Source organism: Perognathus longimembris, chromosome 21 (assembly GCF_023159225.1).
Source record: "Perognathus longimembris pacificus isolate PPM17 chromosome 21, ASM2315922v1, whole genome shotgun sequence".
In the NCBI taxonomy this organism is placed as follows: Eukaryota; Metazoa; Chordata; class Mammalia; order Rodentia; family Heteromyidae; genus Perognathus; species Perognathus longimembris.
The window spans coordinates 32,344,548-32,610,526 of NC_063181.1; the positions used below are offsets into that span (position 1 = coordinate 32,344,548).

At 39.3% G+C, this 265,979-nt stretch overlaps 5 protein-coding genes across 6 annotated transcripts; 1 reads left to right on the plus strand and 4 right to left on the minus strand.

Moving 5' to 3' along the window:
- Window positions 1–5,571: 5,571 nt before the first annotated feature.
- Window positions 5,572–23,218, minus strand: Ido1 (indoleamine 2,3-dioxygenase 1). Of its 2 annotated transcripts, none has more exons than XM_048330816.1 (10): window positions 23,057–23,218; window positions 18,414–18,509; window positions 18,193–18,312; window positions 14,308–14,426; window positions 13,038–13,052; window positions 11,523–11,622; window positions 9,070–9,187; window positions 8,011–8,062; window positions 7,711–7,859; window positions 5,572–6,207 (listed from the first exon to the last, which is right to left on the minus strand). In XM_048330816.1, the coding sequence occupies exons 1-10, from the start codon at window positions 23,153–23,155 to the stop codon at window positions 5,852–5,854; spliced, it is 1,224 nt and encodes a 407-aa protein (XP_048186773.1). In that variant the 5' UTR covers window positions 23,156–23,218; the 3' UTR covers window positions 5,572–5,851. The 2 variants fall into 2 exon arrangements, with proteins under 2 accessions (XP_048186773.1, XP_048186774.1); XM_048330817.1 differs by lacking the exon at window positions 23,057–23,218 and adding an exon at window positions 21,341–21,534 and having other exon boundaries at window positions 18,414–18,510.
- Window positions 23,219–58,934: 35,716 nt separating this feature from the next.
- On the minus strand, window positions 58,935–106,119 carry LOC125339384 (disintegrin and metalloproteinase domain-containing protein 18-like). Its single transcript, XM_048330523.1, has 19 exons — window positions 106,065–106,119; window positions 105,336–105,412; window positions 103,796–103,851; window positions 101,636–101,714; window positions 101,097–101,173; window positions 99,471–99,648; window positions 95,772–95,837; window positions 93,473–93,544; window positions 93,110–93,276; window positions 91,633–91,714; window positions 88,480–88,616; window positions 85,131–85,314; window positions 82,731–82,826; window positions 79,866–80,064; window positions 77,043–77,148; window positions 75,318–75,507; window positions 71,858–71,938; window positions 61,741–61,855; window positions 58,935–59,101 (listed from the first exon to the last, which is right to left on the minus strand). Exons 1-19 carry the CDS (start codon window positions 106,117–106,119, stop codon window positions 58,935–58,937), a joined length of 2,184 nt encoding a protein of 727 aa, XP_048186480.1.
- A 7,570-nt stretch (window positions 106,120–113,689) lies between these two features.
- On the minus strand, window positions 113,690–162,356 carry LOC125339386 (A disintegrin and metallopeptidase domain 3-like). Its single transcript, XM_048330524.1, has 16 exons — window positions 162,286–162,356; window positions 161,020–161,197; window positions 158,772–158,837; window positions 154,375–154,446; window positions 154,005–154,171; window positions 152,361–152,442; window positions 149,142–149,278; window positions 145,577–145,763; window positions 136,761–136,859; window positions 134,456–134,651; window positions 133,920–134,007; window positions 133,483–133,663; window positions 124,117–124,231; window positions 117,782–117,852; window positions 115,676–115,731; window positions 113,690–113,738 (listed from the first exon to the last, which is right to left on the minus strand). Exons 3-16 carry the CDS (start codon window positions 158,784–158,786, stop codon window positions 113,690–113,692), a joined length of 1,515 nt encoding a protein of 504 aa, XP_048186481.1. The 5' UTR covers window positions 158,787–158,837; window positions 161,020–161,197; window positions 162,286–162,356.
- A 16,697-nt stretch (window positions 162,357–179,053) lies between these two features.
- Window positions 179,054–180,097, plus strand: LOC125339313 (UBX domain-containing protein 2A). The gene has a single exon (XM_048330429.1). The coding sequence runs from the start codon at window positions 179,181–179,183 to the stop codon at window positions 179,955–179,957; it is 777 nt and encodes a 258-aa protein (XP_048186386.1). The 5' UTR covers window positions 179,054–179,180; the 3' UTR covers window positions 179,958–180,097.
- Window positions 180,098–196,394: 16,297 nt separating this feature from the next.
- LOC125339387 (disintegrin and metalloproteinase domain-containing protein 5-like) lies at window positions 196,395–247,437 on the minus strand. Its single transcript, XM_048330525.1, has 23 exons — window positions 247,383–247,437; window positions 246,897–247,121; window positions 246,453–246,544; window positions 245,612–245,667; window positions 241,706–241,784; window positions 241,411–241,470; window positions 239,684–239,749; window positions 233,863–233,982; window positions 232,692–232,763; window positions 232,356–232,522; window positions 231,902–231,983; window positions 231,528–231,664; window positions 230,311–230,494; window positions 228,009–228,236; window positions 224,586–224,681; window positions 220,512–220,710; window positions 218,806–218,980; window positions 214,927–215,143; window positions 210,408–210,494; window positions 209,382–209,499; window positions 202,771–202,930; window positions 200,960–201,004; window positions 196,395–196,467 (listed from the first exon to the last, which is right to left on the minus strand). The coding sequence occupies exons 1-23, from the start codon at window positions 247,435–247,437 to the stop codon at window positions 196,395–196,397; spliced, it is 2,793 nt and encodes a 930-aa protein (XP_048186482.1).
- Between the last annotated feature and the right edge of the window lie 18,542 nt (window positions 247,438–265,979).

Genomic DNA, 265,979 nt, shown 5'->3' on the forward strand with positions numbered 1-265,979 from the left:
TTTTTTTTAGATAAGGTCTCACTATAAAATCCAAATTATTCTCAAATTCATGGTCCTCCATGTTAAGTCCGTGAACAAAGGAACGAGTCTGATAAAATGCAAAAGTTAAGTAGAGCTTTGTTTTGCGCCAAGCATCAAGAAAGAACTGACCGGCCAGGGCCACTCCTGAACAGGAGCGCCAACTCGATCTTACAGGCTAATTGTATCGGGGAAAACCGCAAACCACAGGGCTATGCCTCACCTTTGGTCACAATCGGCTCATACTACAAGAATTTCACCATGGCTCTGTTGCTGTTACCTAGTTGATTGTTAATTATTTAAAAAATCACCTATGTGACTCTGCTGCCAGGAGCCAGCCAGGTGTGGGGAAAGGATTGTCGCTCCCTTTTCAGGCAGTTCTGCATGCTTGGTTTTCTAGTTTGTGCTAAATTCCAGCAAAATGACATCAGCCAGGGTCACTCCGAGTTCATTCTCAGTTGGGGTCAAAGTGGAATCACCTGGGCTTTTAGACTGGCCCCTTCCCTCCAGCCTCAGTCTTCTAAGGCTGAGACTACAGGTACATGCCACAGAGCCCTCTTTCTTTATCATTTTGACTAAAATGTAACCAACTGGAAGCAGATCCAGCTTTCTCGACAGCAGTGAACGATTCTTTCCTCAGCAGATTTCCAACCTCAAAACTCCCTATCATCTTTCCCATGCACGTCATCAGCTTCTTGATCTGCCAGGCTCAGCCCTCTAGACTGCAGTCTCTATGGCTAAAGTACCAGAGAATCTTCCAAGGGCATGGAGAGGCTCAAAGCAGACCTTCTGAAATGTTTGTGCTATTGCTTCAGCGGGTAGTAATAAGGATAGAAGTCAGTCTTTCTCCTGTCCTATCCCTACTGCTGCTCCCTGATTATTAGACCATAATAAGCACTGTGTGAGTTGAGAATCTAGAGAGAACTCATTCAGTCAAGCATCCGTTCCTTTATGCTAGGTTACCTGTATTTTGTTGGGTTTATAGTTTGCTATACTTTCTTTGTATGTGTCTCTGTTGCAAACCGTCGCAAGTGCCTTGTCCTGCTGCAGCTGGGAGCAAGGCCCCAAGCAAAGCAATGATGGAGACCAGACCGTGGAATTGGTTTTCAGGGTACCAGGGGACCTGCTGCCTCTCTCCAACAACAGATCCCGAGGGTCCCAGGGATAGGGCTTTTATTTATTATCAAACAATAGTACACGCAGAAAAGTGGCTGCATCTAAGAGTCTACTTCAATGAGGGCAGAAAGGTGGCTATGTCACAGAGATGACTTCAAAGAGATAAAGGTGTCAGTTGGGGAGGGCGGGGACAATTCTAGGATTGGCAATTTCCCTGTAAACAAGAAAGCAACCAATTTGCATAGGCCATCTGCTGGATCCAAACTCCCAGAGATGTTCTGTTATCAGGAGGGTGGAAACTGTGGCCTTCATAATGCTAAGCACAGTAGGACTTGACAGGGCCTCCCTCAGCATTCGGAGGGACAGAGAACTGTTCCAATTCTCTAAGGCTGATCTTATGGCTCTACATTATGGCTCTACTGTTTACCACATGGCTCACTTTTTTTTAAATTTCGGATGGTTTTTTTTTTTTTTTTTTTTTTTTTTTTTGGCCAGTCCTGGGCCTTGGACTCAGGGCCTGAGCACTGTCCCTGGCTTCTTTTTGCTCAAGGCTAGCACTCTGCCACTTGAGCCACAGCGCCACTTCTGGCCGTTTTCTGTATATGTGGTGCTGGGGAATTGAACCCAGGGCCTCATGTATATGAGACAAACTCTCTTGCCACTAGGCCATATCCCCAGCCCCTCGGATGGTTTTTGTTGTTGTTGTTGTTGTTGTTGATGATGATGTTATTTTTAAAAATTGCGGGGCTGGGAATATGGCCTAGTGGCAAGAGTGCTTGCCTCATATACGCGAAGCCCTGGGTTCGATTCCCCGGCACCACATATATATGGAAAACGGCCAGAAGTGGCACTGTGGCTCAAGTGGCAGAGTGCTAGCCTTGAGCAAAGAGAAACTAGGGACAGTGCTCAGGCCCTAAGTCCAAGCTCCAGGACTGGCCAAAAAAAAAAAAAAAAATTTGCGATGCTGGGGATTGAATTCAGGACCTTACATGTTTTAGGCAAGCATTCTACCACATTCCAGTCCAAGCACCATTTTTTTTTTGCCTTGTCTTTTCCTTTGTTCTCTTTCTTTTTGGCAGTACTGTAGACTGAACCCAGGACCTCCTGCATGCTAGGCAAACCTTCTACCACTGAGCTACATTCATAGTCCTAATTACACAATACTTTGTCAGCTAAAAGGAACAAAGATCCCTTGTGAAAGAACATTTTTCAGCAAGATATGGCACTATGTGGTGTTTTGAAATACTTTGGAGTCAGATTGCCTGATTTTCATCTTTTGACTTTCCATAGTTGTGACATTTGAATAGGACTGAAATCTGTAGTCTCCAGTTTCTTACAGGAAAAACTAACTAGTAATAACACTAATTTCAAAGGCCCATTGTAATGACCAAGTAAATTAATACATCTTAGAAGCATAGTAATAGACATGCAGAAGAATTAAGTATGAGCAATCATTAGTAACTCGTGCTTTTAGAAGTGTTGCTCTGCCAGAATATTCCATAGATAGATAATTTTGAAGAATCCATAGTGTTATGCTTGCAGATCCATATTTTTATGCTTCTTAAATTATATAAAATGTGGCTACAGAATGCCACTAATTCCACCAGCAAAGCTTGCTTTATTTTGTAGTAGAAACTCAGAAGAAAATGTCCCTTAGGCTGCCACATTTAATTCAACTTTGAAGGCAGATAACATGCTAATTCCTGCACAGCTTGTCTTCAACTTTCCAAGTACAATAAACCATCTCCTATCTGTGTTTCTTTCGCACACCAGTAAGTCTGATAATTAGAAAAGCAATCAACCAATAGGAGCACATTATGCTGTAATCTCTCTGAGCTGGTTGTGATTAGAAATACGCATTTCATTAATTTTAGGATATTATGTGAAGCAAGCTTGCTACCACATGCCTGGAATCCCAGAACTCAGGATCAGCTTGAGGCTAGAATGGGCTACATAGCTAAAACCTGTTGTTGTTTTTTAAAATAAGATAAATGAAATGAAATGAAAGTAAAATATTAAGTGGCTAGAAAAGCACCTAAACAACTCTAGCTCTGGCTGTGTGTGTTAATGAACTTCCTTCTTTAGAAACACTCCCATAGAAAGGGAAAATTTTCCTCCTGTGTCCTAGGGTGATTTAGAGCTCAATCTTTGGAGCCAAGTTAGCTGAGTTTATACCCTACTTTTTCCCCATTTTTTTCTATTGTTGAACAAATGCCAGTATCTCTTGGCCATCTTAGTGTGCTAATCTGTAAAACAAAGAAAAGAATTCCCACTTTATAAAGCTGTTTTGATGATCATGTATATGAGCGGCAATTAGAGTCTGCTCTAAGTAAAAGAGCTGCTATATTCTGAAAGGTTTTAGAAGTGGAGAACACACTTTCTGTGAGCTGTTTTGTCATTTTGTCATTTGTCATTGTTGGCATTAACCTTAGAAACCTTGAGAGCATGCTGATCAGCCAATTTTTGGTCTGTCTGAACTTCTCTAGCTTTTTATTTCCTTATTGTCTTGTAAAATAATTCTGCAGGAATGAGTAAATCTCTATTTCCAGCTCATAGATGATCAAAATCATTGTAAGACTATATGCTAGCTCTTTTGTAAAGGATATTAAGAGTATAGAGAGGATATTAGTTGAGCAATATTTTTCTCAATTTCAATAAGTATTATATTTTATATAGTAGAGTGAAAAATAATAGAACACAAAGTAATACATATGAACAGGGTCCTGGTGACTCATGTCTGTCTTCCTAATGACTAGGGAAACTGAGATCTGGAAGATCATGGTTTAAGGCCAAAGTGGGCAGAAAATTTCTCAAGACTCCGTCTTCAACATAACCAATAAAGTTTAGGACTAGAGGCACTGCTCAAGTAATAGAAAGCCATGAGCAAGCAAACTAGCTCTCAGTTCAAACTCTAGTAAGGAAAAACAAAAATAATAAACTTAAAAATGTATGAAAGTTTTATTGGGAATATTTTTATAGGAATACTTAATTTTCTGAACCTTTGATATGAAAGAGGCACCCATTTTTAGCTAAAATTTGCTTAAAGAAAACATATAGACGAATATACTACTATGGGTTTCTAATTATATTGAAAGATATTGAGATAGAATTATCATGAATTCCACTAAAATGGCACTGTGGTTTGAATGTAGTTTGTCCCTTGCAAAACTTCATGTTGAAATCCAATCCCCATTTTGTGGTTTAAGAAAATGGAAACTCAATCTGACCATGGTTATCTACCCAAGAGACCCTTTGGAGAAGGCAAAGGTTAGATAAGGTCATCAAAGTGGAGCAATAAGTAAATCTCATGGCTTTCATGGCAGAGAGGGTGAGAGTAGCAGCGCTCACATAAGCCCTACGATGCGGCCTCTGCCATCTCAAGACTCTGCCACTGACCCAGTATCACCAAAGTGTGGAGCGGCTCTGGGAGCCAAAGTAAACAGCTTGCCCAGTGTCATCTCTGTTTTGAAAAAAAAAAAAAGATACAGTCTCACAAGGAAACCCAGAACCGAACTCTTGATTCTTGAGTGCTGTGATGAAGACAGGGATGTTCCACCATGCCTGGCCAATGTTATCTTCAATGCCACTCACAAAGCTCATTGCTAAAGGGACCTCTTACTAAAGGAGTCGTTCAAAGTGCTTTCTCATTCCATGGTGCATTTTTATCCTTCTGTCTTATAACATACCTGATTTCTGCGTAACCCTGTGATTCCTCATAGGATTCTGCCAAATTATTTCCTTTCCTGTCTCCCTTTCAGAATTGCCTTCCCTGCGGCCTAGTCTGTTCCAAGTAGACTGAAAAAGATTGGTTTTCTAAAAACTCCTTTTCCTCCCCTTTGCTGGTGTGTGACCTGTTAATACTGACTGCACTCTTAGGAGCCCCAGCTTTGTCATTTCTGAAGTAAAATGTTTGGCTCAAGTGACTTTTCAGCATTTGTCAAGCCCTAAGATTTCCATGATTCCATTAAGTATGTTCATGCTAAGAGTATGAGTGCCCAGTGACATTGCTATTTCGGGAGAAACAGACCTGATTGCAGTATTCATATTCTCGTTCATTCTTTTACACTTTCAATGGATATTGGTCTTTTGTTTGATTTTGGTTTCCCATCTTGAGATAGTGTCTTCCTATATATAGCCCAGGCTTGCCTGGAACTTGCAAACCCTCCTGTTTCAATCCCAGGTGTTGAGATTACAGTCAAGGGCCACTATATCCAGCAGATACTTGAGAACTATCCTTTAAGGGCTGAATGGAAGGGTAAACATCACAGAGTGTCTTTAACATTTTGAAGTGTACCATGTAATGCTAATGTAAATAAACAGGTGATTATGAACAAAAATAGTAATCAAATTTAAAAGTAAAGAAATCTGCTAGCCTGGTGGAAGAGGTAACACTTTAGAATAGATCTCATCTGGAAGAATATTTCATATAGTTGAAACTGAAACAAAAATGAAGTGAGATTTATTTAATCTTATATTAATTTTTATTTATAGAATGTTATCATTGTATCAATTATATTAATTTTCAACCTGTTCATAAAGGTAATTATTATTATTTTCTTACATGAAAACGATCCAGTGAGCAAAGTAAGGAATATAGGCAGAATTCTGTGCATTGAGTACAATATTTGTTTGGAAGGCACTGGGATTTGAGCTTGTGTTTTCTAGGTGTTCTCTTGAGCCACACCTCAATCCTAGATGTACTCCTGCTAGGGTTCCATCACACATCCTTCAATAGGGCTTTCTGGGTGGTATTTCTCACAGCCTTTAGGAAATTCTTGATGTCAGTACCTCCCGTCCCTCTGCTTTCTGAGTCTGGTGACTCTTCTGATGCCTGGCTTTCCCTGGCCTGCTGGCGTGCAGGAGTCAGAATATACTTCTCAACTATGGTCAGATGGTAGCTCCTCAGGGAGACCAGAGCTTGAACACAGCTATTATATGCTTCTTGCAAGCTAGCATTGTGGCTTGAGATGACAAATTCCCGGAGTGATGGGCAAGACTCTAGGGCGTGCAGGAAGGCCCGGTGAGCTGGTGGCATGTATGTTCTCATTTCCTGGAGGAACTCAGCAGCAGATCCTAAAGCAACAAGACAAAGGTGAGAAGCAGAGCCCTGGCTTCCAGGGGGAACCATAACAGAGGCTCTGAGGGTAAAACCACCACACGTGAAGACTAAATGGCTATTTGTCTTCTACCAGCAGTGGCAGTTATTAAAATCTACTGTTAGTTCTGAAAGTAAAATGAACAAAATTCATTTAAAATGTTAAATTGTTATAATAAAGGTGATTGTACATAGGGGTTATAGTTACATAAGTTAGGTACAAAAGTCGGATATGTTTCTTTTTGGACAATATCACCCCTGCCCTCACTCTTTCCCAGAAAACTCATTTTAATAATAAGAATTTTGGCTTGTGCTATCTTTCTTATTTTCTTTGGTACTGACTCCTGCCAAGAGGTCAAAGTACAGACAAGATTATATAATCAGCACTTGGCAGAGGTCGATGACACTGAGCCTAAGAGAGTTTAAAGAACTGTGTGTGTGTGCATGTATGCATGTGTGTGTACATGCATGTGTGTGCCCAAGTGCACCAGTCCTGGGACTTGAACTCAGGACCTGGGCACTGTCTCTGAGCTTTTTTGCTCAAGGTTAGCCCTCTACCACTTGAGCCACAGCTCCACTTCCAGCTTTTTAATTGGAGATAAGCAAATAATGCTATCAGCCTTCTGGGTAACAGAATCACTTTGAAATGTGCTCAGATTAAGGGGGGGGGGATGTTTTTTCCTAACCAAGTTCTTTCCTTTTGGTTTGCTCAATAGAAGCTTAAGAAAAAAAACAACCTTCTTCTTCTCCATCATTGAGGCCTCTGTAAAGCATGTAAGAGCCATGGCTCATCTCCCCTCTGCTGTGGGTCTCACTGACCCTGTGCCACTGGGCTAGTTGCCTGACTGTCTCTGAGCTCTCTGCCTCTGACTTCTGCCCATGGTGTGTTTCAACTGCTGGTGTGTTTCTACACCTGACCCTACATGTTCATGCCATATGATGGCTTTCCCAGAACTTCTTGCTACTACTCAAGTCTCACGATCAAGAGGCTAATGAACTCAGGTTTGAGATTTTGCTTTTCTAGTGGATTAACAAGGAGTTTCCCACTGTCTTTTAAGTTTCTATTTCTTCATCTGTTAAATGAATGAGGGCTATGTAGTCCCTACTTGACTGACAACTGAAGATGAGTACTGATGAGATGCTGACTAAGATACTATCATGGCTGGTCACCAGTAGCTCACACCTGTAATACCCGTTACTCAGAAGGCTGAGGTCCAAGGATCCCGGTTGGAAGCTAGCCTGGGCAGAAAAGTCCATGAGGCTCTCATCTCCAATTAACCACCACAAAAGCAGAAGTGGAGCTGTGTCTTAAGTGTTAGAATGCCAGCCTTCCTTGAGTAAAAGCTCAGAGACAGTGCTCAGGCCCTAAATCCATGCTCTGGGACCTAGCACACACACAGGCACACATGCACACACATACACACACAAGATATGGTCATATTCCTGTGAGAAACAATCAATACCTGTCACTTCCCACCTACCTCCACTGGCACTCTGCTCTGTTCCCAGAAGGATATCCAGGCTCTGAAAGATGCTGCTTTGGGCTGCGCTGCCCCCTGCAAACTTTTTGGGGGTGTCCCAGACCCCCTCATACAACAGACCATCTGACAGCTTCGGATTGCCTTTCCAGCTAGACCAGGAAGGAAGGAAAATCAGACATAAAATCTCTCAGTAGAGGAAATAGAAGGCGACAAGCTAGATTAATGGTGGAGGGAACACCAGTGGAAGTTTGGTGTGCTCTTAGTGTTAAATGAAACAAATCGGGACATAAAATTACATACCCAGACAAATATATGCGGAGAACGTTGAAAAATTGATTGGCATCCACATATTCTGCAGAAACATAAATGATTAATTTAATGATATCGGAGGTACACAGGAAGTTCAAGGAATTGTACAAAACAACAACAAACTGGCAGGACTCCAGCAGAAGCCGCAGGAGGAGGCTTAGGGCAGATCAAATGCACTTAATCCAACTGGACCTCCCTGTCCTCAAACTGCCAACGTTTCCTGAGCACAGCTCTATGTGCTTACTGGCACACAGATAGACTGCCTGCAAGAAACAAACCAAAGCTGGGGATGTAGTTCAACTGCAGAGTACGTGCTTAATATGCATAAAGGTCCTGGGTCTCACCACCATCATGCAGGAGTGAAGAATGAACCCGGGCCACATCCCTGGGTCTTCCTCCCCAAAGCTTACTATCACCTGACTTGAAGATGTTTCTACCGTGGGCCAGTCTTAATCACGCTGCACTCACTTGTAACCTGTTTATTATGTCTGTCCAGTAGGGCAGATTTTATTTTGCAAATCACTGCTTGTATAATGTTTTCAGCTTTTCTACTTTCTTTCTTTTTCCAATTTTTGGATCAATATTTTATATTTTCAAGCTGATGATTTTGCAATAACATTTAAGCTCAGTTTTCTCTGTTGTTTCTTAGTGAACTAGTGAAGAAACAGTAATTAGCAGGAAGGTCTTATCAAGCAGGAGCTGTTTTTCAGCACTTAATAGTGCTTTCACATTCTGGAGGTTTCTACTGGACTTCTAGTAGCAGGTTGAAACTCTTTAGAGCTACATAGGTCTACTTGTAATTCTGGGTTCACTGTTTACTACCTGGGAAACCTTAAGTCACCTTGTTCCATCTCACTGAAATTCTAATCTACACATTGCAGATAGTTAAACTCAGCACAAAGAAAGGATTTAGGGAGAGAAAATAGACCAAGTAGAAATATGCACTCAATGATGCTTCTCTTTGTTGCTTCTCTTTTTTCCCCAAACTTTCACCTCAGTCAGCCAGAAATGTTAACTGTTAGCGTAGAATATTCTGCACAGGATACTTACTGCGGATTTCCTTAAAGACTTCATTGGCTTTTCTCAGGCAGGAACATATATGTTGCAGTGCCACTTCTGAAGCCTCCTGATCCTCACATCGCACAGCCTTGATTATCTTGGGGATTTCCTGAAAAAGAGAAAAAAATTGCATAAGAGCTCCAAACATCAAACATTGACACAAGGTAAAATTCTCTCATCCTTGCAGATGGGCACATTAAATTCATGTTTAAATTGCTTGATTCATTTCTAGAGTCATTTGACTTATGAAAATTGAACCAAAAGGATATATATTGCTTAAACATATCTATAACAAGCAACACTGGCAACCTCTTTGTACAAGTACTTAACAATAAAAATATATAACTAAGAAAAAGATCACACATGATGATCAAATTGGTTTCATTACAGGGAAAGATAGTTCAACATATGTAAGTCATTAATGTAATAGAGACCAGAAACAGAATCCAGGGCAAAAAGGCCATGATCACCATAACTAATACAGAAAAGGCCTTTGACAAAATCCAGGAATCCCTCATTATTTTTTTTTTTATTTTTTTTTTTTTGGCCAGTCCCGGGCCTTGGACTCAGGGCCTGAGCACTGTCCCTGGCTTCTTCCCGCTCAAGGCTAGCACTCTGCCACTTGAGCCACAGCGCCGCTTCTGGCCGTTTTCTGCATATGTGGTGCTGGGGAATCGAACCTAGGGCCTCGTGTATCCGAGGCAGGCACTCTTGCCACTAGGCTATATCCCCAGCCCCGGAATCCCTCATTATTAAAGCAATGAAAAAGCCAGCAATAAAAAGAATGAATCATAACATAATTTTACTATATATGAGATGCCTGTGTCTAATATCATTAGGAATAAGCAAAGGTATCCACTCTCCTACTCATATTCAATATAGTACTAGAGTTCCTAGACAGAGCAATTAGACAAAAGAGTGAAATCAAAGGGATTCATAAAAGGAAGGAAGAAATTAAATTATCACTGTTTTCTGATATTATTTTATGCTTAAAACATCCTAAGGATTATACAAAACTCTTATCTGATCTACAATATCTCATATCCTGGCAACATAGCAAGATACAAAGTTAACATACAAAAATAAGTAGATTTTTTATAGTATAAATAAACAGGCTATAAAAGAATTCCATTCTATTCAGAACAGGCTCAAAAGAATAACTATGTAATAAACTTAACCAATGAGTTGAAATATCTCTACAATGAAAACTATAAAAACTTGAAGAAGCTGAAGAAGACATCGTGAGATGGAAATACTTCCTATGTTCATGGATTGGCAGAATCAATATCATGAAAATGAAGATCAATATCATGAAAATGGCCAAAAATGACAAAAGCAGAATCAGTGCAATATCCTTCAAAGCCCAATGTTATTCTTTGTAAAAAAAAAAATTAGTCCTAAAGTTCATATGATATGAAAGCATAAAAATCTCTCCAAGTAACTGCAGTGATTCTGAATAAAATTGCAACACTGGAGGTACCATAATATTAAGCTTCAAATTATTCTACAGAGCCACAGTATAGTTTTTTGTGTCACCATGTACAGAAAGACACACACACATATACATACATACATACATACACCACTGTGTATATGTGTGTACAATAAATTGTTCTGTATAATGAAAAATGAAACAGTCAGAAAGGGGGTAGAAGTTGAGACCATCATGTTAAGCAGTATTAATCAAGTTAAAAAAAAATCCACATTTTGCTAATTTGTGGACTCTGGACCCAAAGTGATGATGGTGATGGTGTGACTTGCATGCAGAGGGGAATTTATCTGTTGGGTGATCAGTGGGAGAGGGAAAGGAAAGGACATTGAGATGTGAAGAAGAAAGAGTATGATATACATACAGCATAATGAAACCTACCAAGCACTGGTTCCCAAAGGTTGGGTAAGGAGCATGGGAAAATAATGAACAAGTGAACTTGTTCAAAGTACATTGCATGCATGTATGGAATTTTCACAGTGACATTTCCTCATGGTATATGTAATGTATTGCTAATATAAAAATAAAGTGAACAAATCTGAACATGCATGTCAATAAACTTTCATAAAAGTAAAAAAGAAATTCCCTTTCTATTTCTAGAAGACATTGGATTATGCCACTACATATTAATGACAAATTGCATCAAATATTTAAAACTTGATTCAAAATGTCTGACTCCTAGGTTTATGTTTTAGGTGACACCCAAAAACCAAATGGAGTAATATAAAATAAAACATTTACATTCAATAGTCCATGACCTCCAAATAAATAATTTACTGCTTTAATTTAATCAAGAGTCCATTCATGCTAGTATAGTTCAGTTGCTAAGATATTACTCTGCTGATGTGAATTAAAAATACAATTAGACATTTAGCAAAAAGAGTAAAGATGTATTAAAAGGAACTTGAATCCATGCTTCCAAAAAAAAAAAATATCCAACACTGAGTGGACATACTTTGATTGCGGGAGAGGCTGCTATTTCCACCAGTAGAGAAACCAAGAAGAAGCCTTTGCTGCAGTCCCCACCCGGAAATGCAAACAAAATGTCCATGTTCCTGAGAAAATTGAGGTAGGAAAGGTGTTAGGCAAAATTATTTTATTTGTAGAGTAACAAAGCTCTCAAGAATTTTGTTTATACCATCTTATTTTCAAAGTCATTTTGAAATAATAGTATGGCCAGTCTTACTGTGCCTACTATGTATCTGAGACTAGTAAGAGTAAATTATACTAGCACATTATTTAAGACCATATTCAGTAAGCAAGGTTAGGCTGAAACTTGGAAACGTATTCAAGAGCTTGGCAAATTTCCCCCCAATAGATCTGTTTCTATCATTCCATTAACATTTTTACAAGCATGCGTGTTACCATAGACATTTATTCCATGTTGAGAAAGATTTGAGGTTTGTTGTTGCTTAAAGAAACCTATTCACATTTATCTCTTTTATACACACCACTGATTTCTCAATGGTTTCTCTGCTTTACAAAGGAATTGACTTGGAAATCTGCAACTGGTAGGATGCCATTTTTCTTTTATACTAAAGTTCAGACATGGAGGCAAACATTGTCTCAAAACCTGTAAAACTGTGAGTTTTGGTATACAATTGGTTTGTAGTTCTGAAGGCCCAAACCGTCCACTCCTGGCCAAGGTCTGTCCCTGGTCCCTGCCTCTTTGCAGTGACTCAGGATGGAGTGCCAGCGTGATGCTGAATGTCTCAAAGCTTTTTAAATTCCCGATCGCAGACACAAAGGCCTTATACAATGACTTTCGTGAATCACTTCCTCATTCTTGTCTCCTTTTGTAGCCATCATTGCTCACCTGCAGTTGCACTAACTCACCTTCAGCCCTGACAATGCACCAAAAGTTTTGTGACTCCAGGGCTGTCACAATTGTTGTTTTCCCTACTGGAAACACCTCAGCTTTTTTCATTTTCTGACTAATTCCTTCTCCACCTGCTGGACTCGGATAAATTGATCAGGGATTCTTTGCTTTAAACTTCTTACTTGATTAGAGTCCCTAGCACTTTACTCTTCTTCTGAATCTTCATGGATTCCTTTCCTTTTTTGTTTGTTTTTTTTTTTACTTTAGTGTCACCTGGGCAGGATTACACCTGCCATGCTTACTTCTTCCATAGCTCTACTATTGCCTAGTTCTGGCACAAAGGCCCTAGGTCATAGATACAAAATGTTTTGTATTTATGCATATTAATAATATACAACATGTAAATTATATATGTAACATGCAAATCATGTTTGTTTAAAACTGTAGCTATAGCATTAAATAGATACAAGTCAGACACACTAATTGTTGTTATTAAGACATTTGCTAGTCATAAATTAAGGACTGGGGTTATTTTTAAATAATTAAATTAGTTTTTATGTGAATTCTAACATTTGAAAAATGCATTTTGACTCTACTGATAAGTGTATATTCACTACAAACAGCAAATAAATCTTAGAGTCACATACTTACTCATAAGTCATGGGCCTTATGAAAGCAGCCAGAAGTGGTGACCAATTGGAAGAAAGAAAGGAAACCAATTTTCAGATTCAATAGTTTGAATTGTTGTTATTAGACTGAATACTATTTACTATGAGCTACCAGCAGTAAAATGTAGGTAAAAGGATAAACAAATATTTTAAATATTTCTCAGGTTTGCATTGGAATAGTACGCAAGGCAGACACATATTCAAGACTGCTGTTGCTACTAAGACACTTTCTTGGTCAAATCCCTTCATTCTTTGGTCCGTCTGTGGAGAACACCCCTTACAGGCACACTCCATGGCTACTGGGCACTGTAAGTGCCTTTATTGCAGCAGGTTCCATCCCTACAACAATTGTGGGCAGGTAGCTCTGAGAGCATAGATTTTGCCCCCTCTCCTGCTGAAGGTGTATTCACTCTTCAGCAAATATCAAATGTGTAGAATCTCACAAACCATGCTAATCAAAGGAAGTCAAACACAAGAACATCTGCTCTCTGGATTTATTGCAATGAAATTCAATTACAAAACTAGCTGGGCATCATGGCACACCCTTGTAATCCTAAAACTCTGGAGTCTGAGGTGGTAAAACCACAAGATCCAAGCTGGAGATTAGCTTGGACTACACAGTGAAACCCTGTCTAGCGCTACCTATTTTTGTATAAAATCAGCTAATTTTGTTAAGACAAAGCAGGGTATACTTGCATGGTAGAGAGAAGGGAATTGATTAGAAAAGATAAATGAGTTTTCCAAATGATATGCTCTGTAGCTTGCTAGGGTGGTTCTTTCATAAGATATATTGTAATCCTCAAAAGCCAACTGAATACACAGGATCTCTGTTTATCTTGTATGTTGACTATACAACTGCCTCACTCATGTACAATGGATCTGTAAATACAGATATAACAATCCAAGAAATGATATCCAACCCAACACAAGCTGTGCTGCCAAAAAGTAAAACAATCTACAACTAGATCGACCAATCTATCTACCCACCTACCTACCTATCTATCTGGACAATCTCAGGATTTAAGCTCAGGGCCTCATGCCCAACTTGCTTGCTGGGATGGCACTCTACCATTTAGCTTTTTGCTATTTAATTTGAGACAGTCTTTTCTGTGCAGGTTGGTTTTGAACTGTAATCTACTACATCTCAGGCTCCTCAGTAGCTAAGACTGAAGGCAGGAGCCACTAGAACCCAACTTACAAGTAGCTTTCAATGACATACATCCCACTTCCTGTTCTGTGACCAGTGTACTTACCCTCTGGGATCCTTTCTCTTCCAGTTTGCCAACACACAGTCTGCATAAACCAGAATGGGTGGTAGCCCCAGCTTCTCCGAGAGTGTGCAGTATGGAACAGCAATGTTTCTTGGCAGGACCTGTGGGGTACAGTGCGCACTTTGAATCTTTGCCTCATCTTACCTTGTCATCTGTGTTCCATCGTGTTAACAGTCTATATGCTGGCAAACATACCCTGCATTCCATAATTAACCCGGGAAAATTTCAATTGCTTATGTTTTGGATTTAGATTGATGTGGCCACAATTTGTCCCAAGGGAGAACGTAAAAGCCTGTTCTCTTTACTTTCTAATGACTTTGCGAGCTATTTTTCCTCCTTCCTTCATCCATGCAGCCCAATAATATTTCTAAAGAACTTCCTCCACAAAAGATACCACATTATCCACTGACAAATAAAAAAGATAAAATGTCTCAAAGATGCCTGTAGGTTTGGGGGTTTGCATTTAAGACTTGTGTTGCCCAACACTGGTGGCCCACACCTGCGATCCTAGCTACTCAGGAAGCTGAGATCTGAGGATTGCCATTTGAAGCCACCATAGACAGGAAAATTCATGACACTCTTATTTCAAATTAAACACCACAAAGCTGAAAGTAGAGCTATGGCTCAAGTGGTAGAGCACCATCTTTGAGTGAAAACGCTAAGGGACAGCTCCTGGGCCCTGAACAGCACCAAAGAAAAAAATGTGAGATTTCACTGGAAGCATAAGCAGCCTGATGCCCTTGAAGTTCAGTGAAGATTACCATGATGTGTCTATGTATACTGAGGAAACATCACTGAGAACAACACTGATCTGTGGGCTCAAAGACATTCCTGAGTCTGGAAAAGGAAGTGTTTCTCCATCACTGGGTATTTCAGTATAGAAATGCATGCTTTGAAATGGCCTTGTTAGCTTTCTCAGCTCTTGTGCTCACTCACCTTTCCCCAGAGAAGATATAGAGGCTTTTCCAACACTTGGGTTTTGAAGTAAAATCTCAGCTCAGCCCTTTCTTCCTCACAATGCTTCTATTTCTAGTAGAAGTCTATCATCGGCCATTTAAGTCAAAGTAATATGTTCCTACTGGGCAGTCTTGTCACAGTCTTCCACTCTCTTTAACTGGGTAGTGTGATGATGAATCTTGATTATCAACTTCACTGGACTTGGCAGCATCTAGGAGGCTAGTAAACTCACTCCTGGTGTGTCTGCGAGGTGTTTCTGGAGTGTACTAGCTAAGGGGAAAAGGCTTGCTCTGAGTGTGGGCAGCACCAACCCTTGGGCTGTTGGAGTAAAGGGGAAGGGCAGTGCCCTCTAGCTTAGGACTTCTCCCTCCTTGGCTGCAATGAGATTGAAGATCTCCACATCATGTCCTCCTGCCATGAGGCTGTCCAAGCATGTGGGACTGGTTGTTCATGGATTGGAGCCTTTGAAGCCAAGAGCCAAAGAAGCCCTTCCTCTCTTATGTGGTTTCCCTCAGATGTCTTGTCACAGTGATGAGAATAATCAGAAAATATTTTGCTTCAGAGCTCTTCCAGCCTGCTGGCTTCATACTATAAAGAGACCTTGCTCTCCAGCTAACAGCGCCATGGGTAACACAGCTAACATTTTATTCTCCATGTTTGACTTCTCCAACTAACCCTCACCTGGCTTACACCTCCTTGGTCCCATGTAGTAATCAGGGTAATCACGCGCCATCACCAGCAGCCAGTAGCTGAAATGCACACATCTAAACTAGGGAAGAAGAGGGAGGCAATGGCTCTTCCCTAAGGGGTCGTGGAGCTGCAGTTTCACACCTTTGAGTAATTCTGACTTGGGAGAAGGATAGGAAATATTCTAATACATCTTTGTTCTAAACATTCCTTGTATGAAACACAGTGACTAATCTCTTGCCCTTTCTCAAACAAAAAGTGCCTTTTCAGTTTCTCTCTGGTGTAAGTTCTTCCCTTTATATTTCTTTTTGTATTTTTCATTGCCACCTCCTACAGAATAGTGTCCTATACAATAAAAACCCCAATACATTAAAAAAATTATCTTTTCTTCCCTAATTGTGGCATCCAATGTGACAAATCTATTATTTTTAGTGATGCTGTGTGTATCCTAGCCTCCATGGCATGTGCTACCGCTATCCCTCTTTTCTGGTCCACACTGTCTGTAAATTTTGTGATAGCACTCACTACGACTGAAGTCCCCTGAATCTCTGCTCAGAGAGCCTGGCAAATACTGACTCCCACTGCAGATAGCTAACCCACCCCCAATTCGTTCACAACTCAGTAGACTACATTTCTAGCAGATCTAGTGAAATAATGCACTTAAGTAAAATTTAAGCTAGATTGTAACAGTAGAACAAATATGGCAGTTTAGTGATTACAAGATAGGATATGAAGAAATTAAAGCTAATGAAGGCATTCACATTATTACACAGAGATTTTCCTCTTAGCTTCTTCCTCTTTTCTCTATAACTCCTCTTGTGGGTGGATTATATGTATATTTGTGTTTTAGCAGGATGTGCAAAGATTAGGAACTACAAAAAAATTGCCTTTGTCCAAAAGGTAAGATTTTATTAAATGGCAGAAGGTGCTGCTAGATTGTATTTTATTCCTTTGTGATTTGAAACTCTGGTACTATAGTCTGCTTTTGTTTCATGTGATTGTGGTTGCCAGTAAAATATAGGAAGCCAATAAATTTTTATCATGGCATATATGTACTAAAATGTTCATTGTTTATCTGAGAGTCAAATTGCCTATGTTTGCACAGGCAAACCTACGGTACGAATAAGGCAGGACTTCATTGCAACGCTAGATAGATAATGAGCTGATGCTGGCAGTTATTTATTTTGTTTATTTGTTTTGTTTTTGTTGCCAGTCCTGGGGCATGGACTCAAGGCCTGAGCACTGTCCCTGGCTTCTTTTTGCTCAAGGCTAGCACTCTGCCACTTGAGCCACAGCGCCACTTCTGGCTTTTTTCTATATATGTGGTGCTGAGGAATCGAACCCAGGGCTTCATGTATATGAGGCAAGTACTTTACCACTAGGCCATATTCCCAGCCCTGGCAGTTATTTATTTTATTTTAATCTTCTCTCTCTTGTTCTGTCCTCCTCTTCCTTATCTTCATTTGTCCTGCACTAATCATTAGGAAGAGTTACTGGACACATATTTTGCTTAGATTTACACTGAAATTGGTATTAAGTCTAATTTGTAATGGGTCTATCCTCATAATTGCTACTTTAATTAAAAAAACAAGAGCATGACTACTATCTGTTCATCTATTCATACAAACATGTTTCAAAATTATTTGATGCTGTAAAAATTGAAACCATCTATTCCTCTGTGTTAATAGATGCAAGCACTTGAGCATTAACTAAGAACCATTCAAAGGTATCACTGTAGTGTTATTTATAGTAGAGAAAGATTACGACACAAAATATCAGTAGAAGATATAGTAAGTAAACTAAAGTCCAGAAATTTAGTGAAAATGTATAGAGCTATTTCAGATGACTAGGATGACTGCCTAGTAACAACAACAAATTTCATGATACTTTTAAGTTAAAGCAACAGGATAGGTATAATCAAAGTAGAAGCCTAAAGTAAAATAATGATAGCAGCTGGAATGCTAAGTCAGTAAATGATAATATTCTTTTCCTGTCTATTTTTTATTCAAGCTTTGATTGAAGTTATAGTACTTAATTTTCTTTTAAATCCTTCTTTCTAGTGCTGGAGATAAACCCAGGGCCTTCTACATGCTAATCAAGAGCTCTGTCACTGAGGTATACCAGCCCCATTTAAATTGTTTATGCTAAAGTTGTATTGCATTTCATTCTCTCAGAAATGAGAACCCATTGTGAGGCATAAGTAACAGGGTGACATTTTCAAACCTGTCTGATATCTCCATCGCCTCTCCCCCATACGTAGGCCATGGTGATGCAGCCAAGAGTCAAATGCGCGAGGCGTTGGGACCTGTGTCCTCGGAGCTCATCCACATTGAGCATGGGTAGCTAAGAACAAATGGAGAGAGGTGTGACTGAAATCAGTCTTGGTGGTGCAAAGACATAAAGGTTAAGAACATTAACAAGGAGGCAAAATAAATATAGCAAACCTTCTCAACCTCTGCTCGGAGCTGGCCGTTCTCAATCAGTGTGGGCAGATTTTTGCCAATGGAAAGCCAAGCATTATAATCATCAGGTAGCTCTTCCTGGAAAAAAGCAAACATAAGGCTTTGATTGGATTACTGTAAAAAGCACTCTGCTATAAAATAGGAAATTAGTGTGAAATAGGCTAGGTTCTCCATGGAGAGTTCTCCTTGCCTCTAGCTCTTTTATGCAACATATCACCCATCTCTACCCACCAGCCTTGCTTCGCCACCCTCAGATTTTCTCTGCTTCATCTCATAACACTTCAAGCATGGAGTTATACTATTTCATATGTCTATTCAACCTTGCTTACTACCTTATCCAACACCAATCTCCTCCATGATGAGGCCTCCTATTAAAGCATTAATTATCTGCTACTTCTTCTCAGCTAAACTTTGTTCTTTAAGTAGAAAAAACAAGGGTGTATAAAATATCACCTTAAGAGGCTGGCTAAAATATGCTTTTTCTGGGTTGCACTAACCCCCCCCCCCAACTTTGTACCTATGCCCTTTGTTCTGATCTACTCTCTGTTAACATCCCTTTATCTTCACCTTGGGTTCTAGGAAGGAGAGGGTTCACCTTCACCCATAACCCTTGCAAGTAAAGGAAGCTGCCACTTGAAGAGGTAAAGACTTCTTATTATCATCTTAAAGGAAACAGCCAAACACTCAAGAGTTCACCAGTCAGGAAACTGTTGCCGACAGGAAAGTGCTAACAATTTGCCAAAACACCTATAACAACCGAGACTGAGATCATGATCAAGGAGGCTACACTCAGCTTTGGAATTGTTTTAATTATGCAGGTTTTTCTCATCTGTTACCCCCAATTCTCCCTACTTAACCTGAAGTTAATGTCTGTACCTCAGAAGATAGATGAAGACCCACTGAAGTGTCTTTTAATGACTGCCGTGGAATGAATCTCCTATCTCGACCTTTCCCTGTGTCTCTTTATTGGGCACGTGGGGGTGAGTGGCTAGAACAAACCTGAGGATCCTGGGCCCCGGGTCTAAAAAGCTGGTTTTACTACTAGTAAATTAGTCATTATACTCAGTAATGTCACATATGGTATTACTTTTTTAATTATTGTAATGACCCCAAAAGTTGTTTCTGTGTGATAAATATAAACCCCAGGATCAGCTTATGTAATGTTTTATATGTAAAGTTTATCCTGCCTTATGCCTTTCCCATTATAATCTACTTCAAGGTATGTCCCTGAGGTTCTAAAAACAACAGTGCAAATGAAAGGATTAACACATATAAGTGAGGCTTACGCTTCAAAATAAAATTAGTACTATAAGTAAACTATCAAACAAGGTGACACAAAATTCAAATATGAATATATTTGAAGATCTCTAGGAATATGTCCAGTTTTAATCAATGAAGGCATATTTCTAACCAGGGTGTCACCTTTCTTACTCCCTCACCTCACACACTCTCTGCTCTGGTAATTTTCCTAGAAAGGTTTCCTATTGTTTTGTGTTTCACTGTGTAGCATGCTCAGTTTTGTAACGGATGGTAATTTCTCTACATTTTTGTTGTTGCTGTATAGCATAGCTAGCACTTTAAACAGATATAAGGCTTAATCAGTAATACACTTCCAGTTCAAAGAGCCACTATGTGGTATGATACAAATTAATAAAGAAAAATACAGAAGGTCATTCAAATGCTGGTAGGCTAGAGAAGGTATTTTGTAACTCTAACAGAATCAAAGACACACTATTGAACTTTAGACAAAGGAATTGATAGAGTTTGAAATCTACAGTACCAGGTAGATTTTTAGTTAAAAATCTCTAGGAAAGATTTTTTTTAAAAAGAAGTAATCTCTAATTTCTCTTGTGTTTTAAGCTATCCATGACTAACTCCCTCAATATCTCAGGAAGCCAAACTACTTCTCTCCCTGTGGTGGTTACTTCCTTTTTACTCCTTAGAATTTCTTTTTAAATAGTCAAGGGAAATTTTTATGTTCTTTTTTAACATTTTGGATTTGTTTTTTTGCTTAACTCTTGTCTCTGAAATTACCACAGTTGTTGCATTTTTCTAAGACTTGCTTTTTGTATATTCTATTCTGAAAAGGTTCCCTGCATGCTTCCTGCAGTCTCTGCCTGAATGTTCTGTCAGTGTCTGAGTTTTTTTAAATACTGTTTTGCATTGTTCTTTACTTTCTTTTTTCTCCTTTCTTTTTTCTTTCCTTTGGTTTATTGTTTTGTCACTTTTTTTATTTCTGTACCCTTTATCTTGTATATGTTTATCTGATTTAGGGAGGGGAAGGGGAAGCACAGAAACAGTAGGACAAAGGGTGAAACAACTCAGCAGTGAAACTCACTAGACACTATGTTGGAAATGAACTATACAACTTTGGGTGAAGGGGAGATGGGAGGAGGAAAACTGGGAACGAAGGAGGGAGTGACACTGTTCAAAATGGAATGTACTCATTACCTGAATCATGTAACTGTAACCCCTCTCGATATCACCTTTACAATATAGCTTTAAAAATATTAAAAAGCAGGGTAGTTTATCTCTAATTTTTTATATAGATGATCTACCTATTGATAAAAGTAGGGTGAATTCCCACACTAATTAATATTCCCACATTAGTGTCATATTGTCACCTGCCTCTCATCTATCTCTCTCATATGTCTATCTCTCTCACCTGTCTCTCCTTCTCTAATGTTGTGTATTTTATAAAGGTAGATGTGCTGGCATTTGTTATATCTTCTAATTATTGATCCCTTGATGGTGTATTGTTATGTACTATATACTATATGCACTATATGCTATATATAATTATATGTGTTATACTAACCTGTATATTCATATAACCTATATATTATATACTACCGATGTTCCATGCACTATATATTACTATATACTAGCCTTTTATGTCTTCACTTAGCATTTTATTTTAAACTACTTTTTCAGATGTCCGCATAGGTGCTCCTGTTTGCTTAGGATTTCTGTGTGGGTGGAATGCCACGTTCCATCCTGTCGATTTCGGCCTGTGTGGCCGAGGCTGCCCTGGCTGGCCTTGCAGGCCGCATCCCAGGCTCTGCGGGTCCCGGGGCATCCTTGGCTCGGGTGTCCGGCGCCGGTGCGTTGCTTCGGCCTTCCCTCGGTCTGGAGCTCCTGAGTGGTGGACGCACATCCGGGAGCCCTGTTGCTCCCCCGTCCTGTGCCTGCACACGAGTGCGCTCGCCTGCCTTCACAGGTTTACTTGGGTGTGGGGGTGCAGACCCCGGCCCTCACCTGTCTCCAGGTGTTTGGGGGCAGAATCCAGGGGTGCGGGAGAATGAGGGGCACCGCAGCAAGGTGGCCTCCCTCTAGGCGGAGGCGTGGGGAGGGACCTGTGCTCCGTGGCGGCTGCGGCGGGCTAAGCTGGACAGCTGCCCCGCAGCCCAGGCGCGGCTTCTGTTGCCTAGCGACGACCGGGGGCATCTCCATTGGCTGGGGCGGGAGAGGGCGGTGCCTGGGCTTCCCGGGAGCCGTCGCGCTGGCGCAGGCAGAGGTTCTGCAGCCAGGCTTGGTGCGGGCCACCGGAGGTGGCTCTAACTGGCCTCCAAGCCTCTGCCTCCGGTCGCTAGGGTTGCAGGCGTCCACCCCCAGGGTCCTGCGGAGACCCACAGCCCCTTCCCTGGCAGGGGCACCTCACCCAGAGATGGGGTTGCGGTGTTGAGTAGGAGTTGTTCCTGTCTCTGCCACTGGGAGTCTGCATCTTATATTGGGCTCGAGCCTCCCTCCAGGGCCTTGCTGAACTCACCTTAGGTGACTCCATTCTCATTCTTTGTGCTGGAGGCAAAGAGGGCTGGGCACGAAGCCATGGCCATGTTGCCCTCTCTCCCCTGCAAGGGTTTGATCATTGTAATGTTCGTGACAAGTCAACATTTATTCTGTATTCTTTGGAATACAATTTAGGGACCTGTAGTTTTCAGGACAAGCGTTTTCCCCCACATACCTTGCACTTTATAGCTAAAAACATGCAGAAAGAAGGGAGGAGGAGGGGGGAGGAGGGGGGTAAGGAGGAGAAGGGGAGAGGGAGGAGGAGGAGAGAGGGAGAAGGAGGAGAAGGGGGAAGGGGAGGGGAGGAGGAGGAGGAGTTGTTCAGCCTCCAGATTCTCAGTTGAATTTTATACTCAGTAAGCAGCAAGCATATGAACACATCACAAAGATTATCTGATGTGCCATCTCATAAATCCAATCAATTAGATCATATTTTGCACAATTGGAGATAAACCAACAGTTACAAGAAGTTCCTGTGATTCATGTTCTATTGATACCTTCTACCTTTTCAAAACTCTCTTTGAAAATAAAGCTCCTATAAGACAGCCAGCTTCTCATCTCTACAGTACTATTCTTTTGAAAAACTCAAGAACTTCCCATAGTTTCCTTGTCCCAATACTCTAAGTTCCACCTTGGGCAGGCCAGAAGTTCATGGGTGAACTTCTAGAGATAATAGTCTAAAAACAGAGAGTGAGACACACTTGTTTAAGCTCTGTTTCTAGTCTTTCCACCACTCTATCCTATCATTTTGCAGAAGTTGTCCAGTAGAACTTTACTTGTTCCAGTGAGTAATGAGCATAAAAGTGATTTCCCTCTATTTCCCTACTGTCTCTTACCAGAGGGTGTGCCAGAGCAAAGCCCATGTCTTCATGGATGTGGTATTTCTCCAGGCTTTCCAAAGCCTCTTGCTCTGAAGAAGACTGCTTGTCTGCCATGGTGGAAGTCCTCTCCACCAACCCTCCTCAGATACTGAGTCGCAGTCTTCAGAGCATCTATTTATTATGGTCACCAGGAGAGCCAGTCCCTTCAAGGAATCACGTCAGCAGAGAGAGAGATAACTTACACTTTGAAGATAGTTTCATTTTCTACTTTCCTTATTTGTCCTTTGATAAACAACAAAACCACAAGCACCTCTATTCATCATATAAAGAAACTGAAAGTTCATATTCTGTATCAGATGTTTGTCATCTGGGAACTTCCTTTGCTTGATGCTGTCTGGGAATCGGGAAAGATCTGATCAAAATGATTATAGCATGGATACAGGTAGACTGTGGGCACTCTTAAGCCTTGGATTTGAAGTAAGAACAGTACCATAGATATCCTCCCAAATTATCAGTTAATTAGATCACTGGCTTTTATTGAAGATAGCAGGGGTCTTTGGTATCCATGTAGGCAACCCTGACATTCCATGAACACTCGGGGTCCTAGAAGGAGGAAACTGGTAGCACAGCAAGCTTTGGAAAGATACATCTCTCCCTCTCCTCATATTTTGAATCTATGAGAGATGCCATCTTCTCTTCTCATTCCTTGTTCGTCACCTTTAGGAAGGTTGCCTGGCACCTCTGCTGTTTGCCAGCCAGGGGCCGAAGAGGTACAGCCTCGTGCACTTAGAGACTTGTGAATGTGTGAAAAACCAAAGCTAAGACACCTTGTAATCATTTATTGTTGTTGCTGTTGCAGAATAAGAACAGGCTCCATTTGGCAAAACCTTTTATAGTTCAGACAAGTGTTCACAGAGAGGCTCAGTTCACTAAAACTGAAGCAAAAGCAGAAGCATATCATTCCTCTTGATGATCAAAAGGAAAGATGAGAGAAAGTTATTCATGGTCAGTACATGAAAAGACAGTACTGCCCACCATCTGGGTTGTGAGCTTTTAACTAAACTATTAAACCATGGCGTTGGTACATCCTGTAGCTCCCACATCAATCTCTCTTCCTCCTGGCTTTCCTGGGAACAGATGCCTTTACAAGAATATGTTCTCTTTACAAAAAGTAGGGAGGTGGGTAAAAGAAATTGAAACCAAAATAACGCAGCAGAGGGAACACGGAGTGAAGCCCTTTAAAAGATGATTCATCAGGCTGATGCCTGTGGAACCAGGCCTGAAGGCGTGGTCGTTTGAATGTTGAATTCCTGCCATTTACAGGGAAGGAAGAAACTCTCCCAAAACATTAATGACTAGAAAACATATGGGATTGCTGTTATTCTTTAATCTCTGCACTTGAATTTTTCAAGCTGCTTCTCTTCTTCCTCCTCCTCCTTCTCCTCTTCCTCCTCCTCTTTCCCCGTCTCCTCTCCTCCTCTTCCTCCTCCTTCTTCCTCCTCCTCCATCAAAAGAACTGTGGAGCCAGAGGCCAGTGGCTCATGCCTAGAATTCTAGCTCCTTAGGAGACTGAGATCTGAGGATGGCAGCTCGAAGCCAGTCAGGGCCTGAAAGTCCCCGTGAGACTTATCTCCAAAAATTTACTCAAAAAAGCCAGAAGCGGTGCTGTGGCTCAAGTGGTAGAGCATTACCCTTGAGCTCACAGAGGCTCAGGGACAGCGCTCAGGTCCTGAGTTCTAGCCCTGGGAGGGGGAGGGGAGGAAATGGGGGGCATGAGGGGGTTGGGGGACATGAAGGGGAGTGGGGTAGGGGGGTAGGGGGGTAGGGTGCAAGGCACTAAGGAAGCACTGTGGCTTTAACTCTGGCTAGGTATGTCTCCAGTCCCTTTTGCTCTAGTTATTTTTGAGATAGGGTCTTGCTTTTGCCCAGTCAGGGACTGTGGTTTTAATTACTATTTCTGCTATGGCTGGAACAGCAATTGCATATACTTGCTCTTTTCTGTTGAGGTATGTAGTCTTGTGAACAACTCTGCCCTGATTGGCCTGGAATACAAGCCTTCTTACCTCAGCCTTCCAATTAGATACAATTAGAGGCGTGGCCAGTTACCTGGCTGAATTTTCACCAGTTTAAATATCAAATGAAGTTTTGGATGTGTCCAGCTTGAAAAAAATCTATAGAATTTGCCTTTCAAGTAGTCATTTTTAATTACTTTAAACTCTGCTCATGCAGCTATCTCACTAAATCTGTCCTACCTTTAACTGTAGGAACAATAATTCTTGACTGTGTCAGGTCTATATCTACCTTTCCCGGTCCTTTAAGTTGCCTCTCTCATACTTCTGAAACTATATTCTCAAGCAATCTTTCCTCATTCATCTTCATTTTCTCTCTATTGCAAACCTCCTTTCCCATGGTGGCAGAAGGACATTTTCATTTCATGTTCCCATGAGGATTCTCATCTTGGTCCTTAACTCTCTACTTGTGCTCAGACCATTATGCTAGAGAGTGCTCAGAAGTCAGAACTCATCCTTTTCCTCTAGAGCCTTGAGGTCTGAGGTCTGCTATGGATCTGCTTCCCTTGATACTATCACCGGCTTTGTAGCCTGGGTGTTCATTGCTATACAATAATTATGTTTCCTGATGTAGCTCCTGGCTATAACAGTGGCATTGAACTTGTTGATACCTGAACTATTCAGAAGCATGCCAAATAAAAATTTATTCCCTCTTAATATGTCATCCTCAATAACACATCATACTTTGCCTTTACCATTGTACTACACTAATTTATGATAGACAATAGCTATGCTTTTAAAAGAAATAAATTCTAAGTTGTGATTTTCAACATATATGTGAAATTATGCCTTTTCTTTTGTCTTTCTTTCCCATGGTTTTATCGCTGATGTCACTGTAACTGATTTTGGTACCCTGGGTATTGTATATACATGTACTGGAACTAGGGAAGGGTAGGGGAATATCAAAATGGAGAGACAAAGGGTAAGAGACAAACCAATGCAACAACAATGCTTACAAAACTATATGGTGTAAACCAACTGTACAACTCATGGGGGGAAGGGAGTGGAGGGGGCAGAAGGCAGGATCAGAAGTTGGATAAGAAATGTATGAACTGCCTTACGTATAAAACTGTAACCCTCTGTACATCACATTGACAAAGAAATAAATAAATTAAAAACAACAAAAAATAAATAAATAAAATGAACCAGAACATGCAACAAGAACAAAAGAAATCACTGAAGCACCAGCATTCACTCGTGTTCAGCATTCACACTTAGGATTAGGTTTTATGCTATTTATTTTTGTTCAGGTTAATAATAGACAAATTTTCCTGTGCATTTACTCAGGTCAAGGGTTTCCTAATAACTTTGCCCTTACTGACTAATTTGGCTCTCAAAATTGCCTCGTTAGGAACATTGCATGATGTTCCTGGAGGAAATTAGAACAATTCAGGATTTCCAATGCATTTAACTGCCTAAGCAAAACACGATGAAATTTCCTGCTAGGAAAGAGAATACATTAGACTTCAAAATGTGTATATCCTCTTGGTCAATGTATAATATGTAATAAAAGAATAAGTCTGCATATGGCACAACATTATGGAAAATAATAAGCTTTCTTTTAACACAGGAGATTCTATCTACAAAAAAAACAGACTTTGAAATTCATTTAACATATTCAAAATTTGTAAAAAAAGGAAATAGTTTAGAAACTGTTGAAAATGTGAATAATAACCAAATGAATATTCCAAAATTTGCATAGTGGAGAATTCATGAACTTTCAGATATTGCAAGGGAAAATACAGAATAAATCTAAAAGAGACTATAAACTACAAGGACTGTGGTAGAAAAGAAAGAGAAAGAATACAGATTGAAGGTGTAGGGAGGAAATGCAATATAGATTCAGTCCTAGTTTAAACAAGAGTGGAGCACATCCTGGCCCTTGAAATCATCTGATCATGTGATCCTAGCAACAATCAGCACACTATAACATCACAGTATAGATTTCACAAGGAAAGAGCTCCTGGAAGAACAAAGATTCCCAGAGTGGTACGGAAAAGGACAGGCAGTATTTAAAGCAGTAGAAGCTGAAGATATTCTAAACATGATAAAAAGATACTGAGACCCCAAGTAGACAAAACTAGTCAAATGAATTGCAGTGGAATAAAAACTAGGGCCTAGCCCATCACACTCAATATTACTCAATCCAAGACGAAGATGTTTCACATGTTAAACTTTTCTAGAAGAATGCAAAGACTTTTTAAAAGATTGCTGATATGACTAACAGTTGAATTATCCAAGAAAAAGTTGAATACTGAAGGCAATGGCAGGAAAACTTGTAGGTGCTGAGGAGAAAACATAAGAAGCCAAGAAATTCATAAGATATCATTAAGAATGTTAATGATATTCCTTATAACCCAACTCTTGGGCAACACCTGCATTCCTGGGCATCTACCCAGAATACCTCAAGTCAAAATACCTTAAAGATACTTGTATATCCGTGTCCACTGCTGGACTATACACAGTAGCGAAGTTATGGAAGCAGCCCAGGGAACCAGCAGTAGATGAGTAGATCAAAAAGTGTAGCACCAAAAAAAAAAAAAGTGTAGCACCTATACACAGTGGAATTTTACACAGCCATTAGAAAGAATAATATTGTGTCATTTGCAGGGAAATGGACAGTGAGATAAGCCAAGCCCAGGGAGACCAACTGTTTTCTGTTATATAGAGAATATGGTACATATGGGAAATGTTAAATTATATAGGGATTTAGACACTCATGTACAATGAGGTCAGAGTAGGGTATTCTTACAGGAGGAACACAAAGGCACAGAGCCTCCTTCGCTTTAATCATATAAAATGATATTTATTGAAATGAATTCCAGGAAATGGAAACAAGAGGCCTCTTTTGTCTTGTTCATTTATCTGTCTTTGAGAGAATAAGGAGGGGCCATAGAACTAGAGGAGCAAAGGGTGAACAAATGCGATCGTGGAACACACTAGATGGAAAATGAAATATATACCTTGTGGGTGGGAACTGGAGAGAAAAACTGGGAGTAAGGGAAGAAGTAACATTGTTTAAAAAGAATGTACAGGTATATTCATATATATAATATATATGAGTGTATACATATCCATATATAATTTTCCCACAGAGCTCTTGTTTTCCAGACATTGACAGTTTCTCCTGTTTGACTTTGAGGTAACAGATGACCCAGTGGCATTTGAGAAGCTAATTAGGCTGCCGTATTTCTAGCTAACCTTAGGGACAGTCCATCCCAAGGTATTTAGCCCATATCCTTTAAAATGCTAGTAGATAACCATTAAACATACTTTACTAATCAATTTTTATATACAATAAAATTATGATTCACAATAATAGGTTATTTTATACCAGCAACACAGTAATTAAATGTACTGTGACATGTTGGAAACTGTATTATCAAAATTTTACTGAACACAGGACCTAGTAAGCATTAAGCAAATAAAAAGTAGCATTATTGGTGGGGGGGGGGGTGTTGACCTCAAGAACTTACACTCTTGTGCAGCTTTATTTGTTCACAGCTGGTGCTCTAGCCCTTGAGCCACAGCTCCAGCCTGGCATTTGACTGGTTCATTGGAGATGACTTTTCTGGTAGGGCTGGCTTTGAAAGACAGTCATCTGTTTTAGCCTCCTGAGTAACTAGTATTGCAGGCATCAGGCAACTGAGCTTAGCTCAACTAGTTGTGTTTTCGTGTGTATCTTTGGACTCATTCTCTGTGGTATAATGATACAAATGAGATAACTAAATGCACAGTTTCTCCAGGGGCACAAAAAGGAGATGGGAAAACAAGTCTCATTGTCTTTAATAACACATTGAAAGTTGGGAGTACACATTATATTATACAAGGTATGTAGGGAAGAACTCTGATTAGAGCCAGGTGTAGGCTTTGATATTTTATTTAAAAAAAGGGGGGGGGCAGTTTTAGGCAGCTGGCATGTGCTCATTCTTAAAACATCACAAGAATTATGTGATGTCCGCATTCATGTGCATTGGCATCTTAAGTTTATTAAATAAATATTTCATATGACGTGGAAAGGACATATTGAATTTTAAAAGATTCCCATATTTTGAAGTTAAATACATCCTCCCAATGCATAAAATTATTTAAGCAATTGTTATTAACTTAAAAGCTAAATGTACTCTTTACCTGACTTGTTAAACAGTAACCCCTCTGTATCTCACTTTTGTAACAGCAGTAAAATTATTGGAAGAGAAAAAGAAATAAAAGAATGTGAATGAGTCGGGATGTGGTGGCTCAAACCTATAATCTTAGTTACTCCGGAGACTGAGACCTGAGGATCGGGTTTGGGCAGACAAATCTAAATGATTCCAATTAGCCCCAATAACCCAGCAAATAGCTAGACATTGGAGGTGTAGCTCAAGTGATAGAATGACAGCTTCAGGAGGAAAAAAAAAAAAAAAACTAAGGAAGAGCTCTAGGCCCTGAGTTCAAGCCCAAGTATCTACAACCACCCCACTCCCACTAAACAAAAAGAAAACAATCTAAGTGAGTGAAGTTTATATTAAGTTTAAAGAAATATATATTTTTGATATTATCTTGTGATAGATACACAAAGGTGTTTCAATTCAACATGTTAATGTATGAGTACATGGGTCTTGGTCAGTGCTGCCCTTCCATCTTTCTCCATCCTATCTAAGTTCACAATCAAGAAAATAGTGAAGGGCTTTTAGTTTGCTTGTTTTAAGAGTGAAAATATCAGAAATAGTAACAATGCAAATCAATAGAAGAGGCTACTCTCTGGAAGAGTGTAGATGAGCACCTATAAAGCAATGAGAATCATTTCAGCAATTCCATAAATATTATGGAATTTTACTTATGGAGATGATGCATTTGTATATACACATGTATACATATATACTGACTGAATTTAAATACACCACAATTTGTCTGTTATAAATATAAACAAAGATAAAAATGATGTTGAACTCTCTGAGAAGAAACAGAGAATGAACTGAAAAGATTTTGAAAGCTTTCCTGCAGATGTCTGTTTTCATCTTTAGGCTTATTACTAAATAGATAATTATATAGGAATTTATAAGCATGCAAGCCAAAAGATGGGTGAAGTAAATAAATTGTAAATAATACAAGAAAAGACATTTTAAAGGAAGAAAACAGATAGATGAAAAATAAAGCAAGCAGTTCCACGGTGTACAAATCATTATTATTATTGTCACTGTGATTATTTGCTAATGAGGCGCCTAAGCAGCCGGTGCACCTCTATATCGTAGCTTGGGCCTGACCAGGCCCTTAAGTTTCCTGGAGTAACTGCTGAACATGTCAGCATGAAGCCTGAACAAAATGCAGTCTAAAATAATCAAGGTAGCCAGAGAGACTTCATTTGACCAGAGGTCAGTTAAAGTTAGGAAGCTTTAGCTATTGTTTGTAAGTCGCTTCACTGCCTTGTTTGATAATTGTGCTGTGTACTGGAATATCAGCAGATAAATATTTGAAGTGCCAGGTGCTCCACCAGGCAATCAAGCTCCTGACAAGTTACTGCCCCAATAAGTAACTAATGTATATATAGCAGGAGGGGACTGGCACCAAAAGTCCCTTGCATCACCCCCCACTAACAGTCCCAAGGTCGATAACAGGTGAAGGCTGACCCCAGATGTCTTTTGCAAACTTTGACTGTCTTGCACTTAAGCGAAAATGCCCCAGCTAATCAGGAATAGATAACACACTAAAGGTTAACCAATTACATGTCTTTTTAACTGGGAATCCCCTAGACTTGTTTGCTATAAAAACCCAGTGTAATCTGTGCTTGGGGCCTTCGTCCATCTTGGCTGTGTCCTTGTGGGCATAGGTCCAAGCTCGAGCTTGCTAATAAACGACTCTTTGCTTTTGCATCAGAATCAGCTTCTCGGTGGTCTTTGGGGGGATCTCAAATTTGGGGCATTTCACTACTACCAGGGCCTCACCTATTTGCTTGGCTTTCTAGTTCATAGGTGGCACCCTGCCACTTGAGCACAGCTCAAGAATGGCATTTTGCTGGTCCATTGGAGCTGGAGTTGCCCATACGGTCCTCCCCAGACTGCTCTGAACCACAAGCCAGGTTTCAGCTTCTTGAGAAAATGAGATTACAGGCACCTGGCTAGGTTTCATTATTTTTAATATAGCTGAGCAGTATTCCATTCCGTGCATGCACTTATTTCCTGTGTCCATTCTTCTAGTAATGGACCTGCCCGTTGGTGCCACGTCTTAGCTGTTAGGAAAGGTGCAATGGTGAGCAGTCAGCGTACTGGCTGCCTTTCCTCAAGTGCTGCGATTTCTGGGTCATGTCAGGGCACGTTTCCACTGTTTTGTGAAATTTCTATATTGCTTCCCATAGTGACTATAATGATTTGTATTTGCACCCATAGTAGAGTAGATTTCATCTGTCAATATTTTGTTATTTTTACAAGTCTATGTTTAGAGGAATATCTCAGTTTCCAGATTCTTTTTCTCATTTTTTTTCCATTTTTCCATAGCTTGGTGTTTTCAATGCTTGAGCTAGGCCAGAGCTAGGACAGGCAAGTTCTCTGCCCCCAGGCTACTTCTCCAACCTTCTGGGCCAGATTTGGTGTCACAGTCACATAGCTTCATTAAATGAATTTGGAAGCATTTTCTCCCCTGTATTTATTCTCTGGAGGAGTCTGGGTAAGGCAGCTATTATTTTCTTTTAAATATTCCATAAAATATACTAATAGAGACCTTGGGGACCTACAGCTTTTGTTGGGGATTCCAAATTATACCTTTAGCTTTTGTAAGAAATACACAACTATTCCAAATTTCTACTTACTCTTGGGCCCGTTTGGAGATCTTGTGTTGTCTACTGGGCTACATGTAGCTCTCTTGGTAGGACAGTTGTCTAGTATGTACACCACCTTGATCCTTAACTGAAAAAATAATGAAATATTGCCCTTAAACTGCAATGCCTATCGTCATCAAGACATCTCATTCTTTTTCTCATTTTCACTGATTTTGTTTTGAAGGTTAAATTGTGTGGATTCCTTTTACAGCTATCTGCAGCCATTCCTGCTATCCATTCTTACCAAAGGTTTTTCCATTCTCTCCACCTGAACCTCTCTAGCCATGAAATAGCAACTTTCCCTTTCCCTTCTCCCTTGGTGCTGCTAATTAGCCCCCTTGTGCATCCCATCTCTATAGATTTTACTATTCTGTGTAGGTCATGGAAATGGAATCACAACGTTAATGCTATAGTACACAAAGGTTTGAAATTTGACTTAACATCCTCTCTTCAAGGTCTATCCAGGTGCCAGAATTCCCTACATTCTTTAAGTTGAATAATATTTTTGTGAGAAAGACTTTCACCCATTCAAGTGCATAGGTCAGACTTGGAGATAAAAAGTACAGCAAAGGCAGAACTTCAATGGTGGTCTGGAAAGACAAAGTATTTGATAGGCGGGTATGTCCTAGGCAATTAAAACAAGGAATTCCTCCCTAGTGCTCCAGGCCCTGTCCTAATTTCTTGTTAGTTGGATACTGTCGGGTTTCTATTCACTCCCAGACATCTCCTAGGTTACATTAATTTTTATGGAGTAATTAAAATACATGTACTTCTTGAGACCGGTTGTTTTTGGAAGTAGCTTTTATCTGCTATTATCCACTTCCCCTTTGTTCTTCGGGAGGGGAAGACTCTTCTGGATATGTTTTTTCCAGCACAGTCACAGTTTCTAGCCATTTTCCCATTTCACTGCCGTCTATTCTTCCCCTCCTTGTCAGCCCCCTTCTAATAGGTCCTGGTTCTCTAAGGACTTTCTGACACTTGGACATTGTCACATCAGCAGGTTGCTATGCAAGCAACCTAGTGGTCATTTTCCACTCAAACGCCTTGTCTCGAAAATGGACCACCGCTGACTTTATTTCTGACATTTCATTTGCTGTATTGACATTTTTGCGTATCTGTAAATATTTGGGTTGTTTTCAGCTTTGACTTAGTATAAATAATGCTGCTGTTGGTCCACATTGGCATGTTCATTTCTTTTGGGTGAGTCCCAAGTGTAACTGCTGAGTCTTTGTCGATTCTATTCTGAGTGTTTGAGAAGCTGTCATGCTGCCATGATATTGCACAAGGATTCCAGTTACTTCATTTCCCATCAACACTTATTCTCCACTTGGCTGTTCTTCACAGTCACAGTGGCTTCTACTTGAGATTTTATTTTCAGCTTCTCTAATGTGTAATCATCCTGGGTTTTCCTTAGGTGTTTACTGTCATTTGTGTATCTTCTTTCCAGATATGTCTATTGTCTGCTTTCTTTTTTGTTGTTATCATCATCCTTGTATAGCCCGAATATTCATCCTTTATGTATATATGGTACACAGGTATCTTCTCCCTTTCTATGACTTCTCATTTCTCTCCCATGGTAGTATATTTTGATATGCTTAAGTATCCTAGCTAAATCCAATCAATGCCAATATTCAACATCATGACGCTTTGTCCTTTTTTTTTCTAAGATTTTATGTTATCTCTCAACTCTTAATATTTGATATATTTTGAATTAATCTTTATACAGGGCATAAAGTGAAGTAAGAGTCAAACTCATTCTTCTTTTTTTTGTTTTTTTTGGCCAGTCCTGGGGCTTGGACTCAGGGCCTGAGCACTGTCCCTGGCTTCTTTTTGCTCAAGGCTAGCACTCTGCCACTTGAGCCACAGCACCATTTTCGGCATTTTCTATATATGTGGTGCTGCCGAATCAGACCCAGGGCTTCATGTATACGAGAGGAGCACTTTACCACTAGGCCATGTTCCCAGCCCCAATATGTTGTATTTTTAATTACAGAAATTAACTTTAGTGCTGATTTTCAGAAGTTAAACCTTTATGACAAGGCAGTTGATACATAGTTAACATTGAGGCATTAGTACTTTTTCCTTTTTCTGAAAATACTTGCATTCCCCATCCAAAACACTAAAAGTAGGCTAAAGGATAAATGTACTTCATAACTGCTACTATCAAAATATTAGGACATATATCTTTTTATGACACCCAAGATTGAATTATCAAGTTAACATATCTTTGAGGAAAATAATAATTTAAACAATTGCTTTTATAACTTTATTTCTGTCCTTGCAATCAAAACCTAACTATCACTTTTCACAATGCAAAGTGTTTATTTCTGCCTTTCAAATTTAGGTGTTCACTTTATTTACTAATTTCATTTACCTAATTTTATTCACCATTAAAGCCATCTAGACTGGAGCTTTTTATTTGGAGAAAGTTTTGACTTCTAGTTCCTTCTCTTTGCTAGTATAGTTCTCTTTAGGCTATCTAGTCCTTCCTGGTTCGGAGTTGCTACTTTGTATGCTTCTAGAAAGTTGTTTCTTTCATCTGGGTTGACCAAGTTCTTGGCATACTAAGTACCAACTCTGAACCTAGGAACTTGTTAAGGTTACTGGTCTTTTTCTAACTTTGGGGTTTATTGAATTTTCTATTGTTTTGTATTCTTTGTCATATACTTTTTATTACTTCAGCCTGCTAGCTTTGGTTTTAGTTGGTTCTACTGTTTCTAGATTCTTTCTCTAACATTAGTTAGATTTTTGATTTTGAAAAAAGGTCTAAATCACAAATACCCCTGATTACTGAAATCCAAGATTCATGACACGATGTGAGATCCTCTGCCTTTTCGGTGTAATGACAGTTATGATATCCCTCAGCAGGGACTTCTGGCATCTCGTAGACTTTATGTTACATTTCCTTTACATTTGCTTAATTTCTTTCGTACTTTCCTTTGACAGCCACCTCTGATATTTGATTCTTTTTCATTCATTATTTGCATAAAGTAACACAGATGCTGCTTTTTCCCATTGATCATAATTATGCCCTGCACAGAATACAGAAGAAAACTATTGAATGAGATCGGCTTGGTTGAGACAAGCTAAATATTATCAGGCGGTTGAGGATTAAAATCACAATTTAAGTAGTAATGCAGAGATGACGAAGGCTTATAACTTTATTGTTCTCTTCCTTTTTATCCACATTATCACTTCAAACAAACCTAAATCCTAGAAGAGGCATTAGGTGAACAGCCTTTTTATTAGTCAGAGGACTAGAGAAATATTTGTGCATATTGAAGGCTGTGGGAGGAAATCTCCATTTTTCCTCTCTTTTCTCCTCTGGCCCTTTTCTAAAGTCTGTGTTAGCACTTCTGTAGAGGTTCTGACATCAGTACCTAAAGTCCTGAAGAGGAACTGGAAAACATGCCCCAATCTCTAAGGAGCCTGGAAAGAGCACTGGTTGTTTTCCTCTGTGTTTTCTCACCTTACTCTAAAACTGATTACGCCCACACAAACCAGCCCACCAGTGCACAGGCTCAAAGTCTAATGCTACCATCATTATTCTGAACAAGGAAACTGATTACAAGAGCCTCAGAACATCCAAGCATAGAAGAGAAATCACAACAAGGACAGCACTTGAGAATGGCATCTCTCAATTCTGTATAAAACAAGCCTAAATTGTGGCTCCATCCTAAATAGGGTGCATACTTAGAACAGGCCCATGTTTCACATCTGGATCATGACTCAAATGACAGAGGGAGTGTTGGTGAATGTGAAGACCAATCAATACAACTATAAAACCTGTACAGTCATGAGAAAAATTGATTTAACATGAAGTAACAGAGCCTTAAGCACCTATGACATAATATCAAAACTTCTGTGTCCTTGGCAAATCTAGGCGTGGAGAAGAAAAACATTGAAGATGTTTTGAACTTCTCAAAGTTGAAAAACAAATTCAATTCAAGAAGTGCATTTGGCATAAATACATAGGATAATGAAACTACTGAAATTAAGTGATGAAAAGAAGCCTTCAAAACATGGTTCCATATAAGGGAACAACCATTCTATTACTTGAGACTTCTCATGAGGAACAATGACAATAAGATGAAAATGTGACAGTTTCTTTAAACATGTGCCAAGAAAAGAATTGCCAGATCAGAATTCTACCACCAGTGAAAAGGAAGTGTTGTCATTTATAATGAAATGATACCTGAAAGAAACATTAAATGTCAAGAATGAAGGAAGAAAAGCAGAGATACATCGCTAGCCTCCCCAAAGGGGTTTCTGGAGTTTCTTAATCTGAGGTTCAGTTGTAACACTGGAATTATGGAGATCTTGCAGAACTGTTTATGGTGCTCTTACTTCCAGAAAAGTCTCTTGATAGTATCTGATACAATGTAACCGTGAGGGATGGTGGAAGCTAATTATAGCTCTGTTCAACCACAGGGACTTTTAAGGTGACCTGCAGCACACAAGGGAGGAACGGCTGAGAGCTGCACATCTTCTGGGAAAGGTGATGATTGCAACTCGAACTTGCACCGCAGTTATACCTTGCATTGCTTCCGGTTGTACATTGCTTCCGGTTGTACAGAGCAGGACTTGCAGAGCCTCCTTAGGTTGCCTGCGTTTCTCCATCAGCACCATTTTCCCCCTTGAAATTTTCCTATTAGTCTGGGCTTTGTAGACATTCTGTGTAAAAAAGTATGGAATTAAATCTCTCCTTCAGGTGGGGTCCAGGTAGAATCAAATGAGATGCTGCTAGATCAGAATTCTCCCTCTTAATTACACAAATGCTAGCAAATCCCCTTCTTTCCTTTGTTTTTCATATCATGGTTATCATTATTATGTATTGGAATAAATTGGAAAATTTCCATGGTAGTGGAGAATAACCTGTCCTGGAGACTTCACTCCTGGTGAGTACACATCTACACACTCTTCCATAAACGGCACTCCCCATGAGAGAGGGTCAATTGCTAGATGGAATGGGCTTACTAAATCTCTAAGTAGCCAAGTTTTCTATTCAGAGCTCTACTTTGAAATCAACATGCTAGAGCTTGTAGTTGTCGTTAATGTTCATTAATTGGAATATTAGAACCAAGGCTCTTGTGCCAATCTGGTCAGGTAAGCAAACAGAGCAAGACGTGTAAAACAGATAGATACAGTCAACCTTTCTGGCGCTTTTGTGACTTGAGTCTCTTTCCATTAACTCCAAAAGTCAGGCACACACTGTCAGAGAACCTTTGGAATCAATCCCTTTCACTTTAAAGAGTGTTGGAGAATTGAGTCCAGGACGTCATCACTACTAAACAAGTACTCCACCACGGAGCTCCACTCCCAATCTACCATCCCACCATCCCATCTGTCTCTCAGGAAGATACTTCTTCCTTTCTCTGTCATGTGAGTTCAATTGTTGTTGTTATTATTATTATTATTAAATATGTAGCATCTTGGCTAAATGTTTTTCATTTTGTTAGAGTTTTTAAAATTTACTAATCATTGTATTCATTTTCCTTGTTTTTACCTTCCTTACAATGGCCTTCTTTCTGAAACATCACCACCTGATTCACTGTGCTTCTTTCAGAGCTTCACCCTTCATTTGCATGTTCTAGGGAATTATGCTGTTATACCCAAGTGGCCATATAGTCTTTAAGTTACTTTTCTAGTTGCAATAACTATGCGATTTGCATTTGGTTAAGAACTTTTGGGCAAACGGCATGTGAAACACTCTATATAACTTTAAAGCAGTAAAAATTAATAAAATGATTTGCTTCATTATTTTATAAGAAACACTAGTAAGCTGCATCCCTTTCAAAGACAATATAAAACTAGCACCTCTTTCATGTTCAAGACATAGCAAATTAACAGCTGGCAGTCCAGTAAGCTCCATGTGAATGTGAGAGAGGATTCTTGCAGGGGTTTGCAGGCGCCAGCCCTCACAAGTGCAGCGGGCCAGGAGCAACTCCACCACAGTGTCTTACAACCCCCATCTTAATGAGAGAAATTCCATGAGTCCAGGTGTAAGGTGCATTCTATGGATTTATTATTTCTCAATGAAGAAAGGGTCAAGTAACAATTCCTGGGAAATCCTGGTTGAGTATTGCATTTATTGGCCAATTATTTTCTTCCTGAGTTAATAATAGAGCCTTAGAAACAAGGTCAGGTAAATACCTCTGAAGAAAGTCCCTATAACACAATTGCAAAGTCGAGTTCATCAAGGTCCTTTTTTCTATTATTTTTCTTTTTACTTTGTTTTGAGTCAGTCTCCATCACGTGCAATCTCATCAGGCTGGCTATGTCTTGTGGCCTTCCTGACCCTGCTTCCCCTCCTGGCATCGCAGATGGGGGCACAGAGATGTTCACGTCTCACCTGGCACCATCCCTTTGAAGGCCAGCATTTATCTGAGGTGAGGATGGTGGTGGTTTGAGAGGTATTAGGGCTGTTATACAAGGATGTCCTAATGGAGGTGTCAGTTAATGGGTGCTGTACTTAAATCTCAGAACCAGACTATAAAAAACTTCTCAAAATTGTGAGACCTTCAGAATTCTAACACATTTATCTACATTCATCTAAGTGTATGTATATTCTGTAGAACATCCTTAGCTTGTAGACTGTCTAAAACATTTATCTCCTAATTCTTAAAATTAACATCAATTAATTATACAAGCATATTTTAACTATATTCAAGAGATTGCAAAGACTCTCCTGCCAAATTTTTGTAAGAGATCTGATAATTAATACTTTTTACTGAAATTATACTGTTTCTGAAAGGATATGTCCCGGCCATCCCAGGGGACCATGTGGAGATAATCAGACAAGAGAAGAAGGTGCATCAGGAGGTTTATTAGTGGGACCGTATCTCCCATGGGAGAGAGAGCAACATGGCGTCTGCACCTTATCCAGGTGGCAGCTTCTCTCTGGGGCTAAAGGGGAAGTTGGAAGGTCTTAATAGTGAGTAGGAGTGGCTCATTAGGTATGGGTGGATGTGGGGGCTATTGGGAGGAGCTGAGGACCTGAGTCAGAGGAAATGCTATCATTCCCCCATTTGTTGTTTATTAATAACTGGGGAGGGGTACCAGGCCAGGAGTATGGGCAGAGCTTGTTTCTTCTGGAGCTACTTCCTGCTGTAAAGGGGCAAAGTAGTCAGGAGGGGTCCCTGATTTGTCCTCTGGCCAGGTACCATCCAAGAAGTATTTGCTTGATGGTTTGGTTGGTAAAGGTCCTCATCATTCCATGAGAATAGTTGTCAGATCCAATGGGTGTCATGGTCTCCTCTACCTACCTCCTGCAGCTTGGGCACATCAAGGAGTCACTGGGGCTGGGGTCTTCAGGGTCCAGATCTGTGCTGAGGAGAGCAGGGTAGTAAGAGGATGGCCTTGAACTTCAAGTTCCTAGGTGGTGTCCTGGGTGAGGGATGTTATCCTGTTAAAAGAGACTTTTGAAAAGGTCAGGCAAAAGGCTGACAAGTTCACAGGACCAGATAACATTAACGATATGGGAGAACACACCCTGGGCACAAGCCAGAAAAGTTCCACATGGAGCATAAACACAATTGTGGCCCGTTACAAGGAAAGAGGACTGGGGGCAGGAAGGGAGTGTTTAGGGGTATTTTTTTTGACCGGGGGAACTGAATAGTGGACTGGTTGGGAGTAACCAGGCAGAGGCTAATATATATACAAATAGCAAGTAACAAAGGCAAGAATGCAAGTTCCTGTCCTGGAAAATGGACAGGTATGGACATTAGGTGGGCAGGCAACTATTCCTCTTGATCTCCCGGCTCTGATTAATTTTGAAAGGGCAAGTTTAAATTGACTCCATTTAAGATGAGACTTCATCTCCTCTTACTCCTCTCCATGGTTTCTCATTGTCAGGATTGACCTCGTCCTGAAGGTCTAGGTACTCATTGCTTGGATAGATTGTCCCAGTTGGCATTTATGGGATTTGAACTCAAAGCCTGGGCACTGTCCCTGAGCATTTCTGCTTCAGGCTAGTGCTCTACCACTTGAGCCAGAGTGCCACTTCCAACATTGGGCTGGTTACTATGATATGAGTCTCTTGATCCCAGCTTCCAGTCTGGCTCTTTGCTGATTAGTTGGGAGATGAAGTAATTAGAAGGATTTTTTTTTCTGCACAGGCTGGCTTTGAACTGAAATCAAAGGAGTCTTAGCCATAAAAGCCATTTTTATTTCCAATTAAAGCAACAGAAGAACAATAAGAGTAGCGCTTACCTGTAACTTGTTGAGAATTGACCAACAAATACTTGCCAGAGTTCTGCAATGACAAAACTCAGTAGATGTGATAGGAGTCTTCCAACAACAACTGATTAGCACTTTAGAGTTCCTCAGGCTAACAAAATTCATCTAACTGCAAAATAGCATAAAAATCAAATCATATCATTTAACAAAACCAGCAAGTGGAAGAGAACACCAATGAATAATAAGAGGGCAACAGGTCAGGACAATGTAAAGTCTCAGCTTCAATGGATCCGAAGTGGCTGTGTCTTCCATCCTGAATCAATAGGCTTAGTCATGTGTGATGGAGGCAGGCAGGAGAGATAGGTTGGATCTGGGCAAGGCTGTAGTGTGGCATCTCTCAGAGTCCCTTGGATGGATTGTCACACCTCCTGCTGGGTTGCCTGCAAATTTTTACACAGACTGGTTAGAGACATTTGAAATCTCCCAGTATTCACTGGTTGCTTACTTTGAGTATTCTGGCTTTTGCAGGCTGGTGTCCTACTGGTTTAAGCAGGGTGACTACTTTAAAAAGATTTTAGAAGGCTTGGGCCTTTAACCATTTTCCTAGTCACAAAATTCACACAGACCAAAGGCCAACCAAGTCTGCTCTCTGAGATGGAGTCAATCTGACACCCCTCAACAGCCAATGATGGCCCTGGCCAGATCTGACCTCCATATTACACCCACAGGCTGCAAGGATCAGTTTAACACTGGACTTAAGTTAAAATAGTAATCAAAGCAAGTAATTTTGAAACTATGATGCCAGTTTTTATATATTTTACACACAGACAGACAGACAGACACTTACGCACAAGCTTTGGGGTGCGCTTAGATTTTTTTTAATTGGCCATGTAAGTTTTCTGGAATTCCAATGGAAAAATAACATTATTTTGCCTATATTTTAGAACCACATGGTCAGTTAGAAAACAAAAAACCTTTTCCAGCAAACAAAAATTTGCACAGATCATACGGCGAGGAAACGAAGAAGCCACATTTTGAGAAACCAATTTAGCTCCAATGGGGAGGAGGCTATGACCAGAGAAGGTCCAGGAGACTGGAGACAGGACAGGAACAGAAGGCAGAAGGAGGCATGGCAGAATGGCGGAAGAGCCAATCAGAGCCTTAGCAGGCTCACAGCAAGACACCTACACCTTCAAGTATTTGAATTGCAAGGCAGCAGTTACAGAGTTCGGGGTGGGGGCTTAAGTATCCGCATCCCTGCTCTGCCTCTAGGAATTCAGCACACCCATTACCTGGAGGGGGGGGCGGGGGGAGGGACCCCACCTCCAAGAGGTTTTGGAACCTTGATGGAACCAAGATGGTGCTTGTTAAAACCAATTCTATTGCCAACCACATGGTCGATGCTACAGAAAATTTAGGATTTAGGCAACAATAAGCAAAATTAAACAGAATCTCCGAGCTTAACAAACATCAATAACAAGAACAGAAAACCTTCCTTTGTGTCTTTCCAAGCAGATGTTAAACAAACATTGGTACCTTTGGAAGCTGGTACCAGCTCATCATATATCACAGGCAGGCAGGCAGAGTTTAGAGAGAGGCAGATAAAGAGAGAGAGAATTCCATCTGTCCCAGTGCTCACAGAAGTTATGTAAGTCCTGTAAAATATCAGGGGTCCAGTGTCCCATGAAAGGGCCACATGGAGTTCCAAATTTGGGGCCATATTTGATTGCATGAGGCTTAAGATTGGGCTTAAACTTGAGCAGCTTTCCTGAAGCATTTTAGACTATCACCACCCTTGATGAATGACCAGCAGAGCTGAACTAGAGCTACCCACCAGCGTTCCAGTGGGGGTCTGTTCAGTTGACTCCAAAATGGAGTCGACTGTGAGGGAATAAACAGCTAATTGGAGTCATCACTGCAATTGCTGATTCCCTTGACCTAGCCGAGTGGCTTATGGTCTCCTGGAGTGGGGCTCGGAACTTGGTGCCAAGATTTTGGTCAGTGCGGCCCGGTGGCCTTGGCCTGGTGACCTTACAGACAATCGGATCCGAGTTCCCGGCTAATGGTCACTCACCCTGGCCAGAGGTTCGAATCTGTCATTGTTGTGGTGGATGAAAGTAAAATGCTCGGTTAGGGGAAGTTACCTTGGGGGTCCTCTGGGTGGGCTTAGGACAACAGAATAGGTCCCAGGTTCAGCTTGGACCCCCCCCAGAAATGGGGAAGCAATCCCACTGGGGAACCTATCCTGGGTTCAGCACCAATAAAAGGATATGTCCTAGAGACCATGCAGAGATAGTCACGAGCAGAAGAAGAAGGTTTATAAGGAGGTTTATTAGTGGGGCCATAGTTCCCACGGGACAGGGAGCAACAGGGTGTCTGCACCTTATCCAGGTGGCAACTTCTCTCTGGGGCTAAAGGGGAAGTAGGTAGGTCTTAATAGTGAGTAGGAGTGGCTCATTAGGTATGGGTGGATCTGGGGGCTAATGGGAGGAGCTGACGACCTGAGGCAGAGGAAATGCTAACAATTTCTCATCAGGAAAATGGAATGAGAGAGCTTCTTAATATATATCATTTTATTTTAGGGCTTCTAAGCACGCATATGCTCAGCACTTTAAGAGACTGTAAATAATGCCAACATCCTGTTTTTTGTGACATCAAAGGGGCAATTTCAGCGGGAAAATGAATAGCATTTATTTTTAACTTTTTGTACTTTATATAGTGGGAAAGTATACAACATTTACCAGATGTTCTCTTCTCAGGCAAGTTCTCCTGCAAAGGACTTGTGACCCCTTAACTACATCTACTGGACCAAACTGGCAAGGAAAGCCTCTCCTCAAGCTGTGTTGGGGACTGTCAAGGTGCAGGGAATGGGGAGAGAAAATGGCGGCCATTTTTAAGTGGTGTTGCATGGTAGAATTTATCAAGTCCAAAAATAAGCACAAAACTCAGAATAAGATGACCTGAAAATTGCCAAAGGAAAATTAACCCTGCTAGTAGAAAAGAATACTTGGAATATGAAGGATACTCTCACATACTACCCTGTGGGCTTAAGCTGCATTGAAATTAGCCTGCACAGCATAGTGTAACTGTATTCCTTTAGAGCACAACAAAACCCCACTGTACCTATCTGGCTGGATTTGATGCCCATTAGTCCTGGGTTCTCTCCACTCAGAAAAAGACTCAGCAGAGTAATTTGGCTTAAGAAATGCAGTGTGGAAATATGGGGTCTTGGCTCGGGTGATAGTGCACCTGCCTCACCACCATCAGGCCCTGAGTGGAAACCTCACTACCACATCCCCCAAAAGAATCTGCTACTGCTTCATTACCTCCATACTTTGTGAGTAGGAAACCAGTTGGTTACAGTCAGTGAAAATCTTAAATAGGTGGTTCTGTTGGTATAATTAATACAGAGTAATCAGTTGATCTCCAGTCACTTGAGCCAATTAGATGAGTATTTTTAGAATCCTTTTCACTTTATCTAACCTTTCGACTTTATTTCCACATGACCAGTTGTGGTCTGTTTGGATCTCTTTAGTATTCAGAGCTATCATGACCTTTTCATTCCTGACCTGGCTTATTTGTTCCTCTTCATTATTTTCTTGGTTAATCTTACCAATCCTGTTGGCCTCACATACAACATTTCCTCAGTTATCTATTTATCACATGTATTTATTTCTCAAATTTTGTATCTTATCTTTTCCCTGCTATTTTTGTATGCAGGTATGTTAAAATTTAAAAGATATTTTGGGGTTTCCAGAATATGAAAAAATAACAGAATGGTATAATATTTTTGCAAATCACATATATGATTTGGGACTAAAGTCTGCCCTAAATCAGGAACTTCTATAACTCAAAATTCCCACAAATTATGCAAATAAAAATGAAACCTGATCTGAACAGACATTTCTCTACAGAATGCATAGAAATGATTGATAAGGTACTTAATGTATTTGGCCCAAAGAAATGCAAAGCAAAGTCATTTGAAGTACACTTGCTTGGATTTGCAGTGGGTGAGCTTGTGTTACAAGGTTGTGTAGGAAGCGGAGCCCTCACTTGCTGTGATGAGAATGTCAGTGTGTATGGGATAATAATATTGGGTATTTTGTCATGCCAATGAAAAATGAACACACAGTGTAAAATGATACTTCATTTTACACTGGAAAACAGTGTGGAAGTTTCATTAAAAGTCAAACATAAACAGTCAAAGAATTTCTGACTTGGGAGAAGTCCCATACACACTGTTTTCCAAAAGGGTTGTATCATTTTACACTGTGTGTTCATTTTTCATTGGCATGACAAAATACCCAAGCAAAACAATGAAAGGGAGGAAAGACTGGTTTTAGCTCATTATTGTAGACAGGAAGGAGAGGGAGAGAGAGGAAGGAGAATAAGAAAAGTGATAGAGGGAGAAAGAGGAGAAGGAAGAAGAGGGAGGAAGGAAATGGAGAAGGAGAAGGAACAATGAGAGGGAGAGAAGAAGAAGGAAGGAAGGGAGAGAGGGAGGGAGGGAAAGCTAGAGAATGCCTTTGGTTCCCAAACTTCCCTTCCCTCCCTCCCTCCCCCTCCCTCTCCATTTGGTACCCCTGCTTGTGGGATGGTGTTGTCTACATCAGGGCAGGTCTTCCTCTTAGTCCTCTCTGGAAACACCCTCACAGACATACCCAGAGGTGCTTGTCTGTCCAACAAAGTTAACAACCAAGATTAACCACATCCTACCTAGAATACATGAAGCATCTTTTTATCCCCACCATGTTGTCAACATATTTCCTTATTCTTTTCCTTGATCGGTCATCCTAATAGATTTAAAGTGGTTCCTTTAATCATTTCATTTCCTGATGGTTAAAGATGCCAAGTATCTTATGTGCTAATTATCCGGCCAGGTGTCATTTCACATATTTATTTAGTATCACACTTTGGCAGATTTTGTCCAGTTCATTTATTGGTCCAGTGCTCATTTTCTTTTAAGTAGAAAGAATTCTTCTTCTCTACAAGCTATACTTAAGTCATTTGATAGATAAATGATTCTTCAATATTTTCTCCCAGTTTGTCTCTTGTACATCCACATGGAAATAATTTTGATAAGTCCAACAATGTTGTACTTTACTAAAGCCTTTTGATATAAAAGATGTTACCTTGATCCAAATGACAAAGAGACCTTCCTTGCGTTCAGTGAAAAATAAGTTCATGCACAGAAACAGCTTTGCTCATATTTGCCCACACACATACACCTCATGGTTTATCTTTGACAATACTAGACATGGTTCTATCAAATTCTGATTCTTTGCCTCAGAAACAGTTGGCTGAACTATTTATTTTCTCCATAAATCAATATTGGTTAACAAAATTCTAGCTAACTTTAAGGGTTCTTTTATACATCTGGTCCAAAATCTTTATTTATTTATTTTTATTGTAAAGGTGATATACAGAGGGGTTGCAGTTTAAAAAGTGAGATAATGAGTACATTTCTTAAGTCTGACTCAATATAGAACTCTTTCCTAATAGCTACTCTTGAGAATAGCTTGCTGCAGGGTGAAACGTTCTTTGATTGGGATCTAATCTTTTCTGATATCTGGTCTACTGATGGCATTTCCTCCCACCCAGTTTCTCAAACCCTATAAAAGCAGCAGCATGCTTGCCTAACTCTGAGGATAGAGGTTTTATAACCATCCTGTCAGATGACAACTCTCTTTACTGAGTCTAGAATGGATTTTACTTGACAAGTACCTCTACCAGCGTTACCTATACGAGTTTTGCTCTTATGATTTTTTTCTGTCATATCTAAGAACTCTTGTGTAACAAAGACATCAAGATTTTCTCTCGTTTATTTTTCTTTTTCAAAAATTATCTGTAATTTTAGCTTTCAAAGTTCGGTCTTTGGTTCACTGAGTAATTTTTATGTAATGTACAGGTAATATTTCACCCTTTTCCATGTAATATGCAAGAGTTTCAACACCACTTGTTTGAAAACTGTATGTATTTCCCTGCTGGATTTCTGTGGCATCATGGTAATAAGACTATCTGTCAGAGATATATCTACTCTCAAGGCTGCTTTATTGAGCTATATCTGCCTTTCACCAACACCAGTGGCTTTATGTAGAAACCAAATTTCCCCAATTTGTCATTACTCTTTTATTTTCCAAATGACTTTGTATCTTCTGAGTTAACCTGGACTTCCATCATAGTCTTAGGCTTAACGTAGTAATATTTGCCAAAATCCTGCAGGGTATGTGCTAAATATTGTTACACCTTTATATCAATTTGAGAATTGCCATGTTATCCATAGTTACTCCTCAAATCCCTGAACATAGATTGTCTGTTTAGATTTTAATTTCTTTTAGCAATGTTTTAGATGTGTTCTTTCTAATTACTTTATTGTTCTTGATGCTATTGTCAACAGAGGAAATGGCAAGTTCTTGGTCTCTCCAAAGAATTTAGAGCCAAACACACAGGAAGAAAAAAAAAATCAGGAACCAATAAGCACAAAGCAGTCTTAGCAGAGCCAGATTTATTTGAAGCAAACACAAGGTACTTTATAAAGCATGCCCTCAAAGGAAATGGAAGGCCAGAAGTTTGGCCAAGCAGTCAAGTACCTAAGCTCCTAGTCCTCTGGCAACTGTACAGATAGGTTAAATGATTGTGTTACTAATGTGCTAAATGTGGTGATTTCTGGGAAATGGAAAGGCTTTTCCAAAAACTCAAGGAAGGAGGGTGGTTTACTTAATAATTTGTTCTCAGGGCCCAAATGGCAATGCAGGGGCAGTCATGTACACAGAACAAGTACAATGAGATACAAATGAGGCCTCTGATTAGAGTTAGTGATCAGTAACTTCCTGTTGATGTCTGTTGCTGGAGAACATTTGGCCACTGTACCAAGAAGAAGAAGAAGTCAGTGGTCAGCCATTACAGCGAGACAATAGTAGAGCTGGGTGTTGGACAACATATTGTTCCCTTCCTGCCTGCCTGCCTACCCATCCACTTTATTATAGTTTATTATTAAGGCTTATGCTTAAGATGTGCTTATTTTTTATCTTATCCTTTCCTGGTTTTACTTTCACAATGCCTATGCTGTGATATAGAAATACATTTGAATTTGTATTTGTTCTAGCACTTTTTCACATATGGACTCCTTAGAATTTCCTATGTGGACCTAGAACTCCTTAGAATTTCCATATGTGAGCTCCTTAGAATTTCCTGTGTCTGTGTATAAAGAAAATTGTAATTCACCATCTTCAATCTAAATAGTTTTTCATTTATTTCTGTTTTCTGTTAACTTTGACAATGTTTTATGTTTTTAATCTATTGTGAGCTTAATTTGTAATAATGATAGTTACTATTATTTTGGTTTTCTGAGACAGGATTTCACTGTGTAGCTCAAGCTGGACTTGAACTCATCTATAGTCAAGACTAGCTTCAAATTCATGATCCTCTTGCCTCCACTTGATAAGTGCTGGGATTACAGGCATGTGTCATCATACTTGGTCAATATTTACTTTTTTAATTTAAATGGTTTATGATAAGAACCTAGTAGGGTGCTTAGAGAAAACCCTACTAAAGTATAAGGGCCTCTTTAAGACTTCAGACCCCAAGAAGGTCTCAATTTCTTTGCAGTCTATGCCCACATCTACCAATTTGCAGTGGAAATCCTTCTATCAGCTTATGGCCTAGAGATTCCTGTTGCAAGCCGCAAGTCTCAGCATTCTCTCTTGGGGTTTCTAGGAAGCTCTTCATCTTGCAATCTCAACTATTTGATGGGGTCCAAATTCAGTTGTTTACTTTCATTTGTTAAATTTTCTTGTCAATGTTGGGAAAATGGAGGAGAACAGAAAAGGAATAGGCCAGACTCGATCCTCAACAGGCGAGGACTGTTTTTTGAGGAACAGCAAGGGGCACAGACCTTCCCATGGGATTGGAGGTTGTGCTGCTGACTGGATTTTGGGGTGGGTTTATATAGGGCTTAACAAGGAAATAGAAAACCGAAAATGGGTTATGCCCCCCCAGTGATGTCCTTGACCAGTCTCAGAGGGGAATGCTTCACCAGGGGTGAGGGCCTATTGTCCCTTGGGGACCGAGGGTGATGTCCTTGGCCCAGGTTGGAACTGCCGGAGGACAGGCATGTGGTCACGCGCTTGTTATCTTGCTTGATCTTGGGGAATAAGGCAGGAATCTGTCCTACAGTCAAAACAGTGACTTTAAGTGCCAAGTCATTTCCATATCAAGACTGAAACCAGAATCTATTTGTGTCCTCATTTTGTGACTTCCTTTATACTACTTATAAAAATTTTATTGTTTTATTTTACTTCATTTGAAAGGCTTCCTCAAGAAAATCACTCGGACACTTGGTCACATACAAAGGAAAATAAATGTAATGTCCGTAGCCTGGCAGGCTACCTCCCGGCTAGCAGCTGGGTAGAGCTGTGAGCAGAGTCTCATAGGCCTGGGTTCACATGCACTGTGAGAGTGGGAAACTGCATTCTGGAGGGGGTTAGTTGTAACTGCCCAAACAAGGGAGAGGGAAATTGCACTTGGGGGAGTGGCTGCCATTTGAGATTGCAGCTATTTATGTCACCTGTTTTCAAGTAAAAGCCTGTGTCGCCTGATTTAGGGGAAGACAGTTTTGTTTTCTGCCAAAGGTCTAAGGTAGGAATATGGAGGAGGAAAGGCTAATATCATCTATGCCATACTCCCACCACAAGTTCCAACTTCTTGTTACTCATTTTGTTCGTTTGTTAGTTGTTCTGAGGAGTTATGCCACGGGGACTCCTCCCCTAAGAATACCATCCTTTCATCAGTTTGTCTGTATCTATATGCATAAACCCCTGCATATGTTACCATGTATGTTTGGATTTTAGGCCTAGCTTCCACATATGAGAGAAAACACACACCCTTTCTTTTTGAGCCTGACTTATTTCACTTAACATGACTTTTCCCAGGTCCATGCATTTCTCTGCAAAAGATTTAATATTATTCTTGCTAATGAATGAGTAAATTCCAATGTATATGGATAAGTGCATATGTCTCATTTTATTCATCCATTCATTCATTGAAGGGCAATGGGCTGTTTCCATAACTTGGTTACAGTGAACATGGATGTGAACATGTCTTTACTGTGTCTTGATTTTGAGTATTCGGGATGGATTCCCAAGAGTGGCATTGCTGGATCATAGGACTTTATGATCTGGTCATGGCCAAGCAATATATACATTGGCCCCACACTCAAACATCCATCACATTCCAGCAAACATACTAAAAAACCTCCTCGGAGTTTCCTCCGGGTGTTGTGTTTATAATAGATCCTTACTACCAACTGTTAGATAATCTGGAATTAGCTGCTTTAATTTGGTGACAAGTTTCCTGGTGCATTCATTTGAATAATTCCTGTGTCAGTCTAGGTAAATTGTGTTGTGAGATAGTGTATCTTTTTCTAGTAAATTTACATACAATATATTCTTGCTGCATTAGTATCACTGCGTTGCAGGAGATAGTTTTTCCTATCAAAGTGCATTATATTCCTTTGTAAGACTCCATTTCTACCTGCCCCATTCTGGGTTCTTTCTCTGGATTCTTGGCTTTGCTAAACCTTCCTCCCTTCATGTGTGGCACTTGCCTACTGAGATGGAAAGCGTGGGAGACACTGCACCCTTTGATCCTTGACACTGCACCCTTTGATCCTTGACACTGCACCCTTTGATCCTTACTCCTGGTCATTTGGGTTTAGATGTTGAGTTTCAGCCAAATGCAAGAAACTGTGGACTTCAAGTGTGACCTATCCAGGTAAGAGGGTAGAGCTCACTGCATCAGGATAAAGGCTTCAGAGCAGCCCGCTCTGCCCATCTGTGTCTGGCTGTACAGCCTGTGGGTGTGCTCACCTGTCCTTGTACACAGAGGTAAACGTTGCCTTGCCAACTTCCGGATGAGTTGTCCTCATTCCTATGCAACACCCCAATATCTCAAGATATACCTAACAGTGCTCAAAATGATACCTGCTTTTTCTTTCTTAGTACTAGCTTCTTGTATTTTTTCTTTTTATTTAATTAATTTAATAAGGGAATAATCAATGGAAGTGTTTTCCAGGAACCATAGTGTAGCTTTCTTTATGTTTTCTATTATATTTTTAAACTTTCTATTTAGTACCTTCTGTATTGGTTTATTTGCTACTCTATGAAAATCTCTGTGGATTCTCCTTTGAGTGCCAAGTGTACCTGCGCTTTATTAATGCTTACATTTGTGTCTACCACAGATACAAGTTTTGATATGTAAATTTGATATGAAAATTTTTATACCATTCAACTGTGGGCACCTATTTTGAATGGGCAACTGCAAATGACTCAGCTTTATATTTCCAGTCAATATTTGTTCTAAGCTCCAATTTTAGAACCTATTTTGATCTTAATACAGTAGTTGCCAACTGACTTTATCAAGTCATGCCTTTATCATTTATATAATCAGTTACAGCAGAAATTTGAGGTTCAACAACATAATATACAATGTCTCCCTATTATAGCCTACCAAGTATATAAATAGATTTGCAGGCCATGACTAAGTACTTCTTAAAGTCTTAAATTATACATGTGAGCTAAAAACAGTCTCCTATATCAGTTTTCCTGTTAAGCGGCCACAGAGGTCAGGATTGCACAAAGAGAGCTAGAATTTCTACTAATGGTGGTTTTGGTTTGTTCTCTTTGAAAGTCTGTGAAGCAGTCTTTCTGTATATCCCAGGCTGGCCTCAAACTTACAGTACTCCTACTTCAGTCTTCTAAGTGCTGCAACCAACAGCAAACATCATTTCCTTCAACAAGGTTCATCTCTCTTGCCATTAGCCTAAATATGAACTCATTTTTTCAGGGCCCAGGTACTTTTGCTGAGCTCTTTATTTAGTTGTAAGATTTGTATATAAAATATGTCAGGTTTTCAATCCACACAACATATAGTCTGAAAAAGTAGCTTATGAATTCCACAATGAACCTTATTCATTCTACATTTATTAAAGAATCATATGCAAAAATAATGATCTTCATAATTTATAAAAATACATGCACGCATGTGTGTGGCATGGGAATTTGAACTCAGCACCTCACACTTGCTAGGCAAGCACTCTTCCACTTGAGCCTTGAGCCACATCTCCACACTTGATTTTATATATACATACCTATATTTGTGCTGAGACTGGGACTTGAACTCGGGGTTTCACACTCTTCCTTAGGTTTTTTTGCTTAATGCTGGCACTCTACCTCTTGAGACACACCTCTACTTCCAGCTTTTTGCTGGTTACTTGGAGTTAAGATTTTCATGGACTTCTCTGCCTGGCTGGCTTCAAACTGCCACTCTCAGATCTCAGTCTCTTGAGTGGCTCTGCTTATTTTTAGATTTCCTTACTTGCAACCCTAAAGACACTATTTCATAGCACTTTCACAATTATTCCCGTTCATGCCCATAGCAGGAAAAGCTTCAGTTGTCTTAAGACCACACTGTACGCAGAGAGAGGCTCTCCTTTCCTGTTTCTGCTTCATTTGGAGAGCTCAGAGCATCAAAGCAGCAATACAGTGGGCAGCACAGTGCAGGAAGCGTGGTCTTGGGCCAGCTGAAGTGAGTTAAAATTTTGCTCTGGCACTTGCTAGTGGGCTGGTCTCAAAGAAGTCACTTTTCACTCCAGGTCTTTCCTTGCTCCTTTGGAAACTAGATGAAGTAAATAGTGTCTGTGTGTGAGATGGTTTTAGGAGCATGATCATAATTGATGTTAAATAAGCTCCCATTTCCCTAGGAACAGTGATTAAATATTTACTCTATGTAACTACTGTAGGAATCAACTGTACTAAGATGACCTTATATAAGAGGGAATGTTCCAATGGGGATTTTTTGTGGATTAAGGGTCCAGTAGGCTATATAGCTTTTTGGTGAAATAAAAATGTCACATGGGGGCGGGAGGGTATTGCAGAATAAAGGGCACAGGAGGGAAGGGGGAGAATAATAACATAAAGGGGATGACATTGATCAAGACACATTGTATTCATATACTACTCTGTTGAATGGCAACCTTTATGGACAACAACTGAAAGATAAAAATACAATAAAAAATAGAAATGCCACCTTTTTTTTGTTTTAGAATAATAAAAAACCACTATCAAACCATTTGTTCTCACTGTGACAAAATGGCTCTTCACAAAGCAAAAGTGAGCACAGGACTTCACAAATGCCACGGCCATGAAACCTGACCCCACGCGTGCGCCCTGTCTCCCGCGGCAGCATGGTTGGCTTCAAGGGCTGCAGCTGTGATTGGAACCGGATGCGAACCGGATGCCCCAGGAAGGGGGTCTCCAAAACAGCACCGTCCAGAGCCGGCCCTTCGCGGCCCACCGAGTTTGTGATGTTGAAAAAAAGCATCCTTTTAGGACGGTGAGATCAAGAAAGTTTATTACTAAAGCAACGCAAAGGGAGAGAAAGGAGAGCCGGCTAGTACACCACCCACAGCGAGGCGTGGGTGCTCCGCCATCGGGGTGTTCATGGTGGAAAGGAAGCTCGGATCGGCTCGGCCCACCGCAGGCTGAGCGCTCCCTTCTGGCCTGACGTCTGTTCTGGTTAACCATTCAGCTGTCTCACTGTTTCATGAACTGGGCGGAGATTCCAGGTTGCTCTGCTCACAGTGAGCATCCCTCTAAACCAAGAAGGCTGCCATCCTTTGCAAATACTTTTTGGTCTGAGGCTTTATTTTTCCCAAGGGGTGTGTGTGTGTGTGTGTGTGTGTGTGTGTGTGTGTGTGTGTGTGTGTGTGTCCCCTCGTGCTGAGTCTATGTAACACACCCTTGCTCTTCTCAGAACGTGCCAATTGCAATGACAAGCAGCCAGGGTCAGAGGGAAAGAGTTGCTTTTCCATTTGTTTTGCTCCCTTGGGTTAAATAAACACTGCAGCCTATCCAGGGAGCGCCAGGCTCAGCGGGAAACCAGTGGCTGCGCCTTGCATCCAGACTGCTGCTTCCTCCCCTTCCTGTGCCTCCTGACCACCTGCGTGCACACTCTCCTGTGCCTCCTGACCACCTCCGTGCACACTCACCTGTGCCTCCTGACCACCTCCGTGCACACTCTCCTGTGCCTCCTGACCACCTCCGTGCACACTCACCTGTGCCTCCTGACCACCTCCGTGCACATTCACCTGTGCCTCCTGACCACCTCCGTGCACACTCTCCTGTGCCTCCTGACCACCTCCGTGCACACTCTCCTGTGCCTCCTGACCACCTCCGTGCACACTCTCCTGTGCCTCCTGACCACCTCCGTGCACACTCTCCTGTGCCTCCTGACCACCTCCGTGCACACTCACCTGTGCCTCCTAATCACCTCCGTGCACACTCACCTGTGCCTCCTAATCACCTCCGTGCACACTCGCCGTTTCACCGCTGCCTCAACATTCTGCAACTTTCCTTCTTACCTCTTGCCAATTTCCAAGTCCAGCACACACACGAACACAGGCAGTCGTGCGCACGGTGCACACACATGCACACCCAAACCCACGTTGTGTCTGATCTCACGAAGAATCTCCTGCAGGACCGAGAAGGTCGCCCCACCACCGTCCCCGCCCCAGATGGGAGCGACGTGGGCTGCAGGCCTCCCGCCCATCGAGGGCCCCCTACCCACCGCCCAGGACATGCGCGCCCATCGGGGACAGACCCGGCCCACTCCCCGCCTGACCCCAGCCTCCACCGAAAGCGGGTCCCGTCCCGGGAGCGCTTCACTCACTCTGGCCAGCGGACGTGAGCCGGCCGAGGCCTGAGAGGACCAGCAGGAGGGACAGCATTGTGTGGCCAGCCGGCCAGGCCGCCGATGGCCGTTGGCGAGCCACGAGGAATCAGGCAGCCGCAGGCGCCTGGGCCTTGGCGGGCCAGGCTCGCTGCCACGAAGGTGAAGCACAGACACCGCCAATGTCCACCAGAAAATGAGAGGCCAATGACTAGCAGGAGGGGGCAAGGGCAGAGGGGTAGATGAGTAAAGAGAAGAAGGCGGGTAATGGAGTTGAGAATTCAATATGTATTCCACAGAATTAAAGAAGAGAGGGTCAAGGAGTGGAGTAGAACACCGACCTAGGCACATTGTATTCATAAACCGCTCTGTTAGATGGCATCTCCTCTGTACAACTACTTAAAGGTAATTAACTCTAAAAAGATAGCTCAGGAAATTAAAAAAAAAAAATCTAATAGAGATGAGTTTTATTCTTAGAATGAAACCTGAGTGGTCCAAAATAAAAAAAGTAAAGATAAAATGTACATTTTTTTCAATTTTTTTCATTATTTTTAAGTAATTGTACAAAGGTTTTAACAAAGTTTTATGAATACAGTGTATCTTGGTCAATGCCACACCGCTTTCAACATCCTCACCCATCTCTTCTCTACTAAAATGTACATTTTTATCCCATAGTGTTGATTTAGAATTCAAATATTACACAAATCAAATATATTTTCCAGTTTTAAACACAATATTTCTTAGAAAACCATGGATTAGAAGGACTGGGTAAAATGAGTCATCAATCTCCCCCCATCGGCTGGGAATTCCCAGGTGGAAAAATCATCAGTACCATGGAAAAGGCTTTTATTTTATGTACAATATTCAGGCTTCCATTTTCACATTCTCAATTTTATTTCTGTAAAGACACGTAGCAAGGACTTGGGCATGCTACCGTTTTGTGCAGTCCCATTGCGGCTCAATTCTCAGCACTGTCTGAGGGGAAACCACTTCACAGCCTTCGGGATGGCCACTAGATAGATTGGTGCAGCTCTGGAGCTTCAACTCTAGGCTTTTTTGCTCAGTGCTGGTGCTCACTTGAGTGATACCTCTACTTCCAGCTTTTTTTCTGGCTAATTGGAGATAAGAGTCTCGGGTTTGTCTGCCCAATCTGGCTTCAAACCAGGATTTTCAGATCTCAGCCTCCTGTGAAGCTAAGATTACAGGAGTGAGCTACCAATACTTGATTGAGGGCTATTAAATGGAAGACAAGCCAACAAGAGCAATAATGAAGCAGGAAACAAGCTTGGTGAGAATGTGGAGGAACTGGAATCTGCCCATGCTGTAGGAGGGAATGAAACGCAATCGAACTTAAGGGCTACTATATAATGTCTTTTCTTATTCCTTTTTTTGGAGGCGGGAGTGGGCACTACATATTCTTGTCCTGTGACAGTATCTTTATGCAATATTTACAGATTAAAACCAGATATTGTCTTTGCAATTTTTAAGGGGAAAACAGCAACAACAACAAAGGATAAGAGCCACTTATTTCTGGTCGCAAAAGCTACCCACTAACTCCCGAGGAACTCCCAACGTGGCTCTCCCTGTTGGATTTAGTTCACAGTGTCATCTTGTGGTCACATAATAAAATCACAGTTGGAAATTTTAAGTGAATCACTTATTGGTGATGAGAATGTGTAGTCCGTGACGTGTTGAGATTTCTAGGACTTTCCCAATAAATGCACCTGCATTCCAGCGTCAGAGAGAACCACTTTGGCTCACCTGTAAGGAGTCAGCCACCCTGGTCGCTGGAGACCCCAGCACTGTGGGTTATGCAGGATGTTATGGATAAATATCAGAGCAGATGGACCAACTAGTGACTCTGTGAAGAAGTAGGGTTTAAAACCATTTCTAGTAACTTGAGTCAACAATTCATAATGGCCAGCTGTCCTTTTGAAAATAATACGATAGACAGTCTCCTCTGGCCCCAATCATTATATGTACAAATTTTGTTTGCAGGTTCATATTATTACTTTTTTTGCAGGTACCTTTCACCATGTACTCACATAGACAGGAAGATTTAAAATTGTGTGGGCCAATCTGGAGATCTTCTAAGACCCCTAAGTTTATTGCATGCATATTTCTTCAAAGAGAGAGGAATCATTCTGCACCCTAAAGATTTGGGAAATCTAATGAACTCAACTGATTCGCTGGGATTTTCTCTAATGATAAAACCTATAGGAGTTTCACTATAATAGAGTTCACAAAAATCACAAAATGCAACAGCAATCATTGGCTTCCCTGATAAAAATCCAAATTAATTTCATACCCTAATTCACCATTATCTTTTAAATCCCAAAGTTATATACAGCGAGACAAGCCTTTGGTTGTAGAATTATACCTGTCCTGGCCATGTAATATAATACAGCAGCCTAGTGTTCAAAGAAAGAGGTTTGTTCACGCACTCACAATTAATGACATTAATATTTCCATTCCTAGACAGCCTGTATTTTCTGTAGTCAATACTCTCCTGACTGTCATTCCTCCAGAAAGGTTCTTTTCAGGCAATGACTTATGTGACACCTTTATTATTAGCATCCCAGTGAATCCAAAAAGCCATTACCTAGTCACTTCTACCTGGGAAGGCCAACAGTTTTCCTGGATTTATCTGCAGTGCTTGGAGGGTATACTTGAATCCCTCTTAGCGCTCACAAGTCAGCCAGCTGATCTTATGATGTACCTTTTCCACTTGAGCAGCACACAGATGACTTCGTTCTATGATTGACAGCTGAAGGAGCCTCACAGAAAGCTTTACCTTCCCTCTGAGCTAACTGAAAAGGGACAGAGGCATCTAAAGAACCATTGCAATTTCAGCCACTTAATCTCTGCAAGTGAGCTTTGCAGAGCCCTGCTCAAGCCCCAACTCGCTTCTCCAACCCAAAGCAAATGGCTGAGCAAATTCTTAGCGCTGGCAGGATGTCACAGAGTTGGGTCTAGAATGTGTCCATTAAGAGTCAATCACTATTATAAAGAGTGACCATTACTGTGCTTTGTAAGAAAGTCCAATGTTTTGTCTACTAATTTTATATAGGATCACTCCAATGTAAGATTGTGGGACTGATAGCAAGGCCTGAGAGCTCTCACCTGCAGAGACTGTGAAGTTTTCCCCCTAAAACTAATAAAATGCTTAACCCGGTACCCTGAAAAATCTTAAAATAGAACATACATACCAAAAAATAAATAAAACCAACCGAATACAATTCTATCTTCCCTTAAGTGTTTACTCAAGTCAGAGGTGAAAATATATCATCATAGATAAGTATCTGTGGCATAAGACGTGAAGAAAGCACCTAACCCAGGGTTGGGAAATAGACCTGTCAAGGAGGAGTCTGGGTAGTCGCTCCTTAGGCATCTCTAGTGAAGCAGACAGAGGCTCCAAACAGCACATCCACAGCCAGGTGAGCGAAGAAGTAATGCGTGGGGAAATGAGCATACTGCGACAAGATGACACTGATTCCTCCGGCTGATTAGAATTCAGCTTTCAATGGGTCCTAGTATACATTACTTTTAGAATAAGCAAAATGAACGCCTAAGTGTACTTGCGTCAGGTCTGCTCTATTGTGGCGTGCAGCAGGAACAGCTGGGCAAGGGGGAGGGGCACACCGGGCTCCCTCTGTGGTCTCCCATGTCAGACATTGGGTTGGACTCTGCCTTTCCTTTGCTTCATAAAGAATCACAGGAGCCCATCCACACCCCCTTTTCTGTACAGGAGGAAAGCCGCCTCTTCCTGAGCAATGTAGTCACACACTGTACAACTGAAAGGATCTTTATAACATAGTTCTGTAAGAAGAGCTAGCACACAAAAAAGTTGAAACCATAATTTGTGATTGCTTTGGACAGAATGTTCTCACCAAAATACTCATTGAAATTTAACTACCATTGTGGAACACAGAGATGGAGCCGGGGGGCCCTTCAAGAGGTGACGAGGTCATGAGGGAATTAAGCCACTCAAGGACTCCTGGACTAAAGAGTTAGTGAGTGACAAGGTGGAGAGTTCGAGAAGGGTCTGTTACAAAACAGTTGGGCTTTGTCTCCGATGCATTTATTGTGTCTTTCAGTGTCCTGGGTCACTTCTGGACACTTTGGAATCTCTATCAGCAAGAAGGAATTCATCGCTCAGAACCTGCCAACTTTGGGAGATGCTCCCTCCACCACAATTTCCAGAGCTATGAGTGTGTGTGTGTGTGTGTGCGCGTGCGCGCGTGCACGGGCATGAGCACATGTGTGTGCCTGTGTGTGTGCATGCGCATACCAGTTCTGGGTCTTGAACTCAGGGCCTGGGTGCTGCCCTGAGCTTTTATACTCAAGGCCAGTGCTACACCACTTTGAGCCACAGCTCCACTTACGGCGTTTGGGTGGTTAATTGGAGATAAGAGTGTCACAGATTATTTTCCTGCCTAGGCTGGTTTTAAACCATACTCCTCAGATTTCAGCCTTCTGAGTAGCTAGGATTCTAGCTATGAGGTACCAGCACCCAGCAACTTTTACTCTTTATACGTTATTCCATAAGTGGAATTTAATTCTAACAATAGAGAACTGCCTTCAACAGCGATACTGTACATAGGGACTTACATGAGAATGTCTTGCCTCCATTGAGTTTAATATTTGGTCACCAGAATTGTTAGGAAAGCATGCAAAAACTTAGAGAAATCAGCATATAATTTCACAAGACTTTGGAAGCAAGACATTTTTACAGTATTTCAGGCAGAGATAGAAGAATTATGAAATCAAAATAATTGATTAATAATAAAAATTTTAATAGAGTCCTAGATTGGGAAACTTTTTCCTTAAAGGAAATCTACTCATTACATCATTTAAATCTAAGTGAAGGAAACTATCTAAAATGCTGCATCGAGTCACATTCTTCTCTGACTTACTAAGTTCTCAGTATGAGGTGCCACACGTATCAGAAAAAGTTCCAGGGTTAACAACAGATTTGTGTTGTTTTTTTACTTTTCCCAAGATATTAACAACAAATTCTTGGAAAACAGTATTGTAGGAGCTCCATTTACATTTAAGAGTAAACATAACCTGTGAACATAGGGACGAACTGATGACAGCTGTCAGTGGCTTTAGAGCCACACGAGTTCTATTTACTCCTCATACTCTGTTCCATCTGCTGCACGATTTTTCTCGCTTCCTGTCTCTTCACGATCATAATGGCAAAAGTTATGAGGAATGGCAGGAAAATGTAGAAGCCTAGAATGAGCCAGTTGTCCCAATGCTTCCTGAAGCCTTTTTTAATCAAAAATAGATCTGCAAATATAACATCAGAGTACACATGTATTGGGAATTTAAATGACTGATATTTTTCATTGCAATTATAGAGATAGATAATTAAAATTTTAACATATTGCAAGCTATTAAGAGGAAAATAAATGATAAGCTCGGAACTCTATAACCACAATGGTACATTTTTCATTGATTTCCTGTTTGTCTTTTGTGCGTGTGTGTTGAAGTACTATGGTTCTGTACTCATGTTTTGAGTACTGTTCACTTCATGTAGCTCGGTATAACATTGATAACTTGATACTTAGTACACTACTAAGGCTAACATTAAAATTTTAGAAAAAATATATTTGACTTATTTCCTTGCTTAATCACAGTTCCTCTGCATGGAGGAAACAATTTTTCAAGTGACTTATGTTTTTTATATAGTATTAATATTAATTTGTCTAGAAAAAAACGTCTACTTATGCTGATACTGGAGCCCGTATGGACGTGTGTCTGTGTGTCGGTCTACACATTTCCCTTCTGATGGATGCATACTTGGAGAATAGTAAGTCTTGCTCTTGGCAGCTGACCAAGTTCATTTTTAGCAAGCATTCCCAGTGACTTTTTAAAGTGCAGTGACAATAACATCCCCACTAATGACCAACGGAGTCTTGATGGCCACATCACTGGCTCATTTTCCCATTGATGGAGTCATTCCTCACACAGCATGAAAGGCAGACACTGCACTGCACCACTGGATGCGGTTTGACAAGTGTGTGTCTTGTGAGATACAATGTCACAAGAGGCAAAGGCAAGGCTTTACATAAGGATAGAAAACGTCCTAGTACTAGGAAGATACAGCACTTACAAATGTACGGTCCTGTATCTTTAGTGACTGAGCTACGTTTTTAGAAATGCACCAATAGCTGACGTCATTGTTGCTCCGTCATCAGAGAGCATGCTTGCACAGGCCTACAGGGCACAGCCTCTTATACAGCCGGCCTCTGCCATGTCAGCTAGAACGCCTCAACTACAAACCTGCACAGAAGTCAAGTGTGTTGAATAATACAGATGACCAATAATAAGTGTGTAACTAGAAAAGGTACAGAAACAAATATGGTATTAAAAGATTTTTTTCTTAAAAAGACACACCTGTGCAAAGCAATTGCCACAAAGGTAGCATTCAGGACACTTGCTCAGGGCTCCTCTGCATGATGAGGAGGAAGGCCATGACTCCACATAACCAGGGATTTGGTGAACACTACACTTACGTGACACTGAGATGATGACAACATTTATTTCTTCAGTAATAAATTCACTTTAGCTTATCGAGACATTTTTGCTGCATAAAACTTTGTTGAAGGTGTTTGACTCTTGTAATAATACTGCTTAAAGCACAAACATTGTTGCCCAGCTGTATAAAATATTTCTATCTTTACATTTCTTTTTGTACCACTGTTGTGCCTTGAACTCAGAGCTTGGGATCTGTCCTTTAACTTCCTTGCTCACTGCTGATGCTCTACCACTTGAGCCACAGCTCTGCCTCTGGGTTCTTCTGATTTGGTTACTGGAGATAAGAGACTCACAGACATTTCTGTGCAGGATGGCTTCGAGCAATGAGCCTCAGATCTCACCAGTGGCCAGCTTGGATCACAATTTAATTATTTCTCTGGACATCAAATAAAACATACATTCTTTAAATCAACCAATACCTTATATCTTGCCTTCTTCCATAGGGGAAAGTATCAACATGTACCCCATCACTCCAAATGTGATTTGTTTACTATTTTTTTCTAATATACTTTTTGTCTGAAATGTCATTCATAATGTACACTGTATCCTACAGTTGCTTTTTTTTTTAACAGTCCTGGGGCTTGAACTCAGGGCCTGAGCACTGTCCCTGGCTTCATTTTGCTCAAGGCTAGCACTCTGCCAACTGAGCCACAGCGCCACTTCTGGTCTTTTCTATATATGTGGTGCTGGGCTGGGAATATGGCCTAGTGGCAAGAGTGCTTGCCTTCTATATATGTGGTGCTGAGGAATAGAACTTAGGGCTTCATGTATGCGAGGCAAGTGCTCTTGCCACTAAGGCCATATTCCCAGCACAGTTGCTTTTTTTTTTTTGCCCCCAGTACCAGAGTTTGTGTTCAGGGACTCACAATTCCTACCACTTAAGGTTCACCTCCAGCCTGGCTTTCTGTGGGATATTCGAGAGATGGAGTCAAGAACTCTTCTGCGTGGGCTGGCTTTGAACTGATCTCAGCCTCTTGGGTAGTTAGGAATATAAGCATAAGCCACCAATATCCAGCTAGGTTCTATTTAATAATCTACAATTTATTATGATATGTACTGCAAGTCATGCCTGTAGTTTTATTATTCTACATATAAGTTTGTTTATTATATTTTATTTTTTAATTTATATACTTCTACATATAATACTTCATGACATTTACTGAAACTTAAGGAAAATATTTTCTTTTAGCTTATTTTACTAGCTGGATTACAGTTGACTCAGAAAGTCTGATAACAAATATTGTATAATATTTTAAATAGCACCACCATTCACAATAACTCTTTGAATTAGTCACAATATGAATGATTTGACTAAGAACTAAATTTCTTTACTCAGCTCCACATGGGAAAAAATTCTATTCTGCTTTCAGGGTTTGATTTACACTGACCAGATTTCTGAACATTTCCATCATCAACACTGCCCCCTGGTGCACCAATCTGGAAGTTGCAGTCCGGAGGTCGATGGCCAGGGAAGCACTGACAATTCCCCAAATTATTGCATATCTGAAAGCAACACATAGGTCATCACTTTGACATGTTTTAGTGTTTTAGTATCACTTTCTGATATAAATGCCTGACTTACACAGAGTAAATTCTTTTTCATAAGATGAATATTACTACATGTTATGGGAAGTGGGTTAGGAAAAAGAAGTGAAAATCTCAACAGTATAAATGGCAACAGGAAAATATATTTTTAGAATCTGCATGTTGTTAATTTTGCTAAGACTTTCATCTTCTCCAATAATCTTTAAAACTGACATTAAGGGCTGGGGATATGGCCTAGTGGCAAGGGTGCCTGCCTCATATACATGAGGCCCTGGGTTCGATTCCCCAGCACCAGATATACAGAAAATGGCCAGAAGTGGCGCTGTGGCTCAAGCGGCAGAGTGCTAGCCTTGAGCAAAAAAAAAGAAGCCAGGGACAGTGCTCAGGCCCTGAGTCCAAGGCCCAGGACTGGCCAAAAAAAACACAAAAAACTGACATTAAATAAGGTTATGGCTTTAACACCCACAAAGAGCAATTTAAAGGTCTTCACAAATACTGACTTCTTTATTTATTTTGGAAACAACTTTTATCATCCCTCAGACATTTTCTATGTGCACTCTATTTTCTATACATGTTATAAGGCTAAAGTAAGCATCAATGAACATGGATTCTTTAATTTCTTATCTTAGCTCCTTTAGAACATTTCACAAGACTAGTCAATAACGTTCTTTTCAAGTAAGCATATTTTCCAAAACAAACACCAGATGAAAATAAAATCTTTATAACTTAACATTAAAACAAAAAAAAATTGTATCAGATTGGTAATACACAACCATCAACCTACCACTGAGGATATTGAGGCAGGAGGCTAATGAATTCCTACAGTCCGGAGACTGATTTTTAAATTTATGAAAAATATATGCACTACTAGAAGTTCATTGGTACCTTACATCTTATTATTTTAATATTAATTTAAAAATATATGTATTGAGAGTGCATCTCACTCCAGTAAGATTGGCCAGAACTGTGAATGTAAACAATAATAAGTGTCGGTGGGAATTCAGGGCAAAGGAGCTCTGTTACACGGCTGGTGAGGATGTCGGCTCATGCAACCACTCTGGAAGGCAGTTTGGAGATTGCTCAAACAACTAAACGTAGAACTACCTTATGATCAGCCATACCACTCTTGGTCATCTACCCAAAGAATTATAAGTCCAGACATGGTAAAGACACTTCCACATCCATGTTCATTGCTATAGTATTCACAATAGTCAAGTTATGGAAATAGTCCAAATGCCCTAGAATCGATGACTGGGTCAAGAAAACGCCATACATGTATACAGTGGAATTTTACTCATCCATTAGAATATTGTGTCATTTGCAGTGACACTGATGAACCTAGAAAAAAATTATATTAAGTGAAGTAAGCCAGGATCACAGAGATCTCTCATATGTGGAAGGTAGGTCTAAAATACAAGCCTATATGGTAACATATACAGGGTTTTGTGCATATGCACACAAACAAACTGATTGAAGGATGGCACACTTAGGGAAGGAGCCCAAAGTTGTAATTCTTCTGAACAACTAATAAACCACTTTAAAAAGTGAATAGCAGAGGGGCTGGGGATATGGCCTAGTGGCAAGAGAGCTTGCCTCCTATACGTGAGGCCCTGGGTTTGATTCCCCAGCACCACATATACAGAAAACGGCCAGAGGGGGCGCTGTGGCTCAAGTGGCAGAGTGCTAGCCTTGAGCAAAAAGAAGCCAGGGACAGTGCTCAGGCCCTGAGTCCAAGGCCCAGGACTGGCCAAAAAAAAAAAAAAATGAACAGCAGAAAGTAGCAACATGTTTAGTGTGGGGCACATGAAAAGTGAGAGGAAGGATAAGCAAATGCACTCATTATATTCATATTCACTGTGTAAAAACTGATCTATGTAACTTGAGGGGGAAGGGGAGGGGAAAATAGGGGAGAACAATGAAAAGGGTGGCATTGATCAAGATGCACTGTACTGATAATGTGGCACGTGGAATTGTAACCTCTTTGTACAAACAATTATACATGTGTATGTGTCTTACTTGTGTTTATCAGCATATATATCCACAGCCACAAACATATTGATGTGATGTGTTTTTTCCAAAATAATGGCAATAATAATATAGCATGAATTTATCGTCATACTTGTATGTGTAAGTGTGCAGAGTTGACTCACACTTTGCTTGTTCTAAGGCTAGGGATCAAACCCAGGGTCTTCTGTGTGCTAGGCAAGCATTCTACCACTGAGCTAACAATCTCCAGCTCAGAACTGGCAGGGTTTAAAGATTATACTCATAATATTCTATAGTCTGCATAGTCCTATAATTCTACAGAGTTACCCTGTGCACTCGTACTCAACTAAAAGCTTTAAAGTTCACTGGACACCCAACAAAAGTATCACGCAACAAAGTATTCAAACTATTATAATCTTGAATTCCACAAGATAGTTTGATTTTATACATCTGCTTCTCTTTTACTGATTGTTAATTGTACTGGTTTCATATAGGGACAGAAATGATAGAAAGGTAGAGATGTATTTGTGGTACTAGCGTTTGAGCTCAGGCTCTACAACCTGAGTCACACCTGAGTCCTTTTGCCAGTAAGTTTTGTTATTTGTCTTTTGTTGTTGTTGTTGTTGTTGTTTAATAGGCGCTCACATTTGTACCTGGGTCCAACCTGGAACAAGGTCTTACTGCATGGCAGATGGCACACCTCCATGCCTGGCTTTTTATTGGTTAAACTGAAATCTCACAAACTTTTTGGCTCAGCCGGCCTCTTATCTTGATCCTCCCAATCTCTGCCTCCCAGATAGACAGGATTACAGGCAGAGCTCTGCACCTGGTTTGACAGATGCAGGAAATCAGCTTCATTTTAAGCTTATCACACAACTGTTATCCCTTTGTGCACCAGTTTGCATTTATTTCAGTGACATAAAACAACAAAGGGTATCACTGTAATTTCACTAAACAGGGATGGTTGGTTAGAGCAAAATAATACCGGGAAATATTTCTCTTAAGTATTGACATTTCAGACCATGTAAGTAGACTGGCTGGCTTTCTAACAAGAAAAATGGACAAACCTCACAAATGTTAAACCGCTATTGGCAATATCTGTAATGTCCAGGAAAAGAGAACATAGAAAAGTAATCATATAATGTTTTGCACAGTGAAAACACAAGGAAGTTAACCTCAAGTTCCTCCATGAGAGGAAGAAGCAACAGGAGACAATATTAGAGTCTCAGAGTTGGGGGGAAAAAATGAAATTTTCTATTTCTCCTCCGGCAGAAGAGAGAACTTTATTTGGCTGAACTGCTGGCCTGCTGTTAAATCCAAGACACGTGTGGCAGGCTCTGTGGGTCTTTTTACACCAACAAAAATGGTTACTTTAGGTCATTTACATGGAAAAAAACATTTATTTGTGACATGCACAATCTCTAAATGTGCACCTCCCATCTACATTTTCCCCCCACACTTTGTGTAACGTGCTATCAGAGCAGCCCATGTTTCCTGTGAAAGCAGAACAACCACATGACTGAACTTCTGACCTAAAGTCACAGATCTAATTTCCATAGTGACATAATTTTCAAGAAACAAAATTAATAATGAAACGAATTCCTTACAATACTAGAGGCCTCAAGTTCTGAAATGGACAAATGAAATAATTTAGAGGTAAAAGAGGTTGGTGTACAGAGGTGATGTGTGAAAGCAAATATTAACTGTGTCCAACTATTATTTTCAATAATTTCCTTTGTATGGGGCCAAGGCAGATCAAGAGAAGGAATTTTTTAATGACTTATCCAAAATGAAAGGAAATGTATAAATGAGAAACAGAAGAAATAAATATTAATGATATAAGTAATAAGCATATTTATTAATAAAAGGAAAAGATGATCTCAGTAGATTAAATAATGAAAATTAGGAAATAAAGCAATTCATATGCTAGTAAACACAAGCAAAGTACATCAGAGCACAGCAGAAAAAATAATGAAAGTAAGGTATCACAGGTACACCTAAGTTTTAAAATACAAATTAAACATATATACAGAATGAGCTGAATTTTAAAATAAAACATAAATACCTCTAATTCTAGAACAATTCTTAAGTGGGTCAAATAATTGGTGTATAAAAAATAATAATAATCAATAATAATAATCAACTATTTAATTCCTTATATGAAAGCGGATCCAAATGATCTATTTTGACCGATATTTTTAGAATCAAATGTCTATAGCATCTAACCATATTTTGATCATAGAAACGACAAACTATTTTTCCCAAGTCACTTCAGGATAGTCATCTCCAAATTTTTCATATGATGTTACACTCAGAAACTGATGAGTACAGTGGCCAAATTCGTGAAAGAAAAAGATTAAGGGTTTTTTTTAATTACATTTTTATTAGCATTTTTATTACCCTTCCTTCTGGCCCATTTCCCCTCCCACTCGTCCCTCAGTGGAAGACACTGGCTTAGGCGTTCTTTAGTTCCTCCCTGTAAGAGCCCACGCTGCCACTCAAGTTTTGAGGTAACTAGTCCTACAACCATTTCTCGGACCCCTGGAGTCTGAGTCCTTTGACCATCCCCCACACTGTGTCCTGCCCAGCCTCACCCCATGTCACCAATTCACTCTGCTATGTCCCGTTTCTGGGGAACCCTGCTTGCTGAAGGCCTCTGGAACTTGCCAAAAAGAGCCACTCAAACAGACACTCTGAAAGCGCAGGGCCGGATTCCGCGTGGATTCCCACACCTGCCCTCACCACTTAGTGGAGCACCTGCCCTCCACGGCCTCAGGCACACACTGCCCGGAGGCTGAAGGCCCTGACTTCTCTAAAATGGAAATGCAGAAGTGGTAAGGGAAGACTCGTCCTCACCACGGCCTGCACTCAGGCTGTCTGGTTTCTCACCTGTCGTTTCTGTGTGACCTACTGGCAGTAACCCGCCCCCTCTGTGCTTTAATATCCACCCGAGGTTATGTCAAGGATGCGCTGAGATTCTGCACACACCTGGTGCAAGCTTCCCCTAACTACTCCTGTGACAATGGTGGTTATCTGGCTGGAGGAGACTGCATTAGACATTGCCACCACCCACACAAAGAGCCAATGGGCCGAGTGCGCTTCGGTTGGTCCATTTCCCTTTCTTCAGAAGGGAAGGGAAGGCTGGGATTGGGTACTTTCCTTATTCTACTGTTCGACTATAGTCACTTAAGCTTCGATGAGACATGTTACCTTCAAGGCAGATGGATGACGTGAAATAGAAGAAATACTCTCCCCGTGGTGGATGGGAGGCTGAGAGTCGGGTTGTCCCGTCTTTACAGAGGATAAGCCTCAGGAAAGTATGGGAGACCCATTACACCGAGGCCCTGCATCCCCATTTCTCACTCGAAACTGCTGGGTCAGAAATCTCCAACAGCAAATGTATTCTTTGGTGAATTACACCAACTATTAAAAAGAAAAATCGTACCAATCTCCCTGTGAAAAAATATAGCACCACGTATAATTAAAAAAAAAAAAAGTCTGGGGGGAGACAGGGGAAAAATGAGGGAGGAGGTAACAAGTTGATAAATGTACTCACTGCCTTACATGTGAAACTGTAACCCCTCTGTAATTCACTTTGACAATAAAGGGGGGGAAAACATCTGAGCAAATTAGGAATAGACTGAAAATTCCTCACTTTGAGAAAAAGGAAAAAATACTTTGAAAACATTTCTATAGCTAATATCACACTAGTGAGAAAGTAGAAACTTTTCAAACAAGAACTGCTCTGAAAAAGTGTCCTATCAATTCTGTTTTGAGTTCTACTAAGGACATATCTTTTGAAGAAATTCACACAGCAAGTGCGGCTGTACCTGTCTGCAATACAGTCAGGAGCCTGAGGAAGGAAAATCTCAAATATGAGACCCATATCAAGGCCCTGTCCTATGAAAGAAAAGGAGAATGTGACAGAAAAGGAAGAGAAGGAGAAAAGGAAGGAAGAAGAAAAGAGGAGGAGGTAGAAGAGGAGGAAGAAAAGGGGAAAGAAGGGAAGCAGCATTGCTGGGGCAACGGCTTGGCATTGAGGGGAGCAGTCCTGAGAGACCGGCCCCTTCTCCCGCCCTGGGGCTGAGTGGCTGTTAGCCACTCCTACCCCCTTCTGGTCCAGTACCAGAAGAGGTAGCAAACCAGCCCCACCTCCCGACTCGGAGCACCCACATGTGTGTCAAAATGGCGCTGACTGGAGCCCAGGAGGGCGGTCCTGTGGGCTGTGATCTCCCGCCTCTGGGGGAAGTTCCATGACATCACTGTGATGGACAGCTCATCAGCCTATCGCTAGTATCCAGTTAGTCCCTCCCCTTCCTGCCGCCATTACTGTCATATAAACCCCTCCCCTGAGTAAACAAACAGGAGTTCCAGAAGCTTACCCTGACACGCCCGCGTGTGTCCTGTGTCGTTCTTTAAGTGTGTGAGGGGAGGAGGGGCATCTCGCGACTATGCACACCCCAAGCTATCACATAGACCTCACTCCAGCTTTGCCACTTGCGGGATGGGCGGCTTACGGGTTAGGGTGAAAGGGGACAACACAGGAAGTAATAAGGCCCTGCACAGCCTAACTTCAATATCAAATAAAAAATACTGACTACAAGATACGCTGATAGTCATCAAACAAACAATTACACCAAACTAAATTTGCAAAACTGAAATTAAAAATTCTGGTTTATTCTTCAGAATTAAATGTTGATTCATAATTTAAAAATTCAACAGGTATTTTCTGAATTGATGAGCTAATGGATTAAGTTATGATACATTCAAATAATGTAGAAAATAAGTTAGATGAAAGTTAGCATTGATCCATGATTTTTAAAATGGCATTTAGCAAATTGAAACTATAAGAATTATTTTTATCTAAAAAGTAGCACAATAATTTTCTGCAAATATTAAAGTGAAATGTAAATTGTTGAAATATTTCCTTTCATAATGGGGAAGGGGAGACCACAATATTCACAACTTAGATTCAATTGTACACTAAAACTTTGAGTTTAAAATTCTCTTCTTAGATTGGAGAATTAACTTTTTATTTCAGCAGTAGATTACTTACTTCCATCTTATAAGTATCCTGTAAAAGAATAGCTGAATAATTTCCTAAGGAATCAGACAGTACCAATATTATTATTTATAGTCCTAGTATAATTATTACATATACAGTACACACACACACACACACACACACGCACACATATAGATACAGATCATCTTGCCAGCATCAAAGCTAGGGCAGATAGTTCAGAAGCAGTACAGAATATTCAAAATTCTAAAATTCAATTTTTCCTTCCTTTCACAGGAAGAGTTGCTAGTTTAGGGATTTCCCACACTGAATTTGCTGATAGATAGAAGAAATAATCTATACAGTAAAATGTAGTGCTTGTGTTCAATTAGTTGGAAATATTTAATCAAGTGTTATTTAACATGGTAATGGTAACAAGATATTTACATTCCTCTTACACTGTCATAAAAACATAATATGTCATGAGAACAATGCCTAGTGGACTGTCTCTCACATTCACACAATAATTTCCTAAATTTTAGTTTATTGTAAAAGTGATGTATAGGGGGTTAACAGTTACCTAAGTAAGGTAATGAGTACATACCTTGTTGAACATTATTATCCCTTCCCTCATTTTCTCCTGCTTTCTCTCCCCACTAGTCTCCTTTCTATCCCCAAGTTGTAAAGTTCATTTCCAACATAGTGTCTTGTGGTTATTGCTGTTGCACTGATTCAACCTTTGTCCTTGTTTCACCATTTTGTTATTTCCCTTTCCTCCCCAAATCAGATAAACATATATATAAGACACAGGGTACCAAAATCAGAAGCAGTGACAACAGGGAATAAGCCAAAGGGGGGCAAAATGAAGAAAAAAAGGAAATAACTTCACACAGTCCATTAAAAAAAAAAACTCTTGTTTCCATATTTTGGAGTTCACTTCAATTAACATCATTTTATATGGTCATATGTACATCTCTATTGAATGATTGTAATAAAATAAAAATAAAATTCTCTTCTTTTCCTAACTTCTAACATTAATAATCAGAGAAATGGATGATAAACTTCTAGGGGAGCTAACTAATCAAGAGTACATTAATTAACGAAAAGAGAACAAGAAGACTATGTCTGCCAATATTTCATAAACAGTGGCATTGATGACTAAAGCGTATATTAATAAAATTAGACCACAACTATAAATAATACAGTTGTTTCTTCAGATTTGTCCTTTGGGCATGAACATAGCTTCTGCTACATTTCCTTAGATTTTACTTGACTTTTTAAATTACCTTTAGTTTTTTTTCTTTTAAGAGATTTGATTATAAAATACAACATACATAGAGAAATGTAAATAAGCTTGCATAAGAAGCCAGTGCTGGTGGCACAGCCCTGTCATCCTGGTTACTAAGGAGGTTGAGATCTAAGGGTCAATTGAGGTTCAAGGTTGGCCCAAGCAGGAATGTCCATGGGATTCTTATCTCCAATTAACCACCAAGAAGCTGGAAGTAGAGCTGTGAGTGGTAGAGCACTAGCCTTGAGCAGATAATAAAAACCAGAGAGAAAGTGCCCAGGCTCTGAGTTCAAGCACCAGGAGATAGATAGATAGACAGACAGATAGACAGATGTGTATGTGAATGTATATATGTACATATCCATATATATAAACACATACGCATACATACACATATACATATGCATGTATATATAAATGTTATGTAATTTCTTAATGAATACCATGTTTTACATTGCACATTTAATGAGAAAATCCAAAATATCTGAGTAAAATAACAATTGAATCAACAATCATCTAGCAAGAAAACTTTGTATCCAATATAATAAAGTTTCAAAAGCTTGACACCATATTGCTGACTTGAAATTTTATAAAAATATTAAGATTAAAGTTTAAGACAAAATGTTTAATATAAGAAAGCAATAGGTCAGGTAACAATTATAATTACACAAAATAAAAAGGCAGGGCTGGTGTCATGTGGCTTAAGTGGCAGAACAGAAGCCATGAGCAAAAATTTCAATCAAGCGTAAGAGACCCCGAATTCCAGACCCAGTATCTAGGTGCCCCACCCAAAAAAATAGTGGGCTGGGAATATGGCCTAGTGGTAAAGTGCTCGTCTCACATACATGAAGCCCTGAGTTCAATTCCTCAGCACCACATAAACAGAAAAAGTCAGAAGTGGTGCTGTGGCTCAAATGGCAGAGTGCTGGTCTTGAGCAAAAAGAAGCCAGGGACAGTGCTCAGGCCCTGAGTTCAAGCCCCAGGACTTGCAAAAAATTAAAAAAGGTAGATATGGCATCATCCAATTACATATCCTTTATCCTCTTTTCTATTTTTGTTAACAACCTATGGTAGATAATGACATCATAGTCACATATTATATTTTCCAAACTAACATGTTTAAAATTTATAAACTTTAATACTAGCAAATGTTGGTGCATTTGTGTTTTCTTACTGTTCACCCTATTTGATTTCTTTCTATGAAAATAAGAAAACAAATTATTCAAATTTGTAAATGGCAAGAAATGAAACTGCAACCTCAACCTAACAAAACATTTTGATTCCATTACCTGGTTAAATTTTTTAAAAAGTAAAAACTGTTTTTTGCACAAGATTAAATTTTCTGTTGGATACTTTGCCTATATTGCTAACACGTTTTAATTCTGTATTCTCTGTAATTATGTATCCTCATTATTTAGTGTCTGAGGGAGGATATAATATATCCTCAAATATGCCTTTCTTTATGATGAAAACAATATTTTTCATCTGAATATAGTGCTAATGACAAATTGTTGGTGTTTACAATAAATCCAATACACATTCAATCCAATGCATTCAGGTTTGGATGACCTCAGACAAATTCAGTTTAAAAGTAATATAGCTGACCAGGGTCCTCACTCAGGATGTCCATTGCATTCCTCACAGTAACATGCCATTTGGAATTACAAAAGGAAAGATCACTCACCCCATTTCCTTTGCATTTTTCAGTGGCATTGCAGTTATATCCCATTAAATGAGCTCCTCTGCAGGTTTGGTTGATGCAATACTAAAATAAAACATACAGTATGCCACAGTCACTCAGAAAGTCCATGTAAAATGAAGAAAACTCAACTACTTGTTACATCATGGTGAACAGTGCACACGCTGAGCATCTTACACAAACCATGATTCTGGCAGACATTCCAATGTAAATTTTCAATTGAACCCATACCTTGATATGGGTTATTTAAACATAACATAATAATTGAAGTACAGTATTTTTTTTGCAGGGGGTAAGGGGACACAAGCAGTGTAATTCTTCAGAACGGCCAAATCATAGTTTCTAACAAAATAAACAACAGGAAACTCGTACTTGAAAAGGTTGGAGGGGTCAAAGGGAGAGGGGTCCTTAGAAAAAAGAAAGAAGTAAAGGACATCCAAACTAGAAACAAAGAAATTATATTGTCCATGTTCATATGTAACAAGATCTTATATATAGAAAATGCTAAAGAATTTGGATGGAGGGGGGTGGCTATTAGAACGAATAGGCATATTTAGCAACATTGCAGGATATAAACTCTCCCCCCAAAAATCAGTAGCAATTCTGAACATTACGAACTACGCCACCCTGGTGTGTCACAGGCGTGCATGTTGTGCTAGTCCATTCACAGCAATTCTGCCCAGCTACAGATAAACAAACTTGAGCTCATGTTGACTTTTAGTATTGGAACAGTTCAACTCCCAATAACAATTCTGTGGCAAACCTAGTCTTGAGTCCCACGCAGTGGTAAAGGACTGGAGGTGACTACAGATGGAGGGAAAATAAGCGGACTGCTTAGAACTTGAAAAACAGACAGAAAGGAAGCCAGATTAGGGGCACTAACATGAGAACAACAGGAATGCAAAGTGCCTAGATTTCCCAGGGATTTCCTGAAAGATTTACGTGTAGAAGAAGGAAAGTAGATACTGGTCTCACAACAGTGATTTTCATCTACAAAAACCCACTCAAGTGAAGCTTGAAAGTGTAAAACTACTAGAAGAAAATGCAGGGGGAAAGCTCCAGCGCACTGGTTTGGCAATGATCTTTTGGATATGAATTCAAAACTATAGGCAACAAAAGCAAAACTATAACCAATGAAATCACTAAACTGAAAGTTTCTTCAAAGCCATGGGCATTGTCAACAGAATGAAGAGACAACTAATTGAATGTGAGAAAACCTTTGTTATACCATATATATGATAAGAGTTTAGTGTGAAAAATATTATAAACAAACCCATAATAAGAAAAAAAAATTCAAAACAAAGTTTATTAATAGATTGGTAATTCTCAAAAGAACACTTGCTAATAATCACCAGGTAAAGATGAATGCTCATAATCACTACTCATCAGATAATGCAGATTTTACAAAAAACAACACAAGAAGCTATCACCTGATTCCTAGAATAGGTTTGTTTGTCCCTTTCATGCATTTTTGTTGTTATGACAAAGCTGATGTGCAGGGGGTCACAGTTACATAAGTCAGGAAAGGGAGTACATTTCTTTTTGAACGATGCCACCCCTCCCTTTGCTCTCTCCCAGTTTTCCCCTCCCATTCCCACCCCCAAGCCGCATAGCTCGGTTTCAACATAGTGTCTAGTGAGCACCATTGCTGCATTTGTTCACCCTTTGTCCCACCATCCCTGTGTCCCCTCTTGTCCTCCCGAAGACAGATAAATGAACAAACTAGACAAAAACAGCAACAAAGTGGGGGGGTGGGGCATGTATGTGTGTTTAAAAGAAAAGAAACATTCATACACTGTTGATAGGAATGTCAAGTGGTGTATCCACTATAGAAAACTGCATGGAGCTTCTCCTGGAACTAAAGCCAATCCTCCATGTATATGCCAGCCCATTCGTACATTCTCCATCTCCTCACCGGCCTTTAGTATTACCACTGATTTTTATCTTATATCCCACAGGATATATGTCCAAAGAAACAGAAATCGGAATCTCAAAGAGATTCTGCACCTCTCTTCACTGATGAAACCTTCACAATAGCCAAGACATAAAGTCAATCAAAATTCCCAATAGATGAAGAAAACATGATATAGGTATGAAGGCACAATAGTTAACCTTAAAAAAATAAAGGATTCCTGCCACTTATAAGAACATGAATGAATCTATGAACCTGTAGGACATTATGTTAAATAAAGGAGCCAGGCACAAAGGCAATTAGTATACAATATTTATATGATAAACAGTCAAACTCAAGGAAGCAGAAAGGTAGTTGCCAGAAGCTTGGGAAAACAGTTAAATAGTTATCAAATTGTATAATGTTTTAGTTATATAGGTTAAATAATTCCTGACGTGGAGCACATCAAGTGCTTATATAGTTACCAGTATTTTCTTACAAATTGAATTAACATGTAGGACCATAGACCATATGCTCTGTTTACATGAGAAATAATAATAGATAGGGACTGGGGATATGGCCTAGTGGCAAGAGAGCTTGCCCTGGGTTCAATTCCCCAGCACCACATATACAGAAAATGGCCAGAAGTGGCGCTGTGGCTCAAGTGGCAGAGTGCTAGCCTTGAGCAAAAGGAAGCCAGGGACAGTGCTCAGGCCCTGAGTCCAAGGCCCAGGACTGGCCAAAAAAAGAAATAATAATAGATAGATAAGGTGTTGGGGATATATTAGGAGGTTATGCCAGAACATAGAGTTCAGTGATTCAGATATATAATATTTCTAAACTCATCATGTTATGTACATAACTATACATGGCTCCTTATATGTAAAATATTTTAAAACAGAACAGGACAATAAAGTTAAATGTTAAAATAAGGCAATCCTACCAGAATATTGGCAAATATATAAATAAGACATTTCTCTGTAAAGAAACATTATAGTAAACTATCAAGAGCTATATTGAATATAATTACCCTTAGATAATGCAAATTTTCCAGGTGCAAGTAGCTTGTGCCTGTAGTCCTAGCTACTCAGGAGGCTGAGCGCTGAAGATCACTGTTTGAAGCCACCTTGGGCAGGAAAGCCCACGAGCCTCTTATTTCCAATTAACCACAAAAAAGATGGAAGTAGAACTGTGGTTCCAGTGGTAGAGTGCTAAGCTAGGGCAAAAAAGCTCAGCAACAGCATCCAGGCCCGGAGGTCCAGCCTAAGGACCAGCATCAAAAAATTTTATATATATATATATATATATAAATTAAAGGCACAAATACCAATAAATACACACACACCAAAATGGCTAAAATACTAAATGCTGGTGAGGACTTTTTCTTTTCATGTTAGGATGGGAAACAGGTTAATCTAAGAAGTTATCTCTCCAAAAGTTTATGGGAAATCAATACAAGCACCAGGTTGAGATTGTAGGCGTCATTGTGGAATATGGTATTTACTAATTAACATAATGGAATACAGCTAAGTAAGTGATTCTTATGCTCGTTACCATTTGTGGTCCACACACAGTGCCATCAGCCACAAAGGCGTTGTCCCTTCCATCTTCTCTCATAGACGACCCAGGGGTCAGGGACAGACACACATGGTCATGAATGAAAGAGTAAACGGCAGACCGGGCAGCACTTTTATGAATATGCTTATGCAGCCAGGTACAGGCTAATATCCCACAGAGGACGTCCCTGGAAATGGAAAGCAGAAAAGTCCTCATCAACTTATTTTTGAGAAATACCAGCTTTTGACTCAATACTACACCAATGCCAATAAAATGTTAATTGATGGCATAAAATCAGAAAGAAAATACCTAGGTCAAGCATTATTCTGTGATATTATGGGATATGGTTTAATGGGATAAAATACCAGCCCTATGAACAACTAAACACACTGGGTTAGTTATCTCTGCAGCAGTATTGAAATGTGTATACTGAACTCCGATGAGCACATATGACTTTACTTTCAATTACAGAGCTCAGCTTCCTTCTCCAGCCTCCAGCCTCATTCTTTCAAAGATCTTATTACTCACACCTATTATGATAATTGGGCCAACGTGGAGACTTGTTGCCTATACTTTGCTGAGAGTTTCTAGTTAGTGGGTGGGTAGTCTTTCTGCTTCTTTTGACTGTGTCTGTTTCCTTCTGATATGTGCATAGTCTTTGTCATAATCTCTAGACCATATTTTTTTGCAGTATGTGTAAATTTTGATGATAAACTCATCCCAATGTAGTTTCTCAGTACATTTAAGCTTGTTGCTTATAAATTTAGAAACTGTTCTTTTCTGTTTCTTTTTTTTCTAAGTACCTTATGTTCTCTCAGCTTGCTTCCTCATAGCTGTTGTTCTACCACTTTAGCCATGCCTCCAGTCTGGTTTTTGCTGGTTATTTTAGAGACAGTGTCTTTCAGACTTTTCTTTAAACCACAAACATCCAGATCTCATTCTTTTGAGTAACTAAGATTAAAGTCATGAGCCACCAGCAATCAGCTAATTTTTTATGTTTAATACCCCCAATGAAATCCAGAAAGCATTTATTACAAGGTAGGCACTTAGATGGATTCGTGAATTAGTAAATTGTGTGGCAAATAGTAGTGCAAACTAAATTACTGAAATGTATTTCTAAATTTCATATATCAACTTTTGAAACAGACAACAAAATCCTATATCTTAAAAGTCAAAACTCTTGCTTTTAGAATCACTGTCATTGATAAACAATTCAAAATTCTATTAAAATTCTGTGTGTAGAACTTGAGCCCTCACTCCCCCCGCCCCCCCAGTAAACACAGCTTGTGTCTATTGACTGAAAAGTGACCGTCTCATTCACAGGATGGTGTCAGGGAAAGCAACTAAAAATAAAATTGAGCTGAGCACTGGTGGCTCACACTAGGAATCCTAGCTGCTCAGGGGGCTGAGTTTTGGAGGATTGTAATTCAAGGTCAGCTCAGGCAGAAAAGGTCACTACCAATGAAGGTATGGCTCAAGTGTACAGTGCCAGCTTAGCAAGCAAAGGCCCTGAGTTCAAACCTCAATACTGAAGAAAGAGAGACAGAGACAGAGGAGACAGAGACAGAGAGAGAAAGAGGAGAGAGAATTTTGCATTGTAGAGAAGATAATGACATATGAAAATATTGTCTTATCAATTGCTATCTATTACAATTTAGTATCTCTTGACAAGAAAAATACATTTTTATGATTCAAATAAATAAGCATTTTCTATATACATACTTTGGTTTACAAGGTAATGGTTGTGAATTTTTAAAACCACAGTTTCCAGATCTCTGATGTGCAGAATTAACTTCTTTAAAACAGTCATAGGGAGCACCTTGAGCACCTTTAAAATGCAAACATGCACTATGTTATCATCTTAAGGAAACTTATTTGTAAATAATCATGCTTCTTTTCATTACACTTCCATTTCCAGGTGCATTACATGTAACACAAAACGGTAAGTACATATAGTACAAATCAAAATGGATTGTAGCTACTGCACAGAGTTATATAACTGTTTAATTTGCTGTCCCTGCTTGTGGAAGCAACTACTTCCTAGTCCAATGAATGTCCAACTTGTTCTTGTAACCTGCCCTCTTAATGAGAAATTACATATGGTAGAACTATCTGCGACCAGTGCATACTTTCCCACAGTAGCATTGTTGTCTTGCTTCCTCTGCTGTGGTATCAGTATTTTGGCCTCACCTCATGGGATATTGGGTAACTGGATGAGCTGTGTAAATCTTGGCAATTTAGGAATTATTCTCATTTTATTAGATGCTGGGATATAAAAGGGGAGTGCTGCTCTCAAGTTAACTGTTGCCTACAGGCAACAGTTCTGTCTTTGGCAAAGAGGTCAAAGAGCAGAATCCGGGGCTGGGGATATAGCCTAGTGGCAAGATGCCTGCCTCGGATACATGAGGCCCTAGGTTCGATTCCCCAGCACCACATATACAGAAAACGGCCAGAAGCGGCGCTGTGGCTCAAGTGGCAGAGTGCTAGCCTTGAGCGGGAAGAAGCCAGGGACAGTGCTCAGGCCCTGAGTCCAAGGCCCAGGACTGGCCAAAAAAAAAAAAAAAGAGCAGAATCCGTCCTGGTTGGTCTAGGCTTCACTTGTCAAGGAAGAAATAAGCTAAACTCCCACGTGAATCTGCTATTTCAAAGCAAGAAACAAAGGAAACACAGAAAGTAACCCTAGCTCCTCCAGAGGCAGAGAGTGGAAATAAGTTCAAGACCAACCTAGGCAAACAGTTCCAGCTGGGCATCATGGTACCTGTTTGTCACCACAGCTGTTTGAAGTGGGAAAATAATAATCTAGGCCAGCCAACATTAAGTCAAGAGTGAGACAGACAGACACTTAAAAAATTAGGAAAACTACTTAGGAGGATGACATCTGAGGATCATGATTTGAAGTCAGAACAGCAGCAAAGTCCATGAGATACTTACCTCCAATTAGCCACCACAGGGGCTGGGAATATGGCCTAGTGGCAAGAGTGCTTGCCTCATATACATGAAGTCCTGGGTTCAATTCCCTAGCACCACATATACAGAAATGGCCAGAAGTGGCGCTGTGGCTCAAGTGGTAGAGTGCTAGCCTTGAGCAAAAAGAAGCCAGGGACAGTGCTCAGGCCCTGAGTCCAAGCTCCAGGACTAGCCAAAAAAAAAAAAAAAAATTAGCCACCACAAAATGGAGCTGTAGCACAAATGGAAGCACACTAGCCTTGAGCAAAAATGCCCAGGTCCTGAGTTCAAATCTTCATATTGGCACCAAAAATGGGGAGCCGGGAGGTGGGGGGAAAAGCAAGCAAGAAGGTCAGGATATGGATCAGAAGTAGTTTGCCTGCCCAGCAAGTGCAAAGCCCCAGTGCCACATCTCTAAAGATGTGATGGGCAAACTCATCTTATGGGAAACATGTTCCTCTCACTAGAGATGAGGCATGGGGAAGGCTGGCATCTCTGTAAGTGATGAGGAGGAGGCCTATCCAAAAAGAATCGTAGACAACACACGTACAGCTGTGTAGTGCAAACAGCTGTGCATGATTGGGCCAAACCAGCCAGGCCTTTTAGTAGAACACCAGTTCGTTAATGTGTATGTGCTTCCCTAAGGATGCGCCTTTGGGCCAGGTGTCTCCTTGAACTTGAGGCAGGTTCTGAAGACGCTCATGGCTGCAGACATCTGAAAACAGTGGGCAGTACTCCTTGTCCAAGAGAGTACTTTTATTTTACATTTTCATTATTCAAATGTACTCTGCATAACCGGTGGTTTTGTTTCCTTTATGTTTTCATCTCTTGATCATAGACACATTTCAAATCATTCAAAAGGTGACATGAATCACAAAATACATATAATTTGGTACAAACTAGACTCCTCAGGATAGTGTTGGTTATTTAACTGGAATCGGGTATTTTTGACCTTTTTCATCTGGAAAAATTCAAGTTTTCTTTGAATGTGGTTAATTGAATAATTTTGATGTATTCAAATCATTTTGATTTGTCTAAAATTCCAAAGTCATATTGAGGAACACTGAGAAAGCAAGAGTCATATTTGCATTACTCAAAAAAAAAACTGTCACAAATTATAAACAGAAACCATGTGGCCTCTGAGGACTGTTCTGCCAGTTGCTTTTCAGTGAAGAAATCTGACTACACAGAGATGAAATTCATCCTGAGTTTTGTGTTTCACATCATTACAATGAGATGTTTGAATGTAAGGAGTAGAAGTGTAATTAAGTAAGATTATAGAATGAATGGATTCACTATTAAAAGGTAGATAGATAGATACTAGATATATTGTGAGCTATGAACAACAACTTTTCTCCCCAGGTAGCTAACTACCCAAAGCAAAACTCAAACCATGAGAAAAGGAATATATAGCAAACACTACCTGTGAAAAATCCAATCACACCTACAAACACCTACCTCTACCTTCTATAATTCCCATTTGACCTTTAACAAGGTTCCAATCCAAATTCGTTCACTTCTAGGGCTGTATAATGTTTAATATCAACAATGGAGCGATTCAAATTGGAGGTAAAGGAAACTGGAAAGAAAGAGCAATACCTTTGCCAAATAACTGGGCACACTGGTAGTCAGTGGCTTGGCACTGCCCGCCATAGCAGTATGCAGACCCCATTCTGCACAAGTGGCCATTCAGTGCGTACGTGTCAGGAACACAATGACTGGAAGTGCCATTGCAGTACTCCGTGAAGTCACACTCGGGGTCAAGACTCTTTCTACAGGGAGTGCCTGCTACTGAGAACTAGGAGAAAAAGGAAAAGAAAGTGTGTTGTGTGAATGATTCTTCTTACTGAAGAGACTCATCTAATAAAATCAATCTGGCCATTTACACTGGTGGGAATAGCATAGCTCCCAAGGCTGAAAACTCACCTGAGGAGAAATCAGATACTGGATCTCATTACAGCTCCAAGAGTGTCTGTCTTAAAGCGCTAAACCCTTCCTAGAGCAGATCTGCACCTGCCCACCCGCTCTTTGCTCTCTCCAATGTGAGGTATTCTGACTCACTCAGCATTTGGACAGAGACTAAGCAGATTGCCTGAAGCATTTTTGTTCCTTGAAAGCGAAGGACTAGGACCGCTGCCCCTACCTTCTGCTTTCAGAGGGGTTAGGGACTAGTCTACCTGGTTAAAGCTCCTGGTGTTGACTCTTTTTATCTGCCAGTCCTGGGGTTTGAACTCAGAGGCTGGCCACTGTCCCTGAGCTTCTTTTGCTTAAGGCTAGCACTCTACCACTTGAGCCACAGCACCACTTCTGGCTTTTTTCTGTTTCTATGTTACTGAGGAATTGAGCCTAGGGCCTCATGCATTCTAGGTGAGCACTCTACCACTAGGCCACACTTCAGGGCGTGGCTTTGACTCTCGCTGGCTGGCTTCTTTGTATGGGAGAAGCACTCAATGGACACATTCACATTTGTAACTTGGGATTATAAGCACATTCTAACAGAGTCCTTGGTAGTATTAAATTGATTTAATAGAAAATGATCTTAGAGGGCTGGGAATGTGGCTTATTGGTAGAGTGCCTGCCTAACATGCAGGAAGCCCTGGGTTCAATTCCTCAGCACCATATACACAGAAGAAGACTGATGTGATGCTGTGGCTCAAGTGGTAGAGTGCTAGCCTTGAGAAAAAGAAGCTCAGGGACAGCACCCAGGCCCTGAGTTCAAGCCCCGGCACTGGCACAAAAAGAAAAGAAAAGGAACTTAGACTGATCCTTGGTAACAATGTATATAAAACCCAGCACAACCACCAACACATTTATTATTATCTGAAAGCATAAGCATTTCTCTCTGCATAGCTCCCAGAAAAGAAGTAGTACTATATAAATGTCTCTCTGACCACAAATGTGTTAAATGAAATATGGTAGATTAAGGATAGAACTCAGAGGGTGTAATTCCTTAGAAAGACTAACTCACAGTCCAGCTAAATAAATACTAGGAAATGGGTCCTTAAAAGGGAATGGGTATCTGCAAAGGGAAATAAATCTGCAAATGGAATAGATGGTACTAATTCTAAAACTACTGTTTTCTTATTTTGTTTGATCTAAAAGACCTACTCACAACTCAGGCAGTGTCATACTGTAGGTAATCACTCTCTAATTAAAGATTTGCAACTCTAGGGAAAATAATAAAATGATTTTACCAAGATAAGGAGATAAGGAGAAAACCAACAGTAAATATAAAAGTAAGCCATAGTTTGCATAGTTGTAGAGTTTATATTTAATTGCAAAGCAAAATGGGAATTCAAAATAGTATATTTGTTTTGGGAAAATCATTTTTTCAAATTTCCATGAATTTCCATATCCAGTTACTACATGAACTTGTAGAAAAATGAAACAGTATGTTCATACATAATTTTCCTACATATATTATTTATAGTGGGAACATTTTATTCACCCCAAATTGAAAGTGGCCCAGATGTTGCTCTCCGAGGGAGTGAGCCCTTTACTGCAGTACTCCCAGGACAGGATGGTCCAGCAACTGAGAAGGTAACACCCCACCACAGGGACATTGAAATGCGTTATGTTAAGGTGTCTCATTCGCATGTTCACAGATAGGGTTGGGATTTATTACATATGTTTTGTAAAAGTGAATTAATTATAGAGGCTGAAACAGACCTATGGGTACACGAACTCTGGTGGAGGCTTCCTGACTTCAGGGGGATGGGGGAAGGGGGCGTGTCCTCTCCCCACACCAGGGTGCTGGGGAGGCTGCACCTCCACCACTTGAGGCCTTCTGCCAGTTCCCTTCTGTATCAGGTATCTTCAACGTACAGTCTCACTGTTCGTACCCAGGGCCGCCTGGGCTGTATCCTCCTATCTGTGCTTCCCCAGATCCTGTGTTTCCCCCATGGCTCATGCCATTGGGACAGTTGATTGAGATGGAGTCTTGCTATTTTTATGCCTAGCCTGGCCTTGCTCTATGATCTCTGAATCTCAGCCTCTCAAGGAGCTAGGATTATCATATTGAGTTATATTAGTACATATATTTTTATTCACATTATCTAACTTTTGAGCAATATACAATAATTTAGGTAACTATCATTTGCTTCCTGTGTGTGCGTGTGTACATGTATCTGTATCTGTGTAAGAAAGAGATTTGCCTTTTACTGATTAACATGTGAGAGACCACTACATAATCTCACATTATCCATGTTACAACTAGTCACTTGTCATTTTTTTGACTGCATGACTTTGTGAATGTCAACTGTGTTGATAATTTAGAAGATGGTGAGCTTTGTGCTTTCAACACCAATCAGCACCAATCTAAAATGCCTTTGGAATTTCCTAGTCACTTTCTCTATGCTCTGTCATCTATGCCTTGATATCCTTTGTCAGCTCCACACTGGCTCCGGGAACGCAGCCTCCCGCTGGGATTCCACGGCCCTCCCACCCCCGCGGGAGATCACTCACCTCACACTTGGAGGTGCAGCACGCGCCAGAGCCACACGTCGCCGAACTCTTCAGTTTACAAGTCTGATAGTCACAGCACTTTTTAAATTGACATTCCTAAAAATTGTAAACAAGTATTACCCCAGTCCAACCATTTAAGAATGGCTTCTTAATGGGGCTGGGGATATGGCCTAGTGGCAAGAGAGCTTGCCTCGTATACATGAGTCCCTGGGTTCGATTCCCCAGCACCACATATACAGAAAACGGCCAGAAGTGGCGCTGTGGCTCAAGTGGCAGAGTGCTAGCCTTGAGCAAAAGGAAGCCAGGGACAGTGCTCAGGCCCTGAGTCCAAGGCCCAGGATTGGCAAAAAAAAAAAGAATGGCTTCTTAATCCCAACATCAATTTAATACATTACACTCAAATTTATATATATATGTATGTCTAACTATATAAAAGGAAGGTTTAGTATTTCTAGAATATCCAAAGACATATAAAACTAACCGAAGGTAAAGAAACAGTATCTAAGCTAGCAGTGTGTAGCAGCATCTGGCTTTGCGTGTTCGTTTGATCTCGGGGCTCTGGAGCTCTGGGGCAGTACTAAGCCCCTGTCCCAGGCATCAGTAGCATTTATGAACTAACACAGTTGATAACCGACTCATGAGTTCAGTATGGGAGGGAGGGAGGGAGGGAGGGAGAAAGGTGAGTTCCCCCGAGAAACATAAACATCACTCAATTGTCTTATCAATGATTTGTTTGCTAAAATTCCTGTTAGTGTGAAAAGTAGAATTAGTTTAAATTCTTTTTAAAAGATGGATTAAAGATTATTGCTGTGCTTTAAACTATTCCTTGAGTTGGAATTCTAAAAAATGGTCCCACTTCATTTTGTACAATATTTATCTTTTTGGACATTTATTTAGAAAAATTGAAAAGTATAATTGAAATACATTTCACATGGCCAGGCATAAAGGATAAAGGCTCATGCCTATAATCCTCGCTACTCAGGAGGCTGAGATCTGAGAACTGTGGTTCCAAGCCAGACTGGACAGGGAAGTCTATGAGCCAATTAACCACGAAAAAGGAAAGCCAAAAACAAAAGTGTGGCTCAAGTAATAGAGTAAAAGAGCCAAGGTATAGTGCCCAGGCCCTGAGTATAGGCCCCAGTACTGGTACACACATATACCCACACATATATTTCGCATGTATTCACATACCTTTTTCCCTTGGATAGAATTAATAGCAGTGACTGTTTATTTTGCAAAGTACACACATTTGTTTACAAAATAATCAGTTATAGAGTATGTGCTAACAGATGGTGCTTGGGAATCTCTGATGTCCTGCCTGTCAGCATAGATCTTACATATAGTATTTAAATTAATTTCTTTTGATTTATTCATTCAGAAAATATTAGTCTTTCTTCACTTCTACCCTGGTGATTTCAGATGTTTCCATCTGGCCTTCCCTTTCCTACTCCTCTTATTGCACAGAACGGGAGCAGTGGCCGCGTGGGGAAGTCACAACACTGCTGAAAACTTCATTGGTAGATTTCTTCCGTGGACTAGATTGATCACTGGAGGTGTCATCAGGGAGCTTCCAATCTCACCAGACTCACCAGATTCCAGAACAGAGGCGGCCAAGAGGCCACATGTAGCCAACTAATCAAGTGGATGTAGTTAGCATAATGAGAAATGAGGCAATGTAACTTGCATGCATGTATAATTGTGGTTAACAGAGACCTGTGTGGTTGATGGTGACAGTTTGACATATACAACTGAAAAGTCTCTCTAAGGACATCCACCTGAATGTGTCACTAAGGGACTGCAGAACTGACAGCAGGCTAGGATAGTAAATCCATTTGACCCCGAATGTAGTCATAGACTCACCTGGACTTTCTACATTGGGAACTAAACCTGTTGGGTTTGGAGTCCATCTGCAGTATGTATTGGGAGCAAGAGTTTGTCCCCAACCCCCTTGCAAAAAACTTGGGTTTCCTCTGTTCCCCAAAAGAAATTGTTCACAAAAAAAGGCATAGACCCCTTTAGGAGAATGTTTGAAGCAAGAGTTACTCTTTATCCTTGTGAAAATATTGTAAGATCCCATCCTTTATTTTTAATAAATAGTTATGACCCTGAGGATTGCAGTACCTGTCCGTATCAACTAACACTATTTTCTATACTTTTTTTTAAATTAACTTTTAGTTATATTGCAGGGGTTGTGAAAAACACACCTGCATCACACATTTGTCTTCCCACATCAAAAGGCAAGGAAACATATTCATTTATTTTAATTATCCTCATTTGCATAACCCAGTTATAGGTTGAAGATACAGTTGCATATATTGTCCCATACATTACCGTTACAATCACATTCTATGTCTCTAGAACTGTGGATTTTTCTCTCAGACATCAACATTTATTACTCACCTTTTCCACACCACAGTCACATTCTTCATCGGGTTCCAAAATTCCATTTCCACAAACAGGTTGGGTTTGATGTAATGGTTGCACAGTTGAAATGTCATGAAGACATTTAGTCTCATATTTTGAAATGATGCGAGTGTAGTCATCCCTGCTACAGTTGCTAAAAATCTTTATGCCACTGGAACTCCTGGAATAAAATAAGATTCTTCAGATAATATGCCTTTTCCGTGCTTGGCAGTATTCGGGCTTGAACTTAGTTCTTTGAGCTCTTATTTGGCTTCTTTGCTCAAGACTGGAGTTCTATCTCTGGACTCACACCTTCCTTTCCAGCTTTTTGCTGATTAGTTGGAGAGTTTCACAGATTTGTATACACAGGATAGCACTGAACATTGCTCCTTAGATTGCAGCCTCCTGAATAGCTAGAATTAGAGATTTAAAGCCACCAGTGCCCAACCAAATAAATTCATCTGGCTACTAACACCACATATAAAAGATACGCCACACGATTATATAAATCAAAAGATAGCTCAAATTTAAAAAACAAACATGGTACTTTGGCAAAGATTAAGTCAGCTATAAATATTTCTCAATTTTAATGTTGTTTAACGTTTTTCAAAAGAAAAATTTCTTACAAGCTGATATGACCTGAAGATGACTTATAGTCTAGGAAATTCATGGTGGATTTATAGACCCATTTTAAGACATTGAGCAGATAGAAACCTAACCCAACTACATTCACTTCCCAAAGGGAAGGGATTAAGATTAGAAAAAGTCACTGAATGCCTTCCATATGATTAGGTATTTGTGGCTTTATTAAAAGATTGGAGGACACACATGCCATGTCATCTGTCAGACTCTGCTAGGGGGAAGGCCACCTGAGAATGTGGTCCCTCAATCACGGACCAGAAAAATCTAACCTTCGTCTGGTATGGACTAGAATACAAAGTGAATATGAATGATAGACAAAGGTATCACAGTCAAGGAAGCACTTAACAATGGTGACATGTTCTAAGAAGTATGTCCCTGGGTGAATCTGTAATTGTGCAGTTACACAAACCACAGTGGCTATACATACCTAGGCTGCAGAATCTTTTAGGACCACTGTGATAGTGGTACATGGTCTGTTGTTGATGGATAGTCTAGTTATGTATAGGGTGTACACACACACACACACACACACACACACACACACACACCTGATCCTGAAGTATGTTGGATTCTTATAGACACAAGATAATTGACAGGAAAGGTATAATGTATAATGATTCTCTTTCTGTGGGAAGATTACTACCTGGCTGGAAAGACAAGTGAATTAAGGTGAGCTAAGCCAGTTGTCTCAAAAATCTATTGATTTTTCATTCAAGGTTCTAAGATTGGCGAAGGAAATAAATGAAATCTAGTTTTTGAGGAAAGAGCAGATTCCACTACATTCCTCTTTCTGAATCCCATGGATATTAACTGGTTAAAGCCTCAAGCAGGGGCTGGGAAGATGGCTTCATGATAGAGGGCTTGCCTAGCATTCATGAAGTTCTGGGTTTGATTCCTCAGCACCACATAAACAGAATAAGCCAGAAGTGGCCCTGTTGGCTCAAGTGGTAGAGTGCTAGCCTTGAGCAAAAAGAAGACAAAGATAGTGCTCAGGCCCTGAGTTCAAGCTCAGGACTGGCCAAACAAAAAAAACCAAAATCCCTCAAGCAGGAGTTGAATAAACCTAAAAGAGCAATCTTATATCAAGACTATCAAGAACCCTCAAGAACCCTATCAACTTTCCCAAAACTGTATTATGTCTCTAAGACAACTATTTCAAACTTCCCCAAGATCCTATATTCCTTGCTCTCCATTTCTTGTCTTCACAACTCTGCTAGTCAGACCACAACCCTCTCTATAGTTACTCTCCCAATCTCTCATAGTGATTGTTAAACATGCCCAACCCTAACAAAAGCTACACCTTGTACATTGGCTTAGGGATCCAAGCCTCTGTAATTTTACTGCACGGACGTCTTTTATCCAGTATCATCTTTCATCTCCTGTCTTCATTTCTATCTGTCTGCACATAGAATGTAGTGTCTTCCATCTATAAAGTATCTCCTCTGACCACACTGCTCACAATCATGTCTGTATTAACCACCTCTACTTTCTCACCTTGCCTACAAAACCTGCTGAACTCCTTTAAAGATTTACATAAGATAGTGACTCAGCTGGGCACTGGTGGCTCATCTACTCAGGAGGCTGAGACCTGAGCATCACAGTTCAAAGCCAGCCTGGGCAGTAAAGTCCATGAGACTCTCTTTTCCAATTAACCACCAGAAAACCAGACGTAGCGCTGTAGCTCAAAGTGGTAGAGTACTAGCCTTGAGCAAAAGAGCTCAGGGACTGAGCCAGGCACTGAGTTCAAGCCCCAGGACCAATAACAACAACAAAAATAGTGACTTAGGTTGTGCTTAATTTATGAAACTCACTGAAAAAAAAAAACTGTAACTGCTCAATCATCTAATCTGCATAGCTCTGGCATAAACATGCTATTAATTTTTCTAGACTGATTCATCCTAATAAGTGTTTTCATGATATTATTGTTCTAATGCACTTGATTCTGTTTGTTTTTCTAGGTGGGGAGTCAGGCTACTTGCAAATTAAGGTGATATTTTTCTTCTTCAAATCTTCCTCTTTGTTTCCCTCAAAATATCATTCAAAGCGTCAGTACTGTGTAACACTATGAAGGGGACATAAAGCATCTCTTTCTTGAGAAATAATGACTACAACAAAAATAGCAGTAGTATCATATTTCTATAATATGTTCTAGTTCTTATTAACTACAGGTATATCTCTCATTCCTTGGAATCATAGGAAACAGTACTATATTACATAAAAGATATTTCATGTGAAATATTTTCAAGTATCATATACCTTACCAACTTAGATGTGGAGATCAATATAAAAATTATAAAGCCAGGTGCAGTGACTCGTGCCTATCATCCTAGCTATTTATAGAAAGTCAGGAAAATGATAGTTCCAGGCCAGGCAAGCTCAAGAGTTAGTGAGACCTCATCTCAACCAGAAAGAAGCTGGGCATGGTAATACACACTTGTCATTTCAGCTACATAGGAATTCTAAATAGGAGGGTCACTGTGCAGGCTGTCACAAATGTAAATACAAAAGCTATTCAAAAACAATTAAATTTGAAAATGTTAGGTGTGTTGCTTCAGTACTAGTGGGCCTGTCTTGCAAAAGCAAGAATCTGAGTTCAAAGCCCAAAACTGGAAAAAAAAAAAACAACCTCAAAGATTAAAAAGTTTATTGCATCTAAGAAACAACGTCACCAAAGTCCATGGAATGAATTACGAAAGGTCCTTACACTGCTCCCTGTTGCATTATGCATGCAGCTCTTGGACAAGAACAGTTACTGATGTCATCATACGTCAATCCCATGTTAAGGCCAAGCAGTTGAGTTATAACAACTGAAAATCCCTCCAAACTTATATAATCTGGATACTAAAATTTAAAAAAAGTGAAGAAAAAGTCATTATGTAAGAAGGAAAAAACCCAAGTACTAATGTCAAATATTTTTATTTCATAAAAGTTTACTTTTTAATTTTCATGTTAAGCAACTTCATAATTCATTTACATATTTTATTGATATATAAATATACACAAATTCACAGACTAAGTCACATGAACCAGTATAAAAAAGTAACCAAACTGTGACATTTTCTAGTTTAAAATCTAGCATATACATAGTCTATACATAGTGGTTTTGAACACATAATATTTCTAGTACAACCAAAGTAAAGCACTTTTATTTTACTTCAGTCAAATTAACCTAATTAACAGATACTATTTCAATGTTTGTTTATGTCAGGTATTACACACATGATGGGAAAATAGTAGCATGTATGAAGGAAATGGATTTTGTCCACACCCGGAGCTTATCTTACAGAAAGGGGAAAAGATAACACATGAATCCAAAATAAGCTTCCTGTGTACAAAACTTATCATTCAAAGTGCTAGGAGGAGAATAAAGTACTTCAATAAAAAAAAATGTGCAGCAGTATAAGGTAATGGATTTTGATGAGACAGACACAATTGGTTGTGAAGGTGATATTAGGCTGAGACAAGGAGTCTGGAAGTGGCCCAGCAGTCACAGGAAACTTGGGTGGGAGTTGACTTATAAGCTAGGGCAAAGAGCTGTGGTAGAAGAATCTAAAGTGGGAAGTTTTTGAAAAATGGTTAGTAAAGTATCCTATATTTCAAATCATTTAACTCTGATAAATACCAAATCCAAGGTGTTTTTCTTTAATCATTATAAGCAAACTTCCCAGACATCCCAGTTTTCTGTATTAGTTGAAATTTATAATAAAATTTAAGTAAAGCTTAAAGATAAAAAAAACAAGCTGTATGTACGCATGTGTATGATTGAAAACATAGAACAGATCTGGAAATATGGAAAGGTAATTGTGAGCTGTGCTATGCAAGGGACACTCCTATAGTAACCGAGCTGGGAAACTCTGATGTCAGAATGTGAAAGAAGGTAAAATCCAGAGGAGAGTGAGTGTGAGTGACGGCAAAAAGCTAGGGGCAACATGCAGGAGCCGGAAGCTGGACTTTCCATATCAGGGAAGGGAAGGAAGTATGATCTTGTACTTCTATAATTATCCAGCCGACACTAACCCTCCAGCATAAAGTCTTGCAGCAGAAGAGATTCCTTTAAAACAAACTAAGCCCTAGTTAAACTGAGCTAGATAAGAAATGAGAAAAATAGTTAACACAAGCAAGGAACACGAAGACATCACTCCAAGGCCTGTGGCAGCTGTATGTGGTGACACACACCTGTGAACTGGCACTCAGAGACACGGGCAAGGGGACTGAAAGTTCCAGGCTAGCTTGGGCTGCTTAATAAGGTCCAGGCTATTCTGAGGTACAAAGCAAGACCCTGTCCCAAGAACAGAAAAACAAACAAACAAGAAAAAAAGCTACTATGAGTGTGTATGTGTATATGAAGAAAGAAAAATGGAGAGAATAAGTGAATATATATAATAATAAATATTACATATATATTCTGTACAGAATAAAACTGTAGCGTGGACTGGCTGTCCCAGACTGAACATGATTCACTTCAGGTAGGACGTTTCCTCTTACTCTTTCCCTTGTACGTGTATAAATTCAGCTACTCAGCTAGGCACTGGTGGCTCTACCTGTAATCCTGGCTTCCCGGGAGGCTGAGAGTTGAGGATAGAGGTTTGAAGCCAACCCAGCCAGGAAAGTCCATGAGATTCTTATCTCCAATTAACTGCAAACCAGAAATGGAGCTGTGGCTCCAGTGGTATAGAGCACAAGCCTTGAGCACAAACACTCAGGGGCAGCGCACAGGCCCTGAGTTCAAACCCCACTGCTAAGCAAAGCAGGCTGGCTAACCAAGCATGCTGGCAGGCCCTGAGTTCAAACCCCACTGCTAAACAAAGCATGCTGGCCAAGTTGGCTGGGAATTGTCCTCAGAAGGAAATTCATTACCATTTTTGTGACATTTACTGTGGCTGAGGACAAATATGACTGGCACAGCGCATGAATTCAACAGAGTTCTATGAGAAATTTTCCTATCCCTGGCATGGAAAATACAAACCACCCATGTGAAGAAATGGTAGCTGCTGGACAGATAGGAGTATACAAAGATGAAGACCCAGAGAGGACCTCGACGTTCGGGTGGAACAGGGCCCCTTTCACACATGGGGCAGCCTCAGCACCACTCAGCGCAAGACCGAAGATCTCTGGCTGTCCTCCACACAGAGTTGCTGCTTTGAAAATAAACAAGAATACATTGAGATCAAACAAATTTGTGAAAATCAAAAGGCTGCCAGCAGCAAAATGCATAGTAAGAGACCTTGAGTCATCTCTAGAGACAACCTCTAAATCAGGCAGTTGAAAGGTTCTGTAGCCTCCTGAACAGAAGAAAAGCATCCTCCAACAGCCACATTGGAAAAAGAAAAAGACTTTCACCTGACCTACGTAACCCATCTCCAAGCAGCTCAAGTCCAGCCTAGGAGAGGGCCGGCCCAAACGCGCTGGCTCCGGAGGGAAGGGAAGCCAAGGCAGCACTCAGCCTCCCCAGCACCTCTGGAAGGCCCATGTCTATGGTGTCCGTCCACCACACAGAGGAAAGCGTGGGGGACCCCAACATGGCGTGTCTCTGAAGGCCAAGAGAAGGCAGGAGAAGAGGCGGGGATGCAGCTGTGAGAATGATTAGGGTCACCTCCAGACCCCCCACAGCCGACTAGCAAAGCTTGAGTTTATGGTTTGCTTGCTTTTGCTTTTGGGATTACACTTTACTTCTTGTGTTTGAAGTGTATCACTAAGCTCTTTTAAAAGCTACTCATCATTTTATTGCAACAAAAATATTATAGAGACACAGAAAAGGCAAATTGTTATAAACTATTTAACGATGACATTAGTACTTCCAAATGATATTGTAAGGTTTTACAGAGGAGTAATATAAAAAAGGGTGGAAAGCACATACCATGACAATCCCGGCGTCGTAATGTTTGGTGCACATCCTGCCAGGAAAGGTCGCTCCTGCGTACTTAGGGTGTTCCCTGTAACTACATTATTTGGACAGCATTTTATTCAGAACTACTTGCAAATATTTCATCAATCAAACGTCCTTCTAATAAAGCTTGTAAATGTGCTAAGTCCTAGTCTGAATAATATCCAACAAAGTATAGAAAAATGTCCAACTTAATCAGAACTGTAATTCATTGTAATACCAACTTTCTATCCTCACCAGATTCGATAGGATTTTATTATTTCACATTGAGTGTGATTTTCCTTATTGTGCATTCACTGTTTTGGTCACAAAAGTTAAAAAAAATGACTTTACACAAGACACTATGTTGGAAATGAACTTTACAACTTGAAGGGGCAGGAGAAAATGAGGGAGAAGGTAACAGAGATCAAAAAGAAATGTACTCATTACAGAACTTATGTAATTGTAACCCCTCTATTCATCAGCTTTACAATAAATTTTTAAAAATGAGTTTAGAATTTGTAGACGGCATCTTACTTGGCCTAAAGATAAGCATTTATTTTAAATTTTTAGTAAAATAAAACAAATCCCTCTAAGTTAAAAAATGGATATGAAGGACATTAGCATAATTGATAATATTAAGTAAATACTATCAACCTTTACATTATTATTAAGCTCAGAGTTCTCTGTGCTATTAGTAAAGTTAATATAAAAAGATCAAGAAGCAGGGTCCTGGTGGCTCCTACCTAATCCTAGATACTCAAGAGGCTGAAATCTGAGGAGCATGGTTCAGAACGAACCAGGGCATGAGAGACTGTGAGACTGTCATCTCCAATTAACCAGCAAAAAGCTGGAAGTGAAGCTGTGGCTCAAATGGCACAAGCACTAGCTTCGAGCAAAAAAGCTCAGGGAACCACCTAGGCCCTAAAGTTCAAGCCCCAGGACCAGCACAAAAGAAAATGATGAAATATAGATTTTTATGCAAATTATACTTTAAATTATACTGGTATAAAATTAATTGTTCTGGGTTTTTGTTTGTCTATTTGTTTAGTTTTGTTTTATTTTTGCCAGTCTTGAGAATTGGACTCTGGGCCTGAGCACTGTCCCTGGCTTATTACTCAAGGCTAGCACTCTGCCACTTGAGCCACAGAGCCACTTCGGCTTTTTTCTGTTTATGTGGTACTGAGGAATCAAACCTAGGGCTTCATGCATGCAAGGCAAGCACTCTATCTCAAAGCTTTATTCCCAGCCCCTGTTCTGTTTTTATTCTTGTTCTATTTCCACTTACATTATCACCTACTTGGCAAAAGATGTGGATGGATAGATGGATCGATCAACTGGTCGATAAAGAGATTTTTAACATTTTCAAAAGGTCTTACAGAAAAGTGAAAGACACAATGAATGCGTTACTTTACCAACTTAGTGAGTTACTTGCACTTATTCCTTTAGTGGTGCAGAATGCTGTGCTTACATAAGTAAATGTGCTACGTCATGAGGCCGCAGGGTAAGATGGTCCTGTTTCCATTCCAAAAATCTTTGCAATACATCATCGGCATCTCCACTGGTCAAAATTTGGTTTGCATGTGTCCACAGTTCCACAGAAGAGAGCAGAACAGTCAGTTTGAAATTGGCAAACATCTAAAAATAAAATGAATAGCACATCTTTCAAGTAGAATTAATAATTACATTAAAATAGCACCTCAAGAATGTTTTTAAAGTTCACCTGAATATTTTGAGTATTAAACTAATCTGATCTGTCATATTTTCATAATAAAGTTGAAGCCATTTTCATCAGCTTTTCATAAAATCAGAATCAGGAAAAACTAAAACTTACAGTGTTGACAAGACCAATAATCTGGATAATTTTCTGTGTCACAGCCATCATTTCAGATCCCATGTAATCATACTGAAACACAAATTTTATTTTTAGAAGTTTTTAAAAATGCAAATGATATCAATTTTCTTATGGAAAATATATCTTGGTGACACTAAGTAGGAAAAGCATAGTGTTTACTCAACATTTAAAACATCCTAACATAAATTGATCATTTTTGTAACAAGAGAGAATGCACAGTCAAAGCACACATGGACATTCAAAATCAAGAAAACCATGAAATCACCTGGAGACAAGCAAATAATTCTGCAGATTTCTATTTGTTTAAAGGAACTTCTGGAGCTAGAAACTTTTTAAGAAACAGAGAATCAAAGCCTGTAAGTGAGCGAGGTAAGTAAATAAGAACAAATAAGTAAATAGAAAAGTAATTGAAAGAAAGCATATCAATAAGAGGAAAGATAGACATCAGCAGAATGTGTGTTTGATGTTGTGGGCTAATAAGTCATTGAGGCCTAATAGAGAATAAGATGAGGTGATGTGAAAGGAAAGAACAAAGGAATACCGTCTCCTCAGACTGGTAAGATCTTAAGAAGACATGGACCCTTAAGAGTTTAAGGAATATATGTTCCTTAGATTCACAGTAGAACCTCACCTTGATAGTAAAATTAAATTTAAAAAAAAAGAAAATTAAATCCTCTCAAATGTTTATGGAATATTTGTAAAACTAACTTCAGGACTGTAAGGGAAATTGCAATATATTTTAAAGATTTTATATCAGTTGTTTCCTATAAATTTGTAATAAGTGAACAACAAAAATAAAATGGTATCTTCCAAAATTTGTAATTTAAGAAATACAATTCAAGTTCAGTAAGAGCTTGAAGATTAGAAGTTCACTAGTACTAATTTAAAAAGTAAGATCAAAGATTTATTTTATTACAAAGTATACCAAGTTATGTTTAGGGATAATTTTTTATTAAACTTTTTTTATTGTCAAAGTGTGGTATAGAGGGGTTACAGATTCACATGTAAGGCAGTGAGTGCATTTCTTGTTCAACTTGTTACCTCCTCCCTCATTTTCCCCCCATGGGATAAATTTTTTTTTTTTTTTGGCCAGTCCTGGGGCTTGGACTCAGGACCTGAGCACTGTCCCTGGCTTCCTTTCTTGCTCAAGGCTAGCACTCTGCCACTTGAGCCACAGTGCCACTTCTGGCCGTTTTCTAGATATGTGGTGCTGGGGAATCGAACCCAGGGCTTCATGTATACGAGGTGAGCTCTCTTGCCACTAGGCCATATTTCCAGCCCTGGGATAAATTTTTTAAATCCACAAAATGACACTTGTAAATTTTTATCTAAGTAAGGTTAAAAATAAATGATATTTAGGCAAACAGCTGGGGCAGAACTGTTGGGTGAGATCCGAACTTAGCTGGGAAAGGGAAGATTTGCAGAACATGAATGTTTTTGTTTTTGTTTTTGGTTTTATTTATTTATTTATTTATTTATTTATTTATTTATTTATTTATTTATTTTTGGCCAGTCCTGGGCCTTGGACTCAGGGCCTGAGCACTGTCCCTGGCTTCTTCCCGCTCAAGGCTAGCACTCTGCCACTTGAGCCACAGCGCCGCTTCTGGCCGTTTTCTGTATATGTGGTGCTGGGGAACCGAACCTAGGGCCTCATGTATCCGAGGCAGGCACTCTTGCCACTAGGCTATATCCCCAGCCCAGAACATGAATGTTTTGAGAATTCATTCAAATGTGAAAAACACCTATTCATTTATATAACACATAAAGTATCTGTATTGGAAAATATTGAAAAATTCCCATAACCTTAAATAAAGGAAGGAAAGAAAGAAAAGAAGGGAAGGAGGGAGGGAAAGAAAGAGAGAGAGGGAAAAAATGAAAGAAAGAAGCAAGGAAGGGAGGGAGGGAGGGAGGGAAGGAAGGGAGGGAGGGAGGGAGGAAGGAAGAGGGAAGGAAAAAAGGGAAGGGAAAGAAACAAAGAGAAAAGAAGTTAAAAAATAAAGAAAAAAAACAATAATAGTGGCTACAAATGTGGTTTAATGGTAGCATGCATGAAGCCCTGGGTTCAATTCCTCAGTACCACATAAATAGAAAGAGCTGTAAGTGGTGCTGTGGCTCAAGTGGCAGAGTACTAGCCTTGAGCAAAAAGAAGTCAGGGACAGTGCTCAGGCCCTGAGCTCAAGCCTCAGGACTGGCAAAAAGGAGGAGGAGGAGGAGGGGAAGGAGGGGGATGAGAGGAGGGGGAGGAGAGGAGGGGGAGGAGGGGGAGGACTTGACTTACCAAAGCCTTTTCAACTATAATATGCATTTGTAGACACTTGGGTAATAGTTTTGAAGGAGCTTTTTCCTGGAGAAACAACAGTAGAAATTTGTCAAATATTGATATGCATTGAATCTGATAAGAGCCAAAAGTGACAGGTAAAGGAGACATAGCAGATGCATATAAAGCCATTATGAAGGCATAACTAGAAAAAAATAATGGCAGAGCCTAAAATTTCACTTCAAAGCATCCCAGGCTAAAAGCCTGCAGAGTATTCCATGATTCTCTGAGAATTCCTTGTCTCTCATGTGCTAGGCAAGCATCTCCTGTCCTTTTGGTTTTTGCTTTTGAGAAAAGGACTGACAAAACTACCCTCAAACTTACAATCTTCCTGATCATCAACTTCCCAAGTAGCTGAGATTACAAACATGTAATCACCAGTTCTGCTTGTTTGCTTGGTGTGTGTGTGTGTGTGTGTGTGTGTGTGTGTGCGTGCGCGCACGCGCACTAGTGCCGAGGCTTGAACTACAGGCCTGAGCTTTTATACTCAAGGCTGGAGCTCTACCACTTGAGTCATACCTCCACTTCCATTTTTTTTCTTTTTTTTGCCTAGCCATTGGAGAAAATAGTCTGGTGAGCTTTCCTGCTTGGGTGGCTTAGAATTGAACTCTTCAGACCGAAGCCCCCTGAATAGCTGGGTTTACAGGCGTGGGCCTGTACAGGCATTGGTGCCTTACTCTAGTGAGTCTTTTAAAAGTCATCACATAGTTGATCGGTTCAAACTGGGATAACAGGGAGTGGAAATGGGACTCTAAGTAAGAAAAGTATTTGATTACTCTGTGGATACTTAGTGACTGAAAAATTAGATTTTATTACTTTGATAGATCTTAGACTCCTGTATTCAGAAAATTATTTTAACACTATATATTTTTTCTAAAAAGTATATCTGAGCACATGAAGCAAAAATTGTAAAGGTATTTTCAATGATCCTTGCATGAGCAAGCAAATACACCCATAATTACAGCACTCAGGAAACGGAAACAGTAGAATCGAGTTTAATGTCATCCTGAATTACATAGGGAGACCCTTTTCTTGGTATTGTATTTTCTTACTTGTATCTTCTTCTATGGACATATTTCTAACATTTGGTATGATTAGCTTTTAAATATCATCATTATTCTATCACCTATGATTTTATTCAAGCTTGATCTTTGAAATGTTTTTAGCATATTTAAAATTGTTGTGCACAATGTATTCTTTTCTAAACACCATAATTCTGTTTTCAACATTTGGTTTCAAACTTAGCTTTATACTTGCTAAGCTGGTTTTGCACTGATTGAGCCACGCCGCTAGAGCATTTTGCTCAGATTATGTGATAGAGGGTCTGGCCTGGGCTTGGACTGGTCTGGATTGTATTCCTCCTATTTTGGGCTCAATTCCACAGTTGGCCTCAGAAGCATGCCTCACCATACTCAGCCTTTTCTCCTGAGATAGAGTCTTGTGAACTTTTTGCCTGGGCTGTTCTGGAACTGTAATCTTCTTGATCTCTACCACTCAAGTAATTAGGATTACAAGTGTGATGTCCATTTCGTGTACTCTTCATGTGTCTTGACAAAAACGTAAACAAATGTTGACAACCACAGCTTCTAATTTGCAACTCGTATGAATTGTGTGTGCACATCACCCATTTAAGATGCATTCTGCCTCTGATCCTAGTCATGTGGGTAGCAGGGAATGAGAGGGCCCCAAACCACTGGAAATTACCCAAATAGCTCAAGGACCTTCTGTACCATGTGCTTATAAGCCTCCAATGGTTACACCTTAAAGAGAGTTACTGTATTATGAAAACCAGGAAATTGACATTGATACAATGTGTATATACGGTTGCAAGTAAGCTACAAACTATTCCAGCCCTCTAAACATTTCTATTGGCATCTGTATTGCACAGTGCCAGGGCTGAAATCCAGGGGAACTGCATTGTAGGCACATGCTGTACCCTGGAGCCCCAGCCCAATTCTCCCTGCCATGCTTCTTTAAAGGTAGTTACTCTGGCCTCCCCATCATCTCTCATTTTCTAACTCTGCCCATAGTCCTTTTAAGAATGTATATCATCTTCTCACATTGTCTTGACTTACTCTTCATAATGTCCTTGAGATTCACCCAAATATTCTAGTCTTAGGATTTTTCTCAAGCCACATTGTGTCCAGTTTTGTTAAAGATACTTTTCATAGCTGCCATGATATTTCAGGAGGATAGGGAAGGGTAGGCACTCTTTAATGATGTGCCACAACTTTCAAACTCCTTCCTGAGTGTCAAATCATAAAGCCACTATAGAACCTACTGATGCCTTCATTTGAAGCCATGAACAGGGGAAATTTAGAGTGAAGGTGGACCTTTCACAGGCATACATTGTTGGACATGAGCCACCCATGGCTCTTAGGAAGCACAATGAAATGGCAGAATTATTTACCTGAAGATGCCCAGTCCCATAGAGACCCCTGCCCTTTGGAAAACACCATCTAATAATGCCACTGCAAAGCCTTGATTGCCCAGCACACTGGCAAATCAAGTTTGAGGAGGCAGGCCCTGTAGAATTCTGGTTTGGATGGAGGTAAGTCTACACTAACGATGGAGCTGGAGGGCTATAATGCATTTGGAGTTTCTCATGCCACAAGGAGTTTCTCCCTTAAGAGCTAAGGGTGGAGCACTTAAATCTCACAAGGGCAAGGGGAAAGTTCCTGAGAACCAAAAGGACAGTTATGGCTTCTTAGAGCCCATGTCTCCTGAATCCCCCAAACCTCTCACAGTGAAAGGAAAAGAGTCCTTCACGATGCTCTCTGCAATGGGAAGGAAGAGTGGGAGGCCAAGCACTAAAGAAACTGCCCAGACGCATGTCCTCTATCTTATTTATGATCTTGTTAAGGTTCAAATCATCAGGAAATGGCGAAGAGGTTTGTGGCCCAGAGGACCTGGTAAAACACATAAGAGGGAACTTGACCCCAGGAAGGAAGGAAAGAGATACTTGCTAGGCCCAGCATTACATTTGGAGAAGAGGGCTGGGACCCCTGGGAAGACAATAGCCCCAAACATAGCTCACACTGTCTGTGAAGAAATGCTTCATGAAACAGCATTAAACTTGCAAAATAGTAGTAGCATGTACTTTTCCAGATGTTTTATATAAAGCTTGGGTAGTTTATTTCAAGGTTTTTTTTAAGCTATAAAAATATGTAATCTTGGAAGTGGTGCTGTGACTCAAAGTGGTAGAGTGCTGACCTAGAGTGATAAAGCTCATGGACAGCACCCTGAGACCAAGCCCCCTGACCAGAAAAATAAAAGATCTTATAAATAGTCTGAGCTGGGGCTTGAACTCAAGAACTGACTGGGTGCTGTTCCTGAGCTTTTTCACTCAAGGCTAACACTTTGAGCCACAGTGCCAATTCTGGTTTTCTGGTGGTTAATTGGAGATAAGAGTCGCATGGATTTCCCTACCCAGGCTGGCTTCAAATCATGGTCCTCAGATCTCAGCCTCCTGAGGAGCTAGGATTACAGATGTGAGCCACCAGCAGCTGGCTGGTATAATATAATAAATTATATAAATATGTATATAAAATATTAAGCTTATATAATCTTCTTACTCAGTAACTAGTTTCCTTTCATAATTACAAAAGTCCTATAGGAATAAGTTCCTGTCATGCTATGACATCAAGCACACTCAGTTACCTGATAGTTTAAGTGAATTTTATAGAGCTGGTCATTCTGCCAAATGCTGCCATAATTTTCTGCTAACATGGGGACATCTAGATTGCCATTTTTCACTTGATAAATGATGTGCTCAAATTTTGCTGAAGATTCTAGTGGTTCTATTCCATAGGTGATATTTTCTAACTGTAGAAATCCCCTGATATTCAGAAACAGTAACAATTAAAATCCAACCAATGATTCTATCAAAGCTATAATCTAAGGTATGTGCAAATTTATTAGCTTAAATATAACATTTGCAGCAGAGAATTCAAACAATGTTAATTCCTTAGAAATACTAACTCACAGTCCAACAAAATGAATATCAGGAAACTGGAGAAAGAAACATGGTATTTCCATATAACACAATGGAGTAGTATCAGCCACAAAAAATGAATAAAATCCCATCATTTTCAGAAAAATTGATGAACCTGAAAATCATTACATTAAGTGAAAAAATCAGACTCACAAAGATAAATATATTATGTTTTCTCTCATATTCAGAACCTAGATTTTAAGAGAGAAGACATTAAAATAGAGTAGGAAAAGGGTAGTTGGAAGGGTGAATACAATCAAATTACACAATACATGCATATGAAATGACATGATGCAACTCATTACTATGTACAATTAATATGCCTTAATAATTACAGTGAAAACCTATATTAGTATCCTTGTATGTATTGTGCTGGTCCTGAGGCTTCAGGGCCTGGGGCCTTTCCCTGTATTTCTTTTTCTCAAGGCTAAATGCTCTACCACTTGAGCCACAGCTCCACTTTGAGTCTCTTGGACTTTTCTGCTTGGACTGGCTTCAAACCATGATCTTCATACCTCAGCCTCCTGAGTAGCTAGGTGTGAACCACAGGCACCCAGATTATCTTTGTAGTGTTTATTAGTACTATGAAAGCTACTACTCAAGATATTGGCTGAGAATTCTATGGAGGAAGTTCTACTTGTTAGAGACTTTGAAGATGCAGGGCAGCTGTGCAGAATGGCTATCTAAAGAGGGCCATACCAACGAAACTACATTAAGACAATGTTACTTTTTTAAACCTACAGAAACAAATTCTAGAAACCAGGCTACTAATATGAAAGAAGAGCAGAAAGAGCTTTTTTCTCTGCTCTTGATCCTCTGGCACATGGAAGACAGCTTATCAATACCTATCAACAGTGGGTAAGGATGAGAAAAATCATTTAACTCTGCCCTTTACCTCTGAGGCATCCTCGTAAATGGTCTTTTATGTCTGCAACTACATGAACATTGATGTTGTCTATTGTAATTAAAATCACTCACTAAAAGTGTTTCCCATAGTTAAGATAATGACAGAGATTATAGCAATGACTTTCTGGAGATGTCCTAATGTTCCCTTTTGTGACCCTGTCTCTTCTTGCCTGGAAGTGCCTCCACCCAAAATGCCCTGGATAAGGCCATCTGAAAGGAAACTCAGAACCAAGTATTCACATTAAAATAAATAAAAACAAGCCCATCAGGAAAGAGACTTCTAAATTTGGATTTTAGATGTTACCTAACTTATGTCAGCTAGCCAATATATTTAATTCTAAAGTCTGAGTTCTTCCATTTATAAATATCTTCTAAGAAAACCTTACCTGAGGCCAGAACAAATACTGAGGCTCACAACAGAATTCGGAAACTCAGCAATATAACCTTGGTAATGACAATGCATCTGAGAAACAGGACGACAGGGAAATACACAGGTCTTATGAATATGAACATGAAACACCTTGAGACATATTGCTCAAGGCATTAAAAGATTTGATTAGAAGAAAATCATGAATTATATAAAATTATTCATGCAAATTTTGCGGAAAAAAAAAACATTCTGACAACTGTCTTCCCTTCATATGCCAGGGGACCCATAAATACCCTTTTGTAGTTGAGTTTCACCTCTCCACCTGCCACATGCAACAGTCAGCCATACAACAGAGTTACACAGAACAAGACCTTCCTATTGGTCTTTCAGCAAAGGGTTGAGGATGTAGCTCAGTGGTGGAGGTCTTGCCTAGCATGTATGTGGCCTCAGGAAAAAAAGCCAAAAATTGTCAACATGAAACAAAATATCCCAATGGTAATGGCCTGTTTACTTAAGAAACAGAAATAATAAATATCTAAGACATCGGACTCTTACCATAAAGTATGAAGACTCAGAATGCAAAGATCCAGCTTCATTATATGTATAAATCAAAAAATTCTGGGATAAGAATGAGCTAAAAACAAATCAAAAAATAAAGTTGTGGATTAAACATGAACACACACTAATTAAAATAAATGTTAAGTGTATAGAATTGATTTGACATGATTTCATGGGAGTTATTTTAGTGTGGTGTAATATAGAGGTCAGATCTGGCCAGCGCCATCATTGGCTGTTGAGGGGGGTCAGATTGACTCCATCTCAGATTAGTTAAAGAGCAGAAGCCCCGCCCTATCCAGGGAAGTTCTCCTTCGCTGTGATAAGATTGTGTAAACTGCTTGACCACCTGAGTAGTGGAATGTTCAAGGTTAAACCTGTGCCCTCCCGTGAGTAGGCGTATCCTCCTGCGTCATGTGAGCCCCGCCAAATCTGTGTGCCAAGTCTAACTAAAATGATAGGTTGGTTCAAACAGTTGCCATGAGGCCAATTGTAACTCCACTGGCCGCCTGCGTGTGACCTGGCGTGCTCTGTAAGTGTTGTAACCTCAATGGCCACCTGCGTGTGGCAGGCTTGACCATGTGGTGTTTGCCTTTATAACCCAACCAGAGCTCCAAGTCTGGGGCTGCAGCCCTGGCTGGCTAGCCTGCTTTTTTTTATGGTCGCAGTTTCATCTCCCAAGTCTGGGCCGTGACGGCCAGTTCACAAAAGATGCAATAAATGCATCTTTTTATCATGTTTTTGCTTGAGACTGTCTCTGAGTGGTGGGACCTTGGAGGGATGGGGGATTCCCCCACCTTGGACTCCCTTGGGGGCGGGGAGCTCCATTACAGTCATTATGAAGGTAATTTATCAGAAACATAGCTTTAGCAGAAGATGGCAAGTTAATCTTCATAATTAACTGCATGGATTCTAGTAAGCATGTGATCACCAAATAAATAGATAGGTGAATGTGTCACCACTGGTTGTCTTCAATGATGGAGGTGGGGTATAAATTTCAGAGCAGCTACCACATACCACACTTAGATACAGAAGCCTGAATGGAACAGGCAAGTGATTACAGAATTAAAGAATTCAAGAACAGTACCATGAACTATTCTAAGGTTGGACTGCTGGGAGGAATTTACTCCTGACAGAGGAGCAATAATAATAGCAGAAGTCCAACCAAGACCAGAAATCTGTTGTATTCTGAAAAACAACGAGGAGCATATTTTATGGAACAGATTCTGCACACCTGTGGTAAATGCTGTCAGTTGGTAGAGGCAAAATGATGACTAAAGTAATGGCCACGAATAAAAGAAAACGTAAAAAGCCTTGATAATCTTGCCCAAAACTGTTCTTAATGAAAAAAACAAAACCAAGAGGAACGAAAAGCCAACACAAGGTTCATAGACCTCAATTACGCAAGAGCAGTCAGGAATTCAACAAGAATAATTTTCTCCAGCTTTATTCAACTATGAATATATAAGTGATGCAGACAAGAGTTGTTGTGTGCTTTAAAAATATCAGGCTAAAAACAAGCTGATTTTTTATATGAAATGTTGAGAAAATGCAAATCGGGATGTAGAAAGTAGATTGATTGTGGCCTGGAGTTGTGGGCAAGCACAGAGCTTGACTGGAAGGAAACAGGCTGTGAAACGGGAAAGGAAGTGCACTAAGTATGACTTAGAGCCAATGGCTGCAACACGTTCCAGTTTGGGATGTCACTGAATGGTACTCCTCCGTGAAGCTCACCTGTGAAATATCTCCTACAAGGAGAGTGAAAAATAACGGCTTACAGTTAATCCATCACAGAAGCCATGCTACTGCTTGGCTTCCCACAGTAACCTGATGGTAACAATATTCATTTTCAGACATCTTCACTATTTAAGTAACCACTTCTGGTTCAATGACATATTTATGAGGAGATTGTCAAACACATACTTTATTTCTTAATTTAAAAACACCAAATCTGAAAAATTAAAAGGCAAGCTCTTCATAAATCTAATATTTAAAGACAAGCTTTTCATAAATCTATCTATGGTCCAAAATTGAAAAATGATAGAAACAAGAATACATTATATTGTATTTCTGAGTTTAATTATTATAAAAGGAACTTTAAAAGAGCAAAATCTAAAAATAAAAGTTTCCATTTTTCTTAAAGAGAAAATCATATCTTACTGTTTTCTGAGATGCAGGGTGAATGGTTTTCCATCAACTGTAACAACATAAATCACCTAAAATAAAACAAATAAATAAAAATGACTTAGTAAATCAGATGTATGTGTTTTTTATTGAAGTTAATAAAATGGCTCATTGTAGTATATTAAATATGAACATGTTCTTTAGAACTTTTATTAATTAGCAATAATGTGTGCTCAATTAATTCTGGCACAATGCGATTGATTTAATGTGTATGGATGCCTTGTTGAAAAGAAATGTAATACATTTTGAAAAAAAATGTAGTTTTAAATTTCTTAGTACTATATCAATTTCCTCTATCTTAAAAAGATACTTTTAAGTCAAAAGAAATACAACATGACTGCAGGTTTATATTATACATTAAATATAATGTACATAATGTATATAATACAAATGTATCTGTACATTTATCTCCTCAACTCTCAGTACATAAAAGCATGAGAATGATACTAGATGTGGTGGTTTATACCTTGTGTCCCAGCTACTTGAGAAGCAGACATAGAAGGCAAAAACACAAGACCTTTTTTGTAAATCATTAAAGTTAAAGGGCTGAGTGGCACTCCCCAGTGGTAGAACACTTGTGTAACACTTTAAGTTCAAACCCCAACACTGTAAAGTAAATAAAACTGAGATTCAAACAAAACCCTGAAGGACTGTGCAGGTAAGAAGCCATTATGGAATGCCCTAGTGCCAGGGTAAAGACTCCTCAAGTACCAGGGACTCCAGCGACAGGAGGTGACTGTGGAACCAAACAGATGAAACAAAGGGACTAGGTCTACCAGCACAGACTGACATCCTGGCCCACTTTTCTTTATAAGATAAACCAATCTGAAATAAGACAATCAGTTTTAAGCTGCAACAGAATGTGTAGACTTGGTAGAGAGAATCTGAGCAGCGCTACTTATGACCAACCTAGAATACCCAGGAACACTCTCTCGTGCACAGGGACTCAGGTCAGATGTTAATAAACAGCTGAGGTAGACCTTAGCCCGTTGCTCCCCTAAAACTAAAGTAAGCCACTACAGCAAATCTAACACCTTATTCCAGATTCAGTGGAAAAGACAGGCAATGAAAAAATGTCATAGTGAGGAAGGTAGCTCACACCTGCAATCCTAGTTTCAGCTATCTGTAAGACTGTGATTCAAAAGTCCATGAGACTCCATCTCCAAACTAACTAGCAAAAAGCAGGTCTGGAAGATGACCAATCAAACCAAGCAAGCACAAGGTCCTGAGTTCAAACCCTGATATCACAAAAATGCCTGAGAACTTCTCAATCAGAGCAGCAAGTACACACTTTAAGAAGAAATTCAGAGCTTACAAAGCATCAAGAGTAACAGAGAGGCAGTTCAGCGAATGGAGCAGAACCCATGAAGTGTTAGAGTGAAACATGACCTTAGTACTTAGTACTTTCAGAGAAATAGGATCATATATTATGCTCAACAAGTAAGAATTGGGTGTAAGTCAGTATTTTTACATTTTCTACTGTTTACCTAGTGCTTATCATATGGCTAGCACTTACCTGCCCTTCCGAAATCCCCCTCCCACTGGGCCTTATCTTCCGTGGCACCGTGAGGCGCACCAGTATGCCTTCTGCACCTGAAGCGAGAGTGTGCTTTTCACTATTGTGCATTTCCCCTTGCCTCTCTTGTTTTCTTAGGTAAAGGAAGGTCATGGTCCCGCAAGGGAAGAGTGAGTGCTTGCCTCCAGGGCTCTAACACAATCAGCAAACTGTAAACTTGGCCCCCCTCCTTTGGTGCTCAGCATTCAGGGGCTTTAGGTGGCATCCTCGGTGGCTCAGGCTTGTAATCTTAGCTACTCCGGAGGCTGAGATTTGAGGATCATGGTTCAAAGCCAGTCTGGGAAGGAAAGTCCATTTGACTCCTACTTCCAATCAACTACCAAGTAAGCTGGACGGGGAGCTGTAGTAGAGCACTAGCCTTGCATCCTACTCGTTTCTACAGCCAAGCACAGTTGAGGCTCATGGTCCCCAGGACTCGAAGCTGACTGTGGGCGCTGCTCTCACCCCTGTAGGGTGCAGCCCTGGGCGGAAGGCGCGGGGGTCACTGGCCAGGAATGTGGGGTCCAGACCCCTCCGCTGATCCAGGACTGGCCTAGCCTGGTTTGGGGGCTTAGGGAGAAGGTGGTGAAAGAGGGGGAGGCAGCCGCAGAAATTCAGGACATGGGTGGTGGCCGGTCATTGTTCCCCAGGAGGAGCAGAAACAGTGCGGTGCCGCGGACTTGGACTTACCCAGGCCGGCTGGCAGCGATCCGAGCTCAACGAGCAATGCCAGGAAAAGGAGCATGGTCCTCCAGGGCGCCGGGCACCCACAGCCCCGACGGAGGCGGTTGGGCAGGGCCGCGGCGCGCGGTGCCCCGGGCCCGCGGGGCAGGGGCGGCTCCGGAGGGCGCTCCGTGCCTTCCAAGGCGGGAAGGACCCGCGCGCATGGCCGCGCCCCGCTGGCAAGCCCCTCAGCGGCGGACATGAGCACGTGCGCTGGCTCGGGTTTGCTGGCAGGTGCCCATCAGGGCTGTGGATGAGGACCTGGAGCGAACCAGAAACGTCTACCACCCCTAGACATTCCCTCCATGGTGCTGGCTTAATAACTTCTCTAAGAAAGTGCAAAGACCTTTCGTCAGCGGTGAAGCTTTCTTACAATACTAGAACGTAACTGGCAGAGGAAAGGAAAATCCATTCTGTCTGCCGTGCCAATGGCTACACTGCACTAAGGACGGCAGGCAGGACACGGGCTGGAGAGAGAGATAGCTACTACCTCTGACCCCCACACCACGCGTGTCCCAGCCCCACCTGCCCTACACCCCACCTGAATGAAGTTCTTTCCTATCCACCCAGGGCAAGCTATTGCACAATGGGAATTCTGTCAGCAGTTGCAAAAACCAACTGTTTAAATCTCCTTGATACTGCTATGCTCAAGCAACTAGTAACTAATAAAGTATCACTACATGATAACGTGGGTCATGCCTGTCATCCTATCTACTCAGAAGGAAGAAAGAGAGAGAGGAGAAATTATTGCCAAAATAAGATGTGATCACCATGACCCAAAATAAGTTAGAGCAATGAGGTAACAGGAAATGTAGTAGAATCATAAGAACTTGTATTCTCTAAGCAGCTATATTTTGACATAATTTCATACACCACACAATTCACACACCTAAAGTGAATCCAATGATTTTTTTTTTTTTTTTTTTTTGGCCAGTCCTGGGCCTTGGACTCAGGGCCTGAGCACTGTCCCTGGCTTCTTCCCGCTCAAGGCTAGCACTCTGCCACTTGAGCCACAGCACCGCTTCTGGCCGTTTTCTGTATATGTGGTGCTGGGGAATCGAACCTAGGGCCTCGTGTATTCGAGGCAGGCACTCTTGCCGCTAGGCTATATCCCCAGCCCCCAATGATTGTTTAATACATTCACAAAAATGCACACTTGTTAGCAGATAAAGTTAGGCTAATTTTATTTCCTCAAAAATAAGCTATTACTTCTCTACCATTCTTTCATCTCTGGACCTCTAACTACTAAGCTGGACCTCAACTAATAAACTAGTTCTTATCTCTAGAGATATCCCCAATCTACTTCACACAATGAACAATATGACTCCAAGTCTTCCTTGCTGGCTATACTCACATAGCATGATGGCTTCAAGGTGTATCCATGATGTAGTGATAACAATACTCCATTCCCTTTATGGATGTTGATGTTCCCTTGGGTGACTGTTTAATATTTGTTAGCCCTTTCCTCAGCTGACTGACATTTGGAAAAGAAAACCCCACTTCTACAATGAGGTTGTCCCAGTATCATCTCTTATTTGGGGTTTTGTTTTTGAGACTTGATACGTCTTAGACTCAAGATGGGCAGATGGTATTAAAAGCCTTAAAATGTGCAGAGGCACACCCATGTTCAGCTAAGAAGGGATGGAGAGAGAGGAGAACTAAGCAATAATTTTTTACCCAGAATTGCTCAGCTTTACTGAAAACTCAGTAGGAAGTTTGGCTTTCCCAAAAGGCCAAAAAAGGAAACCAAAGCAAAAAACTAGAGCTCAGTTTAGACCATAGAAACATCACTGGTTTTTGTAACTATGAACTCAGACTGGGCAGTTACTTTTTGTAAATTTTATTTTAGTGTAAAGGTGATGAACATAGGGGTTACAGTTACATACATAAAGTAATGAGTACATTTCTTGTCAAACATTGTTACCCCTCCCTCATTTTCTCCCACTTTCCCTCCCCCTGACTTCCCTCCCTTCCCCAAGTTGTAAAGTTCATTTCCAACACAGTGTTGTTTCTTGTGAGTATCGCTGTTGCATTGGTTCACCCTCGGACCTTTGTCTCACCTTTTGTTATTCCCTTCCCCTTCCCCAAATCAGATAATGTATACACAAGACACAGGGTACCAAAATAAAAAACTGTCACACCAGGGGATAAACCAAAGGTGGGGGAAGGGGGGGGGGGAATGAAAGGCAAAAGAAATAACTTCACACAGTACATTAAAAACTGAACAAAACAACATCAAAAAACCCTCTTGTTTCCATATATTGGAGTTCATTTTGATTATGAGCAATTACATTAAAACAGAAAAGATGCTATTGGCTGTTCAAAACTCCCTCTCCCTTTCCCTTTCCTTTGGCATACACCACGTGGCTACTGTATATGATTTTGGTACACTGGGTATTATACACATGCCTACCTAATCTAGGGAAGAGAAAGAAAAACAAGGGTGTAAGATATCACAAGAAGGGCTTGGAATATGGCCTAGTGGCAAGAGTGCTAGCCTCGTATATATGAAGCCCTGGGTTCAACTCCCCAGCACCACATATATAGAAAATAGCCAGAAGGGGCGCTGTGGCTCAAGTGGCAGAGTGTTAGCCTTGAGCAAAAAGAAGCCAGGGACAGTGCTCAGGCCTTGAGTTCAAGGCCCAGGACTGGCAAAAAAAAAAAAATATCACAAGAAATGTACTCACTGCCCTATTATGTAACTGTACTCCTTTTGCACAACACCTTATCAACAAAATTTAATTAATTTTTTAAAAAGTAGAAAAAAAAAAGCTCCCTCTCCCTGTCCCAGAGCCTGGAGTAGACAAAACTGTTGGAGAGGAAACATGGTGGAAGTCTCCTGTGAGCTTGAAGGTGAACAGCAGCCGAAGACGGTGGCAGATGGTGAGCTGAGATTCTCAGACTCCCTGGCTATCTACTGCCTGCTGAGGGACCACAGCAACTAAAAACATCAACCAGTTCAAGCTGGCATGCTTTCATTCATAGGATTTATTTTGGTTTGTGAAATTGAAAGGTGTGAGACACATAAAAACAAAGACAGGTCGTCGGTTGTTGTTTTTTTAAATCTTGTATCAGGCTGCTTAAACATGAGTTTCTTGGTGGTATCTTCTTTTTTTTTCCATTATAGCTTTTGATGTTACTGCACAATTACTGTTGCAAAAGAAATACAGAAAAGTAGAAAAGTTGCATTCTTCTTATTATTGAAAGCCATCCAATTGTCCTATGCAACTACAGGTAAAGCAATTAATACAATACTGTGCCAGTCGGTGCTTAAAATCCAGGAAATTTATAAAGCAAAGATCGTTTTTGATGACTAGTTTGTGATAGCCCCATTAAAAGAAAATGCTTTGAAAATTGGATTTATATGTTTCACTTACAGTTTCTGTTGAGGGGAGTCAGATTGACTCCACCTCTGATTAGTTATGGAAATGACTGTTATATCACAGTTGTAACTACTTTCAACGTGCCATGTGTAACTGTAGCTTCTATTATTGATGATGTTCTTGTATCAACTTCCTGTGGTTGTACCTACACTATCTCTGTATCTTATCTGAGTACATTGGAAACCATGTATACTGGTATTAGAACTAGGAAATTGGAAGGGAATACCAAAATCGAGAGACACAGGGTAAAAAAAGACAAACAACTACAAAAGCAATACTTGCAAAACTGTTTGGTGTAAATGAACTGAACAACTCATGGGGGGGGAGGGGGAGAACAGGAAGGGGGAGGAGAGAGGGGAATAAGGGATGAGGTAACAAACAGTACAAGAAATGTATCCAATGCCTAATGTATGAAACTGTAACCACTCAGTAATTCAGTTTGAAAATAAAAACTTAAAATAAAAAAAAAAAAAGACAGCAGAAGCTGATTCTATCTTCACTAAGCTCTCCCCTGCCCTTGAGCCTCAGGGTTGGGACTGTGCCCTGTCTGCTCGGAATCCAGGGAAGATCCCCTTCGCTGTGATAAGATTGTGTATTTGACCAGCTGAGTTGTGGAAAGTTCAAGGTTAAACCTATGCCCTCCCATCAAGGAGCCTAACCCCGCCCCCCCGCCCCTCCCATGAGTAGGTGTATCCACCTGCATCATGTGGGGACCCGCCAAATTTGCGCACTAATTCCAACTAGAATGATAGGTTGGTTCAAAGAGATACTATGAGGCAGACTGTAACTCCATTGGCCACCTGCATGAGGAAGGGTTGACCATGTGGTATTTGCCTTTATAACCTGACCCAGAGCTCGAGTCCCAGCCCCCAGGTTCTGGGCTATGTCCTTGGCCAGCCAGCTTGCTTTATAGGATCACAGTTTCAGCTCCCGAGTCTGGGCTGCATCCCTGTCCGGCCAGTTTGCTTTTTACTTCCCCAATAAATCCATCTTTGTTCATCTTTGCTTGAGACTGTCTCTGAGTGGTGGACTTTTGGATGGGCAGGGAATCCCCTCCCTCGAACCCCATAACAGTTTCAAACCTTTACATGCATAAAGGAAAACTACCATCAAAGAAAAACACAAAACCAACAATACCAACAGGCAAAGAAAGAGAGGAGTCAGGAGTCTACTCGTATCTACTTATTATCTGTGAGGAAGAGCACTTACTAAAGCCTTCCAGCACCTCTGGCCATTGTCCTGCTAGCACTTGTTCAAAATCCATCAGTTCCTCATCACCATGCTAAAGAGCTCTTATCTTATTTTACAACTTGCAGTTTCTAAAAGATTTCACTGTTGATTCTGCAAAACTTTTGAGGTCTTTATACTTTTTTATTCTGAACCCCTATCCATCAGCATGCCAACTGACTCTACTTCTGTCTTGTCTCTCAAGCCTTTTCCTTTTCTCCTACGAATCAGTTGCCTCTTTCCTGCATATGGAATAAGTTCTTACCCCATTCACTATTCTCCAGTTCTACCTGTATCCATTCTCCCCTGCTTATGCCAGGGAAATTTGTAAATCACAAAACCTATCATACCAAACACTATTTTTATCACCTAAGAAATATTTTAACTGTGCCCCTACTAATATAGGAGACAATTAAACCCCTGATCATGACATAGCAGATGTTTATCTATGGTCATCATTGGGTTGCTTTTTCTCAATATTCACATATTTATAAATGAATTTTAAAACAATATTAAAAGTGACATTAGTAACAGAGTCCTATAATGTAAAAGTCCTTCTTTTGAAATTATACTAGTATCCTATTGTCTTTCTGCATTATGTCAGTAAGCATATTATTTTAACCCTTTTCTTTCCGAGAAGTCAATGCCTTCACTTTCTAGAATGATCCATTAGATATTCCTGCCAACTGTACTATTATCTCTACTTCTTTCCCTGTCATAACAGATGGGGGCAGGGGGAACAGCAGAAATTGTTGTGCTTGGAATTTAAGTCCTCCATTGACTCTTTTCCTCTACTCAGGAAGTGACACGTGGCCTCTACAGCCTCTACAGCCTCTAGGACCTCTCATGATGTTGGCTTCTCTGACCTAGTCATAGGTACAATGCTTTTCATCTAACTCTGATCCAGATAATCTTTCATCTGTATGTCATCTGAGTCCCCTGGATAATTTCTGCATTGGACCTTTCATGTACTTGCAAAAATTACTCCTCTCATATATGTGTGAATAATTTAGCCAGTATTTTGTCTGTGTAAAATAACATACATACTATTGAGGTAAAGTTGGAGTCTTCTGTCCTTATCTCTGTGAAAGTGTGAGTTTCTGGTTTAAACCTATAGACAAAATGTGGGCAATGGTTGGGGCTGGGAATATGGCCTAGTGGCAAGAGAGCGCGCCTCATATACATGAAGCCCTGGGTTCAATTCTCCAGCACCACATATACAGAAAATGGCCAGAAGTGGCGCTGTGGCTCAAGTGGCAGAGTGCTAGCCTTGAGCAAAAAGAAGCCAGGGACAGTGCTTGGGCCCTGAGTCCAAGCCCCAGGACTGGCAAAAAAAAAAAAAAAAGTGGGCAATGGGGCTTAACAATGGGATATTTCAAACTTAAAATGAAAGACCTTCAGTCTTGTGTTTCTCAACTCTCCAATGGTTGGTGACACACAAAAGACACAACAACCCATTGATTTCCAATCATATATGAATATAAGCAACTGGAAGAATTTTTCATCTAACGCTTTGTTGAAATTTTAATTGTTTTAGTTAGTTCCAGTGATAGGCCTAATGTATAAAAGACCATAGGTACTATATTTTCTAATCTTATGGTAAAGAAGTGCTCTTAAGCATCTATCTTGGTTTCTGGGCAATTTAAATCCCATTGCTAATACCCAATCACAGATCAAGTTACATGAACCAAGATTGTTCTTAAGAGGTAAACTCAAGTCTGATGCCTTAAACTCTAAAATTCTGTACACATGAGAAATTACTTAAATTAATTTCTGCATTGTTAAACTAAGGATAATAATACCCATGGGTTCTTAGGAAAGAAGAAATGCATGTAAATGCCTAGGGACAATCTCTGGTAAGTTTACCAATTAGAGACTTAAATGAGAAAGCAGAAGGTATAATATGTTCAAAAGTAATTTAAGAAAATGCTGAAAATCTCTTTAAAATTATTTCATATTATAAGAATATTATTTACTAAAGCTTAACCTAGTATTAAGTATTTCTAAGATAATGTAAGGTAAGACTAATATTAAATGGTCTTCTATAGACTGTTTTTTGGCAGTACTTGGGTTTGAATTCAGGGCCTTACACTTGCTAGACAGGTGCTTACTACTTGAGCCATGCCCCCAACCCTTTTTGCTTTATTCTTTAATAAATTCTGCTTTTTTACAGGATTGGACTAGAATACAATCTTCCTATTTATGCTCCAAGGTAGCTAATATGATAGATAGCAACTTGCCATTATATACAGGTGTTTTTTTTAATTCAGATAAAGTTTTTCTTTTTTAATTTTTGTTTTTTGGCAAGTCCTGGGGGCTTGGGACTCAGGGCCTGAGTGCTGTTCCTGGCTTCTTTCTGCTCAAGGCTAGCACTCTACCTCCTGAGCCACAGTGCCACTTCTGGCCTTTTCTGTTTATGTGGTGCTAAGGAATTGAACCCAGGGCTTCGTGCATGCTAGGCAAGCACTCTATTCCTAAGCCACATTCCCAGTCCAAGATGAAGTTTTTCTAGCCCTTCGCCCAGAGTGATCTTGAACTACAATCCTCCTGAACTCTGTTTCCCAAATACAGGCATGAAATACCACACCCAGTGATCTTAATCTTATTTTAGCACATAAAACTAGCAAATAAAGTGGGGGGGGGCGGAGTATTAGGGAGGAGGTAACAAGAAATGTACTCACTACCTTATGTATCTAACTGTAACACCTCTGTACGCCATCTTGACAATAAAATAAAAATTTTAAAAACTTGCATATTCAACTTGTTGCCTTCTAAGAAATGTACTCACTGCCTTATGTATCAAACTGTAACCCCTCTGTACTTCATTTTGACAATAAGGAAAAAAATTTTTTAAAAACTTGCAAATACGAATCAGGATGAGGAATTATGAAAATAATTTTTTCATGCTAAGGTGTTATTTTAATTATATCATCTTCATTAATTATATCATCGTGTTACTAAAGTGATTGGTTTCAGTCACCTTTAACTTTCTGACTGGATGCTGTCCTCACTGCTATCTTCTGATAGAGACCTGAATAAAAAAGATAGCATGGTTTTTAGGGTAATAAAACACTGAAACTGAGCAAAACTGAGAAATCTACCAAGAGCTAGATCTATGCTGAAAAAATCAGTCACAGTGTACTAATTCCTCTTAGCATCCTGTAGCCTGCGCAGGCATCACCATTCTAATGTTTCATCTTTTTTCAAATGTTAAGCTAACTTTCAAAGAGATAAGCCATTTTTGGTATGGCAGTACTTGGGCTTGAACTCAGGCCCTTACACTCTTAAGCCTTTTGCACAAGGCTGGTACTCTGACAGTTGAGCCAGACCTCCCATTCCCAGCTTTTTGCTAGGGAGATTGGAGATAAAAGTCCCAAATGCTTTTCTGCCCCTGGCTGGGTTTGAACCTGGATCCTTATATCTAATCTCCCGAGTATCTAGGATTACAGCTACGAGAACCCCAGTGCTTAGCAATATCTTTTAAAAAATTTTTAAACTAAATATCTATTGTTTTCCTCGATTTAGCCTACATTAATAACAGGGTGCGGAATTAATATATTTTTATACTATTCTACTATATTTTAGAAGATATTTCAGCACACATCTTCCAATTCCTAAATTGCCATCTCTCCAATATTCAAATAGTTATGTAGACAAATAATTATTTAAAAATAATTTTACTTTCATTGATTAAACTCTTAATGATATCTTTCCACTCTATTTAGTGACATTCTATGGTATTTCTCCAAGGAACACTTATACCTCAGCTCCCGTTAAAGAGGAATATCACAGGGCTTAGGATTCTACTAAGCAACTACAACTTGTTGTCCATAATGGTATCAAGTTTGGACAGAGCTGAGGGTTATAAATCCAAACAGAACACAGAACTACAGGGCAAAGTGTGAGCATTGCCTTCCTGGAGGAGGCAGAAAGAGTTGAAGTCAATCACAAAGCCTATGATGGAGAGGACGACCATCTCCTAACCTGGTCATTAACACACTTTGTGTTTCAGCTCTACTTCATTTCATCTCCCTATATCTCTGAAATTATGTGGAGTTGAAAAACTGAGGGTGTGACCAGGTTTTAACCAGTAATTCCTTGCTGTGATATTTCTCCCAGAAGTCAGACTTTTGGCATCTTCAGATATTCCTCTGATTTCTCATGTAATAATAATACAAGACATAGGCCAGTTATCATTTAACTAGGTGAGTTCATAACAATTCAGTTATATAAAACATAAATCATCCATTCTGACTAACCATTTGCTGCTACTACCCCTTAAAAATATTAACTTATTTAAGAAATGATAGTGTTTATGGAAACGTTACATTGTTATTTTTATCTTCATCAGCACAAGTGAGAAATGAGTGATTTTCCTTTTCAACAGAATATGTGACCCTCACTTCAGCATTTTAAATTCACTAAATCTTCAGTGAGCCAATTGTGGCTTTTGTTATCATTCTAGTTGAGAAAAGAAGCGCCACACAATGCTTGAATTACAATTTAGCAACACATGAGCAGTAATAATGTGCAAAAAGTGTTGTGGTCTAATTGTGCTTTCTTCTCCAGTCTGGAATATTTTTCTTACTTTCTAATATTCTATTCTCAAACTTTGCATCCATGACTGCCTCTGTGGACCTCCTTGTCATAAATGATGGATGGATACTGTGAGGGAAATAGTGTTGCTTGGGAAGTGAACAGAACACTCTTAAACAGCCAACATGATTTGATAGTGAAGGATATTGTGGCTTTATTGGGTAGCTTCAATAGTTGTTGGTTTGTTGGGACATAATTTCATCAGCATAAAGCTGAAATAAGCTTTTGTATATACTGAGACTTATTAGATAGTCCTAACAATTCATCACAATCAATCTATGCAAGAATTTCTACTTATTATTACTCTGAAATGCATTAAAATTCTTCCCATTGAACATTCTTAACAATAAACAAAATATTATATTTACTAACCTTCCACTTACACTTGTTACACTTGCTCTTTGCCCAAAGCCCTTCATTTTATTCCACTTGAAAACAAGAATGGCAATTAAAATGAGAAAAGGTAGAAAAACGTAGAAACCGACAAAAAGTTCACTGTCTTTAAGAGCTGGGCGCCACCAGTTTGGAGATGAGGACATGCTCCTATCTGAAAACATAAAAGTACCTATTAATGTTTCCAAGAACTCTAAGATATCTTGAATTCAAATAGTACATAAAAGTGGATAAACTTGATGTTAGAAAGGGTTACCAATCCACTGAACCTACACTATAAGGCATATTATTTATGTAAGGTCAATTCAATTACTGATGTTATTGACAATAAACAGGCAATTACAATATAATAATGTATATCTCTGACAGAAATATGTGTAAGTTCCCCAATCCATAGGTAGAATTAGAGTATCATAAAATTGAGATTATCTGTAGTTCTACACGTGTTATATTCCCTAAATGAGGGAATATCTCATCTGACCTTAAAGTAATGTATCCTTTCAGTTAATCCAATAAAAATTACATCATCTTTAAAAATCAGCCTTTGGAATGATGAAGCACAAGAAAGTCAAATGCTACCTCCAAAATGATCACGATAATGAAAGTGGCCTTCTATTATTCATGCTATGTTACAGCATTTTCTACCTCTGAACAATGGAATGAGGAAAGCCTTTGTTTCTTTTTGCTGTTTATTATCTTTAAAAAGCTGGACAAATGAGTTTTGATTCATGTCAGTCAATGAGTACAATGTACCTTCCATTGAGATCTGGGAGCCTTACCATTACAGAAGGTTGCCACCTATTTCTGTGATTTCAATATTTTTTAACTTCCAACTCTTTTCTTTCCTCCCTCCTTACTTCCTCCCCTTTCCTTCCCTCTCCTTTCCTTCCTCTTTCCTTCTTTTCCTTCCACCTTTCCCCTTCCTCCCTTCCTCTTACTTCCTTCATATTTTCCTTCCTTCCTTCTTTTCTTTCTTCTTTTTTCTTCCTTCCTTCCTTTCTTCCTTCCTTCTTTTTTGTGCCAGTAGCGGAACTGTTGCTTGCTCAGATTTCCTCCCTGTGGCTGATACTCTAACATTTGAGCTACACCTCCATCCTTTATTTTTGCTGGTTCATTGGAGATAGAGTCTTGCATCCTTTTCTGCAATAGGCTGTCTTCAAACCTCAGTCATCTAGGTGTCCGCCTCATGGATAACTAGGATAACAAGTGTAATCCTACAATGTTCCTACCAAGTTACATAGGTAGAGGATGGAATTAAAGGCAGAAGTCTTCAGCAGTGAAGAGAACATAAGTCATAGATTACAGACCACAGAAATGTGTGTAAGCATTTAAGAGTCCTTTGCAGTAGGATAAGGTATATGCATACAGTCTGAGACTACCTGAAGAAGCTCAACTATTAGTGGATTTAGAATGGAATGAAGACATTAGACACTGAGCTGGGCTGGGAAAGGTATGTTAAGCAAACCCCAATTTCTCCACATTTTCATCAACATCAATTATTTATAGTTTTTATGATACTCATTCTAGTGACAGTTGAGTATTTCCTTGTAGATTTGATCAGATTTTTCCTAAGATGTTGACTGTCTTCTCATGGACTAATTGATCATTTGTATATTTTTCTGTGTAAATGTGTTTAAGCTCTTTAGCATTTTGATTGACTTATTCGTGGTTTTTATTATTGACTTGAAGTGGTTATTCATTCTGGATATAGGTTGCATGTCAGACATAAAATTTTCAAATAACCCCTCTCCCCATTCTTCTGTTTATCTTTGTCTTTCTTGCTTATAGTAAGTAAATTTGAAAACCTGTTGGTTTTTATGAATTTCTGTGTAATCTATTGGTTTTTAGTTTTGTTTGAGCTGAAGTATAATCTACAACATATTCTATGCCAAAGCAACAAAAATCTATTCATTATGTGTTGTATCTTCAGTTAACTTTTGTAAACAGGGTGTATGGATATATGCTTTCTTCCAAATTTGTTCCAAAGACATTCTTTTCTCTAATGGAATTTTCTATGTATATGAGCATGTTTTCTGCAAAGATGATTGCCTAGTCTCCAATCTGGAGACTATATCCATGACTTACCTGATTGCTCTGGCTACGACTTGAGGTATATGTTAAACAGAAACGATATATGTGAGCCTCTTCATCTTGTTCTAGGTTTTACAAGAAAAGCTTTCAATTGTTCCTCCATTTTGATGTAACCTATGGATTTGACATATAATCTTTACTGTTTTCATGTTTGTTCTTTCCCTATTGAACTTGTTGAGAATTATGATCAATGTGTTAAGTTTTATCAAATGCTTTTGTGTGTCTAGCAGTTGATCATATGATGTTTTCCCCTTTATTCTGTTAATGTGAAATTGAATATGTACTAACTGGTTTATAATGGACATCCTTGTACCACTGCAATGGATCTCGTTTGCCTTTTTTCTAGATTTTAGAGCAAATTATTCTGTTTTCATCATTAACTTGTACATGGTAAATGATGTTTTCAATGCATTGCTGAATTTGGCTAGCAAGGACTTCTATTGAGGATTTCCCTGGATCATAATTATATATATGAATATATATATATGCATATGGCTATTCAAACACATACACCATATACATATATACATATTTGAGTCTTCTAAGCATCACATATATTAGAACCATGAACAGTAAGCCCTTAGCATGCTATGGAGAACTGTGAATGCTTAGAATGCATAGGGGTTTCGTAACATACTTTGGATGCTTGATTCGTTTTCCCCTAATGCTGCCCAACTTCCACTAAAGACATACTGCGTTTCAACAGAACAAAATGACTTAGACACATTTGAGGACAACATCAGACTGACTCAGCAATCTCCTGCATCTACTGAGCTGTATAATACACACAGGGGATTTTAAATCTTCACTTTTTGAAATTTCTCTTGATTTCTTAAAAAAAAAATATATATATACATATATATACATATACATATATACATATATATTTTTTTTTAATTTTTTTTTTTTGCCAGTCCTGGGCCTTGGACTCAAGGCCTGAGCACTGTCCCTGGCTTCTTTTTGCTCAAGGCTAGCACTCTGCCACTTGAGCCACAGCGCCACTTCTGGCCATTTTCTGTATATGTGGTGCTGGGGAATCGAACCTAGGGCCTCATGTATAGTAGGCAAGTGCTCTTGCCACTAGGCCATATCCCCAGCCCTAAAAAATATTTTTACTGTACTTGATTAAAACCATGTGTAATCTGAATAAGGCAGATTTAATGCAGTGCTTATTGTATTATAACCACCTTTTAAAAATTTAATTTTATCGGCAAGCTGATATACAGAGGGGTTAAAGATACATATTTGAGGTAGTAGGTACATTTCTGCTCAAACGTGTTACCCCCTCTCTCCTTTTTCTCACCCTTTCTCTCCTTCCAACCCCCCGCCAAGTTGAACAGTTAATTTCCAGCATATTATCTTGTGAGTATCGCTATTGCAATTGGTTTGTCATTTGTCCTTGGTATCACCATTTTGATGTTCCCTTTCCCTTCCCTAATTCATACAAACATATATACAATACTCAGGGTACCAAAATCAAATACAGTGACAACAGGGGATAAGCCATAGGAAAGAAAACTGAAAGAAAAAAGAAATAATTTCGTGTACTACATTAAAAATAACAATAGTGAAAAACCTCTTGTTTCCATATATCTTTAAGTCTTTAGCCCATTTATTAATGGAGCACTTGTTTCTGTGAGGATTGTTTTAGGGGGATTTATTTTTTTTTTCATTTTAAGCATATTTTAGATATGAGACCTTTGTCTGTTGTATGGCCAGTGAACGAACATCTTCTCTCTGTCTGTGGCCTTTCTTTTTTTTTTTTGCCACTCCTGGGGGGCTTGAACTCAGGGCTGGCGCACTGTTCCTGGCTTCTTTTGGTTACTTGAGCCACAGTGCCACTTCCGGCTTTTTCTATATAAGTGGTGCTGAGGAATCGAACCCAGGGCTTCATGTATGCGAGACAAGAACTTTATCACTAGGCCATATCCCCAGCCCCCGGCTTTCTATTGACCTTGCTAGCTATGTCCTTTGCCATGCAGAAGTTCTGCAATTTAATGCAATCCCATTTGTCCAACCTTTCTTTGATTTGTTGTGTTTCTGGGCCTTTATTAAGCAAGTTTTGACCTGTGCCAAGGAGCCCTAGTATTTCTCCTAGTCCTTCCTACAATGTTTTCAGGGTATCTGTTTTTACCTCCAGGTCTTTGATCCATTTGGAATTGATTCTGGCACAGGATGATGTATAAGGATCTACCGTTAGTTTTCTAAATGTGTTTAACCAATTTTTCCAGCACCATTTGTTGAAGAAGCTATCTTTCTTCCATCCTATTCTTTTGGCTCCCTTATGACAGATTAGGTAGCCATAGGTCTGTGGGGTTCACTTCTGGGTCTTCAGTCCTATTCCATTGGTCCTCAGGCCTGTTCTGATGCCAGTGTCAAGCTGTTTTTTTTGGGGGGGGGTTCCCCCTTTACTGTCAAAGTGAAGTACTGAGGGGTTACAGTTTCATATGTAAGGGAGTGAGTACATTTCTTATTCAACTTGTTAACTCCTCCTTCGTTTTTCTGCTGCCTCCCTCCTTCCCGTATCAATTGGTTTACACCAAATGGTTTTGTAAGTATTGCTTTTGGAATCATTGTCTTTTTATCTTTTGTCTCTTGATTTTTATATTCCTTTTCCCTTTCCTAGTTCTAATACATGTATATACAGTATCCAGGGTACTCAGATGAGATACAGTGATGGCAGGGATACAATCACAGGCTGTTTTTTATTACTGTGTATTTGTAATAGAGTTTTAAGTTTGGTACTGATATTCCTCCAGCACTGTTCTTCATGCTTAAGATTGTTTTTGCTATTCAGGGTCTTTTATTATTCCATATGAATTTTTGGATTGCTTCTTGTTTTTCATTAAAGAATGATGTTGGGAGATTAATGGGTATTGCATTGAATTTGTAGATAGTCTTTGGCAGTATTGCCATTCCCACGATGTTAATCCTTTCAATCCAGGAGCATGGGAGGTTTTCCACTTCCTTAGTTCTACTTTAATTTCTTTTTTCAGGTTTTAAAAGTTTTTATCATAGAAGTCCTTCACTTCTTTGATTAATTCCTAGGTATTTTTTTAGGCTATTTCAAAAGGAGTTGCTTTCCTGCTTTCAGCCTCCCCATCTTCCTCCAATCCCCTCTATAACTGGCTTGTAAGGTCTTTACTTTGTGTCCATATTGTAGCATGTATAAAGCATTATTCCATTCATTTAAGAAGAAATAATATACTATTCTATCTATTCATCAGATTTTATTTATCTGTTGCTGGACATCGTTTTTCCATATTTTATCTCTTGCGAATGCACAAATACCTATTTGAATTCTCAGTTTCAATATTTTGGAGGAATACACTTAGATGTGAAATTGCAGAATATTGTGGTAATTGTATGTTTTATTTTTTAAACTACTATAATGTTAAGGCAGTATCGCTTCACATTCCCACTATCAGTGGAAAAGACTACATATTTTTCTATATAGTGCTCAACACTTAGTTTAATTAGATTTGTTTATAATAGCCATCCAGCATGTGTAATTTATATTATTATAGTTCCAACTCCCATTTCCCTAAGGATTGATGACTTTGAACATATCTCCCTAGAATTATTAGCCATTTTCTACATCTTTGGAGAATAACTCTTTCAGTCCTTTGCCCTTTTTGATTATTGTGTTTTAGTTTTTTTTAAACATTTATGAACATCAAACCTTGGGGCTCCTAAATGTTTTTAAAAAGAAAAAGAAATAGGTACACAAAGTTGATTCAAGCTGGGCATTGGTGGCTCATACCTGTAAACCTAGCTACTCAGGAGGATGAGATCTGAGGCTTCCGGTTCGAAGCTAGCCCAGGCAGGAAAGCTTATAAGACTCTTATTTCCAATTAATCACCAGAAAACCACAAGTGGCACAGTAACTCAAAGTGGTAGTGTGCTAACCTTGAGCAAAAGAGCTCAGGGAAAGTGAATTCAAGCCCCACAGTAGACAAAAACAAACAACAATAAAAAAAAAATGTGACCAGCCAAGTAGTGCTTTGAACCTGTAAATGCAAACAGAAAAAATTACAAGCGACGGTTACTTCTTACCACGAGATATATATTTCAGATTCACTTGATTATTATAGGAAGGATATGCTCAAGATTCATGTTTCACAATAAAGAGTTGAATGAAAAACACACAAAGAAGAAATGGTGCTGTGGCTCAAGTAATAACCTTGAGCACAAAGAGGCCCAGGCCCTGTGTTCAAGCTCTAGAACCAGCAAAAATGCCACAATATGGAAACAAGAGTTTTAGTGTGTATGTGTGTTTCTTTTTTTCTTTTTAGTGTACTGTTTTCAGTGATTCCTTTTGCCTTTCCTTTTTATTTCTCTTCTGGTTTATTCCCCATGGTCACTGTGTCTGATTTCAGTACCCTACATCTTGTACATAAATTAATCTGATTTGGGGAAAGGAGAGAAAATCACAGAAATGGTGGGACAAAAGGTGAAGCAATGCAACAGCAACACTCACTAGACACTATGTTGGAAATGAGCTTTACAATTTGGGAGGAAGGGGAGGTGGGGAGGGGAAGCCAGAGAAAATGAGGGAGGGGTAACACTGTTCAAAAAGAAATATACTCACTACCTTATGTAACTGTAACTCCTCTATACATAACCTTTGCAACAAAATAAAATTTAAAATAATAAAATTTAAAGTACTGGGGTGCTATAATCCTAGCTACTCAGGAGGCTGAGATCTGAGGATCATGACTCAAAGCCAGCTTGGGTAGCAAAGTCCATGACTCTTATTTCCAATTAACCATCAGAAAACCAGAAGTGGTGCTGTGGGTGAAAGTTGTAGAGTGCTAACCTTGAGCAAAAGAAGCTCAGTGACAGTGCCTACCTAGGCCTAGAGTTCAAACCTGACCACCAACAAAAAAAACAAAACAAAACAAAAACAATTAAAAAAAGAAAAACAAATCATTTCAGTTACACATTTTTAGAAGCCAAGTAAAGTTCTCTAGCAAATGCTGTGTTTTCTGCTTAATTAAAAAGTTGAATGAGGAAATGGTGCTGTGACTCAAGTGGTGCTGTGGCTCAAGTGGTAGAGGGCTAGCCTTGAGCTTAAGAGCTCAGGGACAGCACCCAGGCCCAGAGTTCAAGCCCCATGACCAACAATAAATAAATAAATAAATAAATAAATAAATAAATAAATAAATAAATAAATAAATGAGTTTTTCTTTTCTAATCACACTCAAAAAAAAAAAATCGCCTGAGCTGGGCACTGGTGGCTTACACTTGTAATCCTATTTACTGAGGAGGCTGAACACTAAGGATTGAGATTCACAGCCCTGGCAATAAAGTCCATGACACTCTTATCTCTAATTAACCACCAGAAAATCAAAAGTGGAGCTGGGTATTAAAGTGATACAGGGCTAATCTCGAACAAAAGAAGTTAAGTGACTGAGTCCAGGCCCTGAGTTCAAGCCCTACAAACAACAAATTTATCTTTAAAAAATTGTATAGCATCACACTCCCATATGTTATTCATACAGACAGTTAATTATGAATGAACTTGCTATCTTGGCATTTCTGACTCATAAGTCCAAACTTCGTGCAGGTATTCAGGTATACAATTCTAGTCATATGAAAAAAGTTCAATAAAATTGAATGGGCAATATTTATTTGTGACTGTCCACTTAAAATTTTTGAAATGTTTAGTATCATGTAATATACTCATACATTGGAGGAATGTAAGATTTGAGTAATTTTTTCCATTTCATGATAGTTAATTTTAAACATGCAACTTGGTTATAAATGAGCACATCAAATAAATATACAGCCCCCTTTGAAGATACAGAGTGTAAAATTAATAAAACTATTATATTTTCTGTAACTCAAGTCTATCTAAAACTACTGCTGTAGAAATATAAATGCTCTGGGAACCATGATTCAAATTTTAAATGCTCTTTTCAGGTGACTTTAAAATGTGTGTACAGGGCTGGTACCACAGTAGTGGTAGAGTGCTTGCCTTGTATACATGGAGCCCTAGGTTCGATTCCTCAGCACCACATGTATATAGAAAAGGCCAGAAGTGGCGCTGGGGCTCAAGTGGTAGAGTGGTAGCCTTGAGCAAAAATAAAAAAAAGAAGCCAGGGACAGTGCTCAGGCCCTGAGTTCAAGCCCCAGGACTGGCCAAAACAAAACAACAACAACAAAAAAAGTGTGTACAAAATAGCTACAGATGGTCATTGACACGTAAACACAAATATCAGTGTTCAATTGTCCTCCCTTCATGGGGGGGTGATGGAAACATAGGACAGTAAAGACATAATACACTTGTATGAGCAGGCATCTCATAGCATGCATTGGACACTAACCATTTTGGAGCCAGAACTCGTTGTTGACACTGCCACCTGGTGCTGATGGTGATTCATTGCAGCTTGTAGGGGAATGTCCTGCATCACAGTGACAATTAAGTACATTACTGCAATCCTAAAATGAAATCCAAATAAGAATATTTTGTATATGGTATGAAAAGAATGAATTTCTTACAATTGTTAGGACAAATAAATTACAAAAATATTTCAGTGTTGTATACTTTTCATGTATAAAAATAAAATGGATGTAGTAGCTGTAAATCTCGTCTCTAAATCAAGTGTTAGTGGCTCATACCCTTAATCCTAGCTACTTAGAAGTCCGAGATCTGAGAATCACAGTTCAAAGCCAGCCCAGGCAGAAAGTTTGTGGGACTCTTCAATTAATTACCACAAAGTTGGAAGTAGAGTTGTGGCGCAAGTAGTAGAGTACCAACCTTGAGTGAAAAAGCTAAGGGACGGCACTCATGTTCTGAACTCTAGCTACAGTACCAGCACACAACAAAAAAATCTCATATGTATGTGTGAACAACTATTGTCTCTGGCCACCCATTGAAAGCCAGGTGCATGATTCTATAAATCCAGTGGATAATTTCATAGCAGGTGAACAAATAGAAATGTAAGTTGCAGACATGACCATTTATACTCAGGAGAAGCATCATTAATTACTAAATAAATGTAAGTTGGTAATGCATTCCATCTGCTAGCAGAGATTAAACTTAGTCTAGCCAGAATATGAGGAAAGGCATGTTTTTATGTTTGAGAAAAAATGTGGGAACAAAAACTGGCATAAAACTTTTTGCAGGTAGTATACTATCCATGAAAATGTTTAATGTTGCACATATATAGCCCATTAGATTTATTGCTAGTAATTTAAGAAAGCAGATGAGTGTGAGTGCCCAGCTGTATCTACTGTACTAGTGCTCCAATTAAAGTGTGGCTTTACTTGTGTATGTTTGTATGCCAGTTGTGGGGCTTGACCTTGAGCTGGATACTGTCCTTGATATCCCACTACTTAAACCACAGCTCCATTTCCAGCTTTTTGGTAGTTTATTAGAGATAAGTGTTTCAAAGACTCTCCCCAACTGGCTTAAAAACATGCCCAGTCTCCTGAGCAGCTAGGGTTACGGGTGTGGGCTGCTCGTCTCCAGCTTTCCAATCAACTCTTAACACCATTGAAAAGGCCATATGTGTAATGAATTTTTCAGAAGATCCATAAAAGGAAATAAATTGAAACAATAAAAGATGAGAGAGATATGAAAGAACAAGAAATTCTGATTCAATGAAAGAAGCAGTGTGTACATTAAAACACATTAAATACATGAGAATTCATAAGCATACAAAGTATATACCTATTCATTTGAAACACACAATATATGTATAAGGTTTAATGAATCTTGTTCCAAACTTTTATAGCCTTAAACTAACACTGTGATAATATTATCCTACTGAACTCTTTTTTTTTTCTGGTGCTGCTACTGGGACTTGATCTGGGAGCTGTTTCTTTGCATTTTTCACTCAACGCTGGTACCTACTGCACTTATATAAAGTTCAAAACTAATTTTCTCAGGGAGACTATGAAAATAGGATATCAATCATAAATCATGTACGTCCTTATTTGGCTGCAATTTTCCAAAAGAAATTTCTATATTAAATAACTAATCTTTGTGATACTAGAAAATGTGATTGGCACCAGTTGAAATAACTTTACTTAGAGACAAACTCTTACATACCCCATTTCCTTGGCATTTTTTCTTTGAGTTATAATTCAGTTCTCTTGAAAAGTTCAAAAGCTTGCACTGTCCTCCCAGACAAACCTGAAAGGCATATGAAAGTTAAAAGTGCTCAAGAACTCAGCAACAGTCTTTAAAGCTGATGCCAGGCCCGGGTGGCTCACACCTGTAGCCCTAGCTACTCAGGAGGCTGAGCTCTGAGGATCACATTTTGAAACCAGGCCAGGCAGGAAAGTCCAAGGGACTCCTATCTCCAATTAACTACTGAAAATCCAGAAGTTGAGCTGGGGCTCAAGTAGTAAAGCATTAGTCTCGAGTAAGAAAGCACAAGGGCAGTGCCCAGGCCCTGAGATCAGGCCCCATAGACACATATGCAAAAAAGGAAACAACAACAACAAGAAAAAACCTTTAAAACTGAGAAATCATATTTGGCATAAAGAGTATATACAGGAGGTGATACACACAGCAGACAAATCTGTATTTCCTAATATCTACTTAGTTAAATAAAATATCAAGATACTCCAAGATACTATGAATGTTATTACAGGAAGTGGCTCAAAGTGGTAGAGCACTAGCCATGAGCGGAAGAGCTCAGGGACAGTGCCCAGAGTTCAAGTCCCATGACTGACAAAAAAAAAATATTATGCTATTACTGTATAAAACACTGAATTTTGCAAATAAGATACTGTTTTTTTTCCTTCAAGGAGCAGAACTGTTTATGGTTGAGTTTGATAAGAACAAATGTAGCCAATGTCTACTACACATCTGTTATGACTAGGTACTGTTTTTTTCCTGGGAGAGACTTTATATTCTCATATATACTCAGAAAAAAAGCATGATAAGCTATTTTATATTTATTTTATATTTTATTAGAATATTACAGAATTATTTTTCAATACAAAAACTTTTATGCACTGATCTCAGTGACCAATACCTGGGCTCCTGTCATGTTTACATTTCCTCCAACTTTCACATAAATAGGATCTGGAGCAAGTTACTAAATCTTCCCATACATTCATTCTGAATACTTATCCATCATTCTGTTTATCTATCTCTATCTATCTGTCTATCCATCTCTCTATCCATCTTTTGGCAGTAGAGCTTGAATTGAAGGCTGAGGCACTGTCTCCTTTTTTCCACAAGGCTGATGTGCTACCCTATAAGCTATAGCTCTGCTTCTGGCTTTGAAGGTGTACCTGGAGTATAATAATAGCATAGACATAGAGTGATGTTGAATTAGTCACATCCAGGTATATTATTTGTCTTTTACTGTCCACTGGGTTTATTATTATAAATGAGGGAAAACACGCAGCCTATGTTTCTTTGGGTCTGGCTCACTTCACTTAATAAAATTTTTTTCCAACGCTTTCCATTTCCTTATGAACGGGGCAATGGCATTCTTTCTGATGGAAGCGTAGAATTCCATTGTGTATATAGACCACATTTCCTTGAGCCATTTGTCCACTGAGGGGCATCTGGGTTGATTCCATATCTTGGCTATGGTAAACAATGCTGCAATTAGCATAGTTGTGCAGGTGGCTTTAATGTGGCCTGGTTTGTGGTCAATTGGATTGATGACCAGGAATGGGGGTTCAAGATCATAGGGGAGCTCTATATTTAGCCTTTTGAGGAACCTCCACACTGCTTTCCATAGTGGCTGAAAAGTTTACATTCCCACCAACAGTATAGTAGCATTCCCTTTGCCCACATCCCCACCAGCATCTGTTATTGTAAGTTTTCTTTCTTTTTTTTTTTTTTTTTTGCCAGTCCTGGGCTTTGGACTCAGGGCCTGAGCACTGTCCCTGGCTTGTTTTTGCTCAAGGCTAGCACTCTGCCACCTGAGCCACAGCGCCACTTCTGGCCATTTTCTGTATATGTGGTGCTGGGGAATTGAACCTAGGACCTCCTGTATACGAGGAGAGCACTCTTGCCACTAGGCCATAACCCCAGCCTTATTGTAAGTTTTCTTGATAATGGCATTCTAACTCTGGTGAGGAAGAATATCAATATTATTTGATTTGCATTTCTTTATAAAGGAGGAGGATATTCTCAGGAGAGGAGCACAGGGGCTCAATAGTTATATGCACATGATCATATACAATGATGCTTATCAAAATGGGCCCCAAGAAATTAAAGTAAGAGGGTTTTTTACTATACTGGTCATAATTCTTTTTTCTTCTTTTCCCCCATTTTTTCTTTGGTTTATTCTCTTCTGCCACCATCTTTGATTTCTGTACCTTTTGTCTTGTATGTAATTTTATCTGATTTGGGTAGGAGAAGAGGAAGCACAGAAATGGTGGGACAAAATGCGAACCAATTCAGCAGTAATACTCACTAGACACTATGTTGGAAATGAACTTTACAAGTTTAGGAGGAGGGAAAAACCTGGGAGAGAAGGAGAGGGTGTGACGCTGTTCAAAGAGAAATATACTCATGTAACTGTAATCTCTCTGTACACCACCTCCACAATAAATTCTTTAAATGCTAAACATTCAGGCAAAAAAGAAGAATATCACATACTTTCCTTCCCTATTTCAAGCCACCATCCTCAGATCTCAGCCTACTGAACAGCTAAGATTATAGGTGTTCCATACATTCATCTTTGAATTCATATTGTACTGTGTGCTTATCTCACATGTGATAAGGACAAACAGATTCAAAAACTGGGCTGCTCCAAACCAGAAGTGGATGAGAAATTTCCTTGAAGAGAACCTCAGAGTAATGTTTGTATAAGATGAACACAGCAGGAAAGGAAATACTAAATTTGATTGGTTATAATTGCCTACCTTCTTTGATTATTTCTGCCGTAATTTCCCTATGTCAAGGCATAATTAAGTTTGCTATTTCTGATTGGTTTAATTTAAATTCTGTAATATAGGCATTGATAAGAAATAGCTTGAAATACATTTTTCTCGTTTTACCAGTTTTTCCAAGTTAAGCAAAGTTAAGATCACTTAGAAGGCATAACTGTCTTTGTCTACTCTGTGATTCTTCAGACAGAGTCGCATTTTAGTTTTCTTTAACATCTTAAAATTTTCTTTGTTGTAAATGTCACCATAGACTAACAAAAGGAACAAATGCCAGCTTGTCCATTAGCTGAATATGCTGTCATGAAGCCATTAAGAATGCCATTTTTGGGTCTGGGAATGTGGCTTACAGGTAGAAGTCTTGCCTAGTAGCATGAAGCACTGGGTTTGATTCCTCAGCACCACATAAACAGAAGTTCCAGACAGAAGTGCCACAAGTGGTGCTGTGGCTCAAGAGGTAGAATGCTGGCCTTGAGCAAAAAGAAGCCAGGGACAGTGCTCAAGCCCCGAGTCCCAAGCCCCAGGACTGGCAAAAAAATAAAATAAAAATAAAAAATGCCATTTCGGTCCAGTCATCATTACCTGATAACAAAATAATTTTCATTCTACCATTGAGGTAACAATAACTAAGTCAAAAATTCACTGTGTTGTTTTTTAAAGCAAATAAAAAAAGATCAGATCTGTGTTTCATATGCAATTTCCTTCAATAAACAAGCCAATGGGTAGCTAGCTCTTCCACAGTGAACAAAAAAAGAAAAAAGTTTGAAAGGCACTAATAAAGCACTCGGGCATACTTAATGCTTAGGGTCATGTTTTTTTGTTTTTGCCAGTCCTGGGCCTTGGACTCAGGGCCTGAGCACTGTCCCTGGCTTCTTTTTCCTGAAGACTAGCACTCTACCACTTGAGCCACAGTGCCACTTCCCGCTTTTCTATATACGTGGTGCTTGGGAATTGAACCCAGGGCTTCATGTATAGGAGGCAAGTACTCTTGCCAGTAGGCCATATTCCCAGCCTTAAGGTGATGTTTGGGTGTTTGGGAGATGAATTAATGCCTATAATTTTCCTCTGTAAACAAGAGGTACAACTACTATTCTAGAATCAGTAACACCATCATTGGGAGAGTGAAGGGAACAGTTATCTTGAAGAATATTTTTTTTTTCAGACAAACCACTAATCTTTCTTCTAGTCCTGTATGTAAGAATAGATAAGAAAAATGTTATTCACTGTCTGGCTCATCTCTTTCTTGGTATATATTAATGAAACAACGTCAGAGGTTTCATTGTATTTTCATGCATGTATATAATGTAAGTTATGTCCTCTCTCTTGCTCTCATCTCTCTATCCTATTATATATTCTCCTGCCACTTCCCCTTTTCATTTTCATAAGTGGTTTTGGTTTGGGTTTTTTTTTCAAACTTAGAAGTTTTTTGGGTTTATTTTAGCCTGGCTTCCACAAGTAAAAAAAAAAAAGCATGCAATAATTGTCTGTGGGGTTGGCTTATTTCACTTAAGGTGACACAGAAGAAATCATAATGAAGAGACAGCCTGTGCACCAGAGGACTCTTTGCTCAGTGCTCCTAGAAAGCAGCTGGGTGTCCCCTAGTGATTGCTTCATTGTTTTGTGTGAGATTATCATTCCCCATACAGAGATGCTTTGCTCTGTTGGAATTCATTTCTTTTTTTTTTTTTACTACTTTTCTTTATATTTATTTTTAATTTTACTTTTTTTCAAATTTTTATTATCAAACTGATGTACAGAGAGGTTACAGTTTCATACATTAGGCATTGGATACATTTCTTGTACTGTTTGTTACCTTGTCCCTCATACCCCTCTTCCTCCTCCCCCTTTCCCTTTCCCCCCGAGGTGTTCAGTTCACTTACACCAAACAGTTTTGCAAGTATTGCTTTTGTAGTTGTCGTTTTTTACCCTGTGTCTCTCAATTTTGGTATTCCCTTTCAATTTCCTACTTCTAATACCAGTATACATGGTTTCCAATATACTCAGATAAGATTACAGAGATAGGGTAGGTACAACCACAGGAAGGTGATACAAGAACATCATCAATAATAGAAGCTACAGATACACATGGGACGTTGAAAGTAGTTACAACTGTGATATAACAATTGTTTCCATAACATGGAGTTCATTTCACTTAGCATCATCTTATGTGTTCATAGGGGTATAGCTATTGGGCTCTTGTGATGCTCTGCTATGACTTGCCTAAACCTGTACTAATTATTCCCAATAAGGGAGACCATAGAGTCCATGTTTCTTTGGGTCTGGCTCACTTCACTTAGTATAATTTTTTCCAAGTCATTCCATTTCCTTACAAATGGGACAATGTCATTCTTTCTGATAGAGGCATAAAATTCCATTGTGTATATGTGCCACATTTTCCTGATCCATTCGTCTACTGAGGGGCATCTGGGTTGGTTCCAGATTCTCGCTATGACAAATTGTGCTGCGATGAACATTGTTGTGCTGGTGGCATTACTGTGATTTTGTTTGTGGTCTTTTGGATAGATACCCAAAAGTGGGGCTGCTGGGTCATAGAGGAGTTCTATATTTAGCCTTCTGAGGAATCTCCATACTGCTTGCCAGAGTGGCTGAACCAGTTTACATTCCCACCTGCAATGAAGTAGGGTTCCCTTTTGGCCACATCCCCTCCAACAATTGTTATTGTTAGTTTTCTTGATATATGGCATTCTTACTGGGGTGAGATGGAATCTCAATGGTGTTTTGATTTGCATTTCTTTTATGGCCAGTGATGTAGAGCACTTTTTCATGTCTCTTGGCCATTCTCATTTCCTCATCAGAGAAGTCTCTTTGTAAGTCTTTAGCCCACTTGATGAGGGGGCTATTAGTTCTTTGCGGTGTTGTTTTGGAAGAAGGTAATTTTTTTAGTTCTGCATATATTTTAGAGATGAGGCCTTTGTCCGTTGAAAGGCCGGTAAAGATCTTCTCCCAGTCTGTGGGCTTTCTATTTATCTTGCAAGCTATGTCCTTTGCCATGCAGAAGCTCTGCAGTTTGATGCAGTCCCATTTGTCCAACCTTTCTTTGATTTGTAGCCTTTCTGGGTCATTGTTAAGGAAGTTCCGTCCTGCGCCAAGGAGCCCAAGTGTTTCTCCTACTTCTTCCTTTAGTGTTTTCAGGGTGTCTGCTTTGATTTCGAGGTCTTTAATCCATTTGGAATTGATTTTGGTGCAGGGTGATATATAAGGATCTAGTTTTAGTTTATTGCATGTGTTGAGCCAGTTTTGCCAGCACCATTTGTTAAAGAGGCTATCTTTCTTCCAAACTATTGTTTTAGCTCCTTTATCAAAGATTAAGTAGGCGTAGTTCTGTGGGTTTATTTCTGGGTCTTCAATTCTGTTCCATTGGTCTTCAGGCCTGTTCCGGTGCCAATACCAAGCTGTTTTTTTTATTACTATAGCTTTATAATACAGCTTGAAGTTGGGTACTGTAATTCCTCCAGCACTGTTCTTTCTGCTTAGGATTGTTTTTGCTATTCTAGGTCTTTTATTGTTCTATATGAATTTCTGGATTGCTTCCTCTCTTTCATTAAAACATGGTGTTGGATATTAATGGGTATTGCAAAATTTGTAGATAGCCTGTGGCAATATTGCCATTTTGATTATATTAATCCTCCCAATCCAGGAGCATGGGAAGTTTTTCCATTTCCTTAGTTCTGACGTAATTTCATTTTTCAAGCTTTTAAAGTTCTCCTCAAAGAGGTCTTTCACTTCTTCGGTTAAGGTTATTCCTAGGTATTTTATGTTTTGGGGGGCTATTGCAAAAGGAGTTGGTTTCCTGATTTCCACCTCGGTCTTCAGGTCATTAGCATAGAGAAAGGCCGTTGATTTTTGAGGGTTTATTTTATATCCTGCAACTTTGCCAAAGTTTTGGATCAGCTCTAGTAGCTTGGGGGTAGAGTCTGGGATTCTTTAGGTATAGGATCATGTCATCTGCGAAGAGAGAAAGTTTAACTTCATCTTTTCCTATTTGGATCCCCTTTATATTTTCTTCTTGCCTGATTGCTCTGGCTAGGAATTCTAGTACTATGTTGAAGAGCAGGGGAGAGAGTGGACATCCCTCTCTTGTTCCTGATTTTAAAGGGAATGGCTTTAGTTTTTCACCATTTAGAGTTATGCTTGCTTTTGGTTTGTCATAAACTGCCTTGATTATGGAATTCATTTTTTGAAATATTACATTTATATGTAAAGTACTGTATCAAAGTAATTGAAAATTGTGCACCTTTTAGTTAGCCAACTAATTTTTAACATGACTAATTGGCCTTTTATTAAGTTTCCAGAAACTTTTATGAAAAATAAAATATAAGGCTTTAACATTATATGTTATTATTGCATCTCACAGAAGAAAAAAATTAATATATTATGTTTTTAAGAGAAGTATTAGGGGGATAGGTTAATAAATAAATAAATGCTTTACTCTAATTATAATAAGCTAATTCTCCTTTTCCATTTTTAGAAGACTAAAATTCTTATTTTTCCTTAATGTTATTGTTATTATTTAGGAAGCTATGACAAACTCAGATTTTAGTCACATTTTTGATATATTATTTGATCATTTTTGCTTATGGATTACATAAACTATTGCAGAACAGATTTTGGAATAAGGAGAATGCCTAGATTCTCAAACATGAGAAAATAAGTTTAAATATTTGTACCAAATTCCTGATACAAATGATAATAGAGTAACAATTATGACGCTGTAATCAAAACTTTTAACCCTAATTACAAATGTAAATATCAAGGGTTTCTGTACACACACACATACACTCACACTGCTAAGCACAAACTGCTCTTACCTTATTTGGACCACAAACAGTACCATCATATATATAGGTTTTAACTTGTTTTCCAGAAGATCGTAATTGTGCAGATAAACACATATGACCTGCTAAGTAAGTGTACTGCACGTCATAATCTGAAATTGAAAGGACTTCTGAACTTGTCCACTGGCAAACAATCTTCCCACAGAGGATAAAACTGGCAACATAAAGAAGAAAATGTTACCTGCTTGTCACTTGCATATATAATGTACTGGCTTAACAACAATTCAAAACAAAAGCTTAATTCAAAGTACGACTCGGACACCAAGCTATTCAGAACATAGACCATTGTGTGAAGTGAAACAGGTAAACTCCCTGTGAACATGGGGCTCATCTCTAGCTTGTAGTACAGGGCTCATTCCAGTGCACACAACACATACGCATGAAAAATGTATAATTTTCTAAATACATACTTAAAATTACATCTTTCGAGACAGTTTCCAAGTTTGCCATTTTGAAAATTCACTTCCTCCGAACACAGATAAGAAGAACCATTACCATCTGACACACAAAAAAAGAGATTCCAATTACTTCTCTGAAAAAGTCACTGAAAGCTTTTGAAAGTACAGGAGGTCAATACAGAAATGTGCAGGTGGTGCCACTGAGGGTCATGTGCCATCTACAGTCTAGAAAAGGAGGAGAAAGCTAAAACCTACTCAGAAGAGGAAATTTCACACTGTCATGCAGAAGCTACTGAGAAATCTGTCATTTCTGTCTCTTTAATAAAATTTCTTCTACCCATCACCCCCAATTTGCCTAATATCCTCTTTTAATTCTGGAGCTACTAGGTCCTTTGTAACCTACTGACTGATCAAAGTTGCTTTACAATTTTACTTTAAAATGGAGGTTAAAATAGCATTTTCTTTTATGGATGTAAGAAAAATTAATGACTTTAAAGTAACTACAGTTTAGAAATAAACCCCAGGAACAGAAAAGATACAACTAGTACATTTTCCAAATAACTCTATACACTGTCTATCTGGGTCTTGGCAAATTCCATGAAAACAATAGGCACTCTTCTTATTGCATGGTTCTAAATCAGCAGATACCACGTCAGGTACACAGAACTCAGATGACCCATTGCAATATTCTGGAAAATCACACAGATCTCTACTTTTCCGACATAATTTTCCTCTGCCAGATACCTGGAAGAAAAAGAAGATATATGTATATACTTGTCGGGGTCTGTCAGGTTTTCATTCACTAGCAAGAACTGATGTGCTTTGAAATATATCACACTATGGACAAAAAAAAATGCAAAAAGATACCATGGCTTGTCAGTAAAACATAATATATGAAAATGCTTCCATGACAATAGTCACCACAAAAATAAGGATATGTGAATGGTAACTAGAATAAACATCCACAAGACTCCATTCATTTTCCATGAACATTCCTTCAGTGTTTGTTCAATATACTTTGCTTGACCTTTCATCAAAATACAACATAGACCAAAACATAATTGGTATAGTGTGGTAACAGTGATCTTCTTGGACTATTGAAGTATTGGTTGGAAACATGTTCATCACTAGTCTGAGCAAATCAGCAGGTTTTGCTGCTGTCTTTTCTATCTTTGCACATGAAGCCATGACTAAGCAAGAAAATTTCTGATAAAAATTAATGGCATCAAATATCTACATTTTTGTTACACAACTAAGAGCCTTTGAACGAAATTGTAAGTCAATTTCTATGTTATGGCTAGGTGCTAGCGGCTCATGCCTATAATTCTAGTTACTTGAGAGGCTGAGATCTGAGAATCAGTTTGAAGACAGACTAGGCAGGAAAGTCTGTGAGATTCTTACCTTCAATTAGCCACCAAAAAAGACAGAAGTAGGGCTGTGGCTTAAGTGTTTGAGTATCAGCCTTAAGCAAAAATGTCCAACATACAATATCTGGGCCCTGATTTCAAGTCTCACTACCAGCGCACACACACACACACACACACACACACACACACACACACAGAGAGAGAGAGAGAGAGAGAGAGAGAGAGAAATCCATGCCACAATGAACAGTGAAATCAATGAGATACATTAAATTATGATTATTGTGATCTTGCTTGATTATTCATAATGTGAATTTTCATTCTATCAGCCTGTTAGAGAAGTCTTAGTCCTTGAAATCCCTTTAACTGGTAAGAGAAGACATGAGTTCTGGTGGAGGGAAAGGCAGCAGTCTGTTCCCATGAACTAGAAACCCTAGGCCAGCCCCTATACTAATGCATCTTGAACACAAATATTCAACGAGTTTAGTCACTGGTCCACAGACAGAAGGAGAGCCTGTTGCCAGTACTCCACTTCATGTTTGATATTCTGCATTACTATCAGCTCTTTTACATAGATGCTTTTTCTGCAGTTTCTAAAATGAGGGTAGTTGTTATTGTCTGTCTGTCAGAACAATCCAGTCAAATGTGTGTGTATGGATATAGCTCAATCATGATTTTGTCACAGTTGGTTTAGGAACTTCTGGCCCTCGAGTAAGATGGAATTGGTATTATATGGAGGAACTGAGTGGGCCCTCAGTATGAATTGAAACTGCACAGGTGACATGCAAGTGGAATGAAGCCGAAAGTTACTTGAGGGACATCCTCTAAACCAGAAATTGAGCGGGCATGAACTGACTTTCTGTTGCTTGTCATTGAAACTCACTAATTAACTCAAAACAAATAAGATGACATAACAATTTTTTAAAAATTCTTAGTCTAAGATGTAGCTTGCCCAAGTGTTCAAAGCACATGGGTTTGATCTCCAGCACTGAAAAAAAGGAATACTCAATATCTATTCTGGTGTGAAATAATACATACACTCTATAAACATGTCCCAAGGAATGAAGGGAAGAAAAGAAACAGGCATTTGTGATTAAACACTAAACCTTGTCAAGGTGCTATGGCTCAGGGAGCTGAGAAGTGCAGAAAGCTGAGACCAGGAGGTTTGAGGTTTAAGGCCAACCTCCACAAAAGTTCATGAGCTCCCATCTCAACCATGAGTGCCTGTACTCCCAGTTATTGTATTAAACTTAAAATAGAAGGATCGCTTTTCAGAATGCCCCCGAGGAGGAAATTAGGGCCTATCTCAAAAGTAACCGGAGCAAAACCATGGGAATAGGAATTAAACAAACAAAAATCTCACCAAATAAAATATAAATTAAGATGTTTGAAAAATGTTTCAGATAGGTGTTCAAAAGAAGCTGAGAAAGGAAATCTCACAACACAAAACTTTCGTGAAAGAAAACCCTGTGAGATTTTGAAGCCTTACCTGACAAGTTCTTTTATTACAACATGGCCCCGTGCCACACTGGGCCAGTCCAATCAGAGTACAAGCCATAGGATTGCAGCACTTTCTAAAAGTACATGCCTAAAGAGAGAAAATACAGTCAAGTGAAGCATAGGGATTTGCAGTCAACCATATGATACGCTTCATCTTGAAAATACAGTCACACGCTATTTAACATGTTGTTTTGGCCCAGTCTAAGAACAGCCTCTAGAGCATGAAGTCAGGCACCGTATAAACAATGACCTCGTAAGAGATGTGGTACCCTAAGTCTGTGAAGGAGCCAAATAGTTCTCCTGTCTGGTGAAATAGTGGCCAACTTGACTTTATCATGTTGGAGGGGATGCTGGCAAATACAAACCTACCACACTGCTATCGTACAAATGACAAGCACATAAGCACATAGAATAATTCATAAAGACTATAACAATTATGTTATTGGTTTATGCACATACTATGTTATTTATCATTATTTCAGAATAAATTCCTCCTACTTATCAAAGGTTTACTTAGCCCTGGCTACTCAGGAGGCTGAGATCTGAAGATGACAAGTTCAAAGCCAGACTAGGCAGACAAGTCTGCGAGACTCTTATCTCTAATTAGCCACCCCCCAAAAAGCCAGCAGTGGAGCTGTTCCTCAATGCTAGAGCCCTAGACCTGAGCCCAAAACTAAGGGACAGTACCCAGGTGCTGAGTTCAAGCCCTCATACTGGAAAACACAAAAATTAAATGTAACAGAGTGTCAGGCAGGAGTTATTCCAGAGGAATGCAGGCATTGTCCCCAGAGGAAATGACAGCCTCGTGTGAGGGGGAACAAGACTTGAAGGAAGACCCTGTAGATGCTGGGCGGATATATGTGCTAGTTTTGTCTTAGTTTTTGCCTTTTTTTATTTAAAAAGTTAAGAATAGACTGTAGAAAAAGTTAAGAAAAGACTGTAGAAATATATAGAAACTATTTTTGCAGTTATGCAATGTTATTTCAAGAGTCAAAGGCTAAAAATGCACATTTATGAAGTAAATGCACAATAAATTAAGGTTCACACTTTTTTATTGACAAGAGATAATTTTGTGAACACAGTCTACAATAAGAACAACATGTTTACACATTCTTCACACTGTGACATCCTAGCCCCTCACACTCCCCCCCCCCCCCCGCAGAGCACTTGCTAGACCTGCAAGCTCCACTGGTGCTATCGTCTTTACACTGTACATCCTATGTTTGTGTATGTTTCGATACACCAGTACTCTTCATTGTGTTACAGTTGTGTACAATAGTCCAAGAACACGCTGTGCAGGGTGACAGCCTATGAGAAATGGGTGCCCTACAGGTAAGGTGTGTGCCAGGCTCTATTATTTAGATTGTTATGGTTCACACAACAATGAAATTACATAGGTGTAGAAATTATATCCGTTTTAAGTGATACATGACTGCATACTGAAGTATATAACATCATTTCACTTAACCTTTAATACATTAGGAAGAGGGCATTATGTTTCAAGGTATAAATAATACAAAACTATCAAGAATCTTAATGATAGGAGATGAAAAAGTAAAAATCAATGACATGAAAGGGAGATTTCAAAAAGCTACTATCAAAATCCTAAGGTAGAAGCAAGATGAGATAGTTCCCATTAGGGAATAGGAAGTTGAGGTTTCATGACTGTTGTCAGCACTGCTGTGGTTTCAGCATGGCTTATCCTCATCAAAACTCGTGTTGAGGGGCTGGGAATATGGCCTAGTGGCAAGAGTGCTTGTCTTGTATACATGAGGCCCTTGGTTCAATTCCCCAGCACCAGATATATGGAAAATGGCCAGAAGGGGCGCTGTGGCTCAGGTGGCAGAGTGCTAGCCTTGAGCAGGAAGAAGCCAGGGACAGTGCTCAGGCCCTGAGTCCAAGGCCCAGGACTGGCAAAACAACAACAACAAAAAAAACCCTCGTGTTGAGGCTTCATCGCCAAGCAAAGTTGTGAGAGATGCGGGATCATTGATGCTGCTCTCATAGACTGGGTTAATTACACCAAGAGTGGCCCTACCTCTCCCATTCTGCATCGCGGGGTGAAGCAGCACTGGAAGGAAACTGAGGGTATACTGGCACTGCAGCATGCTCTTAGAACTCCCAACTCCACAACTCTGTAACTCGCTCAATCTGCCAGACTTGGTTAAATACAACAGGATATAAGCTTGTAAGGTAGTTACATGATCCAAATATTCTTCAGCAGGGGACTGGTGGCTCACGTCTGTAATCCTAGCTACTCAGGAGGCTGAGATCTGAGGACTAAAGTTCAGCCTGGGCAGGAAAGTCCATGAGACTCTCATCTCCAGTTAACCACCAGAAAACCAGAAGTGGCACTGTGGCTCAAAGTGGTAGAGCACTAGCCTTGAGCTGAAGAGCTCAGGGACAGCGCCCAGGCCCCATGACTGACAAGGGAAAAAAAATCTTCAATTCTCAGCACTACCTTGAAAAAGGATATTTTCTTACTTCTTCTAAACATTGCATTAAACATTTCTTTGTTATTTCTTCATCGTTATCTTGTATATGTCTCTATTTCATAATTTAATTATTTAGGTTGACAAAAACTGAAATATTGTCTGGTGCTGGTCACACCTATAATCTCTGCTCAGATAGGAAGAATCTCTTTTCTAGGCTAGTCAGGACACAAAAGTCCATGAAACTCCATCTCAAATGGAGAAGCTGGGCATGCTAGTGCTTGTCTGTTATCCCAGCTATAACAGAATGTATAGAAGGCGATCAAGGCATAAACCGGCAGGGGCCCGGGGGAGGGGTGAGAGGGAGATGAACCTATCTCAAAATAGCTAGTGTAAAAGTTCAAATCCTAGTTCCAGAACACGAACAAACAAACCAAGCCTAAAATATTTCTCTACTTATAGAAAAAAAAATTCACAAATCAAGCTTGTTTATATAAATATCCTATATATGGGATTATTTGATAATTTTGATCAATAAACTTTGCAGACATTTCCCTAAAAGCAAGCCAATCATTCATTCTAATGTGAAGGGATTCAATAACTTCTATGATTTAAGTTCTTTTATGCCTGCAAAAATCATAGGAACTTGAAATTAAAAAAAAATAAACCAGTTGAATAAATGAATGAATACTATTCCTTCTTTAGCAACAAAATAAATTTTCCCCAAAGATTTGAACATCACAGTTTAAAAAGTTTTCAATTCTTCTATATTTTATTTTTCATACTGAAAATAAGTCTCACTAAATCCAGGTAAAGTGATGCGAAATGATATTTACATGCTGTATTATTTACATCAAAGAAGCTTTTCTGTGGTTGAATTATAGTGGATCATCTTTAGAAAGATTTACTAAGATTGTCCTAACAAGCTATTGCTTTGTGATAGCACATGGTAGTGCTTCCTCACAGTGTATTATTTTTTAAACAAGTGAGCCAGCAAAAACTTACATGTTCAAATATTTATCTGAAGCCAGTTGTAAAACATTATGAATAATATTTTATCTCTGAGATTTTTGGGTTAAGACAAGAAATGCCGAATTCAAGGGTTAAATGTGGAGATTTTCATATTTATATTCAGCTGTTTGTTTCTCGACAATTTGACCTCTTGTCACTTTCTTTTTTTATTTTTTGCCAGTCCTGGGACTTGAACTCAGGGCCTGAGCACTGTCCCTGGCTTCTTTTTGCTCAAGGCTAGCACTCTGCCACTTGAGCCACAGCGCCACTTCCAGCTTTTTCTGTGTAGATGGTGCTCAGGAATCAAACCCAGGGCTTCATGCATTCTAGGCAAGCACTCTACCGCTAAGCCACATTCCCAGTCCACCTTTTTATATTGTAATATATGAAAGAATACTAAGTCATTTTACACTTTAGAAATATTTATTGTAGCACATGTAATTGAATGCTAGAGCCAAAGCTAAGGCATCCATCGGCTGCTCCACGGGGGAAGTGGAAATCAACATTACAGAACAGCATGGTGAGAAAGGGACCGAGAGTTCTTTATTCAGTACATCACTCATTGAACACTTAGGAGGAAATGATTATTTGCCAAGCAGAGCAAAACACCTGTCCTTTCCTCACAGACTTAGGGGAAGATAATTTTAGAAAGAAACTAGAGTGACAGAAGAAACGCCGGCAGAAGTGAGGCATTCTGTGTGGTGAAGCCAGGGAAAGCTTCATGAAGAGATCGGATTTGACGCTAATTCTGAAGAATTCCTACACAGCCAAGGCCCGCACGGGTGACCAGTGTGTCTTTCCGGTGGAATTTAGAATTTTATTTAGAGTTTCTCAGGAGACAGATCTAAGGATTGTGGGTCAAAGCCAGTCCAGCTAGCAAAGTCTGTGAGACTCTTGTCTTCAGTTAACTACCAAAAAAACAAGAAGAGGAGCTGTGGCTCAAATGGTAGAGCACTAGTCGTGAGCAAAAGAGCTCAAGGACAGAGCCCAGGCCCTAAATTCAAGCTCCAGGACCAGCACACACAAAAAAAGGAATTTTACTTGGCTTTAATTTGTTTACATACAAACAGCCACATGCATGTGTTAATCATGCTTTATTTTCTATACTTCCTGATGCTTTTATTGCTTGGGGTCCTTGCTTGTATGGAGATACCATTCCTCTTGGGACTAGATAACTTAATTATTAAAGATATTACGTGGGGGCTGGGGATATAGCCTAGTGGCAAGAGTGCCTGCCTCAGATACACGAGGCCCTAGGTTCAATTCCCCAGCACCACATATACAGAAAACAGCCAGAAGCGGCGCTGTGGCTCAAGTGGCAGAGTGCTAGCCTTGAGCGGGAAGAAGCCAGGGACAGTGCTCAGGCGCTGAGTCCAAGGCCCAGGACTGGCAAAAAAAAAAAAAAAAAAAAAAGATATTACAGAGCTTGTCTGTATGACTTTTATAGACAAACCAAACAATCCAAAGCCTTAATCACATCCTTCATCAAATTTTTATATAAGAGGCTAATATATGCCATTCCCTAACCACCCTTGGAACAGATACCTACCAGCTAGAAAACACTTCTGTAGGGCAGATTCCACAAAAATTATCCAAGCTATCCAATATTAGCTGTGTTACCCTGCCTTGCCTTGTATTTTCCCTGGAAAATGCTATAAAGCCTGTCCTGTGCTTTCCTCCCACCTCTTCCTTCTCCTTGGTAATTGTTCATGATTCCCTCTCTTGTCAGGAACAGTAAGTGATGAACATTTTTCATCTTTCTCAAGAAACATTTTGTAAAATTATACATATAACTCAAAAATATAAAATGCTCAGGAATATAAATGAAACAACAAATTGCTTTCCAAGTCAATGTCTTTCCCACAGATGAAGCTAGAACAATTGTCTATCCATGTCTTGGCCCTCACAGCACCTTTTATTAAAACTCTTGGAGGATATAAAATGACCAACATTATGAGACAAAAACACAAGTGACTGTTGTAAAACTGCTAAAGTAACTTATTACTAATATTTTATATGCCAAATAATACATAATCATACTAAGACAATAAAACCCTCAAGTAATAGATATATGTCCCATACCCAATAGGTCATTTGATGACTTTTTCTTTTCATCTAATTCTCATCTTCAGTACATACTATTTTATTTATGGATGCTTTTCTATCCAGGAAAACTAATGCTGTAACCAACTGACCATTTACTTTATTTCCCTAATTGAGAATTCCTAAAGAAGTCCCACTAATACAGCGAGGCGCTTGTTTCATTACAATAGTTTTAACCAGTTAAATAAAGTATTGCAGACACAGTGGTACTTAGGCAATACTGAGTTTGACTAGGCTACCTAAGCCAAAGATACTACTGTTGGCCTGGTGACAATTAAATCTACCTTGAATGAAAAACACACATTAACACTTATCAAACAGTTACTAGAAGGCCTGTTTTTAATAATAATTTTTAAAGCCCCTCATAAGCTCTGACATGTTTCAAGTTTGCACTAAGTAACGTAAGTCCTTGGTGATTTCTGACTGTTGACAGCCAGACCCTTCTAGATCTAGAACTTGGAGGGTGAGTCTTTTGGAAAGGAAAAAGCTGTGTCCTTGAATCCACTGGAAGGGACCACACAAACCGGCTTTCCTGCCTCAACACTTCCCATCCTCCAGTCATGGCTTCCCATCTACTAACCCAAGAGGACTCTAAAATTCCAAGGCTCTGTTCATTGGAAACCACAAAGAAGAACAGAACAGGGGCATTTCTCTTTAGAGGCAGCTGGCATCTGAGATGTAGACAATTACTCAAGATCATAGGTCAGAACTCTGTTCCTGTTCTCCCTTTCTTTTTACCTCCTATTTATTTACTTATTTCGTACTGAGGCTTGAACATAGGGCCTTGAGCTTGCTTAGCTTGGTTGTTCATGGCAAGCACTCTTGCACATGCACCATGCCTCCAGCCTGCCTTCCAAGTATATTCATCCTAAAGAGCAAGAAGAGCAATGCAAAACTAAATGACAAGAACTTCTGTATAGAAAAGAGCAAAACTTTCACGGTTATTACCAAGATATATCATGAGCCAAAAATTAATGAGATTCTTATGGATGGATATTAATCAATTTTAAAAATAAAAATCTTTTACATTAGAAATTTTGTTGAAGAAACTTGTAAGATAGAAGACATTTAACACATCAATGATCAGCATAAGAAACATATGAAGAGGGCTGGGGATATGGCCTAGAGGCTAGAGTGCCTGCCTCATATTCATGAGGCCCTGGGTTCAATTCCCCAGCACCACATATACAGAAAATGGCCAGAAGTGGCGCTGTGGCTCAAGTGGCAGAGTGCTAGCCTTGAGCAAAAAGAAGCCAGGGACAGTGCTCAGGCCCTGAGTCCAAGCCCAAGGACTGGCCACAAAAAAAAAAAGAAACATATGAAGAAAAAGAAACAAGTATACCTAGTAAAGGATGAAAGCCTAAAAATAAACATATTTTACAGAAAACTTATATGGCAATAAACATATAAAAAGTAATTTTATTAACAATCAGGTGAAGTCCAATTTAAACCATACAGAAATAACTTTCTGTACATGTAATCTGGCAATACTACATGCTGATTAGTGTGTAAAATCCCAGGCTTTATTGTCAGTAAAAAGCCATTAGAAGAATGATTTTGCAAATTATACTAAGTCAAGAGAGCTAGAACCAAAGAAACATGGGCTCTATGGTTTCCCTCATAGGGAATAATTAGTACAGGCTTAGGCTAGTCACTGCAGAGGATCACAAGAGCCCAATAGCTATGCCCTTATGAACACATAAGATGATGCTAAGTGAAATGAACTCCATGCTATGGAAACGAGTGTTATATCACTGTTGTAATTATTTTCAACATGCCATGTGAAACCGTAGCTTTTTTTTGGTGATCTTGTATCCACTTCCTGTGGTTGTCCCTACGCTATCATTGTATCTCATCTGAGTACCCTGGATACTGTATTTACTGGTATTAGAACTAGGGAAGGGAAAGGGAATATCAAAATCGAGAAACAAAGAATAAAAAGACAAGTGACTCCAAAAGCAATACTTACAAAATGATTTGTTGTAAACCAACTGAACAACTCATGGGAGGAGAGGGGAAGGGGGAGGGGGAGGAGGAAAATGAGGGAGGAGGTAACAAATTGTACAAGAAATGTACCCACTGCCTTACGTATGAAACTGTAACCCCTCTGTACATCACTCTGATGACAAATAATTATTCAGATAAAAGAATGAGTTTGCATAATTATAAACTAAAATTTTCTCTATTCATGCATTATTCACTGACTTGATAATCCAGAAATTCCCTATCACTATATTTCACTTTCAGACTCTTACTGAAATTTAGTATAAAGTCTTAAAAAACAAATCTACAAAACTTGTACAAATCCATAAACAGGAAAAGTCTATTGCATATGCCTATATACAATGGATAATTAAGTGAAAACCTGAATAATTGAGAACATATAAAATCACATAAATATTATCTACAATATAGTAATCAAAAGTTATCCCCAGAAGTCATGCTATATTTTTGGTGTTGCAAACTTGAATGCTAATGAATGTATGATAAAATTACAACAAAGGTACTGTTAGATAAAAATCTCTGGGGACCGCATCTGTATCTCAGATGGAGGAAAAGATGAGGTTCAGGAGCAATTCAACAAGCATTGTGGTTGGGCCATGTGCACTAACTACCCTGGAGAGCAATGAGAAAACATGGCCACTAACCTAGTTCCATATAACCATGCTAAATAAATGATGCTTCCGTGGGTACGACTTCAATGAGATGATGAGGATACATATGACAACACATTTGCTACCTTGCTGAACCAATGTAGTCACCTCAAAGAAATTATGGAATCATTTAAGTGATGTTTAGATTAGATTACAAATGCCTCCAAAGCTGATGGTAGAGAGTATTGTTAATAACGACTATACAGGGGATAATGTTTTGTCTTTATAATTTAAATCCTTCCAATGCTTCAAACTACAAATAAATCAGTTGCATGCCTCATGCATATCCCTCTTGGATCATATATGTGTGGGCATACTTTATATATGTTGTGTGTCCACACACACATGCGCATACACATTTTGGGACTTAGTCTACCTATGTAGTTCAGCCTGGTCTGGAAATCATGATGCTCTTGCCATAGTTCTCCAATGCTAGGATTACAAGCATATCCACAGGTGCCCTGCACTCTGCCTTATATAAAGTGGTGCTGCCTTTAACAAAGATGTTCTCCTCCCTTCTGTCATGACTACATATGAGATACACACACACACACACACACACACACACACACACACACACACCCCTTAGAAAGTTTAGCACTAACCTCTGGCTTCCCACAATCACATTGCTCTGATGCTTCCAAAATTCCATTGCCACAAGTTCCAGCTTTGTGTTGGTAAGTCAGTTCTGAAACTTTCTGATTCTGAAGACATTCAAGTTCAGGCCTTGAAACTATATGCTTAAGTTCATCCACGCTGCAGCTGCTAAAACTCTTTATACCACGGGTATGTCTACAATTAAATTATACTCCTCAGGTAAATGAAACCAAACCAATATCAAAGTACAACACTTTCATAAAGTACTGTGGCTTCTGGGCAGCTTCATTTACAGAAGAGCCAAGAAACAAAGGAAATTTTCATTTTTAATCCAAATCATTAAACAAAAGCAAAAAAGTTTATGGGTTGGGTTTTTTGTTTTTGTTTGTTTGCTTATGTGAAGGGCATTTGAAGTCAGGGCCTTGTTTTTGCTGGGCTGGCTGAGTCACACCCCAGCCACACATGCAGTTAATATTCCCAAGCAAATCTGCTTCCTAGAAGAAGTAAAATGCCAGCACCGTGTCCTGCGATGACTCGAAGTGCTGTAGTGCATGGTTCTTATACAGAAATGAACTCTGTGTAGCCAGGCTTGCTGCTTCAGAATAGGAAAGAATAACACACTAGTACCTATTTTCAGAATCCATTCATATTGTACAATATTGCCAATGAATGGCTATGGTCTTCTTGGTATATAATTGCTTATGTTTTGTCTAACTTTTATGGCCTTGAAAACTTTTATAATTACCAATTGTACCATGGCTCTCACCTTAAATCTGTGACATATGTCGTAATGATTAAACTTTGGTCTTGTCAAGCTTTAGTCTAATCATATGTATCTTGCTAATGTTACCACAGAGAACTGTGTGTGTGCTTCATTATGACCTAAAAAGTGACATGCAATTTCAATTTCTTGTATTAGTCACAGAAGTCAATTTATTACTGATAACCATTACATTAGCCACGGTATGCTCACTGATTTTCACTGCTCAAATAAGCATTTTTTTTTTCTGTCTGGATTTATAAGTTTTAAAGAGAAGTACTTTGGATTTCATACAGATGTTTCATTCCTAATTACAATTTGCAATATATTCATTTATGTATTTGCATGCATATGGAATCATGTTTATCTGTATTACTGTAGATTGTAATCCATTACTATCACTATTAGACATTCAAATCATCCCATATTTAGCTCCTTCCAACTGGCTTTGTCCCTTTAAAGAATCTCCATAACTCTTTGAGAATTCCTTAGTATCAAATAACATATTCTAGGCTCATTTTGCTTTTTCTCCCTTTGTCTTAGAATAGGCCCTTTCCCCATGGTTTCTCTATTCTTTTTGGTAGATAAGAGTATTTAAAAGTCATAATTTAGGTGATACCTGCACTCATTATTAGTTTCTTTTATAAATTATCTTTAAATAGTTGTACAAAGGGGTTTCAATTCAACATGTTTACAATGTGCAATGCATTTGGATCAATATCTCTCCTTTCATCATTTTCCCCAACCTTACCCATCCTCTCATTTACTTGGTTCCATTTTCACATATGCACATTGAATATCCTGACTGTATTTGCTCACCTTTACTCTCTCTGGTAGAGATGGATGTCATATGAGCCTATATGCTCCCCAGTTCTCTGTCCATTCCTGCAAGCTGCAAAATCCCCTCTAGTTTTGTTTCCTGGGCTGCTATGAACAAACATACTAGTATTTCAGTGATAGTAGGGACAGTAGCATTCTGGGATGTGAAGTAGTTAGCCATTTCTCGCTGTTCCCCTCTGTTGTCTCCCACCCATCCATCACAGAGATCTGATTTCATTCATGATGGGTTCTACTTTGTTGTAAATTTGGGACATTCTAGTTTGGGGAAATTTCAGTATGTACTTCAGTTTTGGTTTATTTTCCTAAGGTTTCTGTCTACTTGATATGAAGGTTGGGAAAACTAAAACACAAGTAGGTGCTTTCGCTATGTGGTCTCCATCCTGTTTCAGTTTTTATCATTATTGTTGCTCCTGCTGTTGTTATGGCTTGCCAGTAATGGGATTTGAATTCAGGGCTTCATGCTTTGCTCAGCTTGCTTGATTGGCACACTACCACTTAAGCCATACCTCTATGTCAACTTTTTCTGGTTATTTCGAAGATGAAATCTCACAGACTTTTCTTCCCCCTGCTGTATTTGAATTATGATCGGTTGGAGTTCAGTCTCCTGAATAGCTACGGTTACTGGAGAGAGGCACTGGAGCCCAGCTTTCTCCCTTATTCTTTTATTTTTTTCAGTCATGGGACTTGAACTCAGGGCCTGGGTGCTGTTCCTGAGCTCTTTTTGCTCAAGTCTAGTGCTCTACCACTTTCCGTCACAGTTCCACTTCTGGTTTTCTGGTAGTTAATTGGAGAAAAGAGTACCGTGGACTTTCCTACCCAAGCTGACTTCAAACAGCTATCCTCAGATCTCAGCTTCCTGAGGAGCTAGGATTATAGGCGTGAGCCATGGAGGCCTGGCTCCCTTGTTCTTAGATCACTTTCTCCCCTGCATAAGACTCCATCATTAACTTGTCTCTATCTCTAAGCAAAATCTTCTTTCTTTCTTTATGGGCCTCATGGTGGCACTTTCCCCTCAGTCCCTGACATGGGAAAGAAGAGCTTGACCTTAGTGACCACTTGCTATTCTGTGGTCTTTCACAAATCTCATTTTCTCCCACATGCTTATGACTTGTAAGTCTTAGAACTCTTGTCCTCTGAGATGATTCTGAACAACTCATTGTTAACATGAACAAACTGTCCCATGAATGTCTCTTCATTTCTCCTTCCTTAAAGCACTGACATTTTTCAATATTCATTAATTAATTGTTATTTCCAATAATCCATAAATAATTCTTACCATCTCCCTTCCTCTTAACCTTAAGGAACATCCACAGACTGATATGAGAATCTTCACCTCCTTGTAATACTATTTCACTCAGATATATTGTCTATCAGTTTACAGGGCCGTTTTTTATTATCCATACTGCATTAATTGGCCAAATTGTGTTTTGTCACATTTATTATAAAATCTTACCCACCCCACTGCACCATACCATCAAAATCTTTCCTCCATTTTCTGTGTCATCTCCTGGACTTCTTCCCTTAACTTGTGTATTGACCTTTGCTTCCCCCATATCCCAAGTAGTCTCCTGTGGCGCCCCAACCATTTCTATTTGCTTTGTCCATCTTTGCCCACCCACCCACACTGCCAGATCAGCTTCTTCCCAAGTGTGTGGAGCTCTCAGACTTCTTGTTATTGGTATATCAAGGCATTTTGTCACCTTGAAACGTCTACCACTAATTCAACAAGACTCAAGTAACTCTAGAAATTTCATCAAGATCCACTTCCACTCTATGTGCATACATTAGTTAGAACTAGTAAGTACATCTTTCTAACATCCTGCACTCATTTTATTTAATGTCTTAAATAAGTATAGATGTGTTTATTAATAAAATGCAATCAGTTTGCTATGTAAGAAACTATACATCCAAAGAATACTATAACTATTTCCCAAGTGTAGATATAAATTTAATTTTTTAAGAAAGCAGCTTACATTGCTTTGGTGTTCATTATGCATGTATGTCCTGGACAGTAACAATTGTAGGTGTCATCATACGTCAATCCCAGATTAATTCCAAGCAGCTGGGCTACAACAACTGAGAATGCCTCTAAGCTTATCATCACCGGGTGCTAAATAAGATAAATAAGACCATAGTTATTGCCTAGATTATTACGTTAACAAACTGTCTCATATATTTATCCTTCTTTTCTAAAGCGCTGACATCTTTCAATATTTACTAATGAATTGTGATATCTAATAACTCATGAATAATTCTTATCATTTCCCTATCTTTGAATCTTAAGAAATGTCTCTGTATTGATACGAGAACCTTCACCTGTCTTGTATTATTATTTCCCTCAGATATATTGTCACTTAGTTTATAGGGCAGTTTTTTTTATCTTATCAACAACTTTTATAATACTATCTAAAAATAATACTATTCAAAGTTTTTAAGGCTATAAAATAGGTAAAAAAATAAGTAAATTTGTTATCCTGAATAATATGTCATAAGATATATCAAAATATTACTTTTACAATAGAAGTAAACAAACATTTTGGGAAAGAGAAAACTTGAGGGAAACCTGCAGGTTCTGAAGGGCTAAACTTTTCAATTCCTTTTGACCACAAAAATAGTTTACTCAAATTATTTGTTTCAAAAACTAGAAAAGCACACAGTATTTTGTTAGTTGTATTTCTATAAACTTCTAGAGTGTTGTCTGTTCCTGGGTATTATGTAATTTAATACACACACACACACACACACACACACACACACACACATATATATATATACATATATATCCCTTTCTTTTGGCTTCTTTCATTTGGGTACTATTTATTTAAGATTTTCTTGTTTTTCTTAGTTGTTTTTCTTTTCAGTCTAATGGCTAGTTTTCCTAAATTACTGGGTGATATTCCATTGTATGGTTGTACTCAATTTGAACCCATTCTCTGATTAAATGACATGTTGGTTACTTTTAATCTGTGGCAATGATGAATGAAGCTGCTGTGGATATTCATGTGTGCTTTGGGGTACATGTTTCTTGTTCTCAGTTCATCTGAATAACTACCAAGAAGGATAATTGCTGGATCATGCATTAATAGGACGCTGAGGAGTATAAGACATTTACCAATCCACTATTTTACTATTAACTATTTTACTGGAAACCATGTGCACTGAATACCGTAAAATGATGCTACAATATATTACAGAAAATACAGTACACAAAAGATACCACCTGCTTGGACTGGAAAGCTTCATGCCACTAATGTTTCATTGCAAAGTGGCCTCAAGAGTCATTGCAATCTCAACCACAACCCTAATAGAATTTTTTTCAGAAATAGTAAAAAAAAAAAAAATCATGCATAATCTCAAGGGACCCAAAATAACAATTTTGAAAAAGTGGGAAAATGAAGGACTCATATATGCTGATTTCAAAACAGCACAAACTAATCTACAACAATCAAAACAATTGATAGTCATAAGAAAGATGGTGAACAGACCAGAGACCCTAGAAATAAAATCTTGCATATATGATCAAATGACCCATAATAAAATTATCAATACCACTCAATGCAAAAAACACGTATCCTTCAAAAAATGCTTTGAGACTCCTGGACACCTATATGCAAAAGGACATTAAGCTGGACTAGTACTTTATACTTTATTGAAATATTAACTGAAAATAAATTAAAGACTTAAAACAGAAGCACCAAAACTCTAAAACTCCAAAAATTTAAGACAGGGAAAGATTCATGACATTGATTCACCATGATTTTAAGTACAGGAACAAGTACAAAATAGACAAATGACAGTACACCAAATTTCAAAACGTTTCTCCTTCAATTTGCATAGTCAAAACTGTAAAGGCAACCTATAAATGTGTCTCATATATCTAGACTATACAAAACTGAATATTGGAGGTGTGGCTTATTTGCCTAGCAAACCAATGGTCCTGATTTCAAACCCCAGTACTGCCAAAAAAGAGAACCATTCTCAGAATGTACAACTATCCACTCAACAACAACAGAAAAATCAAATAAATCACCTTAAAAATAAGCAAAAGACTTAAATAGACATTTTCCAAAATGTACCCAGTAGAGACCAATAAGTATATAAGGAGATATTTGACATTATTAACAATCACAGACATACAAATCCAAATATGAGCTGTCACATCACATGCATTAGGATGCTTCTATTAACAAAAAAACAGGCAGAAATTAAGTTTGGCAAGAATGTGGAAAATAACGTGTGAATTTCTGGCAGAATTTCAAGTTAGTAAAAACAGTATGGCGTTTCCTCAAAGTATGAATAACAAAACTAATGTGATCCCGCAACCTTGCTTCTGGGTATCTATCCAAATAACAAATAGCAGGACCTCAAACAGATATTTCCACTCCATGATCTTTGCAGTTGATGTATGATAACCAAAGCATGGACTGAAGTGTCCACTGACAGAATGGACAAAGAAAAATGAGGCATGTAATTATAAGAAAATATTATTCAACCAGCCAGGCACCAGTGGCTTACATCTGTAATCCTTGCTACTCAGGAGGCTGGGATCTGAGGATCACAGTCCAAAGCCAACCTGGGCAGGAGAGTCTGTGAGACTTTCATCTTCAATTAACCACCTAAAACCCTAAAGTAAAGCTGTGACTGAAAGTTGTAGAGTGCTAGCCTTGAGCAAAAAAGCTCAGGGACAGTGCCCAGGTCCTGAGGTCAAACCCCACAATCAACAACAATAAAATTTACTCAGTCATCAAAAGGACATCATGTCACATATTATGAAGATATGAAGACATTATGTTACATGTAATAAGTCAAACTCAGAAAGACAGGCGCAGTATGATTCTACTTATATGAGGAATCTAAGCTTGTTAAGTGGGTGAAAACAGAAAGTAGAATCATCAGACCAAAGAAGAGTTGTTCAATTTATATAGTGCTTCAATTATGAAAGGAACAAAACAGTTGTCAAGATTTAAGTATATACAAATATACTTAATATCACTGAAGTGTACACTTCACAAATGGTTAAGAATAAAATGTATGTGTTTCCTCTAACAATAACCCCTCAACTCCTAAAACAATCATCTTAGAATTATTTTTCAAGACAGTGTGATAGGCACATCCTATGTATTTTGGACTATAGGAGTGGACATGGACTTCTAAGCCTTCAGTGTTTAGAAAGATGAGAATGAAGCACTCACCAGAGCAATTCCTGCTGCAAACTTTGGATCGCAGACAAGCCCGTGATAAGTTGCTCCCACATAATCAGGAGAGTCCTTAAGACTGCATAATAAAATTTCAAAGTATTGATAACTTGATGTCCTTTTACAAATTGAACTTCACAATAAAGCTCTACCTTCTTCAAAATATGAATATTACACATTATAAATCATCTCTCCCTAGCAATCATTTCTTGAATAATTTACACAACAACAGCTGGGTTTTCTTCCATAGATCACCTGATCAGAGTTCTACAGGCTGTTAGACATATGATACTCATTCCCAAATCTAGCACTGCTAATCCTTCCAAAAACAATCTTCATTCTTGAAGGCACTGAATGAGAGCAAGTCTGAAATCTAGAAGCTGCTGTTGCTTATTGGTAAGACTTCCAAGGAGTAAACAAATCCTGAAGCCAGAGTCTTGACTAAGCGCTGGAGACGTGAGAGACACAAGGAGGAGGGACACTGACAACGCACAGCACAGGTAGAGACTGCCAGCGGCTGGCGTCCTCATCCCTTGTAGCGCATTCATTTTGTTTTTGAATCCTGACATGAGATTCCACAATTGAAAACAATAGATGTTGTTTATTCCATAATATTTAGGCTATTTCTAGTTGCATGTTCACTTTTCATACATAAAGAACTAAAGCGAAGATTGATGTAAAGATGAAAGACACTGAATGAATAGCTAGATGAATGCATGGTAGGTAGCACAGAGATGCTATGGGAAGCACTGGGAAGGGAAAGTGGTCCACTCCCTCCAGCTGACCATCATTTGAATGCTGTGTGCTATAAGTGGGTGCTATAGACACCCATAGCATTCTGTGAAATCACTGGCATTTTATATCATGTTAGGATGATGTTTAGGCAATTTAACTTTGAGAAGACCCCTACAATAATATGGCTCCAGTGCTTGCACTTGCCAGCTTAAAAAATTATGTGACTCAGCAGAGGATCACAAGAGCCCAATAGCTATACCCTTATGAACACATAAGATGATGCTAAGTGAAATGAACTCCATGTTATGGAAATGATTGTTATATTACTGTTGTAACTACTTTCAACGTGCTATGTGTAACCGTAGCTTCTATTATTGATGATCTTCTTGTATCCCCTTCCTGTGGTTGTACCTACACTATCTCTCTATCTTATCTGAGTACATTAGAAACCGTGTATACTGGTATTAGAACTAGGAAACTGAAAGGGAATACTAAAATCAAGAGACACAGGGTAAAAAAGACAAACGACTACAAAAGCAATATTTGCAAAACTGTTTGGTGTAAATGAACTGGGGGGGGAAGGGGAAAGGGGAGGGGGAAGGGAGGAATGAGGGAAGAGGTAAAAAACAGTAAAAGAAATGTATCCAATGCCTAACATATGAAACTGTAACCTCTCTGTACATCAGTTTGAAAATTTAAAAAAAGAGAGAAAAAAGAAAAAAAGTATGTGACTGATGCAGTATGGGAAGAATAACCTACTATCATTCTGTTATCTAGTTGCCCAAATTTTATGTTTTGCATTTTGCCAAGACAATATTCATTCCAATGTTTTCAAAGTATCTTATATTGTACATGATTTTGATACAATATATAAACTAATTAGATAAATATGAATCACGTGCTCACAGTAGCAAGAATGTCACATCATCAAGCCCCTGGAACGGCATACTTTGTCGCCACAACAAAAACTTCTGGAGTAGTTCATCAGCACCCCCATCTGTTGAAATCTTGTTCTTATCTGTCCAGACCTCCAAAGACGACAGCAGGACAGTCATGTTCACCTGAGAGAACATCTGCAAAGAGAAGACGTGCTATGGACACTCACTCCCTACACAGCTGTGAGCCACTCAGCTCCCAAAAGTTCACTAAGGAATCCAATCATCAGATTAGTTAGTAGGAGTATGCTTGATATTGAAATGCAAGTGCTATTCAGTCAAACAGTGTGAACCCCATGACGTGACTATTTCTTATTTAAATATGAATCATCAATACTTACAGTGTTGATAAGAGCAAAGATGTAGACGACATTCTGGATTGCAATTCCAAACTCAGAGCCCATGTGATCGTACTGAAAGATAAATTCGACTCTTTACTCACTAGTCTAAATAATAGGGAAAATATTTTATTTTTCACTCAATTTTTTTCCAGTCCTAGGGTCTGAACTCAAAGCCTTGTGAGCTTGCTATGCTGGTTTGGCCATATGCTTGGCACTCTGTCACTTCACCCACACCTGCAACCTGGCTTTTTGCTGGTTATTTTGAAGATGGAGTCTCACAGACTTTTGTGTCAGGGCTGGCTTCAAATTGTAATTCTACATATCTCAGCCTCCCGACTAGCTAGGATTACAAGTGTGAGCCACCAGCACGTGGCTTTTTCTCTAGTCTGTCTTTGTTTTGGGTGGTAGTTATTTCTTCCAGACAATCACTCTCTCACATTTTTGCTTAGAGAAGTGTGACCTGTGACCCTCCTACCTATGCATCCCACCCAGCTGGAACCACATATGTACGCCACCACACCTGGCCTTTGGTAGAGATGGACTCTTCGTGAAATTTTTTCTAAGATCTAGCAAGAAAACTGAGAAGCCACATTTTGAGAGGTAGAATTGGAAAGCTGGTGAATGCAGGTGGACTCCAGTCACAAAGACCTGCAGTCTGGCCAATACACTTAACACTATCAGAAAGCAGAGCCATGAGAGCAGGAGAGGAAAGAAGGAACAGAAATACAATAATACAACACCTACAAACCAGATCAGCTTAATGGAGAGCTGCAGGGGAGCTCATGTGGACCACAGGAGAGGCAGGAGACAGAACATCATCAGACAGAGACATGTGGCCTTGGCGTACCCACACCGAAGATGGCCCAGGCCTAAACAGGTTGAGGTCAGGGGGCAGGGTCACAGGGAGCTTGAGGGTTCACCCCCCAAGACTGGCAGGTCCAGTAGCCTATTATCCAAGTCCCTGCCCCTGCCTCTAGGAACTCAGGCATGTCCATCACCTGGAAGGTGGGACTCCCCTGACTCCACCACAAAGACAAGATGGCTCCAGGTAAACCCAATTCCCTGTCATCCACCACTCACCACAATGGCACCGGTGAAACTCAGCATCCCTACTTCAGAGCCACAATCCTCCAGATCTCTTGCCTCCTAAGTAGCTGGGATTGCAGGCATGAACCACCATGTCCTTTTGTAAACAACCACATTTTAAATGGTTTTAAATTTAAAAGTTGAAATAATGAATTTCCCAATTGTAAAGGCAAAAGTAGATGTAAGATTTATCAAATGTGACTGGACACAGTGATCCAACTTGTTATCTCAGCTACTTGGGAAGTGGAAATTGTGAGGATCATAGTTTGCGGTCAACCCAGGCAAAAAGTGAGACCCTTCCCCCCATTAAGTTGGTCATGGTGGTTCCCATTGTAACCCCAGCTATGTGGGAGGCATTGGCAGGAGGATGATAACTCAAGGCTAGGCTGGGCAAATATGTCAGATTACTAAAGCAGAAAAGGGTAATATGACATAGTGAAGTAAGGAGCCTGGTTCTAAGCAATATGCCTTGTCCTGGCGGCCATCTTAGTGCCTAGCTGGGTGGAGGGGCCTTGCCACACAGCTCTGGAAAACTCTAGAAGAAATTGAGGACATTCTTTGGATTACAAATGTGCACTGAGGGGCTGGGAATATGGCCTAGTGGCAAAAGGGCTTGCCTCGTATACATGAAGCCCTGGGTTCAATTCCCCAGCACCACATATATAGAAAATGGCCAGAAGTGGCTCGGTCGCCCAAGTGGCAGAGTGCTAGACTTGAGCAAAAAGAAGCCAGGGACAGTGCTCATGACCTGAGTCCAAGGCCCAGGACTGGTGCATAAAACAAAACAAATGTGCTCTGAGTTGTTCAGCTCCAGGAGAGTCTTACTTCCCTTAGATAATTGGCCCTTAATTTCCCCTGATTGTTTCCTTAGACCATTTGCTTTGCTTATACTTAACACCTTTATTAGGTTTAAGTATATTCATCTGGTTTTCTTTGCTTACGTATAACACTTTTGTTGGGATAAATCCCTCACACCTGTGTGCTTTTGGCTTGCATAGCCTTCGTGCTAGCTGCATTCGCAGCTGCTGGTCTTGGAGTCCACCAACAGTCTACCCGCTCTCCAATAAAGATGCCCAATTTGGCCTCATAATTGGTGGCTTCTCTGTTTCTTGAGACTGAATTCCCTTACAAAAATAGCTCTAACTGGGCTGGGGATATGGCCTAGTGGCAAGAGAGCTTGCCTCGTATACATGAGGCCCTGGGTTCGATTCCCCAGCACCACATATACAGAAAACGGCCAGAAGTGGCACTGTGGCTCAAGTGGCAGAGTGCTAGCCTTGAGCAAAAGGAAGCCAGGGACAGTGCTCAGGCCCTGAGTCCAAGGCCCAGGACTGGCCAAAAAAAAAAAAAAAAAATAGCTCTAACTAACAAGAACAAAACTCTGAGTTCAAAACACCAGGACTATTAAAAAATTATCAAATGTTTTAGACATAAACATATATTTCAAATTTTAACAATATTGACATTTGCCCTTATTTTGACCTCACTAGACACTATATTGATAGTGAACTATACAACCTGTGGGTGGGGATAGTAGGAAAAAACTAAGAGAGAGCCAGAAGAGAAGGGGTGACATTGAAGAAATGTACTCCTTATCTGACATATCTAATTGTAATCCCTCTGTACATCACCTTTACAATAACAATGATTTTTTTTAAAAGAACATCATTAAACTTCCAACAATGCATTTCTATGGCCATCATGTGTCTTCATCTCAATCAAATAGTATCAGATTAGAGGCTTGGAATATGGCCCAGTGGCAAGAATGCTTGCCTCATATACATGAAGCCCTGGGTTCGATTCCTCAGCACCACATATACAGAAAATGGCCAGAAGTGGCACTGTGGCTCAAGTGGCAGAGTGCTAGCCTTGAGCAAAAAAGAAGCCAGGGACAGTGCTCAGGCCCTGAGTTCAAACCCCAGAACTAGCAAAAAAAAAAAAAAAAAATCCCACAATAGGTAACTGTTCTGATATGTGGCATAATGTCTTTGGTGTTTGAGACACAGTAACATAGTACAATTACAACCTACTTTAAAAATTCAAGTGGAGGTAGAGCACTTGGCAAAGGAATCCATCCACTGTTACCTCCTGTGTTCATGAATGTGGATAAACAGAGCAATGCATGCTGGGTACTGTTCTTTTAAAAAAAACTGCTTTGAAACATTGTAATTGTTTCAGAACAAAGTGTTGTAGAAGTGAGGGAAGAAGTAAGATGACTACACATAAAACAAAAAGCTGGAGACAACTGAACAGGCCCAAGTGAGCTGGCTGACTTGCAGAGATGGGTGGGGAAAGGGAGGATGGGAAGAATAATGGAGGAGGGACTCTGATCAAGATGCGCATGTCCCCTGATGCGCATGTCTGTGTCCACATAAGTGGGCATGTTGAATTCAAACCCCTTGTACAATTATATGAAGATAATATATTTTTAAAGGAGTAGAAATCCAGATCTATGAGAAGGAATAGAGAGCTTCAGAAATGGTAACGATAGGGAGAAGCAAAAAACACATTTGTTCTTTTTTTATAATGCTTAAATTAAAAACCTATTTTTGTGGTTTATGATAAATGAACACAAAAATATAACAAAATTTTAATGACTGGAATGTAATAGAATCACAGTGCTATAAGAAATAATATTAATTGCACATTCCATTAAGACTAGGAATTAAAACCACTACAGAAATTTTTGTGGTGGGAAACCACTACAGATTACAACCAGGGGAAAAGGCAATTTGGAAAATTTTTAATGTGCATGTAATACAGTTTTCATGACTTTTGATAAGCATAAAACAACTAGACTTTCTAGCGAATGCTTTTCTACTTTTCAAGTAAAGAACTTCTACCGAAGAAACCAAGTAATTATTAAACATAAAATATTATATGAAGTACATTGGTTAAGAAAGGTCCTCCAACTAATTATTGAGTGAAATAGCTTCCTCTAGAGCAGGATGTATTGAAAAAGTCATTTCAGTCAGAATTGGGGTGTATCTAAAAAGTACAGTGCATCTACAAAAAGCACAGTGCTTCAGTCTGGATCTGATTCACGAGTGTGGCTGACTCCTTATACACATACACAGGCACCTCAACAACACTGGCACAATTCCACACCAACACAGAAAGCAATGCCTGGAGTTGGGTCCTCTTATAGCTCTGTGCACACAATTTATAGCAAGTCTTTATATCCTGGTCGACTGTGACACACACTTGTAAGAGAAATAAAATGCATCTGTATTGAAAGCAATAGAAATGTCATATTTCTTCAAATTTCAATATAAAACAATGGTATTATAAAATATATCAGCAGTGCCTACCAATGCTTTGTCCATAATGATTTTTATTTTCAGTGTTCTCTTCAATAGTATAACATCTAAATTTTTCTACAAAACAAAGGATATGAATTAAACAAAGCACATATTTTTACATTGTAGTTATCACATGCTAAGTATATATACATGTACAGAGATTGATATATCTATATATCTCTCTATACATATTTTAGATATATTGTATACACACATGCACATGGAGACATGAGGATTCAGATATAGATATAGAGACATACATGATAAGAAAAGAAAATGGGCTGGGCAGGAGTGTGGCTCAGGACTGTAAATGAGCCACTTGGGAGGCTGAGACCTGGAGAACTGAGGTTCAAACCCAGCATGGGCATAATTATCTCCAAAATTACCAGTAAAAACTAGGGCTGCCTTTAACAATCACTATTATTTAATTTCAAAATAAGAGTATAACGTTATGTAAAACTATGCATAGTTTCCTAACAGAAAAATAGACTCTTATTTACGTGTGTGTGTGTGTGTGTGTGTGTGTGAGAGAGAGAGAGAGAGAGAGAGAGAGAGAGAGAGAGAGAGAGAGAGAAAGTACTGGAGCTTGAACTCAGAGTGAGTCTCATGCTCTCTCACTTAGCTTTTTCACTCAGGGCTGGTGCTCTACCACTTGAGTCACACCTTCACTGAAAAGTGTAAGCTAGCCTCGTATCTGGAGAGTGGCCCCAAATGCTAGAGATGTAGGAAGACTCAAGACCACATTTCAGATACTTGGCTTAATCTAAAATAGTCGTAGCACTGCCTTTCAATGTTTGATGCTGCTGTTTGGAGTTGAACTCAGAGTCCGGCATTTTGCTTGTCTTAATGATTCATGGTTGGAGCTCTATCATTTGAATTGCACTGCAGCCCATTATTATTTGTTAATTGGAGAGAGACTCTCAAGGATTTTTCTGCTCTGGCTTACTTCAAACCAGATTTCACCCTCCTGAGTAGTTAGGATTGCTGGCTTGAGCCACTAGCATCTAGTGTGATTGCTAGTTCTTAATGGAATTCCTGTTGTTTTATCTACATTATTAGTTTAATTTTCTTATTTCTCATTTCTCTTCTCATTTTTCTTTACTTCTTACTCTCTATATGTCTCTGGAATTTTATATTTTAACCTTCCCACTGAATTTTTAAAATTCATTGCTTTTTTATATTTAGAACTATCATGAGTCTGCTGAATTTTATTTTTAATGGCATCCTATTCTTATTTGGCAAGAGAAATATTTTCTTAAATGTCTCCAAAGATATCAATAGCCATCTATTGTTTTGTCCTCTATTTTCTTTGGAACATTTTTTAATGTCTCCATCTTCCATATGGAATTGTTTCATTGTATGACAGCTGCTTCCTCATAGTGGAAATTTCACATCAAATATATAGTAAATAGTGTATAGAGCAAATAGTGTTTGAAGATCTCAGCTCTTCACAGCAGGTAATTTTTCTACTGGTATTTAGGAAAACTTTGCTGCTAGGTATTCGTTACTAGATTGGGTTTCTTCCCTCTCAGAGATGGGTCTTCTGGTGTAACCGCTTAGAAGGGAACATACAACTTCTTACTGGAAATCTGGCTCCTGATATCCAGTGTGTGACACATTTAACTTAACTGTGCAGTTTCTGTACAGTCTTCTTTTTCACTTGTGAAATGGAATGCCTGTTCCTGGTGTTACCATTTAAAAGACTTCCAAAACACTATCCCTTCTAAATTTCCATCTGTGTCTAGGAGGTAACTATTGCGGAAGAAGAGCTAAGTTCTTTCCTAGCATACTTTCACTTGGACTCCGATGTGTGTGTGTGTGTGTGTGTGTGTGTGTGTGTGTGTGTGTGTGTGTGTGTGTGAGAGAGAGAGAGAGAGAGAGAGCTCTCAGACAGACGACAGACCAAGAGAGAAAAGCAAACCATTACTAACCCCAGATCTTTACACTCTTTACAAACATTTCCAGTCATAGCTAGTACTCTACCACTTGAGCCATTCCTTCACTTCCATTTTTTTGTTAATTAATTGCACATAAAAGTCTCCTGGATTTGTCTACTGGACTGGCTCTGAGCCATTATCAGATCACAACCCCCTGAGTAGCTAGGATTAGAGGCATAAGCCACTCTACCTGCCTAGAAATTCTTAGTACAATATTATCAATTTAAGTTTATTTACCAAGTATATCCAATCTGAAAATGTCAACACATTAATACTTTTCAAACATAACAAAGATGAAAATAACAAAAGTGGCTACTCACTTCTGGCTTCACAAGAATCCTAGAGGACCGATCTACATATTGGGGCTTAGAGTAATTTTCTTTTAAAGGGAAATAATCAATTTCATTATCCTTTAGTTCATAAAGTATATGTTCATATGTAGCTGAATATTCTAATGGCTCAATCCCATAGCTGACATTCTCTAATTGCAGTAATCCTCTAAATATTCAGATGTAGAAAAAGAAATAAAATGCAATTAGCATAGTTTCCCACAAGAAACATAAATACTACAGAAACTTTTTATACAAATTGTATAGTAGTCTTCGTAATCTTATCTCTAAGAATTATTCTATGTTTATTAATTTTCAAACTCAATTTTATTTTTATTACCATCATTATTTGTACAGAGGGCTTCATTTTGAGATATGTACACAATATCTTTGATCAAATTCACTTGCTCCCCTACTTATCCTGCTTCCCTCTCCCCACCCCCCAGACCAATCTCAATAACCTTCCTTGTTCTATTTTCCCATATGGACATAAAGTATTTTGGCCATATTCACCCTCCTTCAAACTGTCCATTCACCCTCTCCTCTCCCACAAGTGCCTACATCCTAGATAGAGCATGTTTCAGTTCCCTCATAGTAATTGTGCTTAAAGGGTATGTTACTTGTTCAAGGGGGCTTTACATGTATTCTACACATGCATGCATACCACATTTAATTAGAGTTTCTGTGGGGGAAGACAAGGGAAAGCTTGACACTGTCCAGAAAGAAATGCACTCTTTACCTGACTTATGTAACTGTAACCTCTCCGTACATCACCTTTACAAAGAATTTCTTTAAAGAAGAGTTTGTAGTGCTGGTATAGTTAAGAGATGTAAATTGACTTCGTGCTAATAGGAGGCTTTTCTGTATAAATTTTATGCTTGCAAACTATAAAGGCAAGAAACTATAAAAGGACAGGAGACAAAAAAGGAATCAAAACAAGTACAGGAGTAGGTCCAAGGCTATCAAGTGACCTCAGAAATACTTGACAAATAATAATTTGTCATTAACAAAGCCTGTGAATTCACTGTTATTCAATAAATTCTGACATCATAGAAAGACACAAGTCAGTATATGTTTCTGGCATAACTCACTAATGAAAGATTCTATCTCCAAAATAACCAACAAAAAGCAGGAGTGAAGGCATTGCTCAAGTAGAGCAAGTCTGTATTTCTTTCTCTCACTCTATCCTTCAAGAAGACTCTAGAAATTAAAGGCTGGCATAAGATTTCAATGCACACCTTCATAATATGTCATTACCTGAGTCCTGAGCAGGTCCTTAGTGTCACAACTGATCTTGGAACCTCTGCAACATGTCCTTTATAAAAGCAATGACTCTAAGAAGGAACATAGGAAGGTTTATTCATAATTAGTTTCTAAATTAAGTCCTCAGTTTTATCTGTACCCACTTTATATCCTTCAGCATTTATATTTAGCCAGTACAATGTTTTTGTCATATACTCAATTTTTTGCCATCTTACTTTCAAGTTCTCCCTCGAAACCTTCTATTCATAATCATGATTACCATCCTCCCTCTCCCCAAAGTTCTGAAATATCTGCATCTTTTTTAAGTGCACAGCCTGCTTAATACTTCATTCATTTTTATGGATTATCTAAAAGTACCTTAACTGGTATTTCCTCACCTTAATTGATTTCCATTATTTCACTTGAGAAATAATTGATCACGTGTAGTTCAAACTTTCCTCCTCACTGACCTTCCCACTTTCTACTTTAATATTCTCTTTCAGTGAATTGTTCTTTCTATTTGTTTTAAATTTTAGCAATCTTGAGATTCTATTATGTTTTCTTCTTGGCCCTATAAATTGGCCCTGAAAATTTTACTGTCATCATATTCTTGCTCATAAATTTGTTTTTATATTATTATCTCCCAGATGGATTGTACCAATCAGTAGTCATTTACTTAAAAAATTAGACATGACTTCCACCCATACCCAGTGAAAGTGGCAAGCCAAATCTACTCCCAGCAGCAGTCAGTAGAGCCTAGTTAGGCTATCCATCCCCATCCACATATGGTGCCGGCAAAATGTCTCATCTGGCATGCCATCAGGAGCATCTCCAAATGGGGAGATTTATTCCCTGGTTTGTGTTGAGCAGCAGTAGCAGCAACTTCAACTCCAGTATTTTCATCAGCATTTATTGCTACAAGTCCTTCACAAAGAGGCTGAAGGCAAAGTAAGTCCCAAACCATTAACCAGCAATACTTGAAGCCCTGCTTTTAGTGGGAGATGCTCATCTTTGTATGGAGTTTCTTGACACCCATGCAGCAAAGGCCACTCCGACAGGAAAGTGCCACGAACAACTACTGTGGACCACTTAGAAAGCAGCAGGACTTCTAACAAAGACAGCAGAATGAAACTCAACTGCAATCATATTACAAAGGTTAAGAAAGCTAAATTGTCTTTGGAATTGAAAAGTATAATTAAGCACACCAAGGAAAAAAAATTTAGGTTGATCTATATTATAGAGTTCAGCGAAGAAAAAGACTACTGAATGTGAAGAGTTATCAATAAAATATACTACATGAGGAAAATGAGCTGAAAAATATCCATATAGCCTGAGGAACTTGTAGAATAATAACAAAAGATTCCAAACTTTTATCCTAATTGTGAAAACCAAGAAAAAGTGTAACACCCTGAACGCCTAGAAACAATAGGACTTGTAAAATTTTACTGTCTTAGAGTTTATCCTTAACTTCTATAACTCCTTTTTGGTGACTCCACGCTAGAGGGCTGTACCCCCACCCATGAGACTAGTTCCTTGTAGCTTCATACTTAAAAATATATGTAGCTCTTGTTCCTCTCTGTATCTAGGTAGCAACCATAGTAATGGATTGTTAAAAATGATCATAGTAATAGATTATAGAAATAATCACAGTGATAGTTACAGAAATGCCATGGCGACTGTCAGGTTGGTCCACTAATGATTGATTAGATTGTTTTAGCCCACTCATGCTTGCTTAGTTGCTATTAGAGGAACATGGTAACAACTGTTTGTTAAATTTGATATTAGGTCAGACTGACTGCAAATTTCTGCTTCTGTAAACGGCTTGCTTAACCCATTTGTGACTTGCTCTACCCCCTGCGTTGACCCCCTGCGTCTGTGCTACATGACCACCACTTGAGCCACACTCCAGTCCAGCCATGTTGCTTGTTAATTGGAGAGGGAATCTCTAGGACTTTTCTGTTCAGACTTACATCTAACTTTAAGCTTCAGATCTCAGTCACTTGAGAAGTTAGGATTATAGATGAGAACCACTGGCATCCAATTGATACACCTTGCTAAATTATTCATACATTCTTCCTATTAATTCATTCCCAGACAAATAATTCATAATTGTTCTCTTTCTTTTTTTCCACATTCCACATGGTAAGTTGAAAATAACAATGGTAAACCACTCGCTTCTATAACTTGAAGTTCATTTCACTTAACATCATATGTGTTCATATCAAACTAAGTGAAGTGAACCAGACCCAAAGAAACATAGACTCTATGGTTTCCCTCATTAGGAATAATTAGTACAGGTTTAGGATAGTCCTAGCAGAAGATCACAATAGCTTAATAGCTATGTATATGAACTTTCTGTATTTCTATGTTTGAGAGTTTTATTTTATTTATTAATTTTTTTTGGCCAGTCCTGGGCCTTGGACTCAGGGCCTGAGCACTGTCCCTGGCTTCTTCCCGCTCAAGGCTAGCACTCTGCCACTTGAGCCACAGCACCGCTTCTGGCCGTTTTCTGTATATGTGGTGCTGGGGAATCGAACCTAGGGCCTCGTGTATCCGAGGCAGGCACTCTTGCCACTAGGCTATATCCCCAGCCCCTGAGAGTTTTATTTTTATAAACAATTCATGATACTAGAAGATATCCTGACCGAAAGTTTGAAAACAGTTGACACTAGTTTTACAAGGTGATCACAGAAATTTTTGTTTGAAAACTCTCCTTAAATCTAGATTTAACTGAATCTAGAAAACAATTCAGCATATTCCCAAATCCAGTATGTCAGATTTTTATGTTTTCAGCCAGGGGACTTGAACACAGGGTCTGGGTGCTGTCTCTGAGCTTTTTCACTCAAGGCTAGAGCCACAGCTCCACTTCCAGCTTTCTGGTAGTTAATTGCAGTTAAGAGTGTCACAGACTTTCTTGCCCAGGATGGCTCCTGACCACAATCCTCAGATCTCAGCCTCCTATGTATCTAGGATTACAGGTGTGAGCCACCAGCGCCCAGCTCAGATTTCATTTTTAAATAGAGGCTTCGAATTTGTAAAAATTAAAGAATGTAAAAATTGACATACTAAAAATGTTTGAAAGTTGTTTTCCAAATAATTTAAGTGATATTATAGAGATGAATTTCATTTCATTCTTTCTTTGCATTCAGTCACTTTTCTATCTTGTGTGCCTCTTAAAATATAGACTTTAAAATTTTCTGAGAAACTCCATATATCATAGAATCTTTATTGGCAATCATTAAATATTTATATTCCCTTGTAGGGAAATCCAAATACTTCTTGCTCATACTAGAAAATTTTTTTAAAAATGTTGTTGTGTTTTGTCTATCTGTGGAAAAAAACTTAAGATTAATTTATAATATTTTTCTTTGATTCAAGAGCAGTGAGTTTAAAAGGCCACCAATTGTTGTTTCACATTTATTTCTTTGGTACATACAGGTAGTTATGAGTATGGAGCTTGGAGTAGAGGCTGCTTGGAGTGTGATTAGATGTCATGAAGGGAAAGGACTATATGGCTAGGCGTAGATTATTGTCAAGGAACTAATTTTTGTTTGGAATAGCACATTCAATGGTGTTTTATTATTAAAATGACTGATTAAATAAAAATAGCCTATACATGGATTTAAAAAACCACATTTATATGTATGGCAAAGATACCCACTCACACTATTTTGACTGTTCAATATCAGAGTGGAAATCTTAGCCAAAGCAACTAAGCAAGAAAAAGACATTCCAAAACAACATCCATACTGAAGATCATACATGTAGAAAACAACATTAAAGACACCATTCTAAAAATATTAAGAGTTAGAAACAAATCTAGTAAAGTTTCAGGATGAAATATCAATCAAGTAATCCTGACATGTTGGGGCATTTTTGTATCACAACAGTATTCAGTGTTATTTTTGTCTGTGCTTTACTTTATCATTTCTTTGTTTTTATTCTTCCGCCTTCTTCTGAGTACTTGAGCATTTTTATGTTCTCATACTAATTTATATGTAGTATATTAAAAAATTTGATAATTATAATTTTCTCCGCATTTCACCCATGTTTTACAATTCATAAATGTAATTACTTATAAAACGCTATTATTCTGAATTTTAAACAAAATATTAGATCCTAGCTACTGAGGAAGCTAAGATTTGAGGATCATGATTCAAAGCCCCAAAGTCCATAAGACTCATATTCTGAATCAAGCACCAAAAAAAGCCAGAAGTGCAGTAGTGGCTCAAGTAGTAGAGCACTAACTAGCCTTAAGTGACAGTTCAAGCCCCAGGACACACACACACACACACACACACACACACACACACACACACACGCATACACACAGAGAGAAAGATAAAATATTGCCACTAGGCCATATCCCCAGCCCCCAGAAAGATAAAATATTCAAACCAAACTAAGAGGTACCAATAAGTAAGAGAATTTTTAAAAATACTATGAAGATGTATTTTTATAAAGGTTAAAAAATAAAATATTAGAAACAGAAATAAAAATGTAAACATAATTGTGTATAAAAATTTCTGTGATCTCAATAATAAGAAATAAATGATGAGTAAATAAATAGAAATAAATTCTTTTGAAGGGTGACACAGATCAAGATGCATTGTTTTGAAAAACTGCTTTGTTAAGTGGCACCTCCTTTGTGTAACTACTTATACATAAACATTTAGAGAACACGTTGAAATCAAGAAATGTGGCTTAAAGTAATGTTTTGCACTGCAAGTAGCTGGCTGTCTGGATGGATGTTCTGGGATAGAACGTTGCAAACATGTTTTCAATTTTATTTAAATGAATTTCTATAAACCACTTAAAAGAATGGAAATACACACTCAAAGGGGTAGAATATAGGCATAAGATTTACTTGCTATTTTATCGTCAATTATATGTATGCGTTTGTGTTATGTATATGAATATATCTATATCAACCTAAGTCAAGATTCAGATCTATATTGGATATTGGATTGATTACTTAGACTAAAATCATAGAGTTTTAAAAATAGGTTGACTAAATAGTTATAAAATGAAAAAAAACAGTAAAGAGCAACTCAAAGGCTCAAGCAGGCTGTAAAAGTTAGTGGAAGTTGTAAAAGGTCTATGAAAGATAAATCATTTAAAATGTCATATGTCATCGAATTGGCTACAACTTAAAGATTTTTATGAGATTTTTTTCTCTAAGTATTGAGCAATAAGTACTAATACTAGACCAGAACCTTGTTCACTATGTTGGAAAAACAAAGCTGTTTGCTAACACATGATCAGCACGTAGGGACCTGATAAAACCGCTTTCTGCATATTGCCCTCGTGGCTCACATGGGTCGCTAAAATGGCTTGAGCACTAACTTAGTTATCAACAACTTCCCTTCTGTCTGAAACTAGAACAACCATCTGTCCATCAAAACAAAATTCATATCCTATGGAACTGGGAAAATTGAGAGGATGGGTGGGGTTGCAAGAGATCAAGAAGACTGATGAAAACAGTGATGTTGGTCAAGAAGCATTGTACTCATAAACTGACATGTTCAATGGTAATCCTTTTGTAGAGCTACTTAAATATAATGAAAAAACGACTGGAATAGTAGAGTGGCTCGAATGTAAAACACTTGTTCAGCAAGCATAAGGACCTATTCAAACCTAGTATTGGAAGAACCAGATATTATTAAGAGAAGAGAAAATGTGAAAGTTGCCAGATTTAACCTGGACTACCTGTGTCGACCCAGGCAAACTGGGAGGCCATGAACGGAGGATTCTTACATGTGACACTGGCTGCTTCTACAAGAACCTTCTCCCACACTCAGTCTCACAAGATCAAATAACACATGTACCAGAACAACTTTAGACTAACTTTACACTGGCCTGATCTAGTTGCTGAAGCTGCTCACACACCAGAGCTCACCAGCATCCACGTAACACCTCTAGGGCCAGACAGATTCCTTCTGAAATCTCCTGTTTAATTTTCTACTTTGCTAATGACATGTCAATCATTCCTTTGTCCCTCAGAGATGACTCACTCTGTTGATATGTGTCACAGAATGCAATCTTACCCTTTGTCACTGACAAAATAAAACCTTTTATTAAGAGATTAATCGCAGAATTTTGTTTGACTTATACAGTAGCTAAAATGTAAAAAGAGCCTAAATGCTCATCAGCATGTAGAGAGGAAATGTGTCATGAACATATAGTGCGCTCACCAGCTTAAAAAGAAGGAACCCCTACCCGTGAGAACAGAAATGAACACGATGCTAAGGGAAATAAGCCAGTCACATTCAAATACTATAGAATTTCACACAGAAATATCTACTATAGTTGAATTCACGGAACCAAAAAGTGGCATATATATGGTTAGGATGGAAGCTAAAAGGGGACTATTTTTGTAGAAAGGATGTGCTGGGGATTGAACTCAGGGCCTTGATGATTAGTTGCTCCACCACTTGTCCCAGTCCCCCTCTGGTTGTTTGTGCCATACTCCCATGTTGTGCTCCCCTGAAAAGCCAAGGATGATTGGTGCACAGCACTGCATGTGGCCGTCATGCTCCTCCCACAGCTGCAGGACAGGCAGGCATCATGCTCCTCCCACAGCTGCATGACAGGCAGGCATCATGCTCCTCCCACAGCTGCATGACAGGCAGGCATCATGCTCCTCCCACAGCTGCATGACAGGCAGGCATCATGCTCCTCCCACAGCTGCAGGACAGGCAGGCATCATGCTCCTCCCACAGCTGCATGACAGGCAGGCATCAGGCTCCTCCCACAGCTGCATGACAGGCAGGCATCATGCTCCTCCCACAGCTGCAGGACAGCCCAGGCACTGGTTGAGATAGTCTTGTGAACTTCTTTTAACCCAGTCTAGCTTTGAACCACAGTTTCCAGATCTAGCCCTGCCAAGTAGCTAGTATTGCAGGCTTGGGCCACCTAGCGCAATGCAGAAGAGGGATCTTTATTGGGAACAGTTTCCATCATTCAAGGTGCTATAGAGATATGTATTACAACATCATCACTGTATTCAGCAATATGTAAAGTTAAACCTTGCCAGGAAGTATATGGTAAGTGTTAAATAGTAAGTGTTCCTACAACAAGAAAATGAGGTTTAAAAACAGTGGATTTTTTTAAAATTGATGAAAAATAGAAAACAAATAACAAAAATATGATCACTAAAGGCAATAAAATTATGTTAAATGTAGCCAGACAGAAAGAACACAAAATCTAGAGGGGACCCCCCAAACTGAAGTCATGAAAGGTAAAAGAAGGTGATGCAGCAGTTTTTAAGTTCTGAAACACACAGTAAAATAAATTGTGGATTTTTCAAACTCACTATTTAATACTAAATTTTTCAAAAAGCCTTTTGCAGACAAAGAAAAGCAAAGAAATTGTGTCCTGGAAGACATGTTCTGAAAGGACTATAAGAAACTCTTCAAAATACAAAGAAAATAATACGAAAAGTTTTAGAATGCAAGAAGCAATTAAAGAAAGAATGGGCAAAGATAAACCCCCATGAGCTTCTGAAATATTATTTACTAGCTGACTCATACGCATAACAATTCCATGTGATGGTTAATGTCTATAAAATCTTCAGTAACTATGTCAAAAGTCTTGATCAGCCTGCTGCCCACGGCTCTTGCTTGTAACCAGAGCCACTTGAGATATGAAGATGGCAGCTCAAAGCCAGGCTGGGCTGGAAAGTCCATGAGACTCTTATCGCTAACTAACCACAAGAAAGCTGAAAGTAGAGCTACGGCTATACCAGCTTTGAGTGAAAAAGCTAAATGACAGCATTAAGCCATGTTCAAGTTCTAATACCAAAAAACAATGTCATGATCATCACTTGACCATTGCTTTTCAGTTCTGTGACAAAATACCTGAGTGGAACATTTTTTAGCTAGTATAAGATTTATATGGATTCCTAATCACAAGTTCCAGTCCATGGTCATGTGGATCCCTCGCTCTGGGCAATGCAAGACAGAACTTTGTGGCCGAGACGATGACTGATGGCAGAGCTGCTGGCGTAGTGGCAGCTGGAAAGCTGGATGACCAACAGGAAGGGTCTCACCTAATATTCTATTTGGCTATAAATTCACCAATGAATCAATGCATTGCTGAACTTAGAGTCCTCATGATCCCATCACCTCACCTCTCTTCCAAAGCTTTTAACACATGAGCTGTCACGGGACATTTTTTAGGATGAAATCATAAAAAAAAAAAGTTTAGAGGGAAGAAGAGATCAATGGAGGTAAGTTTCCAATACTGTTCTTAAGATTCTGAACAATACAGTATTACAAATAATTACATAAATGTATGATAACACAGAAGTCAACCAAAACATTAAAATAAACAAAATGTTTTAGAATACTAGTAAATCAGGATGAGAACCTAAAAATGTTCAAGTAACTCAGATGAAGGTAGGAAAAGAAAAAGAAATGGAAAACAAAGTAAGGCGTGGACAAAATAACACTGAATAATATTGTGATACATAAAAGCGCTATCTATTAGGAATTACTCTATTTGTCAGTCTAGCAACACATCCACAAAGTGAGTGCCAAAGTGAATTTAAGAATATGCATATCCATCTGAATATTTTTAAACTCACAATACCAATGATATTCTCCACAGAAGTAGAATTATCAATCTCAAAATTCATATGGAAGCTCAAAAAGACCCCAAAAAGCCAGTGTAACGTGAACAGAACGAACAATGCTGAGGTTGGGCAGTACTTGGCTTCCAATTCTACCGCAGAAAGCCATAGAGCTGTGCTTTCAAATTCATCATCTCTCAGTGTAGAATAGAATCTGACCACTCACTTGCATGTTCTTTTCAATCCTGTATTTCCCCAAAATAAAAATTCTGCAGACCAAATTGTACATTCCTCAGGTATTATCAGTCATTTCAGCTCCTAAATACTTTTGGATGCCCTCCGTACCCAACTGCTTCCCCCATGAGCCTGTTTTCATTGCAGTCACAGTATACTTTGCATTCTCTCCCTCCCAGCATCTTCCTGTGAGGAACATCATTCACTGCTCAGACCTATGATATATGTCATTTATAGCTTCTCAGGCTTACCCAGCCAGGTGGAGCACACCTGCAATCCCAGCACTTGGGAGTCTGGAGCAGGGAGATCAAGAGTTCAAGGCTAGTCAGTGCTGCCTAGAGTGAATGAGAAGGAAGAAAAGAAGGCAAAGGAGGGACAGAAGGGGGAGGAAAAAAAGAAGGAAGAAAAGGAGGGAGGGAGGAAGGGAGGGAGGGAGGGAGGGAGGGAGGGAGGGAGGGAGGGAGGGAGGGAGGGAGGGAGGGAGGGAGGGAGGGAGGGAGGGAAGGAAGGAAGGACGGAAGGAAGGAAGGAAGGAAGGAAGGAAGGAAGGAAGGAAGGAAGGAAGGAAGGAAGGAAGGAAGGAAGGAAGGAAGGAAGGAAGGAGGAAACTTCGGTGTTTTGATCCCTTGGCCTCGTCCCCTCCACATTCCAGCCATTCCAATTGAAACTACTTTTCTGAATAACTGATTCTTGAATTCAAGATTTAAAGAATGGTTGTTTCATCTGATGTGATTTAACAGTAAATGCAACCTGACATCTGGGGTGGGGTCTGTGTGTGTAGCAGTTGTGTGTACTGACTCCATCATTCACATTCTTTCTAACCACACAAGGTCCCCCAGGCCCTTGGGTGAAGCTTACCTTTGTAAGTGAAGTGTCTGCCTTCAGTGTCCCAGCTCTGGTGTTGGAATATGCCTGGAAATTTGGGTGTAAAAGTGACCTGTTTTAACAAAACAATGACATTCCATTGTTCATTTTGAAATAATATCGGTAGTAACAATTTACTTTCAGCTTTATCAGTTAAAGCACTCAAAGATTAAAGATGCCTCTCCATGATTTAGCTTATTAAAAATAAGTTAGTAATCACTTCCACATTACAACACAGTTCTATTTGATATCAAACATCAATAAATCTCATGGCACACATGCTAATGACCAGAATCATCTGATTTTGTGTCTATCTGCATTAGGCAGTTTTTCTGAGATTGTGTGTGTTTTGCACACTTCCTGAAGATGGTGCTCCATGCTGTCCTCTCTAGACTGAGGAAAAGGTACACCTCGTCTACAGCAACCTCCTCTCCTTTCTTGGAGAAGAATATTAGTTGGTCTCAAAATGCTTTTGCTGAGAGAGAGGTGGTAGGATGCTTTGCACTCCTTTCACAAGCCAAATAGATTTTACAGACAAACCTGACAGAATGTGTTTAGGTCAGGCACCAATAGCTCATGCCTAGCTACTCAGGAGACTGAGATCTGAGGATCAAGGTCCCAAGGAAGCCCAGGCAGAAAAGTCTTCTAGACTCCTTTCATAAAGAAACCAGCAAAAAGCCAGGCTGGAGATGTGGCTCAACTAGTAGAACATCAGCCATGAGCAAAAAAGCTGAGCAAGCACAGGACCTGAGTCCAAAGATCAACACCACAAAAAAGGGAGAGAGGGAGGGAGAGAGGGAGGGAGGGAGGGAGGGAGGGAGGGAGGGAGGGAGGGAGGGAGGGAGGGAAGGAGCAAGGGAGGGAGGGGAGGGAGGGAGGGAGGGAGAGAGGGAGGGAGGGAGGGAAGGAGGGAGGGAGGGAGGCAAAGACAACATATTTGGGAAACATGATCTTATTGCAGTGATTATTAAGTATCAAGCTACCATCATTAGACATTGCAAGGGGCTTGGAAATTACCTAGGATTCCAAACATTCCTATGCATGTTCAGTCCAGACTAGGATAAAGACTGCAATGAGGACAGTACTTTCTCTCACCACCACTGTTCTCTTCACACCTGCTTCTCTTTGAAGGACAGCACTGCAGTGAGGGAGACTCCTGACAAGCCATCAGCTCACAAGCATCAGGAAGTCAGCACTAAGGACAGCACCAGCCTCCTCTGCCATTGTCCATAGGTAAGTACATGGAGCACACGTCCATTACTATGTAGGTAAGGGTGGCTGCATTTGCACACCAGTATGAATCAGCTTTTAAAATGGCGTTATGTAAATGCTATGTAACAATCACAAATCTAATAGCACACATAATGAAATAGTAAAGGTCTACTGATCAGTCAGGCCTGGGTATATGAGGGTAGGTAGGTTCTGGAGTTCTGTAACTTGGCCAGGTCTAGTGTAGGATTCACTGGGTGTCAGCTGATCCAGGCTGACATGTTACAGGACTGTAGCTCTGCCCCCCACACCTCTGTCTTCCGGAAGCTTAGCTCAGCTGCAAGTGTCAGAAGGCTGGTGAACAAAGAAGGTGGCAGGGACAAAGTCACAGAGCGTATCAAGCCTCTACACAAGTCACCTAAGAAATTAACAGAGACACAGATACCTGTTTACATTGTGAGATGCAGGAAAAAACAAAACACAGAGCCTCATGGGTCAGATAAAAGGAATGGAATGTTCTGATATGTATGACCCTGTATATAAACATACATTATGTCCTTCATTTCTCAGAATCAAAGCCAGTTCAAATCAGCAAACTCACAGTAGACCCATGGGCGTGAGCTTTGCAAGAAATGGTGTGAAGCCAGTTTTGCTTGTGCTGCACTTCAAGCCCTATCAGGACTATTGCCAAGGCCTACCTGCTTTTCGTTTCTAGCTGGGAAATTTCTCAGGCCTGTTCTCTGTTTAAATTTTACTTTAATATGTGTAATGTTAAGTAAGATGCTTGGCACCATAAAAACAATGATTTATGCATATGAAAAAATTATACATGGACAAATAACTAACATTTGGTGGCTACACTAGCGGTTACATTTTAAGGAGATGTATGGAATTATTTTTATTTATTTGACAGGCTAAAATTTACATCGTTATGTTACAATTTGGCTAGATATGAAACCTGACATCTTACAGTGAAAGTTTGAAATTCAAGCTGAAAGAAGATATAATTTGTCAGCTCAATGGAGTAATTAAGCTTTCAGTTACACTTAGTGCAGGGTAGTGATTTTAAAACAACTGCAGAAAAGAATGGCCACTTACTGGTTTTCAAGAAGGAGTGTGTATGTTTTCCCCTCAAAACAGATCACATAAGTTACCTGCAACAAAGATTGTGAGAGAAAGGGATTGTTACAGAGATTCCATTTTTTAGAAAGTGTTAGATATTTCATTTACTAATCAGGCCCCAATGGCTCACACCTGTAAAGCTACTGACACTTGGAAGATGGAAGTTCAAGGTTAGCCCAGAGAGAAAAGCCCATGAGACTCCATCTCAAATTAACCAGCAAAAACCTGGGATAAAGTTATGTTTCAAAGTTGGGGCATATCAGCCCTGAGCAAGCAAGCCAGGCAATAATATGAAGCCCTGCATTCAAACACCAGAATCTACAAAAAATTCAGTTCCTTAAAAGTACAACTCCACTACATGAGGAATAAAAATAACAAATTCTACAATGTTCAACAGGTATGATCCTGTATATAAACATAAATTCTATCCTTCATGTCTCAAAATCGAAATGACAGTTAATTTTAAATAAATCAAGGAGTCTAAACCTATTTCAGAATGAACAGCATTAGTCATTAGTGTTGATTAAATGCCAAGATGAGATTCGAGTTTAAAATGAAAGTTTCATTTTAAAATGCCATATAATCTTTAAATAAATTGGATTTTTTTAAATCTTACTTTCCAGTTTCCAGCACACATTGGCAGTCAGTCAACAGCTTCCTTGTTATGATGAAAGGATCTATTCCTCCCATCGATTCCACTATGTTATTATAGGCAGCCCTCGTCTCCTGTCCACCCTGAGCATTGCTCCAGCTAACGAGGGTCACTGCAGAGCAAATCACAAATGACTACAACAGAGAACACTCAGTTAGAAACCCCTCTATTGGTGGATCTTCTCTGTCACGTGAAATGTGTTAAATATAGTAATATCTTTACACATAACTCGGTCCTCGTGTCTATAATAAAGGTCCACTTTACTTCTAGAAGAGTTCTCGATAGCAATATTTAACTTTGTTGCAACATCACACACGTATTACATATATATACTTTCATTACATATATTATATGTTATATTTATTATATATTATGTTTGTTTTATTTGCTGTATATTATACAATTTTAATGTATTGTTACTGTAAAGGTGATATACAATGGAGTTACAGTTACATTTCTTTTTGAACAATGTCACCCTTTCTTTCACTCTCTCCCAGTGTTTCTCTCATCCCATCTAGAGATGTATAGTTCTTAGTGAGTATCACTGCTGCATTTGTTTACCCTTTGTCTCACCATTTCTGTACTCCCTCACCCTCTCAGGAACAGATAAATGAATAAACAAGACAAAATGAAAAGGAAACAAAAACAGCAATAAGGAAAAAAATCCTCTTGGTTCCATTTCTTGCAAGTTCATTTCAATAGATATTGTTTATTTATTTTTTTCCACTCCTGGAGCTTGAACTCAGGGACTGGGCACTATCCCCGAGCCTCTTTGTGCTCAAGGCTAGTGCTCTTCCACTGAGCAACGTCCAGCTTTTTCTGAGTAGTTTAATGGAGATAAGAGTCTCATGGACTTTCCTGCCCAGGCCTGCTTTAGCTATTTGAGGTCTCATGTACTTCCATAGGAAATTTAAGTTTCTGACTTTCTGTGCAAAATGTTATTGAATTTTTGTGGGCACAGAACTGACCTAATTAAATAAGTTTGGAATTATTTCCTCCTCTTCAGTTTTTTGGAAAACTCTGAGAAGAACTGGTAACAAGTCTTTCAATGTTTAGTAGAATTCAGCAGTGAGCTGATTGAGTCAAGCTCTTTACTATTGGTATTGATTGGTCTGTTCATGGTTGCTTCTGTATGTTTCTAGGATATTATTCATTTCTTCAAAGTCTCATTTTGGTAGCATGTATTTATTCAAAGTAGTCTTTTACTTGATGGTGTCAATAGAACATTGCCTCCTTTTAAAAATATGCACTTAACAATCTTCTCTTTTCTTAGTCTTTTCCTAAAGACTAATCTTTTTCAGACATAGCTTTATGTTGTGTTGACATGTTCTATGGTTTTGTTTCTTCTATTTTATTTCTTCTATTATTTTAGGTTCTTCTTGCTCTTTTAAAAGTAAAGTTAGAATATTTATTTGAACTCATTTTTATTCATACAAGCATTTGTCTTTATATAGATGCATTAACTAAGTTTGGGTAGGTTAGGCTTCTGGTTTCATTTACCTCCATCTATTTTTTTTCCCCTTTAGTTGTCTTCTTGACCTATTAACATTATTTTATTTCCATACATTCAAGACGTTTTCTTCTTGTTACTTTTCACTTCTTCCAATTGTGGTTGAAGGGTTAAAAACTTCTTTATTTTTAATTGGATATAAGAGTTTCTCAGACTTCCCTGCCTAGGCTGGCTTCCAACCACAATCCTCAAATGTCAGCTTCCTGAGTAGCTAGGATTACAGGTATAAGCCACTTGTGCCTGGCTAGGGGTTATACACTTTTTAATTGTGTGTGTGTGTGTGTGTGTGTGTGTGTGTACATGTGCGCGTGTGCTGGTCCTGGGGCTTGAATTCAGGGCATGGGTACTGCTGCTGAGACTTTTGTTTAAGTTTACCATTTCATCCACAGTTCCACTTCCAGCTTTTGAGTGGTTAATTGTAGATAAGAGTCCCACGAATCTTCTTGCCCAAGCTGGCTTTGAACCACAGTACTCAGATCTCAGTCTCATACGTATCAAGGATTACAGATGTGAGCCTCTGGCACCTGGCTTTTAAATTTCTTAAAGCTTGTTTTTAGTCTCAACATACGATTGATCTATGCCACAGTTTCCTATATACCTTCAGAAGAATATATTTCTGTTGCTGTTAGATGGAAAGTCCATATATGTCTGCTAGTCTATTTGGTCTAATGTATACCTCACATCCAATGTTTCCTTATTGGTTTTCTGTCTGGATAGTTGCACCACTGTTGAAAGTGGAGCAAAGTTCCCTACTAGAGCTTGGTGCCAGTGGCTCACACCTATAATCCTAGCTACTCAGGGAGCTGAGATCTGAAGATTGTGGTTTAAAGCCAGCCTGGGCAAGAAAGTCCATGAGACGCTTATCTCCAGTTAACCAAAGAAAAAGGCAGAAGTGGTGCTGTGGCTCAAGTGGTAGAGCACTAGCCTTGAGCAAAAGAAGCCCAGGGACAGCACCTAGGCCCAGAGTTTGAGCCTACAACAGGGAAAAAAAGTTTCCTACTACTATTTTTGTCAATTTCTCTTTTGAGATCTGTTTTAATTTGCTTCATGGTCTAATACTGGATGCATTGTTGTATCTTCTTTCTGATTATAGTACCATAATGCGTCCTATCATTTGGGTTTCATTTGAATAGTGTCTTTCTCATCTCTTTACTTTAATCATTATGAGTCCCTAAAACTGGAAAGATCTCCCTTAGGCAACATTAATATTGATTTTTGTATCCATTCAGACACACTGTCTTTGATCAGAGTTTGTTCAATTTATGTAATTTTTGGCAAGTAAAAATTATTTCCATTTTGAATTTCTTTCTGTTGTGCTGTCATTCCTTATGACTTGATGATGTGCTGTAATACTGTGCTTTAATGTCTTCCCTTCATTGGTGATTATGCATGCATGGGAAGTGGAAAAGGTGGTCAGAGGTAGTGGAGAGCAAAAGGGCTTAGATCATCTATGAAGCTAAAAATGTCATTGCTCAGCCTCACAATAGCTATGGGGCTATTGGTTTCTGTGGGCCATGCCACTGGGATCTGTGGTGTCTAGCACTGTATGCCCTCTGCCAGTGAGAATTGTAGAAAGTATGCAGCTTCCATTAAAGCTCTTGACATTGTCACTGCCAAGGACTGCTGGGGTCCTCAGTAGACCAAGTCACTGATATTGCAGTAACACCTGCCACATAGCAGATGCTGAGAGCCCTTCCATTCACCTTTGTTTTTTCCTATATCACTGCCATACAGATCACCCCAGAAAAACAAGTACAATACCACCAACCATGGGTCTTTTGTGCAATATCATGATTATTGGAGAGCCGGTCATTCACTTGGGTCTCCTTTCCCTTTTACAGAACACATGTGGCACAGTCATCCTTGCTGGTGTTGAGCAATGACAGCCAGGGATATGAGATAGGGCAGGCAAAAATGAAACTGTGTGATCCCCTTTTCTATGCAGTTTTATTCAGATATTTCCTCCACTGGGTTGCTGTAACTTATTAAATGGATACCTGGGCTCTTTTAAGTAAGGGTAGTAAGCTAAGTAGTTTTTGGTGCTGTGACAAAACACCTGAGAAAAACTATATTAAAGGATTAAGGACTCTGAAGTACTGGTATGTACCTAAAAATCCAGGACTTGGGAGGTTAAGTTAGGAGGATCCTAAGTTTGAAAACAGCCTGGGCTACATACTGAGATCAAGGCCAACCAGAGCTACATAGTAAGACCCTATCTCAAACAAAACAAAATAACAGAGAACAGCTTTATTTGGTTCTGTTTTGGCAATTTCTATCCATAGTCAGTAGGCCCCATCACTGTTGTTCCATCATGTGTAGGCAGAACATCATGATGGAGAGGTGAATCTCAGCAAAGACGCTCATCTACAGGCAATGGAGAAGTGGAGGGAGAGGCCCAGGAAGCTAAACACAAGGCAACCCACTGACCAATCACCTCTCATGAGGCTCCACCTCTTACTAGTCATTCAGCTACAAACCTCATCAAGTAAAATAATAACCCATTAAAGGAAAAAATAATTTAAAGGAGGAGCAGTGATAAGATTAGTGTTGGCTCCTGGGACGGCGCGCGGAGCCTCCGGCGCGCGCTCCTCCTCGTCCCGGGAGGAGACCGCGAGGGAATCGAACCCGAGAGGAGTGTCCCGGGTGGCGCTTCAGCGCGCTTGCCCGACAGTCACGACCGTGCCGAGGAGCACTGAGCTAACTGAGCACCCGGCGGCGAGGCCGCGCCCGGGAGGGAAACACATAGAATGAAAGAAGTAGATAATCTTGAAAGTATAAAAGAAGAATGGGTTTGTGACACAGGATCTGACAATCAGCCTCTTAGTGATAACCAGCAAATGAATTGTGAACACTTAGTTGACAGCCTTTTTGAGGAAGCTCAGAAGATTGGTGCCAAATCCTTGTCTCCCACTGAACAGAAGAAACAGGTAGATATAAATATAAAATTGTGGAAAAACGGGTTCACTGTCAACGATGACTTTAGAACTTACTCTGATGGTGCAAGTCAACAATTCCTGAACTCCATCAAGAAGGGGGAATTACCTGCAGAATTACAGGGAATTTTTGATAAAGAGGAGGTGGATGTGAAAGTTGAAGACAAAAAAACTGAAGTATGTATATTGACAAAGCCTGTGTTCCAGCCCTTCTCAGGACAGGGTCATAGACTAGGAAGTGCTACACCAAAAATTGTTTCAAAAGCAAAGATTATTGAAGTTGAAAGTAAAAATACTTTATGTGCTGTTTCACTGAACAACTTGGAACCCATTACTAATGTACAGATCTGGTTAGCCAATGGGAAAAGAATTGTCCAGAAATTTAATATTTCTCATAGGGTAAGCCACATCAAAGACTTCATTGAAAAGTACCAAGCACCTCAAAGAAGCCCTCCCTTTTCCCTGGCAACAGCGCTTCCTTTCCTCAGATTGCTAGATGAGACACTCACCCTGGGAGAAGCAGCTTTACAGAATACTGTAATCATTCAGAGACTAAAAGAAACGGCTGAGCCTTTCAGAAAACTTTCATAGCATTGATTTTTGAGAGACTAAGTAGAAATTTTGCAGGGAAATGATGGTTGGAAGTGAGCATGTAAAAGTGGGAGAAAGGAGAAGTTTGATTCATTGGACTTTTGGGTTGAGTGCTATTTAACTCTCTTGATGAGAAAAATTTTAAAAAATCAGGAAACATAGCAGGAAACTGTATTCAACACACTTTTTTCCCAGAATGCTTACTCAAATAAAAGTACAATTATTTTCAAACACTAATTAATCACCATATGATTTATTAGATAGCTATGTCATGTACAGTGCTTAAGGTCATGTAAATTATCAAAAATATTAACTGTCTCCAAATTATTAAATAGCAATATGTTAAAATATTACACAGGGCAGGTTAAAAGCATCTGTAATTATTTTATAACTTGGATATAATCAAATTAAAAGCATCAGTGTAATTATTTTATAACTTGGATATAATCAAAAGGCTAGGAGGGCCTCTTTTCACAACATAGCTAGCTATATCTAAACCTTAAATTGGTCTCAGTTTTTACTCTGTGCTAGCAAGACAAAATCAAGTTTTAATTTGAGAATAGTATCTTAAGATTTATTTTCACTTAGGAATAAAATTGTATATTTTAGTAAAAAAAAAAAAAAAAAAAAAAAAGATTAGTGTTATTGTGATCCAATCACTATCTGGGAACCAAGTCTTTTAATACTTGGAGACTTGGGGGGCAAATCCAAACAAAAACAGGTAGCGCTCTGTTATGGTTTCATAGAAGGACATCTTCAGGCCTGTCACTCTACCACCTGGTTAGAGTAGTCTAGCACTGCCTCCAACTTTAATTCTGCTCTAGCTGAAAGTCATACCCTTGTGCCAGATTTATTCTTGATTTCTTTTTGCTTTTTAAAAAAAAAATCTTTCAATTTTGATCTTGCTATTCATAAAATCTTTACATGTCCAGTGTGAAAGATAAAAGCAAGTTTCAGTTTCTTGGGATTTACTAGTATAGAGTGTTCTATCTCATCTTCGGTCTTATTTATTTCATGTTGGGTCTGTAACTGCATCTAATGTGTGTGTATATATTTAAACATATATAAATATATATTATATAAACAAATCATTTAAGTACTAATTTTTCTAGTATCCCCATTTTGTTTGTGTAGAATAAAGCTGTATAATTTGCCTTCCATGTTGAGAATTATTAAATAATGATATCAGCCTGTATTTTCATAGACAGGTAACTGGGTTTCAACACTTCTTGTCTGTCCCTTAGTGATTATAATCATGAACATATAGAGAAAATTTTGTACACCAAAGACAAACACTTTATTGAATACTTTGTGAAGACATGAAGTGGTTAATTTTAATTATATTGATGGAAACATTTTCTTAGTAAGTAATCAGCTCTTGGAAATGCTGGTTACCTTTAACACCTCACCATTACCACATCTAGTGATGCATTTTTACATTTCAGATAGTTTTTGCCAATTAATTAATTCTAATAAAATCTCTGTAAAAATCTTTGTAACATTCAAACTAAACAATTGCATCAGGGTAGGGGAATAGGGCATAGTGGTAAAGTGCTCACCTAATATACATGAAGACCTGGGTTCGATTCCTCAGCACCACATATAATAGAAAAAGCCGGAAGGGGCGCTGTGGCTCAAGTGGTAGGGTGCTAGCCTTGAGCAAAAAGAAGCCAGGGACAGTACTCAGGCCCTGAGTTCAAGCCCCAGGACTGGCAAAAAACAAAATAAATTGCATCATATTCAAGAACTGGCTAGGCCATATCATTTGTTTGGTGTGTGTGTGTGTGTGTGTGCGCACGCGCACAGTACTCACACCCAGTACTGGCTGGGGCTGGGGCTTGCATTCAGGTCTTAGATGCTGTCCATTTGTTTTCTTGCTCAAGACTGGTGCTCTATCATCTGAACAACAGCTGCACTTCCAGCTTTTTGGTGGTTAATTGGAGGTCAGAGGCTCACAGACTTTCCTGCCTGGCCTAGTGATTCCCAGATCTCAGCTTCCTGGGTAGCTAGGATTTACAGGTGTGAGCTACTGGCACCCAGCTTTTAAGTAATATTAACTTTCTATTCCTATTTCTGTTTCTTGATTTTATATCATTATTTGCTAAATAAAATGGAAATACACACATCTGCTTGCCCTGAATGTAAGTTGGAATGCTTTTCATGTTCAAAATGTTAATGTCTTAGTCTGTTGTGCTATAGTGCCTGAAACGGGGTGATTGATAATCAAGACTTATTTTTCACAAGGCTAGAGGCTGGGTGATGGGATGCAGTCTGCTTCCATCATGGTGTCCTGTTACTGTGGACTCAAGAATAATAAGGTCCTTTCGTGGCAGGACACAAAGGAAATGCTGCATATGCAGGAGGACCAAAAGCTGTGTTGAAGCCTCCTCACACAGGGAAGGGACAAACACTGTGAAGTAGAGCTTTGAGGGGGTGGTTAGCTTACAAGCCCCCTTATAGCTCCATTTCTTAATGTTGTTGCCTTAGGAGTCAAGTTTCTTTTTTTTTTTTTTTGGCCAGTCCTGGGCCTTGGACTCAGGGCCTGAGCACTGTCCCTGGCTTCTTCCCGCTCAAGGCTAGCACTCTGCCACTTGAGCCACAGCACCGCTTCTGGCCGTTTTCTGTATATGTGGTGCTGGGGAATCGAACCTAGGGCCTCGTGTATCCGAGGCAGGCACTCTTGCCACTAGGCTATATCCCCAGCCCAGGAGTCAAGTTTCAATGTAAATTCTGTTGTTTTATCAGAGACAGGATCTCATTGTGTGGTTCAAAACTGTCCTTGAACTCCCTAATCTACAACCGCAGCCTCCTCATTTCTGGAGTTTTAAGAATGTACCACCACTTCCAGCTCAGCCTAAATTGTGAAAGGGAAATAGATAATGAAACCATAACTGTAAAGTAAGTAATTTCTAGTGTTTGGACTAGTCGCTATCCTTGCTTAGATTCATTTACATCAACTCTGACTGCTGTTATTCCTTTCTACAATCAGATACTATATGTACATTTATTGTGTATATGTTTGAATGTGTGAGATATTTTCTACAATATTCTTACTGATTTTATTTTCTCTTGTTAGATTCATTGCTTTTTAAAAATTATCGTTAATGTGGCAAATTTCTTTAACTGATTTCTTATATTATCTTTCTTCCACAGTGAAAAAAACTGCTTTGTCATATTTTCCACTTATTTCCTATTTTCTTTTCTATATCCTAATATTTCATGATTATAATTCCAAATCCCTAAGGAGAATAATAACAAATGAAATTTCACAAATAAAACATAAATTTTGATAAAATGCATTTATCCACAGAATGAAAAGCTGATTCACCACACCCATGAAAAAGACACATACACCCAAAGTACACACACACAAAAATATATGTATATGCTTGAAAATAAAAAATATTTATAAACTAATATCATTTGTTAAACCTATAGCCCACATCATACTAATGTATTGAGATTTCCCTACAGCAAAAATAAAAAATAAAAAATCCATGAATGAACTAGATGATATTTGGCAGCAGATGGGAGTTCCTGGCCATTGCAATCATCATCATCATCATCATCATCATCATCATCATCATATCATCATCATCATATCATCCAGCTACAGTGACTCTTGCCTGCAATCCTAGCTTTTCAAAGAGTGGAGATGTGATTCAAAGCCAGCCCAGGCAAAAAGTTAAGAATACAACATCTCAGTCAATCAGACTGAGTGCATCCCTATGACCACAGCTATTAAGGGGGATCATAAATGGGACACTCAAGATCCAAGACCAGAGCCACCCCCTGAAAAGCAAGTCTCCACACATAGCAAGAGGGCTAGCAGGGGGCTCAAGTGGTGGAGCGCCTGCCTATTAGGTGCAGGACCTTGAGTTGTTCAACCCCAGTCCACTAACAGAGAGACAAAAAGAGAGAGGAGGAGTAGGAGAAAGGAAGGAAAAGGAAAAGATTGAGGGAGGGAAGGAAAGAGGGAGGGAGGGAACAAGGGAGGGAGGGAGGGAAAGAAGGCAGGAGGACAAGCAGGAAGGAAGGAAGGAAGGAAGGAAGGAAGGAAGGAAGGAAGGAAGGAAGGAAGGAAGGAAGGAAGGAAGGAAGGAAGGAAGGAAGAAAAGAAAGAAGGAAGGAAGGAAAGAAAGAAAATGGTAAAAAAGAAATGGCTTTTATTTATAAATAACATGAAACAAGTCCAAGGAAATAATTGAGATAAACAAACACAAACAAACATTACTACTGGGCCCTGGTGGCTCACACCTGAAAATCCTAGCTACTCAAGAGGATGAGATCTGAAGACCATGGTTCAAAGGCAGTGTAGGCAAGAAAGTCCATGAGGCTCTTATCTCCAATTAACCACCAGAAGGCCAGAAGTGGAACTTTGGCTAAAATGGTACAATGCTACCTTGTGCAAAAAAGCTTTGGGACAGTGTTCAGGTCCTGAGTGGAACTTTGGCTAACATGGTACAATGCTACCTTGAGCAAAAAAGCTTAGGGACAGTGTTCAGGTCCTGAGTTCAAGACATGGGACCCTCACACACACACAAAATTATATATTATATACATAAAGAGAGAGAGAGCACATACTTTCTTAAAAATAAAGAATGCAATAAGAAGCTCATATTATTTTGTATCACAAGAATTTGAGGCATTTTCTTTCCCCTGAGTTTGTGATTTGAAATAGTTACCTCATTTTCACAAATTCCATGGAAAACTAAAGGAAAACCAAACACTTAATCTCATTCAGGCAAAAAAAAATATACTTTTTAGCATGATATGCTGGGACACAAACAAAATTTCACAAAGATCTACATATGAATTGATTTGGTCCAGTAATAGTGTAAAAAAAAAAAATCCCCCTGTCCTTTGAAACAAAAAGCAAGAACTAATCGGCTTCTTAATTACGTGCGTTTCTGAAAGGCCACCACGGCTGGTGTTTGTCTCAATCTTCCGTGGCACTGTGATTTCAAGTGGTGTTTCGGAGTCTGCAGTGAGGAAAACACATGTCAGTCAGCAGGCCAGAGGGGACAGCCGCATCTCCCTTCCCGTCTCATCCAGCCACACTCGCACACTGCGCATGCACGCACCTACTCACACCTGCACGCCGTGCACCAACGCATGCAAGTTCACGCACAAGCTCAGAGTTTCCTGCAGGACCGAGAAGGTCGCCCCACCACCGTCCCCGCCCCAGATGGGAGCGACGTGGGCTGCAGGCCTCCCACCCATCGAGGGCCCCCTACCCACCGCCCAGGACATGCGCGCCCATCGGGGACAGACCCGGCCCACTCCCCGCCTGACCCCAGCCTCCACCGAAAGCGGGTCCCGTCCCGGGAGCGCTTCACTCACTCTGGCCAGCGGACGTGAGCCGGCCGAGGCCTGAGAGGACCAGCAGGAGGGACAGCATTGTGTGGCCAGCCGGCCAGGCCGCCGATGGCCGTTGGCGAGCCACGAGGAATCTCGCGGAAGCCACTGACGCTGGGGCCCCTGTGGTGCCAGTGAGGCTTGGCAGAGAGAGCCAGGGAACGGCCAGCCTGGCCTGGCCACCCCGGGCCCAACCTCAGACCCCACCCAGGCGACCTCGGCCCCACCCAGGAGACCTCAGCCCCACCCAGGATGTCTCCAACTCCGCCCAGGATGCCTCCACCCCACCCAGGCCTCCTGGAAAAAATTGGGTTCTAGCTATTATTATATCCTGAGAGCTAGGGTAATCCAGGGAGGCACGACTTAAGGTGGGAAGGGGTTTTATTTACGAAGGAACTTTATTTACAACCTAAACCTCAGAACCAGGGCAGCCCTCCACCTCCAAATACTGGCCTGCCACTGCCTTTTCCTTTCCCAGAACCCACAACTGGCCTGACCTGGCCTGAACCTCCACTCCTTAATCTCCAACCACCTCAACTTCCACACCTCCAGAGGAGCAAGCTTCCTTCTGCAGGCCCTGCCTCTCCTCAAGCCTCCCCACAGGCCGTAGGCTTCTCTGCAGGCCTTAGGCCTCAAGCCTTGCCTCAGACCTCAGGCTTCAAACCTTTCCACAGGCCTCAGACTTCCCCACAGGCCTCAGGCTCCAGGCTCCTCCGCAGGCCTCAGGCTTTGGACTTCCCCACAGGCCTCAGAATCCCGGCTCCTCCGCAGGCACCCCTGCTTTCCCCTTTCCCTTTTCCCCCCTCTCCCCTCTCCTCTCCCTTCCTCTCCTCCTCCTTTCCTTCCCTCCCTTCCACCCTCTCTCTTCCTCCTTCCTCTTTTCTGTCTCCCTAGAACCTCCAAAGGGTGCTGCCCCGCCCTCCTCCAGCAGCAAGGGCCACTTAGAAGTGCCACTGTGGCAGTGAAGCCAGCATGGGGCGGGACTTCCTAGGCTGCCCCTCCCACACTGCAGCAGTCTAATGCCACGCCCCCCCCTTGTCTGTGCATCTGTGGAGGTGACACTGGCACTGGTCAGGGCTACCAGCAAGCGGCGGGACTTCCGGCCCTGCTGGTTATTACAATATAAGCTGAGGTTGCAGTCTGAGGATGCTTCCCCTTCCAGGAATGTGGCTTTCTTTTTCCAAAATTTATCATTTTAGGTCTATTTGTTGTAAATAAGGCTATAAAATAAATTTTCTAGGCCATTTGGTGATGAAATTCTGAGCAATACTACTATTTCACGTGATTGTGTTTTGAATTACTGAAATGAAGGACAACATAAAAAGACATTCTGAGACACAGGTCGGGGCTCAGTTACACACCCAGCTACTAACACACAGATCAGGGCTCAGATACACACCCAGCTACTAAGACACAGATCAGGGTTCAGTTATATACCTAGTTACTAAGGAAGCTGAGATCCTCAAAACACACAAACCCCAGACTCTCTTTGATCTTGATTTAGCTATTAAAGAGCCAGAAGTGGATATGTGGCTCAAGTGAAGGCGCACCACCCTTAACAGAAAAGGCCAAGGGAGAGCACACCGCCCTGAGGTCAAGCCACAGTCTGACAGTACTGGCACACACACACACACACAAACACACACGCAATCAAAATACATTTAGCAGCGGCTAATTGCCTATCCTAACCACATTTCTGTTTTCTACTTTGTCTCAGGTGGAGATATACAACTGACAACCAAACAGCTCTTTCATAGTGTTAGGTTTTTAAAGTAGGTAGCCGGTAAAGGAGAACGCCACGCGGTATTCAGGCAAGAGAGAACGTTTATTACCGAACTGCTGGCCTGTGGCCAAGCTGATCCATGGCCGAAGAGAAGGGGGAGAGAGAGAGAGAGAGAGACCCCCACCCAGCCCTGCTTTATTTAGGGCAGGGGCAAAGGGGTGTGGCCAGGTGGATTAGGAGGTGACCTCAGGGAAAGGGGAGGTAACTGCCTCCAGGTCTGCTGGTTACCCAGGTAACTGGGTGGAGACTTAATGAGGTGGGGGCATCTGCATGTAGCCCTCAGGGAGAGGACCTAACATTCCAGCCTTTTAATAGTAATGAAAAAGGACGAAGACTCTCTCTGGCTGCTTCCTGCTGGCAAGGGGCGTAGGCATTAGGGGTAAAAGGCAGAAATGTGGCCTCTCCTGGAGAAGGCGAGCAGCAGGGTCCCTTGGTGGTAGATGCCAGTCCTTGAATGAAGCCTGGAAGAAGTCTCATGAGGCAGGGGCTGGACAAAAAAAATATTAAGGCAAAAGGAAGAGTTTAGGGCACAAAATTAAAAATTGGATTACTTGGACAGTTCTTATACTCAGGCATGGACATTAGATGGACAAGCTACTATCTCTTGATCCCCCGGCTGATTAATTTTGAAAGGGCGAGACAAAGTGACTCCATTTAGGATCTGACATAATTCTCTTACTCCTCTCCGTGATCCTTGTTCCCTGAACTGGCTGAGTCTCAGGGATCTAGGTGCTTGTTGCTGGGATGGCTTGTCCCCGATGGCATTCAAAGGATTTGAACTCAGGGCCTGGGCACTGTCCCTGAGCACTTCTGCTCGAGGCTAGTACTCTACCACTTGAGCTCCACTTCCAGCATTTGGCTGGTTAGAGATAAGTCTCTTCAGCCATGCTTCCAGCCTGGCTCTTCGCTGATTAATTGGGAGATGGAGTTTGAGAGAGATTTTCAGCCCTGGCTGGCTTCGAACTGCAATCCAAGGAGTCTTTGCCACAAAAGCCCTTTTTGATTTCCAATTAAAACAGCAAGGAGACCAAGGGGACTAGAGCTTACCTGTACCTTGTCAAGAACTGACCAAATACTTGCCAGAATTCTGCAATGACAAAACTCAGTAGCTGTGATGAGTTTTAGCACAGATATATAGCTAAATGGACATATTAACAAATGACATTTACACATACCTACACACATGGAACACACATACACACTGTGCACATAGTTTTTACAGCATGTTAAAATGAATTTCAGCAGTAGACGCTTTCAGAATTCCAATAGTAAATGACAGGTTTTTTTTTTGCCCAATATTTTAAAACCACGTGGTCAGTTAGAAAAACAATTTTGCTAGCAAACAACAATTTTCAGATTATCAAATGAAGAAACCATATTTTGATAAACTCCAGTGGGATGCCATGTTGAGGTGGGTGGCAGGACACAAACACACTAATAGAGAACACGTGGCATGGCATAATGGCGCCTGAGCTGATGACTGTTAAACCCAACATCCACCACGTGGTCAATGCTAGAGAAAAGAACTTTTAGATATCTTTGCTGACAAAGCACATTGATGGTCAAGCCTCAGTTTCAGAGGTCTGTGAAAAGAGGCAGCTTTGTGAGCAAGGCACACAACCATGGTACGACTTGGGAATTTTATAAAGTAAGCAAGTAAGCAGGAAGATGAGAGAGAGAGAGAGGGAGAAAAAGGAAGAGAAAGAGAGGAAAAGAGAAAGAGAGAGCCTGAATATAAGTGACTTCTAACCAATTACCATTGCAGTGGCAAAAACTGTATCTGAGCGAGTATTTCGAGCAGGCCTCATTGCACTGTCAAGAGGCGTGCTAGCAGAGTCTTATTTCGAGCAGGCCACATTGTCAAGAGGCGTGCTAGCAGTGTCCCGGCTCGGGTGTGACTGTGAAGCACAACCCAAAAAGCATGGGAGGGAGGCGCCTGGTGAGTGAATGAGCTTACCGGGCAGAAGCGGCAGGCAGAAGCGGCAGAAGCGGCGGACGGAGCGGCAGAGAACCCGAGCAGCAGCAGTTTCACTCACCAGGGTAGACAAGTGGTGTGGAGGTGGAGGTGGATGTGGAGGCCAGCAATGGTATTAGTGAAAAGTGCCGCGTGGCTACTCACAGCAGTTCGGTTCGCGGAAAAAGGGCCGTCAGGACTGGGGATACTCCCAGAAAAAGAAGAAAAATAGATGGGAATTCCGCCTGTCCTGACTCTTAAGCCCTTCCCGAGTCACGGCACCATATATGTTAGGTTTTTAAAGTAGGTAGCCGGTAAAGGAGAACGCCACGCGGTATTCAGGCAGGAGAGAACGTTTATTACCGAACTGCTGGCCTGTGGCCAAGATGATCCATGGCCGGAGAGAAGGGAGAGAGAGAGAGAGAGAGAGAGACCCCCACCCAGCCCTGCTTTATTTAGGGCAGGGGCAAAGGGGTGTGGCCAGGTGGATTAGGAGGTGACCTCAGGGAAAGGGGAGGTAACTGCCTCCAGGTCTGCTGGTTACCCAGGTAACTGGGTGGAGACTTAATGAGGTGGGGGCATCTGCATGTAGCCCTCAGGGAGAGGACCTAACACATAGAAAATTTCATTTCTTAGAAACAAAAAGAAACTATAAACTTATTTGTGAGTTGATTTATTTATAACTCAAGTATCAGGTAAACAAACATTACAACTAAATGATTTTAAACCATCAAAACCCTTTTTTCAGTTATGTCCATTTTTACTTCTTAAGAAAACCCATGACTTTGGGAAATTAACTAAGAAGCTAGACACAAAGTTTTCCTCACTAATATAAAGTTCATACATGGGGGCTCAGAATGTGGCTTAGCAGCAGAGTGCTTGCCTAGCATGCATGAAGCACCAAATAAACAGAAAAATCTAGAAATGGTGCTGTCGCCCAAGTGGTAGAGTGCTAGCTTTGAGCAGAAAAAAGCAGGGACAGTGCTCCAGCTCTGAGTCCCAAGTCCCAGGACTGGCAAAAACAACAAAAATGTTCAAACATGAGAAACCAAATAAAGCAGAGATGACTTTCTATTTGTTTCTTAACATACAAGTTTGTGATTTGTCTATTTTCTATTTTTTCACTCTTTAGACACTGGGAAAATTTGTGTGAAACACAACTTAAAATCACAGTAAACATTTTAGGGCCATAGGTCCATGGAATTTCTCATAGAGTCATAGTGCTATGGAATTGTCACTACAATCCATCGTCCTTTTATCTTGCAAAGTTGAAGCTCTAAGCCTCTTAAACAGTGACTGCTTCTATCACTACCTTCTCTGCCTGGCAATCACAATGTGTCTATCTCTATGCATTTGATTACAATGTACAGCTCTTGTAAGTTTACTTCAGTCGATGACCATACGCAGCTCACAGAAGTTTATTCATTGAGCATGTAGCCCTCAAGCTTCATCATGCACTCTACTGCCCCCAGCGTTTACCACCATGGAGCCTGATGTCTCCCAGCTGCGTGGCTTCTGCTAACTCAAACTAATGAGTTTGAGGGTACACCTCCAGGGCCCACCATCACTGCCACCACACTTAGATGTGCCACAGTAGGGCTTGAGGCAGGCCTCCTACCTAATACCTGCTGCCATCAGTTGTTGGACCCGGGTAACTGCAACCATAGTCAGGACACGAGGGAAGCAGAGGCGAGTGGACCAATGCACACTTTATTTCAGGAGGGCCAGGGTTTATATAGGGTTAGAAATCAGTTCACAACTTCAAGGGCAAATATTAATACAGCATGATATCCATTTCAATACAAAAGTTGTGGATGTTGCTACTGAGAGGGGGTTGCAAAAGTTTTTGCTATTACAAAGGGTGGCTACTACAAAGATTGTTGATATCAAAACAAAGGATTAAACCAGTCGAGGCAAAACTCTGTCACCTAGCTACTATTTCCTGGAGACTATCTTTGACCATGACTTCTCTATTTACTGTGAAAAGACTTCCCTATTCACTGCGAAAAGCTTTTGCTAAAGCAGCTGGGCAAGCAAATCTCCCCAGGGAGGCTCTGTACAGGGGAAGAGTCTCATGACAAAGGTGGTTTCCTTAGGCCATCAAACACAAGAGACCCTTAATGGAGATTTTTTTCCCCCATAGGCCTATTAGTTTGCTAATTGTTAGGTTTTTTAAGTAGGTAGCCGGTAAAGGAGAACACCACGCGGTATTCAGGCAGGAAAGAAAGTTTATTACTGAACTGCTGGCCTGTGGCGGAGGTGACCCAAAGACCCATGGCCGGATTGAAGGGAGAGAGAGAGAGACCCCCACCCAGCCCTGCCTTATATCTAGGGCAGGGGCAAGGGGTGTGGCCAGGTGAATTAGGATGTGACCTCAGGGAAAGGGGAGGTAACCGCCTCCAGGTCTGCAGGTTACCCAGGTAACTGGGTGGAGACTTAATGAGGTGGGGGCATCTGCATGGAGCCCTCAGGGATAGGACCTAACACTAATAAGGTATCAGAACTTCTGTGCCAAGGCTAAGTTTCCCACTGGTCAGAGAAGTTATTCTCCCACAATCAGTGCTTGCCCTATAGTACCTGAAAACATAACCATGGGCCATGCCATGATAGCCCTCCTACAGCCCCACTGAGTGACTGTCATCCTAGGCATCTCCCCTTCAGTCCACACTGAATTTCTGGACATCCCCCTGCAGATCCGGGGGACAGGTGTTCCCCATACCACATGACTGGTGTTATGTTTGCCACTTCTAAAGACCTTGCTTAGAGTGACACTTTTCCAAGAAGAGGAGGAGGAAATATCCACGTAGCAACCATGCTGAGATGTGGCACTGGTAGGAGCCCCACATCTAACCTGGTGAAGGGGTGGATTCTCAACCTATTGCCACATGTGCCATGAGGAAAGATTTTAGCTTCAATTGAAGAGTGATACACTGTACATTGCACAAATGAAACTAAAACCACTGTGGCTCACCAAGCAAGAGATCATGTATTGTGAAAGTCATGCTACAGACTTAGCAGAAACTCGTGACTGTCAGATGTACAGTTACCAGAGCAGGGACCAAAGAAGCAGGGAAAGGAAAGCAGCAAGACCTCGCTAATAGTTATTATAACTGTCTAGTAACAGGCTCTCAAAAACACAAAATGGATGAAATGCTTGGAAACAAATGAATGATTTTTTTAAGTTCCTAACACTTACAATAACCTTAGGAAAGTAGCAGGATATAAAATAAGCCCACAGAAATTAGATTTTGGTAGATTTTTCTTTAATGAGAAGATGGGGAAATCAGGAAAAGAACTTCATTTGCAGTAGTCTAATTTTTTTAATTTATAAAAACACCCTAGGGGTCAATCTAACCAAGGAAGTGAAGGACTTCTCCAACTAAAACTATAAAACCTTGAAGAAAGAAATTGAACAAGACATTAGGAAGTGGAAAGACTGCTAATGTTCCTGTATTGACTGAATTAATATCAGGCAACAGGCAATACTGCCAATGGTAATTTACAAATTTAATGCAATACCACCAAAATACCAATATCATTCTTCCTGGGATAAAGAAAACAATCCAGAATTTCATAGGCAACCACAAAAGACCCTTAATTACAAAAGTAATTCAGAAGGAAAAAAATCATGCTGAATGTATAACAATTCCAGACTTCGAACTTTATAATAGTAACAAAACAAAAATAGGCCTGAAGACCAATGGAACAGAATAGAAGATGCAGAAATAAACCCACATACCTACAGCCATCTAATATTTAACAAGGGGCACTAAAAACATGCAATGAGAAAAAAGCAGCCTTCTGTCTTGCTTTACGATTCTGTACTAATGTTAGCCATGAGCTATGGGAAATGCAATGGGAATCTAAAATGGAGGCTGAAATTACAGGATTGCTGAGAAAGCAAGCATCATAATTAAGCTTTCCAACTTATAGTGACAAGCCTCTGTGACCACCACAGTAATAAAACGTTACAAGATGAACTTTTTATCAACAATAGGCTTCATTTCAGCCTAAGGTGGGTCAAGAAATAGTTTCTTTCTGTTGCCTTCTAGTAATTCAGAAATTGCATGAACAACTCTTGTATAACAAGTGCTCACCTGAGACAATTGACTGTAATGTTACTCCTGTCATCTCTGAACCTGCCTGTGGCTTGCATACCTTCCTACCTCCTGCTCACAATTCTTTCTATTTAACCTACTGCCAAGGCCTATGGCAGAAGATGGCTGATGAGGAAATGACGTACCCTCTTCACATGGCATGTCTAGGCCATGTAAGCTCTTTCTCTACCATATTTCCCTCCTAATAAACTTTCCCATAACTTTTTCTATGCTCACATGTTTCCTAGTTCTTTTCAGACCAGATGCATGAATCCAGGTTGATTAACAGTGCTAAATTTTCAGAAGCATTACTAAATATTAGTTGGACAGTTTTAATTGCAGTTGTATTATAATAATTTCAGAGCATAAATATTGGTCACATTTACCCTCTCTATTACTCTTCTTATTTTCCTCCTATTTTTTTCTTTTACAAAATTTAATTGGTTTAATTAGTTTTATACACAGACACACACACAGACAAACACACACACACACACACACACACACACACACACACACACACCGTGTGCTTCAATTATGTTCACCTCATCGGCCTCTTTTTATACCCTCTCCCCTCTTACTGGTTCATTGTTTTTACACTCATGTCCTTTTTAAAAAGGGATAGAGACTTGTATATGACAGAAATTATGTCATATTTAGCATGATAACCTCCAGTTCCATTTGTTCTCCTGCATATGACACATTTCATTCTTCATTAGAGCTGAATAATACTTCACTGTGTACATGCCACATTTTCTTGATTCATTCGATAATGAAGGCACAGTTTGGCTGTTGTGAATAGTGCTGCTATGCAGGTATCTCTAGTGGGTGCTGAGTCACATGCTTCTGGGTACCAAAAGCTCAAGCGTGGTCTAGCAAGATCTACTTTTACATGTTTGAACAGCCTCTCTGTACTGATTTCAAGGGTGGCTGAACGAATTTACATTCCCAGCCTCTATGTATAAGAGTTCCTTTTTCCCACATCCTCCCCAGCCCTTGTTTGGGGCTGTCTCTTTGGTGATTGCCATTCTGATTGGAATGTGAAGCAACCAAAATATAGTTCTGATGTGCATCATTTTTATGTCTGTGGATATGCTTCTCATGTTATTGGGTATATGGGCTTCGTTATTCCAATTTGAACATCTTAGAATGTTCATCGTGACATTTTCATTACCTTAGTTTATGGCTCCTCTCACCACCACTTCCATCTTCACAAATAGTCTTTCTTTCATGTCATATTTTGTAAGGTTTTGAGTCTTCATATGAGAGAAAACATGTTAAATATACCTTTCTGAATATTTCATTTAACTTTATGATCTTCAGTTCCACCTTTTCTGCATAATTATAATATTAGTGGCTTAATTCTGTTCTTCCTTATGATAGAATAAAGGTCCATTGTGTTTTATTTTATACCATGTTTTCTTTATCCACTTATCTGTTGTTGGGCACCTAGGCTGGTTCCATAACTTGGCTATGGTGAATAATTCTTTAATAAACATTGGTGTGAAGGTCTCTCTATTGCATAACATTCCTTTGAGTACCTGTCCAGGAGAAGTACAGCTTGATATGGTAGGTTCATTTATAGATTTTTTTTTGGAAAACACAGCCACTGGTTTCCACAGTGGCTGCGCTAACTTATATTTCAATTAACAAAGTGCGGGTGTTAATTTATCCCAAATCTCTTACAGCATATTTTGTGCTGATGGCTATGCTTACTAGGGTAAGATGGAATCTCATCCCCTTTTCAAATCTGAAAGTGAAAATACTTTCCGATAAAGTTATTTCTTCCACATTTCTGAAGATCTTTCTTCATTTACCTCCTTTGACCATTTCAGAGTAGGTGTTGTGGAGGCAGAAATGCATTTGTGTAAGAAGTTCCAAACTCGGGTTGGCCCAGAGCCTCTTCAGTATTTATTCTTCTTGCTTTAGGCTTTCACAAGTGGAAAACTTTTGCCTTACATATGGTTCCTTTCCTCAGACCTTTCCAGATCACCTATACTTCAACACCTATGAGGGAAAAGTCCTTAGACTGTAACTTGTTAGTCTTTATATTTTGGTGGTATAATCATCACACTTCCTTCCAGCTCCTTCAGCCTTATTAACAGAGGAGGTCTGAACTAGACCTCCTTATCTATGCTAGAAAAGAAGGTTAATCCTAAACTATGACAATTTTACCAAGGACTCAGCAACCAAGGTATCATGATTCTGAAAGAGCTACAGATAAATTAGATGTGATGAGAAAATAAATATTTCCAATGGAATATTGAGAGAAATAAAATGAAAGTTGAGATCTCTCCAGAGGCAGTGAGTACTCATAGATGTTACTTAGCTGTCTTTCTTGGGAAGAAAAAGGAACAAGATTGATAAGTTATCAGTTTCAATGAAGGCCAATTCCAGGCTACCATTTCATGTCTTTTTGAGAACGTGCAAGTCACACATCATAATAGTTTAAATATACAGTAACCACAGCCTAAAAGCTAAAGGTAAACTATAATGAAGAAATGTTAAAATTTGATGACTGGTTTTCAGATCTATTAAAATTGAAATAATGTCTGCAATGGCTGTTTAACAACTGATTTGCACAAGTGATAAAATGTTAATAAACTGCTCTCCTGAGCTAATATAAACTGGCTCTGACATACCACTGCTAAGTATCAGAGGTAGATTTTAGTATGTGGCCTGACCTATATAAAATTTGATCAACACCAAGAATATATAATCAGGTACATGACTTTAAAGACAGGTATACAGGTAACTAGCCCTAAAGGAAAATCTACATTTGGTAAACAGCTATCTCAGTATACTAAAGCAGGAATGCGATGTTGATGGCAAGCCATAGCCATAATAAAGATCTGGACTCACATCCTACCTGAATAAATGCAACAGAGACAAGTTACAGACTCAATAGAGGCTAGGAGCTCTGAAGGAGATGGGTAGGTCCAAATTGAGTAAGGGGGGATCATGTTAACCTTGGGTTAAACTGGCTGAACTAGCTGGCCCAGACAGACTTCATGAGATGAAGATCTCCACGTTCTCTCAAAGGATTCTTGATCCTCTTCCATATGTGAGTTACGATGGACAAAGTAGAAATTAGAAATAAAAATTCAATGAAAGCACCAGACACAAATCAGGAAATGCAGGCACAGATGTTTTATTATTTCACAGTTTAGTCCCTCAGAAGTGCAGCAGAAAAAAGGGAGACATCTTGGTTTTATTTTTTCTTCTGTCAGGTCCATTCCTGATGACTATTTGACACTTTTGACACTGTCTTCTTGTTGGTTAATAGTGTGCACAGTGTTCATCGTGGTCCGACTGTGGCTGTAGAAAAACAAAAATACAAACAAAATGTCAGTGTTTCCCTTTTGTAGTTAATTGTACTTCTAATTCAATTAATTGAAAAGATATGGCTGATTGAAGGCTAAAAATTTATGAAAAGAAAACTAATCCCAGCCAGAACAATTATCTTCTACCTCAACTGCAGATACACTTCGTTTTGTAATACCAGTGGCTTCCTAAAATACACTGTTACGGGGTCGGGGGTGGGGGGGTGGGGGAAGGAGGTTCCACATCCCTCCAAGAGTCCACCACTCAGAGACAGTCTCAAGCAAAAAGATGGGTTTATTGGGGAAGTGAAAAGCAAACTGCTTGGCCGGGACATAGCACAGACTCGGGAGCTGAAACTACACCCCTGAAAAGCGGGCAGGCTGGCCAGGGACACAGTGCAGATTCGGGAGCTGCCACCGTGCCCCCGAGCAGTCCTCAAATTGGGGTTTACAAAGGTAAAAGCGTAGCACAGATACAGGGGCTTGATGCAGGGGGCAGAGCACACACAGTAAGTTCACAGATGTAGGAGGTTGACGCAGGGGGTAGAGCAAATAACAAGTTAAGCAAGCCATTTACTGAAGCAGAATTTTGGGGTCAGGTTGACCTAATAATCAAGATGGAGTCCGCTCTATTCCCCCCAACATTTCCTGCCATGTTTCCCTAATAAAGATGGAGACAGCTCTACAACAACACGAAGTGTTTGCATATCCACATTTGCAAAATATTCATTTCAACAAATAACATGTTGAGAAAATCCATTCTCAATTGTTGTAGGGAGCAGAGCTGACTCCATCTTGATTAGGGAAACATGGTAGGAAATGTTGGGGGCAGTAGATTAGGTCAACCTGACCCCCAAATTCTGCTTCTGTAAATGGCTTGCTTAACTTGTTTGTTGCTTGTTCTCCCCACTGCGTCAACTTCCTACATCTGTGCCACACTTGCTTTGTTGCTTGCTCTACCTGCGTCAAGCCACTGCATCTGTGCTACACTTTTACCTTTATAAACCCCAATTTGAGGAGTGCTGTCTACGCTGTGTCCCTGGCTGCTCAACCCACTTTTTGCTTCCCCAATTGTTGGGGATTATTATGGCCTTGGGAAGGCTGCCCTTCCACCAGCCTTGGGACAATGGAAGTCCCTCCCACCTTCTGGCCTCCACCCCCTGGGAGGTGAACACGTGCGTGCCACCATGATGGGGTTGTCCCGCCCACAAAGGAAGTTTCGTGATGTCACTTGATGGACATGGTCCTTAGCCTATGACTGGCCCTTTGGCCAGCCCCCTTTCTTTCCCGCCATTACTTCTATATAAGTGCCTTTCCATATTAAAGTCTTTGAGACGCTTCCCACCACCGCAGCATGTCCCTGATGCCTTCCTCTTCACCCCTGCTCTTGGTAACATGTGAGGGGACTGGGGGGAGGGGAGGCTTCAGCAACCTTTCCTCAACTTAGCACAATTCCATGGGAGTACGCCTTTGGCCTTCCGCCGGCGGAGGGCAAGGCTGAGTGCTCTTTCATAGATTTTGGGGTTACCATTCTCCCCGTGGGATCGGGGAGAAGGGGATCGTTCAGATCCCGACATCCCACACCAATAAACCCATCGTTTTGCTTGAGACTGTCTCTGAGTGGTAGGCTCTTGGAGGGTCAGAGACTCCCCTCTCTCAAACCCCGTAACATTTCTAACCCTGTAACATCAATATTTAAAATAATTTTTATCTAGAATATAAAAGAAATAGCACTTGTAACTAACTGAAATGTACACACACATACATACACAGTTATGAATACCCCTATGCTGAAAATTGTTAACAACAATTATATCAGGCTGAAAAGTCTGTACCAAGATTCTGTCAGTTTGTGAACCCCAAACCATTCCCAACCAGTACCCTGCAACTCTTCAGCAAGTAAGTGAAGCTCACTCACAAACTTTAAGAGTTTCCTTTTCTACTGGACATACATTAAGCTAAGAGACATGAAATGGACAGAAAACATGAGACCATCAAAGGGATACAAATAACTCTCTACCTCAAAGAAACGGAAATTAATTTCTTGAAAAAGGATTCACAGCTCCCAATAATGTCACCTTTGTATGAATCCATTAAGTAATTATTCCATTAGCTCTTAGAGCCCTCCACATCGCCAATCACTTTCCCAAACTGGCAAGTGAGCCCCCATGATACATGAGCTTGTGGGGAATAGTTAGTATTCAAACCACAACAGATATGCAAAAACAGTTCTCTTTTCTTTCATAGTTTTTCTTTTGTGCTGGTACTGGGGCTTGAACTCAGGGCCTTATACTCTCCCTTAGCTTTTTTTGCTCAAGGCTAGTACTATACCACTTGAGCCCCACTTCTCTAAAGAATAGCTTTAAAGTGTGTGTGTGTGTGTGTGTGTGTGTGTGTGTGTGTGTGTGTACTGGGACTTGAACACAAGACCTCATGCTTTTCCTTAGCTTTGTTCAAGCCTGTTCTATGCCACCTGAGCCACACCTCCACTAAGAACAGCTTCTACTATTTTTTTTTCCTCTCATGCCAATATTAGGGCTTGAACTCCAGGGCCTTGTCCTTTTTAGCTTTTTCACCCAAGATTGGTGTTCACACCAGTTTTGGTGTGAACACCAGTTTCACTTCTGCCAAAGCAGTACTGAGATGGAAAATGACAGGACAGAAAAAGAAGGAAGATTTCAAATGAATCCAGAGGCTATTCCTTAATAGGAAACAGATGAAGGAAAGAGTAAATACAAAATGATTAGCTTAAAAAGAAATAACAAGGAAGAATGCAGAGGCTGGTGGCTTACTCCTATAATTCTAGCTATACAAGAGGCTGAGATCTGAGGATCATAGTTCAAAGCCAGCCCTAACAGGAAGTCTGTGAGACTCTTATCTCCAATAAACTACTTAGAAAAAGCTGGAAGTGGTGCTGTGGCTCAAGTGGTAGAGCCACTGAGAGGCTCAGGGAGACTCCAGGCACTGAATTCAAGCTCCAGGACTGGCACATACACAAAAAATAGGAATGGAATTAAACTGAAACCAGAAATCCATATGAAATGATTAATAATACAAAGAACTAATTCTTTGTTTTGTTTTTGTTGCCAGTCCTGGGGCGTGGACTCAGGGCCTGAGCACTGTCCCTGGCTTCTTTTTGCTCTGGGCTAGCACTCTACTTCTTGAGCCACAGTGCCACTTCCGGCTTTTTTATACCTATGTGGTGCTGAGGAATCAAACCCAGGGCTTCAGGAATATGAGGCGAGCACTTTACCACTAGGCCATATTCCCAGCCAAGAACTAATTCTTTGAAAAAAATAAATGAAGTTGACAAACCCTTAGGTAGACAAAGAATAAAAAGACTCAAGTAAGTAAAATCAGAAATGGAAGTAAAGTTTACATAGCTAAGCCAGTCAGTCAGCCTAGATACCTGTAGATAAGTGAATAAACAAAGTGTATTTATGTATGGTCTCTTATTCAGACATAAACCAAAACAAAATCACACTTTTTGCAAGAAAATGGATGTACTTGTGATGGCTTTGTGAAGTGAGATCAGCCAGACTAGTAACTTACATTTTCTATCTCATCTATTGAGTTTGGGAGAGGTCATGAAAGTAGAAGAATTCTCAGGAATATGTAATGGGACATGGGGTGAAGGGAGGAATGAGAGAGTAGTAGAAAGAGTGAATGTCATTAACATACATTATCTGCATACAAGATGCCAGAGTGAACCTCATTTATTTGTACAACTACTGAATGCTATTAATAAAATGGAAGTGGTGGACTTGTGGCAGATGCCTCAGGAATCAAAAGTATCATTCATCAGTAACATAAACAAATATACATCTAGGTACTCTAGAAGAAACAGAAAAATTCTAGAAAAATACCGCTTACCAAGACTGAATTATAAAAAAATTGGAAATGTAAAGTCTCCCATCAAAGAAAGAAACAGAACTAGATAGATCTATCACTATATTCTATCAAACATCCAAGTAGTTACAACCAATACTTCTTAAGTTTTCCAAACTATAGGACCGAATATATTCTACAAGACCAGCATCCTCTTGGTACCTAAGCTAGATAAGGGTATCACCAAAAAATAAATAAAAAACAAATTCAGTCTCTCTAAGGGAAATGTAAAGTGTAAATTTCAATAAAATATCAATAAATCGAATTCAATAACAAAGTCTTTCACTATAGTAAATTGTCATCAAAACATAAATGCTCTTTCTCAATGCTAATGACAATAGGTCACAATTTGTATGCTTCAGTTGCCAGCACACATGTATAACTAACATCTTCCCTTCAGATGACTCAAGGACAGAGCTGCTGACTGACAATGTTTGCAATCCAGTTCTGTTGTTCATTATTTTAAAACAGCGTACAGTAAAAACCATAGGGAATATTATAAACAAATTTGTTCACTTATAAATTACTCATTTAGTATCTGTAAATGGAAATCAGTATATAGAATATGGAGTGATTTCATCACATTGATAAGCACATACCTTTCAATGGAGGATATCTTGCTGTTACTATTGCTGTATTCTGACCTGGATCAAAAAAATGAAGAAAATTTGTTTTAAACTGGGGAGAATTTTAAATTTGAAAATTAAATGATCATGTGAAGACTATACTCTTTTTTGCTCATGGCCTAATGCTCTACAGCTTGAGCCACACCTCCATGTTCAACTTTTTACTGATTAGTTGGGAGACAAAAATGTCTCCACTTTGTTTGAGGGGGCTGGATTCAAACATCAATGCTCAGATCTCAGACCCTTGAATAACTAGAATTTCAGATGTGAGCCACAAGTGCCCAGAAAGCATTCATATTTTGAAGCCCACATTTGTTTAGGACTTTACTCTGTGCTCTCCTTTATTCATCAAGCCAAATAAAACCAAAATCATAGAGTAGCATTCAAAATAGTTCATTAAAACACCACATGTACAAGTTTTATGCTTTTATGTAACAATTAAAAATCTAATTTATGGGGCTGGGGATATAGCCTAGTGGCAAGAGTGCCTGCCTCGGATACACGAGGCCCTAGGTTCGATTCCCCAGCACCACATATACAGAAAACGGCCAGAAGCGGCGCTGTGGCTCAAGTGGCAGAGTGCTAGCCTTGAGCGGGAAGAAGCCAGGGACAGTGCTCAGGCCCTGAGTCCAAGGCCCAGGACTGGCAAAAAAAAAAAAAAAAAAAAAAAAAAAAATCTAATTTAAATTTGGAAAACATCCAACAATCATGTTGTAAATCTTGAATAGTATTGAGAAGTCTTGTTTTACATATATAATATTCACACGGTAGCATATATTTAATCATTTTTATGCTTTTAACTTGGGTACAAAAATGTTGTATATTTGAACCAAATGATCTTAGACAACAAGTTGTAAACACCTCTATTTCTTGGTACTATCTAACTTAATTATTTTTACTTTCTTAGATAAGTTTACAGTTCTCTTGGAAAAAATAAAAAACCTCCCACTAATTTTCTAAATATTTCTAAGTATTTCTTTCCTCTTACTATAATAAAGCAATTTTGTGGATTTTTTTCACCTATCAATCTCAGAAGTAAAATAAGAGGAAAATACTTCTGTGGCAAAATACCATAAATTATGTAAAGGAACTCAAGGACGTTTAAATATTTTGTAACTGATACCCAATAATATGGTGATTTGATTCATTAATATACCTAAAGGACTATGCACATTGGGAAGCCATTGTTGTATCTTGTTTCTTAGGGTTATATAGAATAATTTCAAGTATTCTGAAATGAAATCATTTGTTTAAGATAACAGCATTGTATGCAAGATTTACAACTGAAAAGAAAATTTCAGAAGCTAAATACAATTTTTCTAGTAACACATCTCCCTAACTACGTTTCTCTAAATGACTAGCTTTACAAATTAGTGACATCAATATTTAAGGCAATAAATATTGTTAAGAGCAAATTCAAGGTATTGTTTGTAACTGAGAAAAATTTTCTAATACAGATGTTTGCCAGTTGGCCTGATGTTTGTGATTTGTATTTAATAATTCTTTGCAAGCTCCCTTTCTGATAAAAGCCTATTGGACAACATTGCAAATTTGTCACCACACACCTAAGTAATATTACAATATACTCTTGGCCAACTTATCTCCTCTTACTTGAGAGATGACTAAGATTCAAAGACTCAGCATAGACATCAAACCTGTTTAATAGTAGTCCTTTGGCGCTCTTTCTATTACCTCATCTGTAGACTTGGATTTTGTTCATGTAGATGAATATTGCTCCTTAGCTCATTAAATAAAATAAGAGTAGATATATTGCACATATATACCTATCGGTTTCAGTTTCTCTTCTCAAGCAAAGCTCTCCTATGTTATTCTGCTTTACTAAACCAACAATAATAATAATGATGGCAAGCAATGGTACAGAAATGTAGAAGGCCAGTTGACGCTTGAATTTGGGGAAAACAGGTTGGCTTCTCTCAAAATAGTCTGGAATGGAAAATAGCAATTTTAAATTAATGTCAGAGATTGGATTAATCAAAGGAAAAATTGAAAAGGATATTTTTATCAACTTTATTCCCAAACTTTAAATACTCCATTCTTACCCGTTTTAATATAATAAAAAAAATGGAATGTATACACTTAGGTAAGTTCCTAATGATTTGCTAGTGCTTTTAAGTCCTTAATCTTTCACTACATAAAGACTTCACAGATTGTATACTATTTGAAAACATTTATTTAATCCCCTTACAACTTGTCAATTCACTCTGCAAATATTGTCACTTGTTAATGATGTGACATATATATACATATATATAGTATGTATATATTATGTATATGTATGTGTATATGTTTCTGTGTACAAATGCACACACCTGCACACACAGAAGTTAATACCAGAAGTGATTTGTAACTGCAATAAATACATTAAATCGTAGAATTGACTTTGGATCTGAACAACTGATGAAGAGTGAAGCACATTTAAGGTTCATTCTGAAAATGGCCCAGATTCCCATCAAGGGACCATTGATAGAAATGAAGAAATGTGGATGTTGTAAGAGTGCTTCTGGTAAGAGCTGAGAATAAAAAGGTGGGGGGGGGATGGAGCTGGGTAGACTGCCAACATCTAGAATACATAAAGAATCAGGAAAATAATATTAGTAGAATATGAGCACAGTAAAGAGGTTTCTGGTGAGGTCTCAGACAGAAATAAGGACCATGTTTTAGGATAATGAAAAAAAGATTATTCCCTTACAAAATGAGAAAGATTCCTGATATTGTGAGCAAATACAAAGTAGACTTTTGCTCATCTACCTGCATATTTAACTCCAGTACAAACTTTTGCAACTCCATTTAGTCTATAGACATAGGAGAGGGAAGATGTTTCCTGCAACGTGGGATGCACACCTGACTCTCTTAACCTGAAGGCATGTCCTTCATGGACGTGCTAGAGAAGGCTTCCTATCAAATGCTTTAATCACTTCTTGTTTCCTCAGTATGTGAAGAAACACTCAAAAAGATGTCTGTTTTAACTTTATAAAATAGAAAGATATGGCTTCCATGTGCTTATACAAGATGAACACAATTGATGACAGCAAAGATAGTGTGCTCTATTACTAGGTTGCCATAAAACTACTTTCATTGTTAGACAAGCTCATTCTACCCCCCCCCCCCACCCACCCACACACACCAGTCTTTACGTTTGAACTCAGTCCTGGGTGCTGTCCCTGAGCTTCTTTGGCTCAAGGCTAGTTAAAAGCTCACTACCAAACACATTCTACGACACTAACATAACACCAATCCCCAAACCAGATAGGGACACCTCAAGGAAAGAGAACTTATAGACCCATCTCCTTGATGAACATCGATGCAAAGCTCCTTAACAAAATTCTGGCAAACGGACTTCAACAAGTCATCACAAAAAATCATACACCATGATCAAACTGGATTCATCCTAGGGATGCAAAGTGGGTTCAATACACGTAAGTCAATTAATGTAATCCACCACATCAACTGGACTAAGGCAAAGAATCACATTGTTATATCCCTAGATGTGGAAAAGGCGTTCGATAAAATCCAGCACCCATTTATGATAAAAGCCTTGGAAAAACTGGGATTCCAGAGAACATTCTTGAATATAATAAAGGCGGTCTATGACAAACCAACAGCAAGCATAATTCTAAACGGTGGAAAGCTAAAGCCATTCCCTTTAAAATCAGGACAGGGATGTCTGCTCTCTTCTCTCCTCTTCAATATAGTACTAGAATTCCTAGCCAGAGCAATTAGGCAAGAAGAAAACATAAAGGGGATCCAAATAGGAAAAGATGAAGCTAAACTTTCTCTCTTCACAGATGACATGATCCTAAACCTAAAGAACCCCATAGACTCTACTCCCAAGCTACTAGAGCGGATCTAAAACTTTGGCAAAGTAGCAGGATATAAAATAAACCCTCAAAAATCAATGGCTTTTCTATATGCCAATGACTCAAAAACCAAGGCTGAAGTCAGGAAAGAAACTACTTTTGCAATAGCCTCCAAAAACATAAAATACCTAAGAATACCCTTAACCAAAGAAGTGAAAGACTTCTACAATGAGAACTTTAAAAACATGAAAACGAAATTAAGGCAAAACTAGGAAATGATAAAAACCTCTCATGCTCCTGGATTGGGAGATTAATATTGTCAAAATGGCAATATTGCCAAAGGCTATGTACAAATTCAATGCAATACCCATTAATCCCAATACCATTTTTTAATGAAATATAGGAAGCAATCCAGAAATTCATATGGAACAATAAAATACCTTTAATAGCAAAAACAATCCTAAGCAGCAGAAAGAATAGTGCTGGAGGAATTACAATACCAAACTTCAAGCTGTATTACAAAGCAATAGTAATAAAAACAGCTTGGTATTGGCACAGGAACAGGCCTGAAGACCAATGGAACAGAATTGAAGACCCAGAAATGAACCTGCAAAACTATGCCTACTTAATCTTTGATAAAGGAGCTAAAAAATAGGATGGAAGAAAGATAGCCTCTTTAACAAATGGTGCTGGCAAAACTGGTTCAACACCTACAACAAATTAAAACTAGATCCTTATATATCACCCCACACCAAAATCAATTCCAGATGGATCAAAGACCTTGAAATAAAAACAGGTACCCTGAAGATACTACAAGAAGGAATAGGAGAAACACTTGGGCTCCTTGACACAGGTTGAAACTTCCTTAATAAAGGCCCAGAATTGCAACAAATCAAAGAAAGGTTGGACAAATGGGACTGCATCAAGCTACAGAGCTTCTGCAGGGCAAAGGACATAGCTTGCAAGATAAATAGAAAGCCCACAGATTGGGAAAAGATCTTTACTGGCCTTACAATGGACAAAGGCCTCATATCTATAACATGCAGAACTAAAAAAATTAAATTCCTCCAAAACAAAACCTCAAAGAACCAACAGCCCCTTCAAAAAGTGGGCTAAAGACTTAAAAGGAGATTTTTCTGATGAGGAAATGAGAATGGCCAAGAGACATATGAAAAAGTGCTCTACATCACTGGCCATAAAAGAAATGCAAATCAAAACAACATTGAGATTCCACATCACCCCAGTAAGAATGTCCTTTATCAAGAAAACTAACAATAACAAATGTTGGGGGGGATGTGGTCAAAGGGAACCCTACTTCACTGTTGGTGGGAATGTAAACTGGTTCAGCCATTCTGGAAAGCAGTATGGAGATTCCTCAGAAGGCTAAACATAGAACTCCCCTATGACCCAGCAGCCCCACTTTTGGGCATCTACCCAAAAGACTACAAACAAGAACACACTAAAGCCACCAGCACAACAATGTTCATCACAGCATAATTTGTCATAACTAAAATATGGAACCAACCTAGATGCTCCTCAGTAGACGAATGGATCAGGAAAATTTGGTACATATACACAATGGAATTTAATGCCTCTATCAGAAAGAATGACATTGCCCCATTCGTAAGGAAATGGAAGAACTTGGAAGAACTTATACTAAGTGAAGTGAGCCAGACCCAAAGAAACATGGACTCTATGGTTTCCCTCATAGGGAATAATTAGCACAGGTTTAGGCTAGTCACAGCAGAGGATCACAGGAGCCCAATAGCTATGCCCTTATGAATGCATAAGATGATGCTAAGTGAAACGAACTCCATGTTATGGAAACGACTGCTATATCACTGTTGTAATTACTTTCAACATGCATGTGAAAACGTAGCTTCTTTTCTTGATGATCCTCTTGTATCCCCTTCCTGTGGTTGTCCCTGTGGTATCACTGCATCTCATCTGGGTACCCTGGATACTGTATATACTGGTATTATAACTAGGGAAGGGAAAGGGAATATCAAAATAGAGAGACAAAGGATAAAAAGACAAACAACTCCAAAAGCAATCCTTGCAAAACCATTGTAAACCAACTGAACAACTCATGGGAGAAGGGGAGGGGGAGGGGGAATGCGGGAGGAGGTAATAGTACCAGAAATGTACCATGGCCTAACGTATGAAACTGTAACCCCTCTGTACATCACTGTGACAATAAATAAGTAATTATTATTTTTAAAAAAATAAAAGGCTTAAAAATTTTTTTGTTTCTTCAAAATAGTTAGGTGGTCTATAAGGAAGCTAAAAATTATGTTAAGCAAACTAAAGCCACTCAGAGAAAGGTACATGTTAAGCATCGTATGTAGACTGTAAGACACATCCACATGAACACAAAGTACAGGTTAATTGAGGGGGAAGTGGCATGGAGCCCTGGAGAGTAGATAAAAGGAGGACAGATTTGCTCAGTTCACAGTATGCATTTCTGTGAAATCGCACTGAGCCCAACTGATATGCACACTAGGCACCCTGTAATCTAAAATGCAAAAGAAAGGAAGAAGGAAGGGGGGAGGGAGGTCGGAAGGGAGGAAAGAGTGGGTTAGGTCAGCCCCTCCCACTTCTTTACCTGCCTGAAACCAGTAATCACCTGACTGACAATCTCCTGACTGAGTCAGCAAAGAACCTCAGACTCTGAGGTCACTTCTGCATCCTCTGAGGTCACATCCTGAGCTGGTCAAGCCTCCCTCTGACAGTGAGAGGGAACCCAGGCGGTGAGATCACTTCCTTATCCACTGTGCCTCCCACCTTTCCCTATATAATCTGGCTCAACTCAAGTCCTCACTCTCTTTCTCTCCTTTTCTCTTCTTCCTGCCCCTTTGTCTCCCCACCTCTCCATCTTGTGTGGACCGGCAGTTTGCTCTCTCCCCAATAAACTCCCTTCTGCCTGAAGAATGTGGCAGGTTTCCTTTCCAGCAAACTCTAGGGGAAGCCATTTTACAAAACATATGCAGAGTTTCTTAAAGGCTGAAAGCATTAAGAGATACATCATTGGAGATGAAACAGAAAGAAGTGGCTGAGGAAAGCAGTGTGCCTGCTATCCCGGCGGCAGGATGAAGGGCAAAGTATAGGTCCGGAGGCTCGCAGCCCAGGATAGCCTGGGCAATAAAGCAAGATCCCCACTTCAAAAATAAAGAGCCAGAAGTGTGGCTCAAATGTTAGAGCAACCGCCTAGCAAGCACAAGATCCTGAGTTCAATCCTTATTACTACCACTGAAAAATTCTAAGAAGCTGGTCAATATGACCATCTAATTGCAAAGAAGTCTATTGAAGATTTCCATAGCTGTTTATTTGGAAAGACCTCAAAAGGAAATGGGCAATGTGCACGAGCCACATTTTCTATTTACTTACTTACTCATCAGGCACTGTCTCTGAGCTTCTTTACTTGAGGCTAGAGCTCAATCAGTTCCTTTTCCAGCCTTATTGAGCTGACTTGGAGATAAGAATCTCAAGGGCTTTCCTACCCTTCAAACTGCAATCCTCAGATCTCAGCCTCCTGAGTAGCTAGGAAAATAGGCATGATCCACCAGTACACTACTCCTTCCCACCTATTTTGAATAGGCTCAATACGTTAGAGAACCAGGGCGTCTCCCAGCTCAAGATACTACTCAGGAGCAGCAAGGGTAGGATGCAAAGGGGAAATTTTCAGAGGTTAGCTAACAGCTCCAAAACAACCATGAAGCCTGGAAGATTTCAAGGCCATGGATATAACAATGATTACTGATGCTATTTTGCACTAGGAATATGTGAGACAATTCCAAGTCAACAATTAAATTAACTACTCAAATTATATGTAATGAAATTTCTACTTTTAAAATTGCCTGATACTGTGTATGAAGTAAGGAGGGTGAATCTAATTAACTTTTTGCAGCCATCCTGGTGCTTCTGGGTGGAGGGAGTTCTGCACCCAGTGCTAAAAAGCCTAGAGGTGAGAGAGGCAATTCATTGAATGCAGGTGCCCAGCTCCAGGTGAGCTGGGAGCGCTCTGCTTCAGAGAAGTGCAGATGTCATAGCCTTAGGAAAGCTTTGCAGAGAGAATGGTCTGATTCTGCCTTGATTGCCTCCCTAAATGGCTTGAATCACCTGCTTCTGAGTAGCCTCTCAGTACCCCTTATTTGGAAGGTTGAGGCCTATCTTCCCTAGGTGGAAAAGTTCTGCTGGTACCTGAGCTGTGCTTGAGTACCATGTAAGGTCTGCATTTTTAAGGCTTGGTCTCCACCCCAAGCAAATGGTTGTTGTCTTTCAAAAGCTTGGTGCAAGCTCTGTTCAGGTCTTTGAGACAGGAGTCTACCATGCAGTTACCAGCCTTTTAATAATGACTCCAAGATTCAACCTCTCAAAATGTGGCTTCTTCATTTTCTTGCCATACAACAGGTATACTCTTTCTTTGACAATACAAACCAATATGGCCAGGTGTTTAGATTTTAACCTCATAAATAAAGTAACTTTTGTGATCAAGAGTTGCTTTTCAATATAGTCTCAACCTACAGTTCATTTTCTTGCATGCCATGTTTAACCAATACAATTTTAACGACACTAACCAAATTTAGTTCTGAAACCGTGACCATCATCGATACTTCCAAACCCCCCTCTCGCTGGTTTGCACTCTGGAGGGCCAAATCCTTCATCACAGTGGCAGTGGTCAAAGTTGTTGCACTGCTATAATACAAAAAGCAGAATAGTTTGTATTAGGAATGTGGAAGAGACCGGAAAAGGAATAGTACAGACGGTCAACAGGCGAGGGCTGTTTACTGCTAGCGAGGGACACAGACCTTCCCGAGGGACTGGAGGTTGTGCAAGGGGGTGAATTTGAGATCAGCCTTATTTGGGGTCTGAGCAAGGAGGCAGAGGTTAATGGAAAAGCCCTTAGATCTAGGAAGTTGGGAGCTTTGGGCTGGACCCACAATGGACTGTTTACAGCTGGACTTCTATGAATTGTCCTGCTTGCACATCAAAGCAGGGGTTTCTTTCACTGGGTGCCTGTATGTGCCTTGGACAACAGGGTGGGAGCCAATCCTTCAGTTTTCATAGACAGAGGGTTTCTTATGGGTAGTTAGAGTTTGTGCTTTCCCACAAAGCATGCCATTTTAGAGATTGTTAGACAAACTCACTCAGTTTCTACGTGAGAGTTCCATACTTTACAAAGTTTCTATTGCCAAATCCACTCCAATTCTGACTACAGCCAAATTCAAATACCTTTCAATTACCAATAATCTGCCCCAATCCCTACTCATTTTCCAAGACAATTCAGACTCCAAATAAACTAAAAAGACTAACACACTCATTACTTTTTTTTATAATATTGCCTTCTCTATGTAAAAGTAGAAACATTTTCCTTTCATGATGGTAACACAAAGCCAACTGTCCTTATAGCATACCCACCCCACCCTGTATATAGCAAATACTTTACACATCTGTAGCATTTGAAATGTTTTCCCTTTACATTATAGGTTGTTAAATGGTACCACAAAGTGTAACAGTAACTAAAATGCAAATATTTTTAAAATCTCCCAATTGTTCAATAAAATGTTAAAAGTACTGTTCAAATGAACAGTATTGTGACTTACCCCATGGTCATTGCAATCTCTAGTAGCATTACACTTTTCATAGTCCATAATAAATCGCCGCTCTCTACACGCCATTCTGTCACAATACTAAGCCAAAGCAGAAAGAAATCAGAAATAGAGTCAGCTAAACATTAAGATTGATTGCAGAGATAGCATGTAAGAATTTTAAGAGAAAGAATCCCAGAATTCATATTATCCAGAATTGGCATCAAAATCCATGAGAATACAATGATAAAATAATTTGTGATTACCCTGAGATAAGAAATATATCTTCCGATTGTAAAGAGATCATCGTTATGTAAGGAACTGGTAGTTTTATACTCTTAAGTCTAGAAGTAGAAACCCCTTTGGAAAGATAAGTCATTGGAAAAATCAGCTGATGAATCTTATGGTCTCACACAAATTATCTGAAGAGCCCAGAAAGAAGTGCTCTGCCTATGTGGAGACCTACACTCCACCAGAAACCATTATTACCAACAGCAAGAGGGAGGCTCAGGGCATTACCAGGAATAGCAAGGTTGAGAACTCAAAGTTGGCGGGGGAAGTCTTAAAACCGGAAGATGAAAAAGGAGAGAGAGAGAGAGAGAGAGAGAGAGAGAGAGAGAGAGAGAGAGAGACGTATCAGGTAATTCTGTATTTTTAAAAGTTTCCTATTTGGGATTTTAGCTTTGGGTCATCATGATAGCACATAGACAAAGGAATCAGGTGTCGGAATACAGGTTTGAAATAATGGTGGTCATATCACAAAGGAGAGAAGGGCCTCAGAGTATGTCCATATTCCAGCATTTTGAAATGGACAACAGGTGACTGACATTCATTTTTTCCCATGCACTATTATAAAAATGTCATTATGTTTAGCATGCACAAGCTGGGCTATTTCTCAAAACAATATATGCTAATTTAACTTTAGTATTACCTCATGGACATACTTAACAAGATCAATTAGAACATTAAAAAGTTATAAGACTATTGACTTATTAAAACTTAGAAGTTTCTAGAAATATTGCATAATTATTTTATAAAATATTGATTACTAATACTCTTGTTTTATTCTTACAGATGCCATATATATAACTATAACATTATAATAATATAGCAGGATATTCTGATGATACCATTCAACTGAATTAAATCATTCCCTTGCCAACTCAAAATATATTTAATCCATTACAGAAAGTAAAAGTCACTAGGGGCTGGGAATATGGCCTAGTGGCAAGAGTGCTTGCCTTACATACATGAAGGCCTGGGTTCGATTCCTCAGCACCACATATATAGAAAATAGCCAGAAGTGGCGCTGTGGCTCAAGTTGTAGAGTGCTGGCCTTGAGAAAAAGAAGTCAGGGACAGTGCTCAAGCCCTGACTTCAAGGCCCAGGACTGGCCAAAAAAGAAAAAGAAAAAGAAAGTAAAAGTCACTCAAAGTTTGGCTTTTAAACTGAAACAGTAATACAAAAATACGATTGCCTAAACAAACAAGAGTGCTTGACCACAAATCTCATTCAGAACTATCATCATATGAGAGCTTTATATCTTATCTAAAAAAGTATCCATTAATGGGGGTACATGACTTATTACATATTTCAGAACATCAAGTACTCTGCATAAAAATTATTGAAAGATAATATTGTGCTTATAAAAGTTGAGTTGACATGGACTCATACACTACCTCACCCTGGATTTATTTAGTTCCTTTCCCAATAGTCATATGAATGTGGAAAAAATTAGAAAAATAGAAAAGCAGCACAGGAGAAAATGAAACCCATATATCTCACAACAAACAGATAATGACTATTAACATTTTGGAATTCATGCTAGTCTATTTCCATTCCACATGGAAATTTGAAATCATCCTGGATATAATTGTTTTCACCTAAAGTATTTTATCAATGTAGTTCTGCATCATGAAATAAGTTGAGCTGTCATTCAGTGGCTCATGCCCATAATCCTAGCTACTCAGGAGGCTAAGCTCTGAGGATCACAGTTTGTAGCAAGTCCAGGCAGTACGAAAAAGCCAAAGTATTTTGAGCAGCTTTAACAACCTAATAGCCCCAACAATAGGCTAAATGAGTGTTGAACAGCTTTGATTTGTTTTGTTTGTTTGTTTGTTTGCAAACAGTTTTCAAGGCCTTACTGAACTACCTAAGGAGATTCAACTTCTAAAATCAAATTTATGCTGATTATGGTGGTTCATCCCTATAATCCAAGCTACATGGGAGACAGAACTCCAGAGAGATATGGTTCAAGACTAGCCCAAGCAAAAGTTAATGATATCCCATCTTTACAAACAAGGTAAGCTTGGTGGCTTTCTTCCCATTATGTAACCCCAGAATAGGAGAAAGTCTTTTCTCCAATTAGCCACCCCCGCAAAAACAAAAACAAAACCTGTAAATGGAGCTGTGGCTTAAGTGTAAGGTGCTAGCCTTGAGCACAAAAAGCTCAGGCCCTGAATCCAAGCCCCAGGACTGGCACAGAGGAGGTGGGGGGTGGGGGGGGAGGGAGGAGTAAAACAGAAACAAAGAGAAAGACAACAACAAACAATGGTGGGATTGTAATATTGTGTCATGGTATGGGAATCAGTATGGAGTTTTCATCAAAAAGCTAAAAATAGATATACCTTAAGACTGTTAAAAAGGACATAGGAGAGAGAAGGTGATTAAGAAACAGTGTACGTATATACACACATATATACGCATTATATATGTGTATATATACCATATGTAGTATATATACCATATATAGAGTATATATACTGTATATATAGTAATTTTCTCAAATTATATTATATACATGTTGTAAATACCACAGTGAAACCTCTTCGTACAGTTCATGCTAACACAATAAAAAAATCAAATGGAGACTAAAATACAAGTATATTTAAAATATAAGAAGTGTGAAAGAAACTAAAAATGCATTTGAGAACCCCCTTGCATAACTAATGTAGGCTAATTTTTACAAACTAAGAAAACAACTTAAAGATATATTAAAATACCATATTCTGTTCCATACTCTTAATTCAAAATTTTACTCTGATTTTTCTACATATATTTCAGTCTTTCACTTGAATTTATATTAAATTTTGTTGTGAAAAAGTAAAAAAAGTTACTAATTACTAATTTTTCTTTTTTTTTTGCCAGTCCTGGGGCTTGAACTCAGAGCCTGAGCACTGTCGCTGGCTTCTTTTTGCTCAAGGCTAGCACTCTACCACTTGAGCCACAGCGCCACTTCTGGCCTTTTCTATATATGTGGTGCTGAGGAATCAAACCCAGGGCTTCATGTATAGGCACTCTTGCCATATTCCCAGCCTACTAATTCCATTTTTATAGAAATAGAATAAACAATCCTAAAACTCTTCTGGAGGCACAAAAGACCCCAACTAACCCCAAAGCAATAAGAGCATAAAGAGCTGTGATGGAAGTATCACAATACCAGACTTCAAATGATACTGCAGAGCCACTGTAACAAAAACGGCATGGTATAGAACAAAACAGACACAAAGAACAATGGAATAGAATAACTAGAAAAACGCCTATTCAGACACCATTATCTAACTCTTAACAAGGGTAACAAGAACATACATTTGAAAAAAAAAATAGCCTCTTTAACAAGTGATGCTGGAAAACCTACATGGAGATGACTGAAACTAGATCTCTATGCCTCACCATACACAAAAACCATCTCAAAATAGACCCTAGGGGGCTGGGGGTATGGCCTAGTGGCAAGAGTGCTTGTCTTATATACATGAGGCCCTGGGTTCAATTCCCCAGCACCACATATACAGAAAACAGCCAGAAGTGGTGCTGTGGCTCAAGTGGCAGAGTGCTAGCCTTGAGCAAAAAGAAGCCAGGGACAGTGCTCAGGCCCTGAGTCCAAGGCCCAGGACTGGCCAAAAAAAAAAAAAAAGGACCCTAGGTCTTCGAGTAAGAGCTGAAACCTTTGAACTCCAAGAGGGAAACACGTTAAGTATAGACATAGAACTCCACTACCTCAGGAAGTAATATCAAGAACTGGTCAATGGAATTGCCTAAAATATAAAAGTTATGCACAGAAAAAGAAATGAACAGAGTGAAGAGACAATCTGCCAGGTATTTGTGCAACAGGGAATTTATAGCCAGAATATATGAAAGAATTAAACAACATTAAACAATGAAAGGGAAAAGAACTAAGTACAGAAAGGGCAAGGAACTGTAGACATTTTTCAAATTAAAAAGGGCAAATGGCCAATAATAACAAGATGAGGAAATGTTCAACACCCTTAGCCATCAGGGAAATGCAACATCTCGTGGAAAGAGATTCAGTTTGACAAGATGTGGAGAATTACTGAGGCACATGGTGGTGAGGAGGTGGTGGGTGTGCATTGTGGATCTGTTTAGCACCACTGAATTGTATTGTAAGGTAGGGAATATGCGTTATGTGTATTTTGTGACAATAAAAGTTGAGGGAAATCAACTGATTGATACATTGTCAAAATGACTATACTCATAAAAAGTAATTTTTAAACATGATTTTTGCAATTCTATTTACCATTTCAGGTCCACACATGGAGCCATCGTCTACAAACGTATCATCTCTGAGATCAGGTGAAGAAATTCTTATGATGAGGTTTGGTTGCTGTGGAGAGGTTTTAAACACAGACACACAGATATCTTCTCGCACATGTGTATAAACCACGGAGTAATTTTCTCGGCTTAGTAACTTCTTGTATGGCCATAAACAAACTAATTTTCCACATAACAAATTGCTGAAAGCAAAGGAAAAATGTCTTACCCTTTACTGCAATAACATAACAGCATTGACTGCATTACTATGACACTTAGCAGTTCTCATTCCTCTATATTGTGAACTTTCATAGTCTTAGTTCCCCACCTAATGTGCAAATATAGTTTATTTTTAGTTTATGTAGTGGAGAGTGAGTTCAAAAGAATGTTTCACAAATTTAAATATAGGTTTCTGTTATTTTCTCTCTCAATAAAATATTTTCTTTTTGTTGTGTAAGGTGACTTAGCAAGTAAGGAATGAATGACTTCTAGAATTTGACATCTCCTTCTGCCCTGTATGCTAGCTACTGAAATTCAAACAAATAACCATTAAACATCAATGAGACAATTCTTACTACATACACACAAAATATATATGCACAAATATATTTGAAATATATATCATAAATACATATAGCACGTGTAAGAGATCTAACATAATGCCTAGCTCATCACAACCATACAGCTATTTCTATGGTCTTTCTTGCTTTACCACTATAGACAATGAACGTATTGAGAATAGTACTGTTCTGCTCAAATCCTGTAATAAAAGAAAACCTGGGGAAATATACCATGTTTACTATTAACAGAATATAATATTCCAGGATTTTAGAAATATGTAACCCACATTTCAAACAATTATGATTTCTAACTACGTACTCAAAAGAACAGAATGAAGTGCCACAGTTTCCAAATCTATCTCCTCTGGAATTCATTTCTTCATAACAAGCAAAGGTAGCGCCTTTAGCTTCTGAAAACAAGGATAACAAAAACAATACATTATATATGTATTGCAGAATTCAAATTATATCAGAAAATTATTGAGCCAGCCTATGAAGAATAATGTGATCCCTAACTAAGTTACAAGGGAGAAAGCTAATTTTCAGAGAGGTCCTGAATCTAAGATTGGTATGCTTTGTTCTGTATCAAACACAAGTTAAGTTGTGTTTATATTTTAAGGAAACTGGCAGCTGCAGCCCTCTGTTTCTCCTAAATTGTTCTCTCTGTCTTAGCTCCCTATCTAGTGTAATAACATTTCCTTCTATGGTTCTTATCCTTGTATTTCTTAGCATCCTAACCATTGCTAAGCAAAAGAGACTGAATTTTAAAATCCATTGCTTTAGCTGGGTGCCTATGGTATATGCCTATAACCTTGGCTACTCCAGAGGCTGAGATCTGAGGATTGTGGTTTAAAGCCAGCCCTGGTGACAAAAGGCCTTGAGATTTTTATCTTTTATTAACCACCAAAAAGCCAAACCAGGAGCTGTGGCACACTAGCTGTGTGCAAAAGAGCTCGGGGCAGTGCCCAGGCCCTGAATTCAAGCCTTCCTAAAGATAATCTGAAATGCTGAGCCAAGCAAAGGTAAGAGGGGACATTTTGTTCTATTACTTTTTCTTTTATTAATCAAGTTAGAGGGAATTCTTTGTACTTTGTATTGTCTAGGATACTTGATCATGTATTAAATATTTTAATTGAATTTATATAGTAACTTTGACCATTTTATTGGCTCTATAGAATTTGAGTATTTTTTACTCTAATTTTAGGTTATTTAGTTATAATTTTAGCACTTCAAACAAGACCAGAAAATAACCACACTACATCATTTGATAATCCACTAATTAAACATATAGTTAAAGCTATAAGAGACAAATGTAAATTTTTTGATAGGCAACGCCATTTAGTAAGATTTTTTTCTTTGCCTTATTTTCATTGTTGTATTCATCTTCCTCCTGTGTGTTTAAGATTCCTTGAAATATCTTCGGCAGGACTTGTTTAGTGCTTGTAAGTTGTTTTACTTTTTAAATTTTATTTTTTCATTTGTTTTTATACCTCCTCAGTTATGACAGATAGCTTTACTGGCTACAGTAACTTAGATTGACAGTTTTTCTTTCAGGCCTTGAAATTTTATAGTTTATACCCTTCTTCTTTTAGTCTCAAAAATCTGCCTTTATAAATGCCAAGGCACTTTTCCCTTGTGGAATTCACAATTCTTTAATTGTCCTGCATGTTAAATGCTTTTACCACATGACATGAGGAGGTAATTGTTTTCTTTTTATTGACATGACTGACTGCTATTCTGTCCACTCAAGCAGATTGGGATGGTGGCTTTTCATTTGTTTAGATATGTTGCTCCAGTCTTCCCAGATTAAAGTAATGAGGCAACTGAATAGGAGAAGAAGCATTTGTCTAGCTCAGTACAAAGAATTAGTGGCAGTCCAAAAAAGCAACTTGCTCATAAATGTCTCAATCCACTCCATCCCAAAGTGGACCAGAGGAGCTAGTCTCACTTCAGCAAGCTTTCAAGCGAAACATGCTACAAATAGACCTAAACACCTATTTGCTGCATCTTAAACCCCCTGAAGTAAGATAATAGTATGCACTCCATTTCTTCTTTGTTTTCCTGAACTCAAACTATAGCTGACAGTAAGCTACCTAGGATAAAATTTAGCTTGGGGAACTTCAGCTACTTCAATACACAAACTTGACCTACTTTGAGAGGAACATCATTTTTTATTTCCCTAGTAGGTATATTAATGTTTCAATCCCATCTTATATCATCTCTTCTATGTTTAGAGAATGAAATTAATACCTAATCTCGAGTTATTTACTACTTTTAATTCAATGCAGATACTAATTATAGGTTCATGCATCTTGTCCAATAAAAAATAAATTACAGTGGATTTGTTTTTTTTAAGAAACAGATAAACATGACAGCTTACAAAAAGCAATACCCAGGGGCTGGGAATGTGGCTTAGCGGTAGAGTGCTTGCCTAGCATGGGTTCCATTCATCAGCACCACATAAACAGAAAAAAAGCTGGAAGTGGCATTGTGGCACTATGCTAGCCTTGAGCAAAAAGAAGCCAGGGACAGTGCTCAGGTCCTGAGTTCCAGCCTCAGGACTGGCACAAAAAAAAAAGAAAGAAAGAAAAGAGAGAGAGAGAGAGAGAGAGAGAGAGAGAGAGAGAGAGAGAGAGAGAGAGAGAGAGAGAAAGAGAGCAATACCCATATAATGCCTAATTCAACCACTTAGGGTGGTCATCTGTAGTAAACATTTTATTTCCTCAGAATGCTATTTCCGCCAACAGGATTGCGTGTTTTCTTCTTTACAGACAGGAACTCCTTTACCATCCAACTGTTATCCATCTGCCCTAAAGTAGGTAGAAAACTCTTGTGGGCAGTTCCTGCATCTCCATTTCATGGTGATTTTTTTCTATTTGTTAACAATTCTATGTATTCACCAGTGATGTTGTCATGAAACATTTGGAAATTCCCTCCTTTTTCAGCTTCCAATACAGCAGGAAATTGGGGGGGGGGGGGATTTTTGTAGCAAGTCTTTCACAGTGAAGTCTACTGCTGTGTCAGTTTCCTCGTGGGTATCGTCTCAACGGGAACCCTCACATCCAAAGCCACCCCCGGATATGAGGCCTGAATCTACAAGGTACACTGTTCCTGAATTGCCCCAGCTTTCGTGGGTAAAAAAATCATTGCTGTTGTATTTCAAGCCCTCACGTGTGCTTTGCATGGATTCTTTCACTGTACTTTTCCAGCCCAGCTGAATGTCCCACGCAGAGAAGAAAATAGCTTTCCTCTGCAGCGGCTTAGGAGAAGTCTGGCCTTCCCCCTGTGCGTCTGGCCAGTCTCACGCCCGCCGGGCCGCCTTCTCCAGCGCGGTGCCCGCCCTCGGAGCAGCTGGGGACCTCCCGCTCTGCCCAGGGTCAGCTGCGCACGCCTGGGGTCCCCTCCTCCCACTCCTCCGCGCTCCAGAGCCGGTCCCCCTGGCCCGCACATCCTTTATCCTGGTATTCAGAAGCCTTGAGGCTTTGGTTTTCAATCACCAAGCACTTTCACATGGAGGCGCTCCTCTCACGGCTCCGTAGTCTGGAACTGTTCCTGGGATGGCGATTCTTGGGTGTGCGGGAGGGGTGGGGGTGTGGGGGGGGGGGTGGGATAATCAATAGAGGTGATCTTCCACAAAGCTCGTGGACTCTTTCTACAATGACGCTTTATTGATCTCAGTACATCTCAAGCCCACACATAATAGAATTTTGGCTATGGCTTTTTACTTGTATCCTAATTTTTAGCTTGCTAGCTCCTGAGGGCCATTACACCCCGACAGCTTTAGAAGGGCCGCCGGCATTACCGGGAACTTCTGGATCTAAGAAGTACTTAAGGGCTCAAGGGAGGAAAACCAGCAAATACTCGAGATCCAGTTGTGAACACTGCTATCCTAAGTCTTCAGAACCACCCGCCACCAATACATTCTTCAAAGCTTTTCTAACAAAATGAGAAAAGAAACCACTCTGAACCTTACCCTCCTTGCACTACCAACATCTTTGTCATGCTTCTACACTGTCATCTATTATGCTATTTCCTTTCTTCTCTTTCTCAAATTCCTAGGCCTATTACTCTTTTCTCCTGGTCCCTCAAGGAAACTACCAATTAAATGCCCTAATAGTTAGCTAACATTTTAGTATAGATAGTTATCAGTGGAAATTTAACTTAAGTGACAGCCTACAACTATAAACAAAAATTATCCCACAGAAACATAAGAAAGCTTTCTCTGAAATTATGAATTTTATCATTGTTTTGTTATCAGTTTGCCATCCAGGCAGTGGACCTATGGAGCAATTCATCTATTAGTTTCTTAGATTTAGATATCTAAAACTATTTCTGTTCTCACTTTTTGTATAACAATCTCAAACAGGAGATATTGCAACAAAGAATAACTAGAGGTGAGAATCTAAAAAATCTCAACTTTGTAGCTGAATATTTTCAAAGGGACTAAGAAAACTAGCAAGCTAGAAACAACAATTTTTTCCACTTTGATGATGATAAGAAGACCCTACAATAGAAACTGAATCAAAAAATGCCCACTCTTTAAGAATCAAGGACATCTTAAGGCTCTCTTACTTGTCATTTTTCTATCATGCCTTTAGATATTACAACAAAAATGTTTCTGAAAAAGCTTTCCTTTAGTGGTCTATTTTTTAAACAATTATACACATATGCATATATATACACATCTGTCTGTGTATAGATGTATGTATATATTTGCATATATATTCATATTCACATTTAGGGATTGGTTTGTTGTTGTTTTGCTTTAGTTTGGAGGGATTGTGGTGTGTGCCAGTCCTAGGGCTTGAACTCAGGGCCTGGGCATTATCCCTGAGCTTTGTTGCTCAAGTCTTATAGCTCTACCACTTGAGCCACAGTTGGTTTCCTTCAACACTAATATAAATTAGGCAAGCCATTAATTAGTCCTTCACAATGAGTTGGTACTTTTACCCTATAAATTGTAGAATTTGGGGCAAACAGCTTTTAGGGAAAAGAAAATTATGTTTATTACCTTCTCCAAGTAATCTTTTACACTGTTCATCAAAACTTCGACAAGCTCCATTATAGCAGTAGGCTTTATCATTAGCACAGTATTGTCCATTGCGCACAAACGTGTCAGGCACACAGTCTGACTGGTTCCCATTACAAAACTCATCGAAATCGCACTCTGGGTCAACTGATTTCCGACAAAGCATATTAACTGATTGTAGCTAAGAGAGCAACAGAATATAATAAAAGATTAATTATTAACTGTGCTGCATTTTTCCTCCTTAATGTATAACTTTTCATCTATATTTTTCCTAAGTTGCTAGGAACAACAAGACAACAAAATTGTGTCACCTATCAAGTATTACATAGAGATTTAGGTGACTGAATTTTTGGTGCATTAAAAAAATTGAGCCATTTTGAGAGAGGCTGGAAACTTAAAGATAAGCAGACTACCATAAAAGACAGAAGAGTTAAAGAATTTATACATAGACAAAGGCAAAGTAGAAACAGCTGTCATTTTTATAACATGAATAAGAACAATCTGATCTCATATGAAATATCAGGCCCTAAAGTGAGAAAGAGAGGAGTCAAAAATACCCAAAGAAAGAAATGAAGAAGAAAAATACCCAAAGAAATAACTAGGAGCCAGAAAACTGCATATAAATTTGCCTAGCAGGGAAGAAGCAGTGAAAGTCATAGATTGCCTTCTGCCCAACTTCCCTGTCAGAGATAAACAGGGCACAATCAGACAGTCCCATGCAGCCAGCAGAGAGTTAGGGGCGTCATAAACGTTTGATAGTAGCTCTGTGAATTATTTAGTCAGCAGAGTTTGCCTCCTGGCTCTCTCTGCTGACTTCTGAGCAAGACAGAACTTCCATATACATATCCAAAGATTATTATATTCATCTTTATTCATTACTGTGTTGGTTTTCTTTTACTTATATAGTTTTCTTGCACTGTATACCTGATGTAAGCCGAGTACAGTTTAGCTCTTGATTTTAAGTATAGATCATTGACCCTTGCCATTTACTTCTCTGCTTCTCTCCTTTCTTTTCTCCAAATACATCATGTCCGTACCACCCCAGCCTTTCAGTATTCAGTGTTATCCCCTTTCTAGAGCCTCTTCTAATTATAATTACTGTCTACAATTGACCATATTTATTCTCCTATTCTCTCATCCCTGATCTTTTCCTCATCACTCATACTCTCCTCATTAGGTTAACTAGATATTCTGTTCCATCAGCTTCAAGTCTACTTTTCTGCTAGTTTCATGTTGCTTTTGTTACTGTCAGTTTGCACTACTGAAGTGAGACACGGTACTACTTCCAAAATTGCTCTGAGGTAACAGAGGATCTGTCAAGTCTATATGAATTTTAGGATTTTGTTTTCCATTTCTGTGAAGAATAAATAGCATTGGATATTTAATAAGGATTGCAATGTATCTATTGATGGCTTTCAGTAATATAGCCATTTTCATATTAATTTTGCCAATCCATAAAAATGAGAGGTCTTTCCATCTTCTAGAAATCTTTAATTTTAATTTTTTATAATTTCATTGTCTTCAATTTCATCTGTATTATGTTTTTTCTTATAACTGTATGGTCTTATGCAAAGGTGTTACATTTCAACATGTCAGTTTATGAGTAAAATGCATCTCGACTAACATTACCCCTTTCTTCATTCTGCCCCATCTCTCCCAACTCCACTCATACCTACAATTTTCCTCATTCTATTTTCACGTCTATACATTGACTATTATAACTTCATTGGCCACTTTCCTTTCTTCATTCATCCACCTCCCTCCCTTTGACTTCATTATCCCTTAAGCACTAGCTTCTTGGTATTCATTTTACTAGCAGGTTTTTCAAAGGAGTTACACCACTGGAATTCTCTCCTGCGTATACCAAACTTTTGTGTTCATGTGTATATGTAGAGGTCTTAAACTTCTCAGGTTTATTACTAGTGCTTTTTATCTTTTAAGAAGGTCTTTATAGTCGTCTGAGTATCAGATCATTTTGTCTTCAAATAAGGATAAGCCAACTTCCTTTCCAATTGGTATACATTTTATTTCTTTTTTTCATCCTATTGCTCTGGCTAAGAATTCAAGCGCTGTTTTGAATAAGAATACAGAGGCTGCACAACCAACTGTTGTCTCATCCCTGGCTTTAAAAGAAATATTTTCAGTTTTTTCTGATTTAATACATCATTGATGATCTGTCATAAATAGCCTTAATTGTGTTGTGGAATATTTTTCTTATTCCTGAGTTTTTCAGGGCTTTTTTTTTTTAATCATACAGGGATGTTATGTTTTTCAAAGTCTTTTTCTGAATCTAAACAGATGATCATGTGCTTTTTACCTTTGATGCTATTTATAAGCTCTAATACATTTATTGAGTTACACATGTTAAGCAATCTTCACAACCCTGGAATGAAACAATTTCATTATGGTATATGATCTCTTTATTGTGTTGTAGAACTTGGCTTATGAGTGTTTTATTGAGAATTTTGGCATGTATACTCAAAAAAGAAATTGATCTATACTTTTCTTTATACTGTGTCATTATTCCATTCAGGCATAGAAAACTACTGACTTTAGAGAAAAGTCTCCTTTTCAGGGGGAAGTTTCCCTTCTTCTTTCGAGATCATACTGATTTGAGTATGATGGTGCACACTTGTAATCCCAGCTACTAAGGGACAGAGGTAGGAGAATGGCATAAGGGGTAGTGAGTGAGTCCCTAATTTGATTTCCACTATCACATACACACAGAAAGTTCATTACCTTATGCAATTAATATATAGTATAAAACTAAGTCAATAAAAATTATAAAATGGAATCATAAAAACAAAAATATGTTTTATAATGAATCCATTTAATTATAGTCTTTTCTTTTATTAGAATACTGTTATTACAGACATTATTGTTGCTAATGACATATACCATTATCATCATTGATCTGCTAAAATCGTTTGCACCCTACTCAGTTCAATTTAGTTAGGTCATATGTGCCTAGATATGAATACATTGCATTCTATGGTTTCTAATTTATTAGAACATACATTTTCAAAATATTCTTTTATTTTTCTCTGGATTTATTGATATTTGTGTAATAGTGCTCTCTTTATCTATGATTTTTATTAATTTGAATTTCTGTCTTTCTTTTGGCTAGTTTGGTTAAGGGGGTTGTCAATCTGGTTTAATCTTATCAAAGAACAAATAATTTGAGTTTGTATTGTTCTATAGTCTCCATTTCATTCATGTCCTCAATATTTTTTATTTCTTTTCATCTACTTATTTTGGACATCTTGTTCTTTTCCTTTTCTAATATATGCAGGTACAACAAGAAGAAAGTTATTAGCTATTATTGCATACATTAAAATTTGACTTTGTGATAAAAATGTGGCTCAAGTGGCACAAAGCCTGCTTAGCAAGCATAAGTCCCTGAGTTAAAACTTTAGTACTACCAAACGAAATCAGATCATAACAAGTACCAAATGAATACATATTAAAACTTGTCTAACTAATATTATCCAGTCATTATGACAGGCCATAAAACAAGCATCAAAAATTTAAAAGGATCAAAATCAGAGCAATATAGTTAACTTTGAATAAGTAATGGAAGGCTCACTTAAACATTATTTTCTTGAGAATAAGTTTGTTGAAATTGCTTTTGAATCTTATGATAATTTAATTTTGAAAGCATATTCTTCCTAAAATTGAAGAGTATTTGTGGTTTACTTTGTTTAGGATCTTATACAGCCAATCTATTAGCTGTGATTTCTTTAAGTAGTGTTTATACAGAGGAAATGAATATCTGCAACAAATTAGACTTTGCCAAAAGGCTGTCAAACCTCCTGTGAGTTACACAGTTAGATCGTATAACTATAAGGGGAAAAAAAATCACTGCAGGGATTTGTTGGCCCTAGAGATGTTTGGGAGACAAACAGGAAGGTTTGTCATGGTGTAGTCGAAAGAGAAGAAACATCAGACGTTATGCTCATAAAAACATAGGAAAGAAAGATGGGCTGACTGGAGCCAACTGGGACGGCCCCACTGTAGAAGAATAACCCATTGTAATCCCTATACATTGGCTCTTACCTTGCAATCTTGCGTGCAGCATTCTCCAGAGCCACATTTTGCTGTAGGTTTTAAGGTACAAGTTTCAGGATTACAGCAGCTTGTATGTGAACAGTTCTGAAAATAAATGTTATTTAATCACACCTGATTAAATGCCATCAAACGAAGGTGCAAGACACACTTCAAAAGTCTAAGCTTTCTCTTCCCTTCATAGTTTTAACAATCCCACTTGATATGAGATTTGCAGAAATCAGTGTCTCTTTCAGCAGTTCATTTCTCCTTCATACACCAGTTAAAGGTGATAAGTAGAACTAATTAACTTTTCTACATTTGAGATACATAAACTGCTGTGTAATTACTAACAAACTTGAACTTTAATTATCCTTCCATTTTTGTATGATTTTCTATTAGCTCACGCTAGCTGAACAAGAGGGTGGGGTTCTTTATGATATTGAATACATGCACACAATATAGCTAATTGACTTCATCCATGTAGCCCTCTCTTTTACTTCATCTTTTCTAAAACAATTTTAACAAGTTTAATTTTTCTATTTTCAAATATGAAAATAAACTTCTTTGACCTTTTTCGTTCACCTTGTCCCAGCTCCTGATAATACCACTGCCCCAACTGAGCCTGTTTTATTTTCTTATCATTTATTTAGTGAGTATTAATTATAGCAAATGGGTTCATCCAGCATGGCAATTTGGACATGAATATAGTATATTGCAATAACTCTGTTGCTTTCTTTGTCCCTATACCTCCCAACTCCCCACTGATCACCAGGTTTCAATTTAGAAGCCTTATACTATCTTCATAGGTAGTTGTGACATATTTTGAAATTATTCACCTTACACTTTTCTTTTTCTCTCTTGTTCCTTGCCCTCCTAAATATCCAAACAGGCCTATAGTTAAAATTATGTGTATGTATGTGTGTGTATATATGTATATTATTCATATGTGTAGCAGCATAAATTATATCAGCAAATATTTAAGTAAGCAATAAAGTATCTGTAAATCTAGGCACTCCAGGAATTATTCACCCAGCACAACCAAAACATAGCATTCTTCAGCAAATTTAACAATGACAAACTATATCCATCCATGTATCACTACAACCAAGATACAAATCACTTCCACTGCTTGCTTTAGCAAACCACTGGCCCACTATTAAAGATTAATTTCTATTTTCTTAAATTTCAAATTAACAAAAGCATGCTATACAATCTTGTGAAAATTCTTTCACCCAGCATAATCTTTTTCAAAAATTTACCCATGATGATATAGCTACCTGAATTTCATTCATTTTATTACAGTTATTTTCCACCAAATATTAAAATGCCATGATTTGTTTATCTGTTCACATAATAATAGAATGGATTGTTCAGCTACCATGAAGAAAGCAGCTGAACAATCACACACAAACATTTTTTGAGGATGTGTGTTTTTATTTCTTCAGAGAAAACTTTGTCAAATAGACAAACATTTTTAACTTTATATGACAATGTAAAAATGTTTTTCATTTGTCAGTTCTTTCTCCTATTTGGTGAGGTCCTGGAATTCTACACAGGAAGTTCCTGACTCTGACAATAAAATCTAGTGGTTTTCCTACTCGTTTCAGTAGTAGTTTCAAAGTTTCAAGTCTTACACTGAGGACTCCAATCCATTTTGAATTGGTATTAATATAAGGTGACAAACAGGGGTCAAGTTTCAGTCTTTTGTATATGGATATCTAGTTTTCCAAACACCATTTGTTAAATAGGCTGTTTTTTTTCAACATATATTTTTGGCTTTCTTGTCAAATATCAGATGAATGTGTGTGTGTGTGTGTGTGTGTGTGTGTCTGTCTGTCTGTCTGTCTGTCTGTCTGTCTATCTAAGTCCTGGGGCTTAAACTCAGAGCTTGGGCCCTGGGCACTATCCCTGAGCTTTTTTGTTATAGTTTTTTTTTCTGTTTTGTTTTGTTTTTGCCAGTCCTGGGCCTTGGACTCAGGGTCTGAGCACGGTCCCTGGCTTCTTTTTGCTCAAGGCTAATACTCTGCCACTTGAGTTACAGCGCCACTTCTGGCCATTTTCTGTATATGTGGTGCTGGGGAATCAAACCCAGGGCTTCAAGTATACGAGGCAAGCGCTCTTGCCACTAGGCCATATCCCCAGCCCTGTTATAGGTTTTTTTTGTTTGTGTTTTTGTTTTTGCTAAAGGCTACCATTCTACCACTTGAGCCACAGCTCCAGTTCTGACTTTTTTGATGATTAAATGGAGATAAGGGTCTCACATATTTTCCTGTCTGTGATGGCTTTAAACCTTAATCTTCAGGTCTCAGCCTTCTGAGTAGTTAATAGGTGTGAGCACCCAGCTGGCTTCTTTTTCTTTAAAAAATTGCTTTCTGTGACTGTGTGAAGAATAACGGTTTTTCTCCTTGTCACGTAGAGTTTTCCTTTTACTGCTTTTAAATTATTTTTGCCTTTCCTTTTTAACATTTCAGTGATAATGTACCCAGGTAAGGTGCACATTTGGTGTAAACTGTTTCAAGACCTCACAGTGTTGAGGGAAGTCAATTATCGTGGATCTGGGTTCCATAATTCTTCTGGAACTTGGGGAGAATTCACCAATTCTTATGCTTTCTATGACCTTTGCATCCCTTTTCCTTTGAGAAATCCTATAATATGCATATACTTAGTGGAGTCACAGAAGCACAGTACCCTTCATCACTCTCTTTCCTTTTTCCCAAAGGACTTGCCTTCAAGCTCCAGGACTCCTTATTCCACTCTTCTATTAAAGCTTTCAATTGCATTTCTATGCCATGCATTAAACTCTTCAGCTCTAATACTTCTGCTTGTTGATGATATCTATCTGTAGTGAATGTATCAGTCATATCATTATTTATTTTTCTGCTTTAAATGAATTTTCTGTATTCGTTTTTGTTTTAATCAAGAAGTGTCCTGGACAAAGGGTGAACAAATGCAACCGTGGTACTCACTGGACACTATGTTGAAAATGAACTATACAACTTACAGGCGGAACAGGAGGGAAAAACTGAGAGAGAGGAAAGAGGTAATATTGTCCAAAAAGAAATGTACTCTGCTTGAGTTGTGTAACTGTAGCCCCTCTGTACATCACCTTTATAATAACAATAAATTCTTTTTTTAGATTAGAATGCACTGTAAAAAATATTTAAGAAGTGTCCTTGTGGTCACCAATTCATATTCTTTTTTAGACAACTCATAAATTTCCTTCTTGGACGCCACTCAATATAGACTTCTCATTTGGTGGTATGAGGCTTTCTTTTTTTTCTGTCCCTTGTAAACTTGTCTTGCTATCTGCATATCTTGTGAAACCGTTGTCTCCTCCACAGTTGCCACAAGGAAATACTCTTAAGCATATGTTGGTCTTAGGATGCTCGTTGCAAAGAATGAGTTGGCTCTGCTTCTGAACAGAAGCAGTACTGTGCTTTGTGCAGCTGTTGGTTTAGATGTGGTCGGTGTTGGTGGAGGTCTGTGGGTGCTTCCGTGGCCTCTGCTGTGGGAGTCTATAAGAGTAATGGTGGCAGGGTACGTTGATAGGGTTTTTGATGTGAAGTTGTTAGAAATCCTCATATTTTCATTTTGTCCATAGTAAGGCAACTGGAGTGTAGGCTCCCTGTTCATATCAAGTTGGCCCCTCCCACAGAAAGCCTGGCATATGTGTTCCATGGCACAAACGTTAACAGTGTTTATGGATCTCAGAATCTTGGCTATGTCTCACTGACCTACTGTAGCATCTATGGCACAGGTACCAGACATTAATCACTGAGGCCTGGGCATTGTAGGTCTCCCAGCTAGGCTAGAATTGAACCCTGGAGCACTCCTTAGTATTTCGGTGTATATTAGGGATTTAACTGTGGCTTGGAATGCCTCTGGCAAAGAAAGACTATTTCAATGGCTTTGGCCTCAGGAAGAAGGCCATAGCTATAATTCAGATCTATGAGCCAACAGGGCACCAAGAGCAGCATTATGTAGACACTTAGACTAAGAAATGATAAAATAAATAAGCAATGATCTCGGCGCTGTGAAGCTGAGTGATGCAGTGGTATGCAGGCATGGTGAGATGTAGCTGTAGAACAGACACTGGTGGCATCACAGTTCCATTACTCGGGGAGATGGCAAGCCAATCAGACTCTGGAAAACGAGTCCAGACACAAAGATGCTGGGCTTTCTGGGTATCCAGAAAAGTATCTGTAGGGAAAGATGTCATGTCAGGTCAGCTGGGCCTCGGCTTTGAAGTGCAAGTGGCTGGGCAAAGAATCATATGGTATGGGAAAGGTGAACGCTTTTTTTTTTCTTTTTCTTTTTTTTTTTTTTGCCAGTCCTGGACCTTGGACTCAGGGCCTGAGCACTGTCCCTGGCTTCTTCCCACTCAAGGCTAGCACTCTGCCACTTGAGCCACAGTGCCACTTCTGGCCATTTTCTATATATGTGGTGCTGGGGAATCGAACCCAGGGCTTCACGTATATGAGACAAGCGCTTTTGCCACTAGGCCATATTCCCAGCCCCAAGGTGAACGCTTTTTAAGTAATTTGGTTCCACAGGGCCGGCAGCTATAGCAGCTGACTGAGCAACATCATACAACTGTCGGCGTGTGTGGTTCAGTGATGGTGGGACCGTGTAAGAAGAGATGGAGAGTGCACACACTAGCTCTAGTTCCAAGGTGGAACAGGGAAATCGCAGCTCAATTGGGGATAGCTTGGTTCGTGGACTGTGAGGATTACAGAATTACTCAGTTTCAAATACTGCGGTGTTGTGTCATTAGAGCCATTGGAAGCCTCCGTCATATCTTTTTCCTGCAAGAAGTTACTCCTGGCTCTGAATGGGCTCTCCTTAGGAGTGCAATATAGCAGAGGCAGGTGATTCCTTCTGGATTCAGAATTCGGTGACTTGAATGTCTGTGCTCCACAAGGTCTGGCTCTTCCTTACTGCATTCTGGTAATGTCCTTGGGTAACTCCAGTGGAAATGTTGTTGACTCACTTTCCTTAACCCTTTTTTAGGAGGTAACAAACTTTAAGCAAGTCCACCTGGCCATCTTGCTGATATCATGATATTTCTCTTTATCCTTATTGTTTTTTATCTTAGTTCATAGTTTTATATTTTTTTATAAGTGATATATTGTACTGCCAACAGAGTGCTTAGCTATTCTCTTGGATCCAGTCTTTTGCCTTCTAGTGCTTTGTGTGGTTTTGTTATTATTTGTTATAAAGAGTGTATTGCTTTGACAATTTAAGACAGTCTTGGTGCTCATTAAGTTTTAGCTGATATACACAATAAATAATGCTATAAAGCAATATTTAAAAACAAGCATTATTTAAAGACGCATGCATTATTTAAAGACCCAACTTACAAAACTATCCAGGCACCAATAGTTCATGTAATTCTAGCTACTCAAGAGGCTGGTTGTGAGGATTTCAGTTCAATGCCAGCCTAGGGCAGAAAAGTCCAAGAGACTTTTATTTCCAATTAACCACCAAAAAGCCAGAAGTTCAACTATGGCTAGAGTACTAGCCTTGAGCATAAAAGTTCAGGGACAGTGGCCAGGCCGTGAGTTCAAGCCCCAGCACTGGCCAAAAAACAAAAAACAAAAAAAGCACCACCTAAGGTTGATTTATAGATTAGCAGCATGTGATTTCCAAATCTATCTTAGTAAAACAAGATAAAGTTTCCACTTCTTTTCTTAGCGCTGTACACACATACAAAATGGAGATGCTTTCCACCAACCGTCACTGGGCCGCAGTCACATTGCTCATTGCCATCCAACACCCCATTGCCACATTGTCCACTCGCATCTGGACTCTGACGTTCAGCAAGGTGTTTCTCAAGACACGGCAAAAGGTTCTGCGATGCCAAGTATTTGAACTCTTCCAAGTTACACGTGCTGAACTCCTTGACACCTCCATAGTTCCTGAGACATACAAGTAAGTACAAGACAAAACCTGATTGGATGCCTCTCTCTCACTCTGCCCTAATTTGATGTTGGCATGAAAGATTTCAATAACATTACTCACTGTGGAAAAACAATAAGCACACTGTTTAAAAGTAGTGACACCTTAATAACATATTTTAATACAGTTTTATAACTCTACTAACAATGGAAAAATATTATATTTTAAAATTATTTTATCTAATACATTATGTTTATGAAAGACCAAATACAGAAAAATCTCTTGATGCCTGTAAAGGATTAGTTCCAAAGGCCCCAGTGCACTCCATTCCTAGATATCCCCCAGATATGCAGATCCACAGACGCTCAAGTTTCTCTCTCTGTGTATTTGCATAAATATTACACATAATATATGTGTGTATGTTATACACATATATTAAATTACATAAGTACATATATATGTACATATATATAATTACTTATGTAATATACACTTGTGTGCTGTCCTTGAGCACAAAAGTTCAGGGACAGTGCCCAGGCACTGAGCTCAAGCCCCAGGACTGGCAAAAAACAAATATATACATATGTGTTTACGTGTGTGTGTGTATAAAACGTGTGTATGTGTGAACATATACATATGTGTATTTATATATTTACATATATGTATGTAAACACATCTCTATATATTTTAGTGTGTACATATACACACAGATTTTATGTCATATAAAATATCCATATGATATATCATATATAATCTCTCTATAAATATATAAACTTTCTATATTTATACATATAAATATGTATGAATCGTTTATAGTATTATAATAAATTTCTCTATACATATACACCATACACACACACACACACACACACACACACACACATCTCCAGATATCCACAACGAAGCTTAAAATGGAGCTTTGGCTCAGGTAGAAGAACACCAGCCCTGAGTTCAAGCTCCAGTACTGGCATATAAAATAAGAAAAAAATGTAAAAAGTGTTTAACATGCCAATACAATCATATGTATGTATTTGGTAAAGCAAAGGGTCTTACACTGCTTTGGGCATCATTGTACAAACACCTCTTGGACAATAGCAGGCCGGGGATGTATCCAAAGTTAACCCGAGACCAAGGCTCATTACTTGCACGAAAATGATGGTGTATGACTCTAAGGAGAACCCTTCCGGGTACTAAAATATGAATAAAAAACAGAAAGAAAAAGATAATCAGTCAAAAATATTGCTTAATGAAAAGCTAATACATACTTTTTAAAACTCATAAAAAGTTTAGGGCATGAAAAATACCAATGTGATGGCAGTTGCTGAGTTGTGTAAATGCTTTGATAATAGACTTCATACTTTAAAATACTTAGGAAATTCTGAAATAGGAACTAGTGAGAGGAAACTCAATAATGACTGATTACATACCACAGCAATTCCTACGTCATAATTCTCATCACATAATTTTCCTGGAAATGCAGCACCTGATTGAGTAGGATTTTTCTGAAAACTAAAGTTAATAATTTTACACATTAGTGCATTTTAAGGTAGTATTACTGATGATAAAAATTTTCATAGCAGCAAAGTTTAGCAATTACAAGGCAAGCACAATGCTAGTCTAAGTATACTATTTAAATGCATTTATCTCCAAACTTCAATTTTGCCCATTTCAATTGCAAGAATAGTTCAGTATATCGATGTTGAATTTGAAATACAAGGACAATATCTAGTAACTTATGCAAATTTCCCTTCCACTGTGGATATCTGTTAAGTCATCAAATGTGAAAAGTATGGTATATGTAATTGTTGATTGTCACAATTAGCATATAGTTATTTGGGAATATTCCTTCAGTGATATAAAAATACAGAATATTACACTTACACAAGTAAGTATGATAACTGATGTATTGGAGAGTCAAGATGATCATGATTCCATTTTAAAAAATCAAGTAACATAAGATCAACTCGCCCTTCAGTTGGGATCGCATTATTATTTGACCAGATTTCAATGGAATTTATTACAACACTTAGTCTTAACTGGGCAAACATCTAAAAAGCAAAGGTAAAGGAGAAATGTTAAATGCATTTGAACACCATGTTAAACTTGTATCTATTTGGTTATAGAGAGTTTTTCAAGAGCATAGCAAAATACTATACACATATAATATCCTATTACCTAAGTATTTACGACATACATAAAATGGTTTTTAAAACTTACAGTGTTTGCAAGGCCAATGATCTGAATAACCTTCTGTGTTACAGCTTTTCTGTCAGAGCCCATGTAGTCAAACTGAAAAACATAAGTTATTTTTAAAGATTACAAACAAGACCACACTAAAGCCACCAGCACAACATTGTTCATCGCAGCACAATTTGTCATAGCTAAAATATGGAACCAATTCAGATGCCCCTCAGTAGACAAATGGATCAGGAAAATGTGGTACATATACACAATGGAATTTTATGCCTCTATCAGAAAGAATGACATTGCCTCATTCATAAGGAAATGGAAGGACATGAAATAACTCATACTAAGTGAAGTGAGTCAGACCCAAAGAAACATGGACTCTATGGTTTCCCTCATAGGAAATAATTAGCACAGGTTTAGGCTAGTCACAGCAGAGGATCACAAGAGCCCAATAGCTATGACCTTATGAATGCATAAGATGATGCTAAGTGAAATGAACTCCATGTTATAGAAATGACTGCTATTATCACTGTTGTAATTACTTTCAACATGCCATGTGAAACCGTAGCTTCTTTTCTTAATGATCTTCTTGTATCCCCTTCCTGTGGTTGTTCCTGCACTGTCACTGTATCTCACCTGAGTATATTGGTAACCATGTATACTGGTAAACAGTGGTATAGAGGGTACTGTATATACTGGTATTAGAACTAGGAAAGTGAAAGGGCATATCAAAATCAAGAGACAAAGGATAAAAAGACAAACGACTCCAAAAGCAATCCTTGCAAAACCATTTGGTATAAACCAACTGAACAACTCATGGGGGGAGAGGGAGAAGGGGAGGAGGGAGAAATGAGGAAGGAGGTAACAAATAGTACAAGAAATGTACCCATGGCCTAACATATGAAACTTTAACCCCTCTGTACATCACTTCGACAATAAATAATTATTTTAAAAATCTAGTGATATAATTAAGCTACCACATCTCTTTCAACTGTAGTCATAGGATGATATTCCATTAGGAACTCAGAAAATACCCACCAATATGACAATAATGACTTTACACAAAATATTTAATAATAAGATTCCAAATTATGTTTAATGCGCTGAAGACTGGGATCAAGATAGCAACTAAGATGTTCTAGCTCTCCAATCTCCACACAGGTACCAGTTCACCTCAGGATTAGCAACACCCTGAACCTACACTATCTAATCGATGCTTCCATCGAACTCCATCCACCAGGGCTCCAGTAACAAAATGCATGGATTGAAGCCTTCGTGCAACAAACACAAGTTGGGCCATCTTTTTGACTACAAGATTCACCTAAACATATTCAAGGAATTGAACCATAAAGTATATTTCCTATCCATAATGAAAAAAATAAAAGAAAGAGCAAGAGTGTAACAGGAAAAAAAAATACCCAAACACTTGGGAAACCGGACAGCATACTTCTTAATAATGCATAGACCAAAGTCGCCAAAGAAAGTCTCAAAAACAAATGAGCAAACTAAATTGAAAGTGCAACATGAGAATTTGTAGACACTGCAATGCTGGGGAGGGAATCAGTAGCATCAGATCTGTGCATTTTCTAATACTAGCGCTTCCACGCTTCATTAATGACATGAAGATTTGTAATAACAACTTAGTTTAAGATACGCATTGAAATGTAGTTTGAGGTCTATATATCTCTCTATCATACTAAATAGCCTTGAGTATATTGCTGGATTTTTAAAATTGTTTATGCAATAGTGTTGCTATGTATTCTATGTGACCACATCAATGTTTTAAATGAAAATGTTGCATAAAATATTTTAATGTCTGATGTGGCCAGCTCCCTTATTTCTTTTTTTTACTGAATGCTGCTTAATCTAATCTTATGTGTCTGATTTTTGCAAAAACTTCCTTTTGTGTTGTTACTAAGAATACTTAACATATGATTTACTCTCATAACCAAAACTTAAGTGCGCAGTATTGTATAGCACAGCAGGTCTCTAGAAAAACATTTATATCACTGAACTTTTACACCAATTCAACAACATCTTCCTATTCTCCTCACCTGCTAAGATCCCTAAAACTACATTTCACCTGTTTCTATGAGTCTGACTAGAATTATTCTTCTTTGATTTAACTTTTATTTAACCTGCCTAAGGCCTCCAGATTCACCATTGTTGTAACACCATTATCAATCCTAAGACAGGGGATTTCCTTCTTTTCTAAAGCTGAAAAATACTTTATTGTGTATATAAGCCACTTTATTTTTTTCTTTTCTTTCCTTTTTCTTTATTTTTTGGTCAGTCGTGGGGCTTGAACACTGGGACTGAGCGCTGTCCATGAGCAATTTTGCTCAAAGCTAGTACTCTAACACTATGAGTCCCAGCTCCACTTCTGGTTTTCTGGTGGTAAATTGGTGATAAGAGTCTCATGGTATTTCCTGCCTGGGCTGGCTTTGAACCACCATCCTCAAATCTCAGCCCCCTGAATAGCTAACATCATAGGTGTGAGCCACTGGCACCCAGCTCCTAACTTGTCTTTACTTACCCCCTTGGTGATACTTTATGTCCTTTCTATATTGTGGCTATTAGGGAAAAATTGCTCCAGTGAATATAAGAATGCATATGTTACTTCAAGATCTTGATTTCAATGTATTTAGATTGATATGAACAAATAGGAATGGTATGTCACACAATAATCAAGAAACAGAGTGGGGCCAGGGTCCCAACAAGTGCCTAACATTCTTCCCCAACTTTTTGAGATTAATATTCTCTTTGAGATTTTTTAATTGAAGCACAACTTAAATTTTCATTGTGACTGGCTTCTTCTGCTCTTTTGTTGAAATCAAGAAAACATTTTTAGCATCAACTGAAAGAATCATGTGGCTTTTCCTGATGTTCACCTAATCACTAAAAATTATATACATTCATTTTGAACTATTGTTCTGGTTTCTTTGATATTCATGTATACATGTGTAAATATTTTATTTATTAATATATTGAGGATTTATGGCTCTATGAAAATGAGTGCTAAAGCTTTTACTTTATCCTACAAAATAAGCCAGGAATTCTACAATTAAATATTATCTGGAAGAATTCATATAATATTGATAGAACTTCCCCCTTAAAATCTTGCTAGAATTCCCCAATGAGAGCCTCAGAGTTTCCAGGAATGAAATACCAGAAGTGAGTATAGGCTCCGAGAAAATTAGCAGCTGGCTTGAAATTTTTGAGAGACAGGCACAAGCCCAAATTGCAGTGACTGGAATCTTTACCCTTAAATAAATATCCTTATGTTTAAACATGTGCATGTTTAACATGTTAAACATGTGCATGTGCGTGTTTAAACATGGTAACAAATATCAAGAACTTTTAGGGAATGGTGATCTGATCTTACAATCAAAATAAGAAACCAGGCACTGAACAGACAAAAACACTAGGAAAACTGTTGGATGAAATCAAAGCAACTGTTTTAAGAACATTCAATGGGCTTAAAAAGAAATAGTTAAATTTTCTAACAGAGAAATTTAGCAGATAGATGAGAAGAATAATTTTAAGTTACAACAGAAATCTGTGAGCTAAAAAATATGCTAAGCAAAATGAAAAGCATCATTAGATTAGAGCAAAGAAGAGAGAAAAACATCAAGCTCTATGACACTCTATTTGATGAAATACTACTGGAGTAGATTAAAAAAAATCAAGATTTATACCTGTATTCCTAGCTACCCAGGAAGCTAAAATCCAGATTGGGTCTGAAAGCCAGACCCAAGTATTATAAATAGAAAATCCATGAGATTCCACCTTCAATTAACCAGAAAAAAATCAACTAGAATGCAAAAAGCAAGAAAACTGAACAAGAGGAGCAAATTCCTGAGTTCAAACCCTTTGGAAAAGAGATAGATGATAACAGACAGATAGATAGATAGATAGATAGGTAGATAGATGTAGGTAGATAAATAGATAGATGAAACCCTATGAGAACTGAGCAATTTCCTACTAGTAGATCGTTTTTAGAAAGAGCTGGTGAGCCTCGCCAGCAAGCTCACCGTTGGATTTCATCAAAGCCAAAGACAATCTTCGTGTCTCGCACAGCAACATGTATTTTATTGAAATGAAGTAGGTTTTAGTTCCTTATTCTTATCCTTATGCCTTTAAGAGTATTTGCACCAAATTTTGGAATGGCTTGCTATTTGACTTATATTTATCTTAATGTTGATTTTGATATTAATCTAGAAGTTCTCTTAAATTTCTATTTATTTGTTTGTTTTTCAGCATTTTACTCTACGTATGGTATTATTTTTTTTTTTTGTCTTTTCTTTTTCTGGTACTGAGGGTTGAATCCAGGACATAGCACTTGCTAGGCAAGTACTTTGCCACTAAGCTGCATCCCAGACCAATCGATGGTATTTTTTAAATATGTCAATTGTAAGCAAAATGTATGTATGCCTGGGTCTTGTATAACCTTTGATTTTTCTTTTTATTAACTTTTCTTTGAATTTTGAGTGCAGCAGTTATATATTTGAGTTAAAATATTGCATTCTTAATCTTAGCTCCTAATGTGTCCCACATTTATGACACACTAAATGTATGATTCTCTTTCCCTTTATTGCCTTTTCTCTATGGTTTTGCTGAAAATTCTTCTTTCTGATTTTTGGGTTTTTTGCATTCGAGGGTTTTTTTGGGGGGTGGGGCAGGGGAGGAGGTTTTTGGTGCTGATCTTGAGGCTTGAACTCAGGGCCTGGACACTGCCCCAGAAGTCTTTTACTCAAGGCTAGCACTCTACAACATGAGCCACAGTTCCATTTCTGGCTTTTTGTGTGTGTGGTTAATTGGAGATAAGAGTCTCCTGGAATTTTCTGCCCTGGTTAGCTTCAAACCGTGAGCCTCAGATGTCAGCAGCCAAAGTCACTAGGATTATAGGCATGAGCTACTAGAGTCGTGAACTCAAATTGTTTTTATAATGTTACAAAACTATAATTTCAGCAGGGTTGGAGACGTGTGGCTTCACAGTAAATTATCTGTCTAGCCAGTATAAAGCCCTGAGTTCAAACTTCAGTACTGGAATTAAAAAGAAAAAAAAAAATCTCACAATAGGTATTGGCTTTGACTTGTTCAGTTTACCTCTACTTTCTAAAAAAAATTCTTGTCCAATTGTAATTTTTTGTCTTTTACTACGCAGCACTCCAAACAAAGTGAGACAAAAGAGACTATTTGAAGAGAGGATCACAAGGGCTTAATAGCTATGCATAAGGTCATATAAAATGATGCTCATCAAAATGAACTCCAAGAAATGGAAACAAGAGGTCTTTTCTTTTACTTTTTGCATTTTTTTTCTTAGTTTCCCTCTTTTGTCACCATTTTTAATTTCTGTGTCTTTTTGTCTTTTATGTCAGTTTACAGGGTTTGGGTGGGGGAGGGAATCACAGAGATGGTGGGACAAAGAGTACAGTAATCCAGCAGTCATACACACTATGCTAAACATTAATTATACAATTTGGGAAGGAGGAGTGGGAGGGGGAAAAATCTGGGAGAAAATGAGGGAAGAGGTAACACTGTTCAAAAAGAAATGTACTCATTATCTGACTTATGTAACCATAACCCCTCTATCCATCACCTTTCAATATTTTTTTAATTCTTTAGTGGGCCATCAGGCCTCATTTTTTGTTACTCCTGCTAATATGTCCTGAAAACATTTAGCTCAGCTTCCCTGCCTAGTATTTCTCTTCTCCAATCAACAGATTCCCTTAAGGAGAAAGTAATTTTTATTTTATAACCTGTATCTTAAACCTTCAATAACTGTGTTGTAGATCTACATCTATTTTTGTATGATCCTGAGGTTTTGATCTCAGGCTTTGTCCTTGGTAGGCAGGCCTTCTACCACTTGAGTTATGCCTTTACCCTTTTAAATTTTTAGTTTGTTTTTAATTTTCACATAGGATCCCACTTCTAGCCCATCCTAGCCTGGACTTCAGTCCTTCTGTTTAGCCTTCTGTGTAGCTAAGATGATGGTCCTTTCCATCATTCTCAACTAATGTTAAGATGGAAGTTTGGTGAACAATTTAATGGGTTGCCTCAACCCTCTATCTTCCTTACTGCAACCTCCAAAGTGTCTAGGATTCCAAATGTGAGATGCCATATCCATCTTGCTTTTTGTTTGTGCTAACCATTTATTGTGGCTATTCATTTCCTTATGAACCAGGAGCTTGTGTGTGACTGATTGTGATCTACAGGTACTGGGAGGTATCTGAAGTGACAGATGTCCTGAGATATACACTATTTGCTTTAATTCAATGTCCTCAGTTCTAATCAACATAGGACAAATGTAGTTTCATGGATTTGAATCCAAACCACAAGCCTGAATTTATAGGTAGACTTACTAATTCCCAGTGTGAAATTATTTCTCTTTTCTTTCCCCCTCTTTGGTTCATTTGTGGAAAACTGAGAAGGAAATCAATGGTAACTTGTTTTCTTCTTTGGGTGTCAAGAAGATGAATACTTGTTTTGTGGATTACTAATTAGGCTGAAGTAGTCAAATAGTAATCTGATGAAAGAGATGAGGGGTAGGGGAGTGGGATCTACCTACTCTCTGTTGGAGGGCTTATTGACAAAGAAAAAAATAGTCCACTAACTTTGGCAAATTATAATGGTACACCTTTAAAAGGAATTAGAAGCCTGATACCAATAGGCTGAGATCTGAAGTTCATAGTTAGAAACCAGCCCAGGCTGGAAAGTCTGAGAGACTCCAATAAACTACAAAAAAGGCCAAAGGAAGCTGTGGCTCAAGTGGTAGAGCACTAGCTCCGGAACAGCGCCCTCCAATCAAGGCCAGGCCAGGCACACACACAGGAAGTAATTCAAGTGCTTGTCTATATGCAAGATAAACACGTTAACAAAAACGAATTCACCATTTTCAGAATTCATTGTTTGAAAATACAAAATAAAATAGAGTGAACAGCATACGATTGATGGAACATTTTCATTGTGTTAGTGAACTCAAACTACAGATAAAAAATAGTACATGAAATAGGACATACCAGGTTTTTTTCCACCACAATATTGATTTGAAGTGATCGAGGGAATAACTTGGAAGGTCTGCTTCCCTGAAAAATATGCAAAAGGAATTTTGAAGAATTTGTTTTACATTAATCAGCTCACATGTGAACATCAATGTATAATGTTTGGTTTCATATATCCACAGTTGTTTACAAAATTAATTCCTGGTTTCGTTTGTGGTTTTTTTGCTGGTAATGGGGTTTGAACTTAGGATCTGGGCACTGTCCCTGAGCATTTTTGCTCAAAGCTAGCACTCTACCACTTTTAGCAGGAGCTAAGAGTTAAAGTGGTTTTCTGGTGGTTAAGAGTTTCACAGACTTTCCTGCCCTGCCTGGCTTCGAACCTCAATCATCAGATCTCAGCCTCCTGAGTGGTTGGGGTCACAGGTGTCCACCAGTGCCTGGCTTAATTACTTGTTTTGTAAAACTGATCTTAAGTGATAACCACGGCAATGAACATAGATACACTTTCTAGTTATTGAAGTTATGCAAGTTATCCATCAAATTCAATAAAATAAGTTAAAAGAATTATCACTTACTTCTATGTTCCTTCTGCCTTGATAGTGTACAGCATTAAACCAGTCATAACTGTCACCTTCTCCTAAGGCAGGAATATTTGTTGTATTGCCATTTCTCTCTTGATAAACCATGTGAACAAAGCCTGAGGCAGCCTCCATTGGCTTAATTCCATAGGACATGTTTTTAAATTGTATTGTACCCCTAAATATTAAAATAATCAAAGAAAGTTGGTAATGGTGCTACTAAAACTATATGATTAAGAAATTTTGACCAAAATTGTTTTTAAATTAAAAGTCATTATTGTTTTCCCACTTTATCTCTTAGCTATTTGAGGTTTTGTACTGGAAATAAACTATCCAATAGCAGGACATATATTCCATTCAATTGGAAATATTTGCAATAAATATTTATATGATAAAATCATAACGATAATAATCTTAAAGAAATGATAATACATATTAATGTTATTAATATTATCTTCTTGATATATCAATATATTGCTATTTATTATTAACTATATAATAAATATTTGTGATTTTTATGATTGTTATTAATATATTAATATGGGTTAAATAATAAATACTAAGATGATAAACATCAAGAGATCCCTCTTTAGTGTACTGGTTTTCTGCAGGGACTGTAGACCTTTAGTCTGTAACTTCCCCATAAGCTTCTTCATTGGTCTCATGTCCCTTATTTTGTATACTCAACACTTCTCTGTTATTTAAATACTCTAGATGATCAAATGCAGAGGCACGATTGTCTATAAGCCTCCGAAATGAAACAACTGCTAGGGTGAAACCAGAATTATAGGAAAGTACAGAAGAAAGGAAAGCCTCCTCAGCACACCTTGCATCTGCCATGATTCAGAGGCTCCAGAAGCCTCTGCTACTACTTAGACAGTGACTCCGCCTCCACAAGCCAATGCCTCCACTGTTAAGACAGTGACTCTGCCTCCACAAGCCAGTGCACCACTATTAATTAGACAGTGGTGTGGGAGCTGGACCAGCTAGGCTCCGGGGAGGCCACCACCCGGCACCAGGCACTGATTCTGCCCTTGGACAATGGAAAGGTTAAAGTGATTACAGAAGTAGAAGAGGCTCACGGAAGATTCATGCACAGGATCTGCCAGTGTAACACCAGCAAGTTAATCATCTTTAAATAGTATACAACCTGAGTCCTGAACAAACGTTGAGTGTCACAAGGGAATCTGGAAAACCTGCAATGTATCCATTATAATTGCAATTCACCTAAAAAATACACAAAGAAACACAAACAGATGACTCATTTTTAAGATACATACCCCAAATATAATATTTACATTTAACTTTGCCTACTATAATATTAAGAGGATAGGTTATTCCACTTCAGTAAATGTGTCAAATAATATTCTTGTTATTAGACACAGATTTTCTTTCTCAAGAAAATCCCAAATAAGAAATCTGTAATATATACATATATAGATATATAATAATTAAGGCTTACCTGACCTAACAAAGTCTGGGATTGTTTGGTGTTCTCTTGGTCATAATAATAAACAGTAGCAGTTGGAGATAAAAATGATCTAGACAAAAATACAAAAACATACTGAAATGAAACTGAAAAGTAATTAATTCTTCATATACAACTAATTTATGTGTTGAAGAATTTAAAGCTTCTAAATAGCCTATTGTCCAAATATCTTCCTGTCAGTTTAAACTGAGGGACTGGGAGTAACATGTTAACTAGAGAGACAGAATACTAAAATGCTGCTTAATGAATAGATCCCAAGCCCCAGTCTAAAACTTGCACATATTTAATCTTTAACACTCATTGATTTCAGATGCTATACTTCAATCTCAAAATTAAAATGTAAAGTTAGCAGCAAATTTGGACACATTCAGTCTTAATAAAAACTCATTTTCATTACCCTTAGCTATGTTCCAGGCTCTTCTGGTCCTGATTATCTTTCACTTCTCTTGAAAACTATTCAAAAAGTCGGAGCCAATGTCTCACACCTGTAATCCTAACAACCTGGGAAATGAGGACTGGGAGAATTGTCATTTGAGTCCAGACTTGGCAAAAAAAAGTTTGAGACAACATCACAGCCAACAGCTGAAGGTGATGGAGGTGTCTGCCTCCACAGCTGGAGTGGAAAGCTTAAATAGGAAGATTACAGCTTAGACTTGCGCGCACACACACACACACACACACACACACACACACACACACACACACACACAAAAAGCAAAACTCCATCTCAGCAAGGACCAGAGCAAAAAGCAATGGAAGGGAGGGGCTGCAGAGGAGATAGGAGCGCACTGGTCCAGCAAGAGAGTTCCAACCCTGATGCCACCAGCAAACAAAAGCCGACAGCACTCCTGAGGCCAGCCTGTGTAACCTCCACCTCCTCTCACGCCTCCATTGTCTGTTCCCACCTTACCCTTCTTTATTTCCAGGGGGTAACTGACCTCTTTTATCCAGATGAATCCCTGACACCTGTGCTGCAGATCCCACTCTGTAAAGATGCAAACTCTCTCCTACCATGTAAAACATTTCCTCTTTGTAGGTTGTTTTGTTTTTGTTTGTTTGTTGTTGTTTTTTTGCCCTAGTGCTATTTAGAACTGTTATTTTGAAGCCATGGCCAGCCTAAGTGACCCTTTGCTATGACCAATGTTTCTTTTTCAATTCTCAATAGATTTTATCCATGTAGTAGTGTCACCATATTCTCTACTTTTCCAATGTTATTCACTCTGGAAAATGTCCTATCCATAACCCCCAGCATTTCAAATTTTTAAAAATCATTACTGTAGGGCTGGGAATATGGCCCAGTGGTAGAGTGCTTGTCTCGTATACATGAAACCCTGGGTTCGATTCCTCAGCCCCACATATATAGAAAAAGCCAGAAGTGGCACCGTGGCTCAAGTGGTAGAGCGCTAGCCTTGAGCAGAAGAAGCCAGGGACAGTGCTCAGGCCCTGAGTTCAAGCCCCAGGACTGGCAAGCAAAAAAAAAAAAATACCATTGCTGTATTCTATGACACTGAGTTTACCCATATGATCTATAATTCCTTAAATGTGCACCATGTTGCGTATGTTTTACTCTTCTGCTTCTCTTCCTGCTGCCAGATCCATCCTGATCATCTATGTTGGCTACATTTTTTTCTATCTGTCCCAGAAATATTGTGTGTTTTTTATTTTATTGTAAGGATGATGTACAGAGGGGTTATAGTTACATACGTAAGGTAATGAGTACATTTCTTTTAGAACAGTGTTACCTCCTCCCTCATTTTCTCCTGCTTTCCCTCCCCACGCAACACCCACCACCCAAGTTGTAAAGTTCATTTCCAACAGTGTCCAGTGAGTATCACTGCTGCATTAGTTCACCATTTGTCCCACCATTTCTGTGATTCCCCTTCCCCTCCCCAAATCAGGTAAATGTACATACAAGATAAAGTACTAAAATCAAAGAGTGACAATAGGGAATAAACCAGAGGAGGAAAAAAAATATACAGAATACAAAAGAAATAACTGCAAACAGTACACATTAAAAAACTCTTATTTCTAGGGCTGGGAATATGGCCTAGTGGTAAAAGTGCTCACCTCGTATACATGAAGCCCTGGGTTTGATTCCTCAGCACCACATACATAGAAAAAAGCTGGAAGTGGCGCTGTGGCTCAAGTGGTAGAGTGCTAGCCTTGAGCAAAAAGAAGCCAGGGACAGTGCTCAGACCCTGAGTCCATGCCCCAGGACTGGCAAAAAAAAAAAAAAACACTCTTATTTCCATATTGTGGAGATCATTTTGATTAGCACCATTTTGGGTGGTCATATGTACATAGCTATTGGGCTATTGTAAACCTCTGCTAGGGTTATCCTAGCATATACTAATTATTACAAATGAGGGAAAACATGGAGCTTGCTACTTGGGGCCAGAATGTGGCTTAGTAGTGGAGTGCTTGTCTAGAAATTGTTTTTTCCAAGCTTTATACATTAACCACTAATCTGTTTTTGAAACATATATGTTGCTGCCTTAATAATACTAACATTTAATGATAATAATATAGCCAAGCTAATGTTTACTGTTATTTTCCTACTGAAGCCTCTAAGAGACTTAAATTCCTATATTCGTATTTCCAGTAGAAAAAAATCCACATGAACATCAGGACTACAATTCAAACTTATCCCTTCTGCACATACTGAACCCTTGTTCAGATCCCACCTTTGATTATACAATAACTTGTCCATTTTCTTTTTTAAATGTTTTTAAATTTTATTTTAATGTCAAGGTGTTATAGAGAGGGGTTATAGTTATATACGTAAGGTAGTGAGTACATTTCTTGTCAAACTTACTACCTCCCCCTTCATTTTTCTCCCACCTTTCTTCCTCCCTAACCACTCCCCCACCTAGTGTACACTTAGTTTACAACATGTTGTCTTGTAAGTACCGCTGTTGCATTGGCTTGCCCTTTGTCCTTTGTCTCACCATTTTGATGTTCCCCTACCTTTCCCTAAATCAGATAAACGTATATACAATACCCAAGGTGCCAAAATCAAATACAGTGGCAACAGGTTCTAAACCACAGGGAAGAAAAATGCAAGAAAAAGGAAATAATTTCACACAGTACACAATTTCTTGAGCAGGAAATGAATTGCCTGCAGTTTGTTGATATTTCCCAGGCAACCTACCAAATCTGTCTAAGGTCCCCCAAAGTGTTCTTTCCAGCACTGATAGGTGCCATCACATTCCATCAAAACTTAGTCATGTAATTAGTCAACCTCCTCTACTTCTTACCCTTGAAATACAACCTACTATACCCAACTGGACTATGCAAATACAAAATCCCTACCATGCCAGTAAACATCTTCACTTGCCTGTTTTTCCAGAATCTTTTACCTTTGCCCTTCAGAAAAATATATCATTTCATAATTTACATGAACATTTGTACACACAAAAAGCTCTTTTTACGTCTTTTTGTTTTACCAATCGTTTTTGCTATAAATAAAATACCACCCTGACCTTCCCTTCTTGAAATAGATAGCAGTTCTTTTCCCTTGGCACACAGGTAATCTCAGACCTCCTTCAAAACCCCTTCTCTGACTTCAAAAGAACACTTTGTTCTTATTACTATTACTTTATTATACATATTACTATCTTGCTTCTTACTGCTATTACAATACCATATCATAAATTTTTGTTTTAGCTAATATATCTGAATGTACCTTCATGTGTTATAAATTTCTTAACTCTTTATTGCCTAGGATTTTAAATAATACTCAATATACTTTTATCAAGTATACAATAATCAATGCAGTTATCAATATACTTGGATTAAAATTAATCTAGTCATACCTATTTTTAAACACTCAAGTGACTTAAGAATTAACATTTGAAGGGACAAAATATAGCTACTTACTGCTTTTTGAGATGGATAAAATATGGTTTCCCTGCTATTGTAATAATATAAGCGAGCTGTAACAAGAATAGCCAAGAAAAGTAATATGTTTTAATTTATGCTTTAAAAAGTTGAGCAGATTAATAACAACATATGACCACCATATTGTCTTCCCTTCCCATGTCAGGAGCTTCAGGATAGGTAGCAGAAGCAAGTAGAAAGGCTCTGCACACGCACACTACATGACCACTCACACTTCTGAAGGAAACTTGCCTGTCATCTTCTGGGAATGCGAGCCACCCTCCCAGATCACCGTGCCCATCCCAAACAGCCTGGCTCACCTCACCTGCCTCATCCTAGTTCTGTCCTTGGGGGAAACCCAGGAATTTTGCCACTCCTTTAAAAAGTGTGTGCTAGAAGATCTTATTTCTGAGTCCTTACTGGAAGAGTCCTTACTGGAAGAGTCTATATTAAAAGGCTGGATGCTAGCCAGGCACTGCTACTTCACACCTGTAATCCTAGCCACTCTTCAGTCTAAAATCTGAGGATTGGGGTTTAAACTAACTCAGCAGACAAATCAGAAAAGCTATTATCTCCAATTGACTGGCAAAGCCTGGAAGTAGAGATGTAGTTCAAGTGGTAGAACAACAACCCTAAGCAAAAAAGCTAAGCAAGAGCCCTAGTAGTGGCGCGCGCGCACACACACACACACACACACACACACACACACACACAATGGCTGGGTGCTGAGCTGGCTCCGAACTGCCAGTGCTGACTACAAACTGTGTTCAACAGCTTTGGTCTTGATGTTAGAGGCAATCTACCAAAATCTAAAATACAAAGGCAAACATTCCCCAATTACATTATTGTCTGGATTATATTCTGGATGTCTTTTTGCAGCTGGTGATACAATCTTCTCAGGAACTGTGATCTGCAGGTAGATTTTATGTGTATCTACAAATAAAAATAAGTGATATTATTTGGGTACCTGAAATTTTTATTATTTCTTTCTAGGCCTAATTCTGCATTTTTTCTTTGCATTAGCAGCTATTTTTAAATAATCTATATGTCTCTTCTTTCCTGCTGTATTTATGATCACAATATCTATGAATTTCTGACCCATTATCAACAGTTAAAGTTCTCAAGTTGCCTCTCTCTTTCCTCTGTCTCCTCTTCACTCTGCCTCACACAGACAGAGCTGTCTATATGTATATATCCATATACATGAGTATTCACACTTCTTACATACATGTATCATACATCTTACATACACACATATATATCACATTTACATATAAACACTCACCTACATTTGCAATTCCACAGCTTAATAAAGTTAACACCAAGTACCAAACTTCAGGAGGTTTGTAAAAAGGCTTGGAAATAAGAAGGCACAGGCCAGAAGAATGAAGACAGATTCCAGGAAGGGGCATACAGTGTGGGTGTAATGCGCCATTTCCGGGGGAGCAGGTGAAAGGCAGCCGGGGACCAGGCAGGATTTGGTCCACAGCTGTTGGGGATGCTATTCCCCCTTCCGGAATCACGGGACCTCGTACCAGTGGGGAGCACGGATTTCATTTTTGTCTATTTTGCACATCAAGGGAACTCACCCAGAGCTTCCTAACCGCCTTTGTGGGACCCAAGGGAGTGAAGTAGCACGGACCCTGGGCGGGAGGCGGAAGGGCAGGGCCGGGCTTCCAGGCTATGTTGCCCTCCCAGCCTGCGCCCGGGCCCCTTCCCGCCAGCACCCCGCCCCCCCCCCCCCCCCCCCGTCCCCGCCACCCGGACTCACTGGAGTCGGCCTGCAGCCCGCTGAGTGCTGCGAGCAGCACCAGCAGCGGGACCATGGCTCCGCTGTCCTGGAGCCGGCCTGGTGGCAACAGTTGGGGCGTTGGGGCGAGTAAGGGGCGCGTGCGCAGCCTCGCGGGGTGCAGGGCAAGAAGGAGGGAAGCAAAAGAGTTGGGGCGCCCTGAAGGTTCCTTCATAGGCAGCTCTCAAAGGGTAGGGCAGGGCTTACAGAGAATTTCCTTGGTACCTTCTAAGTAGAACATTGCCTTTGCAATTAAGTTCCAGGGACAAGGAGGGTAAATAATACAAACCCACTCGTTATTGATGCTATGGATAGCAATCACTGTGTCTGCACATATCCGCACACCGCCGAGCCTGGTGACTCACACCTATAACACTCGCAACTCAGAAGGTTCAGATGTAAGGGTCATAGTCCAAAACCATGCCGGGCAGAAACGTCTGTGAGATTCTTATCTCCAGTGAACTACCAAAAAGGCCTTGTTCTCCAAAGCTCATGGCCAGCACTCAGGCCCGGAGTTCAAGCTCTAGGACCAGCACAAAAGTGGGTAGGTGGATAAAGTGACTAGGAAACAAAGTCACACTGAGAATATATAGAATAAACACAATTGTCTACTGAATTAATCATTTGGAATGTCATCTGGACAAATACCCACAAAGGAATAAGGGAAGAAAAGAAAGTAGAAATATAAAAATAAAATGAAGCGATAGGCAAAATTGATACCGAAGTAATATTTCCAAAAGGAGACAAAAATCAAAATCAAAGGAAATAAAAGGAACAAAAAAGGTTCTGTAGATGTAAAAGACATGAGAATGAGCAAAACTTGAAAATATTCCAATTGCAAAGTGGGCATTAGAAAGAATAAAATGAGAAGAAATAGAGATGATATTTACAATGATGACAAAGGGAGCATTCTTACATCTTCTGACCACTTACCAGAAAAATGAAGGTCAGATGAGAACAAATGACAGTGCTGGATGCCTGAAATCAGTGCTTATTATTCAAAGTGTTGTAGAGAACTTCAACAGATTCAAAAGTGAGAAATGCGGAAGTACGCGAGTTCACAAAGAGCAGCACACAGAGGCACACTGGAAAGAGCCTTCCTAGGAGAACTCCTTGGACAGAAGAAAACAGAGAGAAATAAAAGATAAAAAAAAAATATGAAAACTGATGCTATTGACTATCAAACTGAGATAAAGGAAGAACAACACCAACATCATTTTTGTTGGTGGGCATGGGAATGGGGCTTGAACTCAGGGCCTGGGAGCTGTCTCTTAGTTCTTTTGCTCAAGGCTAATGCTATACCACTTTGAGCCACACCTCCACTTTTGGTTAATTGGAAGTGGTTGATTGGAGATAAGAATTTCACAGACTTTCCTGCCTACACTGGCTTTGGACTGCAATCCTCAGATTTCAGCCTCCTGAGAAGCTAAACTACTAGCACCCTTCACCTGGGAGACCACTCGCTGCTTGCTCATCTTCCATTGTCCTGGAAATACAAGTTTTATTGGAAGTATCAAAGCATAAGCTCCAAAATGTTGTTTTAAAAAACCAGACTCCTCAAAATCAAAGTAGTTGTGGTAAGACTGAAACCAGTAGCATGTGAAGATATTAAATGCCCATCAGGAAGAAGTCTTTAAAATAGCCATTGTAGACAGGTTACACAGAAAATAATTTGACAAAATATTTGACCAGAAAACCTAACAAAATATGAATATCATTTTAAAAAACTTATAGTTGAAAACCTGGGACTTGCACTGGGCAGACATTCTGCAGACTGGACACACAGGAATCAGAGTGACATCAGCAAGAACAGGCTCCACTTCCTTCTGTAGGAAGTTCACCTTTCAATCACCCACAGGGCACAAGGAAGCACCATTGCACTCCTATCAAAAGTTATTATCCAAAAGACAGAGCCAGATGTGGTGGCAGAAGCCTGTAATCCCACCACTGGGGAGGCTGAGGTAGTAGAATTACACATTTGCATTTAGCCAGCCAGGATACAGATGTGGAGAAATGCAGACCTTCACTCACTGTCGCTGGGAATGTAAGTTACTACAGGTTCAGTTGGACACCAATATGCTGCCCCAAATAGAAAATTCCACATCATGAAATGTTGGTTAGTGTACAATACTATTAAGCACGTTGTATAAGAGATCTTTACTAATTTTTGTGAAGCAAAAATGAATTTCATGTTTAGACTTACTGCCATCCCTGAAACTTTTATTATGCAAATTCAAATACTCTGAAATTTAAAACATAAAACCTGAAAATCTATACATTTCAATAGGACGAAAGATGTTGCATATGCAGAGTCCTTATGAAAAAGTATATGAAGTCTCCTTAAGAAGTCAAAGATAAAGTTACCATATGATCTAAAAATCTCACTTTTAGCTTTTATCCCAAAAGATCTGAAGGGATGTATGCACTACCATGTTCGTATTAGCAGTATGCACAATAGCCATATTACGGAACTAGCCTGTCCATTAATAGATGAATGGGTACAGAAAATGTAGCATATATTTACAATGGACTCAGCCATAAAGTGATGGGAAAACATGTCATTTTGGTTTTTGTTTTTTTCCAGTCCTGGGGCTTGGACTCAGGGCCTGAGCACTGTCCCTGGCTTCTTTTTGCTCAAGGCTAGCACTCTACCACTTGAGCCACAGCGCCACTTCTGGCTTTTTCTATATATATGGTGATGAGTAATCGAACCCAGGGCTTCATGTATACGAGGCTAACACTTTACCACTAGGCCATATTCCCAGCCCCGACATTTTGGACAATATAGATGGAACTAGTAATCATTATTGTCTCTACTATATGACCTCATGATCATTCTATGACCTCATAATCTCATGATCATTCTATGACGTCACATGTGGGATCTGAAAATGTCACTCTAGTATGAGTTGAGAACACAGCAGTGGTTGTGGGATATGAAGGAGGGGAATGGGGACAGGTCAATCAATTGGTGCCAAATTGCAGTTAGGCAGGACACACAGGTTCTGGTGCTGAATTGCACAGCATTTCAATACTGTGTATTCAATGCACATGTATTTCCAAAAGGGCTAAAGTTAAAATTTAAGTTTAAAATATGCAACAAATATTTGGAGATGTCTGAGCTGCAGCATTTGTCTTCACTTCAGAGCCAGAAGTGGCAAAATTGTGACCCTTTGGGCTGAAAACTGAGGTAAAGGGAGGGAAAAGAGGACGCACAGTGGAACACACATTGGTTCACATTCAGTTTATTGGGTTTTTTCAGCTGTGCCTAGGAGAAAAGATGTAATTTTCTTTTCTCAGTGAGACCATCGATGTTTTCCACTGCCTTCTGAAGGATGATTAGTTACTGCAGAAGAGAAAAACACACATTCAAAACAATGATAGCAAACTCTGTTCCACTGCCAAGCCTACAAACAAGGATCTGCTGGGTGAAAAATATACATGGCTGTGGTAGGAAAATAATTCTTCAGAGAATGTTTATAATGTTTGTCAGATTTTTATCATCAGGCCGAAAAGGTTGCTGATGCCTGTAATCCCAGCTCTTTGGTGGATATCAGGGGGGTTACAGTTCAAATCTAGCCCAGAAATAGTGAGACCCCTAACACAATCGGTAGGCCAGATGCGGTTATGCACACACGTGATCCTAGCGACGTGCAGGACGACGCACAGGTGGGAGGAGGACGGTCCAAGGCCGGCTCTGGGCCAGAACGTCAACGTCAGACATAAGCCAAAAAACAACCGGAGCAAACAGAACCAGGTGTGGTTCAAGAGAGTGTCTGCCTAGTCAGCCTAAGGCTCTGAGTACAAACTCCAGAAATCATTGGTCATAACATGTGTATCATTTCCTGATTTCTGGAAAACTGTCACTTTTAATCAGAAGTACTTACTAATGAGAAAATTTCACATTTTCATATACAACCAAACATTTATGAATATAACATTAATATATTTAGTAGCTACTTTTTCCAAGTGATTGAAGCCAATCATGTTTGGTTTCCATAATGGAACAGCTTTTTTAGTAGCATATATATTTTTTTCTACAAAAATATATTTGTCATATGTATACATGATAATATATTTTACATATATATAATAATATTTATATGCATTTATTATATATTCTATGTATTCTATTATGTATTATTGTTTTCCTCAAATGGTTTGACAAAAAGATTTCAATTTAAGATGTTAACTTATGTGTACAGTGCATCTTGATCAGAATCCCACCTTTCATCATTCTCTCCCCTTCTATCCCAACCTCCAGCTCCTCAAGAGTCATAGTTCAGCTTTCACATACGCCCCCAAAGTATGGCTATATTGACTCACCATTCCTCTGTTCATTTATCCACCTCCAACATGTAGTCCCCACTCCCCTCAGTCAAGACCTTCCTTCTATCAATTGTGTTGAACTTGCTGTTAGTTGTTCAAAGGGGTTATGCTATGGCCTGGTATGTGTTTTTACATTTGTTTATATTTTAGATCTAATTTCCACATATGCCATTTGGCTCAGTGAACCTGGCTTATCTCATTAAGTATTTTTTAGGATCATCTTACTCCCTGTAACCGACATTGTATTATTCTTCCTGATGGATGATTACAATCCTAGTGTGTGTGTGTCTGTGTGTGTGCCATGCGTGCACACACATGTGTGTTTCTAATATTTCATTGATTCATTCATTGGTTGTAGAGCATTTGGGCTATTTGCATGACTTAGCTATTGTGACTAGCTCAGCAATGAACATGTGTGGGCAGGTGCCTTTATTGTACCCTAACTTGCAGTCTTTTCCATAATTTCTCAACTGTACTATCATTGGCTCAGAGAATAGTTCTATTTTTAATTTTTTGAGGAATCACCATAATAACTCCCATAGTAGTTGCACTCATTTAATTTACATTCCCATCAAAAGTGTATTATGGCTCATGCAAATCAAAACAACATTGAGGTTCTACCTCAGTCCAGTCAGAATGGCAACAACCAAAAACACAAACAACAAATGCTAGTGAGGTTGCTAGAAAAAGCAATGGATTGCTCATGGGAATGTATTTTTCTCGCTTCAATACTCATAAACCATGAGCACCGGTCCTATGGTACGTTGATTGTGCTGTAAACCCAGGTTTGCATCTCACTAGATTCAATTCCTTAACCTCACTCTAACAACAAGAACAAGTATTCAGCTAACTTGTGAGAATGTTGTTCAAGGAAGTACTCATTAGCAACAAGTTTAGTAAAGGTTGATAGCTTATTCATTGTTACAGAACTTAACAATTCATCTATCTAATCAATACTTAAGAATTAAATGTAGATAAGTAATTATATTTATTTTAGGAAGTCTCCTCCTGTGCTTACCCACTTAAAGGTGTTGGAATGCTTTCCCGTGATTTTGATCTAAATGGAAAGGAACATTTTTAGGTTGGCATAATACAATCTATCTAAGTTATGTTTTTATGACAATTTCTCTCTCTCTTCAAAGTTTAAAAATAGCTAGAAAATATCTATAAATTTTTTTTGCTAATTGTTGTTACCAAAATTGAAAATTCTTGGATCTTTTGTCCATTTTATATCCACAAATTCCTTACTTCTAATCTACCAAGCAAAATAATGAGAGAGAAAAAATAGATGGGAAACAAATTGAGATTAATTATATCCATGTTACCACTGAAGTCTATCACTGATCTAGTGGCCAACTTCCTCTCCTTTATTCCTATCCTCTACTTTACTCCATCTTGTTTTGTTTTGTTTTGTTTTGTCAGTCATGGGGCTTGCATGCAGGGCCTGAGCACTATTTCTGAGCTCTTCAGCTCAAGGCTAGCAGCACTACCACTTGAGCCACAGCGCCACTTCCACACAGATTTTCCTGCCTAAGCTGACTTCAAATAGCTATCCTCAGATCTCAGCCTCCTGAACAGCTAGGATTGCAGGTGTGAGCCATCAGTGCCCAGCTCTCCACTTTTTTTAATCTTCAAAACTTACACTTGGTTTTTCCTCCTACTCTGACCAAGAAACATTCCCTATTCCATAGAGTTAATTCTTGTCCAGCCAATAAAAGCAGAGAGAGAGAGAGACAGAGAGACAGAGAGAGAGAGAGAGACAGAGAGAGATAGCATACACACACACACACACACACACACACACACACACGACTACTGTCATTTATACCCTTCACATCTTTACTTAAAATTCTTCTTTCAATGTAGTCACCCAAAGGGTCCAATGTCTCTCACTGACTTTCCAAAAAATAAACACAAAAGCATAAAGGTAAAACAAACTTCTGTTCTGTAGTTCTAAGAAAATGCAATAGTGATTTTAACAGTTAAGCACAGAAACTATAGCTGATGATCTTATTAAATTTAAAGTTTCAAAAATCAAAGAATTCTTTTCTGACAAATGCTAGACACAGGGCTGGATTACACAGTCATGATCCAAACCATACTCTTCAAATACAGTGCTATTATCCATGACACCCCCCTGTCCTTTGCATCAGCCCAGTTGAACTGCAATCCTAGAAGGGGCTGATTATGTGATTTTTGGCAGGCTTAGTGGTAATACAGGGGGATAAGGGAGCAGCTCTTGCACTAATTTATGTCCATATGTGACGCTCAAGAATAATCCTCAAGGGGCTGGGGATATAGCCTAGTGGCAAGAGTGCCTGCCTCGGATACACGAGGCCCTAGGTTCGATTCCCCAGCACCACATATACAGAAAACGGCCAGAAGCGGCGCTGTGGCTCAAGTGGCAGAGTGCTAGCCTTGAGCGGGAAGAAGCCAGGGACAGTGCTCAGGCCCTGAGTCCAAGGCCCAGGACTGGCCAAAAAAAAAAAAAAAAAAAGAATAATCCTCAAAAGGCTACATCATGGACTGAAAGAGGGAAAGAAGGAAACTATAATCAAGGTGCATATGTGAACATAAAACAAGGCAACTTGATGAGACTACTATGGGAAGGTGGAAGGGTTGGGAGAAAAATGATGGAGAAGATGACTCTGATCATGACTCACTATCATAAATGGACATTTCCTATTGACAATAAGAAAAATAAGAATTTTTTAAATTTCAAAGAGTAATCATTCATTTAAAAAAAAGTACTTACTGAGCTTTCACTCTCCATAGTGCCTACAAATGGTGATTAACAAAAGAAGCATGGCCATTACCCAAATGCAATCTCAAAAGACAAATGGTGGTAAAGGTTCAGAGTGTGCCAAAGCCCAGAGAATTGCAACTGAGACAATACTTTGGAGGCAGCACCACTGAACAGGGATAATTAAGAACAATCTCTTTTATTCTAGTTTGGAGGAAGTAGCTCGCTATAACGGTGTCTACAAGGGTGGCTACGCTAGAAGACACCAAAGATAATTTAGGGAATAAAGGACAGAGAATCTCAGTGGCTTTCCTAGCAGATAATCCTCCTCAGGAAGAAAACTGCCTAACGTTTTGAGGAAGCCTAAGAAACATAGTTTATGGTTATATAGGCTGTACTAGAAGAACAGTGAACTCAGTATCACTAAAAGAGACCACGTAAAGGAAGAAAGAGTAGACAACACAAGTAAAGAACCATGTATACTGGTATTAGAACTAGGAAATTGAAAGGGAATACCAAAATTGAGAGACACAAGGTAAAAAAAGAAAAACAACTACAAAAACAATACTTGCAAAACTGTTTGGTGTAAGTGAACTGAACACCTCATAGGGGGAAAGGGAAAGGGGGAGGAGGGAGGGGGGTATGAGGGATGAGGTAACAAACAGTACGAGTAATGTATCCAATGCCTAACGTATGAAACTGTAACCTCTCTGTACATGAGTTTGATAATAAAAATTTGAAAAACAAACTAACCCCTCTGTAGATTATTTTGACAATAAATAACTAAATAAATTTTTTTTAAAAAAAGAAGAACTCTACAGAGGACAAAAAGCATCAGATTACACAGCCATAAATGAGAAACTAAAACTATTAAAGGAATTCAAAAGGCCCTTGCCAACACAATTGTGGAAACAGTAGATTTTAATATATCTACAATATTGTCTAGGAAAGTTCCTCCTAACTTAATTCATAGATATAAATGCAATCTCAACAAAGAAGTGGTTTTCCTTTATATAATGCATGCGAAAATGTTCAAACTCTTGACTTCATTTTTCAGACTAAACATAAATACCTTCTCTCTGATTAGATTTAACTATAATTTTAACAGTATGTCACAACAGTAGTCAGTGATTCTAGTCATCTAAAAATAAACTAATTTTCCTTGGAATAGAAAGTGTTATTGTTGTAGTTTTTGCACAGATCTCTTTCTACTGCAGTTGAATCATATTAGAATATATTCAATATATTTAAAAGAAACACATCCTAGGTTGTTTACCTGTTGTCATTTGCTGGTGTGCTAGCTTCTGATGTGGTCCTAAATAAAAATAACATTGAATAGTTAGGACTAAGCTAATATTATTTTGAGACTAAAGAATGAACCATTTTATACCCAAACTAACACTTTAAACCCTTAGACATGGAAATGAATATTGTTCTTGTTTACCTAAACTCTAAATCTAAACTAGAGCACCAAATTTAAATTCTCCAGTAGAAAAAAGAATCAAGGTAAGAGAAATCTTTTCTTTCTTAGGAATTCCAGGTGGAGGTGTGGTTCAGACGGTAGAGCATTTGACAGTAACCAGGAGGCCCTGAGTTCAAACCTTAGCACTGCACTTCTAAAAAGTTATCCTTGTGACTTCTAAACCCAGAATGTAAAAATTTGACTCTAAATTCCTAACTCTGGTCTTCAGGCTGTACATTAGCTTTTTACTTGTTGATATATAAAGTGCTACATTTTGTAATTTTTTTTTCTTTATTGTCAAAGTGAACTACAGAGGGGTTACAGTTTCAGATGTGAGGCAACTTGTTACCTCCTTCCTCATTTCTCCCCTCCCCCTCCCCCCTTCCCTCCCCCCCATGAGTTGTACAGTTGGTTTACACCAAATGGTTTTGTAACTATTGCTTTTAGAATCTTTTGTCTTTTTATCCTTTGTCTCTCAATTTTGGTATTCCCTTTCCCTTCCCTAGTTCTAATACACATATATATAGTACATAACATCAGATGCAGTGATAGTAGGGGTAAATTAAAACTCATATTTACTTCAGGGCAGTCTGGCAGACTGGACTGGCATGAACATTTTCCGTCTCTATTGCACATCTACCAAAGAGCTAGGGAGACGCTAGCACAAAGATCTAATATAAAATTAAGCATGCTCACCAGAAATGGCTTTTCTGTCTAGCAGTGAAAAGTGAAAAAATAGAAGCTCATCAGAAAACAGGAGTCAATGCTGAAAAAGCTATATCCGCGGAGGTATGTGCTTTTAACAAACCTAGCTTGGGAAGAGTTGAGGGCTCATACCTTTATGTGGTAGTCTTGGAGATATATAAAAGCTACTGGTTCAGATCGTAACAGGTAAACCACTTGAGCAATGTGAATGGAAAAGATCAAGAACATCAGGAAGAGAGAAGTATTTAACATATCCACAGAAGTCAAAGCAGGAATTAGGTAAGGAAATAGTAATTGTTAAAAGACTGAGTAATGAGCAAACAGATGGCGGAACCAAACAATGACATACAATATAAAAGAATAATCATGAACTGTCCAGTACGCCAACAATGAGAAAATCCTCCTTAGAATAGTCACAGCAGAGGGAGAGGAGACAATAGGGAAGAATCAACATTTGAAAAAATGATGGATGCTATTTTCCAGAATCAGTAACTTGAACACTAATATTGAGTAATATTTAGAGTATAGTATAGTGAGTACAAAAGTGGATAAAAATAAATTAGATGAAATCGTACAATAAAATAAGATATTTAAAGACTAATAGTATAACTTAGAAACTTAGAAAAAAATCAATGATTTTAATTAATGATTTCATGGTTTAAGAAGGCATACAGAATTACCAGATTGACAATAAGTGAAAGTAACTGGTGCATCAAACAGGGTATTGTAAGACTTTCAGGAAAGTGACTCTCAACCTCCTAGATGGTCTGTAATCATCTAGCTACTATTCAAAATGAACGGGGGAAAAATCATGTCCAGACATTTAACACAAAATATTTGAAACAAGAGACACGATCTGAAGCCAAGAGGGTTATACTTCAGAGGAAAATGGAAATTCAAACTAAATAAAAATAAATGGATTCAAGAATGATTACTGAGCAAAACAAGCGATGCATATATTTTAATGTCATAATTACTTAGTTAATTTAAAATGATAATTACAGTGACTAATGGAAGGTGTGTTCCTTTACACAAACACTTGGAAGAAGATGAAAGCTAAATTACAATAATATGGAGATCAATGATTACCATTTTTTGTTAAAAGGCCTAAAGTCCTTCTGATTTTCAGAGAAGCACAGGAAATATGGACAGAACACAGACATTTCAAAATCACTTCAGCTAGGTGTCAGTGGCCATTGGCATCCTAGCTACTCAAGAGGCTGAGGATCACGGTTTGAAGCCAGCCTGGGCAGGGAAATTCATGAGACTTTGATCTCTAATTAATCATCTAAAAGCCAGAAGTGCAGCTGTGGCTCAAGTAGTACAGCATATTCTTGAGCTAAAAAGCTTAGGGACAGTGTCTATGCCCTGAATTCAAGCCCCCAGGACTAGCACAAAATAGCAATTATTATTGTTGTGGTGATAGTTGTTGTTACTAACTTATCATTATTAATATTTTTATTATAAATCCAAATAAAGTAATGCTAACACTGTAAGGCAACTCATCCTACCTCTCCACTTTCTTTGGCTTCAATATCCTTTCCCACGAATGTTCTGCCAGGCAATGATAATGTCAAAGGTAAATGACCTGAAAGCTTTAGGATCCAGTGAACTGCTGGAATCTAAATGAGTAGTCATTCTAAAAATGTTTCCCTGGTGCCCACTGAACCCAAAGGCTGGGGTGTGGAGTGTTCCAGGTTAAACGATGGGAGTCGGAATGCGCATTTTCCTGCAGGGGGTGCCGTCACCCCCATCTCTTCAGCTGAATCATGACTCCACGTGTGATTATGTTAACATTTCAGGGTGAAAGAGAAAACAATGGAGAACGTTACAGATAGATGAATGTGTGTGCATTGTACACACATGGGGGGTTGTCTGTGTGGCTTGTGATTTTATTTTGTTATGCTGGTCACTTAAGATATGCCACGCAATTTACCCCATATTGGTACACAAGCTGAGCAAGACAGGCCTGGCCTCTGCCATCTGCGGTGGTAGAAGTAAAGACCTATGTCTCAAGGCAAAGAGAAGCTAACTGCATCACATGATTATTTACTCAAGACAACAGAGCAGACAGAGTCAAGAAAATCAGCCATTTCAGTTTCGTGTGTCTAATGTTTGTTTCCAAAATGCTTCCTTCGGTAGGAGATCATCACAAGAGAGGTTAAGCATAGGACAGTCGTCCTTCTTACTCAACAAATGCTTGACTTTTACCCTGAAAGACAATAGCTACCAGTGACAAAACCCAATTTATAGTTCAGAAACACTAACAGGAACAAAATGCTATTTATTGAAGATAAAAATATTATTATTGAAGATAGTCAATATAATTCATTCTTCTCAACCAAAATTTGCAGAAAATTTATGCATATATGGGCTAGCAATATGATCTAGTGGTAGAATGCTTGCCTTGCATACATGAAGCCCTGGGTTCGATTCCTCAGCACCACATATATAGAAAAAGCCAAAAGTGGCATTGTGGCTCAAGTGGCAGAGTGCTAGCCTTGAACAAAATGCCAGGGACAGTGCTCAGGCCCTTGAGTTCAAGCCCCAGGACTAGCAAAAAAATAAAAATAAATTAAATTAAATAAATAAAAAGACTCCAAATTAAAATAAATCCAGAAGTGGTACTGTGGCTCAAGTGATAGAGTGCTAGCATTGAGCAAAAAGAAGCCAGGGACAGTGCTTAAGCCCTTAGTCCAAGCCCCAGGACTGATATATATATGAGCTATGTCTCAATATATCAAATTTTAAACACCAGTTTATTTTCCCAAGCAGTTTATTAAAATATTACCAAAACTAGATAATGTTTTGGTACTATATATTATTTTTCTTCTCTCTCTCTTTCTCTCAGTGTGCATGTTTGTGTGTGTGTGCCAATACTAAGGCTTGAACTCACCAAATAGTGCTCTCATTCAGCTTGTTTGTTTATTGGCTAGTGTCCTACCACTTAAAACTTACCACCAGTCCAGCAATTTTGCTGGTTTATTAAAGGCATAAAGTTTTCTCCCTGGTCTGTCTTGAACCATGATTCTCTGATCTGAGCTTCCAGAGAAACTGGAATTAAGACATGAGTCTCAGGTATGAGCTATTTTTCTTTTCTCATTGCACATACATCCTGTTAGACATGGACAAATTATTCCTTGTACTTTTCAGAGGAGCCTTCTAATAAACATTTAGTGAATAAAATAAAGGCCTAATTTATTAAGAGTAAGGATTGTTATTTATAGTCTGGTTTTCTATTCATTGCCTTGCCAATTGAGATTGTTTCAAAAGATTATGAATTGTGAAGTAAGAATTTATTCTCAGTTCTCAACATGTATCATTAAGCATCTTCTAATTAATTCACATACCTGCTGGTATAAGTGTGGGTACATTCTTCTGATTTGGATCTATAAAAAATTAAAAGAACAACTCAACAACTTACCTACTTCATGAATAAAAAGTTAAAACATTTTATAAAAACTACTTACTAATAAATAATACCCATATATCACAAAGTATTTACAAAGATGCAAATAATAGTTTTATTTTCTCATATTTTTCATCCTCAGGGAATATAAATTTCAGACCTTTCAATGAGGAAAGAATCAAGAAATCTCAGATTCTTTTTTTTCTTATTTTTCATCTTGTTTTTCAGTACCTAGGTTTGCACCCAGGGCCTTAAATTCAGCAAGAGCTCTGACACTGGATACATCACTGGCCTGTGTCTTAGCCTTCTAGACACCAAATATATGCCATCTGAACCTACCTGGCTCTGTCATACCCCAACTTGTAACTTTTCATTCCTTATTCAAAATCGATTATGTCTTGTAACCTGAAACCTAGGATGATTTCTAGACAAAGCTCCACTTCCTCACAGAAGAGTGCTAGAAAAAGAATAAAACCCAAACATCCGTGTATGGTGGGGGCCAGCAACAAGACATAACAGATACAAAGGCTGAATGACTGCAGAAGCAGCTAAACTGTTCTGTACACAAAAAACTAGAGCTCAGCCCTGCCTTAGCCCAAGTTACAGGTCTCAGGACTTTGCACATGGAGGAGCAGTAATTAAACCTCTCAACTATACCTGGAAACCAGGCAGGGACATGTTATCCAGAAAGCCAAAATCGTTTTTTCCAATGCTCATCAGGGAGCTTCAGAACGCAGCAGGAAAGTGGGTGAAGCGGGTGCTTGCCAGGCACCAGGCCATCAAGCCTTTAGAAGGTAGTTTCTAGACTGGAGCTCACAGACTCACAAGCTTGTAAACACCGTGCACAACAACTCTTTTAAATAATTTTGGCCTTCAGAGAAATAAAAATGAAACAACCTATATGTATTTCTTGGCCACATGGGATACCCACATTTATGATAATAAATGACAGCATCGATGTTGAAGCCGCAAGAAAACAATGAATTTGCATATCAAGAATGGTACATGATGGGCTGGGGATATGGCCTAGTGGCAAGAGTGCCTGCCTCGGATACACGAGGCCCTAGGTTCGATTCCCCAGCACCACATATACAGAAAACCGCCAGAAGCGGTGCTGTGGCTTAAGCGGCAGAGTGCTAGCCTTGAGCGAGAAGAAGCCAGGGACAGTGCTCAGGCCCTGAGTCCAAGGCCCAGGACTGGCAAAAAAAAAAAAAGAATGGTACATGATTTTAAAAGCCACTTTTGTGTATGAAAAATTGTTCATACCACGGAGATAGATATAGGAAGACAAGCCGTGCCCTAACACAGGATAGATGGAAGAGTGAGAGAAATAGAAGAGTGATCTTAGAAGTCAAACCGAATGTGAGATGCAAAGTTGGAAATAACATGTGAAAGCATAGTCAAAAAGGTAAAGGTCGGGCTGGGGATATAGCCTAGTGGCAAGAGTGCCTGCCTCGGATACACGAGGCCCTAGGTTCGATTCCCCAGCACCACATATACAGAAAACGGCCAGAAGCGGCGCTGTGGCTCAAGTGGCAGAGTGCTAGCCTTGAGCGGGAAGAAGCCAGGGACAGTGCTCAGGCCCTGAGTCCAAGGCCCACGACTGGCCAAAAAAAAAAAAAAAAAAAAAAAAAAGGTAAAGGTCAACCTTCATTTATGACCAAGATGAAGAATCAGACCACATTTCTCCCTCTCCTGCCTGGAACCACTAAAAATGTGTACTAAAAATATGAAAAAATGCTTTTCAGTCCTTGGAAATTACACAGTACAGAACAATAAAATCCAGTAGGAAAAAATAAATAAGGCAAGCCAGACCCATCCTCCATCTGCCTGGAAGGATTTTTCACTCTGAATTGAAGGCCAGGGGTAAACAAAGACCAGTCAAGTCCGAGGCTGAGGGGTGGAACTGGATGTAAGGGAGGAAGGGGAGGGGCGAGAAGTGCTGAAGAAGGCACTGAGCTCGGGGCAGAGTAACGCTCAGTGCGTCCAAAGGAAGAAATCAGCTCGGGCACAGGGACAACAACTGTCCAATGCAAGTATAATGAGTAATAGCTTGTGCTCTTGTGAACACACAACCTGAAAAAGAACTCATAACTCTCAGACAGTGACTTAGGTAGAAATACTCAAAGGTACTTAGTACCTCACCATTGGTGACTATTCAGATTTGCCTTGAGAAAGCTTGAAAGCAATGGTCTTAGAACAATTCTATGCACTTGTTGAGAAAAAATTAATTTATGCCCCTCAATGTATACGAAAGTTAACTCAAACACAATAGGTGACAATGTAAATCTGAAGCTATGAAAATTTTAGAAAAAAACACATAGGAGAAAAACCTTTGTATTACTTGGGCCTATACAAGATGAAATTGATATGTTGGATTTCATTAAAATTTAAAACTTGTGCTCTTTGAAAGAATGCTAAAAGGATTAAAGACACACCTTAGAGAATATATTTCAATATGTATTTAAAATATACATATGTGGAATGTATATAAAACACTCAACATCCAACAAATAACCCATTTCAAAAATGATAAAAAGACTTGAAATACTCAGAAGTTAAAAAAAAAAGGCAAACCACTCCATTAGTACTTGACAAAGGATTTGATTTGAAATTTCCCTAAACATGATGTACATAGATAGTTAATGACTCTGAAATGACTGAAGCCTCATTAGAGACATTATCTGATTTAAATTTATTGCCCTGGCAAAATGACCCAAGGGCCATTGATTGCCTAAAGCTGTCTTGACATTCAGTGATGTGCCAGCCTACAAAAGCTAGTGTGCTTAAGTAGGAATCAGGAAACTTAGGTTAAGCTTCTCTAACCAGTCTACGGAGAAAGTTGCAGGTAACCCAGAAGAAGGTGTGACATTCTACTGGAATCACTGGGAGCCACTACTGCCTGACACCACCATGGCCCCTGCCCATTGCATTTGAGTGAGGATCAAGGACAGTCTAACAGTCATCTGGAAGAATCTACATCTTCAGATGGGACTCTATCACACGCAGCTGATTTCTGCTGGAAAGTACTTTGAATCTGCTGAAACTAAAATTTGGGGGGGGACATTCTTGAGTTGACTGGAGTTAACTAGCTCTATTAAGAAAATTGGATATTGTAAGAGATTTTCAAGTAGGCATTTCCATGAAACTGATAGCCTGCTGCTAAATCCAAAGCATGTGTGACAGGTTGGAGAGGCACTACCAGACAATGCCTGGGGTGGGAGGTGTGTCCAAGAGTATTAAAATGTGTCCAGATGCATTAGGGTGTGACCTCAGAGAAGAGAGGGAGGAAACTGCCATCAGGTGTGCCAGGTACCAAGGTAGCTGGACAGAGATTTAAACTGCTGAGGGCATCTTCATGGAGCCCTCCTGGGGGTGGATCTTGCAGATGCCACTGGCCAACCTTAGGCACTTAGAGGAACTGGAAACTGGAGAAATCCACTCTAAAATAGTAACTCATGATAGTTGGCTCTGGTCTGGCTTCTTAAGGAGCAGCAGTTCCATTGGACTGACCCTTGCCCCATCTTTGTTTTCCCCAACAGCCTGTGGGTGGAGTCACAGTAAGTTGCCTTGATGTAGTTGAGATAAACTGGATTCTACAAACCAGAGGAAACGAAAATGTAGACAGTTTAAAACTCTAGCAGCAAAGAAGCCACAGGAAATGTAAAGAGGAAAGTTAGTATAGAAAGCCTTGGAGAAAGTGATAGAGAAAACAAAATGGTTTCCTCTGGATAAGAAAGGGATTTCAAAAGTCAATTGTCACAGAATGTTCCAGTAAGTCACTGATGGTGTGAGGAAGTAGAAGATGGTGTGAGTGGGGATATGTTAAATTTATAAGACACAGATTATAAAACTGTATAAGAAAATACTTTAGAAAGAGAATTAGGGAAACAAAAATGTTTCCTTTAGGTTAAAAGGTTTTGGCATGTTAAAAGTGAGAAAGACAATCCCTAGAAAGTTTGAGTATGTAACCAATGGTATCAGTATGTCTTAAAATTTGAGCATATGAGTAAAGTTGGTATGTCATCAAATTGGCTATAATATAAATAGGGTCAGAATTGGGGCTTCGGTGTAAACCTATGTTTATCTGTATCTGCATCTGCAGGGCTAAGGGACCTGTGTGATGTCATCTAAATGTTACTCCTAACTTGCAAAAAAAAAAAGGCAAACCACTCCATTAGTACTTGACAAAGGATTTGACTTGAAATTTCCCTAAACATGATATACATAGATAGTTAATGACTCTGAAATGACTGAAGCCTCATTAGAGACAGTCAACATGAAGTTAACCAGATGTCACTGTATATTATTAAAGATATTAAAGTTTGTCACGTATTAGACCACAATATGTTTTTGGCAAGAGTGTCAAGGAACTAGAACTGTCAAACACAAGATGGTATAACTGCTTTGGAAAACAACTGGCTCACACACCTCCTGTATTATCCAACAATTCTGTTCCTGAGAAAAAAGACATATATTCACATAGGGACTTTCCTCTGAATGTTGACAATGGGCTTATTTACATCAGCTAAAATCTGGAACGAATTCAGCTGTCCATCAACAGATGAGTAAATCAAAAACTATATTTATAGAACTGAATTAATTTTTATAAGAAAAATGAGAACAAAAAATGAGGAGGAGGAGAAAGAGAAGGAGAGGGAGAGGGAAAGGAGAAGGAGAGGAAGAGGAAGAAGGAGGAGAAGGAAGAAGGAGGAGGAGGAAGAAGAGGAAGAGGAAGAAGAGGAAGAAGGAGAAGAAGGAGAAGAAGGAGAAGAGAGGAGAAGAGAAGAAGGAAGGAGAGGAGAGAAGAAGAAGGAGAAGAAGAGGAAGAAGGAAAAGAAGAGAAGAGAGAGAGAAGAAGAAGAAGAGAAGAGGAGAGAGGAGGAGGAGAGGGAGGAGGAGGAGGGGAGGGGGAGGAGGAGGAGGAGGAGGAGGAGGAGGAGGAGGAGGAGGAGGAGGAAGAAGAAGAAGAAGAAGAAGAAGAAGAAGAAGAAGAAGAAGAAGAAGAAGAAGAAGAAGAAGAAGAAGAGGAAGAAGAAACAGCATCCACCATCACCATCAAGTGCTAGTAGCTCACACCTGTAATCCTAGCTACTCAGGAGGCTGAGATCTGAGGATTGTGGTTCAAAGCCAGCCTGGGCAGGAAAGTCCATGAGACACTTTAACCACCAGAAACCAGAAGTGGTGCTGTGGCTCAAGTGGTAGAGAGCTAGCCTTGAGCAAAAGAGCTCAGGGACAGCACCCAGACCCAGGGTTCAAGCCCCACAACCAACCAACCCACACACACACACACACACACACACACACACACACGATTATAACTATGGAAATATTTGGGAGCAACCTGACAGAGTGGAGAGGGTAAGAGAATGATGGAGTGAATAATGTCAAAATAGTGTTTGCATATGAAGATGACATATGCAAACTCACCGAAAACATCTGAATAACAGTTTATGTAGACAGAGAACAATGGACAATGTTAATCTGATAGAAATACCACAGTGAAACCTTTTGTATATCAATATACAGTGAAGAAAATACAGGTTCTGTTGTGGCAGAGTGCCAGTGAGCGGGACAAACGGAGATGGTTGAGGTACTGTATAAGCATGCATGGGAACATCATAATGAAACTCCCTTGGTACAACTGAGGTATGCTGACAGAAACAATGTAAAAAAAGAAAAAGCAAAGATGGATCTAAAATAAAAGCATATGTAGGGATCACAATAAAACCAATTAGGATAACTATAAAAAATAAATCCAAACGTGTAACTATTTTCCAAACTGCTAATAAAATATAGTCAGTCATCCTGGAGAAGTCATGAACAAGAGAAAGCACATTAACTAGATGGGAAAAGGGGGGTGCATTTGCAGGGTGACGAGAATGTTCTAGGTCTCCCCATGCGGGAAGGGCAGGGGTAAGGAGAGGGGTT

Excerpts from the sequence above, each read along its gene's own strand:
- Ido1 (XM_048330816.1), bottom strand. The coding sequence starts at position 23,155 with ATGGCAGACAAGCAGTCTTCTTCAGAGCAAGAGGCTTTGGAAAGCCTG. Across the intron at positions 18,510-23,056 it reads TTGCTCTGGCACACCCTCTG|GAAGAGCTACCTGATGATTA; the intron begins GTAAGAGACAGT and ends GCTTTTTTCCAG. Across the intron at positions 18,313-18,413 it reads TCCGAGCAGAGGTTGAGAAG|CTACCCATGCTCAATGTGGA; the intron begins GTTTGCTATATT and ends ATTTGTTCTTAG.
- LOC125339384 (XM_048330523.1), bottom strand. The coding sequence starts at position 106,119 with ATGCTCCTTTTCCTGGCATTGCTCGTTGAGCTCGGATCGCTGCCAGCC. Across the intron at positions 82,827-85,130 it reads GTGACTGTGGTGTGGAAAAG|GAATGTCAATTTAAAAAGTG; the intron begins GTGAGTAATAAA and ends TACAATTTTTAG. Across the intron at positions 80,065-82,730 it reads GCTGCACCTCCAAGTGTGAG|TTCTCAGTAGCAGGCACTCC; the intron begins GTGAGTGATCTC and ends TTTTTCTCCTAG.
- LOC125339386 (XM_048330524.1), bottom strand. Across the intron at positions 124,232-133,482 it reads CTGTTTGTGGTCCAAATAAG|GATTGCAGTAATGTACTTAA; the intron begins GTAAGAGCAGTT and ends ATTTCATTTTAG. Across the intron at positions 113,739-115,675 it reads GTAACAAGTGTAAGTGGAAG|GTCTCTATCAGAAGATAGCA; the intron begins GTTAGTAAATAT and ends TTTTTTATTCAG.
- LOC125339313 (XM_048330429.1), top strand. The coding sequence starts at position 179,181 with ATGAAAGAAGTAGATAATCTTGAAAGTATAAAAGAAGAATGGGTTTGT.
- LOC125339387 (XM_048330525.1), bottom strand. The coding sequence starts at position 247,437 with ATGGTCCCGCTGCTGGTGCTGCTCGCAGCACTCAGCGGGCTGCAGGCC. Across the intron at positions 231,984-232,355 it reads CAGTTATCATACTTACTTGT|TTTTCAGAAAAATCCTACTC; the intron begins GTAAGTGTAATA and ends TATTAACTTTAG. Across the intron at positions 224,682-228,008 it reads CAACAGCTGCACAAAGCACA|AACTGTTCACATACAAGCTG; the intron begins GTACTGCTTCTG and ends ATTTATTTTCAG.